The sequence below is a fragment of the Pecten maximus genome, chromosome 5 (assembly GCF_902652985.1).
Source record: "Pecten maximus chromosome 5, xPecMax1.1, whole genome shotgun sequence".
Taxonomy (NCBI): domain Eukaryota; kingdom Metazoa; phylum Mollusca; class Bivalvia; order Pectinida; family Pectinidae; genus Pecten; species Pecten maximus.
In genome coordinates, this window is record NC_047019.1 from 2,352,079 (window position 1) to 2,571,252 (window position 219,174).

At 37.0% G+C, this 219,174-nt stretch overlaps 7 protein-coding genes across 13 annotated transcripts in view; 5 read left to right on the forward strand and 2 right to left on the reverse strand.

The window, feature by feature from the left end:
* LOC117326834 (arrestin domain-containing protein 4-like) overlaps positions 1 to 3,213 on the reverse strand; it is a 123,040-nt gene extending 119,827 nt beyond the window's left edge. Inside the window, exon 1 of the mRNA XM_033883601.1 lies at positions 2,865 to 3,213. The gene's annotated coding sequence lies outside the window, so the exon portion shown is untranslated. The remainder of the gene's footprint in view (positions 1 to 2,864) is intronic.
* A 34,733-nt stretch (positions 3,214 to 37,946) lies between these two features.
* On the reverse strand, positions 37,947 to 55,267 carry LOC117326835 (transmembrane protein 181-like). 2 transcript variants are annotated; one of them, XM_033883605.1, is made up of 13 exons: positions 55,068 to 55,267; positions 50,182 to 50,285; positions 49,673 to 49,831; positions 49,258 to 49,400; positions 48,557 to 48,676; positions 48,058 to 48,138; positions 45,469 to 45,568; positions 43,476 to 43,603; positions 42,001 to 42,150; positions 40,722 to 40,824; positions 39,722 to 39,946; positions 38,949 to 39,015; positions 37,947 to 38,673 (listed from the first exon to the last, which is right to left on the reverse strand). In XM_033883605.1, exons 1-13 carry the CDS (start codon positions 55,202 to 55,204, stop codon positions 38,595 to 38,597), a joined length of 1,596 nt encoding a protein of 531 aa, XP_033739496.1. In that variant the 5' UTR covers positions 55,205 to 55,267; the 3' UTR covers positions 37,947 to 38,594. The 2 variants fall into 2 exon arrangements, with proteins under 2 accessions (XP_033739496.1, XP_033739497.1); XM_033883606.1 differs by lacking the exon at positions 55,068 to 55,267 and adding an exon at positions 54,435 to 54,510.
* Positions 55,268 to 70,997: 15,730 nt separating this feature from the next.
* On the forward strand, positions 70,998 to 87,754 carry LOC117326836. Its single transcript, XM_033883607.1, has 6 exons — positions 70,998 to 71,351; positions 83,552 to 83,606; positions 84,150 to 84,228; positions 84,668 to 84,840; positions 85,974 to 86,103; positions 86,427 to 87,754. Exons 2-6 carry the CDS (start codon positions 83,576 to 83,578, stop codon positions 87,412 to 87,414), a joined length of 1,401 nt encoding a protein of 466 aa, XP_033739498.1. The 5' UTR covers positions 70,998 to 71,351; positions 83,552 to 83,575; the 3' UTR covers positions 87,415 to 87,754.
* Positions 87,755 to 94,036: 6,282 nt separating this feature from the next.
* On the forward strand, positions 94,037 to 113,879 carry LOC117326838. Its single transcript, XM_033883608.1, is given in 5 exon segments — positions 94,037 to 94,163; positions 106,841 to 106,963; positions 108,038 to 108,061; positions 112,903 to 113,438; positions 113,440 to 113,879. Coding segments are annotated over 5 exon segments (1,089 nt in total). The 5' UTR covers positions 94,037 to 94,051; the 3' UTR covers positions 113,734 to 113,879.
* Positions 113,880 to 120,355: 6,476 nt separating this feature from the next.
* LOC117326839 (glutathione S-transferase P-like) lies at positions 120,356 to 134,179 on the forward strand. Of its 2 annotated transcripts, none has more exons than XM_033883609.1 (8): positions 120,356 to 120,454; positions 121,958 to 121,995; positions 122,605 to 122,705; positions 124,371 to 124,458; positions 131,781 to 131,884; positions 132,849 to 132,905; positions 133,309 to 133,350; positions 133,578 to 134,179. In XM_033883609.1, exons 2-8 carry the CDS (start codon positions 121,968 to 121,970, stop codon positions 133,764 to 133,766), a joined length of 609 nt encoding a protein of 202 aa, XP_033739500.1. In that variant the 5' UTR covers positions 120,356 to 120,454; positions 121,958 to 121,967; the 3' UTR covers positions 133,767 to 134,179. The 2 variants fall into 2 exon arrangements, with proteins under 2 accessions (XP_033739500.1, XP_033739501.1); XM_033883610.1 differs by lacking the exon at positions 120,356 to 120,454 and adding an exon at positions 120,508 to 120,662.
* Positions 134,180 to 140,819: 6,640 nt separating this feature from the next.
* On the forward strand, positions 140,820 to 158,749 carry LOC117326841 (golgin subfamily A member 6-like protein 1). Its single transcript, XM_033883613.1, has 9 exons — positions 140,820 to 140,908; positions 141,316 to 142,337; positions 147,253 to 147,475; positions 149,955 to 150,335; positions 151,669 to 152,172; positions 152,295 to 152,666; positions 153,764 to 153,950; positions 154,254 to 154,593; positions 154,947 to 158,749. The coding sequence occupies exons 2-9, from the start codon at positions 141,360 to 141,362 to the stop codon at positions 155,169 to 155,171; spliced, it is 3,210 nt and encodes a 1,069-aa protein (XP_033739504.1). The 5' UTR covers positions 140,820 to 140,908; positions 141,316 to 141,359; the 3' UTR covers positions 155,172 to 158,749.
* An 11,401-nt stretch (positions 158,750 to 170,150) lies between these two features.
* Positions 170,151 to 213,629, forward strand: LOC117326842 (CCR4-NOT transcription complex subunit 2-like). Of its 5 annotated transcripts, none has more exons than XM_033883614.1 (18): positions 170,151 to 170,264; positions 173,573 to 173,690; positions 177,119 to 177,154; positions 182,790 to 182,934; positions 183,844 to 183,936; positions 184,295 to 184,364; positions 185,172 to 185,328; positions 186,870 to 186,980; positions 189,063 to 189,124; positions 189,726 to 189,842; positions 197,955 to 198,041; positions 198,398 to 198,438; positions 199,292 to 199,406; positions 203,986 to 204,142; positions 206,810 to 206,871; positions 211,548 to 211,597; positions 211,904 to 212,004; positions 212,447 to 213,629. In XM_033883614.1, the coding sequence occupies exons 2-18, from the start codon at positions 173,632 to 173,634 to the stop codon at positions 212,664 to 212,666; spliced, it is 1,683 nt and encodes a 560-aa protein (XP_033739505.1). In that variant the 5' UTR covers positions 170,151 to 170,264; positions 173,573 to 173,631; the 3' UTR covers positions 212,667 to 213,629. The 5 variants fall into 5 exon arrangements, with proteins under 5 accessions (XP_033739505.1, XP_033739506.1, XP_033739508.1 ...); XM_033883615.1 differs by lacking the exon at positions 206,810 to 206,871 and adding an exon at positions 207,126 to 207,187; XM_033883617.1 differs by having other exon boundaries at positions 189,726 to 189,836.
* The last annotated feature ends 5,545 nt before the right edge of the window (positions 213,630 to 219,174 follow it).

Consider the following 219,174-nt stretch of genomic DNA (forward strand, 5'->3'; position numbering starts at 1 on the left):
GTAACCAGCGTGTTGGAGGTAACCAGCGTGTTGGAGGTAACCAGTGTGTTGGAGGTAACCAGTGTGTTGGAGGTAACCAGTGTGTTGGACTATCTGTATAAAAACTATAATTTGTATGCAAATAAAATTGCTTACCACTGTGATCTTGAAAATAAGTCAACGCTTTTCATTTGAACAAATTTTATAACCATTCATTAATGATGTCAGTTTTTTCATGAATCAATTAAACTATGAAAAAAATTATTGACAAAACAATTTCATCTTCAATTGCTCTGATGTTTCATTATTCCATTTTCTAAAAATGATATTTCTACTGCTATGATAGCAAAATAGAAATCTGAAATTATTTCTTTTTTTGCAGTTTTTGTAAGATAATGAAAAAAAGTGTTTTAAACTCCTGGTCGCTGGAAATGGAGCTGAAATCCAAATTACCAGTGGCACGCAGAAAACTATATAGTTAACATGCATGAATACCCTATAGATTTTCTTCAATACACCATTATAAAAGATCAGAATGTATAAACTGGAAATTAAGTCGAAATCCAAATCTCCAGTGTCTGGGTTAACTCCCGTGTCTGAAGTAAACATGGATATAAACTCTCTTAAAATACCCTACAGGGTGTGGATTAATGATCAGAAAACCAAAAATATTTATATCACAGAAATTGGCCCCCAAGGTTTGTTGACGGAGCGTTTATACATTTCTAGACAAACAGTTTATCTGAGATAATTTCTCATCTTTCTATACAAAATATCTGTGTCTCCATCTCAATTTAGTTCTCATATAAACTTCAGTACCTCAACATATGGCAGGCTATAAGTAGCTTTCCTGAAAAAATTCTATGTCTTTGGGTTAATCTTCCACAAAGGTATTGATAATACCAGCATTGAAAGCAACCAGTTGTAGTTTTTGTAAATACTGATCATGTCATAGAAACCATTTGCAATGTACAAACAGCACTAGTTTCCATATTCTGTAACAAGAAAAATGTTTGTGAAACCCCAAGTTAGTGGCATCTTATGCATATAATACAGTTTTAAAGCTTGAACTTTTAGACAAGCACATTGAAGATTCTTCTTCTATAATCTAATAGCTTATATGCTTATATATATGAGATGAATGATTCCACCATACATTTTTGTATCTGAGAGTAGAGAAGAAGATTTTTGAAGTTTTAGTCAATTTGACCCTTTTTGGCACTGTCCTCAGGCCCCTTGGGGGTGGGGACCATATAATTTACAATTTTGGTTGACCTTTAGCCATTGAAGCTTTCTGTCAAATTTCATTGAATTTGGTTCAGTGGTATTGGAATAGAAGTTGAAAACGTAAATTGGTTACCGATGGACCTCGCACGATGACGGACAAAAGGCGATTCGAATGTAGGTCACTTGAGACTTCATCTCAGATGACCTCAAAGTTGTAAAGAAAAAAAATAGATATTCCCATGAAAACAACCTTAATTCACTATTTTAACAGATTTTTTATTACTATTTGGAGTTTTCAACAAAAACAGCTGGTTATCTACAAACTTTAAACCTGATTTAATATCTAAAACCGATTCCATTAAAGATGTACAACTAAATTATTAAATCACTAAATTCATAAAGTATAATTTTGTAAAGATTGAGTAAACAAAACATCTGCAGTGTTTTGCTTATTTTCGCATACGTACAGCTGTATATATCAGGACATATAGGCCTGTCACCACACAGTAATACTAGGATATGGGAACAAATATATTGTCAGAATACAGTATTACTATGATGTGATGACAAATATATTGTCAGAATACAGTATTTACTATGATGTGATGACAAATATATTGTCAGAATACAGTTTTACTATGATGTGATGACAAATATATTGTCAGAATACAGTATTTACTATGATATGAGGACAAATATATTGTCAGAATACAGTATTACTATGATATGGGGACAAATGTATTGTCAGAATACAGTATTTGCTATGATGTGATGACAAATATATTGTCAGAATACAGTATTACTATGATGTGATGACAAATATATTGTCAGAATACTGTATTAACTATGATATGATGACAAATATATTGTCAGAATACAGTATTACTATGATGTGATGACAAATATATTGTCAGAATACAGTATTTACTATGATGTGATGACAAATATATTGTCAGAATACAGTATTACTATGATATGAAGACAAATATATTGTCAGAATACAGTATTTACTATGATGTGATGACAAATATATTGTCAGAATACAGTATTTACTATATGAGGACAAATATATTGTCAGAATACAGTATTACTATGATATGAGGACAAATATATTGTCAGAATACAGTATTTACTATGATGTGATGACAAATATATTGTCAGAATACTGTATTTACTATGATATGAGGACAAATATATTGATACTGAACATTCTTGTGTAATTGCCCCAGGATTCCTTCCCTTATAAATGTAATAAATAATAATATTTCTTTATAAATCTTTAATGCCTGCTACTGTACATATACATCACTATGTCAATTTTGCCATTTGGTTTGTATCAAGTACATACAGTCATACATGTATACTAGTATATATATACGTATCCAGAAACATATATAACCTAATACTTGTTTCTGACGTATCTGATAAAATACATAATGGCACACAACTACCGCAATTGGAACTAAAATGAATTATTGTCAATAATTTATGGGATATAATAAAATAAATTCACCAAAAGTACAATTATCAAATCAACTGTGCGTGGCGATTCACAGCTGTTGTGCCTAGTAGTCTTAGTTGTAAATGGACATATACCGTTAAAATTTTCAGCGGCAAAAATCTAGATTGACGTTACATAACAATAAAAAGCATCTTACCGTGAAAATAACATGTCCTTCTTAAGATTTCTCCAGAACGGATTTTAGTCCACACGTGTCTCTAAAATGTCTGCCTTCAGTTTGTGTATTTTATCGAAATGAGCGCCAAGGTCTGTGATTGAACGAAATATCGGTCACATTGCGATAAGCGACACATGTAGATGTGTGGGTGGTGACTGTCCTACTTTCACATTGGCGACGTCAACATGTGTTATGTGTAGACTCGCCAATCTCCTCGCTGTCGACAACCCATGTCAAACATGTATAAACGTCCCTAGGGTCGGACTGTCACCCCCGGGAAGGACCCCATACACCCCGCTGTATTATGTTGAACCGTCCGAAACACTCTGATACACTGGCTGGCCTGGATCGCTCGCTGCTTTTCAAATCGACTGCGCTGCGAAAACAAGGGAGGTCAATCCCACCGAGATAATTTGATACTGATATTTGATGTTATCGGCCTCAAAATAACTTTTGTTTTCATTGTGGTAATAAAATTGACATCTTGAAAACAAAAATTAGGAGGGGGGGGGGGGGGGGGGGGGGAATCCGGATAGGAACAGAAAAACTTGAATTGCGAGACAAACCCCGTCCTAAGTGTATCACCCCTTCTCACAAGACGACATCAAATATTTAATCAAGTTTATTCAAGTACAGTGAGCCTAAAAGTAGCATATGGAATTATTCGGGTTTGACAACTTAAATGAAACAAGGATAATAGGTTTTTTTTTTATAATCTACGGGAAGTATTCACGTATTAATGTCCAGTCTGAAGCTTACTGATATTCCCGAAAACTCGGAAACTCGATTCCGATGGTCAGTTTAGCATGTAGGAGTTGAAATTAGTGAGGATATTAAATTGAGTCCATATTAACAGTATTGTAAGAAAAACCTAGAAGTATTTATCAACTCTTAGAAAACTAAGATATAGCTTAGATTGGGAAAATCTAGAGAAATTACATTTATTTTTGGTGTATGTCCGGCCATTCTAGAATATGCTTGTGAGGTTTTGGATAATTGCAACGAATGAGACACAGAAGCTATAGGAAACATACAGTATGAGTCAGAATTATAACAGGTTTGTCCATTTTTAATTTCGACTATATCAGGATTTTTACTGACAACTTTAAATGAACGAAGAATGTTCATGAAACAGTCTTTTCTATAGCATTCTATCAAGTAATTCACCAAACTATCTCGTGTCTCTTCTTCTTCCGTCTGCTTATAATCTCAGAAATAGAAATGAATATAAAATTCCTCATTATCGCCTTAGTCTATCTTTGACGTCTTTTATACCTACAGTAATACCTGTGATTTATGAAATAACTTGCCGCCGAAAAAAAGAGATAGTAACAGTTTGAAACAGTTTAAAAACTCCACCAACGTTGTAAATTACTTCTACATGACACGATATAAGATGAACATTTTATAACATTTAGCAACGTTTATAAATATATACGAAATCGTTACGTGACAATCCCTAAGATATAAAATCAAGCGAAGATATTTGTAAACATGTTCCAAACTGTTGGTAGCAAAATGGTCACGTGAGTACATGAACATGTCTGTATTCGTTGTCATCTGTCTAGTCTTTCCTATAGAGGGCATTAATAAGTGGCGATAATTTTCGATACTTTTGTGTAATATTCATGCAATAAAATTGATTTAGATTAAAAAAAAAATAGAATAAATAAATTGAAACAAGAATCTATTATTTTCTCGATAGTGAATACGGTATGTTCTACTGTACACGTGTTATATACTAATCAGTGATATTTACCATTACACTATATAGTCATTCCACATGTACTACTCTACCTCAGATAGTATCTATAACCCTACTAATGTCACCACCCAATTGTCGACGTCATCATTATTGTGACGTCATAATTGTCGCGTTGCGTTGAATACCTCTGATCTTTCCAGGGATATGTTCCTGCAAGATGTATGTTTTACCATTTAATCAAGCATACATAATACATAAAGTTTTTTTGTACACATTGGTGAATTTTGATAAATTGGTGTCATATTGTATGAAGTTAAATACTTTGAAATGGTAAATACAAATGGTACCAATATAGTAAATTACGCTTTATAGCGAGTAGCCGGGCGACACATTAGCTTAAAATCTCACGGACGCACGAGTAAGCTCCCTTTCATTAATACTAAAAACCACAGTTTTACTTCATTTTCTTTTGATAATTTAATGGAAATCATGTGTATGCCAAATAGATTCAGACTAAAGGGTGCGTGGATAGAATAAAGGGTGTGTGGATAGACTAAGGGGTGCGTGGATAGACTAAGGGGTGCGTGGATAGACTAAGGGGTGCGTGGATAGACTAAGGGGTGTGTGGATAGACTATGGGGTGTGTGGATAGACTAAGGGGTGCGTCGATAGACTAAGGGGTGCGTGGATAGACTATGGGGTGTGTGGATAGACTATGGGGTGTGTGGATAGACTAAGGGGTGTGAGGATAGACTATGAGGTGCGTGGATAGACTAAGGGGTGTGTGGATAGACTATGGGGTGTGTGGATAGACTAAGGGGTGCGTGGATATACTATGGGGTGCGTGGATAGACTAAGGGGTGAGTGGATAGACTATGGGGTGTGTGGATAGAGTAAGGGATGTGTGGATAGACTATGGGGTGTGTGGATAGACTAAGGGGTGCGTGGATAGACTATGGGGTGTGTGGATAGAGTAAGGGATGTGTGGATAGACTATGGGGTGTGTGGATAGACTAAGGGGTGTGTGGATAGACTTAGGGGTGCGTGGATAGACTATGGGGTGTGTGGATAGACTATGGGGTGTGTGGAGAGACTAAGGGGTGTGTGGATAGACTAAGGGATGTGTGGATAGACTATGGGGTGTGTGGATAGACTAAGGAGTGCGTGGATAGACTAAGGGGTGTGTGGATAAACTAAGGGGTGCGTGAATAGACCAAGGGGTGTGTGAATAGACCAAGGGGTGCGTGGTATAGACTATGGGGTGTGTCGATAGACTAAGGGGTGTGTGGATAGACTATTGGGTGTGTGGATAGACTAAGGGGTGCGTGGATAGACTAAGGGGTGCGTGGATAGACTAAGGGGTGTGCGGATAGACTAAGGGGTGTGAGGATAGACTATGGGGTGCGTGGATAGACTAACGGGTGAGTGGATAGACTAAGGGGTGCGTGGATAGACTAAGGGGTGCGTGGATAGACTATTGGGTGTGTGGATAGACTAAGGGGTGCGTGGATAAACTAAGGGGTGTGAGGATAGACTATGGGGTGCGTGGATAGACTAAGGGGTGAGTGGATAGACTAAGGGGTGTGTGGATAGACTATGGGGTGTGTGGATAGACTAAGGGGTGCGTGGATAGACTAAGGGGTGTGTGGATAGACTAAGGGGTGCCTGGATAGACTAAGGGGTGCGTGGATAGACTAAGGGGTGCGTGGATAGACTAAGGGGTGTGCGGATAGACTAAGGGGTGTGAGGATAGACTATGGGGTGCGTGGATAGACTAACGGGTGAGTGGATAGACTAAGGGGTGCGTGGATAGACTAAGGGGTGCGTGGATAGACCATTGGGTGTGTGGATAGACTAAGGGGTGCGTGGATAAACTAAGGGGTGTGAGGATAGACTATGGGGTGCGTGGATAGACTAAGGGGTGTGTGGATAGACTAAGGGGTGTGTGGATAGACTAAGGGGTGTGTGGATAGACTATGGGGTGTGTGGATAGACTAAGGGGTGCGTGGATAGACTAAGGGGTGTGTGGATAGACTAAGGGGTGCGTGGATAGACTAAGGGGTGCGTGGATAGACTAAGGGGTGTGCGGATAGACTAAGGGGTGTGAGGATAGACTATGGGGTGCGTGGATAGACTAACGGGTGAGTGGATAGACTAAGGGGTGCGTGGATAGACTAAGGGGTGCGTGGATAGACCATTGGGTGTGTGGATAGACTAAGGGGTGCGTGGATAAACTAAGGGGTGTGAGGATAGACTATGGGGTGCGTGGATAGACTAAGGGGTGTGTGGATAGACTAAGGGGTGTGTGGATAGACTAAGGGGTGTGTGGATAGACTATGGGGTGTGTGGATAGACTAAGGGGTGCGTGGATAGACTAAGGGGTGTGTGGATAGACTAAGGGGTGCCTGGATAGACTAAGGGGTGTGTGGATAGACTAATGGATGCGTCGTGACTAAATAGTGCGTCGATAGACTATGGGGTGTGTGGATAGACTAACGGGTGTGTGGATAGACTAAGGGGTGTGTGGATAGACTAACGGGTGTGTGGATAGACTAAGGGGTGCGTGGATAGACTAAGGGGTGCGTGGATAGAGTAAGGATGCGTGGATAGACTAAGGGGTGCCTGGATAGACTAAGGGGTGCGTCGATAGACAAAGGGGTGCGTCGATGGACATAGGGGTATGTGAATGGACTAAGGGGTGCGTGGATAGACTAAGGGGTGCGTGGATAGACTATGGGGTGTGTGGATAGACTAAGGGTGCGTGGAAAGACTAAGGGGTGCGTGGATAGACTAAGGGTGCGTGGATAGACTAAGGGGTGCGTGGATAGACTAAGGGGTGCGCGGATAGACTAAGGGGTGCGTGGATAGACTAAGGGGCGCGTGGATAGACTAAGGGGTGCGTGGATAGACTAAGGGGTGTGCGGATAGACTAAGGGGTGTGAGGATAGACTATGGGGTGCGTGGATAGACTAACGGGTGAGTGGATAGACTAAGGGGTGCGTGGATAGACTAAGGGGCGCGTGGATAGACTAAGGGGTGTGTGGATAGACTAAGGGGTGCGTGGATAGACTAATGGATGCGTGGATAGACTAAGGGGTGCGTGGATAGACTTATGGATGCGTGGATAGACTAAGGGTGCGTGGATAGACTATGGGGTGTGTGGATAGACTATGGGGTGTGTGGATAGACTAAGGGGTGAGTGGATAGACTAAGGGGTGCGTGGATAGACTAAGGGGTGCGTGGATAGACTAAGGGGTGTGCGGATAGACTAAGGGGTGTGAGGATAGACTATGGGGTGCGTGGATAGACTAACGGGTGAGTGGATAGACTAAGGGGTGCGTGGATAGACTAAGAGGTGTGTGGATAGACTAATGGATGCATGTATAGACTATGGGGTGTGTGGATAGACTAACGGGTGTGTGGATAGACTAAGGGGTGCATGGATAGACTAAGGGTTGTGTGGATAAACTAAGGGGTGCCTGGATAGACTAAGGGGTGTGTGTATAGACTAAGGGGTGTGTGGATAGACTAAGGGGTGTGTGGATAGACTTAGGGATGCGTGGATAGACTAAGGGGTGCGTGGATAGACTAAGGGGTGCGTGGATAGACTAAGGGGTGCGTGGATAGACTAAGGGGTGCGTGGATAGACTAATGGATGCGTCGATAGACTGAAGGGCGCGTGGATAGAATAAACGGTGTGTAGGTGATATAAACACGTGACAAAAATAACTTCGTTTATAGCAATTGTCGAAATGCCTGACCTTCTCGGCTGTTTTAGTCGACAGAAGATCTCTGAGACGGATGACAACCCTTGTCTTTACTGAAGTGCCTGTTTTAGTCGACAGAAAATCTCTGAGACGGATGACAACCCTTGTCATTACTGAAGCGTCTGTTTTAGTCGACAGAAGATCTCTGAGACGGATGACAACCCTTGTCATTACTGAAGCGTCTGTTTTAGTCGACAGAAGATCTCTGAGACGGATGACAACCCTTGTCATTACTGAAGCGTCTGTATTAGTCGACAGAAGATCTCTGAGACGGATGACAACCCTTGTCGTTACTGAAGCGTCTGTTTTAGTCGACAGAAGATCTCTGAGACGGATGACAACCCTTGTCGTTACTGAATCGCCTGTTTTAGTCGACAGAAGATCTCTGAGACGGATGACAACCCTTGTCATTACTGAAGCGTCTGTTTCCATGTCAACGATATAGGTTGCACGTGTTTGAGGATAGAACAAAGTCAGTACTCTATCTGGCGGCGGAGGATAATTGCGTTACTGTAAACTGTCCAATGTTAGTGAACATATATTTTCTTCGTTATACATCTGGGTGTGAAGGGAAACTGGCGTTGCTGTGAACATCCAATATCTAGAGGTGTTTTTAAATTTCTTGGTATGATTTTGAATATTTGTTATCACTATAGCGGCCGGAGACCGCCATGCCCCGGATCATTTCGTCGTTCTATCCTCGAGTCTGTTATATCGATATATATTGTACAATGTCTTATATAGGAGAAACATAAAACATGGTTTTAACAGTCCATATCTGACATATATATGAAATGTTCTAGATGAATGTGGTTTAAGCTACATATGGGAAGATACAGTAACAGTCAAATAGGTTTTAAACGATCCGTATATTCAAAAGTGGAAAAAAGATGTTTTTAATTTTTCTGAGTCTGTGTGTGATAGGATACTTAAGGAAACTTTAATATTAGAACATTATCTTGAAGAGCTAGATAATAGAGACTGGATTACACGTTGTTAATTTAGAACACTTAACCATAAATATATAATTAAAACAAGAAGATGGAATAATGTTGCACGGGAAGATAGAATTTGTACATATTGTAATAATGGAAAAGGTGAAGACAAGTTTCACTATTTGTTAGAATGTACTATATTATCAGTCAAAAAAACTTTATTTAGATTATTTCTGTTCGAGAATAAATGTAATTAAATTCCAATCCTTAATGAATACCAATGACAATTACTTTCTTAAAATATTGTGTATCAAATTTAAATTTTCCACTGTTTTTCCTCCATAATAAGTTTATAAATTATTGTATGTATATGTGTTATTTTGATTCTCTATGTTTTTAAAGAGAATTAAACTGTTAGCTGTAATTGCCTAACTAGTAAACCTTTCGCGCACCCGACGTGCGCATAGTAAATCGATCATATTTTGTTCCTGATAAATATTTTTGTAAAATTTTACAGCATTTTATCAGATGGAAATGGATACAAACAGATAACCATGGGATATGTTACACAGAACATAGACATTGTAACACGACCAGTAAGAAATTTACAAGAGGTCTAAAATCTTAGGGAGGTGTCACCCTTTTCAATACAAGAAAGAAAGAAAGAAAGAAAGAAAGAAAGAAAGAAAGAATTTCTGTTAATGTTGTAGAATTATACACAGGTACTGGCAACAATCTATGTTTCCAAACATGGCTTTTCGCGGTTTAAAATGTTTTAATGCTGGATTAGGGCTGCGCTGAGTTTCCTTAAATGTTCACTATTATTCAAAATGCACACTTTGCGGTGTACCGATTCATCGATGCGCTCATATATGTTAAAATTTCACCATGTATTGGTAAATAAAGCACAAGTTTGATCTCATAAACAGGCAAAACAAAACACGTTAAATCTTAATCTGGAACCTGGAATAATACTAATATCTTTGAAAAAAGTCCGTGTTACCTTGAAAACCATACTGTTCTGTGATAACTGAAGTACCGTGATTCCCAGTCAAAAATATCACTACTGATGATGCTAATATCCGCTTGTAACATTCCCCGGACACGAAAGGTGAGTGTTCCATCACCACGAAAAAAGTATCTTAGTCTCACAAAATTTCCCTTTCTCGAGCCTTCGCTCTGTATCTTGTGTCTTTAGTTTGAGAAGAACTTAGTATTATACTGTATGCCTGTGTACAAAAAGCTCCCGAACTCATTACTATCGCCGACTAGCCATTGTTCTGTTCTCAACACGTGGTTTTAATGAAATTAACCATTCTCAAAGAATCTGTTACAAACTCCCTCTATAGTAAATAAAAGGATAACGTTACTAGGAATCCGGAAATATTCCCACAATGCCTCATTAACGTATCAAATATAACGCACTTCAACGAAGAGAAAACGCTACAAAAACCCACTCGTGTTTGGCAGCAAGGGCTAGTCGTCCCTTATAAGCTAAGATAGTGTACTACAAACAGCCTTCAGCATACCATGTAACAGTTACTCCCAACACACCTGTTTTTTTTATGCTACAATTCTAAAGCCAATTATTTTCTTTGCGAAATCAAACCAAGTCTTATAAATGAGGGATTTTTGTAGCAGTTTCCCGTAGTTGCTCAATTAACCCTGGATTCAAAAGACCAAAGAACGGAATCTTTCACGGGAAATGTATCATCGCAAACAAGCCGACAATGACCGTAACAACATGACTGGCTATGTACAGTAGCAGCTTGGGATGCTTCTGTACACAGGGGCCCGACTTTTAAACGATGTCAATCAGAAATACAGTTTCGAGAAAAAATAGGTGGTGTAAGATTCCAACATGGCGAGCTACAACATTCACATTTTCATATGCATGTGTCTTTATTTGGGTTTAAGTTTTTTTTGCGAGCACGCGAATCTTTATAAAGTATTCTCTTGGTCTCAGTTTTTTATGAGCGCGCAAACCTGTACAGATCATTTAAACATGTGTATTTGTCACGAACTTAACACATTGTTCCACCATCTAATTCTATATTGATGTCGAACTTAACACAATGTTCCACCATCTAATTCTATATTGATGTTTAATGTTCCACCATCTAATTCTATATTGATGTTTAATGTTCCACCATCTAATTCTATATTGATGTTTAATGTTCCACCATCTAATTCTATATTGATGTTTAATGTTCCACCATCTAATTCTATATTGATGTTTTAATATTCCACCATCTAATTCTATATTGATGTTTTAATATTCCACCATCTAATTCTATATTGATGTTTTAATGTTCCACCATCTAATTCTATATTGATGTTTTAATATTCCACCATCTAATTCTATATTGATGTTTTAATATTCCACCATCTAATTCTATACTGATGTTTTATTTGCTCGCGACGCCTTTGTTTACATGATTGCTTTACTCACTTTTCAATTCGATGGAATTTACAATACATTGTTTTTAACAGAAGTTAAAAACAAGAAATATCTTTAAAAAAGATAAACGGCATAGTTTTAATGCCGGTGGTTATAATGTAAAACTGCTGGTGAAATAAATGAACGAACTAATGCGTTTCAGTAAGAATAACAAATTATATCAGTTTGAATCATTTTTGATGATAATAAGAGTGCATTTGAATCAGGAATATATTTTATTAATGTGTCATTTGAAAAATACATCCACTTATTCGGCTTGCATTCAATCTTAACTTTGTTTCGTTTTAACTGCATATCTGCATTTTGCATTTACCGTTACATTGACCAATCACATACTCCATATTAACCAGTACCGCCACCTGGCGCGTCATATCCGAATAAAAAAATATATTATACGGCTATGCCGAAAAATCTTCGCATTATCTAGTTTTTACGGAGCAACGCTAACATGGGCACCGCAGCAATGGCAGCCTTCCAAGCCAGCGCCCAATGAATTGATTAGGATACAGCTATCGTAATATCATAAAGTATATTGTTTACCCTTTTGTTGAGGTATTTCCATTCATGATGCCTGCAAATGTTTCAATTAAGTATTTATCTTACCTTTAACAATATAATACGGAATGCCAATCGATGTTAATTTCCAAACTTGTATTAATACCATCCGTGTTATGTCTTCCTAGACTCGATGTTGGTGAGAGTTTTTTATCCATGTGCAAACCAGGAGTTCTCATACTACGTACAGACCTTAGGCCACGCGGAGAAACGGAACTGATTTGTGGCAACATTCAAACGGACAAATCTAATAGCAAATGCCTGAGTAGCGAGCAAACATTCATTACGTCATATACTGTCAAATTCCAACATCAGATCAATAACCAGTGGCGTCACCTAGCGGTCAACTCCCGCTCGTGTAAGGGTATCACTTACATAACCTGTAGCGTCACCTAGCGAGCAATGAATTCCAGTCTCTGGAGAAAGTCGTTACTCACTTATAGAGCCATGCATATAACAATCATCTGAGTTATAATCAGAGAAAACAATACCACAGACACCAGTGAATATGTTTACCGGAAAGGGCCGAGCTTAGAGTGTCCACAGTGACGTCATAACGAAGGAGAATACCACCATGAACTCGAGTAACATCACTTAGTACTAAGAGCTCGCTGGTAATACTACGCTAGGTACTAACTCTGTTCGACAGGAATATATAGCCACACAAAAAAAAGTGAACGCTGCATGTAAGTACCGTCTATTATACTGGTGTATACCCACAATATCTGTAGGGGGAAATACACATTGTTACTGTTTAGCTGGGATGTTCTTTCATCCACAAATCCAGTACAGATGGTTTGACATTCTCGCTTCGACTGCCGAGCAATTCAATAAAGTTTGTCTTACTAAGATCGACCTTTAGCTACTTACGGCGTACAGTGACCCTCGACATAACGAGACTACTTACGGCGTACAGTGACCCTCGACATAACGAGAGCAGTTCTATCACTCTTAGCTTTGTAGGTTCAACAGAAATGTTTCAGGTCGAGAGTCTCCATTTCTCCTGTGATTGGTGACACATGTTCCCAGACTCTGTATCAAGAGCGACATCAACATGTTTAGAGTAGAGTGGTCAGTTTCCGCTCTCTGAAACATGATTATTTGACATGTTCAGATATATTACAGCGACGTATATGTGAGGTTCACGAGTACTTAAGGCGAGTGACGTATCAAATTAATTGCATAATGGTAAGAAAGTACGATTCGGATATAAAGTTTTTGCAATGAAGAGAAAAGCATCTGACGACAATTTTTCATTCCGTCACAAAAACGTTATTATGCGTGCTAAAGCGAATATTTCTCATTTTAACGAGCCTGTAACAATCTTTATATTTCTTTTTTTTTCAATTTTCAAAATGCCTTTTTCACTTCATTATTTATACAATATCATTTAACTCTACATTGTATGTATTAGTTTTTCCTCGTGTGACGTCATAATGTAATTCATAGGTGTATAAATTCATTTCAGTATCAGTTCCCGACGTCACAATTAGTAGTACAATATAATTATGGAATTTACACACACACATAGAATGCGTATATTTTCACCGGATAACATAGCAACCATTTTGTTATCCAGCGTTTGTGAAATCTCTGACGTATAATTTGTATTGTGTATATATGACGTATCTGTGTAGGTTTTATGACGTAATTGTACAATGTCTCCACGACGATATAGTTTGTTGACGAACGACATTGTACTCTCGTTATGTCTAGATATCCGTGTATTATCAGAGTTAAATCATTGTATGTGATGTTTTATACAATCGAACCACTTTCAGCTGCTCAAGCATTATTTGCCCACATGTTTGACGCGCGTGCTTTACATTTCTCTGTAACCCTCAGATCAAAAGATGTTATTATCATATTGTCAAAAGCATAGTCAGATTCACGAGAAGAAGATTTTGGCGTGTCTGTGCTTTCTGGGATTGATTGAAACACTGGGATACAGACACACCACACGGGGATACAGACACACTACACGGGGATACAGACACACCACACGGGGATACAGACACACTACACGGGGATACAGACACACTACACGGGGATACAGACACACCACACGGGGATACAGACACACTACACGGGGATACAGACACACTACACGGGGATACAGACACACTACACGGGGACACAGACATACTACACGGGGATACAGACACACTACACGGGGATACAGACACACTACACGGGGGTACAGACACACTACACGGGGATACAGACACACTACACGGGGACACAGACACACTACACGGGGACACACTACACGGGGATACAGACACACTACACGGGGATACAGACACACTACACGGGGATACAGACACACTACACGGGGATACAGACACACTACACGGGGATACAGACACACTACACGGGGATACAGACACACTACACGGGGACACAGACACACTACACGGGGATACAGACACACTACACGGGGATACAGACACACTACACGGGGATACAGACACACTACACGGGGATACAGACACACTACACGGGGATACAGACACACTACACGGGGATACAGACACACTACACGGGGATACAGACACACTACACGGGGATACAGACACACTACACGGGGATACAGACACACTACACGGGGATACAGACACTACACGGGGATACAGACACACTACACGGGGATACAGACACACTACACGGGGATACAGACATACTACACGGGGATACAGACACACTACACGGGGATACAGACACACTACACGGGGATACAGACACACTACACGGGGATACAGACACACTACACGGGGATACAGACACACTACACGGGGATACAGACACACTACACGGGGATACAGACACACTACACGGGATACAGACACACTACACGGGGATACAGACACACTACACGGGGATACAGACACACTACACGGGGATACAGACACACTACACGGGGATACAGACACACTACACGGGGATACAGACACACGGGATACAGACACACTACACGGGGATACAGACACACTACACGGGGATACAGACACACTACACGGGGATACAGACACACTACAAAAAAAGAGAAAAATATAACGTGTAACAATGACATGATTGATATGCGGTAACAGGGACAACATGCGCTTGTCAGGCGCTCGTGCAGCACAAACGAAATACTCACGACAAGTTATACAAATCATTGTATCTATCACAGCCTTTCGGAACTCGTCACGTGTTTGCTATTCCCGAACCAGCTGTGCACTCAATAGTTTGTAGTAGTTAGGCTGATTAGTAGTACAACATACCACAGGCACGCTGGGAACGACACAGACGACAGCAAATAATAACACGTGTTACAAAGATACAGGTCAAAAAACAAACAAAATACAAAAAAACAAAAACGAGTTTGATAAAGAAATCCAAAATACAAAAGTAAACTGGACCCTTTATTTGACCTTCACCATAATCAATATCTTCATTATTCGACATTCACCTTATGTTATGACCTTGACCTTATCGTTTGTATACATACATATATTGTCTTCTGTTATGACCTTGACCTTATCGTTTGTAAACGTATCCGTATAGTCATCTGTAATGACCTTGACCTTCTGTAATTTTGACTATTTTTAGTTATATCACTCGTCCTTCACCTTCTCCAATTCAGTTATATACCAATACGTTTTAACCTGTCAAAATGATCCGTTTGATCTGTAACATACGTGAATTATTAGCCTACTAATACTGGGTCTACGATACCCATGATTTAAGCGTTGATCTCCACGAGTTATTGTACGGACTACTGTTCTACTCTTTCCTATGGTTTCAATACGTTTTGCTACTAGATGTAGCGTTTTGTTACAAAACCAATGTGAATTTGTTCCAGATCTGCCACACGGAAGCCGTGAGGGGACATGTTGTCTTCTGACTATATCCGTGAAGTGAATGTCTATTGTTATGTTGTAATACGTAAACCGTGAAGCAGCATGCTGATACGTACAAAGTGTATTACTTACCAGTAGCAAAAGCAGTAACATTTATATAATTATATTTTCACAAACATGTTCATAAATTATTTTACATAGTCACGTATGGTTCCTAAAATCCAAAAATAGATAACGATGATAACACACTTTGCTCAAATGTACACGTACATAATGTACGTACATTGTCTACTGATTGAGGCTTTAATAGGGATTAGGTAGGATTCGAACCAGGGTGATTGTGCCAGAAAATTTTGTCATGTGGAAAAAAAAACCAGTTCCCTCGAGATCGCCAGGATTCGAACCCACGTTCCCCCACGCGAATCACGCTTCATCGTGTCCAAGTGTAAACCCAGAATTGACTGTCGATTGGTCCAGTTCTTAGCGTAAGGGTATAACGGTCACCGCAATAGCTATGACGTCAAAAGCCTATCTGAGAGGTATTATAGAACTATATCAATCACTGTCAATCGTTGTACTGTGATATCAATCACTGTCAATCGTTGTACTGTGCTAACAATCACTGTCAATCGTTGTACTGTGCTATCAATCACTGTCAATCGTTATACTGTGCTATCAATCACTGTCAATCGTTGTACTGTGCTATCAATCACTGTCAATCGTTGTACTGTGCTATCAATCACTGTCAATCGTTATACTGTGCTAACAATCACTGTCAATCGTTGTACTGTGCTATCAATCACTGTCAATCGTTGTACTGTGCTAACAATCACTGTCAATCGTTGTACTGTGCTATCAATCACTGTCAATCGTTGTACTGTGCTATCAATCACTGTCAATCGTTATACTGTGCTATCAATCACTGTCAATCGTTGTACTGTGCTATCAATCACTGTCAATCGTTGTACTGTGCTATCAATCACTGTCAATCGTTATACTGTGCTAACAATCACTGTCAATCGTTGTACTGTGCTATCAATCACTGTCAATCGTTGTACTGTGCTATCAATCACTGTCAATCGTTATACTGTGCTATCAATCACTGTCAATCGTTGTACTGTGATATCAATCACTGTCAATCGTTATACTGTGCTATCAATCACTGTCAATCGTTGTACTGTGCTATCAATCACTGTCAATCGTTATACTGTGCTATCAATCACTGTCAATCGTTATACTGTGATATCAATCGCTGTCAATCGTTGTACTGTGCTATCAATCACTGTCAATCGTTGTACTGTGCTATCAATCACTGTCAATCGTTGTACTGTGATATCAATCACTGTCAATCGTTGTACTGTGTTATCAATCACTGTCAATCGTTATACTGTGCTATCAATCACTGTCAATCGTTGTACTGTGATATCAATCACTGTCAATCGTTGTACTGTGCTATCAATCACTGTCAATCGTTGTACTGTGCTATCAATCACTGTCAATCGTTATACTGTGCTATCAATCACTGTCAATCGTTGTACTGTGATATCAATCACTGTCAATCGTTATACTGTGCTATCAATCACTGTCAATCGTTGTACTGTGCTATCAATCACTGTCAATCGTTATACTGTGCTATCAATCACTGTCAATCGTTATACTGTGATATCAATCGCTGTCAATCGTTGTACTGTGCTATCAATCACTGTCAATCGTTGTACTGTGCTATCAATCACTGTCAATCGTTGTACTGTGATATCAATCACTGTCAATCGTTGTACTGTGTTATCAATCACTGTCAATCGTTATACTGTGCTATCAATCACTGTCAATCGTTGTACTGTGATATCAATCACTGTCAATCGTTGTACTGTGCTATCAATCACTGTCAATCGTTGTACTGTGTTATCAATCACTGTCAATCGTTGTACTGTGATATCAATCACTGTCAATCGTTGTACTGTGTTATCAATCACTGTCAATCGTTGTACTGTGCTATCAATCACTGTCAATCGTTGTACTTTGCTCAACGCATATCTTCAGTTTTCAGACTGTTGGATTTAAAAATAAAATTCGTTTTGAAACAAACTAGTATAACTTAACCAGGACGATATCTTTATATCTTTTACAAGTCAACCACTCTTAACAAATTATCCAGTTTAAGAAAAGACCACTAACAAGATTAATTTAGATGGAAGTGTAGTCTCGGAATAGAATCTAGATCACGAAATAGAGTCTGTCCCGCCGTGGTGTAAATGTTCACGTGTTGAGCGGGAGATCGATCTCCCGGAGACAAGGAGAGCTGTAAATCACCCGGACACCTTGAGGCTGGAAAACCTGGTCGGAGTTGGAATTTTAAGTGTCACATGTTAAATATATGTCGAGGCACAGAGCGGGAAGTTACTGGTAGTCTGAAGAAGGTTTGTAAACGTTAAACAACGTTAAGCTACAAAATCACTTATTTAGCAATCTGACTAAGACAAGATTGCAACATCGAAGAATGATTCGCTGCGAGATGTTGCTCATTTTAAATGACCAAAACAGTCTGGCGTTTATCTTTATTGTCAGAAAGTCTCCCTGATGACGTCAGTATGTTGTTTACGCTTACAGCCCTAGATACTATTTACAAAAACGAAGGAAAATAACTTTGTTTAAGTTACAGATTTGCCTACCAGAATTTAGCCGAAAAATTTACGAATTGGTCCCAAAAAGAGATGCATTTTGGTTAGCGATTGGTCCCAAATAATGGATTGGTCCCAAATAATGGATTGGTCCCAAATAATGACTGTAATGAAATTTCCTTCTTCGTTCAGAATATGAGTAGATCAGATCAGTCCAATTGTTTATAGAGCATATATAACTAGCAACACCGCTCTCGCTCTCATCAAAATACGTAGTAACATCCAACAAAGTAACACCTAGGCACTCCAACTCGAACTCTCCCTCGAACTCCAACTAACTCCCTCGAACTCCAACTAACTCCCTCGAACTCCAACTAACTCCCTCGAACTCCAACTCGAACTCGAACTCCAACTCGAACTCCAACTCCAACTCGAACTCGAACTCCGCTCTCGCCTTCACCCCTTTTATACGAAAACCTGCCGGAGCCCTCCAGGAGCGGTGCCGGAGCGGTGCAGGAACGCTAGCAGGAGCGCCGGAGCGGTGCGCACCTGTGCCGGAGCCTTCCAAGGAGAATAATTAGACAGTGTTTTTTCCGGTTGTCTCCCGCTCCGATTCGAACCCAACAGCCATCATTACGAAACTTCATTTATTGAATGTTTACCAATAGTTTTTAAAGAGCGATCGAACTTCCTGGTGTATATGGTTCCTAATGGGGACGTTATTTTGACCGCCTGACACACAGGGACTTGACACGAATACTTTATTCCAAGTCCCCTGTCCATTCCTACGATTTACAGGGTCGCGGTATAATCAGGCCTTTTAAGTGATAATTATGTCATTTTTTTTCTATTGTAAATGCGCATCTTCAAACAAATATGAGCTAATTTTGAATATGTGACAGACCAGGAATCACTTTGGGCGGTTATTAGGAATTTTTACTTTTTTTCCGCATGGGAAGTCTACAGGATTGGGCAGAAGCGGACGGCTTGTGCAGTATATTTTTTTCATATGCACAAGTTGATGTTGATCGGGTCAAATCCATGGACAAACTAAATGGATGTTTGGTAGGGACAAACTAAATTGATGTTTGGTAGGGACAAACTACAGTGTACTACAGTGTTAACTCTAGTGTACTACAGTGTTAACTCCAGTGTACTACAGTGTTAACTCCAGTGTACTACAATGCTAACTCTAGTGTACTACAGTGTTAACTCCAGTGTACTACAATGCTAACTCTAGTGTACTACAGTGTTAACTCCAGTGTACTACAATGCTAACTCTAGTGTATTACAGTGTTAACTCTAGTGTACTACAGTGTTAACTCTAGTGTACTACAGTGTTAACTCCAGTGTACTACAGTGTTAACTCCAGTGTACCACAATGTTAACTCCAGTGTACTACAGTGTTAACTCCAGTGTACCACAATGTTAACTCCAGTGCTCAGCAGTGTTAACTCCAGTGTACTACAGTGTTAACTCCAGTGTACTACAGTGTTAACTCCAGTGTACTACAGTGTTAACTCCAGTGTACTACAGTGTCAACTCCAGTGTAGTACAGTGTCAACTCCAGTGTACTACAGTGTTAGCTCCAGTGTACTACAGTGTTAACTCCAGTGTACTACAGTGTTAACTCCAGTGTTAACTCCAGTGTACTACAGTGTTAACTCCAGTGTACTACAATGTTAAGTCCAGTGTACTCAGTGTTAACTCCAGTGTACTACAGTGTTAACTCCAGTGTACTACAGTGTTAACTCCAGTGTACTATAGTGTTGACTCCAGTGTACTACAGTGTTAACTCCAGTGTACTACAGTGTTAACTCCAGTGTACTACAGTGTTAACTCCAGTGTTAACTCCAGTGTACTACAGTGTTAACTCCAGTGTACTACAATGTTAAGTCCGGTGCTCTACAGTGTTAACTCCAGTGTACTACAGTGTTAACTCTAGTGTACTACAGTGTTAACTCTAGTGTCCTACAGTGTTAACTCCAGTGTACTACAATGTTAACTCCAGTGTACTAGTGTTAACTCCAGTGTACTACAATGTTAACTCCAGTGTACTACAATGTTAACTCCAGTGTACTACAGTGTTAACTCCAGTATACTACAGTGTTAAGTCCGGTGCTCTACAGTGTTAACTCCAGTGTACTACAGTGTTAACTCTAGTGTACTACAGTGTTAACTCCAGTGTACTACAGTGTTAACTCCGGTGCTCTACAGTGTTAACTCCGGTGCTCTACAGTGTTAACTCCAGTGTACTACAGTGTTAACTCCAGTGTACTACAGTGTTAACTCCAGTGTACTACAGTGTTAACTCCAGTGTACTACAGTGTTAACTCCAGTGTACTACAGTGTTAACTCCAGTGTACTACAGTGTCAACTCCAGTGTAGTACAGTGTTAACTCCAGTGTACTACAATGTTAACTCCAGTGTACTACAGTGTTAACTCCAGTGTACTACAGTGTCAACTCCAGTGTAGTACAGTGTTAACTCCAGTGTACTACAGTGTTAACTCCAGTGTACTACAGTGTTAACTCCAGTGTACTACAGTGTTAACTCCAGTGTACTACAGTGTTAACTCCAGTGTACTACAATGTTAACTCCAGTGTACTACAGTGTTAACTCCAGTGTACTACAGTGTTAACTCTAGTGTACTACAGTGTTAACTCCAGTGTACTACAATGTTAACTCCAGTGTACTAGTGTTAACTCCAGTGTACTACAATGTTAACTCCAGTGTACTACAGTGTTAACTCCAGTATACTACAATGTTAAGTCCGGTGCTCTACAGTGTTAACTCCAGTGTACTACAGTGTTAACTCTAGTGTACTACAGTGTTAACTCCAGTGTACTACAGTGTTAACTCCGGTGCTCTACAGTGTTAACTCCGGTGCTCTACAGTGTTAACTCCAGTGTACTACAGTGTTAACTCCAGTGTACTACAGTGTTAACTCCAGTGTACTACAGTGTTAACTCCAGTGTACTAGTGTTAACTCCAGTGTACTACAGTGTTAACTCCAGTGTACTACAATGTTAACTCCAGTTTACTACAATGTTAACTCCAGTGTACTACAGTGTTAACTCCAGTGTACTACAATTGAATGAAACATAATTTAACATCCAACATCCTTGAAGTATATCATGCGGATTTCCCATGCACTAAATTATTCCCACAACAAGGTTACAATCAGAAATATTCTTTGAATATGAGACATATTAACATACTGCATTAAATTCATAACAATGATATTGTTTAAAGTATCTTACCTTTGTTTAAAGTATCTTACCTTTGTTTAAAGTATTTGGTCGGTCCTTGTTTAAAGTATATGGCCCTTATTTAAAGTATCTGGTCCTTGTTTAAAGTATATGGTCCTTGTTTAAAGTATCTGGCCCTTGTTTGAAGTATCTGGTCCTTGTTTAAATAATCTGGTCCTTGTTTGAAGTATCTGGTCCTTGTTTAAATAATCTGGTCCTTGTTTGAAGTATCTGGTCCTTGTTTAAATAATCTGGTCCTTGTTTGAAGTATCTGGTCCTTGTTTAAATAATCTGGTCCTTGTTTGAAGTATCTGGTCCTTGTTTAAAGTATCTGGCCCTTGTTTGAAGTATCTGGTCCTTGTTCTGCCCCTTATTTAAAGTATCTGGTTCTTGTTTAAAGTATATGGCCCTTGTTTAAAGAATCTGGTCCTTGTTTAAAGTATCTGGTCCTTGTTTGAAGTATCTGGTCCTTGTTTAAAGTATATGGCCCTTGTTTAAAGTATATGGCCCTTGTTTAAAGTATATGGTCATTGTTTAAAGTATATGGTCCTTGTTTAAAGTATATGGTCATTGTTTAAAGTATATGGTCCTTGTTTAAAGTATATGGCCCTTGTTTAAAGTATATGGTCATTGTTTAAAGTATCTGGTCCTTGTTTGAAGTATCTGGTCCTTGTTTAAAGTATATGGCCCTTGTTTAAAGTATATGGCCCTTGTTTAAAGTATATGGTCATTGTTTAAAGTATATGGTCCTTGTTTAAAGTATATGGTCCTTGTTTAAAGTATCTGGTCCTTGTTTAAAGTATCTGGCCCTTGGTCTGGTCCTTGTTTAAAGTATATGGTCCTTGTTTAAAGTATCTGGTCCTTGTTTAAAGTATATGGTCCTTGTTTAAAGTATCTGGCCCTTGGTCTGGTCCTTGTTTAAAGTATATGGTCCTTGTTTAAAGTATATGGTCCTTGTTTAAAGTATCTGGTCCTTGTTTAAAGTATATGGTCATTGTTTAAAGTATATGGTCCTTGTTTAAAGTATATGGTCCTTGTTTAAAGTATATGGTCCTTGTTTAAAGTATCTGGCCCTTGGTCTGGTCCTTGTTTAAAGTATATGGTCCTTGTTTAAAGTATCTGGTCCTTGTTTAAAGTATCTGGCCTTTGTTTAAAGTATATGGTCGGTCCTTGTTTAAAGTATATGGTCCTTGTTTAAAGTATCTGGTCCTTGTTTAAAGTATCTGGTCCTTGTTTGAAGTATCTGGTCCTTGTTCTGGTTCTTGTTTAAAGTATCTCGTCCTTGTTTAAAGTATATGGTCCTTGTTTATAGTATATGGCCCTTGTTTAAAGTATATGGTCCTTGTTTAAAGTATATGGTCCCTGTTTAAAGTATATGGTCCTTGGTCTGGTCCTTGTTTAAAGTATCTGGTCCTTGTTTGAAGTATCTGGTCCTTGTTCTGGTCCTTGTTTAAAGTATATGGCCCTTGTTTAAAGTATATGGTCCTTGTTTATAGTATATGGCCCTTGTTTAAAGTATCTGGTCCTTGTTTAAAGTATATGGTCCTTGTTTAAAGTATCTGGCCCTTGGTCTGGTCCTTGTTAAAAGTATATGGTCCTTGTTTAAAGTATATGGTCCTTGTTTAAAGTATATGGTCATTGTTTAAAGTATATGGTCCTTGTTTAAAGTATATGGTCCTTGTTTAAAGTATATGGTCCTTGTTTAAAGTATCTGGCCCTTGGTCTGGTCCTTGTTTAAAGTATCTGGTCCTTGTTTAAAGTATATGGTCCTTGTTTAAAGTATCTGGTCCTTGTTTAAAGTATCTGGTCCTTGTTTGAAGTATCTGGTCCTTGTTCTGGTTCTTGTTTAAAGTATATGGTCCTTGTTTAAAGTATCTGGTCCTTGTTTAAAGTATATGGTCCTTGTTTAAAGTATCTGGTCCTTGTTTAAAGTATATGGTCCTTGTTTAAAGTATCTGGCCCTTGGTCTGGTCCTTGTTTAAAGTATCTGGTCCTTGTTTAAAGTATCTGGTCCTTGTTTAAAGTATCTGGTCCTTGTTTGAAGTATCTGGTCCTTGTTTAAAGTATATGGCCCTTGTTTAAAGTATCTCGTCCTTGTTTAAAGTATATGGTCCTTGTTTAAAGTATATGGTCCTTGTTTATGGTATATGGCCCTTGTTTAAAGTATCTCGTCCTTGTTTAAAGTATATGGTCCTTGTTTAAAGTATATGGTCCTTGTTTATGGTATATGGCCCTTGTTTAAAGTATCTCGTCCTTGTTTAAAGTATATGGTCCTTGTTTAAAGTATATGATCCTTGTTTATGGTATATGGCCCTTGTTTAAAGTATCTCGTCCCTGTTTAAAGTATATGGTCCTTGTTTAAAGTATATGGTCCTTGTTTAAAGTATATGGTCCTTGTTTATAGTATATGGCCCTTGTTTAAAGTATCTCGTCCTTGTTTAAAGTATATGGTCCTTGTTTAAAGTATATGATCCTTGTTTATGGTATATGGCCCTTGTTTAAAGTATCTCGTCCCTGTTTAAAGTATATGGTCCTTGTTTAAAGTATCTCGTCCTTGTTTAAAGTATATGGTCCTTGTTTATAGTATATGGCCCTTGTTTAAAGTATATGGTCCTTGTTTAAAGTATATGGTCCTTGTTTAAAGTATCTCGTCCTTGTTTAAAGTATATGGTCCTTGTTTAAAGTATATGGCCCTTGTTTAAAGTATATGGTCCTTGTTTAAAGTATATGGTCCTTGTTTATGGTATATGGCCCTTGTTTAAAGTATCTCGTCCTTGTTTAAAGTATATGGTCCTTGTTTAAAGTATATGGTCCTTGTTTATGGTATATGGCCCTTGTTTAAAGTATATGGTCCTTGTTTAAAGTATATGGTCCTTGTTTAAAGTATCTCGTCCTTGTTTAAAGTATATGGTCCTTGTTTATAGTATATGGCCCTTGTTTAAAGTATATGGTCCTTGTTTAAAGTATATGGTCCTTGTTTAAAGTATATGGTCCTTGTTCTGGTCCTTGTTTAAAGTATATGGCCCTTGTTTAAAGTATATGGTCCTTGTTTATAGTATATGGCCCTTGTTTAAAGTATATGGTCCTTGTTTATAGTATATGGCCCTTGTTTAAAGTATATGGTCCTTGTTTAAAGTATATGGTCCTTGGTCTGGTCCTTGTTTAAAGTATATGGTCCTTGTTTATAGTATATGGCCCTTGTTTAAAGTATATGGTCCTTATTTAAAGTATATGGCCCTTGTTTAAAGTATATGGTCCTTATTTAAAGTATATGGCCCTTGTTTAAAGTATATGGTCCTTATTTAAAGTATATGGCCCTTGTTTAAAGTATCTGGCCCTTGTTTAAAGTATATGGCCCTTGTTTAAAGTATATGGTCCTTATTTAAAGTATATGGTCCTTATTTAAAGTATATGGCCCTTGTTTAAAGTATATGGTCCTTATTTAAAGTATATGGTCCTTATTTAAAGTATATGGCCCTTATTTAAAGTATATGGTCCTTGTTTAAAGTATATGGCCCTTGTTTAAAGTATATGGCCCTTGTTTAAAGTATATGGCCCTTGTTTAAAGTATCTGGTCCTTGTTTAAAGTATCTGGCCCTTGTTTAAAGTATATGGTCCTTGTTTAAAGTATCTGGTCCTTGTTTAAAGTATATGGCCTTTATTTAAAGTATCTGGTTCTTGTTTAAAGTATCTGGCCTGTGTTTAAAGTATCTGGTCCTTGTTTAAAGTATCTGCCCCTTGTTTTAAGTATATGGTCCTTGTTTAAAGTATATGGTCCTTGTTTAAAGTATATGGCCCTTGTTTAAAGTATATGGCCCTTGTTTAAAGTATCTGGTCCTTGTTTAAAGTATCTGGCCCTTGTTTAAAGTATATGGTCCTTGTTTAAAGTATCTGGTCCTTGTTTAAAGTATATGGCCTTTATTTAAAGTATCTGGTTCTTGTTTAAAGTATCTGGCCTGTGTTTAAAGTATCTGGTCCTTGTTTAAAGTATCTGGCCCTTGTTTAAAGTATCTGGTCCTTGTTTAAAGTATCTGGCCCTTGTTTAAAGTATATGGCCCTTGTTTAAAGTATCTGCCCCTTGTTTTAAGTATATGGCCCTTGTTTTAAGTATCTGGTCCTTGTTTAAAGTATCTGGCCCTTGTTTAAAGTATATGGTCCCTGTTTAAAGTATATGGCCCTTGTTTAAAGTATATGGCCCTTGTTTAAAGTATATGGCCCTTGTTTAAAGTATATGGCCCTTGTTTAAAGTATATGGTCCTTGTTTAAAGTATATGGTCCTTGTTTAAAGTATATGGCCCTTGTTTAAAGTATATGGTCCCTGTTTAAAGTATATGGCCCTTGTTTAAAGTATATGGTCCCTGTTTAAAGTATATGGTCCTTGTTTAAAGTATATGGTCCCTGTTTAAAGTATATGGCCCTTGTTTAAAGTATATGGTCCCTGTTTAAAGTATATGGTCCTTGTTTAAAGTATATGGCCCTTGTTTAAAGTATATGGTCCCTGTTTAAAGTATATGGCCCTTGTTTAAAGTATATGGTCCTTGTTTAAAGTATATGGCCCTTGTTTAAAGTACATGATCCTTGTTTAAAGTATATGGCCCTTGTTTAAAGTATATGGTCCTTGTTTAAAGTATATGGCCCTTGTTTAAAGTATATTGTCCTTGTTTAAAATATATGGCCCTTGTTTAAAGTATATGGCCCTTGTCTAAAGTATATGGCCCTTGTTTAAAGTATATGGTCCTTGTTTAAAGTATATGGCCCTTGTTTTAAGTATATGGCCCTTGTTTAAAGTATATGGTCCTTGTTTAAAGTATATGGTCCTTGTTTAAAGTATATGGCCCTTGTTTTAAGTATATGGCCCTTGTTTAAAGTATATGGTCCTTGTTTAAAGTATATGGTCCTTGTTTAAAGTATATGGCCCTTGTTTAAGTATATGGCCCTTGTTTAAAGTATATGGTCCTTGTTTAAAGTATATGGTCCTTGTTTAAAGTATATGGCCCTTGTTTTAAAGTATATGGCCCTTGTTTAAAGTATCTGGCCCTTGTTTAAAGTATATGGCGTTTATTTAAAGTATCTGGTCCTTGTTTTAAGTATCTGGCCCTTGTTTTAAGTATATGGCCCTTGTTTAAAGTATCTGGCCCTTGTTTAAAGTATCTGCCCCTTGTGACAATGAAAGCTGTCATGAACTTGGTCTTTGAAGGAAACAATGGATGTCGGACAGTTTAGGATGATGAGATTTGGATCAACATTCCACTTCTAGGTATCAACTCATTTGCCTTTTGGGCAGGCTTATATTTACAAAGGTTCAATCTGTTCTCCTAAATCCATAGAGTGTTCTATAACTTAGTGTCTAAACATGAAGCACACATCTTTGAAATTTCATGAAAATGAAAACAAAATTGTTGAATTCAATTTTGTCTGAACAAGCTTATCAATAATTTGATGTTTGTCTCCTTGCTATGACTTTGATCGCCGTGATATGGACATGAAGACTTTCCAAAGGACTTATGTTCAGTAGAACCGTGAATTGTGTTTAAAAGGCCAACAGGAACAAGTACTTATTGTAAGGGAGGCCGTTACTATAATGTCCCCCAAACTACCCAAACAGTCATAAATTATGATAATGCTTCCCACAATACCCTTATGTACCAAATTTCGCTGAAAGCGAACAATACCTTAATTTCGACCAATCAGAAACCTCCATTTTGTTACCATGGCAACAGACGGTTTTGAAGGTGGTACCATTGTGTTCGGCTTCCCTCAATACCCCTATGTACCAATTTTCACCGAAATCGAACAATATCTAAATTTCGACCAATCAGAGGCCAGGAAATGGAGGCCATTTTGGAATTTCGTTACAAGACATGCGCGTTGCAAACCTTCTGCCCCCTCGCCAATACTCATGTGAAATTCCATAAGTATCCGTCCAGTCCCCGGACAAGTTCACCACAGAAAGATAGTCGTTTGGGGGACGTAATAAATTTATCACCAATTTCATGTTATTTTTAAATATATTCAATAACTTAGGGAACATTTGGTTTGTTTGTTTTTGTTTAACGTCCTATTAACAGCCAGGGTCATTTAAGGACGTGCCAGGTTTTGGAGGTGGAGGAAAGCCGGAGTACCCGGAGAAAAACCACCGGCCTACGGTCAGTACTTGGCAACTGCCCCACGTAGGTTTCGAACTCGCAACCCAGAGGTGGAGGGCTAGTGTTAAAGTGTCGGGACACCTTAACCACTCGGCCACCGCGGCCCTTTAGAGAACAATCAAGGGAAACAATCTGAGACATCAAACAAAGTGTAGCATACATCCTTAAATGTTTATATAATAAAATAGTAACTCTTTGATAATATAACCACTTTTATTTCATTGTGACCCTTCGTTTTATTTTTCACCATCATAAATTACACAACTAGTACACAATACTTATAATCGCAGACTGTCAAGTCTATAAATCCAACAAGATTGCAGACTGCTAATCATTAAGTCTATCATCAACAATCACACATCATCATTCTTTGGTATGATTCGAAGTATCTGTATCCAAAACCACCATTATATACTAACACTGTGTAATATCCTACATACTTCAATAGAGCTGTGTATATCCTACATACTTCAATAGAGCTGTATATATCCTACATACTTCAATAGCGCTGTATATATCATACATACTTCAATAGAGCTGTATATATCCTACATACTTCAATAGAGCGGTATATATCCTACATACTTCAATAGAGCGGTGTATATCATACATACTTCAATAGAGCTGTGTATATCATACATACTTCAATAGAGCGGTGTATACCATACATACTTCAATAGAGCGGTGTATATCATACATACTTCAATAGAGCTGTGTATACCATACATACTTCAATAGAGCTGTATATATCCTACATACTTCAATAGAGCTGTATATATCCTACATACTTCAATAGAGCTGTATATATCATACATACTTCAATATAGCTGTATATATCCTACATACTTTAATAGAGCTGTATATATCCTACATACTTCAATAGAGCAGTATATATCATACATACTTCAATAGAGCGGTATATATCATACATACTTCAATATAGCTGTATATATCATACATACTTCAATATAGCTGTATATATCATACATACTTCAATAGAGCTGTATATATCCTACATACTTCAATAGAGCGGTATATATCCTACATTCTTCAATAGAGCTGTATATATCATACATACTTCAATAGAGCTGTATATATCCTACATACTTCAATAGAGCGGTATATATCCTACATACTTCAATAGAGCTGTATATATCCTACATACTTCAATAGAGCTGTATATATCCTACATACTTCAATAGAGCTGTATATATCATACATACTTCAATAGAGCTGTGTATCCTACATACTTCAATAGCGCTGTATATATCATACATACTTCAATACAGCTGTATATATCATACATACTTCAATAGAGCTGTATATATCCTACATACTTCAATAGAGCGGTATATATCATACATACTTCAATAGAGCTGTATATATACTACATACTTCAATATAGCTGTATATATCCTACATACTTCAATAGAGCTGTATATATCCTACATACTTCAATAGAGCGGTATATATCATACATACTTCAATAGAGCTGTGTATATCCTACATACTTCAATAAAGCTGTATATATCTTACATACTTCAATATAGCTGTATACATCCTACATACTTCAATAGAGCTGTGTATATCCTACATACTTCAATAGAGCTGTATATATCTTACATACTTCAATAGAGCTGTATATATCCTACATACTTCAATAGAGCTGTATATATCCTACATACTTCAATATAGCTGTATTTATCCTACATACTTCAATAGAGCTGTGTATATCCTACATACTTCAATAGAGCTGTATATATCCTACATACTTCAATAGAGCTGTATATATCCTACATACTTCAATAGAGCTGTATATATCCTACATACTTCAATAGAGCTGTATATATACTACATACTTCAATAGAGCTGTATATATCCTACATACTTCAATAGAGCTGTATATATACTACATACTTCAATAGAGCTGTATATATACTACATACTTCAATAGAGCTGTATATATCATACATACTTCAATAGAGCTGTATATATCCTACATACTTCAATAGAGCGGTATATATCCTACATACTTCAACAGAGCTGTGTATATCCTACATACTTCAATAGAGCTGTGTATATCCTACATACTTCAATAGCACTGTATAAATTTTATGAGACTAACAATATGCAAATGATTAATGTAAACAAAAGCAACAAAAAAAAAAAAAACCTTTGCACCGTTATCTCTGTTAAAAAAGTACAAAGCAGAATTTGATACAAATGTACTATAAATCTCAATGAAAATAGTTTTATAACTATCCCAAGTGTTTAGTAATGATAACTAGATTGGATCCTGGGAAAAAATGTCTTTAAGCTTGTTGACAGGAAGACACTTTGTAATGAGAAAAACTGGCTTTATACCACTGAAGTGAAAAGATGGTTGCCAGCTTTAAATGTTTTTACTTAATATTGTAGACCGTTATCCTTAAAACAAGATCGCTGTACAGAAATACTGATCACTTCTCTCTTCCACACACATTCTCAGTAACATTCCACAAATAACAACAATAATAACAATTTGACCATAAATATTGCATACAACGTCCCCCAAATAACAACCCTTAACATATCAGCCCTCTAAAAATAAGTCCTACAAAATAATAACAACCCTTAACATATCAGCCCTCTAAAAATAAGTCCCACAAAATACACCCTACATATCACAAAAATAACAACCATTACCTATAATCCCTCCTCCCACAATAATCAAATCCCCCCCCAAATAATATACTCCATAACATATACTATAAATATACTCCCCAAACTGTAACTAATCTACCCTCCCTCAACATAATATCCCCCAACACATCCTCATACTGGTAATGTTCTCACACATAGTTTAACATAATATTACCTCTCTCACATACTGGTAATGTTCTCATCCCTACCATAACATAATATTACCCCTCTCACATACTGGTAATGTTCTCATCCCTACCATAACATAATATTACCCCTCTCACATACTGGTACTGTTCTCATCCCTACCATAACATAATATTACCTCTCTCACATACTGGTAATGTTCTCATCCCTACCATAACATAATATTACCCCTCTCACATACTGGTAATGTTCTCACACATAACTTAACATAATATTACCCCTCTCACATACTGGTACTGTTCTCATCCCTACCATAACATAATATTACCCCTCTCACATACTGGTAATGTTCTCATCCCTACCATAACATAATATTACCCCTCTCACATACTGGTAATGTTCTCACACATAACTTAACATAATATTACCCCTCTCACATACTGGTAATGTTCTCACACATAGCTTAACATAATATTACCCCTCTCACATACTGGTACTGTTCTCATCCCTACCATAACATAATATTACCTCTCTCACATACTCATGGTAATGTTCTCATCCCTACCATAACATAATATTACCCCTCTCACATACTGGTAATGTTCTCACACATAGCTTAATATAATATTACCCCTCTCATATACTGGTAATGTTCTCATCCCTACCATAACATAATATTACCCCTCTCACATACTGGTAATGTTCTCATCCCTACCATAACATAATATTACCCCTCTCACATACTGGTACTGTTCTCATCCCTACCATAACATAATATTACCCCTCTCATATACTGGTAATGTTCTCATCCCTACCATAACATAATATTACCCCTCTCACATACTGGTACTGTTCTCATCCCTACCATAACATAATATTACCCCTCTCACATACTGGTAATGTTCTCATCCCTACCATAACATAATATTACCCCTCTCATATACTGGTAATGTTCTCATCCCTACCATAACATAATATTACCCCTCTCACATACTGGTACTGTTCTCATCCCTACCATAACATAATATTACCCCTCTCATATACTGGTAATGTTCTCATCCCTACCATAACATAATATTACCTCTCTCACATACTGGTAATGTTCTCACACATAACTTAACATAATATTACCCCTCTCACATACTGGTACTGTTCTCATCCCTACCATAACATAATATTACCCCTCTCACATACTGGTAATGTTCTCATCCCTACCATAACATAATATTACCCCTCTCACATACTGGTAATGTTCTCACACATAACTTAACATAATATTACCCCTCTCACATACTGGTACTGTTCTCATCCCTACCATAACATAATATTACCCCTCTCACATACTGGTACTGTTCTCATCCCTACCATAACATAATATTACCCCTCTCACATACTGGTAATGTTCTCATCCCTACCATAACATAATATTACCCCTCTCACATACTGGTAATGTTCTCACACATAGCTTAACATAATATTACCCCTCTCACATACTCATGGTAATGTTCTCATCCCTACCATAACATAATATTACCCCGCTCACATACTGGTAATGTTCTCATCCCTACCATAACATAATATTACCCCTCTCACATACTGGTAATGTTCTCACACATAACTTAACATAATATTACCCCTCTCACATACTGGTAATGTTCTCATCCCTACCATAACATAATATTACCCCTCTCACACACTGGACATGTTCTCACACATAGCTTAACATAATATTACCCCTCTCACATACTGGTAATGTTCTCATCCCTACCATAACATAATATTACCCCTCTCACATACTGGTAATGTTCTCATCCCTACCATAACATAATATTACCCTTACCCAAACATAATGTCTACCACCCCTCTCACATAATGTACCCCCCGACTCAAACATAACTTACCCCCCTACCCAAACATAACTTACCCCCCTACCCAAACATAACTTACCCCCCTACCCAAACATAACTTACCTCCCTACCCAAACAATATACAATTATACACATCAATATCTGTTGAATCTTTCAGTCCAGTACATATACATCCCCCAACATCCCACGTACAAAAATAACATGAACATCCTTAAATTTCATGTAATTTTGGTCCTCATACAGCATCACATTTTAAATAGGCCCTTACCCTCGACAAGAGACACAAAATCTCCTCTCACTCCCAACACAGATTACAAAATCTCTCACTCCAACACATATAGAACTGACCCCATGTGGTAATGTGGTAAACACATGTTTACAAGCCATTTATTAATGACTCTCCCCCCCCCCCCTCCCCCCCCCCGATCCTGCCCCTCCCACCTCACCCCAACCCACCAAAATAATAAATTATCAACTACCGTCCAAAACAATCCCATCTGTTCAAGTAATATTAATCCTTACAGTAATACATAATTCCATACGAAACCCTCAAATCAGCAAAATAATAACACCCCACCCCACCCTTACTAAAAAAGTTTTATAATAATTTAAAAAAATGAAAACTAAAGATACTGCATGATTAAAGTATATTTCAGAAATACAAAAATAAATACTGGATATGTGATGAAAGAGTTACAGCAGGAAATAATGGTAAAAATGGATGGAAACAAAAACTTACAATCAGTCTTGTTTTAAATTAAGATTATCACATCCTCGTTAAAATAATCGAATAAAAATAACATGCTTTAAAACAATGACATCCAAATATGAGCCAACTAACATTACCTTTACTGAGGATTTCTTAGCACTGTAGGACAAAAATATCAAATGGCACTTTACCCATTTCATACTGTCCAAACATTAGCTAATAATACTCTCCAAACATTAGCTAATAATACTCTCCAAACTTTATCTAATAATACTCAATCAACTGACTAAATTTTCTTTCATCGCTACAACCTCTCACCAGGGGAGGGCTGTCAAAGTGAGAAAAGGGTAAGTAACTAATAGATAAAAATGACTACTTTGAATATTTAGTCGTATTTCAGTAAAGAATACATTTCATTAATGTAATATACATCACAGCTGAAATGAACATTTGTGGATTTCTTTCATGATAAAAATTGATAAATATTGTCTGGATGAAGACGACGAGTGATAGAATGACTAAATAACGAATAGATAACAATGGACATAAAATTAACATCTAGGAGTCTGGGAAAGGAAGCAGGGAGCATGTAAGGTGATGGAGGGCAGAGAGAGAGGGGAAAAGGGAGGCGCTACTCAAGTTTTAATCATGCTCTGGAAAAAAATTGACATGGCAAAGTGATTGACGAATTTCACCGTCCACCATTTGGCTGCTGGTGGTGTTATTTTTTTTGATAAATACAATTTCAGGGATATGGAGGGGTAAATATTGAAACCCCATGGTCAACAAATATTTGTTTTCCCATCTTCCATCTCAAAAGCTCACAATGTCTTTGATAAACATGATCACTACAAAGACAGCTTATTGGCAAATCTCATGGATTTCCTACTTAGGACACAAATATCTCATGGATTTCATATTTAGGACATAAATATACTTACATCAATATTAAAATTATACTAAACCAAGTAAGTTTTAAGGTTAAAATACCTGATAAACATAATGTTTGTAGATCTCCCCAAGGCAAGAATAACATAATAAAATTATAATATCTAATTAGCTTAATTAACTTAATTAAATAATAATACTCCAATATAAAATGTATACATTAAATGTTAATATGACTTAGGTGATGATAAGCTACAGTAAAATACATTAAAATAAAAATAAAACAAAAATCGCAATGGCAGAAAAATTGATATCATAATTTAGTACACATGTACTAGGTAAGTTAATCCTTGTGTATAAATCTTGTGACAGTACACAGAGACAGGTGGCCTTTAAAACAGGTTATTTGTGTAGACAGATGGTCTTTCTAGAAAGAATTTCTCATTTGACAGGTGGATTCTCTAAACAGGTTTTTCACCTTGAGACTAAATATATCTTGGCATGCGTTATCTTAAACAAGCATTTTACCAATGATCTATAAAAACATCAATTATCCAGAAGGTTCTGAACTGTCAACTGTTTTCCATCTATAACTTTGTCTATATAAAGATGCTCATTTAGACAGATAGGTTATCTCCCTTGGTTTGTGAATAAATACAGAAACCATGAGGATACCAAGTATCTCAAATGATATACTGATTCTTAACAAAAATATGTTTGTTTGCATGGAATGAACTTTTTATCTGTATTGGACAAGTTCCAAAAAAAACATTTCAATGTAGACAGTAACAATATCATATAAAATTACTGGCTAAAATCTTATAATATTAGATTGCACGTCACTCTTTTACTATGATAAAAAATACTGACATTATGAAATATTAACAAAAAATATTACTGACACTTTTGAATACATAAAAACCCCATTTAACATTGAAACAATAATTTCTAAGATTTCATTCTAAATCATTTTCCGAAACCAATAACTATGTTAGCAGAAATATGGAAAGTTTGTCCATGATTTCCGATAGAATTATTTGAATTCTAATCCCCTCCATTCTTTCTAATTCAACAACAAAAGAAACAAAGAAAAACCAGCAAAGAAAAAACATCAAATAAAAACTCCCTAAAAACAGTACTTTTGTATTATATAAACTGTCAATGACTTCAATCTACAAAAGAAACAGGCTTACAGTGCCAACACTGCAGATCAGTGTTTTTAAAGTTTGATCATATTTTGTTCATAGATAACAAAAAGGTTTTTTTCACGCTGCAGCTCAAGTGTTTTTAAAGCTTTTCTTCTTACATGATTTGTTCATAGAATACAAACACTTTATGGCACTGTAGATCAGTGTCTTCAAAAGCTTGTTTATAAAAGGATATCATGGAATAGAAAATTCACCTTAGTGATATGAAATTCAATGATCTTAATGTACAATTTATCTTTTTTTTTTTTTTTACCAACGCAGTCCCAAATCACAAATAAGAGGCCCAATGGGCCTGAATTACTCACCTGGTTCTAGAGCAACTTTGAAGTTGATCTAGGTAATTTGTATGTAGATACTAACTAATGCAGATTACCACTTTTTTTTTTGTCTTTTAACTGATGTTGTTTCTAATCATACAGAAATATCAGTATCAATATCTCAATAAAACTGAACAAAATATCCAAATCATAAAAACTCAGATGATGAAATGACTAGAGAATTCATGGCAGTGCACGATACATAATGATTCCAAACACTATACCACAATTGGATGAAGGAATACTTCCCTAGCAGTTTGTTCTGTTTGTAAAAATGTTGATTTCCCTAAATGGAATAATTCATGAAGAGAATAATAAAGAAACATGAAATTTTCTTCAGATCTTTAAATAATTTTGAAAGTAAAAACAGAATGATATTTAAACTTAGTTTTCGTTAATTTCAGGTAACAGAGCTCATGATTAATAAAATTTTAAATCACTGCCTCCGCTAGGGATCAAACCCGGGACCTCTGGATTACTAGTCTTACTCTAACCTAATCGTGCTAAAGAGAAGATAGCTGAGCGGTATATTGCGGCTAAAATTGTTTACAACAGTTACAAACTCCCCCTCCAGGAACTCATTCTCGAGTTTTCCATGGGTAACAACGATGCAGCTAGTATTAACCAGAGTTACAACTTGATTTTTGTAGACAGAGAGAATCAATCAATCTTTAAAGTTTTGGTAAATATTTACATACAAAGGCGAATATCTCCAATAATTTAATTAATGTTGAATTCTTAAGATGTAACTATTGGTAATGAGACATACAATGTATAACAAAATAAACCCAGAGATATATCTATATATTACTACAGGGATATAAATCCACAACTTATTTTACTGTGTATCACCGCCAATGTTAATGTATAGTTTATTAATGTATCATGATGTAAATGTATTTTATTTGAAAATACTGGTATACAACTATGATATAAATGTATCATGTATGATGTATTTTGTTCAAAATGTAAAGACTGTAAGTCTGAAATTAACTTTTCGAAATTAAACATCAGGAAAATCTGTCTCCAGAAAATGAACGAAGCTAATATAATGTGTCAATTTTCAAAAAAAAAAAAAAAAAAAAAAAATGTCCCAACCTCTTTTGTGAGGGTTTTAGAATGTCTATCAAAATAGATATCCATTATATAAAATAATAGGTACAAAAATGAAAAACAAATCCCACTCTTACAGAATATCATAAAAATAATCTTCAATTTGTTGTACCCTGAATTTATTGCTTTTGATTCCTATTAAGAAATCACTTATTATCAAATATTTACCTGGCTTCGTTGACAACAGTATTTTAGTTCTGATAGTTTCTATTTCTGAGGGCTATTTCAGAAATAATCTTTGAGAGTATAGGTACGGATATTCATCAAACCTTGTCAGCCATGCTATATCCCATCACCCATACAATCACCATTTATACAGGTATATACTAGGGCTAACCCTTACTACGTATCAAGTTCCCATCTAATACTCGACTAATCTTTCTTGTGAGATGCGAGATCTACTTTTCATACAGTTTGGTTATATAAAGAACACAATATTATTTCAAAGAATCTAAACGTTCACATCATTCCAGTAAAAATTATTTCAGAATAACATTACTTCAGCAGAAATATTGATTTTTTTTCCCACAGAAATTATAGTTAAATGGTAACTTTGATAATTGTGATACTAATAATATGATAGTATTTTATTGGTAATACATTAATATTAAATACACTATACTATTCAAAATGTAAAAATAATGGGGTATATCATTTTATCACTACATAAGAATTTTTCTGTTTTGTTTTTTAATGTAATAACATTCAAGTGGAAATTTTTAGATTACCATTGTAATGACCCAAATTAATTTATATTCAAATGTAAATTATACTTAATGTCATATTTCATACAAAAAGTTCCTGCTCTATATATAGTAACAATATAGAAACTGACATAAGGCCTTAGACTATTGTAGAATTTAACCTAATTCTAAAAAGTTGACCAAAGGCAAACAATTTTAGTTTTAAATTATATTTTTTTTTAGAATGAACTGATCCTAATCTTGAAATTTCATTTTATGTCGTGGAAAGTCCCTCCACATAGCAAATAACATTTCTAAAGCAGTTTTCAATCTACTCTCTTTGATCATCAATTAAAATATTTACAGTATACAAATCAAGTGTACTTCCATTGCTCATATAAAATTTTCACCATCATTTGCAGATAAATAAACCCTTTGGAATGTCAGTTATAATCCAATACCTTACCGCTATCCACATGGAATGTACATCATGTATATACAAATATCAACCGACTAATCTATCACATACCAATTAATCTTTTCAATTGTTTTGGGATACAATTCCAACTTAACATTTCGTACACATAGTTTGTCAGACCATGTATAGCTTATGAAGATTATGTTGAAGAGAATACCACAGAAATTATATTTTCATACTTAACAACGAAAAACCAAAATCCAGTAAAATAGGATCCCCTCAAAATGGTAGATTTTCAGATAAGATTCCGATCTCTTCAGATGAGATTCGTAGTCCTTGTTCTGGTTCTGTGTTTGGCAGCTGTCCTATCAGAACGTCTCTTTGACAGCGGTCCTATCGGAACGTTTCTTCCTCGGAGTCGTGGTAACGACTTACGTGGTGATTATTTAGATTTGACTCCTCTTGGTCAGATCTATAAGTAAACAAACAAATAAACACAATTAATATTCCTCAGTAGATGGACACGTATGGAGAAATTATAAGGTGCTTGAAAAAAGAATAAGTGTGAATGTAGTCACGACTCCCTATAACTTACTTGTCACCATTCGCAAAGACATTTGTGAGCAGGACTGAACCTTCCTCAAATATTTTTTTTTTAAAACAAACAGCAAATGTGTAGCAAAAAAGTGTTTTTTTAATATCTATAATTACAAATATTTACATATAGTAGTATCAATGACAACTTACCCATAATGCACCTCCTCATCCGAGTCATTCAACATAGATATAGCTGGATTGTCCTTCAAATTACTCTCTGTAACACAAACACACAACGCTCTCACTAACTGTATATTATTGTATATATATCCACGGTAAAAAATGGATGTCATACCATGTCAATATTACAACTGAATATACACTTATATTAACACAACCAGATTAAATATACAACTATAATTAGAAAGATGTCATACCTCGTTATTATCATAACTAAATATAAAACTATAATTAGAAAGATATCATTCCTCGTTATTATCATAACTAAATATAAAACTATAATTAGAAAGATGTCATACCTCGTTATTAACATAACTAAATATACAACTATAATTAGAAAGATGTCATTCCTCGTTATTATCACAACTAAATATACAACTATAATTACACAACCAGTTTTAATTAAGTTATATTTAGAAGAGGCACTTCATTCATGTCCTCCACCAAAGTTTATGAATCATAAACATCAGCATTACAAATGTGTACCAAGAGTAGTTTAGGCCCTCTACAGTACCACACAAACTACATCCTCAGTACAGGCGAGATAACTCATTACATGACATACAAACTGGATGTAGGAAAAGAATATGCTAGTCTAGATGACCACAAAAATATATTTCACCTTATGCAGAATACAAATCAAATAAAGCAATATGTATTAATAACATAGAAATTCCAAATATCAGCCATAAATGTTCATCATGTTGTTCTTTGAGAAATAATCATTTGTGATGTTTACTCACCGAACTGAGCGTTTTTGGAGGGGGAGTAAACGAATGCCATCGTGTACATGTAGAAGTTTAGGAGACCATAAAACGATACAAATTCTATGGAGTTTTCGTAGTTTGTGGACAGCTCTGCGACAAAATTATCCTGGAGGGCTGCTGCCCCGAATCGCATCACGGTTATAGTAACGCTTATTGACAGTACGATCAACATCAGCAGTGTCATGAACTTCAAACGAATATCTGTGAAAACAGAAATTACAAATTTTAATGAAAATGAAAAATAAATTTCAATTCTAATGGTAAGTTTGTTTGTTTGTTTTTTGTTTAACGTCCTATTAACAGCCAGGGTCATTTAAGGACGTGCCAGGTTTTCGAGGTGGAGGAAAGCCGGAATACCCGGAGAAAAACCACCGGCCTACAGTCAGTACCTGGCAACTGCCCCACGTAGGTTTCGAACTCGCAACCCAGAGGTGAAGGGCTAGTGATAAAGTGTCGGGACACTTTAACCACTCGGCCACCGCAGCCCCGGTAATTCTTTTTGAATGAGGTCACATGTACAGGCGTCTGCTTCTGGTTAGTATTAATAGGAAAATATATTAGCCCTCTACACCTACTATATCAACATGGTGTAAAACTCGAAGATCTACCACGAATCAACTGTGGAACGGAAGAAGATCTGATTGGTCGACAATTATAGTTAGTATTGTTTATAGAGCTGTCGACCAATCAGGTCTATTTCCGTTCCACAGTCGATGCATCGTAGATCATCTAGTGTTACACCTTGTTGATATAGTAGAGGTAGTGTCTAATTTGTTTCTATCAATACTAACTAGAAGTAGACGCCTGTGATGAGATGTTTAAAGTGAATCAACGTTTCAATTAAAACCTGAGGTTACACTGACTCTGTGTTTTCTTGTTTCCATTTACGATATCAGTGGTACTGAAAAACTGAATGATCATTTGGATGGAAAATACCACATAAAAACTACACCAGAAAGTTCTATAAATGTCTTACCAAAATAAGGCATGGATCGCAGTTCAGCGTACGCTCGCACCAGGAGGTAGAGCAAGTATAACAGGTAGAGACCGCCCACAATGAAAAAGAAAATCTTGAAACCCTGCAACATCAAAGGTCAAAGTTCAGTTTCTGATACAGAAAAGTTTTAAATGATTTTTGATATCTATATGTCTTTGAAAATATAACAACGAAATGTTAATTTTTTTTTAAATAATTGATACTGAAAATTTGGTTGAATCTCCTGTACAGAGCCTAAAGTTTGTATGATTTACCTGTACTACACATGAAGTTTGTATGATTTACCTGTACTACACATGAAGTTTGTATGATTTACCTGTACAGGGCCTAAAGTTTGTATGAATCACCTGTACTACACATGAAGTTTGTATGATTTACCTGTACAGGGCCTAAAGTTTGTATGAATCACCTGTACTACACATGAAGTTTGTATGATTTACCTGTACTACACATGAAGTTTGTATGATTTACCTGTACTACACATGAAGTTTGTATGATTTACCTGTACAGGGCCTAAAGTTTGTATGAATCACCTGTACTACACATGAAGTTTGTATGATTTACCTGTACTACACATAAAGTTTGTATGATTTACCTGTAGTACACATGAAGTTTGTATGATTTACCTGTACTACACATGAAGTTTGTATGAATCACCTGTACAGAACCTAAAGTTTGTATGAATCACCTGTACTACACATAAAGTTTGTATGAATCACCTGTACTACACATGAAGTTTGTATGATTTACCTGTACTACACATGAAGTTTGTATGATTTACTTTTACTACACATGAAGTTTGTATGAATCACCTGTACTACACATGAAGTTTGTATGATTTACCTGTACTACACATGAAGTTTGTATGATTTACCTGTACTACACATGAAGTTTGTATGATTTACCTGTACTACACATGAAGTTTGTATGATTTACCTGTACTACACATGAAGTTTGTATGAATCACCTGTACTACACATGAAGTTTGTATGATTTACCTGTACTACACATGAATTAGTTTGTATGATTTACCTGTACTACACATGAATTAGTTTGTATGATTTACCTGTACTACACATGAAGTTTGTATGATTTACCTGTACTACACGTGAAGTTTGTATGATTTACCTGTACTACACATGAAGTTTGTATGAATCACCTGTACTACACATGAAGTTTATATGATTTACCTGTACTACACATGAAGTTGTGAACGTGTAAAACCTATATGTAGTAGACTGGTTTCACTGTGTCTTACCATGAAGTTGGTCGTGTCGAGGCGGTAATAATACGTGGGATCCTGTAACTCGTTGTAGCCCTGCCATGAGGCTAGTGTAACGGCTGTGATCCATATAAGTCCAACAATGATTAATTTTGGCAGATAAAATTTGGCAAATCTCCGGTCAGTCTGTAATAAATTTACATTTTGATGAAGCTTATCTGCAATACTGTATCAGAGTCAACATCCCTGTGTAAAAATAGCCGGTATTATGTCTACCTCCCTACAAACTTACCTACCACAATTCTACCCTGTGTCCCTACAAACGTACCTACCACAATTCTACCCTGTGTCCCTACAAACGTACCTACCACAATTCTACCCTGTGTCCCTACAAACGTACCTACCACAATTCTACCCTGTGTCCCTACAAACGTACCTACCACAATTCTACCCTGTGTCCCTACAAACATACCTACCACCACTCTACCCTGTGTCCCTACAAACGTACCTACCACAATTCTACCGTGTGTCCCTACAAACGTACCTACCACCACTCTACCCTGTGTCCCTACAAACGTACCTACCACAATTCTACCGTGTCCCTACAAACGTACCTATACCACCACTCTACCCTGTGTCCCTACAAACGTACCTACCACAATTCTACCGTGTGTCCCTACAAACGTACCTACCACAATTCTACCCTGTGTCCCTACAAACGTACCTACCACCACTCTACCCTGTGTCCCTACAAACGTACCTACCACAATTCTACCCTGTGTCCCTACAAACGTACCTACCACAATTCTACCCTGTGTCCCTACAAACGTACCTACCACAATTCTACCCTGTGTCCCTACAAACGTACCTACCACCACTCTACCCTGTGTCCCTACAAACGTACCTACCACCACTCTACCCTGTATCTTTTATAACTGATTATGGTTGCATTATTGTTAGAGTAGTTCAAGTTTAATTATGTACTATCTTACACATGTTTGGGTGTGTTATTGTTTCACTATTTAAATGAATATTTCTATCCTCCGAGATTTATCATTACAGTAGACAAGTCCATTTGCATGCTTGGAATGAAGCCACTCATATTTTGAACCAATATTGATCATATAGCATGTCTTGAACCAATATTGATCATATAGCATATCTTGACATTTCAGCCACTTCTTGATGTCTTGTCTCCTCCTGGTAGCATACATTGAAAATGTGTATCCCGAGTCGACACCGACATAGTGATACATATATACTGCATGCTTTTTGCAGACAACACAAAAAGTGAAGAAATTTTTTCTCTTTTCTGGGGGGTTTCATCGTTCATATCTTTTGTTACAGCAGGATAAAAAGCTAAGAATCTTTCCTTAAAACTTGAAAACAGAATTCAATTGAGACCCTGTGAAACCTGATAAAGCTAGAGAGAATTCAATTGAGACCCCGTGAAACCTGATAAAGCTAGAGACTAAGACATTTTTCTTTAGAGAAATCTGTTAATTGTGTACCTGTCGGACTCCGTGGTAAATACACAGCCAGAACATAAGTAGTCCGCACAGAAAGGAAGCCTGGAAAATACCGTCCATGATACCCGGAACCCAGCTATTTACCAGGAATGTCATCGGGAACAATGGATCTGAAAACAATAGCAGTTCAAACATGTTAATGGTCTTATTACAACTGGTGTTTACATCACCATATTCATCCTGTTATAAGTCTTTGGAGCCAATTTATAAAACTCTGACTTGGCTTAATGCAGTAATTTCATATCGAACAACAAAAGACACGAATGGGCTTATTACTAAAGGTCTCTGGCTATTTTTTTGATTCTGACGCCTACTGACCTTTGGCCACCGAAACCCATTTGAAAATGTGCAAGTTCCAGACTGATTTCAGAGTGGAAAGAATGAGACAATAATATCAGTATTCTTAAGTGTAAACTTGGTGACAACTGTATGTGTGTACATACAGTTTAGGTATTATAAGTGTAAACTTGGTGACAACTGTATGTGTGTACATACAGTTTAGGTATTATAAGTGTAAACTTGGTGACAACTGTATGTGTGTACATACAGTTTAGGTATTATAAGTGTAAACTTGGTGACAACTGTATGTGTGTACATACAGTTTAGGTATTATAAGTGTAAACTTGGTGACAACTGTATGTGTGTACATACAGTTTAGGTATTATAAGTGTAAACTTGGCGACAACTGTATGTGTGTACATACAGTTTAGGTATTATAAGTGTAAACTTGGTGACAACTGTATGTGTGTACATACAGTTTAGGTATTATAAGTGTAAACTTGGTGACAACTGTATGTGTGTACATACAGTTTAGGTATTATAAGTGTAAACTTGGTGACAACTGTATGTGTGTACATACAGTTTAGGTATTATAAGTGTAAACTTGGTGACAACTGTATGTGTGTACATACAGTTTAGGTATTATAAGTGTAAACTTGGTGACAACTGTATGTGTGTACATACAGTTTAGGTATTATAAGTGTAAACTTGGTGACAACTGTATGTGTACATACAGTTTAGGTATTATATATCTCATTTAAACAGTCCAATCACTAATTAACACCAAATTAATCAAACTAGGACACAAAACACTTTACTACATCATTCCGAGGCTTCAAGTAACGTATTTTGAACTCTGCGGCATTGGTTGTAAAAAATACAGAATGTGTGTACTAAGCGTAACAAACATAAAGTACAAAGTAAAAATCTTTTTGTTTGTTTTTACCGGACCGCCATTTTCAATCAGAGTTGTTACCGGAATGGAGCCTTGAAATGTAAATAATCAAGATTGTGTGACTTTGAGTGCTATTTTTGTGAATTTAATGATGGATTCATGAAAAAGAGGTTATTACTAATAACACAACACCGTTAAACACTTAAACTTAAATTAACTGATTGACATGGTCAAAATCCTGACTTTGAAAATTTAACGTTCTGCGCAGTGTAAATCCACCTTGAGAAGTTCAGTCATAAGTTTCTTGCCCTGTTGTTCTCCAACATTGTTGGAGTAGGCTTACTACCAGACATATGAGCTTACAGCAGGATAAACAGGATTCCTTATAGGATTTTACTGAAAGGTTTTATGTTCTGTATAATCATGATCTTCATATCTTTATGTTGTTTCCATAAACAAAAAATCCCTTTCATAAGAAAAAGATTTCATGCTTTGATGTGTTGATGAATTAATTTTACAAGTTACATCACTCACAATTACAAAAGTCAAACTTACTTGTTTTTGTAAATAAACTGTCATACCTCTATAAAACCTGTCTTTACAATGAAATGGCCAAGGTTTTGGATTATGTCTGTAGTATTGGACAAATGTATTGTCTGGCAATAAAACTATATTAGATCAATTGTAATGACAAAAATGTTATTTTGTTGGTTCATCATTTCTAGGAAAACCAGTATTTTAGGAAAACCAGTATTTTTCCTGGTTTCCATGGAGACTTCTTGTCATGATCCATGTTCTTACCATTGTACAGGAGAAGCAGAGGCAACAGGACGGAGATCCATTTTTGTTCTATTGACCAATCTCTCATGGAAAACTTCCTCAGGGAATGAGCAAAAAGGCACTGGAAGTAACAACACATTGGTTACATATCTAGTGGTGTCCTTGATAGTCACGGGATTTTACATATCGTATCAACATCATGTTGACCTATGTTTAAATAGTAAAGGTCATTCTATTGATGTCAACTAGATTAAATTAAAATACAATTATTAATGTAGCGTTACACTAACGAGAGAAAGTTAAATATCAGTTAATTCATTGAAAGAGTTATTTCCCTTTGATTGCAAGTGCGAGTCTGTGTGATTTTGCGCCAATGTGAGCTCTTTTGTTTAGAAAGGTAGATAAAGATTCAGTGTACAAACCATGATGTGAGAAACTGCACAGCCAGTTTTTGGGAAAGTTTAGAAGTTTGTAAGGCCATAATGTCAGTTTTATAGATAATATTGTGATGAACATATTGCAATATGAGATTATCAGAATTGTGTAATGTTTGTATTCAGAATGATATTTCAGTAAAGAAAGTAGGATTGTACAACAGATGAGAACAGATGTAGAATACAATGTATATTGGTATTCATTATCAAGCCACATCTATAGTTAGTCAGTCTACCCTTAGTTTCAGTGCTTCTCAAGTACATTTCAAGTTTATTTAGTTAAATCTAAACTTGTTCAAGTACTTTTCAAGTGATGATGTATTGTGTAAATTCAAGTTAATTTTTCATTGTAAATCTATTCATTATACATAAACATGTTTGTTAAAGTCCTTTACTACTTCTACATCATAACAAATTTCTTATGCATGGGAAGATCTGCCTCAGGTTATTTTGACACCGCCCTGACCCTGTACGGCTGCACAATTAATATCTGATGCCCACTCAATGCATAATTAAAAGTCTATAAATAATTATTCTTACATGATTTATTATCCATATTTAGGAAATAATTCATTAGTTTAATCAATTTTTAGGAGATTATATATTAATTCATTTCTAAGAGATTATTTATAAATGAAGCTAAATGAGGAAGTAAGAAGCTTGTAGAATGGCTGGTCAATATATACACCTACCAGACAGATTTTCCAAGATCTTATTAAATATAAAAAAAATCAATTCATATTGAGCAACAGGCTAGCTATATATATAGACCTACATAAGCCAGGGCCTAAGGATGTCTATGTACATAGGGGCTTCAGTTTAAACAAACTCAACACAAGGTGTATCATGAAGCAGAGAGCAATAAAAACCTAGATCAATGTGGAAGTGGGTGATAGATGTTAATTCTGTAGCTAACATCTGTGCATTTAATTGTTTTACACTCCAGTCTGGACTCGTAACACCTGTTACCCTACCTAGATAAGGAGCATGCTAACACACCTGTACATGTCATACGATTAATTGTAAATACATAGCATGGATCGACACTAACAGTAGCCTGGCAGCCATGGGCTGCTTGGAATCTGGTCGGGCTGCTAGAATGTCCAGACCAGCCCCTGTAGCTATATAGGGTGCCAACATTTTCATCTAAATGTATAATGTCCAGCTAAAGTTTTCTTCATTTACTTCAATAATTTTATTTTCAATTTTTTTTTTTTCGTTTTAAAAAACTCTTTTGTTTAAGATCTTATATTTCTATGCTCAGAAAGAACTAGACCACAGGAAACTTAAATTTAAAATTTATTTTTTTTCCCCTCAGAGTTGAGGTTATTAGGGGCAGTAGGGATATGCCCCTAAATCCCCTAGGAGGGGCTTCACCATTGGCGGCCCGGGCTGCCTCATTTCAGAACCTGGCAGCCCAGTGGTCTGTCAGGGCGATCAAGTTATTATCAACAAGGTCAGTTACACTATTTTATAGCTACCAACAGCTACAGCAGCAGTTCTGAGGGAAGCGTAACACCCACATTATCCCAGTGGACATTATTTCCCTCATCAGATACTGCATTAAGCTTTATTGGTTTAATTAATTAGACTTACTTGTAGCGATATATGCAAAAGTGATTATGTACTTAATTTTACTTTTCTTTGAAAGTTTGAGCTGATAAATGTTTATAATGAGTATGCACTGTGGTTACGGTAGCTATTCCTCTTGTGGTCGATTTAAAGTAAAGAAACAAGATGCAATTTTGCTATTTCCTCATTACAAACACAAAATGATCAAATTATTTTAATCAAGTATATAGTAACAGTTTTGTGCTAATCTGTGTTAGTATCATTTTTCATACATCGTTTTCGGGACCACCTGGACATCGTTTTTGGTCAAAATTTGTTGATGCGCAAAATATATGGATAGAAATTTTCTTTCAGCATTTTCAGTCCCAAAAAGTTCCTGTGCAAATTACACTGGTGCGCAAATTACATGTGTTTTTACGATAATTCTGCAAAAACATACTGAAGTTTATGCTGAAGAAAATCTTTGAACATGAAAATCTTTAAATTGTCAGTTATATTTGAAATTCATTAAAACCCTCCATCATAAGAATGTCATACGGCATTGCCTTCCAACCAATTTACACACAAAAGAACTGTCTAACTGAATGTCCCTTGGAAAACTTACAGTGCCGAGGAAAGTCATCACCACAAACACAAATCGGATCCAAATCTCAAGCTGTGTAAAGGAGGTGTTGTAGCTCTTAAACTGAAAAATAACGTTTATTTTATAATTTTACATGTATAAGCACCCAGGATGATGGAATGATTATAAAGGAGGTAGCTTTTCGTTTATTATCTATTATCAATAATTTAGACTTGCTGTTGTAATTTACACAAGGTAACAAACACGATCAACAATGAATCGCTCCAGGATACACAGACTATTCTTAAGCTGTCATCAAAATTTTATCTTTTTGACTCATTTGATTTTTCTTTCTTATCAGATTCCCTTTTGCTAGAAGGCTTTTTATCATTCAGAAAATTTCTTAAACCGTTTTTAGCAAAATGAATATCCTTGTTGGTGATAGAGGTAATTAATATGGTAACTATGGTAACGTAACTATGGTAACTATGGTAACTATGGTAACTACCATAATTTGTTACTAGATAGTTACAATACTCACATAGAAAACAATATCCTTGATGTTGGACTTTGTCGCCTCGAGGCCATAAAAGTCTATGTTGATGATGTAATTTGTGTAGTCTAAATAGCCGAGGTGAAGCAGTATAAGGTCATCACAAACCTATAAAAATATGGTTTTACATTCTCAAATCAACACAAAATTGTTGAACTACTGAAATCCTTGACCAATAGAGGTAAAAGAAAGTATAGATACGCAGACTTAGAAATCACAAATATTACAAAATCATAGAATCTGATATCTAGACATCATAAAATTCACGGATGTAATGACATTACTGAATCACGGTTGACCAACAAATGTGCTATACATGTATTATTGCAGTGATTTGACCATATATCTGTCATGGTCCGATTCCCTAAGTTTGGTTTCCAGTAAAATAACATTAGTTCATAAACCAAATCAAATCCTTTATTTTATGTATTACACTTAATTGATCTTTAAAGGTTTTTTTCTGAAGTAAATGGATCTTAAATAACTATATTTAGCCTGTAATAAGTACAACAAAGGGGCCAAAATATATTTGACTCAAAGTGCAAGATGGATAGCTTTCAGAATTGGCTTCTGGTAAGACATGACCTTATTGCTGGATACATAAATACAGGTCTGTAGATAATCTTTCGTCAGAAGCCCACTGAACATAAAATCATTCACCAACTCTAATATTGCCAATATGGTCGTACATGTGAGCAGCTGAGTAGCCTTGTCCTGTTGTGAGCGATGGGACTAAGTTCTGGATTCTTTGTCTTAAGTATTCCATGGTCAATATCACCCTTAAACCCTCGAATCCCCACACCAACAACAAACGGCTCCTGGAATCGTGAACCTACAACAAACAAATTTTTCAATCTTAATATGTATTGTAGTGATTACATATTTAGTATTTAACAAAATTTTAAAAATATGAATTGAGGCTTAATTTTCTGGAATTAGTTACCATTAACAGAAACATATTTCCCATGATGCCTTGGAATTTCTTTAAATTTTCCACTCTTTACTAATATATTCCACTGATGACTTTGACTTCTTTTTGATTTTGCTGTAATATAATGTAGTTATTTCTTTATAGAAGTTAAAACATGATTGATCACAACTTACCTCCCCTGTTGTTGGTTGTCATATGAGCGATCAACCACATCTGTTGGTGAAACGTTGACATCGGTGGAGACTTGAGCTTGAAGTGACTAGCAGCCCCCTTGGAGTGACTTCCGGAGACCAGTGATCCATTATGGGACACTGTGTCTATAATCGGCGGACCTGAAAACAGCAAATATTAATTTTAAATATAATAGGAAATGTAATTATAAATGATATGCCAAGTTAAGAGAAAACCTGAAACATGTTTAATTTGATTTTTGGCAAAATTTTGACTTAAATGATTTACTGAATATTACATGCTGTCTGATCTCCATCAGCAATTTCAAGCCAACAAAATTTAAACTATCTTTAAGTTAACAAAATTTGAATTATCTTAAAAGTCAATTAAATTTGAACTATCTATAAGTCAACATAATTTGAACTATCTTTATGTCAATAAAATTTGAAATATCTTAATATATTGGAATAGCATCGTAATAATTTTTGATAATCATTTTGTGTCAACTTACCTGCCATGCCCACCATGACAGTGATACCGAAGCAGAAGAAGAAGATGACAAAGACAGAGACAAACTGACGTTTGGACAGAGAATACAGTCGCATCTGGACAGACCTGGAAAATCATAGAACATAATACAGACACATCTTTACAGACCTGGAAACCAAAGAATATAATACAGTAATTATACCTCATCATTCCAGACATACATAGTGTAAGGCAATACATGCGGAACAATTTGGAGTGAAAATTAAAAAGACTTCATCAAAATAGGGAGGGGTTATTCTAGTCTTATAATACATGTACATTGTATATATGGCTGTGAAGGTTTATATAGTGATATATAATTCTAGTCTTATAATACATGTACAATGTATATATGGCTGTGAAGGTTTATATAGTGATATATAATTCTAGTCTTATAATACATGTACATTGTATATATGGCTGTGAAGGTTTATATAGTGATATATAATTCTAGTCTTATAATACATGTACATTGTATATATGGCTGTGAAGGTTTATATAGTGATATATAATTCTAGTCTTATAATACATGTACATTGTATATATGGCTGTGAAGGTTTATATAGTGATATATAATTCTAGTCTTATAATACATGTACATTGTATATATGGCTGTGAAGGTTTATATAGTTATATATTCCTTAGTATTGGATAATCTGATAATTAGTGTTAGATATCACGATTTGAACTTTCATAGGCATTATATATATATATATAATATGTACATGTATAGTACAAGGTTAACTTCGAATTCAAACTTTACTGTAGGTATATGCATTGCAGGACAATTATATTAGGACTAGTAGGGATTTAAAGGATTTACATCAATTTCTTCTACTGGGCCCCACCTTTCGCCATTTATGCAAAATCTGACCAATTTTGGTTCAAATCCATTCAGTGCTTTATGACTATAGTAGTACTAGTAGTAGTAGTATCAGGCCCCGCCCCTTTGGCCCCTTGGCACCGTGGAGAAGGTTAACGGAATTGGGGGGCGCAGGAGTTATGTTCCCTTGTATTGGAGGGGGTGGCGCCTCAATCGGAGGGAGCTCAAAGCGAGAAAATGGCGGAAGCTACGGTGATGAATTTCTTTAACCTGGTCACGGAGAAGGATATTGAGAGGTAAGTTCACTAAAGCCAATTTTTGCATGTGCAGCAATAATACATAGCTTGGGGTTAGAGTCACCATTTATGCAAATCTGTTCCCCTTCCCCCTTGACCAAATTGGGTTCAAATCAATCAATAACTTTATGACTAGTAGCGATATAAAGAAATTACCTCTATTTCCCCTATTGGGCCCTACCCCTCATCTGACCCCCTATAATTACTAAGTCAAAAGCATCTTTAATGCAAAATATGTTTGCCTTCCCCTGCCTTTGGGCCAGGTGAGCTAAAAATGGTAAGTGGGATTATGCACTATGAATGTAATTACCAACTACAGCATCAGCAGTGAAAATCCACCATACACCATACCATTGGGTAGTGTCAGAAATAGATCTCCAAGGAGGGACACATATATACAATTTGATGGTTAATACTAAAAGTAAGGGTCATTTGTCAGGGCCTTTAGAAGGTAAGGGTCATTTGTCAGGGCCTTTAGAAGTGCAGGTATCATCAGGGCGGGAGCATATGAGGAAAATAGAAAAATTTAGTTTTAAATTTTACCCTGCATCAGCAACAGTCAAACGGGGCTGAATGATGTGGATTTTTTACTTTTGCTAACCTAGTAGAGTTTTGCTTAAATGGATTCAACGGGTTGGAGGATTTAGAATTTGATTGTGATTGTATACGTATGAGAAGGTATCTTGTTGAATCTATTTCAAATGGTAGATTTTCTAAATTTTCAAGCCAAGAAAAAAAAATATAGGGAATTCTCAGACTTTATCCTTTGATATTTTTATGGAGTGTGAATCCGAGGGATGTCATCTTTCTAATGTATTTGACGATATGGTTACTTGTGACGCTGGCTGTAACAGATGGTTTCATAACAGATGCATAAGTGTGGTAAGTCAGGTTCACATTTGTCAAGGGGATAGTTTGTTTTGGCATTGCAATAAATGTTTCTAGATAAATAAAATTTCATAGTTCGTGGAAAGACACTTTGCACAGCTGCAGAATAGATTGGTATATTTGTAGGTAGGTACAGGCAAAATGAATAATAATGGGCTCTTTTTTAGAACTGCACCGTCCTCGTCACAAAGCTTGGTAACATTCTTATATATTATAAGGATGGCTTAATTTTCCACACATAATAATTAGATACAGATATTTACATAAAGACAGGTTGTCATATCAAATTACCAGGGGGTGAATGGATTTCTTTCAGAATACTGTCGTTATCAAATATCTTGTAGATGTATACAGGCAATACACACAAACAGTCTAAGCACAGTATGCAGTCAAAGTTTCCTTTGGCCCTGACACCATGTCTGGTCAGGGCCAGAGGAAATTCGGGCTACACACTACACAGTATGCTGGATTGGGACTTGGGGTAAACAACACCCAGCGATCGTAAAAAGGCAAGATTTGAAATGAAATAAGTAGTTTTACTCATTCAAATTTATATTTTTATAAACATTTAGGTTTACCTGAAGAGTGGAATCAAAGAACTTATAATAATAAACAAAACTATATTATGACTGAAGTGTCAAAACCTGGAAAATTACACAATTGAGTGCATATACATAGTCCAGTTCTGAAAACTTAATTGGCAATAAGTAATTAACTTCTAGAAATTGTTTTTTTTTAATTTAAAATGTCAGATTTTTGAAATGGAAACACATCAGTTTCATTCAAATCAAGAAAGAGTATCTTACATTGTTAGATGTACAAACGCTTCATAACGTGTACAAGTGTGTAGCCTGATGCGTACACATAAGTTGTCATTATCTTGTGTTTATTTCTGGGTTTGAAGACGGTCTGTAAGGTAATTTTGCACACCCATCTAGCTTCTTTAATTTAGTCGGGATTTATCAAATAGTATGTAGCAAAGCTCAAAAAGTGCCAAGGCAGTTACGGGCCAACACTGTGTTGTCAAAATAAACTAAAAGCAGAGCAAAATATAACGATAAAATCAGTCCGACACTGGGTAAAAGACAACTGTTTATCCAGTTTTTCTAGTGTTTTTTCTGGAAACCATGGACAAACATCAATTGCTTATGTGTATAGTGTCCAGGTGTATATGGGGCGTCGTAGTCCTCAGTCACGTGGAGGAGAAGCACAAAAAATCATGAGATGTGTAAATCTATGATCTGTGCAAAAGTACATACCCTTGCTCTACATGTCAATATAATTAAAATCAAACGAGAAATATATCTTTACAAATAAAACTGTTTGTGATACAATAATTTTAGTAAGTTTGTATTAGCTTATAATCAATGCTATAATCATGGTTCTAAAAAATTTTGAGAACAAACTTAAAAACATTTTTCTTAAATCTAGAAACCTTCTGCCATATATCTAGTTTTCACTTAAGGGGTATGTTGGCCAAAGTGAAATTGTGTCGTTCTCATTCTAAGTTATCACATATTTTGTCGGTGTTCACGGGGCTGCAGTATTCTCGTTCATGAAAGATAAATCATTTTCTTACCTTCAAATGTGTTATCCTGTACCTATATGTATTATATGTCAACCTTAGTATCAAGTTCTTTTTTTTTGTTGAGAAAACTGGCTAGAAACATCACCCCTTACCTTCCTTTTTGTTTTTCTAATAAATATAAATGTTTTCAAATGTGATTCTTTTGTGTCATTTTTTTTTTTATAATTATTTTGAAACGATTTACAGCAAAAATAAGTTACTCTTCTTCTGAATTGTCAATTACCAAACCAAACAATGGGCCTTACGTACGATTGTACTTAGGCCGACCCGTGTGCCGAGAAACACTGAGATTGTTCAAATTCGACTACGAAATAAAAGACTGCTATATTAACTATTAAGACTAATTTAGTGTTCACAAACTTTTTGATCGTTTTAAGATGATTATATGTTGTGAAGCTATCACAAAAAGAACATTTTTAACGGCAAATACTAGGAATATCTCTGAAAAGTATATCGATAAACATTTGTCCGAATTGTCTTCGACTTAACTAGATATGACACGAAGCAGTCAATATTTTGATGGTATCGATTATCTACGGCGTATATTCTTTCAACGACTTTCGTTTGAATGGATATAATAAACGAAACGGCTCTGAAATCAGTATTATGACGATAAATCTATAACTTAATTAAAATCTTACGATTCAATTTCTGGTGCCATGTTGGCAGTTCTGGTGCCCGCAGAGAATAATTATTCTTTTCAGTGTTGACTTCCTGGCAAGAATCTAAATGACAATGATTTGAAAGACATATGCGACGTCTCTAAGACGCTTACATCTAAAGAGCAGCTGCTGACTCCCATGATTTGCTGTAATATTGTCATATGATTCGTTGTATGGTATTTCAAATAATATGATGAGTAAATTGATAGCAACCTTTTGTATGATATTTTTATTTGAAAAGGGAAATATAAAAGGAGCATGACAACATGAGTTCTGTGTAAATACACAAAGCAGATCGAAAAACCGATAGACTAGTCTAATACTATATTAAATAATTATTCTCGTTACATTGCTTTTAATGGACTAATTAAGCATTTAATAGGAACACAAGCTATTGACAACTTGTTTGCCTACATGTGTTGTATATACATGCATACACATGTACAAGTACATGTACGTACAATTAATTCATTCGTACTGATTCTAGTGACAAAAAGATTGCACGCGTATATGACGATGCATAGCCATTTAGACACGTTTTGTGTATCGACACTGTATCGGTTCGGACAGAATTGAAGACACACCACCAGATTCAAACCCCTGACAACTCACCTTTCACACCGGTCGTGGTAATATGACGGCGATATATATTTGGAGAAGGCACTGAACACATCGGAGAACTGCGAGAGAAAAGCACGGGCATTATCGGTCCAAGACGGCGTATGAAATGAAAACGAGTAATTATCCATGGCAGTGGTTACGGTGGAGTCGATAAAGGAACGAAAGGCTATCCGAAGGACGAGTAGTAGCTCTTCAAGTCTCCCAGGAACAGCTCACGTGCCTATTCTGGTCACAAACATGTGGTGGGTGCCATACTGTATATTACGGATGGAATCGGTCCCTCTCATATCTGCCAGCGACAGCCAATCAGAAGCCAGTGTTGGTTAATATTCATGGAAATAGTATCGATCGGTTCGGCATAACTTTCGCGTATCGAATTCAATAAATGTGACGTCACAGGCCAGGGTGACAAAGGGACACGTGCCGAAACAGAAATCAATATCGATAGATCAATACTATGGAACGCTGACAGAGTCAAAATTCGAACTGCTTACTCGTTTATTCTTCATTCATAATGATCATATTTCAGTCCAGTTCCTAATTTCTTATTCTTACTGGCTATTTCTAATTCCGCATGCTTAAATTTCATTCTAATTTATACAGCTTTATTCTAACGTGATGTTTGTTGTTAGCGATACTGCTTCATTGTAGTATCTACTTTGTATTTCAGTTTGCCCTTGTCCATATACATTCTTACGGTATAAGGCTGTTTCTTTGTTGTATTCTGAATATTCTAACTTCCATTTGATTGTTGTTCTTTTTTTCGTCACATGATGATTGGTGTTTGTTTCCGTTTCAACTGCAGAAATTGTTGTTGTCAAGACAACAGAAATGATACATAGCACAAAGCCTTGTTCGGGAAACGAATGTTGCAATATTTACAGTGCCTAATGTAAAGCTCAGCGCCGCTTGTCCTCATTATAGGCTGTAATCAGACATACACGATTGTTATAGTTTTAATTGTTGGATTGGTTATACGTCCGTTCGCTATGTACCGTGTAGTTCGGTTATTACAATTATGATATGTCTATTTTAGTTGTCTGAAAATTATGTGATTAACAGGCCTCTGAGGACAACTAGATCTGATATCTAAGTCCGTGATTTGATGCGATTTTTTTCTTTTATTTCACTTTTACAAATTTTATTTTCATATTTTTTATTGATTTGACCAATAAGATTTAATTCTATTTTCATAAGCCTACCAGAATCATATAGTTTGTTTAATGTGATGATATTCTATATCAGATACATATTATGTGGAACCGATAAAATGCTGAAAATAAAAATAAAATGAAATAAAATATAACAAGAAATATCTTTAAAAAGATAAACGGCATAGTTTTAATGCTGGTGGTTATAATGTAATACTGCTGGTGAAATAAATCAACGAACTAATGCGTTTCAGCACGGATAACAAAATTAGATCAGTTTGAATCATTTTTGGTAATAATAAGACTGCATTTGAATCAGGAATATGATTTTATTAATGTGTCATTTGAAAATATGTATCCACTTATTTAGCTTGCATTCAATCTTAACTTTGTTTCGTTTTTAACTGCATATGTGCATTTTGCATTGACCGCTACATTGACCAATCATATACTTCATCTTGACCTGTACGCCACCTGTCGCGTCATATCCGGGGCCAAAACAAAATTAGACGGCTATGCCGAAAAAAAAAGGCCGAAAAAAAATCATAAAATCAAGGACTTAGATTTCAGATCTAATATCGTCTAATCACCTATTTCCGCGCGGTACCTATTTTCGCGCAGCTGTTTAATCAACTGATATCTCGTTGTTATGTAACATGCTGGGTGCCACACAGGGACCTAAGACGTTTGGCCATCGTCTGTAGACTGACACAGGAATTACCGGAAGTTCGATTGGAAATCAGAAGTTTTCCTTATCGATTGAAAGATTCACGAACCTACGAAAATGTTGTATGTAAATCAGGTCAATATCCTTGACGATTTTTTTCTGATTGTCTGTTTGCAATGAAACGTTTACTTGATAATGTAATGCAATTCCAATCTTTACCAGATTTGAACAGAATAAAATGAGAAATAACTTACCATCAATCAAAACCGATGTAAGTTTTCACAAATGTATAATACAAGTTCTAGTATTATAAAAATGAATTAAATTGAAATAATCTCAAAAGAAATTCCTGAAGTCGTCCAAGATGACATATTAAAAGATCGATAAATAAATTATAATTAAAAAAGAATTGTTTTGATAATTAATTTGACGATCAAAAATATGTTCGCGCAGGACACTGGAGATTTTCTCTTTTAGATTAAGCAAATATCCATAACAGTCATCTGTTATTTCATAATTTTCACCAATTTGAGCACGAATTCGCGGCTAGCATATTAAGTGCACGGAAATCTGTTTAGTTTAAACATGTTTTATGCAAATGAGTTTCCAAAAGGATTGGGCAAAAGTTATCGCAACTGAGTAATCGCCCTTCCCGCAAGAATGTACAAAATTTACAAAGTATGCAATTTTCGTATGCTGAATAGATTTACATGAATATACATTTGATTTATGAGAGACTTACATCGTGATAACCGATATATCGGACTAAGGTCGCGATAACCGGTATGTCTGACTAAGGTCGCGATAACCGGTATGTCTGACTAAGGTCGCGATAACCTGTATGTCTGACTAAGGTCGCGATAACCTGTATGTCTGACTAAGGTCGCGATAACCTGTATGTCTGACTAAGGTCGCGATAACCTGTATATCTGACTAAGGTCGCGATAACCGGTATGTCTGACTAAGGTCGCGATAACCGGTATATCTGACTAAGGTCGCGATAACCGGTATGTCTGACTAAGGTCGCGATAACCGGTATGTCTGACTAAGGTCGCGATAACCGGTATATCTGACTAAGGTCGCGATAACCGGTATGTCTGACTAAGGTCGCGATAACCGGTATGTCTGACTAAGGTCGCGATAACCTGTATATCTGACTAAGGTCGCCATAACCGGTATGTCTGACTAAGGTCGCGATAACCGGTATGTCTGACTAAGGTCGCGATAACCGGTATATCTGACTAAGGTCGCGATAACCTGTATGTCTGACTAAGGCCGTGGTAACCTGTATATCTGACTAAGGTCGCGATAACCGGTATGTCTGACTAAGGTCGCGACAACCTGTATGTCTGACTAAGGTCGCGATAACCGGTATATCTGACTAAGGTCGCGATAACCGGTATGTCTGACTAAGGTCGCGATAACCTGTATGTCTGACTAAGGTCACGATAACCTGTATGTCTGACTAAGGTCGCGATAACCGGTATGTCTGACTAAGGTCGCGATAACCTGTATGTCTGACTAAGGTCACGATAACCTGTATGTCTCACTAAGGTCGCGATAACCTGTATGTCTGACTAAGGTCGCGATAACCTGTATATCTGACTAAGGTCGCGATAACCGGTATGTCTGACTAAGGTCGCGATAACCGGTATGTCTGACTAAAGTCACGATAACCTGTATATCTGACTAAGGTCGCGATAACCGGTATATCTGACTAAGGCCGTGATAACCGGTATGTCTGACTAAGGTCGCGATAACCGGTATATCTGACTAAGGCCGTGATAACCGGTATGTCTGACTAAGGCCGTGATAACCGGTATGTCTGACTAAGGTCGCGATAACCGGTATATCTGACTAAGGTCGCGATAACCGGTATGTCTGACTAAGGTCGCGACAACCGGTATGTCTGACTAAGGTCGCGACAACCGGTATGTCTGACTAAGGCCGTGGTAACCGGTATGTCTGACTAAGGTCGCGATAACCTGTATGTCTGACTAAGGTCGCGATAACCTGTATGTCTGACTAAGGTCGCGATAACCTGTATGTCTGACTAAGGTCGCGATAACCGGTATGTCTGACTAAGGTCGCGATAACCGGTATGTCTGACTAAGGTCGCGACAACCGGTATGTCTGACTAAGGCCGTGGTAACCGGTATGTCTGACTAAGGTCGCGATAACCTGTATGTCTGACTAAGGTCGCGATAACCTGTATGTCTGACTAAGGTCGCGATAACCTGTATGTCTGACTAAGGTCGCGATAACCGGTATGTCTGACTAAGGTCACGATAACCTGTATATCGGACTAAGGTCGCGATAACCTGTATGTCTGACTAAGGTCGCGATAACCTGTATGTCTGACTAAGGTCGCGATAACCGGTATGTCTGACTAAGGTCGCGATAACCGATATATCGGACTAAGGTCGCGATAACCTGTATATCTGACTAAGGTAGCGATTACCGGTATATCTGACTAAGGTCGCGATAACCTGTATGTCTGACTAAGGTCGCGATAACCGGTATATCTGACTAAGGTCGCGATAACCGGTATGTCTGACTAAGGTCGCGATAACCTGTATGTCTGACTAAGGTCGCGATAACCTGTATGTCTGACTAAGGTCGCGATAACCTGTATGTCTGACTAAGGTCGCGATAACCTGTATGTCTGACTAAGGTCGCGATAACCGGTATGTCTGACTAAGGTCGCGATAACCTGTATGTCTGACTAAGGTCGCGATAACCTGTATGTCTGACTAAGGTCGCGATAACCGGTATGTCTGACTAAGGTCGCGATAACCTGTATGTCTGACTAAGGTCGCGATAACCTGTATGTCTGACTAAGGTCGCGATAACCGGTATGTCTGACTAAGGTCGCGATAACCTGTATGTCTGACTAAGGTCGCGATAACCTGTATGTCTGACTAAGGTCGCGATAACCGGTATATCTGACTAAGGTCGCGATAACCGGTATATCTGACTAAGGTCGCGATAACCGGTATGTCTGACTAAGGTCGCGATAACCGGTATGTCTGACTAAGGTCGCGATAACCGATTTATCTGACAAAGGCCTTGGTAACCGGTATATCTGACTAAGGCCGTGGTAACCGGTATATCTTACTAAGGCCATTCTAACCGATATATCTGACTAGGACCGTGGTAACCGGTATATCTGACTAAGGCCGTGGTAACCGGTATATCTTACTAAGGCCATGGTAACTGGTATATCTGACTAAGGCCTTGGTAACCGGTATATCTGACTATGGCCGTGGTAACCGGTATATCTGACCAAGGCCGTGGTAACCGGTATATCTGACTAAGGCCGTGGTAACCGGTATATCTGACTAAGGCCCTGTTAACCGGTATATCTAACTAAGACTGTGGTAACCGGTATATCTGACTAAGGCCGTGATAACCGGTATATCTGATTGAGGCCGTGGTAACCGGTATATCTGACTGAGGCCGTGGTAACCAGTATATATGACTAAGGCCATGGTAAACTTTATATCTGACTTGGGCCTTGGTAACCAGTATATATGACTAAGGCCATGGTAACCGGTATATCTGACTGAGGCCTTGGTAACCAGTATATATGACTAAGGCCATGGTAACCGGTATATCTGACTGAGGCCTTGGTAACCAGTATATCTGACTGAGGCCGTGGTAACCGGTATATCTGACTGAAGCCGTGGTAACCAGTATATATGACTAAGGCCATGGTAACCGGTATATATGACTAAGGCCTTGGTAACCAGTATATCTTACTGAGGCCATGGTAACCGGTATATCTGACTAAGGCCGTGGTAACCGGTATATCTGACTAAGGCCGTGGTAATCGGTATATCTAGCTAAGACTGTGGTAACCGGTATATCTGACTAAGGCCGTGGTAACCTGTATGTCTGACTAAGGTCATGATAACCGGTATATCGGACTAAGGTCGCGATAACCTGTATGTCTGACTAAGGTCGCGATAACCTGTATATCTGACTAAGGTCGCGATAACCTGTATGTCTGACTAAGGTCGCGATAACCGGTATGTCTGACTAAGGCCGTGGTAACCGGTATGTCTGACTAAGGTCGCGATAACCTGTATGTCTGACTAAGGTCGCGATAACCTGTATGTCTGACTAAGGTCGCGATAACCTGTATGTCTGACTAAGGTCACGATAACCTGTATATCGGACTAAGGTCGCGATAACCTGTATGTCTGACTAAGGTCCCGATAACCGGTATGTCTGACTAAGGTCGCGATAACCGGTATGTCTGACTAAGGTCGCGATAACCGATATATCGGACTAAGGCCGCGATAACCTGTATATCTGACTAAGGTAGCGATTACCGGTATATCTGACTAAGGTCGCGATAACCTGTATGTCTGACTAAGGTCGCGATAACCGGTATATCTGACTAAGGTCGCGATAACCGATATATCGGACTAAGGTCGCGATAACCTGTATGTCTGACTAAGGTCGCGATAACCTGTATGTCTGACTAAGGTCGCGATAACCTGTATGTCTGACTAAGGTCGCGATAACCTGTATGTCTGACTAAGGTCGCGATAACCGGTATATCTGACTAAGGTCGCGATAACCGGTATATCGGACTAAGGTCGCGATAACCTGTATGTCTGACTAAGGTCGCCATAACCGGTATGTCTGACTAAGGTCGTGATAACCGGTATATCGGACTAAGGTCGCGATAACCTGTATGTCTGACTAAGGTCGCGATAACCGGTATGTCTGACTAAGGTCGCGATAACCGGTATGTCTGACTAAGGTCGCGATAACCGGTATGTCTGACTAAGGTCGCGATAACCTGTATGTCTGACTAAGGTCGCGATAACCTGTATGTCTGACTAAGGTCGCGATAACCGGTATATCTGACTAAGGTCGCGATAACCTGTATGTCTGACTAAGGTCGCGATAACCTGTATGTCTGACTAAGGTCGCCATAACCGGTATGTCTGACTAAGGTCGTGATAACCGGTATATCGGACTAAGGTCGCGATAACCTGTATGTCTGACTAAGGTCGCCATAACCGGTATGTCTGACTAAGGTCGCGATAACCGGTATGTCTGACTAAGGTCGCGATAACCGGTATGTCTGACTAAGGTCGCGATAACCTGTATGTCTGACTAAGGTCGCGATAACCTGTATGTCTGACTAAGGTCGCGATAACTGGTATGTCTGACTTGGGCCAGAATAACTGGTATGTCTGACTAAGGCCGTGGTAACCGATATATCTGACTAAGGCCGAGGTAACCGGTATATCTGACTAAGGTCGCGATAATCGGTATATCTGACTGAGGCAGTGGTAACCGGGTATATCTGACTAAGGCCGTGTTAATCGGTATGTCTTACAAAAGTCGTGGTACCCGATTTATCTGACAAAGGCCTTGGTAACCGGTATATCTGACTAAGGCCGTGGTAACCGGTATATCTTACTAAGGCCATTCTAACCGATATATCTGACTAGGACCGTGGTAACCGGTATATCTGACTAAGGCCGTGGTAACCGGTATATCTTACTAAGGCCATGGTAACCGGTATATCTGACTAAGGCCTTGGTAACCGGTATATCTGACTAAGGCCGTGGTAACCGGTATATCTGACCAAGGCCGTGGTAACCGGTATATCTGACTAAGGCCGTGGTAACCGGTATATCTGACTAAGGCCCTGTTAACCGGTATATCTAACTAAGACTGTGGTAACCGGTATATCTGACTAAGGCCGTGATAACCGGTATATCTGATTGAGGCCGTGGTAACCGGTATATCTGACTGAGGCCGTGGTAACCAGTATATATGACTAAGGCCATGGTAAACTTTATATCTGACTTGGGCCTTGGTAACCAGTATATATGACTAAGGCCATGGTAACCGGTATATCTGACTGAGGCCTTGGTAACCAGTATATATGACTAAGGCCATGGTAACCGGTATATCTGACTGAGGCCTTGGTAACCAGTATATCTGACTGAGGCCGTGGTAACCGGTATATCTGACTGAAGCCGTGGTAACCAGTATATATGACTAAGGCCATGGTAACCGGTATATATGACTAAGGCCTTGGTAACCAGTATATCTTACTGAGGCCATGGTAACCGGTATATCTGACTAAGGCCGTGGTAACCGGTATATCTGACTAAGGCCGTGGTAATCGGTATATCTAGCTAAGACTGTGGTAACCGGTATATCTGACTAAGGCCGTGGTAACCTGTATGTCTGACTAAGGTCATGATAACCGGTATATCGGACTAAGGTCGCGATAACCTGTATGTCTGACTAAGGTCGCGATAACCTGTATATCTGACTAAGGTCGCGATAACCTGTATGTCTGACTAAGGTCGCGATAACCTGTATGTCTGACTAAGGTCGCGATAACCGGTATGTCTGCCTAAGGTTGCGATAACCTGTATATCTGACTAAGGTCGCGATAACCTGTATGTCTGACTAAGGTCGCGATAACCTGTATGTCTGACTAAGGTCGCCATAACCGGTATGTCTGACTAAGGTCGCGATAACCTGTATGTCTGACTAAGGTCGCGATAACCGGTATGTCTGACTAAGGTCGCGATAACCGGTATGTCTGACTAAGGTCGCGATAACCGGTATGTCTGACTAAGGCCGTGGTAACCGGTATATCTGACTAAGGTCGCGATAACCTGTATGTCTGACTAAGGTCACGATAACCTGTATTTCTGACTAAGGTCGCGATAACCTGTATGTCTGACTAAGGTCGCGATAACCTGTATATCTGACTAAGGTCGCGATAACCGGTATATCTGACTAAGGTCGCGATAACCTGTATGTCTGACTAAGGTCGCGATAACCTGTATATCTGACTAAGGTCGCCATAACCGGTATATCTGACTAAGGTCGCGATAACCTGTATATCTGACTAAGGTCGCGATAACCGGTATGTCTGACTAAGGTCGCGATAACCGGTATGTCTGACTTAGGTCGTGATAACCGGTATATCTGACTAAGGTCGTGATAACCGGTATATCTGACTAAGGTCGCGATAATCGGTATATCTGACTGAGGCAGTGGTAACCGGGTATATCTGACTAAGGCCGTGTTAATCGGTATGTCTTACAAAAGTCGTGGTACCCGATTTATCTGACAAAGGCCTTGGTAACCGGTATATCTGACTAAGGCCGTGGTAACCGGTATATCTTACTAAGGCCATTCTAACCGATATATCTGACTAGGACCGTGGTAACCGGTATATCTGACTAAGGCCGTGGTAACCGGTATATCTTACTAAGGCCATGGTAACTGGTATATCTGACTAAGGCCTTGGTAACCGGTATATCTGACTATGGCCGTGGTAACCGGTATATCTGACCAAGGCCGTGGTAACCGGTATATCTGACTAAGGCCGTGGTAACCGGTATATCTGACTAAGGCCCTGTTAACCGGTATATCTAACTAAGACTGTGGTAACCGGTATATCTGACTAAGGCCGTGATAACCGGTATATCTGATTGAGGCCGTGGTAACCGGTATATCTGACTGAGGCCGTGGTAACCAGTATATATGACTAAGGCCATGGTAAACTTTATATCTGACTTGGGCCTTGGTAACCAGTATATATGACTAAGGCCATGGTAACCGGTATATCTGACTGAGGCCTTGGTAACCAGTATATATGACTAAGGCCATGGTAACCGGTATATCTGACTGAGGCCTTGGTAACCAGTATATCTGACTGAGGCCGTGGTAACCGGTATATCTGACTGAAGCCGTGGTAACCAGTATATATGACTAAGGCCATGGTAACCGGTATATATGACTAAGGCCTTGGTAACCAGTATATCTTACTGAGGCCATGGTAACCGGTATATCTGACTAAGGCCGTGGTAACCGGTATATCTGACTAAGGCCGTGGTAATCGGTATATCTAGCTAAGACTGTGGTAACCGGTATATCTGACTAAGGCCGTGGTAACCTGTATGTCTGACTAAGGTCATGATAACCGGTATATCGGACTAAGGTCGCGATAACCTGTATGTCTGACTAAGGTCGCGATAACCTGTATATCTGACTAAGGTCGCGATAACCTGTATGTCTGACTAAGGTCGCGATAACCGGTATGTCTGACTAAGGCCGTGGTAACCGGTATGTCTGACTAAGGTCGCGATAACCTGTATGTCTGACTAAGGTCGCGATAACCTGTATGTCTGACTAAGGTCGCGATAACCGATATATCGGACTAAGGTCGCGATAACCTGTATATCTGACTAAGGTAGCGATTACCGGTATATCTGACTAAGGTCGCGATAACCTGTATGTCTGACTAAGGTCGCGATAACCTGTATGTCTGACTAAGGTCGCGATAACCTGTATGTCTGACTAAGGTCACGATAACCTGTATATCGGACTAAGGTCGCGATAACCTGTATGTCTGACTAAGGTCCCGATAACCGGTATGTCTGACTAAGGTCGCGATAACCGGTATGTCTGACTAAGGTCGCGATAACCGATATATCGGACTAAGGTCGCGATAACCTGTATATCTGACTAAGGTAGCGATTACCGGTATATCTGACTAAGGTCGCGATAACCTGTATGTCTGACTAAGGTCGCGATAACCGGTATATCTGACTAAGGTCGCGATAACCGATATATCGGACTAAGGTCGCGATAACCTGTATGTCTGACTAAGGTCGCGATAACCTGTATGTCTGACTAAGGTCGCGATAACCTGTATGTCTGACTAAGGTCGCGATAACCTGTATGTCTGACTAAGGTCGCGATAACCGGTATATCTGACTAAGGTCGCGATAACCGGTATATCGGACTAAGGTCGCGATAACCTGTATGTCTGACTAAGGTCGCCATAACCGGTATGTCTGACTAAGGTCGTGATAACCGGTATATCGGACTAAGGTCGCGATAACCTGTATGTCTGACTAAGGTCGCCATAACCGGTATGTCTGACTAAGGTCGCGATAACCTGTATGTCTGACTAAGGTCGCGATAACCTGTATGTCTGACTAAGGTCGCGATAACTGGTATGTCTGACTTGGGCCAGAATAACTGGTATGTCTGACTAAGGCCGTGGTAACCGATATATCTGACTAAGGCCGAGGTAACCGGTATATCTGACTAAGGTCGCGATAATCGGTATATCTGACTGAGGCAGTGGTAACCGGGTATATCTGACTAAGGCCGTGTTAATCGGTATGTCTTACAAAAGTCGTGGTACCCGATTTATCTGACAAAGGCCTTGGTAACCGGTATATCTGACTAAGGCCGTGGTAACCGGTATATCTTACTAAGGCCATTCTAACCGATATATCTGACTAGGACCGTGGTAACCGGTATATCTGACTAAGGCCGTGGTAACCGGTATATCTTACTAAGGCCATGGTAACCGGTATATCTGACTAAGGCCTTGGTAACCGGTATATCTGACTATGGCCGTGGTAACCGGTATATCTGACCAAGGCCGTGGTAACCGGTATATCTGACTAAGGCCGTGGTAACCGGTATATCTGACTAAGGCCCTGTTAACCGGTATATCTAACTAAGACTGTGGTAACCGGTATATCTGACTAAGGCCGTGATAACCGGTATATCTGATTGAGGCCGTGGTAACCGGTATATCTGACTGAGGCCGTGGTAACCAGTATATATGACTAAGGCCATGGTAAACTTTATATCTGACTTGGGCCTTGGTAACCAGTATATATGACTAAGGCCATGGTAACCGGTATATCTGACTGAGGCCTTGGTAACCAGTATATATGACTAAGGCCATGGTAACCGGTATATCTGACTGAGGCCTTGGTAACCAGTATATCTGACTGAGGCCGTGGTAACCGGTATATCTGACTGAAGCCGTGGTAACCAGTATATATGACTAAGGCCATGGTAACCGGTATATATGACTAAGGCCTTGGTAACCAGTATATCTTACTGAGGCCATGGTAACCGGTATATCTGACTAAGGCCGTGGTAACCGGTATATCTGACTAAGGCCGTGGTAATCGGTATATCTAGCTAAGACTGTGGTAACCGGTATATCTGACTAAGGCCGGGGTAACCTGTATGTCTGACTAAGGTCATGATAACCGGTATATCGGACTAAGGTCGCGATAACCTGTATGTCTGACTAAGGTCGCGATAACCTGTATATCTGACTAAGGTCGCGATAACCTGTATGTCTGACTAAGGTCGCGATAACCTGTATGTCTGACTAAGGTCGCGATAACCGGTATGTCTGCCTAAGGTTGCGATAACCTGTATATCTGACTAAGGTCGCGATAACCTGTATGTCTGACTAAGGTCGCGATAACCTGTATGTCTGACTAAGGTCGCCATAACCGGTATGTCTGACTAAGGTCGCGATAACCTGTATGTCTGACTAAGGTCGCGATAACCGGTATATCTGACTAAGGTCGCCATAACCGGTATGTCTGACTAAGGCCGTGGTAACCGGTATATCTGACTAAGGTCGCGATAACCTGTATGTCTGACTAAGGTCACGATAACCTGTATTTCTGACTAAGGTCGCGATAACCTGTATGTCTGACTAAGGTCGCGATAACCTGTATATCTGACTAAGGTCGCGATAACCGGTATATCTGACTAAGGTCGCGATAACCTGTATGTCTGACTAAGGTCGCGATAACCTGTATATCTGACTAAGGTCGCCATAACCGGTATATCTGACTAAGGTCGCGATAACCTGTATATCTGACTAAGGTCGCGATAACCGGTATGTCTGACTAAGGTCGCGATAACCGGTATGTCTGACTAAGGTCGTGATAACCGGTATATCTGACTAAGGTCGTGATAACCGGTATATCTGACTAAGGTCGCGATAACCGGTATGTCTGACTAAGGTCGCGATAACCGGTATATCTGACTAAGGTCGCGATAACCTGTATGTCTGACTAAGGTCGCGATAACCGGTATTATTATTTTAGTTAGTTTTTGCGCCAATATCATTGGACGTTGAGACCCCACGTGACCATCCTTAAAACAGTGATCGACCGATAAAAGTTGATTGAAAAAGTTGATTGACCGATCCATCTATAAATAGATCGGGAAAAAACCGCGGCAGAGCATCAGAGCATGTTAGTCATTTGAGCGTTTGATTCAGAAGGGCACTGAAATAAACAGTCAAGCGTCTAGCGTGATCTTGATTGTAAACAATCGCAGACGAGACGAGTCGAAATGGCTGACAGGTTTGCTTCTCTGTCAGTGGATGAAAAAGACAGAATCTTTAACAATGCAGATGCGGCAAACACGAAAAGAGTTACCACGACGGCAGTGCGAGTATTTAGAGAATACCTTACAAGTAAAAGTCTTTCTGCGGAGTTTGAAACGTATGAAATCTCCGAGCTAGATGAGGCCCTGGCTAACTTTTATCTTGAAATGAGGAACAAAAACGGAGAACTGTACAAAAAATCTACTCTCTTATCATACAGACACGGAATACAAAGACACTTGGAATTGACACGTGAGGTTAACATCATGAAAGGCGAGCAGTTCAAGAAGTCTGTAAAGGCATTTAAATCTATCTGATGTACTAATGAAAGATCTATTATCAGATGATGATGGTGTAGATGAAATGATCAGACTACTAGATATCCCCAATTCTCAGCAATCAACTTCCTTTTCCATCAATACAAAGCCAGTTGCAAATTTGCCCCAGATTCCTGTACCAGTATTCAACAGTTGTCAAAACATAACCATCAATTATAACATTTTTCAGAAATGAAAATTCTTTTGTTGTGACAGAAATAAATGTTCAAATTTGAAGAAATGTTTTATTGTTTATTTGATGAACACAAAACCAAGAAAAATAATAAAACAGTTATAGCCTTTAGATTTCGGTCGATGCATGGTTTTATTGACCGAAGAAAAATTATCAACCTCGGACTTCGTCCTCGGTCGATAATTTTTCTTCGGTTAATAAAACCATGCATCGACCTCATCAAAAGGCTATAATTGTATATGTCTGACTAAGGTCGCGACAACCGGTATGTCTGACTAAGGTCGCGATAACCTGTATGTCTGACTAAGGTCGTAGTAACCTGTATGTCTGACTAAGGTCGCGATAACTGGTATGTCTGACTAAGGTCGCGATAACTGGTATGTCTGACTAAGGTCGCGATAACTGGTATGTCTGACTTGGGCCAGAATAACTGGTATGTCTGACTAAGGTCATGATAACCTGTATGTCTGACTAAGGTCGCGATAACCTGTATATCTGACTAAGGTCGCGATAACCTGTATGTCTGACTAAGGTCGTAGTAACCTGTATGTCTGACTAAGGTCGCGATAACTGGTATGTCTGACTAAGGTCGCGATAACTGGTATGTCTGACTAAGGTCGCGATAACTGGTATGTCTGACTTGGGCCAGAATAACTGGTATGTCTGACTAAGGTCATGATAACCTGTATGTCTGACTAAGGTCGCGATAACTGGTATGTCTGACTAAGGTCATGATAACCTGTATGTCTGACTAAGGTCGCGATAACCGGTATATCGGACTAAGGTCGCGATAACCTGTATGTCTGACTAAGGTCGCGATAACTGGTATGTCTGACTTGGGCCAGAATAACTGGTATGTCTGACTAAGGCCGTGGTAACCGATATATCTGACTAAGGCCGAGGTAACCGGTATATCTGACTAAGGTCGCGATAATCGGTATATCTGACTGAGGCAGTGGTAACCGGTATATCTGACTAAGGCCGTGGTAATCGGTATGTCTTACAAAAGTCGTGGTACCCGATTTATCTGACAAAGGCCTTGGTAACCGGTATATCTGACTAAGGCCGTGGTAACCGGTATATCTTACTAAGGCCATTCTAACCGATATATCTGACTAGGACCGTGGTAACCGGTATATCTGACTAATGCCGTGGTAACCGGTATATCTTACTAAGGCCATGGTAACCGGTATATCTGACTAAGGCCTTGGTAACCGGTATATCTGACTAAGGCCGTGGTAGCCGGTATATCTGACCAAGGCCGTGGTAACCGGTATATCTGACTAAGGCCGTGGTAACCGGTATATCTGACTAAGGCCCTGTTAACCGGTATATCTAACTAAGACTGTGGTAACCGGTATATCTGACTAAGGCCGTGATAACCGGTATATCTGATTGAGGCCGTGGTAACCGGTATATCTGACTGAGGCCGTGGTAACCAGTATATATGACTAAGGCCATGGTAAACTTTATATCTGACTTGGGCCTTGGTAACCAGTATATATGACTAAGGCCATGGTAACCGGTATATCTGACTGAGGCCTTGGTAACCAGTATATATGACTAAGGCCATGGTAACCGGTATATCTGACTGAGGCCTTGGTAACCAGTATATCTGACTGAGGCCGTGGTAACCGGTATATCTGACTGAAGCCGTGGTAACCAGTATATATGACTAAGGCCATGGTAACCGGTATATATGACTAAGGCCTTGGTTACCAGTATATCTTACTGAGGCCATGGTAACCGGTATATCTGACTAAGGCCGTGGTAACCGGTATATATGACTAAGGCCGTGGTAATCGGTATATCTAGCTAAGACTGTGGTAACCGGTATATCTGACTAAGGCCGTGGTAACCGGTATATCTAACTAAGACTGTGGTAACCGGTATATCTAACTAAGACTGTGGTAACCGGTATATCTGACTAAGGCCATAGTAACCGGTATATCTAACTAAGACTGTGGTAATCGGTATATCTAACTAAGACTGTGGTAACCGGTATATCTAACTAAGACTGTGGTAACCGGTATATCTGACTAAGGCCGTGGTAACCGGTATATCTAACTAAGACTGTGGTAACCGGTATATCTAACTAAGACTGTGGTAACCGGTATATCTGACTAAGGCCATAGTAACCGGTATATCTGACTAAGGCCGTGGTAACCGGTATATCTAACTAAGACTGTGGTAACCGGTGTTTCTAGCTTGACTTCTTATACTCTCAGGTCACTTAAGTCCAAGCCGTATGTTCTTTAAATAGATCTACTTATACTTATATATACTTATTACATGACTTCCGTGGTATATACATGTATATCAACGATAGGGACAATGATTTGACGGCCTTCATTAAGTATGTTCTTGTAGACGACAAACACTCCTGGTGCTGGTGCATACTCATACTTCCCTGCATTGTACGACAAAGTCACGCGCTTCATCACGGCTGTCCCTGTCCCTGAACCAGGATCTTCCTCAGTTACTGTCATACGCCCTGTTGCAAAATATGAACGACAATGGCGGTGTGTTTTTATAGAACCTCCTGAAAAGTGTAACCCTCGATCACCACAAACAACCGAAAAAGAGTCTGGATCGATGAGATGACACTTATTAATTCCAGTGTTTATATTTTCCACAGTGTATACAAAACTGGATCGCGCTCTTTTGTGAGTTGTAAGAGAATTTCACGAGAAAAGAAAAGGCAAGTTTCATCGTGGGCTGTCGAGGTAAAAAAAAAAACAATCTTTTGTTTCTTATTCTCTAGATGGTATAATGATGAATGAATCTACACATTATCCTACATTTACCGCTACAGGCCTTTCTATAAACAATACCAGATAAGATTCATTCGTCCATAAATGCCATTTGGTCAGGCATTCTGACCCCTCGTCTCCTATAAGAATCGTAATGCCATTATATAAAAGTGTTACTGTAGGTATAGGCCAGTGAATTTACCAAACAAATAGGCCTCAAACTAATTGCCTTTTTTTTTGTTCTGCAATAGACACGCATGTATATGAATATTAACATTACTGAAAACAATCTATTAAAAAACAAAATTTGGGAAAATATGACCCTTCTGCAGGATCAAGAAAATAAGGAAAGTCACATATCTGAGCACTTCTGAAGTGTAATATTTACCTCATTTATAATACTAGATATATTACTTAGTAATTGTCTAGTCAGACCTATTGAAATCTAGCACAAAATGTACTCGCTTTTGTGCTCTTTTTCAATACAGACAGTATTGTCTATTATTTAATCTGTGAACAATATGACTTTATACTTAGCTTATTTAAACGTGTCATTTTATCTTATATTAATTCACGGAAAGTGGTTCATTCAGAAAATATCTACCATGTGGTTTTGACCCATTGTGACGATCTGGTGTTATTTTCTGTCCAAACTGAACAACATGCCTTTTTCTGACACATGTGTGAAATAACATGGAAAGCCACTTTCCTGCCGAGTTACCCGACATGAATCGAACCCGGGTCACCGGTGTGATAAGCCACGGCTCTACCTCATGAGCAAAAGAAGCATGTTCTGTCACCTGAATGACAGAGACTGTATCTAAATATCATGTCCGAGCATTTCAAATCCACTTTTGTATGTGTAAGACTTGATGGAAATGCTAATTTTGTTAAGAGGATTTTTTTTTATATTTATTTTATTTTTCAAGACATTTTTAATACATAAATACATAAGAATCACACACACAAACACAAACACACATCGATTCCAATATGTATGGTTTTCTATCATCATAATCATAATATCATCTTCACTGTCATCATAACCTATATTTTTCATCATCATAGTCTCATCATCCTACTTAAACATTAAAATCATCATCATAATAATAATCATCATCTTACTAATCATCATGATCAACATACTCATCATCAACATCATCATCATCATCATCATCATCATCATCATCATCATCATCATCAGTCTTCATCATAATCTCATCATGATATCATCATCATCATAGTCATCTTCATCATAATCTCATCATCATAATCATAGTCATATTAATCATCCTACGAATCATTACCATCATAATCATCATACTCATAACCATCACAACATCATCCATAATCATCATTAGTCATCATCACAATCTCATCATGATATCATCATCATGTATATATAGTCATCATCATCATCATACTAATCATCATCATACTAATCATCATATAACCATAATCATCATCATCATACTCATCATCAACATCAATTTAACTACAAGGATAAATACATACAAACCAAACATACTCCTATACCTGTATACATATTCTGATAAACATACATCCATCCCACACACACATACATATTCAGTTTCCTGGTAGCCTGATCAATCCTGTCGAGGGCTCAGCTTCTGTGTTGGTCATATCAACTCTTGCCACATCAACTGAGTCATCGGCACCATTGACCAGGCTCCACACTGACTGCACCATTTAGATCTAGCATATACACACAAAACATACATACACATTCAAAACAATATCATACGTATACACATTCAAAATTACTTAAATGTGCACTAACTAACAACCTTGCACACACACACACACAAACACATGCACTAACACACAACCTCACACACATACTCATGCATATTCACACATACTTGCATTTAATAGTCTACTTGCTATTTTGACTTATATATAATTCACTTATCAAAAATTAAAAAAAGGAGACAAAAAAAAGGAAAGGGATAAAGCAGAGAGAGATAGAGGGAGGCCATGGGATGATGAATTCATTCTTATCCGAATTACAGTGTACAGGTGTTATTGTCAGCACATAGTCAGGATTAGATTTCAAGTTTAATAAGATTTTCCCATTTTCTCCATTCATTCATAAATTTTAGTCTTAAAGTGTTATTTTTGCTATTTGAAATATATTTTTGCACAGAATAATGACTTTGTATAGTTTTTACTAAAGTATTGATATTCAGAGAACTATGCAGGCATCGTGTTATGTATAAATGTATTGTAGTGTTTAATTATCAAAATTATTTCATTATCAACTCGAACACTTGAGCTAATTCATAACAGAAAGGATTGTTTATTGATAGAAAAGGGAATAAACAATGCATCAAAAAGAGATTCTAGTGTCTGTAGGAGTTTTTGAACTTCTTGGCATTCCCATAGAACATGACTGACTGATTCTCTTTCAAAGTTACATAGGTTGCATAAGGGATTGATAACTAGTCTTGCCTTAAACAGTCTTGAATTGGTAGTTAAAATGTTATGAGTAATCCTGTATTGCAGCCATTGAAGTTTAGTAACTGTGCAATATCGGTAAACATGTTTAATAACGTAAAACACACAACTCGTGACCTGTTTCAATGACAAACTGTTCTGACTTGCAACTCTCACGGTTCTTGCAACTCTCACGGCGACCGGTGTCCCCTCCGTGTAACTTACAAGTACCGGAAGCGGAACTTGCAACTCTCACGGACTTGCAAAGTACACGCTACACCGTACCTGTTACCTATTGGCGTAATATCAAAAGGAGGAAATAGTTCCATCCTACATGTAGTCCGTAAAACGGATGAAAATATACATTTATGTATCTACAAGATATATATTTAACTTCATTCCCCTTAATCAAGAAGACTACGTTACTCTGATAATTCTCGCCAAAATTTAGATTTAGCAATCAAATAAAACACATTTTTATCGTTCATAATCATAGATTAAACAATTTTAACAATTCATTGGCACGAGGCGAGGTTTTCACCTACCTGACTTCATTCATTATTTGGAGATATTTTAACCAAAGTGCCTTTTTTGCAAGTAATAACTAGAAAACAAAATAATTTACGGCACATTTCCGCATTTGCTGACAATATTATATTAATCTTACATGCGTAAATTGAAACATCATTCAATTTGGACTTTACGTAAAACAGCCCAGAGTCAGCCCGACAGGCTAACATTGAACATTCATTAATTATGATATGTAAATCTATTGTTTAAAAAGGAGAAAAATCATATTTCTATGCAGTATTGATATTGATGTCGATATATATCAGATTAGTGTTGTCATAAACGAAAAAGAACACAGGGTTTCTACACAACGGCAACGAAGTATAAAAAAACTCCAATCTAATATCTCCTATTTCCGATTTCCGTTCATAATTTCATTGTTTCACAAATACACTTTTACACACGAGATTAATAACAAACGAATACAGGGGATAAAACACATTCTGATGAAAATGTTATATTATTATCATGATTACTGTGCCGTGTCCCTGCGGTCAGTCTCTGGTGAGATACGTTTTGGTGTCATTTGGAGTATCTGTACTTCAAATGTCCACTTACAATTGTTTACATGTCAAACTAGACAAGAGACAACTAAACATTCCTTTTGTCTGTGTCACCGATTGCCCCCCTCCCCGTCACAAAGTCCGTGGGAACCAGCGAGAACCGGAATGAACCGAGGTTAGCCGAATACGGTACGGGCTACCGAACCTCTCGCCTGAATCCAGTAGCTAATTTTGTATAAATTGTACTATCTCTGTACAGTAACAAAATGTATCAGATGTATAAATTATCTTAATATCACTGTACAGTGACAAAATGTATCAGATGTATAAATTATCTTAATATCACTGTACAGTAACAAAATGTATCAGATGTATAAATTATCTTACTATCACTGTAAAGTAACAAAATGTATCAGATGTATAAATTATCTTAATATCACTGTAAAGTAACAAAATGTATCAGATGTATAAATTATCTTAATATCACTGTACAGTAACACAATGTATCAGATGCATAAATTATCTTACTATCACTGTAAAGTAACAAAATGTAACAGATGTACAAATTATCTTAATATAATATTACGCTAATACATATAAGGTTTATAGGATACTTGTAGTGTATATAAGGTTTGTGGGGTACTTGTAGTGTATATAAGGTTTGTGGGGTACTTGTAGTGTATATAAGGTTTGTGGGATACTTGTAGTGTATATAAGGTTTGTGGGGTACTTGTAGTGTATATAAGGTTTGTGGGATACTTGTAGTGTATATAAGGTTTGTGGGATACTTGTAGTGTATATAAGGTTTGTGGGATACTTGTAGTGTATACATATAAGGCTTATGATACTTGTAGTGTATATAAGGTTTGTGGGGTACTTGTAGTGTATATAAGGTTTGTGGGATACTTGTAGTGTATATAAGGTTTGTGGGATACTTGTAGTGTATATAAGGTTTGTGGGATACTTGTAGTGTATATAAGGTTTGTGGGATACTTGTAGTGTATACAGATAAGGTTTGTGGGGTACTTGTAGTGTATATAAGGTTTGTGGGGTACTTGTAGTGTATATAAGGTTTGTGGGATACTTGTAGTGTATATAAGGTTTGTGGGATACTTGTAGTGTATACAGATAAGGTTTGTGGGGTACTTGTAGTGTATATAAGGTTTGTGGGGTACTTGTAGTGTATATAAGGTTTGTGGGATACTTGTAGTGTATATAAGGTTTGTGGGATACTTGTAGTGTATATAAGGTTTGTGGGGTACTTGTAGTGTATATAAGGTTTGTGGGATACTTGTAGTGTATATAAGGTTTGTGGGATACTTGTAGTGTATACATATAAGGCTTATGATACTTGTGGTGTATATAAGGTTTGTGGGATACTTGTAGTGTATATAAGGTTTGTGGGGTACTTGTAGTGTATATAAGGTTTGTGGGATACTTGTAGTGTATACATATAAGGCTTATGATATACTTGTAGTGTATATAAGGTTTGTGGGATACTTGTAGTGTATACAGATAAGGTTTGTGGGGTACTTGTAGTGTATATAAGGTTTGTGGGATACTTGTAGTGTATATAAGGTTTGTGGGGTACTTGTAGTGTATATAAGGTTTGTGGGGTACTTGTAGTGTATATAAGGTTTGTGGGGTACTTGTAGTGTATATAAGGTTTGTGGGATACTTGTAGTGTATACATATAAGGCTTATGATATACTTGTAGTGTATATAAGGTTTGTGGGATACTTGTAGTATATATAAGGTTTATGGGATACTTGTAGTGTATATAAGGTTTGTGGGGTACTTGTAGTGTATACATATAAGGCTTATGATATACTTGTAGTGTATATAAGGTTTGTGGGATACTTGTAGTGTATATAAGGTTTGTGGGGTACTTGTAGTGTATATAAGGTTTGTGGGATACTTGTAGTGTATACATATAAGGCTTATGATATACTTGTAGTGTATATAAGGTTTGTGGGATACTTGTAGTGTATATAAGGTTTATGGGATACTTGTAGTGTATATAAGGTTTGTGGGGTACTTGTAGTGTATACAGATAAGGTTTGTGGGGTACTTGTAGTGTATATAAGGTTTGTGGGGTACTTGTAGTGTATATAAGGTTTGTGGGGTACTTGTAGTGTATATAAGGTTTGTGGGGTACTTGTAGTGTATATAAGGTTTGTGGGATACTTGTAGTGTATATAAGGTTTATGGGATACTTGTAGTGTATATAAGGTTTATGGGATACTTGTAGTGTATATAAGGTTTGTGGGGTACATTTTGTACTTGTAGTGTATATAAGGTTTGTGGGGTACATTTTGTACTTGTAGTGTATACGGATAAGGTTTGTGGGGTACTTGTAGTGTATATAAGGTTTGTGGGATACTTGTAGTGTATATAAGGTTTGTGGGATACTTGTAGTGTATATAAGGTTTGTGGGGTACTTGTAGTGTATATAAGGTTTGTGGGATACTTGTAGTGTATATAAGGTTTGTGGGATACTTGTAGTGTATACATATAAGGCTTATGATACTTGTGGTGTATATAAGGTTTGTGGGATACTTGTAGTGTATATAAGGTTTGTGGGGTACTTGTAGTGTATATAAGGTTTGTGGGATACTTGTAGTGTATACATATAAGGCTTATGATATACTTGTAGTGTATATAAGGTTTGTGGGATACTTGTAGTGTATACAGATAAGGTTTGTGGGGTACTTGTAGTGTATATAAGGTTTGTGGGATACTTGTAGTGTATATAAGGTTTGTGGGGTACTTGTAGTGTATATAAGGTTTGTGGGGTACTTGTAGTGTATATAAGGTTTGTGGGGTACTTGTAGTGTATATAAGGTTTGTGGGATACTTGTAGTGTATACATATAAGGCTTATGATATACTTGTAGTGTATATAAGGTTTGTGGGATACTTGTAGTATATATAAGGTTTATGGGATACTTGTAGTGTATATAAGGTTTGTGGGGTACTTGTAGTGTATACATATAAGGCTTATGATATACTTGTAGTGTATATAAGGTTTGTGGGATACTTGTAGTGTATATAAGGTTTGTGGGATACTTGTAGTGTATATAAGGTTTGTGGGATACTTGTAGTGTATACATATAAGGCTTATGATATACTTGTAGTGTATATAAGGTTTGTGGGATACTTGTAGTGTATATAAGGTTTATGGGATACTTGTAGTGTATATAAGGTTTGTGGGGTACTTGTAGTGTATACAGATAAGGTTTGTGGGGTACTTGTAGTGTATATAAGGTTTGTGGGGTACTTGTAGTGTATATAAGGTTTGTGGGGTACTTGTAGTGTATATAAGGTTTGTGGGATACTTGTAGTGTATATAAGGTTTATGGGATACTTGTAGTGTATATAAGGTTTATGGGATACTTGTAGTGTATATAAGGTTTGTGGGGTACATTTTGTACTTGTAGTGTATATAAGGTTTGTGGGGTACATTTTGTACTTGTAGTGTATACGGATAAGGTTTGTGGGGTACTTGTAGTGTATATAAGGTTTGTGGGATACTTGTAGTGTATATAAGGTTTGTGGGGTACTTGTAGTGTATATAAGGTTTGTGGGATACTTGTAGTGTATATAAGGTTTGTGGGATACTTGTATTGTATATAAGGTTTGTGGGGTACTTGTAGTGTATATAAGGTTTGTGGGGTACTTGTAGTGTATATAAGGTTTGTGGGGTACTTGTAGTGTATATAAGGTTTGTGGGATACTTGTAGTGTATACAGATAAGGTTTGTGGGATACTTGTAGTGTATACAGATAAGGTTTGTGGGATACTTGTAGTGTATATAAGGTTTGTGGGATACTTGTAGTGTATACATATAAGGCTTATGATACTTGTGGTGTATATAAGGTTTGTGGGATACTTGTAGTGTATATAAGGTTTGTGGGGTACTTGTAGTGTATATAAGGTTTGTGGGATACTTGTAGTGTATACATATAAGGCTTATGATATACTTGTAGTGTATATAAGGTTTGTGGGGTACTTGTAGTGTATATAAGGTTTGTGGGATACTTGTAGTGTATATAAGGTTTGTGGGATACTTGTAGTGTATACATATAAGGCTTATGATACTTGTGGTGTATATAAGGTTTGTGGGATACTTGTAGTGTATATAAGGTTTGTGGGGTACTTGTAGTGTATATAAGGTTTGTGGGATACTTGTAGTGTATACATATAAGGCTTATGATATACTTGTAGTGTATATAAGGTTTGTGGGATACTTGTAGTGTATATAAGGTTTATGGGATACTTGTAGTGTATATAAGGTTTGTGGGGTACTTGTAGTGTATACAGATAAGGTTTGTGGGGTACTTGTAGTGTATATAAGGTTTGTGGGGTACTTGTAGTGTATATAAGGTTTGTGGGATACTTGTAGTGTATATAAGGTTTATGGGATACTTGTAGTGTATATAAGGTTTATGGGATACTTGTAGTGTATATAAGGTTTGTGGGGTACATTTTGTACTTGTAGTGTATATAAGGTTTGTGGGGTACATTTTGTACTTGTAGTGTATATAAGGTTTGTGGGGTACATTTTGTACTTGTAGTGTATATAAGGTTTGTGGGGTACTTGTAGTGTATATAAGGTTTGTGGGATACTTGTAGTGTATATAAGGTTTGTGGGATACTTGTAGTGTATATAAGGTTTGTGGGATACTTGTAGTGTATACAGATAAGGTTTGTGGGATACTTGTAGTGTATACAGATAAGGTTTGTGGGATACTTGTAGTGTATATAAGGTTTGTGGGATACTTGTAGTGTATATAAGGTTTGTGGGATACTTGTAGTGTATACAGATAAGGTTTGTGGGATACTTGTAGTGTATACAGATAAGGTTTGTGGGATACTTGTAGTGTATATAAGGTTTATGATATACTTGTAGTGTATATAAGGTTTGTGAGATACTTGTAGTGTATACAGATAAGGTTTGTGGGATACTTGTAGTGTATATAAGGTTTGTGGGGTACTTGTAGTGTATATGAGGTTTGTGGGATACTTGTAGTGTATATAAGGTTTGTGGGATACTTGTAGTGTATATAAGGTTTGTGGGGTACTTGTAGTGTATATAAGGTTTGTGGGGTACTTGTAGTGTATATAAGGTTTGTGGGATACTTGTAGTGTATACATATAAGGCGTATGATATACTTGTAGTGTATATAAGGTTTGTGGGATACTTGTAGTGTATATAAGGTTTATGGGATACTTGTAGTGTATATAAGGTTTGTGATATACTTGTAGTGTATACAGATAAGGTTTGTGGGGTACTTGTAGTGTATACAGATGAGGTTTGTGGGGTACTTGTAGTGTATATAAGGTTTGTGGGGTACTTGTAGTGTATACAGATGGGGTATACATGTTGGGTACTTGTGACTTGATACTGGTAAAACCAGATTAGTAATGACTGGATAATTTGACAATAAGATTATTGGTGATTAGATAATGAGACAACCCGATTAGTGGTGACTAGATAATGGGACAACCCGATTAGTGATAACTAGATAATGGGACAACCCGATTAGTGGTGATTGGATAGTGGGACAACCCGATTAGTGGTGACTAGATAGTGAGACAATCAGATTAGTGGTGACTTGATCGTGGGACAATCAGATTAGTGGTGACTTGATAGCGAGACAATCCGATTAGTGGTTACTAGATTATTGGACAACCCGATTAGTGGTGACTAGATAATGAAACAATCCGATTAGTGGTGACTAGATTATTGGACAACCCGATTAGTGGTGACTAGATTATTGGACAACCAGATTAGTGGTGACTAGATAATGGGACAACCCGATTAGTGGTGACTAGATTATTGGACAACCCGATTAGTGGTGACTAGATAATGGGACAACCCGATTAGTGGTGACTAGATTATTGGACAACCCGATTAGTGGTGACTAGATTATTGGACATCCCGATTAGTGGTGACTAGATTATTGGACAACCCGATTAGTGGTGACTAGATTATTGGACAACCAGATTAGTGGTGACTAGATAATGGGACAACCCGATTAGTGGTGACTAGATAATGAGACAACCCGATTAGTGGTGACTAGATAATGGGACAACCAGATTAGTGGTGACTAGATTATTGGACAACCCGATTAGTGATGACTAGATAATGAGACAATCCGATTAGTGATGACTAGATAATGGGACAACCCGATTAGTGGTGACTAGATTATTGGACAACCCGATTAGTGGTGACTAGATAATGAGACAATCCGATTAGTGGTGACTAGATAATGGGACAACCCGATTAGTGGTGACTAGATTATTGGACAACCCGATTAGTGGTGACTAGATAATGGGACAACCAGATTAGTGGTGACTAGATAATGGGACAACCCGATTAGTGGTGACTAGATTATTGGACAACCCGATTAGTGGTGACTAGATAATGAGACAACCCGATTAGTGGTGACTAGATAATGGGACATCCCGATTAGTGGTGACTAAATAATGGGACAACCGGATTAGTGGTGACTAGATTATTGGACAACCGGATTAGTGGTGATTAGATAATGGGACAACCGGATTAGTGGTGATTAGATTATTGGACAACCCGATTAGTGGTGACTAGATTATTGGACAACCCGATTAGTGGTGACTAGATAATGGGACAACCCGATTAGTGATGACTAGATAATGAGACAACCCAATTAGTGGTGACTAGATAATGGGACAACCCGATTAGTGGTGACTAGATAATGAGACAACCCGATTAGTGGTGACTAGATAATGAGACAACCGGATTAGTGGTGACTAGATAATGGGACAACCCGATTAGTGGTGACTAGATAATGGGACAACCCGATTAGTGGTGACTAGATTATTGGACAACCCGATTAGTGGTGACTAGATTATTGGACAACCCGATTAGTGGTGACTAGATAATGGGACAACCCGATTAGTGGTGACTAGATTATTGGACAACCCGATTAGTGGTGACTAGATTATTGGACATCCCGATTAGTGGTGACTAGATTATTGGACAACCCGATTAGTGGTGACTAGATTATTGGACAACCAGATTAGTGGTGACTAGATAATGGGACAACCCGATTAGTGGTGACTAGATAATGAGACAACCGGATTAGTGGTGACTAGATAATGGGACAACCCGATTAGTGGTGACTAGATAATGAGACAACCCGATTAGTGGTGACTAGATAATGGGACAACCAGATTAGTGGTGACTAGATTATTGGACAACCCGATTAGTGATGACTAGATAATGAGACAATCCGATTAGTGATGACTAGATAATGGGACAACCCGATTAGTGGTGACTAGATAATGAGACAACCCGATTAGTGGTGACTAGATAATGGGACAACCCGATTAGTGGTGACTAGATTATTGGACAACCCGATTAGTGGTGACTAGATAATGGGACAACCAGATTAGTGGTGACTAGATTATTGGACAACCCGATTAGTGGTGACTAGATAATGGGACAACCCGATTAGTGGTGACTAGATTATTGGACAACCCGATTAGTGGTGACTAGATAATGGGACAACCCGATTAGTGGTGATTAGATTATTGGACAACCCGATTAGTGGTGACTAGATAATGGGACAACCCGATTAGTGGTGACTAGATTATTGGACAACCCGATTAGTGGTGACTAGATAATGAGACAATCCGATTAGTGGTGACTAGATAATGGGACAACCCGATTAGTGGTGACTAGATTATTGGACAACCCGATTAGTGGTGACTAGATAATGGGACAACCAGATTAGTGGTGACTAGATAATGGGACAACCCGATTAGTGGTGACTAGATTATTGGACAACCCGATTAGTGGTGACTAGATAATGGGACAACCCGATTAGTGGTGACTAGATAATGGGACATCCCGATTAGTGGTGACTAAATAATGGGACAACCGGATTAGTGGTGACTAGATTATTGGACAACCGGATTAGTGGTGATTAGATAATGGGACAACCCGATTAGTGGTGATTAGATAATGGGACAACCCGATTAGTGGTGACTAGATAATGGGACAACCCGATTAGTGGTGACTAGATAATGGGACAACCCGATTAGTGGTGACTAGATTATTGGACAACCCGATTAGTGGTGACTAGATTATTGGACAACCCGATTAGTGGTGACTAGATAATGGGACAACCCGATTAGTGATGACTAGATAATGGGACATCCCGATTAGTGGTGACTAAATAATGGGACAACCGGATTAGTGGTGACTAGATTATTGGACAACCGGATTAGTGGTGATTAGATAATGGGACAACCGGATTAGTGATGACTAGATAATGAGACAACCCGATTAGTGGTGACTAGATTATTGGACAACCCGATTAGTGGTGACTAGATAATGGGACAACCCGATTAGTGGTGACTAGATTATTGGACAACCCGATTAGTGGTGACTGGGAAATGGGACTATACTCGGTCAGAGGTAGCTCGGTAGCCGGAAAATCGCATTAGTGAAAATGGAACAACAGGATTTGATGTAGATACAAGAGACAAAAATCACACAAGTAGAAGATTGCTTACACTAGAATTGTGGTAATATTTCGAATTATTTAATGGATCTCCTCTTCAACAAATCTGAAATAGTTTCTCTCTTTTACAGGTTTAGATGTAACTTGGTATCACAATGTCTGCCGACAATGTAATTGTAGCCGTGTGTAAGTATACACTCAATATTCCAGTCATCATTGTCCGGAGACTCGATACTCCAGTCATCATTGTCCGGAGACTCGATACTCCAGTCATCATTGTCCGGAGACTCGATGCTCCAGTCATCATTGTCCGGAGACTCGATACTCCAGTCATCATTGTCCGGAGACTCGATGCTCCAGTCATCATTGTCCGGAGACTCGATACTCCAGTCATCATTGTGCGGAGACTCGATACTCCAGTCATCATTGTCCGGAGACTCGATACTCCAGTCATCATTGTCCGGAGACTCGATACTCCAGTCATCATTGTCCGGAGACTCGATACTCCAGTCAACATTGTCCGGAGACTCGATACTCCAGCACCCATTGTTCAAAATCTGGATTAACTAGCCAAAGGATTTGCCTTCGCCTTATACTCAGATTTAATATTTTTGATGATTTCGTCTCTCGACTGAGAATTCCGCCTTACACTCAGATTTAAAACCTAAACTTACATTTAAGTACATTTAAGTACATTGTATGCTGAATATTTCATGTCGTATGTTTTAGGTTCCGTTGGAGCAGGTGCAATGGGCCTCATCGCTGGACTACTCATCATGTTTGTTTACAAAAATTGTCAGACTAAAGGGTATGTTATTTGTCTTTTTACTAATGTTCCCTTTGTCGTCGTTGCGGTTTCCTTTCGTTTTGGTGTCTCCTCATTTCCTGTTATTGTCTTTCCTTCTGTTTTAGTGTTTCTTCAGTTTCTATTGCTGTTTTATCTTTCGTTTTGGTGTCTCCTCAGTTCCTGTTGTTGTCTTTCCTTTTCTTCCGATGTCTCCTCAGTTCCTGTTGTTGTCTTTCCTTTTCTTCCGATGTCTCCTCAGTTCCTGTTGTTGTCTTTCCTTTTCTTCCGATGTCTCCCCAGTTTCTGTTGGTTAAAAAAGTTTCCTGTGATACTTTAATCACGTGATTCACATTACACTACCGCCGTCGTCGATTTTTCTCACTCACTCACACACTCACTCACTCGCGTAGTTTGCTAATTGACCCTTACCTATAATATTACGGATTTTTACTCTTTGTAGGGATACTACTGACGCGGAGATTGGTCCGCCACTCCCCCCAGACCCTCGACCACGGGAATACTACTATAGGGACGAGGGCTTTAACACTAGACCCTTGGAGAAGATGGTACCCACGTCCCCTCCTATAACGTGTGACGGAGAGAGTGGTGTATACTGCAGAATTTCAAAGTTTGGTAAGTATAGCTTCTCCAGAGCCTTGGTTAGTTCAGCGATGTGGGCTCACAGACTTTCAAATTATTTTGGAAATGCTGTATTCGAACATTTTTTCAGCAAGTTTTCATTCTTTCTCCGCAAATCCCATCGCTCTTGGTGCTTTTCTCATTCTCCATATTGATGTGTCGATCATCTCTCCCTCCTTCACTCATTCTCCATGTAAATGTGTCGAACATCACTCCCTCCTTCACTCATTCTCCATGTAAATGTGTCGAACATCTCTCCCTCCTTCACTCATTCTCCATGTAAATGTGTCGACCATCTCTCCCTCCTTCACTCATTCTCCATATAAATGTGTCGAACATCTCTCCCTCCTTCACTCATTCTCCGTGTAAATGTGTCGAACATCTCTCCCTCCTTCACTCATTCTCCATGTAAATGTGTCGAACATCTCTCCCTCCTTCACTCATTCTCCATGTAAATGTGTCGAACATCTCTCCCTCCTTCACTCATTCTCCATGTAAATGTGTCGAACATCTCTGCACCCCCTTCACTCATTCTCCATGTAAATGTGTCGAACATCTCTCCCTCCTTCACTCATTCTCTATGTAAATGTGTCGAACATCTCTCCCTCCTTCACTCATTCTCCATGTAAATGTGTCGAACATCTCTGCACCCCCCTTCACTCATTCTCCGTGTAAATGTGTCGAACATCTCTCCCTCCTTCACTCATTCTCCATGTAAATGTGTCGAACATCTCTCCCTCCTTCACTCATTCTCCATGTAAATGTGTCGAACATCTCTCCCTCCTTCACTCATTCTCCATGTAAATGTGTCGAACATCACTCCCTCCTTCACTCATTCTCCATGTAAATGTGTCGAACATCTCTCCCTCCTTCACTCATTCTCCATGTAAATGTGTCGAACATCTCTGCACCCCCTTCACTCATTCTCCGTGTAAATGTGTCGAACATCTCTCCCTCCTTCACTCATTCTCCATGTAAATGTGTCGAACATCTCTCCCTCCTTCACTCATTCTCCATGTAAATGTGTCGAACATCACTCCCTCCTTCACTCATTCTACGTGTAAGTGATTCAACCATTTGCCTTCTGCACTCTCACAACATTTACCCTATAATGCTATATTTTACAGACATTCCAGTAGTGACAGAGGACGCTGCTAACCAGACCGAGAGTGAAGGGGCTGATAACGTTTACCTGGTCAAATTTGAACAAGCTGTCCAATGTGACATCATCGGCACATGTTCTCCGCCCTCGTCAGAGTAATTCTTAATCTCCGTTGTTTTGTGTTTACCTGATATCATCTGCTATGTGAATTAATCATATGAAGCAAACTGGTTTATAATTATAGAGAATGTATTTGTTTTAGATCTAATGATAAACGCAAATACACATTAGAAGGCTAACTATATATTAGATGACCGTTATTGGTAGCGTTCGTCAAACTTATATTACATTTTCTGTACTGTCGGTTATGATTAAGATATAGATAACACTATTTCAATCAGATCAAACATGATTAGCATGCTAGTTTTTTTTTAATCAGATAATGCATTTTTATTCAAATTGGTTTGTTTTACTGCAGCCCAACAATGACGTCGATGGACCATAAGGGGACTATGTCTTATTCAGCATACAGACGTCACGTGAGGGATGCGTTTAGTACGTTACAGGTTCTGTCTACAGCGACCCTGATTGACCATACTGGGACATTGGCGCGTCAAAACGAGATAGCAGACAACAACGATGTACTGGTATTAAAACTTACAGCAGATCTCCGTTCTTTTCTCCACACAAACGGTTTGTGTGAGGCAATGTCTCCAGAAAGTACCCCCGTCAATACACTTCAGACAGCAGACGGTAATTCTCGTCCTGTAAGGCAGACCCATGTTCCCCTGCAGACGCCAAGTCGTGGGAACAACAGTAATAAAGATTGTGGAAGCGCTAGTATGGCTTCAGAGTCGGGATCAGTGTTGATAGCAGACGACCTTTACATGAACAACGACGCTTATTTACCCATGGATGGTAAACAAGAAGAGGATTATTTGCCTATGGCAAATTTATCGGAAAATGACGACTATCTACCTATTTGTGTTGAAAATAATTTATCAGGAAACGGCGATGATAACAAACCATTACATCAAGACAACTATTCGTACTTATTATCACTCCAGCAGAAACAGGATTCAACTAAACCAAACATAGAATGTGACAAAACTTCACCAAATACGGATAATAAGCAACTTCCGGTTGCACATGACGCTTCCGGTCGCTGTATGGATGGTCTTGACGGTCAGATCGCAGATACGTACAATGAGGCCAGCGACAATGAATATGATACTATAGACTGTGGAAGTCAGGATGAATCGCAAGATGAGGATTATTTGTCGATGACAACAAAAACAGCAGTTAAACATGAGGACTATTATAACTGTAATGATCTGAAGAAAAATGACGACGATGATTATCTTCCGGTCAATGAACATACACTTCCGCGCAGATGCGGAAGTTCTTCTCACAACCCTGATTACGCTAACTACCTACCCAAAGGTAGGCAATCACCACAATGCTGACAGTCAATGGATGACGTATTGATGTCATGACGTGTTGGTGTATAACACGGGATATCCCATGATGCACTTTACCGGTTTTTACAGGTTCGACCTTACTTCACTACAATGCGGAATATGAAGTGGTCCAATAAACGCACGTTGCCTCTTTTTAATCAACTATAACGGGGAATTTTAAAAATTGTAGGATATGGCCGCTTCGTACAGGTTAAACATTAATTCACTAAAATGAGTAAAAAATGTTTTGGTCTCTAAAGCGAGGTCCTGTGTGTAAACGACGAATAATAGCAGTTTGGAATTGGAAATAGCCAGGAAGGAAGTTTAGCTATACAAATAGTGGCAGTACTACTAGGCTTGACTGTTCAAATTATGGCAGCATAACAAGGTTAAACTATACGAATAGTGACAGTATAACAAAGTTTTATTGGTGAAACGATGGCGTTATAACGAGGTTTAACTCGGGAGAAATGATGGCAGCATCACAAAGTTTAACTATCCAAAAGATGGCAGTACTACTAGGCTTGACTGTTCAAATTATGGCAGCATAACAAGGTTAAACTATACAAATAGTGGCAGTATAACAAGGTTAAACAATACAAATAGTGACAGTATAACAAGGTTAAACTATACAAATAGTGGCAGTATAACAAGGTTAAACTATGCAAATAGTGACAGTATAACAAGGTTAAACTATACAAATAGTGACAGTATAACAAGGTTAAACTATACAAATAGTGACAGTATAACAAGGTTAAACTATACAAATAGTGGCAGTATAACAAGGTTAAACTATACAAATAGTGACAGTATAACAAGGTTAAACTATACAAATAGTGACAGTATAACAAGGTTAAACTATACAAATAGTGACAGTATAACAAGGTTAAACTACAAATAGTGACAGTATAACAAGGTTAAACTATACAAATAGTGACAGTATAACAAGGTTAAACTATACAAATAGTGGCAGTATAACAAGGTTAAACTATACAAATAGTGACAGTATAACAAGGTTAAACTATACAAATAGTGACAGTATAACAAGGTTAAACTACAAATAGTGACAGTATAACAAGGTTAAACTATACAAATAGTGACAGTATAACAAGGTTAAACTATACAAATAGTTGCAGAATAACAAGGTTAAACTATACAAATAGTGGCGTTTAACAAGGTTAAACTACAAATAGTGACAGTATAACAAGGTTAAACTATACAAATAGTGGCAGTATAACAAGGTTAAACTATACAAATAGTGGCAGTATAACAACGTTAAACTATACAAATAGTGGCAGTATCAAGTTTAAACTATACAAATAGTGACAGTATAACAAGGTTAAAATATACAAATAGTGGCAGTATAACAAGGTTAAACTATACAAATAGTGGCAGTATAACAAGGTTAAACTACAAATAGTGACGTATAACAATGTTAAACTACAAATAGTGACAGTATAACAAGGTTAAACTATACAAATAGTGGCGTATAACAAGGTTAAACTACAAATAGTGACAGTATAACAAGGTTAAACTATACAAATAGTGGCAGTATCAAGTTTAAACTATACAAATAGTGACAGTATAACAAGGTTAAAATATACAAATAGTGACAGTATAACAAGGTTACACTATACAAATAGTGACAGTATAACAAGGTTAAACTATACAAATAGTGACAGTATAACAAGGTTAAACTATACAAATAGTGACAGTATAACAAGGTTAAACTATACAAATAGTGACAGTATAACAAGGTTAAACTATACAAATAGTGGCAGTATCAAGTTTAAACTATACAAATAGTGACAGTATAACAAGGTTAAACTATACAAATAGTGGCAGTATAACAAGGTTAAACTACAAATAGTGACGTATAACAAGGTTAAACTACAAATAGTGGCAGTATAACAAGGTTAAACTATACAAATAGTGGCGTATAACAAGGTTAAACTACAAATAGTGACAGTATAACAAGGTTAAACTATACAAATAGTGGCGTATAACAAGGTTAAACTATACAAATAGTGACAGTATAACAAGGTTAAACTATACAAATAGTGACAGTATAACAAGGTTAAACTACAAATAGTGACAGTATAACAAGGTTAAACTATACAAATAGTGACAGTATAACAAGGTTAAACTATACAAATAGTGACAGTATAACAAGGTTAAACTATACAAATAGTGACAGTATAACAAGGTTAAACTATACAAATAGTGACAGTATAACAAGGTTAAACTACAAATAGTGGCGTATAACAAGGTTAAACTATACAAATAGTGACAGTATAACAAGGTTAAACTATACAAATAGTGACAGTATAACAACGTTAAACTATACAAATAGTGACAGTATAACAAGGTTAAACTATACAAATAGTGGCGTATAACAAGGTTAAACTATACAAATAGTGACAGTATAACAAGGTTAAACTATACAAATAGTGGCGTATAACAAGGTTAAACTATACAAATAGTGACAGTATAACAAGGTTAAACTATACAAATAGTGACAGTATAACAAGGTTAAACTATACAAATAATGACAGTATAACAAGGTTAAACTATACAAATAGTGACAGTATAACAAGGTTAAACTACAAATAGTGACAGTATAACAAGGTTAAACTATACAAATAGTGACAGTATAACAAGGTTAAACTTTACAAATAGTGACAGTATAACAAGGTTAAACTATACAAATAGTGGCAGTATAACAAGGTTAAACTATACAAATAGTGACAGTATAACAAGGTTAAACTATACAAATAGTGGCAGTATAACAAGGTTAAACTATACAAATAGTGGCGTATAACAAGGTTAAACTATACAAATAGTGACAGTATAACAAGGTTAAACTATACAAATAGTGGCAGTATAACAAGGTTAAACTACAAATAGTGACAGTATAACAAGGTTAAACTATACAAATAGTGGCAGTATAACAAGGTTAAACTATACAAATAGTGGCAGTATAACAAGGTTAAACTATACAAATAGTGACAGTATAACAAGGTTAAACTATACAAATAGTGACAGTATAACAAGGTTAAACTATACAAATAGTGACAGTATAACAAGGTTAAACTATACAAATAGTGACAGTATAACAAGGTTAAACTATACAAATAGTGACAGTATAACAAGGTTAAACTATACAAATAGTGGCAGTATAACAAGGTTAAACTATACAAATAGTGACAGTATAACAAGGTTAAACTATACAAATAGTGACAGTATAATAAGGTTAAAATATACAAATAGTGACAGTATAACAAGGTTAAACTATACCGATAGTGACAGTATAACAACGTTAAACTATACAAATAGTGACAGTATAACAAGGTTAAACTATACAAATAGTGGCGTATAACAAGGTTAAACTATACAAATAGTGACAGTATAACAAGGTTAAACTATACAAATAGTGGCGTATAACAAGGTTAAACTATACAAATAGTGACAGTATAACAAGGTTAAACTATACAAATAGTGACAGTATAACAAGGTTAAACTATACAAATAATGACAGTATAACAAGGTTAAACTATACAAATAGTGACAGTATAACAAGGTTAAACTACAAATAGTGACAGTATAACAAGGTTAAACTATACAAATAGTGACAGTATAACAAGGTTAAACTACAAATAGTGACAGTATAACAAGGTTAAACTATACAAATAGTGACAGTATAACAAGGTTAAACTATACAAATAGTGGCGTATAACAAGGTTAAACTATACAAATAGTGACAGTATAACAAGGTTAAACTATACAAATAGTGACAGTATAACAAGGTTAAACTATACAAATAGTGACAGTATAACAAGGTTAAACTATACAAATAGTGACAGTATAACAAGGTTAAACTATACAAATAGTGACAGTATAACAAGGTTAAACTATACAAATAGTGGCAGTATAACAAGGTTAAACTATACAAATAGTGACAGTATAACAAGGTTAAACTATACAAATAGTGGCGTATAACAAGGTTAAACTATACAAATAGTGACAGTATAACAAGGTTAAACTACAAATAGTGACAGTATAACAAGGTTAAACTATACAAATAGTGGCGTATAACAAGGTTAAACTATACCGATAGTGACAGTATAACAAGGTTAAACTATACAAATAGTGACAGTATAACAAGGTTAAACTACAAATAGTGACAGTATAACAAGGTTAAACTATACAAATAGTGACAGTATTACAAGGTTAAACTATACAAATAGTGACAGTATAACAAGGTTAAACTATACAAATAGTGGCAGTATAACAAGGTTAAACTATACAAATAGTGACAGTATAACAAGGTTAAACTATACCGATAGCGGCAGTATCAAGTTTAAACTATACAAATAGTGACAGTATAACAAGGTAAAAGTGGGAAATCGGCCAAATACAGTATATGTATACATGTATGAGGTTAGTGTTGGGTTTGAAGTACCGATCTGTTATATGTTTTGTGGTGACCATGTATATTGGCGTTGGGAAGAGAACATTTGTCGGTCGTTTATGTAAGCTATGATCGTGTATATGTATTTATTATAATACCACACTATGTGTTAAGTAATGAGACTCGAGTAATCGTTTCTTCCGTTTATGTTTAAGTATATGTACATCCTGCTCGACTCGAGAAACAATCTCAGATCTCTACTCTCGCTTCTTAAGATAAATTCACCGCGCAAAAATAGATAAGATATATTTTGTACATGTATATACTACCATACATTGTATTGAATAGTAAAATACAGTTAATTTATCACGATCTCTGGAAAAGAGACACTAATATAAAAGTGAGTTATATAACTAGGTTTTACTTTTACGTATCATGGCAGTATTAAAAGTTTAGATAATATTGAAACATACATGTACTACTAGTATGATAGGGATATCATGACAGTGCATTCGTTTAACATGGTTTTACGGTGGGGAAAATTGTAGTATTACAAGGTTTGTCTGTACAAATAGTGGCAAAATAAAGTTTTACTTTTCAAATGATGGCAGTATAAAAAGGTTTTACGGTTCATATGGTGGCAGTATAATAAGGTTTAACTGGGGAAGATGATGGCAGTAATTAGGTTTAACAGGAGAAATGGTGGCAATATAACGAGGTTAAACTCTCGGAGGAAATGGTGGCAGTTTAACAAGGTTTGAATAAGGAAAATGATGGCATAAGGTTTAACTAGGGAAATGATGGCATAAGGTTTAACCGGAAGAAATGGTGGCAATATAACACGGTTTCATTGGGGAAATGATGGCAGTATAACAAGGTTTGATTAAGGGAAATGATGGCAGTATAAGGTTTAACTGGGGAAGTGATGGCAGTACAACAAGGTTTTTAATAACATGATAACACATGTGAACATCTACCCGTACATGTGCGCATTCCCAGAACAGACTGTATTTGGTTTGTCATTGTTCTCAAGTGTTTATATAATTCTTTTGATAACGAAAAAGTTGGAGAAAGGAGACGAAACCGTCTCTTCGATTGAAACAGCCTGTTTGAAAACAAAGTCAAGCTGAGCGGCACACTTTAGGTATATCCATGTTATTCCAACAGTTTGTTAGAAGTAGACTTTGGCTGAACAATAATTATATTTACATGTATAGCATATATTGTATATTAGTTATCCTCTGAGGTGGATACGAGTATTTATTAACCCGAAGCCAAGTTAATACGTTTTGTGCTGTTAATGTTCTGTGTCATAAGATTGATAATCACATTGCACTTCCACACGTTCATTAATATATCATAGATTAGCTTGTGTTCTTTTTAAACAAAATCTTTCAATGATAAACATATCTTTCTGGACATTGTTTTGATCTCTGTGCTAAAGCTAGTGTGATTTTACAGCCCGTATATAAGTTTAAATCCCGAGCACAGACAGTGTATTTCATATCTGACGATTTTTATAAAGATTTTACCGGAGGTGGCAAGCGTAACCATATTGTATTCTTGGCTTATCATGAAATTGTCTTTAGGAGTTTTAGTCTCGGAACGGTTCTATTATGTCTATGTACGTATATATACAGGACGTGTATTGTCTTCCACTAAAACAATAGCCCTGATCAGGAACAATTCCATTTGTATGCTAACTTTTAGAGTATAACTAACACGTAATGCTATAATATTTATCTCTGTCAACTTTAATATATTTATTTAATAAAAGTTTTTTTTTATATGAAATAAAGCTGTTATATATTCTTGTTTTATCATCATCATTATTTTCTTATGAACGTGCACGAATTTGGCTTATCTTTGGTAAACGTTGTTTGACAAACGTCACCAAATGTTTTTATCTTGTCTGCGGGATGACAAGGCGTTTTAAACTCTGCTCTGCTACTGTGACATATTATTATGAGGGTCTAATGTGACATGTATTAGAATATAATAAAAATACGTTCGGTTTGTTAGCGTGGTCGTCTGTTTAACAGTCAAAACCACATTTCGAAGTAGGCTAAGATTTCAGATCATGGCCGCGCTACGCAGTTCAATCTTATCAGGGTCCAAAAGCTGCTGTTAAGTGGTCAAGCTTTAGGGGACCAATTACGACCAATGGTTCTCTTTATTCCACAACTTTACGCGATACTATAAGAGGATTTCCCCATCGATCCAAGAGCAGTGATGGATTTTGGAGTGTGGATTCCTCTGACAGAGGATCAGGCGGATGAGGTCGGGGATGATATCACGTGCCGGAGCTTGTCTTCTGCTCGTGAGAGTACAATGGATGTGAGAGGTGAGTAAATGTGTGGTCTGCTCGTGAAAAGTACAACGGATGTGAGAGACGAATTCATCAGCTCGTAAAGGAAACTCATATTTAAGAGGTGAGTACATGTGTCGTATACTAACGACGGATGTGACCGGTACCGGAGTCCGTTATACCAGACACACGGACACTAGACATAGATTTCTACTCTGATATACCGGTCACACGGACACTAGACATAGATTTGTACTCTGATATACCGGTCACACGGACACTAGACATAAATTTGTACCCTAATATACCAGTCACACGGACACTAGACATAGATTTGTACCCTGATATACCGGTCACACGGACACTAGACATAGATTTGTACCCTGATATACCGGTCACACGGACACTAGACATAGATTTGTACCCTGATATACCGGTCACACGGACACTAGACATAGATTTGTACCCTGATATACCAGTCACACGGACACTAGACATAGATTTGTACTCTGATATACCGGTCACACGGACACTAGACATGTACTCTGATATACCAGTCACACGGACACTAGACATGTACTCTGATATACCAGTCACACGGACACTAGACATAGATTTGTATCCTGATATACCGGTCCCACGGACACTAGACATGTACTCTGATATACCAGTCACACGGACACTAGACATAGATTTCTACTCTGATATACCGGTCACACGGACACTAGACATAGATTTGTACCCTGATATACCAGTCACACGGACACTACTAGACATAGATTTGTACTCTGATATACCGGTCACACGGACACTTGACATAGATTTGTACTCTGATATACCAGTCACACGGACACTAGACATATATTTGTACCCTGATATACTAGACGCACGTACACTAGACATAGATTTGTACTCTGATATACCGGTCGCACGGACACTTGACATAGATTTGTACTGATATACCAGTCACACGTACACTAGACATAGATTTGTACCCTGATATACCGGTCACACGGACACTAGACATAGATTTGTATCCTGATATACCGGTCACACGGACACTAGACATAGATTTCTACTCTGATATACTGGTCACACGGACACTAGACATAGATTTGTATCCTGATATACCGGTCACACGGACACTAGACATAGATTTCTACTCTGATATACCGGTCACACGGACACTAGACATAGATTTGTACCCTGATATACCAGACACACGTACACTAGACATAGATTTGTACCCTGATATACCGGTCACACGGACACTAGACATAGATTTGTACCCTGATATACCGGTCACACGGACACTAGACATAGATTTGTATCCTGATATACCGGTCACACGGACACTAGACATAGATTTCTACTCTGATATACCGGTCACACGGACACTAGACATAGATTTGTACCCTGATATACCAGTCACACGGACACTACTAGACATAGATTTGTACTCTGATATACCGGTCACACGGACACTTGACATAGATTTGTACTCTGATATACCAGTCACACGGACACTAGACATATATTTGTACCCTGATATACCAGACACACGTACACTAGACATAGATTTGTACTCTGATATACCGGTCGCACGGACACTTGACATAGATTTGTACTGATATACCAGTCACACGGACACTAGACATAGATTTGTACTCTGATATACCGGTCACACGGACACTAGACATAGATTTGTACTCTGATATACCGGTCACACGGACATTTGACATAGATTTGTACTGATATACCGGTCACACGGACACTAGACATAGATTTGTACTGATATACCGGTCACACGAACACTAGACACAGATTTGTACCCTGATATACCGGTCACACGGACACTAGACATAGATTTGTACCCTGATATACTGGTCACACGGACACTAGAAATATATTTCTACTCTGATATACCAGACACACGGACACTAGACATAGATTTCTACTCTGATATACCAGACACACGGACACTAGACATAAATTTGTACTCTGATATACCAGACACACGGACACTAGATATAGATTTGTACTCTGATATACCGGTCACACGGACACTAGACATAGAATGTACTCTGAAATACCGGTCACACGGACACTAGACATAGAATGTACTCTGATATACCGGTCACACGGACACTAGACATAGATTTGTACCCTGATATACCAGACACACGTACACTAGACATAGATTTGTACCCTGATATACCGGTCACACGGACACTAGACATAGATTTGTATCCTGATATACCGGTCACACGGACACTAGACATAGATTTCTACTCTGATATACCGGTCACACGGACACTAGACATAGATTTGTACCCTGATATACCAGTCACACGGACACTACTAGACATAGATTTGTACTCTGATATACCGGTCACACGGACACTAGACATAGATTTGTACCCTGATATACCAGACACACGTACACTAGACATAGATTTGTACTCTGATATACCGGTCGCACGGACACTTGACATAGATTTGTACTGATATACCAGTCACACGGACACTAGACATAGATTTGTACTCTGATATACCGGTCACACGGACACTAGATATAGATTTGTACTCTGATATACCGGTCACACGGACATTTGACATAGATTTGTACTGATATACCGGTCACACGGACACTAGACATAGATTTGTACTGATATACCGGTCACACGAACACTAGACACAGATTTGTACCCTGATATACCGGTCACACGGACACTAGACATAGATTTGTACCCTGATATACTGGTCACACGGACACTAGAAATATATTTCTACTCTGATATACCAGACACACGGACACTAGACATAGATTTGTACCCTGATATACCAGACACACGTACACTAGACATAGATTTGTACCCTGATATACCGGTCACACGGACACTAGACATAGATTTGTACCCTGATATACCGGTCACACGGACACTAGACATAGATTTGTATCCTGATATACCGGTCACACGGACACTAGACATAGATTTCTACTCTGATATACCGGTCACACGGACACTAGACATAGATTTGTACCCTGATATACCAGTCACACGGACACTACTAGACATAGATTTGTACTCTGATATACCAGTCACACGGACACTAGACATAGATTTGTACTCTGATATACCAGTCACACGGACACTAGACATATATTTGTACCCTGATATACCAGACACACGTACACTAGACATAGATTTGTACTCTGATATACCGGTCGCACGGACACTTGACATAGATTTGTACTGATATACCAGTCACACGGACACTAGACATAGATTTGTACTCTGATATACCGGTCACACGGACACTAGATATAGATTTGTACTCTGATATACCGGTCACACGGACATTTGACATAGATTTGTACTGATATACCGGTCACACGGACACTAGACATAGATTTGTACTGATATACCGGTCACACGAACACTAGACACAGATTTGTACCCTGATATACCGGTCACACGGACACTAGACATAGATTTGTACCCTGATATACCGGTCACACGGACACTAGACATAGATTTGTACCCTGATATACCGGTCACACGGACACTAGACATAGATTTGTACCCTGATATACCGGTCACACGGACACTAGACATAGATTTGTACCCTGATATACCAGTCACACGGACACTAGACATAGATTTGTACTCTGATATACCGGTCACACGGACACTAGACATGTACTCTGATATACCAGTCACACGGACACTAGACATGTACTCTGATATACCAGTCACACGGACACTAGACATAGATTTGTATCCTGATATACCGGTCCCACGGACACTAGACATGTACTCTGATATACCAGTCACACGGACACTAGACATAGATTTCTACTCTGATATACCGGTCACACGGACACTAGACATAGATTTGTACCCTGATATACCAGTCACACGGACACTACTAGACATAGATTTGTACTCTGATATACCGGTCACACGGACACTTGACATAGATTTGTACTCTGATATACCAGTCACACGGACACTAGACATATATTTGTACCCTGATATACTAGACGCACGTACACTAGACATAGATTTGTACTCTGATATACCGGTCGCACGGACACTTGACATAGATTTGTACTGATATACCAGTCACACGTACACTAGACATAGATTTGTACCCTGATATACCGGTCACACGGACACTAGACATAGATTTGTATCCTGATATACCGGTCACACGGACACTAGACATAGATTTCTACTCTGATATACTGGTCACACGGACACTAGACATAGATTTGTATCCTGATATACCGGTCACACGGACACTAGACATAGATTTCTACTCTGATATACCGGTCACACGGACACTAGACATAGATTTGTACCCTGATATACCAGACACACGTACACTAGACATAGATTTGTACCCTGATATACCGGTCACACGGACACTAGACATAGATTTGTACCCTGATATACCGGTCACACGGACACTAGACATAGATTTGTATCCTGATATACCGGTCACACGGACACTAGACATAGATTTCTACTCTGATATACCGGTCACACGGACACTAGACATAGATTTGTACCCTGATATACCAGTCACACGGACACTACTAGACATAGATTTGTACTCTGATATACCGGTCACACGGACACTTGACATAGATTTGTACTCTGATATACCAGTCACACGGACACTAGACATATATTTGTACCCTGATATACCAGACACACGTACACTAGACATAGATTTGTACTCTGATATACCGGTCGCACGGACACTTGACATAGATTTGTACTGATATACCAGTCACACGGACACTAGACATAGATTTGTACTCTGATATACCGGTCACACGGACACTAGATATAGATTTGTACTCTGATATACCGGTCACACGGACATTTGACATAGATTTGTACTGATATACCGGTCACACGGACACTAGACATAGATTTGTACTGATATACCGGTCACACGAACACTAGACACAGATTTGTACCCTGATATACCGGTCACACGGACACTAGACATAGATTTGTACCCTGATATACTGGTCACACGGACACTAGAAATATATTTCTACTCTGATATACCAGACACACGGACACTAGACATAGATTTCTACTCTGATATACCAGACACACGGACACTAGACATAAATTTGTACTCTGATATACCAGACACACGGACACTAGATATAGATTTGTACTCTGATATACCGGTCACACGGACACTAGACATAGAATGTACTCTGAAATACCGGTCACACGGACACTAGACATAGAATGTACTCTGATATACCGGTCACACGGACACTAGACATAGATTTGTACCCTGATATACCAGACACACGTACACTAGACATAGATTTGTACCCTGATATACCGGTCACACGGACACTAGACATAGATTTGTATCCTGATATACCGGTCACACGGACACTAGACATAGATTTTCTACTCTGATATACCGGTCACACGGACACTAGACATAGATTTGTACCCTGATATACCAGTCACACGGACACTACTAGACATAGATTTGTACTCTGATATACCGGTCACACGGACACTAGACATAGATTTGTACCCTGATATACCAGACACACGTACACTAGACATAGATTTGTACTCTGATATACCGGTCGCACGGACACTTGACATAGATTTGTACTGATATACCAGTCACACGGACACTAGACATAGATTTGTACTCTGATATACCGGTCACACGGACACTAGATATAGATTTGTACTCTGATATACCGGTCACACGGACATTAGACATAGATTTGTACTGATATACCGGTCACACGGACACTAGACATAGATTTGTACTGATATACCGGTCACACGAACACTAGACACAGATTTGTACCCTGATATACCGGTCACACGGACACTAGACATAGATTTGTACCCTGATATACTGGTCACACGGACACTAGAAATATATTTCTACTCTGATATACCAGACACACGGACACTAGACATAGATTTGTACCCTGATATACCAGACACACGTACACTAGACATAGATTTGTACCCTGATATACCGGTCACACGGACACTAGACATAGATTTGTACCCTGATATACCGGTCACACGGACACTAGACATAGATTTGTATCCTGATATACCGGTCACACGGACACTAGACATAGATTTCTACTCTGATATACCGGTCACACGGACACTAGACATAGATTTGTACCCTGATATACCAGTCACACGGACACTACTAGACATAGATTTGTACTCTGATATACCAGTCACACGGACACTAGACATAGATTTGTACTCTGATATACCAGTCACACGGACACTAGACATATATTTGTACCCTGATATACCAGACACACGTACACTAGACATAGATTTGTACTCTGATATACCGGTCGCACGGACACTTGACATAGATTTGTACTGATATACCAGTCACACGGACACTAGACATAGATTTGTACTCTGATATACCGGTCACACGGACACTAGACATAGATTTGTACTCTGATATACCGGTCACACGGACACTAGACATAGATTTGTACTGATATACCGGTCACACGGACACTAGACATAGATTTGTACTGATATACCGGTCACACGAACACTAGACACAGATTTGTACCCTGATATACCGGTCACACGGACACTAGACATAGATTTGTACCCTGATATACTGGTCACACGGACACTAGAAATATATTTCTACTCTGATATACCAGACACACGGACACTAGACATAGATTTCTACTCTGATATACCAGACACACGGACACTAGACATAAATTTGTACTCTGATATACCAGACACACGGACACTAGATATAGATTTGTACTCTGATATACCGGTCACACGGACACTAGACATAGAATGTACTCTGAAATACCGGTCACACGGATACTAGACATAGATTTGTACTCTGATATACCGGTCACACGGACACTAGACATAGAATGTACTCTGATATACCGGTCACACGGACACTAGACATAGATTTGTACCCTGATATACCAGACACACGTACACTAGACATAGATTTGTACCCTGATATACCGGTCACACGGACACTAGACATAGATTTGTATCCTGATATACCGGTCACACGGACACTAGACATAGATTTCTACTCTGATATACCGGTCACACGGACACTAGACATAGATTTGTACCCTGATATACCAGTCACACGGACACTACTAGACATAGATTTGTACTCTGATATACCGGTCACACGGACACTAGACATAGATTTGTACCCTGATATACCAGACACACGTACACTAGACATAGATTTGTACTCTGATATACCGGTCGCACGGACACTTGACATAGATTTGTACTGATATACCAGTCACACGGACACTAGACATAGATTTGTACTCTGATATACCGGTCACACGGACACTAGATATAGATTTGTACTCTGATATACCGGTCACACGGACATTTGACATAGATTTGTACTGATATACCGGTCACAAGGACACTAGACATAGATTTGTACTGATATACCGGTCACACGAACACTAGACACAGATTTGTACCCTGATATACCGGTCACACGGACACTAGACATAGATTTGTACCCTGATATACTGGTCACACGGACACTAGAAATATATTTCTACTCTGATATACCAGACACACGGACACTAGACATAAATTTGTACTCTGATATACCAGACACACGGACACTAGACACAGATTTGTACCCTGATATACCGGTCACACGGACACTAGACATAGAATGTACTCTGAAATACCGGTCACACGGATACTAGACATAGATTTGTACTCTGATATACCGGTCACACGGACACTAGACATAGAATGTACTCTGATATACCGGTCACACGGACACTAGACATAGATTTGTACCCTGATATACCGGTCACACGGACACTTGACATAGATTTGTACTGATATACCGGTCACGCGGACACTAGACATAGATTTGTACTGATATACCAGTCACACGGACACTAGACATGTACTCTGATATACCAGTCACACGGACACTAGACATAGATTTGTACCCTGATATACCGGTCACACGGACACTAGACATAGATTTGTACCCTGATATACCAGACACACGGACACTAGACATAGATTTGTACCCTGATATACCGGTCACACGGACACTAGACATAGATTTGTACCCTGATATACCGGTCACACGGACACTAGACATAGATTTGTACCCTGCTATACCGGTCACACGGACACTAGACATAGATTTGTACCCTGATATACCGGTCACATGGACACTAGACATGTACCCTGATATACCAGACACACGGACACTAGACATAGATTTGTACCCTGATATACCGGTCACACGGACACTAGACATATATTTGTACCCTGATATACCAGTCACGCGGACACTAGACATAGATTTTTACCCTGATATACCGGTCACACGGACACTAGACATAGATTTCTAATCTGATATACCAGTCACACGGACACTAGACATAGATTTGTACCCTGATATACCGGTCACACGGACACTAGACATAGATTTGTACCCTGATATACCAGTCACACGGACACTAGACATAGATTTGTACTGATATGCCAGTCACACGGACACTAGACATAGATTTGTACCCTGATATACCGGTCACACGGACACTAGACATATATTTGTACCCTGATATACCAGTCACACGGATACTAGACATAGATTTGTACCCTGATATACTGGTCACACGGACACTAGACATAGATTTCTACTCTGATATACCAGACACACGGACACTAGACATAAATTTGTACTCTGATATACCAGACACACGGACACTAGACATAGATTTGTACCCTGATATACCGGTCACACGGACACTAGACATAGAATGTACTCTGAAATACCGGTCACACGGATACTAGACATAGATTTGTACTCTGATATACCGGTCACACGGACACTAAACATAGAATGTACTCTGATATACCGGTCACACGGACACTAGACATATATTTGTACTCTGATATACCAGTCACACGGACACTAGACATAGATTTGTACTCTGATATACCGGTCACACGGACACTAGACATATATTTGTACCCTGATATACCAGACACACGGACACTAGACATATATTTGTACCCTGATATACCAGTCACACGGACACTAGACATAGATTTGTACTCTGATATACCGGTCACACGGACACTAGATATAGATTTGTACCCTGATATACCAGTCACACGGACACTAGACATAGATTTCTAATCTGATATACCGGTCACACGGACACTAGACATAGATTTGTACTCTGATATACCGGTCACACGGACATTTGACATAGATTTGTACTGATATACCGGTCACACGGACACTAGACATAGATTTGTACTGATATACCGGTCACACGAACACTAGACACAGATTTGTACCCTGATATACCGGTCACACGGACACTAGACATAGATTTGTACCCTGATATACTGGTCACACGGACACTAGAAATATATTTCTACTCTGATATACCAGACACACGGACACTAGACATAAATTTGTACTCTGATATACCAGACACACGGACACTAGACACAGATTTGTACCCTGATATTCCGGTCACACGGACACTAGACATAGATTTGTACTCTGATATACCAGACACACGGACACTAGACATAAATTTGTACTCTGATATACCAGACACACGGACACTAGACATAGATTTGTACCCTGATATACCGGTCACACGGACACTAGACATAGAATGTACTCTGAAATACCGGTCACACGGATACTAGACATAGATTTGTACTCTGATATACCAGACACACGGACACTAGACATAAATTTGTACTCTGATATACCAGACACACGGACACTAGACATAGATTTGTACCCTGATATACCGGTCACACGGACACTAGACATAGAATGTACTCTGAAATACCGGTCACACGGATACTAGACATAGATTTGTACTCTGATATACCGGTCACACGGACACTAGACATAGAATGTACTCTGATATACCGGTCACACGGACACTAGACATAGAATGTACTCTGATATACCGGTCACACGGACACTAGACATAGAATGTACTCTGAAATACCGGTCACACGGATACTAGACATAGATTTGTACTCTGATATACCGGTCACACGGACACTAGACATAGAATGTACTCTGATATACCGGTCACACGGACACTAGACATAGATTTGTACTGATATACCGGTCACACGGACACTAGACATAGATTTGTACTCTGATATACCGGTCACACGGACACTAGACATATATTTGTACCCTGATATACCGGTCACACGGACACTAGACATATATTTGTACCCTGATATACCGGTCAAACGGACACTAGACATAGATTTGTACCCTGATATACCAGACACACGGACACTAGACATAGATTTGTACTGATATACCGGTCACACGGACACTAGACATAGATTTGTACCCTGATATACCGGTCACACGGACACTAGACATAGATCTGTACTGATATACCAGTCACAAGGACACTAGACATAGATTTGTACCCTGATATACCACACACACGGACACTAGACATAGATTTGTACCCTGATATACCAGTCACACGGACACTACACAAAGATTTGTACTGATATACCAGTCACATGGACACTAGACATAGATTTGTACTCTGATATACCGGTCACACGGACACTAGACATAGATTTGTACCCTGATATACCGGTCACACGGACACTAGACATAGATCTGTACTGATATACCAGTCACATGGACACTAGACATAGATTTGTACTCTGATATACCGGTCACACGGACACTAGACATAGATTTGTACCCTGATATACCGGTCACACGGACACTAGACATAGATTTGTACCCTGATATACCGGTCAAACGGACACTAGACATATATTTGTACTCTGATATACCACACACACGGACACTAGACATAGATTTCTACTCTAATATACCGGTCACACGGACACTAGACATAGATTTATACCCTTATATACCGGTCACACGGACACTAGACATAGATTTGTACCCTGATATACCGGTCACACGGACACTAGACATAGATTTGTACCCTGATATACCGGTCACACGGACACTAGACATAGATTTGTACCCTGATATACCGGTCACACGGACACTAGACATAGATTTGTACCCTGATATACCGGTCACACGGACACTAGACATATATTTGTACTCTGATATACCAGACACACGGACACTAGACATAGATTTGTACCCTGATATACCGGTCACACGGACACTAGACATAGATTTGTACCCTGATATACCGGTCACACGGACACTAGACATATATTTGTACTCTGATATACCAGTCACACGGACACTAGACATAGATTTGTACTCTGATATACCGGTCACACGGACACTAGACATAGATTTGTACCCTGATATACCGGTCACACGGACACTAGACATAGATTTGTACCCTGATATACCAGACACACGGACACTAGACATAGATTTGTACCCTGATATACCGGTCACACGGACACTAGACATAGATCTGTACTGATATACCAGTCACACGAACACTAGACACAGATTTGTACCCTTATATACCGGTCACACGGACACTAGACATAGATTTGTACCCTGATATACCGGTCACACGGACACTAGACACAGATTTGTACCCTGATATACCGGTCACACGGACACTAGACATAGATTTGTACTCTGATATACCACACACACGGACACTAGACATAGATGTGTACCCTGATATACCGGTCACATGGACACTAGACATAGATTTGTACTCTGATATACCAGACACACGGACACTAGACATAGTTTTGTATTACACTAGAATAGCTACTGGTCCGTATACCTCTGAGATTAGTTGATCCAAATCATAGATAAACTTTTTTTATAATCTTAATATTCGAGAGAAATACGGCGAAGTTTAAATATTTTTTTTACCATATCAGTAACGTACACGGTTACGGCTCCACATTCAGGCGAGTAACGCGATAACTAATATTTCTGGCTTAAGACACAAAATAACCAATTAAATTATACTGTAGGAAATTTGATATAGTCTGTGAGAGTGCTGTTTAAAAGTCACATTCACAATTTGGGACGACAAGTCTTCTTTGTCCAGCTTAAAATGACCAGAGGCAAAATGGACGCTGTCATAAAATATTTCAGATGAAGCCTAACAAAACGATACCCATTCATTCCTACGACATGATGACATTGACGTGACATGTGGAATCCCATCAACCAAGTCGTTAACAAAGATCCATCTGTGTCTAGAAGGATGAAAAGAGGTTAACAAATCTAATTAAAACGTAATAAAAATGTTTAATTATTAATAATAGTTCCCATAGTTAATTAACCGATTTTAAAAACTGTACAATAGTAGACTACTTTGTCATATTGTAATCAATGGATATTTTCTATTAGACATTTACAATATTTTAATGGTCATGGGCCAGGGTTAATATGAATACTTGACACACGAAATTATGTATACAGCACGAATACACTTCAAACCATATAATAAGGTCTGATTTGTATTTGATTTCATTAACGTGGTAAGTTCATGAGTGACGGCATTACTTGCAATCATTCACGGCTTTGTGACGCCGCTCCGAGTGATACAGTACTGCCTCTGTACCATTATGACGTCACTACGTATGACGTCATCATTCTGTAACCACGCAACTGCTTAATTGTTTCAGCGCCTACTCCACATGTCGGCGCGAAGTCAATGGAGAATGATTACGAGGTTCCACTCCATCGGCTGAGGTGCCTGCGTGGCCTCGGAAAGGCAGGATTCATACCCACGGAACCTAAGTTTAAAGGTAAGAGACAGGTTTACCTGTGTAGTGGGATGGTGCTAAGTATGTACACGTAGTTTGTTCCGAATGGGTCAAAAACGTTTTAATAGCTTAGAATATTAAATAGAAAGAAATTGCTCAACAGTTTGCCGATATACAACTATATATAGATATGTTACTCTTTCATTGAACGAAGCGGATAATCTCGATGCATCCGATCGCTGTTAAAATGTATATAAAGTATATATATATTATTAATAAGAATAGTGATCTTTAAAGTTTTCCAGTAGGTCTGGACGACTTTCGGTATTATCAGCGGCAACGTCATCATGTTCAGTCTTCCGTCACCAAAGCGTTTGTTTCTTATTATCGAGGTATCAAGCTAAAAAAAACATTAAAAATGACAATGATTCGATTGCGTTTATAGTCATCGATTGATAAGCAATCTTAAAGTGGTAGATGTCATGTATATAGCAAGGCTGTTTTATCATTTTAATGGGTTTTTTTTTCATGGGACAATACCTGTTAGGTATTACATTTGAGAAATAAATATGGAAGAAACCATGTAAAATTTACAAAATATGTTGTACTAAGCTTTCGATAAACAGCGTATTTACGACGAAAAAAACGAAATTCTAACAAAGAATTGATAAAATAAGGACAGAATATGAACTGAAAATATAGACACAAGGGTCATCGAAAAAATACAATGAGATTAAGAACCAAGTGTTTCAACAGGGCTAGCGTCGTCTGCCTCATCGCCGACCGTCTAGCCAACATATAGGTCAGACCAGAAAATGCCAAGTTCTCAAAAAGAGAACCAAGCGCATGATGACAACGGAACCGTCAGACATATTAATAAGCTTCAAACGTCAAAGTTCATATTGCACAAGGAAATGTGGTATTCTTGAAAACGAAATAAGATCAAGTTCGAGTAGCTATTGAAACGTTAAAGGTCCATGTTGTTTGTTAAAGTTTGGTTTCGGGTTCCTATGGTTACGCTTTACCAATCCCTGTTGTAAAACGTGTTTATTTATGTTGTAACACCATGAATGTTTTGTTTATGTTGTCAATGTAACGACTGTGTGTTTATTTCAGACGTAACTATCCGATACATACCAAGTAAGTACGTGTTGTCATGGTTACTTACTAACATCGATCGTGATATGACTTGTTTTTTTCTGTCTTAATCATTTCTTTTTAACACGTAAGGGGGCGCTTCAGTCACCTAATATATTTCTTTGCATTTCCTGGCGGAATTCTTTGTAATGATGAATGACATAATACGAAGTTAGTTTTTTTGTAAAATTCTGGTTGGTAGGTCTTTTCTCTAGTGGTGAAAAGACCCTATTGTTTCTGTTAAGTTTATCATTATATATATTCTTATGCATTCTGGTTTTTTTTTGTTTTTTTTTTTTGACAACTGCTCAAAATGGTAAGAGGTATGTCAATGGCATTTACTTACATTGTATATAGCATATGTCAAAGGAGCAAAGTCATATATTAATAAGTAGGTCAACAATCAAATATGGCCACTATGACGTTACACCTGATTTTTTAAAGTGGCAAAGACTCAAAAACCATTGAATTTACAGCTTTACCATTGTAGAATACTTCTGGGCTAAAATTTTCTTCTTCTATGAGTTAATACAAAATATGACTAGTAAAAAAGATGCTCGCCAGATGTCAAAGTTAATCTATCTTTAGATTTTTTTTCATTTTTTCAACATTCATAAAACGGTACAGTACGTACGTCATTCCGATGATTTTGATGTCTTTATTTTTGCAGTAACATTTGCCGTAAACGTGGTACGCCATTTTGAATATGTCCATTGATCTTTTGGAAATGCCGACTGTCTGAAATGATTCTGACCAAGTGTTAAAGTTTTCGTGTCGGTCCAAAATGCAAGATGACCGCAATCTTGAAAAATACATTTTAAAAAACTTCTCCAGTTTCATTGGTGCCATTTAGTGATGTTGAGGAACGATAGCTGACAGAGTGTTGTCATTTTTCTGACTGGTAAAATCTTCGATATGGCAGTCACGACAGTCCAATTCTAATATAATTCCACAATTGTTATATGACATGTACGAGTTATCTCCCCTCTTACAACTCTCGTGTTGACACGTATGACATGAAAGAAAATTAGAATTGAATTGATGCATATATATTCACAATATTCTACACTATTTTTTATGTTTAAATAGCCTTTTGTGTTAAGAAGGAGAAAAGCCCGTCAAATTGTCTATAACAATTTCTAGGTATATAGTGGAATTTGAACAAAAAGAGTTGCTACACGTATGTACGTACAGCTGATGTAAAACAAAATATAGATGAAGAATTGGTTACAAAATAATAATGATAATAAATGAATAGATAGATAAATGGATTGATAAATATATAAATGAATAAATAAAGATGAATAGATAAATAAATGATTATATATAAGTAAATATAGAAATAAAAAGTCCCCAACGAGGAGGATATAATCAGGCAAAGCAACAAGCAAACCTTACTTTTTGTCTGGTCAGGGATTGTTTATATTGAATATCAAAGTCCACTCTTTTAAAGAAAAATGCTACTTCCGATTTCCAGCTAAGTATTGCTAACCCACCACTTTGGTAGATTATACAGGGGGTAGGGATGAGGGTATATGGTAGATTATACAGGGGGTAGGGGTGAGGGGTACATGGTAGATTATACAGGGGGTAGGGATGAGGGGTATATGGTAGATTATACAGGGGGTAGGGATGAGGGGTATATGGTAGATTATATTTTCAGGGGGTAGGGATGAGGGGTATATGGTAGATTATACAGGGGGTAGGGGTGAGGGGTATATGGTAGATTATACAGGGGGTAGGGATGAGGGGTATATGATAGATTATATTTTCAGGGGGTAGGGATGAGGGGTATATGGTAGATTATACAGGGGGTAGGGGTGAGGGGTATATGGTAGATTATACAGGGGGTAGGTATGAGGGGTATATGGTAGATTATACAGGGGGTAGGGGTGAGGGGTATATGATAGATTATACAGGGGGTAGGTATGAGGGGTATATGGTAGATTATACAGGGGGTAGGGATGAGGGGTATATGGTAGATTATACAGGGGGTAGGGATGAGGGGTACATGGTAGATTATACAGGGGGTAGGGATGAGGGGTATATGGTAGATTATACAGGGGGTAGGGATGAGGGGTACATGGTAGATTATACAGGGGGTAGGGATGAGGGGTACATGGTAGATTATACAGGGGGTAGGTATGAGGGGTATATGGTAGATTATACAGGGGGTAGGTATGAGGGGTATATGGTAGATTATACAGGGGGTAGGGATGAGGGGTATATGGTAGCTTATACAGGGGGTAGGGATGAGGGGTATATGGTAGATTATACAGGGGGTAGGGATGAGGGGTATATGGTAGATTATACAGGGGGTAGGGATGAGGGTATATGGTAGATTATACAGGGGGTAGGGATGAGGGGTATATGGTAGATTATACAGGGGGTAGGGATGAGGGTATATGGTAGATTATACAGGGGGTAGGGATGAGGGGTATATGGTAGATTATACAGGGGGTAGGGATGAGGGGTATATGGTAGATTATACAGGGGGTAGGGATGAGGGTATATGGTAGATTATACAGGGGGTAGGGATGAGGGGTATATGGTAGATTATACAGGGGGTAGGGATGAGGGGTACATGGTAGATTATACAGGGGGTAGGGATGAGGGGTACATGGTAGATTATACAGGGGGTAGGGATGAGGGGTACATGGTAAATTATACAGGGGGTAGGGATGAGGGGTATATGGTAGATTATACAGGGGGTAGGGATGAGGGGCACATGGTAGATTATACAGTGGTAGATTATACAGGGGGTAGGGATGAGGGGTATATTGTAGATTATACAGGGGGTAGGGATGAGGGGTATATGGTAGATTATACAGTGGTAGATTATACAGGGGGTAGGGATGAGGGGTATATGGTAGATTATACAGGGGGTAGGGATGAGGGGTATATGGTAGATTATACAGGGGGTAGGGATGAGGGGCACATGGTAGATTATACAGGGGGTAGGGATGAGGGGTATATGGTAGATTATACAGGGGGTAGGGATGAGGGGCACATGGTAGATTATACAGGGGGTAGGGATGAGGGGTATATGGTAGATTATACAGGGGGTAGGGATGAGGGGTACATGGTAGATTATACAGGGGGTAGGGATGAGGGGTACATGGTAGATTATACAGGGGGTAGGGATGAGGGGTACATGGTAGATTATACAGGGGGTAGGGATGAGGGGTACATGGTAGATTATACAGGGGGTAGGGATGAGGGGTATATGGTAGATTATACAGGGGGTAGGGATGAGAGGTATATGGTAGATTATACAGTGGTAGATTATACAGGGGGTAGGGATGAGGGGTATATGGTAGATTATACAGGGGGTAGGGATGAGGGGTATATGGTAGATTATACAGAGGGTAGGGATGAGGGGTATATGGTAGATTATACAGGGGGTAGGGATGAGGGGTATATGGTAGATTATACAGGGGATAGGGATGAGGGGTATATGGTAGATTATACAGGGGGTAGGGATGAGGGGCACATGGTAGATTATACAGGGGGTAGGGATGAGGGGTATATGGTAGATTATACAGGGGGTAGGGATGAGGGTATATGGTAGATTATACAGGGGGTAGGGATGAGGGGTATATGGGTAGATTATACAGGGGGTAGGGATGAGGGGTACATGGTAGATTATACAGGGGGTAGGGATGAGGGGTATATGGTAGATTATACAGGGGGTAGGGATGAGGGGCACATGGTAGATTATACAGGGGGTAGGGATGAGGGTATATGGTAGATTATACAGGGGGTAGGGATGAGGAGTATATGGTAGATTATACAGGGGGGTAGGGATGAGAGGTATATGGTAGATTATACAGTGGTAGATTATACAGGGGGTAGGGATGAGGGGTATATGGTAGATTATACAGGGGGTAGGGATGAGGGGTATATGGTAGATTATACAGGGGTAGGGATGAGGGGTATATGGTAGATTATACAGTGGTAGATTATACAGGGGGTAGGGATGAGGGGTATATGGTAGATTATACAGGGGGTAGGGATGAGGGGTATATGGTAGATTATACAGGGGGTAGGGATGAGGGGTATATGGTAGATTATACAGTGGTAGATTATACAGGGGGTAGGGATGAGGGGTATATGGTAGATTATACAGGGGGTAGGGATGAGGGGTATATGGTAGATTATACTGGGGGTAGGGATGAGGGGTATATGGTAGATTATACAGGGGGTAGGGATGAGGGGTATATGGTAGATTATACAGGGGGTAGGGATGAGGGGTATATGGTAGATTATACAGGGGGTAGGTATGAGGGGTATATGGTAGATTATACTGGGGGTAGGGATGAGGGGTATATGGTAGATTATACTGGGGGTAGTGATGAGGGGTATATGGTAGATTATACTGGGGGTAGTGATGAGGGGTATATGGTAGATTATACTGGGGGTAGTGATGAGGGGTATATGGTAGATTATACAGGGGGTAGGGATGAGGGGTATATGGTAGATTATACAGGGGGTAGGGATGAGGGTATATGGTAGATTATACAGGGGGTAGGTATGAGGGTATATGGTAGATTATACAGGGGGTAGGGATGAGGGGTATATGCTTCACCATTGACACCTTTAAAGAATATTGTTCTGTCACGACATCAAAACAAAACTATGAAATGACATAAATCCGACATATCTATGGTAGACTGGATTACCTGCCGTAGTTTTTTCTACTCTCCGCTAGGCTTCGCTTCGGAAATGAGCACAGCCTAGCGGAGAGAAATGGTACAAAGGCAGGTAATCCAGTCTATATTTACAGTTGTTCTTTTGTTCGTGCTAACTTGTGTTAATGACAATCTACTTTTGTTTTATTGAAGAGCCGAAGTTCCGATGGGCCGTAGAGAGCTATGTCAAGCAGGGGGTTGATCAGCATCCAAGCCGGAAGCAGGTACCATTCTTTCTGCGCAGGTCCAAAACTCTTCAGGTGATTCAAAACAAACCATTCCAGCGGTTTTATACAAAGCTAGAGATGACTCCAACACCAAGGGCGCTCACAGATCGAGACCGTTTTGAACCCTTCAGTCGGAAAAACAAAAATGACAGGCGTTACTCCCTTTCGTTTGTTTACAAACAAACGCCATACCCTGGTATCCTTCAAAAACCCAAAACAGATCGGCCGTTGTTAAGACGGCCGACCCCGTTGCGGACCCCACCGGTACAGGAAACGGACTCACAGTTCAAACATTTTACAAAAAGTTTAGAATTGAAACCGAAAAACTTTGCCACATCTACAGAGCAAGATATATTTTACAATAGGAATTATCCGTTACTTTTGGACGCTCATCCCGAAGAGGAAGTTTCTACTCTGCCGCGCAAGCGTACACCGACTCCAGAAATATGTTTTACGCCAGGAAATGAAACGCGGAATGTCAATTACGTCCAGAATTCAGAATCTAAAAATGGAAATAGATGTACTTGACCAAGAAACCGATGGAATTGACTTTAGAACAGTATTGAGGGACGATGCATTTGATCCTGCCAAATGGCCTTGGAATAAAGGCCGATCGAGTTACATGATTCCGTCGCCCTCCAGTTCACATTTGCAGCGACAACGTCCAAAATCTCCGAGCCCCATGTCTGTCAGCACACTCCCAAAAGATCGAACTCCGACTTCCTTCTCTCCCGGAAGGTCCCTTTCGCCATATTAACAAGACAAAAATCACCAACACAGACCATACAGCATTTCTTTTATAAAGTAAAAGATTTCACGGATAGAAACGTTAGTTTCTACATTAAGGCGGCATCTAGCGTTTTGGTCGCAAATATAGGGGCATATCTCTTTTGGTGGTACATACATGTAAGAAACATTTGATGACATTTTAATATACTTATCTCGGTATTGTATTGTGATTTAACCGTACAATTATTGCGTTGGACAATTAACAACCACAAAATAGGTAATCACTTTGTTTTATATTGCATACTTCATACTAATAAATGCATGTTGAAACGAGTTTCATTGTTTGAATCAATATTTTGCAATTGACGAAAGGTGAATGTACAATGTTGTAGTTCATTAAGGAAAATAATAGCTCTAACTCAACGTCAGCCGTCATCGGCTGGCGAAAGTCGCGTCAGCCATGTTCACGTGAACCGTCGCGTCTGTCGGTCGGTCAAGGTCGCACGAATCATCGTGGCTGTAAGACTAAATGTCGCGTGAATCAATCGTCACGTCTGTCGTTCGGTGAAGGTCGCATAAATCGTCGCGCATGTCGGACGGTGAAGGTCGCGTTTGTCGTCACGGCTGCCGGAATGTGAAGGTCACGTGAATGCATGGTCGTGTCTGTTGGACGGTGAAGGTCGCGTTTGTCGTCATGGCTGCCGGAATGTGAAGGTCACGTGAATGCATGGTCGTGTTTGTCGGACGGTGAAGGTCGTGTTAATCGGCGCTTATAGTCCAGAATAAAATCTCATTAAGTAATCCAGTTCCAAGCAGATGTACTTACTTACTTTACTTTACTTTAAACATGTTTTATTGTCTAAACAAGAACAATAGGATTAGGCACAAGTTATTACAACTTATGAAGCCTTCTCCACTCAACATGTTAATATTTACAAGTAATGACATAGGTATAATAAATAGTAAATCATGTAACATTTAGGAGGAAAATGGATAATTTAACATACAATGTACATTGACATAATAAAGAGATACAAGTATATATATTCAAAATCTTCTGCTGGACTTTATGAAAGACTGCACATATCCAAATACATAACTATTCACTTCCAAAGCCAAGTTTTCATTACCATATAATAACAAATTTAAATTTACATGTATATTTAAATCATTAAAATATTGGAACATTTCAGCACGAGCAGTAGCATATATTGGACATTCACATTCACATTCACTGTTACCACAGTTTACACAAATAGAGTCCTCTGCCAAATTTACACGAAAAAGATCATCCTTAAGAGAACTACACTTATATCTTAATTTTGTATGTATTATATTAAACTTTCTTTCACCATAATTATAGTAGCAAGGCAGACTAGTAGAATTAGGTTGAGAGAGAGCTAGTTTGAAAGAAGAAAGAGAAAGGGATTTAACATTGTCGTCTAAATTGTTCCAGTTTCTTAAAGTAGAGGGAAAGAAGGAGTTTATTGTAGAAGAGAGTCTGTAATTTGGAATTCTGAAATTGTCCTTATTTCTTAAAGGGTAAGGGTTATTATTTCCCACTGAAGGAGGTAATAAGTTAGATAGATAACTTGGAGTCATATTATTTTTTATTTTATAAAGTAATTGAAGATTTCTTTTAGCTCTTCTGTCTGAAAGTGGTTCCAAAGATGTTTCAAAATATAAAAATTCTTTTCTTGTATAAGACGGTAGACCAGTTATTATTCTAGCTGCTTCAAGCTGAGCCCGCTCTAACTTTTCTGAGTCAGCTTGAGAGCATCCGTCCCAAACCTCACATGCATATTCCAGAACAGGTAAAATAAATGACTTATAAATTCTTAAAAGAGCATCACGCTTTAACATATATTTAATTTTCCTTAAAACATTTATTTTTTTCATTACTGATTTGTATATCTCATCAATGTGGTCAGACCATTTAGCATTTGAATTAAATATGACTCCAAGATGTCTATGTAAACTACTAATATTTAAAAAGGTTCCATCAAAAATTTTCTTCAATATTGTCGGAGTTTGATATAAAAATTATCTCAGTTTTATTTGGATTAAAAGAAACAAGCCAAGTTTTTGCCCACTGATTTAATTTTTCTAAATCTCTGTTTAAAACTAATTCAATTTCTCGGCATGAAGAAGACGACTTTATAAGAGAAGTGTCATCAGCAAATAAACGTGCTGTTGACTCAAGTTCATCAGCTATGTCATTAATATATATTAAAAAAAGAAGAGGTCCTAGAATTGAGCCCTGGGGAACTCCAGCCATTATCATACCAGCATCAGAAGATGAAATGTTAATATATACTTCTTGTTGTCTGTTACATAAATAGTTTTCTATCCAGGACAAGAGGTTATCTGAAATACCATATGAATTTAACTTTATTAGGAGACCTTTGTGCCAGACTCTGTCAAAGGCTTTCGAAATGTCGCAGAAAATCATACAAGTATGTTTCTTTTCTTCTAGATTTAGACAAATGTTATGATAAATTTCAATTAGTTGGTATACTGCTGAATTTCCAGGCATAAATCCTGCTTGAAACCGATAAAATAATGCATTTTCAAAAAAATAATAATACAAGTGCTTAAAAATAACCCCTTCTAACACTTTCCCAACAGTAGAGAGGAGAGATATGGGACGATAATTTGATATAGAATGCCTATCTCCTTTTTCAAAGAGGGACATAACTTTAGCTATTTTCCATATATTTGGAAAAATACAAGTAGATAAAGAAAAATTAAAAAGAAGTTCAAGGGGTTTACAAACTGTATATGCTGTGTATTTAAGCATATGATGACTTATACCATCTTCACCTGAGGCTTTTATCAAGCTTTAAATTTTTTAAAACATCACAAATTTCATTAGAAGTAACTAATAAGGAATTTAAAGAGCTGTTAGTTTTTGGCTCTAAGATAGGCACTTCACTATTATTATCATCAATATTAGTAATACTACAAAAATATTCATTTAATAAATTTGACTTGTCTTTATCATCGACAGATAAATGACCAGTGTTTGGGTCTATAAGAGTAGGGATAGACTCTGTCCCTGAATTTTTTATAAGTCTCTTTATTAGCTTCCAATAGTTTTTAGGATCTCCTGAATAATAATAATCAATAAGATCACCTACATTATCATAAAATGATGTTCTTGCAAATTTTTTCATGTTATTTACCTTATTCCTCTGTCGTTTAAAATTTGTTATGTCCCTTGGATGCTTGGAATTTATCGCTATTTCCCTCAACCTATCACGTATTCTCATATTTTTTTCTCAAATCAGAATTCATCCATTGCTTATCTTTGGGCCTAATAGTAACTTCTTTATTTGGTATACATGTATTAGCAAAATCAAGGAAAACTTTGGTAAACGCAACACTGGCAGAATCTGCTGAATTGCAATTTGTAAAAAGAGTGTTCCAATCATATTTCCTGATAAGATCATTAAATAATTCAAAATTTGCTCTTTTATAAAGCCATACTCGTCTTCTAAATACAGGTTTTATTTTAAAAGGAACTTAAATGTAAGCAACACAAGCTTCATGATCCGTAAAATCTTTATCAGTTTCAATAACAGAAGAGTCTATACAAGTAAGAGAATCTGATAATAAAATAGGATCAAGTAAACTTGATCTTGTAGGACCTATTCGGGTAGGTTCTAATATTACATTAGTCAAATTAAAAGTATCAATAATATCTGCAAAAACATGATTTTGAGAAATTGTTAGCAAATCTACACTTAGATCAACCAACAATATAACTTCATCAGTAATGTCCTTGACGTAGTTTAAAGAGATACGGAGTATATTCCAAAAATGATTTGCATCATGATAATTTGACAGATAAGCAGTTCCTATAATGATTTTCCTCCCTTCAGGAAGAAACACTTCAAACCACATAACTTCAAGACCAGGAGTTTCTAAAACAGTTAATCTATTGACTTTAAGTGCATTATTAATATATACCATTATACCACCTCCTGCAAAATTTCTATCAAGTCTAAAAGGGGAGTAAAAACCATCCATAGATAAATCACTTGTTGGTAAAGAAGCATCAAGATGGGTTTCAGTTAAACAAATTATATCATACTCACCTGCAATACTCTCTATATAATCAATTTTATTCCGTATACTTCTGATGTTTAAATGAAAAATTGAGAGTTCCCCTGGCTCAGGACCAGGATTTGATTCAATGTCCATATGTTGTAGTAAAAGCAATAGCAAGATTAACATGAAATTTATATTGTTTAGATGTGGAAGCAAAAATGTATTTAGTATAAGCCTGCAAACTTGAAGGCAGATGTAATGTATTATGTCACCTTCTTGGTACATTGTATATTGTTATAAGAACCATCATTTAATTTTCACACTATTTTTAGGTGTAAACAATTAAAACTCACTGAATTCCAAAAAAATGTGTTTGATTTCAACAACTTGAATATGTATTCCCTATAGTATAAACGCAATCCTCAACAAAATCCAAGCTCAATTTACGTACAATCTGTAAAAGTATATCTTTCGGAACGCGTCAACTCACAAGCAACTATCGGCGGGTGCCAGAAATCACAGACACCTGTGGTGCAGTGACAGGTGTGACCAGCTTGTGGACTGTAATTTCACACCTGGTAATTGTTTAGTGGTATACTAACCAATTCAAACTTGAGAACTCATCATTTTCTTAACATATTTGTATATTTTTTAAAGTCTTGTTTTTAGAGAAGACAGGACTTGCGACACACGAATGGAAAGTAAAATCACAAGGATCTCAATCACTTTTACAAAAAGAAAAAAAAAAGAAAAGAAAAAAAAATGGTACACTTTAATCCTAGCGAGTTTAATATGTTTTAGTATTAATTATGATTAGTCAAGATGAACTAAATTGTATGTTTTTTATCATAAAAAACGGAGCTAAAATTATGGTTTTAATAAGTACCTATGGTATGTACTTGTACGTTAACTATCAATAATATTATAATTGTTGTGAAGCTCTTTTATATAATTTCACAGAAAACGATTGTAGATATATCTTTCTCAAGCATTTAATCCTCGGTAATCCATGAGACCATGACATGTTAAAAAAAGGATAAAATCTGTATTTGTAGAAGCACGTTGTAGGCTCCAACACCGGTTTTCATACGGGGGAGATTTAGTCTATTGTATATCATGATGAATCTATATAATATTTTACTTTCTGAATTAAGTGTCCTTTATGACTAAAAGCGGGTTTTGTATAGAATATAACGCTTAAGTTTACTGTACGTGTGTATCGTCAGTTACCCGAATCATTTTTCATATTATCAGATACCCGTATCTTAGACTTACAGTTACCGTCATCATAGACTTATAGTTACCGTCATCATAGACTTACAGTAACCGTCATCGTAGACTTACAGTAACCGTCATCATAGACTTACAGTTACCGTCATCATAGACTTACAGTTACCGTCATCATAGACCCTACAGTTACCGTCATCATGCCAAAACTTACAATGTCAGCTTAAATACACCAATTATCGGTAACTCATCCTTGCAGATTACTTTTGTATTGAACCAACTATCGATACGCTTACTCAGAATGTCCTATAAAGTTGAAGAACATTGATAATTCACATCAGTTACACACCAGAGACATATATATTCTCTACTACACACCCACAATTTCCTCCCTGCGCCATATTGGATGTGGGTATAAATACAGTTACCCGCATCAGGTTATACCCTGTGATTTAATAGGATTTAATAGGAATAATTATGGATGCTGGCTACTAGCCTCTATACCCATATCAGAAATACATATGAGTAATTTGCCGTTGCCGGTGTCACGGCTTGAATATATACAATATATTGACTATCCTATAATAAAGCACGCATTAAATTAAATTAAAATGAAATGTTCATATGTTTAGTGTTCATCAAGTCTTATTTTAAATTGCAGTACATCTTCAGAGTTAATAACATGTTGTGGAAGGTTGTTCCAAATATCCACTACGCGAAAACTAAAAAAGTTCTTCCTAATATCAGTTTTACAGCTTTTGAAAAGTTTATAAGAATGACTTCTTGTCCTTCTGGTTTCCTCCATCTTTAGTATTCCCCCAGTTACTCTATTATCATTAATATGTTTAACGAGTTTAAAAGTGTTTATTAATTAGGTCCCCTCGTGTTCGGCGATGTTTCAGAGTTGGAAGCTTTAAAGTCTATTCAAGCGCTCCATATACGTTAAGTTTTTAAATCCTGGTATGAGTTTGGAAGCTCTTCTTTGCATTCTTCACTAGGTCGATATCCTTAATCTTATATGGATTCCACACGCAAGATGCATATTCTACATGAGGCCGTACAAGTGATTTAATGAAATGCCGAGGCTCGGTTATAGATGTGAAAATGTGTAGTCCATAGATTGACTTTTATAATTATATCTATTTAAGATTAGTAAAACTTTTTATTATCCATTGCATCAACTCGAAATTCTGAATATTTCTGTTTAGGCCTATGAAATGATGAAATGTATATATATGTAATCACCCCTCCCCCCCTCCCACGTGTAACCCCCCTCCGTTAAAATGCCAAGAACAATTAAAACTAAGAACTGCATCATTAGATAGGACTAGTCTAGCACTGCAAAGCATATAATGGGAAGAAAAAAATCGGGATATGGCTTCATTATCACCGGAAGTTACATCTACAGGCGTGCACCCGCACACGAGAAGAGAATATTCTATCCTTTTGACTATAGACCTACTATAAAGGTAAGGTTTATCAAAGTACACGTTTTCATGACAGGTGCAGTGTTCTTAAAATGTGCATGACAAAGCATACACAGGCAACAGACAGTAGGCCTAACCGGTTCAAGTGTGCTGCGTAACTTTTCGTCAACAGAGCTAACGTTAGCCTAGATCGTCTACGATTTTGACCTAGTTTTAGGTCAAGTGGACGAGCGAGTGAGAGCTACCTGTGGTGAGAGCGACATTTGTGTGGTCTAGTGATATATTTAAACTGAAAGTGACATCATTTAGCTACGAAATAGGACTTGGATAACTAAATGATATCACTTAATTGATAATGACATTTCATTAGATTTGTGTAACGTGCAATTCAGGGGAGACAATCCAAATTGAATTGTGAAATATTGAAATGAAATTGATTTACCGAAAAACACATCAAAACACTTCCAACTCATCCCTTTGTTATAATATAGATGAGAATAGAATTATGAAATACATCCGTTTTCAGAAGTAGATATTTGATTTTTATTATTTCCTTGATTTATTCTTTTTTTGCAATCGTACCGGTTAACCACGTAGGGGTGGGGTGATTTCGGGTATCCCGAGCCGAGTCCGAGCTTTGATTATTTTCGATTTTCTCTTTAACGGGTAAATGTAGGTTAAAGTCTTTTTTTTTCTCTAAAATCTTTCTTGTTGCTATTTTGCAATTATTATATTGTTAGGCGACCATGGACAAGACATATATATTAATTTTATAAAGATATTTGCATATAAATGCAGTCAAAATTGTTTATAAATATTACAAAGACATTTTCTGTTATTTATATTTTCTTAAATCATAAATCTGCACCTGAGGGTCGAGACACAATAGGGAAACATAAAAATTACTTTAAAATAGGAATGAAAAGATTGGGTCTAGCATCCTTGGGTAAGTGAAACCAATTTTGTTTAAACGGTTGGTCTGGACAGTTAACCCACCATCCCCCACCCCTACCACCCAGGGGCATGAGAGGCGGAGCCATATAGGGGAAGTAAAATATAAAGCAAAATCCTTCTGAAGAAAAGAAGGGTACTAGCTGTTTCCCAATATTTACTGCCTTGTCGGCCAGGTGAGCGACACAGATCTTTGGCCAGGCCGCTTGCATCTTCGCTAACCAAGGGTTACTCTTAAGCTAAGCTCCATGAGCTTAGAGTAGAGTAACCCTTGGTTAGCGAAGATGGGCCGCTTGTTAATGGCAATGGTACTAATTAATTATTTGATTGTAAATTACCTAGTTATATGGCCCTTTGTACTTGTGAGCACGATAACTTGAGTAAATTGGAGTGTATTTTTTATGAAATTTGGAATGCTGTGTGCTTTAATTAAATTAATAACGATAATTTAGGATGATCTGGTTGAAATAGTGGATCATGAATTGTTTGGCCAGTAGCATGCTGGGATGAAGTTAATTCAAATAAATGGTCTTGGCCTACTTCCAAGTTATCTTACATTTTAGCTGTTTAAACATGTTTTTATTTTCTTTACAGATTTGATAAGATGGAGTTTATTTACTTTGCAGTGAAAGGTGTGTTACCCAAAATCTAATGTTTGTATGGTTTACTTTATGCAAAAATTATCAAAATGAGTCATTCTATTTAAATAAAAACAATCTGAAAATAAGGTAAAAATTCAACATCGTTTTAGGTAAGACCTATACTATACCTCTTTTCGGAAATTCCATTAACCTTTGATTACAACTTTTTTAAAATTAAAGCCATCCTCATGGAAGGACTGTTAAAGTCAAGAAAACCTAATTCTCTGAAACTTCTGTAAAAAGAAATGAACACATTTCCCCATCTATCTACCATTGTTTTCTGCCATTTTAATGGCATCACATGCTTTTATTTTTGGGTCCAACTGTAAAAATTGTATCATTGTTAATTACCTGTGTTTGTATTGTTATTTACCTGTGTCTGTATTATTATTTACCTGTGTCTGTATTGTTATTTACCTGTGTTTGTATTGTTATTTACCTGTGTTTGTATTGTTATTTATCTGTGTCTGTATTGTTATTTACCTGTGTCTGTATTGTTATTTACCTGTGTTTGTATTGTTATTTACCTGTGTCTGTATTGTTATTTACCTGTGTATGTATTGTTATTTACCTGTGTCTGTTACTTTCTGATTAATATAGGCAGAGGTGAGACAATTAGGCTGATCATGGCTGATAATAATGTTAGCTTTACTGAAACAAACTGTGGGAGTAATTGGACAGCTGAATGGAAACCAAAAATGGTAAGCTGTAAGCTAGATATGGATAGAGGTTTTCCTGTCTGGGGTATGTATTAGGTCATCTGACCTGAAGGGTCAGGATGACCTATAGTCATCCTGCTTCGTGTCTGCTGTTGTCCGCCGTCCGCCATGCATAAACTTTTCACAATACAAACTTCTTCACAAGTTCTAACAGTAGGATTGAGCTGAAACTTGCCTGAAATGATCTTTAGATGGTCCCGACCAAATGTAATGATTTTTTGGGTCGGTCAGAAATCCAAGATGGCCATCATGGCAGCCATCTTGGAAAACACATATTAAACTTCTTCTGCTGTTCCACTGATGCTATTGAGCTGGAAATTGGTGAAGGAGAGTCAACCTTCAATAATGTGTTGTTATTTTTCGGCCTCGTAAAAACTTTGACATTGCAGCCATGTTGGCCATTTTGTAATATGATTGATTTGCACAACCATGGTTTTCCTGAACAAAATATTTCAAACTTCTTCTCAAGTTCCACCAGTAGGATTCAGCTCTAACTTACCTGAAATGATTCTGAGATGGTCTTGGTCAAGTGTTGTTATCTTTTGGGTTGGTCCGAAATCCAAGGTGGCCACAATCATATATCCTACACACCTTTTCTATTTTTTATATATTTTGAAATGTGTGAAGTTTGAGATGTAGAAATATAGAAAAAATTATGGGTGGTCGGTTGGCACATTGGTAACACACTTGTATTTCAACTATATAGCTATAGGTGGCCATGGTTTGATTATCTTATCAGACATGAAAAGGTTAGGGGTTAACTGCTCGACCTCATGAACTTTTAGAGTTCTTTGATTTCCTCCCACATTAAGCCCCTCACATGCTTCCGTCGAATTTAACAATAGTGATTTATATAAGTTAGTATAGCTAATTGCTTCTTAATTGTTGTGAAATAAGTAAAGTTTGCATTCAGTTTTAAACATGAATATCATACGAATGACAAACATTTATATTTACTAACACATGACTTCACCAAGGCTAACATTTACTAACACATGACTTCACCAAGGCTAATATTTACTAACACATGACTTCACTAAGGCTAATATTTACTAACACATGACTTCACCAAGACTAATATTTACTAACACATGACTTCACCAAGGCTAATATTTACTAACACATGACTTCACCAAGGCTAACATTTAATAACATGACTTCACCAAGGCTAATATTTACTAACACATGACTTCACTAAGGCTAATATTTACTAACACATGACTTCACCAAGGCTAACATTTACTAACACATGACTTCACCAAGGCTAATATTTACTAACACATGACTTCACCAAGGCTAATATTTACTAACACATGACTTCACCAAGGCTAACATTTACTAACACATGACTTCACCAAGGCTAACATTTACTAACACATGACTTCACCAAGGCTAATATTTACTAACACATGACTTCACCAAGGCTAATATTTACTAACACATGACTTCACCAAGGCTAATATTTACTAACACACGACTTCACCAAGGCTAACATTTACTAACACATGACTTCACCAAGGCTAACATTTACTAACACATGACTTCACCAAGGCTAACATTTACTAACACATGACTTCAGAAAGGCTCTCATCTCTTTTCCCTTTATTTGGTTCCCAGTGCTGATGTGTTTTCTTTTATTTGAATCAGGCTTTTGGACAGGCACCCTGTCTGAAGGACGGCGACTTGACACTCGTCCAATCGAACACAATCATCCGACACCTGGCTAGAAAATTAGGTAAGTATTTACTTACTTGGCTGGAATTCTCAATACTCCAGGGGTTTTGTGTTATTGAGTCACGACTGTACTCCATCCTCAGTACTCCAGGGATTTAGTTTTATTGGGTCACCACTGTACTCCATCCTCAATACTCCAGGGGTTTAGTGTTATTGAGTCACGACTGTACTCCATCCTCAATACTCCAGGGATTTAGTGTTATTGGGTCACGACTGTACCCCATCCTCAATACTCCAGGGGTTTAGTTTTATTAGCCCACCATCATCAGATGGTGGGCTATTCAAATCGCCCTGCGTCCGTGGTCCGTCGTCCGTCCGTCCCTCCGTCCGTCCGTCCGTCCGTCCCTCCGTCCGTCCCTCCGTCCGTAAACAATTCTTGTTATCGCTATTTCTGAGAAAGTACTGAAGGGATCTTTCTCAAATTTCATATGTAGGTTCCCCTTGGTGCCTAGTTATGCATATTGCATTTTGAGACCAATCGGAAAACAACACGGCCGACAGGCAGCCATCTTGGATTTTGACAATTGAAGTTTGTTATCGCTATTTCTGAGAAAGTACTGAAGGGATCTTTCTCAAATTTCATATGTAGGTTTCCCTTGGTGCTTTGTTATGCATATTGCGTTTTGAGACCAATCGGAAAACAACATGGCCGACAGGCAGCCATCTTGGATTTTGACGATTGAAGTTTGTTATCGCTATTTCTGAGAAAGTACTAAAGGGATCTTTCTCAAATTTCATATGAAGGTTCCCCTTGGTGCCTAGTTATGCATATTGCGTTTTGAGACCAATCGGATAACAACATGGCGGACAGGCAGCCATCTTGGATTTTGACAATTGAAGTTTGTTATCGCTATTTCTGAGAAAGTACTGAAGGGATCTTTCTCAAATTTCATATGTAGGTTCCCCTTGGTGCCTAGTTATGCATATTGCGATTTGAGACCAATCGGAAAACAACATGGCCGACAGGCAGCCATCTTGGATTTTGACAATTGAAGTTTGTTATCACTATTTCTGAGAAAGTACTGAATGGATCTTTCTGAAATTTTTATATGTAGGTTTCCCTTAGTGCCTAGTTATGCATATTGCGTTTTGAGACCAATCCGAAAACAACATGGCCGACAGGCAGCCATCTTGGATTTTGACAATTGAAGTTTGTTATCGCTATTTCTGAGAAAGTACTGAAGGAATCTTTCTCAAATTTCATATGTAGGTTCCCCTTGGTGCCTAGTTATGCATAATGCGATTTGAGACCAATCGGAAAACAACATGCCCGACAGGCAGCCATCTTGGATTTTGACAATTGAAGTTTGTTATCACTATTTCTGAGAAAGTACTGAAGGGATCTTTCTGAAATTTCATATGTAAGTTTCCCTTGGTGCCTAGTTATGCATATTGCGTTTTGAGACCAATCTGAAAACAACATGGCCGACAGGCAGCCATCTTGGATTTTGACAATTGAAGTTTGTTATCACTATTTCTGGGAAAGTATTTAAGGGATCTTTCTCAAATTTCATATGTAAGTTTCCCTTGGTGCCTAGTTATGCATATTGCATTTTGAGACCAATCTGAAAATAACATGGCCGACAGGCAGCCATCTTGGATTTTGACAATTGAAGTTTGTTATCGCTATTTCTGAGAAAGTACTGAAGGGATCTTTCTCAAATTTCTTATGGAGGTTCCCCTTGGTGCCTCTTTATGCTTATTGCATTTTGAGACCAATCTGAAAATAACATGGCCGACAGGCAGCCATCTTGGATTTTGACAATTGAAGTTTGTTATCGCTATTTCTGAGAAAGTACTGAAGAGATCTTTCTCAAATTTCATATGGAGGTTCCCCTTGGTGCCTCTTTATGCTTATTGCATTTTGAGATCAATTGGAAAACAATAAGGCCGACAGACCGCCATCTTGGATTTTGACAATTGAAGTTTGTTATCTCTATTTCTCAAAGTACTGAGTGGATCTTTCTCAAATTTCATAAGTAGGTTCCCCTTGGTCCCTTGTATTGCATTTTTGGACCAGTCTGTCCTGAAAACAACCTGGCAAACAAACAGCCATTATCGTTAAATCTCAAATTTCTTATATAGCTAGGATTCCCTTGTTTGAAAAGTACTGGAGGGATGTCTCAATTTGCACAGATTAGTAAAATGAAGGGAAAAGTAGAGAAAAGATCAATCTGACATGGAACTTATGAAGATCATTCAATGGTGGGCGCCAAGATCCCTCTGGGATCTCTTGTTGAGTCACGAATGTACTCCATCCTCAGTACTCCAGGGGTTTAGTTTTATTGAGTCACGACTGTACTCCATCCTCAATACTCCAGGGGTTCAGTTTTATTGAGTTACGACTGTACTCCATCCTCAATACTCCAGGGGTTTAGTTTTATTGAGTCATGACTGTACTCCATCCTCAGTACTCCAGGGATTTAGTTTTATTGAGTCATTACTGTACTCCATCTCAGTACTCCAGGGATTTAGTTTTATTGGGTCACGACTGTACTCCATCCTCAATACTCCAGAGGTTTAGTGTTATTGGGTCACGACTGTACTCCGTCCTCAATACTCCAGGGGTTTAGTGTTATTGGGTCACGACTGTACTCTGTCCTCAATACTCCAGGGGTTTAGTTTTATTGGGTCACGACTGTACTCCATCCTCAGTACTCCAGGGGTTTAGTTTTATTGAGTCACAACTGTACTCCATTCTCAATACTCCAGGGGTTTAGTTTTATTGAGTCACCACTGTACTCCATCCTCCAGGGGTTTAGTTTATTGGGTCACGACTGTACTCCAACTTCAGTACTCCAGGGATTTAGTGTTATTGGGTCACGACTGTACTCCATCCTCAATACTCCAGGGGTTTAGTGTTATTGGGTCACGACAGTACTCCATCCTCAATACTCCAGGGGTTTAGTTTTATTGAGTCACGACTGTACTCCATCCTCAATACTCCAGGGGTTCAGTTTTATTGAGTTACGACTGTACTCCATCCTCAATACTCCAGGGGTTTAGTGTTATTGGGTCACGACAGTACTCCATCCTCAATACTCCAGGGGTTTAATGTTATTAGGTCACGACTGTACTCCATCCTCAATACTCCAGGGGTTTAGTGTTATTGAGTCACCACTGTACTCCATCCTCAATACTCCAGGGGTTTAGTTTTATTGAGTCACCACTGTACTCCATCCTCAATACTCCAGGGGTTTAGTTTTATTGAGTCACGACTGTACTCCATCCTCAGTACTCCAGGGATTTAGTTTTATTGAGTCACGACTGTACTCCATCCTCAATACTCTAGGGGTTTAGTTTTATTGAGTCACCACTGTACTCCATCCTCAATACTCCAGGGGTTTAGTGTTATTGAGTCACCACTGTACTCCATCCTCAATACTCCAGGGATTTAGTGTTATTGAGTCACGACTGTACTCCATCCTCAATACTCCAGGGATTTAGTGTTATTGAGTCACCACTGTACTCCATCCTCAATACTCCAGGGATTTAGTGTTATTGAGTCACGACTGTACTCCATCCTCAATACTCCAGGGGTTTAGTGTTATTGAGTCACCACTGTACTCCATCCTCAATACTCCAGGGGTTTAGTGTTATTGGGTCACGACGTTACTCCATCCTCAGTACTCCAGGGATTTAGTTTTATTGGGTCATGACTGTACTCCATCCTCAATACTCCAGGGGTTTAGTGTTATTGAGTCACGACTGTACTCCATCCTCAATACTCCAGGGATTTAGTTTTATTGGGTCACGACTGTACTCCATCCTCAGTACTCCAGGGGTTTAGTGTTATTGGGTCACGACTGAACTCCATCCTCAATACTCAAGGGGTTTAGTTTTATTGAGTCACGACTGTACTCCATCCTCAATACTCCAGGGGTTTAGTTTCATTGGGTCACGACTGTACTCCATCCTCAGTACTCCAGGGGTTTAGTGTTATTGGGTCACGACTGTACTCTATCCTCAATACTCCAGGGGTTTAGTTTTATTGGGTCACGACTGTACTCCATCCTCAGTACTCCAGGGGTTTAGTTTTATTGAGTCACCACTGTACTCCATCCTCCAGGGGTTTAGTTTATTGGGTCACGACTGTACTCCATCCTCAATACTCCAGGGGTTTAGTTTTATTGAGTCACGACTGTACTCCATCCTCAGTACTCCAGGGATTTAGTTTTATTGAGTCACGACTGTACTCCATCCTCAATACTCTAGGGGTTTAGTTTTATTGAGTCACCACTGTACTCCATCCTCAATACTCCAGGGGTTTAGTGTTATTGAGTCACCACTGTACTCCATCCTCAATACTCCAGGGATTTAGTGTTATTGAGTCACGACTGTACTCCATCCTCAATACTCCAGGGATTTAGTGTTATTGAGTCACCACTGTACTCCATCCTCAATACTCCAGGGATTTAGTGTTATTGGGTCATGACTGTACTCCATCCTCAATACTCCAGGGGTTTAGTGTTATTGAGTCACGACTGTACTCCATCCTCAATACTCCAGGGGTTTAGTGTTATTGGGTCACGACTGTACTCCATCCTCAATACTCCAGGGGTTTAGTTTTATTGGGTCACGACTGTACTCCATCCTCAATACTCCAGGGGTTTAGTGTTATTGAGTTACGACTGTACTCCATCCTCAATACTCCAGGGGTTTAGTGTTATTGGGTCACGACTGTACTCATTCTCAGTACTCCAGGGGTTTAGTTTTATTGAGTCACGACTGTACTCCATCCTCAATATTCCAGGGGTTTAGTGTTATTGGGTCACGACTGTACTCCATCCTCAATATTCCAGGGGTTTAGTGTTATTGAGTCACGACTGTACTCCATCCTCAGTACTCCAGGGGTTTAGTTTTATTGGGTCACGACTGTACTCCATCCTCAGTACTCCAGGGGTTTAGTGTTATTGAGTCACGACTGTACTCCATCCTCAGTACTCCAGGGGTTTAGTGTTATTGGGTCACGACTGTACTCCATCCTCAATACTCCAGGGGTTTAGTGTTATTGAGTTACGACTGTACTCCATCCTCAATACTCCAGGGGTTTAGTGTTATTGGGTCACGACTGTACTCCATCCTCAGTACTCCAGGGGTTTAGTTTTATTGGGTCACGACTGTACTCCATCCTCAATACTCCAGGGGTTTAGTGTTATTGAGTCACGACTGTACTCCATTCTCAATACTCAAGGGGTTTAGTGTTATTGAGTCACGACTGTACTCCATCCTCAGTACTCCAGGGGATAGTTTTATTGGGTCACATGACCTATACTAATTGCCTTTTGTTGGTTGTCTGTCCATATTTTTGTAGTTCTTCAAAACCACTGATCCAAATTCAATGAAATTTGGCAGGAAGCTCCCCTGGCCAAAGGTCAACCAACATTGTGAAGTATATGGTCCCCAACCCCCAGGGGCATGTGGGGCAGGGCCAAAAAGGGTCAAATTGACTAAAATTTTGAAAATCTTCTCATCTCCCAGAGATGGTAGAATCAAATACTTCACAGGTAAAAAGGTCATAAAGTACTTTACCAAAATTGTGAATTATATGACCCTGGGGTCTCAAGTTTCCCCTGGGAGAGGGGGTAATTTTTGATATACCGTAGTTTGTATAGTGAAAACACATTTTTGAGCTTTATTTGTTCCAATTGCCATTGAAAATAATACAAACTGGGTAAGACTTATCAGTATGGTATGTCTGTTACACAGTATTGACACTAACTGACCCACAGGGGCTTAAGGGGTGGGGCCAAAAAGGGTACAATTAACGAAAATATTTCAAAACTCAGGTGACCGTTTTTTTCATGCATGAGAGTATACATTGTATAACGTTAATTTATGATTTGATGGGTTGTCATTAATACATGTATATGATTTGATGGGGTGACATTAATATATGATTTGTTGGGGTGTCAGTAATACCGTATATGATTTGATGGGGTGTCATTAATATATGATTTGATGGGGTGACATTGTTATATGATTTGATGGGGCAACATTAATATATGATTTGATGGGGCGACATTAATATATGATTTGATGGGGGGACATTAATATATGATTTGATGGGGCGACATTAATATATGATTTGATGGGGCGACATTAATTTGTTATATGATTTGATAGGGTGACATTAATATATGATTTGATGGGGTGACATTAATATATGATTTGATGGGGCGACATTAATATATGATTTGATGGGGTGACATTGATATATGATTTGATGACCCTCCTAAACTAAATGGCCAATTTCAATGAAACTTCACACAAATATAGAGGACCATGTGACATGTGTAGATATGCATGCCACTTTTTATTTTTTTCAAAATTAAGGTTGCTATGGCAACTGGTCACTATATTACTGGGTTATCTTAGTTAGCCTCTAATTAATAGTTCCAATTCACCATTGACTCATGCAGATTGCGGGGGTATTAGTCAGCCATCCTGGCGACAGTTCTAGTTTGATGGGGTGACAATATATAATTTGATGGGGTGACATTAATATATTTTTTGATGGGGTGACATTAAAATATGATTTGATGGGGTGACATTAAAATATGATTTGATGGGGCGACAATATATGATTTGATGGGGTGACATTAATATATGATTTGATGGGGCGACATTAATATATGATTTGATGGGGCGACATTGATATATGATTTGATGGGGCGACATTGATATATGATTTGATGGGGCGACATTGATATATGATTTGATGGGGCGACATTGTTATATGATTTGATGGGGCGACATTGATATATGATTTGATGGGGCGACATTGATATATGATTTGATGGGGCGACATTAATATATGATTTGATGGGGCGACATTAATATATTATTTGATGGGGCGACATTAATATATGATTTGATGGGGCGACATTAATATATGATTTGATGGGGCGACATTAATATATGATTTGATGGGGTGAAATTAATATATGATTTGATGGGGCGACATTAATATATAATTTGATGGGGCGACATTAATATATGATTTGATGGGGTGACATTAATATATAATTTGATGGGGCGACATTAATATATGATTTGATGGGGTGACATTAATATATGATTTGATGGGGCGACATTAATATATGATTTGATGGGGTGACATTGTTATATTATTTGATGGGGCGACAGTAATATATGATTTGATGGGGTGACATTAATATATGATTTGATGGGGTGACATGCATTGATATATAATTTGTTGGGGTGTATATTGTTCTCCTTCCTCTTGTTGGAGAATGTTGATGTGTTTTAGTTTTAGAAAAATAACAAAAATAAGCCTATTGGATGAATTTTGTTTTCCAGATTTGTATGGAGCTGATGAATCGGAGGCTTGTCGTGCTGACATTGTAAACGACAGTGTGGAGGATCTACGTAGTGGCTACGTAAACCTTATCTACAAGAATTACGTAAGTACCACAATTTCATAGTTATTGTGAAAACTTTTTAATGAATGATTGCTGATACCGTTTTTTTCAGTTTCACAGTCCTCAATTATAAATCCCCTACGAGTGAAACCAAAGGGGAACTATAGTCGGTGTACGCAACACAAATGTATGTCAGCACTCTAATGGCTTCATTTCCTGGGGGATTCTAATCAAGCTTCACACAATTACAAGGGACTGTATACATCTAGACCAAGTTCAAGTTTCAAGGTTGTTGGTCAAGGTCACCATTTCTTTTTTTAGGAAATATTTTGTCAGCATTCTAGAAACTTCATTCTGGAGAAATTTTTATTGAACTTTATACAAAATTTTACAAGGAACGGTAACTTTTAGGACAAGGTCGAGGGTCGGGGGTGTTGGGTCAGGTCACTGTTACTATTTTTAGAAAATCATGGTCGGTGTTCTGGTAGCTTCATTCCAGAAGGGATTTATGTCAATATTAAGACCCTTGTAAGTAAAGCACCACAATATCTTGAACAAGTTGAAGTTTTAGGGTTGTAAGTTGTTGGTCACCATTGCTATTATAGAAAGCCTGAGTTTCATTTTATGCAATTCCTCTGTTGTAATACTATAGTATTAACAAGTTAGGGTATTATTACATTACAATCAGCTGAAAGTTAATTGTATACTTTTCATTTCCCCAAATTAATACCAAAGGGCAATATTTTCATAAATCATTACAGTATAACAACTACTGGGGGCCAGAAGGGGACATGTATTTCTTTAGTAATACTCGATCAGTATGCTTTTTATAGCATTTTGATATATATATTCACAAATAAATTTTCAAAGAGCCATTGGCATTTTCTATACAGTATATGCATGTAATAAATCTCTCTTAATAATGAATTTGTAAAAAAGGATTGAACTATTTAAATTTTAATCAAATTCATCTTAACATGATTTCATGTTTTATTCCTAATTCCAGGAGGCTGGCAAAGAGGACTATATTAAAGCTCTTCCTGCAAAATTAGAGTACTTTGAGGTAAAGAAGTCTGATATTGGGTATTATAATTAGGGTACTTTGAGGTAAAGTAGTCCGACATTGGATGTTATAATTAGATCTAGGGTACTTCGAGGTTTCCATTTCATATCAACTTTATATGACATCAAAGCAGCCTCAATGATTAATATTTGAAAGTTTTCATGTTCTTATTGTACAGAACAGAGTGTAAATTAAATCAATTTACCGGTAGCAAAAAAATGTGTCTTCTTTCCCAATTTTGCCAGGTTTGATAATAAAATGAACTATCAAACAGTCAAAATGTTATCATTTTCTCGGAAAGTTTTTGTGCTCTATTTGTACATAGCAATATATAGGAAATAAATCATTTCAGACGAAAAAGGTTTCTCTATTCCTTAAACCACCAAAAATCATTATCTTTCAGAATTTCATCAAAGACAAATCACCTTACATACTTGGGGATAAGGTAAGTAAATGATAAATAGCTTCTGGGGATTTATTTACCAGACTTTACCAGGCTATCAAGCACAAATTTCAGACTTTTCAATACTCCTTTTAAAAAGAATCCTTTCTACTTTCAAAGCAGCAAACTTTGTGATCTGTACTACACGACAGAAAATTTGAAAGTGTTTCCGACAGCATCTCAAGTTTGACACAATGATTTCACTTAAAGTTCTTGTATATATATTCCAGATATGTTTTGCGGACTACAGCCTGTTTGACGTTCTGGACGTCCACTTGATTTTGGCACCATCATGTCTCGATACTTTTCCCACTCTCAAGACATTTTATGCAGCAGTAGGGTCGCGTCCCAAGGTCAAAGCACATAGGGAGTCTGATGCATTCAAGTCAATGCCAGTTAACGGCAATGGAAAACAATAGACATTCTTGCGTCAATGGACAATCAAATGTCTTACTTCAGATTAAGTAATTTCATAACCAGTGTTGATGGTTGTAGTATGGTGGACATTAAATGACCTGTATATATATACCTATGTAAGGGTCCACCTGTGTTAAATCAGGAAATACTTATTGACTAACAGCTGCTATAGGGCATATTGTATGTTATCAGTCTTTATATTGAAATTGTATATGATATTAATACAGATGGACAGTTTCTATGATGATCAATATCATTTGTACGATGATTGTCTTACAGATTTAACGTACATTATTCAGTATTTTCTTGGCAAGATTTTAGATTCACATGAATGTTCTGTGTTATCTTGCCTGTATATACCAAGGTCTGAATTTAGGCCTTTAGACTGATTGTCTGAAAATAAAAATAAAATAAAAAATGAAAATTTTGTATTTTCTATGCGAGGACAACGACCTACATTTCACACTCCCCGTCCCCTAATTTTACACTTTTGTCTTAGAAAATATTCCCTTGATTTTACATATAATTAATTCCAATTCAATGTGTACACCTATTAAAGTTGAGCCCACAAGTAGTTCATCAACTGGTTGTGTGACTCTTGCCTGTGTTTTGCTTTGTTCCTGCATTCTCTATAGAAAATGTACATGATTAAGCCAGTATTCCTTTTTTTAGCTCACCTGGCCCCTTATAAATAAATTATGCTGTTGTGCAATGTCTTTCATATGTCAACATTTCTTTTAAATCCCTACTTGTCCTGAACATCTGAATGGATTTTGATGAAATTTGGTCTGGAGCATAATTGGGCAAAGGAGATCAAACGTGTAAACAGAGGGTGTGGCTCCCCAGGGACGGGGCCCAATAGGGGAAATTGAGGTAAATCATTAAATTCTCTTACTAGTCCTGAACACCTGAATGGATTTTGATGAAATTTGGTTTAGAGCATAATTAGCCAAATGAGATCTAATGTATATGGTATAATAGAAGGATGTGGCCCTCTTCTTTCGTGGAATTTGGTCAAACTATGCAAAGGTCACATGGAAGTGGGGTCATTTATGTCTTACAGGTATTTTCAAGTTTCATTTTGTTTCAATTTTGCTGTAGTATGACATACCATCATCCATGTACGTAGAGAGTCACAAATTTATCTTCTGGTGTTACTGAAAGAACATATCTGAATATGTACAGTACATGTGTATGATGGAAGAGAGTTGCAATTTGACTTTTTATTCTTCTGTCAAAATTTGACGAGCATGCACTCTTCTCAGCCATAATTGATACAGAACAGTATGTCATGATGATGTCACAAAATAACCATGTTCAGTCCAAGGTTGCCATTCCTTATCATCAGATAGGCTATCCAAATCACTGTACATCTAAGGTCTGTCATCCTTTTGTCGTATGCTGTTCATCTGTCAGAAAACTTTTCTTGTTATTACTATTTATTGAGAAGTACTGAAGGGATCACTTCACATGCATGTTGCCCTTTGGAATTTTGTGCCCATTCAATTTTGAGTCTTAATTGTAAAAACCGGGTGGCCATCTTGGATTTTGACAATTGAAGATATTATCAGAAGAGAAAATTCTCCCTAAGGAGAAATTCTCCAAGAACCAACGTCCTGCAGAGTTCAAAAAGATGCTTTGTTTCATCACTGGGTTCCAGGAAGATCCATAGTAGATACAGAGGCCTCTTAAACAATCCAGGTAAATAACAAAATAAAAAGAAGAGTGCCAACTCCTGAATCCAGGTATCTAAACGTTGTATTGAAAAGGAATGCTGGTTGCCGACATGTTTCGGCCTACTAGGTAGGCCGTCCTCAGGGCACAGCTTACATAGTACAGTGTTACATGATGTACAGGTAGTGGTAAGTGGAGACAATGGAGGTCATGTGATAATAACAAGACATTATGACGTCATCAATAAGTTGCCAAGGAAGTGGTAAAGGAGTAGAGACATAGTTCACTTGTGATTGGTCTAAAATAAAGAAATAGATAGAAGAGCAATAAAAGAGTTTTCTAGTTCTTTGAGCAATTGTATAGATAAATAAAGAGTAGAAAGAAGAGACACATAGACTCTATATGTCTGTCCTTCCTGCGTAAAATTTAGTTTGTCCAGCTATCTTCCTCCTACATTTTTCAACCAATGTCTTTGAAATTAAGTATGCTTGATACTCGTGTTATGAAGAAGTGTTTACCTGAACAGAACTTTATTCAACTATTTTTGCAAAAGTTCTTGACGATTGTTTATTTTAGTGCATGTGTGTTCAAGATCTATAAAGCTGATTTCTATAGTCAGATAATTCTGTAACAATCTAATTCAAGGTGCTGCAGTTATTTGACCTTGAATACACATGTAGTCACATGAATTTTTTTCCCTGTACATAACTTTGTATAAAAACTGATTTTTTCCCCCGCAAAATCTCCTAATTTGACAAAATTTTTCCACCTACTGCTTATGTGTCAGATATAAAACGCATGAAATTTCACTGTGAAATGATTCAATTACATAGATTATCATGACATTGACAATAATCCCCTCTCTTCTTTTCCATTTGCTGTATACGTTGGTATGACACTTACTTAGAAACAAGACGAGTGTTCAGTAATAAGCCCCTTCCCTTACAAATCCCAGTATTTTCTCCTAGGGGGTAGAGGCTTATTGTAGGCAGAGTACAGTAGTGGTTGAATGTCTGTGTGGAGAGTGACAGGTCACTAGTTCTGACCCAGCATGACAGGATATCTTTCATTCATTACTCCTGTAAGATTCTGACAGGATAATGAAAAGAAGGAACACAAATTTCAAGTTTTTGTTATTCAATCATCTATTGAAATCATAATCACAAAAAAAAAACGTGATCTAAATGTAACATCCATACAAAATACACTGTTGACCTCCTTTCTGACTCGGCCATATTTACAATATTCAGTCCTGATTTCCCTAGTCCTCATTTAGAGGTGGAATACCAAGCTCGGCGTCTGTCCAGGAGGATGGGTCAGGGGCCCACCAATGGATCTGGAAATACAGAATTAGTGAAATACATTATCACTATGTTGTTCAGATAAACCCAGCAATCAAACAAACTTTATAAGGATTGACTATGTACCCTTCAGGTATAAACAAAAAAGATTCAACATGAAAAAAAAACATGAAAAAAAAATATGAAAAAAAAACAATCAATAACACTAGTGCTTTCAGGCCTTCCAGGCCATCTTCAGGCGTTTGATATGTATGTATGGGGCAAAGAAGAAATTCTTACAGTGTGGACAATGAGAAATGTCAAATTTTCAAGGCAATCCACCCTTTTATCAAGACACAGAAAATACAAATACAATCACATGATATATAAACAGTACTAGAAAATGCAATAAGATACAGTAAGTGTAGTAGTTTTGGTAGTAGTTGAAATAACAACCATGAACCCTTCGGCTGGTGTGGGCCGAAGGAGGAGGCTAGCGTGACATGTACAGATCTAGAGCCAAGTTCTATGATGAAATGCTATATACATGTATGTGACCAACGGCCAATAAGACATCTGAAAATATCCTGCGCATGCAAATGCCGAAGTGTTAATAGACACTTTGTCCCAAAAGGTTTTATACGGATACAGCGCATAGGAACTGGTGGACGATATTACATAAATACTTGATGCATTATCGTCTATGAAATGGAAATGGATACAATAAATCTATTGGGTATCATGTCTGGAAAGAATCAAATTGACCAACACCCCTCACAGCAAAGTTATATAAAATTTATTAGGACTGTACAAACCAAATATATATTTAAGGATTGTACCTCATTTTGACTGCATATATGGTAGTATGCCCGCAGTTGGCAACGAACATTTCCAATTGTTATAGTGCATTAACGCTCCATAGGATATGTTTGTTGCCAACTGCGGGCACACTACCGTATATGCAGTCAAAATGAGGTACAATCCTAATACATCAAATAAATCAAGAAAATAAAATTTAGGGTGTTTTGCGATTTTCTTAACTACGGCAGATACTGAATGATATTGGTGAATCTATGTAGAGACACCAGTATTGTAAACAGATTTAGTAGTGACGTGGTCAATGTTCTCTAGGAACTGTACGCTTCAGTTATTTGTTGTTAGCTTACCTTGTGGAGAAGTTAAATTTGCACCTTTTTCCACAATATTCAATTTAGTTTTTGACAAAATACTCACTTGACCTTAGCTTTTTGTGCAGAGATCGAGAAAAGGAGAAAACGCTAAAATTGCATTGATCAGTCCTTTCGAAATGCACCGTCTAATCGACATTGAGGTAACATTACAAATGGATGAAGTCATGATTATGTTACCAATTCCCGTGCTTATTAATCCGCTGAGCATTTTTTCACAGTGTATATGCTAATTTATTTGAAGTCCGAGTTTACGAAGCTGAAGAAGGGTGAGAGATGTATATATATACATGTACATTCATATAAGAAAAAGAAATCTGTCCTTGTGAAGGTGAATGTATAAAAAATAACAAAAAAACAAGACTTTGCCGCAAGGCCTTTCTGCTCTCTCAGGTTTCTTCAGGCAGGACATTCCTACTGGTTTACAGACCAATTCTACTATTATGGGGCTGTATTATTCTACCATTAAAATTCCAGTAAACAAATTGTACAAATGTACAACGTAAGATAGAACAGAAGCTGAATATACTAAATTTAACCAGTTTCCATCAAACTTACCCCAAGCTGAGAAGTTCTTGTTCCAAGTGCATAAAACAGATATGTTAAAACGCCAAAACCTACAATTTCTCTCTTCACCATGTCAGCTTCCGACTTGGCACTGCAGAAAAAAGAACAAAGAAATAAAATGTGCATCATTGCACATCAATGAGTGTATGGAACACTGGTTGTAATTAATTATTATTATCAGGTAAGCTTTCATCATTAATTAGGGAATATATTTGAATGGAATAAAGAAAAGTTAATCAATCGGTGATCAATATTGAAATGAAAATGGGCCATGCCATCTGTTATGTTTTTTTGAGTATACTGTGGTCCATTACTAATGTTAACCTGATTGGTTCTAGATCTAGAGAAATGATATATAGAGTACATGTCTGCGTAGAAAAAAAACATTTAAAGAATATTTTGAATGTATTTTTAGTATTGATGAACCTGTTCGAATTATACGAAATTATGCTCCATAAAATAAACGGAGTATAAACTATCCGAGTCAATATCAACAAAAACCTCGGAGAAGAAAAAATCAAGACACAAACACATAAACAACGGCCTAACAATGGCACATTTATATATACTGTATATGAGTAAAATTATAGCATTGTATTTAATTCAATGTTAATTTATCATTAAAAATTTATTTCGTGATAGTTATGACTGCGTTACTGTTTATTAACAGCAATGTGTAGTTTACCACTCGGGATTTATAACTCGAAAGTCATGCAATGACCTATATGTCTGCTTTTAAACTGTGCATGCTTAATTAGTCGTATTATCTATCAAACTTATTTGATACCTGCAAAATTACCCATGGCTAACATGGACACCTATTTATCGTTGACTGAACAATGCTTTTCACATATCACTCAGCATGACTGGACAGCCAATCCTTTCAACTTGACCGCGAGCGAAAACTCGCATCTATAACCTGCCTACCTAGCATGAGGGCTCAGGTTTACAAGTAATACCTTGATCGGCAATAATCAAAAGATTTCCACTCACAATTAAATTATAACAAAATCTGTTGTAGAACAGCATAACTCGTCTTGCAAATGTTTGTCTCTAAATAATCAAAATATATAAATTTGTATTGCTTTGCATATTGGATAAATAAGAATTATATTGTGTACTTGACATAATTAATTTGTGATACTCAACCCTAATTGACATAATTGGGATTCATTAATAGCTGAAAAATATCTGATATCTTCAAAAATGTAAAAAATGTCGAAGTCCAAGACATGTCATAAAGCAGGTTTTTTTCTCCAAAAATACCTTAGTTTGACTCCGGGAGTGAATAGTCAATCCCCACGCGGACCCTAATGTCAATTATCAGTACCCTAGTACAATTATAAAGTGATGTGTTAATGTGTTTCAATACTTGCACCAAAAACTTAAAGTTGGAAAACTGACGCGTACGCCAACATTCATGTCAGGGTGACAACAATAGTTCTCCCTCTTCTTCAAAGAGATATGAGCTAAAATGCTAACTCAACACCGTATTTGACAATGCACAGATGACTTCTTAGCCATACAGCACAGTTCTGATATCACATATTACAGTAAATACATTTAATTGTCAGGACCTAAATTTACAATCAGCAGTCTCGTGCGTGGTGTATTTTTCAAAGTAAACAAGATATCCCAGCGGGATCTTTGCGCCAACAACTGAATGATCTATATCAATCAAATGAAAGGTCGATCTTTACTCTTCTTTTCCCTTCTTTAACCCTTCAAACTTCAAAGCATTTAATAAATATAACTTTTTTTTAAACATTTTATAGGAGCAACCTGCACTTGTCAAAATCCAAGATGGGTGCCTGTCAAGTCAATCTGTCATGTTGTTTTACCTCAGCATGCTACAGGTCTAATATCAAGTCCCTGAGATTGAGAAGAAGTTGTTAAAACGAAAAAGTTAATTATGAACAATCGTAACTAGGATAGTGCCAGAGCCCCACTGTCTAAATGTATATATTAGCATAATGGGCTAAGCAGTGTGTTAAACCTATCTAAAATTGTTCTTTAGCCGTATGCATCCCACATCTTGTTCATCTGGACTACTGCTACTTACAATTTGGTTACATTGGCCCAGGTTAAAGGTGTTTTTGCCATTGAAGCAATACCCTTTGCGGCGGACGACGCCATCTTGCCAAGGACAAATTGCTATAAGTTTCGTATAAAACTATTAGGATTATTATCTAATATTTCTTCAAATCAATTTTGTTTTTCTTTACAACCAGACTATATTATAGAACTAAATATATTAATAAAGTAGTTGTTTATTCTTTTAAAAAATATTTGTACGAAACTAATGTCATAGCCACTAGCTCTCGATCAGACTTCCTTGACAACTACATAACAAGTGCTTGGTCGCTGACTGTGAAACGGAATCCGGTGTCGAAGATATCGTATTCATGCATGATGTAAATGCACCGACAGCGAAAGGTAATGTGTTTTCTGTTATCTTAGTTTAATGTTGTCGAGGAGAAAATGGATAATATATTTGAGACTGTTTTGTTGGCGTACATGATCAGATAAATACCATTGATTACATGACCAATTAATGTATAATGCAGTATGTCTCTCGTAAGGCGATTGTGTGTCAATCAACAGTAAGTTGTATACTGACGGGTTAACCTGCTGTTGTGCATTTACCATGGACACATTTCATAGATTGTCCTCCAAGATATATATACATATTATATTAACCTAACATTTTTGAAGATCTGTAAATATCAAATTATCAAAAACAGTTTAATACACACTGTATGTCATAGTTTACTTGAAACAAATAAATTGTTAGGTACAGCAGGTTTACTTGTTTTGTAGCGATTTTTGTATTTTCTTTCCAGTTTGAGAGAACCTGTATGTCTTGCTGATTTAACCAGAAGGAAAAATGGCCTTGAAAATAAAAGGAATACCCACAATTTTTGGGGAAACTTTTGAGAAAAATGTCACCTTCTGTGTGGACACATCGGGAAGCATGTTTAAAGGCCTTGATGTGGTCAAAGAACACTTGGTTGAAACATTACTTAAACATGCACAGAAAAGCCAGCCAACATCATTTAATATAATAGAGTTTAACTCTGAGGTGACACAGTGGGCCGATAAGATGGTGAAGTGTAGTGCTGAAACAGTTGAAGTCGCTGCAGAATGGGTGAAAAGACTTAGTGCGAAAACAGGGACGAATACCCTTGATGCACTTCTGACTGCACTTGAGGACCGTGGTTGCGACGCTGTCTACCTTGTGACCGACGGACTGCCTGACCAACATCCTGTTGACATCCTTGACCAGGTGACAAATGCTGTGAGGGGACGTCCAATTCACTGTATCTACTTATGTGCTGAAGACACCATGGATACATCTGCGATAGAATTTTTAGAAGATTTGTCGGTTGAGTCATATGGGTCTTTCCACATTATTACCCTAACTCAACATGGCTGTGTAGAGCGTATCACTCCGATCTACAGAGCGGATCATGCTCATGAGCGTATCATCAGGACTTTAAACGGAACAATACACAACCACGCAAAACAGTGTACAGTAGCTACCACGCTAAAAGTAGACCCTGAAGAATCTCTCGCTCTTACACCTCGTGTTTCCTTCTTTAATCAATACGCAGGGTATCCTTGTAACCCCCATGTGCACCCGGCATGGGGAAGTTGGTTTATGCAGCCATATCGATATTACTTTCCAAATGGATGGAGTCGGTATCGCCCTGCACGAGGATGGCTAAAGTCACAGGAAGCAATGCATGATCACATTGAGAACGCGGGTGTATCTCCTGCCGCTGGAGCCCTAATAATTGGCAAAAAAGTTCTGGCTCGTCGAATCGATGATGGCTATTTCTACCTTGGAACAATCAAGAGCCAGGTATGCATTTCAACTTTTTAAAATTATGGTAAAATGTGAAGAACGTTTAGCATAAAAATCTCTATGAATACATAATAAGAATTCCAAAATAATTTTTTGTTTAACAAATTTTGAAGAACTTTAAGTCAGAAATAAAAACTACTAATGCAATAAGAATCCAACTAAAAGTCAGAAAAAATGATTTTGGAATTTTTATTATGTCTTCATAGAGATTTTTATCTGATATGTGTAGTTATATTGAAAAGATACTTTACTTAACCTGTAATTGCAAATTATGAAAATGACATCCAAGTAATCCATCGGAACAAAATTGTAGAGGGGGCTTATTACGAAATGTAGGCCTGGTTCCTAAAGACATGATAGAAATGGGAGGGCCTTATTGCCGGTCAAGTACAGTATACACAAGGTTATAAACAAACTGAGTTTTCTTTCAGTAGGACACATTCTATCGTAAAAGTGGTATACGACATTTAAGGATTGGAACGTTGCATCCAGTTGCTCTTGAGACATATTTAATGAACTTACATCTCAGTCAACACATTTTTCCTGATAAATTCAAGAGGTACAAGTCTTCAGGTACTAGAACTTGTGCAAGTGTTATAAATTCTGTTAAAAGACATAGTCCATCATTAGATGATGACCAAATAGTATTATAAAGACCAAAGTACTATTATGCAACACTTCTACCATAAAACAAAACAAAATTAGCATGATTTAATTGAAATATTAAGTTTGTCTTTGAATTCAAAATTTATTATAAAAACACTCTGCCAACTGCGCGGTAGAATAATGACTAGACTGTGTTCTCTGTTTGTCTCCCACTAAGATACAAATTGAACAGCCATCTTTACTAAATATATTACAGAGTTGGTTATGTCCTTGATATGTGCTCTACAACTGATTTAAAGGTGATGCTTCATTTATTGAATATTTACTGAAAGTTCTTGTTGATGGATTGAACTTCCTTGCATTTATAATTGAATGGAGGTGTTAATTCGACCGCCCATCTAACACAACGGAACTTGATATAAATGCTTGATTTCCTTTCCTGCAAACTAAACATATTGAGTTTTTTTTCTCCACATACCAGGTAGGCCTAATGTACGTGTATGTTTAACTGGTCAAATTCATGGACAAATGAAACAGATTAAATTTGGTAGTTTCATTGAGTCCAACATGAGTAGAGATTGAAATATTGATGGTAAATTCATGCAAGGAAGCTTGATGATTATGAGTATGAATGGAATGATATGTGGCAAAACAAATCAATATCCATAAATAATCAATAACAATTAGCATAGCTAGAAACCATGGCAATATGCTAACAATATATATATATCAATAAGTATGACACATCTTATTCAACAATGATAGCTGGTTGCCATAGCAATCCTGATGCTGCTATTGTGTCATCCATTCAGTAATTTTGTAATTAAGTGTAACATGAAAATCATATACAGAAAATTGCTCCCCATGATTTGGTGAAATTGGTAATTAAAAGGTTGTACGTACATGTATTTCAATATTGAACTTTAAAAAAAGCTAATTGTTTAATGTTCTTAAATTAGAGATCATGCTTTGTGAAACTTACAATTAGTATTTTAAAGTTGTATTTGATAATCATATGACTTTTGAGCATGGAGTAATTACCCTTGGACATTTCTCCCTAGTGGTGTCATGGTTAGAGTTGGTGTATCTATACAATAATTACCCTTGGACATTACTCCCTAGTGGTGTCATGGTTAGAGTTGGTGTATCTTTACAATAATTACCCTTGGACATTACTCCCTAGTGGTGTCATGGTATAGAGTTGGTGTATCTATACAATAATTACGTATACCCTTGGACATTACTCCCTAGTGGTGTCATGGTTAGAGTTGGTGTATCTATACAATAATTACCCTTGGACATTGCTCCCTAGTGGTGTCATGGTTACAGTTGGTGTATCTATACAATAAATACCCTTGGACATTACTCCCTAGTGGTGTCATGGTTACAGTTGGTGTATCTTTACAATAATTACCCTTGGACATTACTCCCTAGTGGTGTCATGGTTACAGTTGGTGTATCTATACAATAATTACCCTTGGGACATTACTCCCTAGTGGTGTCATGGTTACAGTTGGTGTATCTTTACAATAATTACCCTTGGACATTACTCCCTAGTGGTGTCATGGTAAAGAGTTTGTTTATCTATACAATAATTACCCTTGGACATTACTCCCTAGTGGTGTCATGGTTACAGTTGGTGTATCTTTACAATAATTACCCTTGGACATTACTCCCTAGTGGTGTCATGGTAAAGAGTTGGTGTATCTAGTAGGATACAACAATTACCCTTGGACATTGCTCCCTAGTGGTGTCACGGTAAAGAGTTGGTGTATCTAGTAGGATACAACAATTACCCTTGGACATTGCTCCCTAGTGGTGTCACGGTAAAGAGTTGGTGTATCTAGTAGGATACAACAATTACCCTTGGACATTACTCCCTAGTGGTGTCATGGTAAAGAGTTGGTGTATCTATACAACAATTACCCTTGGACATTACTCCCTAGTGGTGTCATGGTAAAGAGTTGGTGTATCTATACAATAATTACCCTTGGACATTACTCCCTAGTGGTGTCATGGTTACAGTTGGTGTATCTATACAATAATTACCCTTGGACATTACTCCCTAGTGGTGTCATGGTATAGAGTTGGTGTATCTATACAATAATTACCCTTGGACATTGCTCCCTAGTGGTGTCATGGTTACAGTTGGTGTATCTATACAATAATTACCCTTGGACATTACTCCCTAGTGGTGTCATGGTAAAGAGTTGGTTTATCTATACAACAATTACCCTTGGACATTACTCCCTAGTGGTGTCATGGTTACAGTTGGTGTATCTATACAATAATTACCCTTGGACATTACTCCCTAGTGGTGTCATGGTAAAGAGTTGGTTTATCTATACAACAATTACCCTTGGACATTACTCCCTAGTGGTGTCATGGTTACAGTTGGTGTATCTATGCAATAATGACCCTTGGACATTACTCCCTAGTGGTGTCATGGTTACAGTTGGTGTATCTATACAATAATTACCCTTGGACATTACTCCCTAGTGGTGTCATGGTTACAGTTGGTGTATCTATACAATAATTACCCTTGGACATTACTCCCTAGTGGTGTCATGGTAAAGAGTTGGTGTATCTATACAATAATTACCCTTGGACATAATTTACTCCCTAGTGGTGTCATGGTAAAGAGTTGGTGTATCTAGTAGGATACAACAATTACCCTTGGACATTGCTCCCTAGTGGTGTCATGGTAAAGAGTTGGTGTATCTAGTAGGATACAACAATTACCCTTGGACATTGCTCCCTAGTGGTGTCACGGTAAAGAGTTGGTGTATCTAGTAGGATACAACAATTACCCTTGGACATTGCTCCCTAGTGGTGTCATGGTTACCGTTGGTGTATCTATACAATAATTACCCTTGGACATTTCTCCCTAGTGGTGTCATGGTTACAGTTGGTGTATCTATACAATAATTACCCTTGGACATTACTCCCTAGTGGTGTCATGGTAAAGAGTTGGTGTATCTAGTAGGATACAACAATTACCCTTGGACATTGCTCCCTAGTGGTGTCATGGTTACCGTTGGTGTATCTATACAATAATTACCCTTGGACATTTCTCCCTAGTGGTGTCATGGTTACAGTTGGTGTATCTATACAATAAATACCCTTGGACATTACTCCCTAGTCTGATGGAGCAAGATCAGGTGAATAAGGAGGATGGTCAATTAATTTAAAGCCACAATCGCAAATAACAGCCATGGCAAGGACAGACTCTTTCACTCTAACCAATTTTGTCCATTTTGCAAAAGCCGCTTGTCTTGTTTACTTAAGAGTGCAACCTCGTCGATATAAACTACCGGGTAACCATTTATGAGACCAGTCGTTGGGTACACGGCCCTATATAGTCAGAGAATAGAAGGACTTAGAAAGAATACCCTTAAGTTCCTCCTTCAATACGAGGCTCACGACTTATCAGTCATCTCTCAACTAATGTACAATATATTCTGGTGAAGGCTGACTCTATAAAAAACAATATGACAGTACATACCTACTGTCTACTAATCCTGATCAATTGCATTAGAAAAACCTTAAACTTTAATTATCTATATTATGATGAAATTTTTTTCAAAAAATTTAAAGGTTTTTATATAGAAGGATTTACGATATACAGATGAAAATTTCATTTTGTTTTTGACCTTCTGAACAAACTAAATTGTCTCGATATAAGCACAGTCTTTATTTATATAATTATATACATGTATCAATTTTTTTCTGCGAAAGAGGGTGGGTGTTCTTAATTACAGTCCATATCAAGACATACTTACCTTACTGATATGTCAATACAGTCAGATACCTCTTTAATAACTGATGCTGGTTTCTAAAGAATCAATTTCATCTATTTTTCCAATTTTTTTTGTAAAGCTCACCCCTTTTGTATGTTAATTTTAGTAAGCATCATTACAGCATCAGAAAATGGGCTGCTTAAAGTTTAAAAAATATTAGTATCCCCCAATGTATATCAATGACTATCCAAATTTTAAATTCAGCATACTACATTTTTGAAGTTTTTTTTTAAATTGTATATTTCATAATTACGAAATGTGAAAAAAATTCCATTGATACAATCTATTCTCAAATAAGCACCATCTCCAAACACATTTTTTTTTTCATTTTTAAGTTTGGGAAGAGCATATTTGTGAACCATATTTTGGTAACTGTTTTAAAATTGAAGACTCTGTATAATTTCATACAGGGCTAATTTTTGCTGGCAGTTTTTTTTTTTTGCAGGTAAATATGGTACATATTTGATGAAATTTTTGTTTATTAATATTTTTTTCGCTTATTTCAGATTTTGGCTGATAAATTCCTTGTAGCATTTGGTCCGTGTAAACAAGGAAAATACAAAGAGACTACCTATCAGGATACGTTTGTTTATGACCTGGTGGATTACGATGATGCTAAACGCCATACCGTCATAACTTCTGACAAAGTGCTGGCCCCTTGGGAACCCAAAGGAGAGAGATTTGGGCCGGGCATTGTCATAGAGGGGCATGAAAAAAGGGATTCTGACGGTATGTGGAGAATTTATTTGATGTATTCACTAGGCCTTACTTTTTGATATCTGACTTATTTCCATTTTAACCTTGACTGTTTCTTAGTTAAGGAGTTACAGGACTGTTCAGAATTTATCCATAATTTCGTATAAGAAAATAAATTTGTTAGGATCATATTGCATGGATTCCATGTTTCATTTATTTACATATATGTAAAGCATGAAATTTAACCCCAATAAAAATACATTCTTCAGCAGATAGATATCTCAATATCATTGGGAATTGACTGAATTTTTATCAAAACCAGGATTTAGAAAGTTAGAACACTTTCTGTTAATGCTGTAGTAAATGAAAATTATTTCCCGACATTGAGCTATGATTTTTATATGACTTTTCAATAAAAATTGAGTTCTGTACATCATTTTCAAACTTTTGATAATTGTGAGCCCCATTCCAAAAAAAAATACCATCAAGTTCTCAAAATGTTGATGAGGACATATTGATAAAAACATATACTGTACTGAAATGTTACAGTGCAATTGAAATATCAGATTTGTAACTTTTGTGTTGTTGCTGGCAATTTGCATTGTGTAATTGTTTTAGATATCAATTTTGAATTACATATTTTACATAATTTCAAAGTTTATAGATAGATCAAACTTCAAAGATTTTACCATTTTATAAATCAAATATGAAAAGAAAGCAACACAAATGTTTAAATAGGTAGTGTAAAAATTGTGATGATCGATTCATGGTTATGGAAGTGCTGTGTAGTCCAGTATATGATTAGAGCTTTTGTGGCTGTGTGGTCGCGTGTCACGTTGAGCAGAGTCGACACTTGTATGGGTGATAGCTCTGTTGTTAGCATCTAGTGCATGTTACAGAGTTACTATTAAATATATTTAATTGAATTTGAAATGTCTCAAAACTAAAAAGAGTCTTGATAAAGCAACAATTAAATTAAATTTTCATGTGCAATAAATTGCATATTTAGCTTCTTAGTTTAGTTTTATTCTCTATCAATTTTAAACTATATCTTCCCACTTATCACTTTTGTTGTGACAGTCATAAATAAATATGTAGCCATTATCTCTAATTTTCAGTACAGAGATAGTTCTAAATAATGAATAAGTACACATAGAGATATTGATCCAATTGATCACTGTATGTTTCTTGTGACCATGGTCCCTGACGGAGTGTTTGGCAATGTCAATAAACTTATATACATACAGAGGACGGGGCTATGATTACTCGTATAATCTTGTGAAATCAATATCAGTCTTCTTTTACTTGTTCTCTGTTATATATTTGGAGCACAAGCAAGTCACGTTTTAACCATTCTGTATTTTAAATCACTTTCAGAAGGGCCAAAGAATTTTTAGCATGCTAGTTTAAATGGCATGCGGCAGGAGTTTTAAACATTCAATACTCTTTGTGCTTGGTCTGTGATTCTTTAAAATCCATATTTACTTACCTGACTGAATAGAATTTATCCTTCCAATTATTTTGAGTCTGAGTCTAAATTTGATATTTCGAATTAACTCAGGCAGTTTAAATATCCTTGAGAATAAATAACATTTTATGTTTTGCATGGCAATATATATAATTATAATCACTTTTCCTTTTGCACGTTATGTTTTGTTTCTTCTTGACAGATTAACTGGTATAAGTAATCCTAACAATATTTCTATTTGTCTGGTAATAAGCTTAAGCCCGTCCAAGTGTAGTACAGTTCAATGAAATTGCCAGTAAATTGTTTAATTGTCCTGCCTTAAAGCTGACTCCTGTAAATGATTATGTGCTCGGTTTATTACAGGGTATATATACAATAGCTCTTTGTAAGGTTTTTAAATTCAACATCATCTGTTAAAAACTAAACAAAGAGCAGGTATAGATTCAGCATGTTTGGTAAACTCTTACTAATGTTAATAAAACAGGTGGTTTTAAGAGTATTTTTACTGTATTTTTATCCTAAAAACAGCCCCATCCCTTAGTGTAAAAGTTTAGTACCAGGTATTAAAAGTTGGGCAGTGCTTGTTTGTGAACTATTTTTAGCTTGCCGTTTCAAAATTGACAATTCTGCAAAAATGAAGATCGGGGTTTATTTGTAATAGGGGCTTTTATACGGAACATGATATCCTATTAAATATGTTTTGATATTTTCTATCACAATAAAGATATCTTCATCCCACAACAGAATTATGTTTGTTTGTTTGCTGGTCATTTTGACTTAAGCTGTTGACAGGGTGATAGACCGAGCATAGGGTCGCCTTGTAGTAGCTATAGTGCTATCTCACTGGACACAGGAAGCTGGTTTAATGCTCTCCACGGAAATGGTGGTAAATTAAGTGTATCGCTGGGCCAACTATAGGAGATAATCTTCCTCAGCTTTCATGAGAAACAATATTTCCATCCCAAGTAGGGATTGCCTCAATACTAAATATATATATATTAATAGGTGAGGAGTTAAACTTTTTGTTTTATTTGTACATCATAGGTCCAGACGATCAACAGATCACAGTCACATTCTCTAATGGACGTACAGAGCGGGTATCCTCTGACACAGCCTTATGGGTTCCAGAAGAGGTATACGAACGCCTCGTTCTAGAACTGAAGATGCCTCGGGAGGCAAGGGAGACCCTTCAGACCAACCCACACTACCCCTTGGAGAATCTGCCCGGCTATCCTACGTCTGGCCCCCATGCTGAGCCCCGCGTGTACGAGCAGCCTCACCCAGTGACAATAGATGTGGCCAGTACAGTAGGAAGTCTATCCTGGCAGTATCCCTACACTCCAGATTACCCAGTACAACTAAAGGGGAAACAGTCCCTCGTTAAATCTGCTGTCAGCAGCAATGATATGAATCAACTTGTACCAGGTAAATATATGTCAAAATATTTATTTCGCATAACATTATAGATTCTAATTTTAATTCCAAAATAATTGAAATATGATTTGAGAACTTTTTGAAGGGAACAAGGTTTTTAGGTCATCTGAGTTTAGTCATCTGTCGGAGGTACCAAAGTTTTAATGTCATCTCACTGGAAGGGTCAGGAGGACCTTTATTCATTGTGCTTCGTCCGTCTGCATCTGTCGACATCGCCGTGTGTAAACTTTCACATTTCAAACTTCTTCACAAGTTCTACTGTTGAGATTCAGCTCTTACTTACCTGGACTGATCTTGAGATGGTCTTGACCAAATGTTGTTATTTTTCGGGTCAGTCCAAAATCCAAGATGGCCACCGCCATGGCAGCCATCTTGAAAAACACATTTTAAACTACTTCTCCAGTTTCACTGGTGCCATTGAGCTGGAAATTGTGAGGATGTTAAGAAAGTGAAACTAACAAAGTGCTGTTATTATTCAGCCTTGATAAAACTATGACATGGCAGCCAATGTGACCATTTTGTAACATGATTGCCCAATCATGGTTTTCCTGAACAACACTTATTTCAAACTTCTTCTTAATTTCTACCAATGAGATTCAGCTCTAACTTACCTGAATGATCCAAAGATAGTCCTGACAAAGTGTTGTTATTTTTTGGGTTGGTTCGAAATCCAAGATGCCCGCCATGGCAGCCATCTTGAAAAAGACATTCTAAACTTCTTCTCCAGTTCCACCGGTGCCTTTGGAAATTGTGAGGATGTTAAGAAAGCAAAGTGTTGTTATTATAAAGCCTTGTAAAAACTTTGACATGGCAGCCACGCACTGCAGCCATTTTGTAACACGATTGCTCAATCATGGTTTTTCCGGAACAACAATTATTTCAAACTTCTTCTCAAGTTGAGCCAGTGGCATTCAGCTCTTACTTACCAGAAATGATCCTGAGATGGTCCTGACCAAGTATTGTTATTTTTCGGGTTGGTCCCAAAATTGAAGATGGCCCCCATGGTCAACAGTACAATATAATGTACCACTATACTTGCTACAATAGAACAAGGGTTTTAGAATCAGATGACCATTAAGGCCCATATTATCTGCCTTTGATTTGAATAAAATATATAAATTCAAACAACTTATATATTAAATAGCTCCTTGTTCCATTTAACTACATGTATTCTTAACCTTGAGCAAAATGAATTTTGAAATCTTCATAGAAGTGTAATCATCATGAAAACTTCAACATCAGTCTTCTTAAGAAGTAAAAAGATTTCTGGTTGAAAATGAAAACTAATCAATTTTAATCATTTAATTATTTGTTTCTGGTTTAGGCACAGATATGACCAGAGGACAACTGAATGAAAAAATCACATCACAACTCATGGAACATAAGTTAACTATAGCTGAAAAACAGAATGAGGAAAAAGCTGCACAAGAGGAGAAATCATTGGATGTGGAAAAGAAAGAATACAGCAATGAAAAACAATTGATGGAAGAAAGTGAGAAAGCACTGATCAGGGCTCAACAGAGGGAGAGAACGGAAGAAGAACTGGCAATGAGGATTCATCTATTGGAAAGGGAGCTGGAATTGGAACGAATGAAAGAACTAAGACGACAAGAGGAGAAAGATTTAGAGTTAAAACAACAGATGGAGATTGATCAACAAGAATTGGAAAAACAAATGGAAAGAGAAAGCTTACTGAGGAAGAGAGAGAAACAAGAAGAGAACTTGCTACGAAAGTCGGTATCATTTAAAGATGACATTTTGGTGGAGGATCTCGACAAGTCAGCTGAGGAAGAAGTCAAAGACCGAAAGATGGAGGAAACACAAGCAGGTAATTCCTTCCTTCCTTCCTTCCTTCCTTCCTTCCTTCCTTCCTTCCTTCCTTCCTTCCTTCCTTCCTTCTTGAAAGGGACACATTTGAATAATAATATTAATATCAATTTCTATTTGTAGATATGCCTCCTCAACCCCAGGAAAATTTTGATTATAAATTCTTTGGTGGTGAATATAACAATTTCGCTGAAAATGTCCATAAATGCCATCCAAGACGTCGCAGGGGATCTCCGACAAGACGCTCCCATTCCCCACGCCAAAGATCACTGTCCCCTCCCAGAAGAAACCGATCTCCTGCCAGGGATTTCAATGTAATCTATCGTCGCCCAGGATCTGCAAAGAGGAGCCAGAATAAAGCCCCATGGATAAAATACTGGGGCAGTGATAGCGCCCCAGAGATGATTGGTCCTAACAAGCCAGGCCCCTTTAGGGAAACAGCTCTTCAAGCTCCCTTAGAGGCCAAAGACCACAGCAGAACACCGCCCTATAGTGGTAAGTGTTACCACAGTTATCCTGTAATAACCCACTGAGGAAGGTGATTTTTTTTAAAACTCACCTGCCCAAAGGCCTGCTGTCGAGTGGCATTCATTGTCCGGCCATCGTCTGGCCATCCATCCATCCAGCGTCAATTTTTCCATTTAAACAACTTCTTCTCAATAATAAAAGGCCCATAGATCTAGTATTAGGCATGACGTATGCTGGGATGAAGGGCTACAAAATTTGTTCTAATGAATGAAGTTGACCTTTCATTCAAGGTCACAGGGTACAAAATAGTCTGAAATGTTTAAACTACTTCTCAATAACCAAGAGGCCCAGGTAACTGATATTGGGTCTGTAGCATGCTGGTGTGAAGGGCTACCATGTGTGTTCTAATGAATGACCTTGACCTACATTCAAGGTCACAGGGGTCAATAGACTCAAATCTTTAAACAACTTATCAATAACCAAGAGGCCCAGGGACTGTACATTTGTCTGCAAAGTGCTGGGGTAACAGGCTGTCAAGTTGTTTTTTTTAATGAATTATCTTGACCTTCAATCAAGTCACAGGAGTCAAATAAGGATGAAATATTCAAACAGCTTCTTCTCCATGAGACCCATATTGATATTAATATTGGGTCTGTAGCATGCTTGCTTGAAATTTGTTCAAATAAATGAACTAGACCTTCATTCAAGATCACATGGGTCAAAAAGACTAAAATATTTCTATGACTTATTTTCAATAACCAATAGGCCCAGAGACCTGATATTGAGCTTGTAGCATGCTTGGGTGAAGGACTTAGGAAGTTTGTTCAAATGAATGACCTTGACCATAATTTAAGTTTGAAAGAGAAAAATTGGCAAAGATATTTGAAAAACACTTTTCAAATAACTGTGATACCCTGAGATGTTATATCTGGTCTCTGATACACTTGTTCCTAATTGTGGGTAAAGGTTTTTTGCATTAATAGCGACTCTTAAAATTTGAAAGCTTTTAAATTCAGCTTTAATGATAAAAGCTTCATTACACATTGTTAGAATGACCTTCCCTCCTCCTGCAGGAAACCTTATCTCACTTGTTTTATTCTGAATAAATATGATATTACTTACAGTTGAATGGGCAAACTCTGCTTTCAAGTATGTTGATCCATACGCAAAACATTGCCATACGTCGAGTGTGGAGACGTTACTGAAACCCCCAAAACTCCAGAATGGAATGTTCCCACCTCACCGCCCTTCCCAGCCCGTCACACGTACCATGTCAGCTGATGCCAAGGAGGAAGCTAGGAGGGAGTTCAGGTTAGTGTCAAAATTTAGATTAATCTCTTGTTTTTTTTATTGTGGTTTGAAATCCATGGCAGTATCTTTAAATGACTAGGGTATGATTCCCTCAGACATGGAAAGGTATGAGGTCAGCTGACCGAAAACTTTTTTTCTCCGGGTTCTCCATTTCCCTCCAACATTGGTTAAGACCCCGTTTCAACATAGAGTGATAATCATAACTTGTGTTTATAGATGATTTATAAATGTAAATAAAGATAAAATAGACAAAGTTAAAAAAATAATGTATAATTTTAGCACTTTGTTGAATTAAAATTTCAGGAGGAAGAAAGTTGTCCAGCGACAGGTCGACTGGAATCAACGACTGTATCAACAGGATAGAATGAAGGAGTTAATGCAGGATAACCATAGGGAACGCATCGTCGCTCAAATGGAACATGACCGCCAACGTCAGATCAACGAGGAAAGGATGGTCCATCAGTCGAGAGAAGCTAAAAAACAGATAAGTGCGGAACTTAGGTCAAAACGTGAGGAAGTTAAAAAACAGCAGGAAGAACTACGAATTAAAAGAATCGCAGCAATGAGAGAAAGAAGAGAGAATAGAGAAACAGAACATATAAAGAAAGAGCAGGAGACCATAACTATATCAGAACAAAGACAGGTACATTGTGAATTTAATGGTTTTTCCATCTTGAAGAAAAAATTGAGCGTTTGTAATTATTGTAATCAAAATTTATTTATTTTGAATATTAGCACTTGCACAATAATATGTACAACCTCTTCAAGTTAAAATTTGTGAATACACCGTAATAGATTTGCATACAGTATATGCGTTTATTTTCTCGTTATATGAATAAAGCTAAAAATATTTCAGCAAAACATCTATTGGCAGTAACTATATATATATAAAGTGTAGAAATATTACTGTTGATTTCACAAAATCAACAGTTTTAGAGGCAAACACAAACAATCGAAATGATTTCTTACAAATATTTTTTTTTTCTATTTTCACAGCAAGTACGGGTGCAGAATTCCCAAAAGCGATGGGACGAGCATCAGCAACGTATTCAAGTTGAGGAAATTCAAAATAGGCAGCATCATTCACAGGTTCTCAATGCCAAGCTGAACAGGATTGAACACTTCCGGAATCTGGAGAACGAGGGACAACAAAGAAAAGATTTGCGCTTAGCTGTCTCAGAGCAACACCTAGCAAACTATCGCTCACAGGTTTTACCGTGAAGCTCATGAGTTCATTACTGTTATTGTTTTTTAGTCATTTGTAATTTGTAAATGTAGTATTCTTTATAGCAGAAGTAAAAATACTGCTTGCTCAATGTTCAACTGGAGGACTTTTGTTTAGATGGGTGACGGTGTACCTGAGTTTCATATCCACCTGTTCTATACATAATTGTTTCACATTAACACCCATCTCCCTTTGATAGCTAGTCAACGTTTCATGTATGTATAGGCCTATATCATTCTGCTTCAATTAGTGAACGAGAACCTTCCAAAAAAATCATGTAATTTGCACACCTGTAATATTTGCACAGGTACTTTTTGTGAATTGACCATTTTTTTCTGTAAAAAAAAATTGAAAACGTCAATACATGTACCTATGTATTTTGCACACCGATAGCTTTAAATCTTAATTCAGTATGAGAAATTGTGCAAATTACATGGGTTTTTTTTATGGTATATATGTCAGTTTTCTGTAAAAAATTGTTATATGTTCATGTCACAGAAATGAATGTAATATTTATCTACCATACTAGTTTATAAAACAGTGCTTTAGATTTAAAACTGTTTCTCAGAATCTCATTTTTGGGAAAGAAAAAAATGTATGTGTTTTTTGTCCATATAATGATGATAATTAATTCTTTAGTGGTATATGAAATATCAAAAATGTAGTTAAGAGTCTGTTAAGCAAACAGCAATTCCATCAAACAAGGCCCTGATGGAGTAATCTTGAATATTAAATGTGTGATTGTTCTGTTGTGTTAATAATTGTTTCCTGAGAAATATCCAAAACCTACAGACATAATAAGTTATACATATGTATCCCTATTTACCGGTATATAAATTTAAGTTTTAACCTGTGCCAACATGTAGGTAAAGTCATATATTTTAAAAGACTAAATCATGCCTTAATTTGAGATAAATTCTTGACTTTTCTACCTCAGGGAAAAAATTGAAGTTAATCAATTCTTTACTTCAAATGTATTTCAATATAATTGTATGAATTCAAATTAGTATATTGTAGTGCATTTGGAGAATTTGAATATAAACAGAGATTCTGACACATAAGATTGAGATTATAGTTGAAATTTGATGTTATATGGGTTAACTAGGTTTTGAAGATGTGAGATAATTACTTTTAAATGTTTAAGTGTTTAAAGAGTTAGTGCTTTATACATGGTTGGTAACAATGGTAGAATGTCTGTTATGAATACCTGTCAACGTGTAACTATATTATGGCAGAATTTCTATGTGTTTCAGACACATGTGCTGTAACTTAATGGTTCCGTCCCCTTGTCACACGGCTACATGTGCTCCGAACTAACCTTTCCACATTTTGTGATTGAGAAACTATACACCAATTATGATTTGTTGTGGATTTTTTTTATGTATTTTGCTTTATTGTGCTATGTAAATATGCCAATTTAGAAGAAGAATGATGACAAGCCTGATGTAGAACTTCAGCAATTTTATATTAATATGGAAAGGAATGGATCTTATACTTGAACTTAAAACTGTCATAGAAAGAGGTGTTATATAGGTAATATAGGTAAAGTTGGAAGGGGTGTAAAGGATTCTAACAGAAATACTTCATCATCAAATTCTCATAGAAAGATATCAGGTTCTACTGCCCGCCCCTTGTATCTGTCCCCTCACCTCCATATCCCCCTACCCAGAATCTGATGTATATATTGTATTACATTAAACACATGTACCACATATTAAATACTACAGTACAGTTGTTAAGATTTAAGGATACAATAATTATTTTTTCATGTCCATTCTATATTTTTTTTATTAATTACTGTGTAGATGACATTTTCTGAATAACATTTAACAGTTTCACTTTGAGGTTTTTATGCTCAGTCTCCATTCCTACAATCTTGAATATCTTTATTTTGTTGCTTTAATCAGAGTTATCTCCCCTTTTTAAAGAAAAATCTTTGCAATTTTTGTTTACCATGAGTCGTATCAATGATGACCTAGATATTCAGTTCTTGTTTTTTGTTTTTGTTTTTGTTTTGAATTAACAACAATTATCTAGATTAACTTGGAAAAAAACAAGCCAAGCTGGTTTCTTATGTAGTAGTCATGGGAAATATTGTTTGGAAAGGAGGTGAAAATAGTTCATGTAGTGTGGTACCCCTAATTAGCTGATGTTCATCAAAGTTTTTTAATTGTTAAAACAAATGTATATATTGTCCCCTTCCCACTTGTGTTTCTTTTCTTTATAAAACTATGTCACCTTGTCTAAGTCAAGTCAAATGACACATCCCTGTATCACAGCATTACAGCAATTTAATCAATAATGGCACTAATATATTTGAATGAAAACAACTCCTTTAGCTCATTAAAATAATCATTGTTTAAGAATCCGGAATCTGTTAATTCTTACTACATTTTATTTTCAAAGTTGATTAATTTGAACAGATTTTTTTTTTTTTTATATTTCATGATTATATTAAATAAGAATAAATTTAATTCTACAATTAATTTAATTTGTTAGAAAATAACAATTGGATATGAATTTAGTTACTATGAATTAAGTACATTTTTTTGTATTGTCATCATTTTTCATTTCTTACATGTCATATTTTTAATTAACACATTTGATTTGTCATCAGTTTATTAGTATAATTTTAAGAAATATTGCATTTCATTGTATGTAGTTGTGTAATTTTGTCTGGTCAGAAAAATGGGTAATTATTTTTGTAAGATAGATGTGTGGTTGTATATATATATACTGATATCCTGGGTCACTTTTTCATCCTCTACCACCACGAACCATTCTGGACATTTACATTTGTACTTCCTTTGGGTTAGAGACTATTTTAGCTAGATGAGATTCCATGTACTGTAGTTTATTTCCGATTTTAAGCTTCTGATCCAATTCTGTAATCATGTTAGCATTGACATGTCTTATAAGCATATGGCTAATAGATGTACATGAATTCATTTTCCCCAACATATACGTGTACATGTACACATATATATACACTGGAAAAAAAATACCCAGGGGTAAAATATTAACAAACAAGAATTTATTAAAAATTCCTTGAATTTAACTCAGCCAAACCAAATATTAGAGTTTAAAATAATGGAAGCCTTAGGAAACAACTACCATAGTATGTATAATGTCTGTGGTAAAACATGATAGCTGTTAAATGAGAATTTTCTTGTTAACCGATTAATCTGTCATACAGGCCAGATGGACCTTTTGTTTACAATAATATGTGACCCCTTCATTCTATTTTTAGCTTTATTACTTCTAGTTACGATATTCGCTTATGCCTAAATCAAAATATTTCTTTTGTTTAGCTTGAAAATTTTAAATGATTGAACACATTACATGTGATAGACTTTTTAGTGGTATCAACATTTACTATCTCTGATGTAAGGAGAGGTTTTATTTCATGCAATATTATTCTATGTAGTGATGTAAACTTACCAAACTGTGATAAAACAAATACTGCGTATATAAATGTGATCAATGTCTCTGGATTATTTACTAGATGAGTCAACTTTTTTATAGCAGCTATAGTGACCAATAAAAGATCCATCTCTATGGAGAATATAATCATGTTGCTGTTTTTAGTTTAAACACTTCAGTTCAGATTTATATACATTTTATGATGTTCAGCTTATGGTAAGGCGCGATAACTTATTGGAAACCTGTGAGGGGCCTGTTCATCTGAACAACTTTGATCCAACAGTTTGGACCATGACCTTGCTTCATGAGTTGCTAATCTACTTTTTTACGTCATTTGCCTGAAGAACAAGTTAGCTCAGATGCAGTGATATGCTTCCAGCATCTGTAGTCCGTCAAGTTTCAACTTTTTCATTCATATGACTGGCTTCTTCAAAATAACCCAAGAGACCCAGAGAGTGGATATTTATTCATAGCATGTTAGGGTGAAAAAGCTATCAAGTACGTTTGTTCAAATAAATGACCTAGGTCTACTTCCAAGGTCACAGGGGTCAAACCATTATGTTAATATCCTTAAAGGACTAATTATCCTTAACCTAGAGGTAGAGTCCTGATAGCTTGGCCAGTAGCATGCTGGGGTGAAGAAATATGAATTTTATACAAGTGAGTGACCTAGACCTACTTTCAAGGTCACAGGGGTTCAAATAAGTTAAAACTTAACAAAATCTTCTCATAAACCTGTATATTTGATAGTGGACCTGTAGTATGCACGGATGACTCGGGAAGATGTACTCAAAATTATTTAAGCTGTAGGTTTAGGTATTAGTTTTACTTATTGTGTCTTTGATATATATTATATTGTATGAAAGATATTGCCTAGATAGGTATGACTAACCATAGGATGACTTACCTATAAGATAGTTCTTAGGGAAAGGGCTTAATATGAGTTTGATAACTTGTGCCCAATTCCCATGTATATATTAAGATACAATAAAATATGTTTAAATAAAAAAAATCAAATGGTTCTTACACTAGTTTGTAGGCTAGGACTTGTGTGTACATAAACATGTACATTGTACTTAAATCCCAGCTACCCATTACGACCAGAAGAACTGTTGCATCATTCATTCATCCATCCTAATACTATTATAGTGGCATTACTACTCCTCGTGAACTGATGAAAATAAATAGACAGTAGTAATGTTCATAAACAAAATTTGGGCCTTGTGACATTTAAAATGGTCACCATTTCTAGCTCGCCTTGGGTCGCCTTGGACAAATCCCAGGGGAACTATTGCTATAGCCCCAAAATTGGTGTCGGTAGACAGCTTGGTTAAAGTTTTTATAAAACTGTGTTGTGTTAATACTAATGAAGATACAGCTAAGTTATTTGAAATGTATGTTCCTCCTCACTAGACCATTCGATTGGTATTACATTTGCTGACCTGCTGACCTTCACTGTGACCTTTAACCTACCTTCAAATTAGAAAATGTCTGACATAAGTGCCCCCACTGCTACACAGTTTGGTGAGAATCACATCAGCAGTTCCTGAGATCAGCTAGTTACATTGCATCTGGACAGAACAGAACGGAATGGGACAGAATGGGACGGGATGGGACAGAATGGGACGGGATGGGACATGGACATGGGTAACACTGTATGGGCCGCATTTCATGGCGTGGTTTAAAAACTAATTCTGAATTTCAACGTTAACCAACTCATCAAGATATGCCTAACAACTCTTGATGAAATTTTCAGTTGTGCTTGGCACTAAGCTTTGGATTAGGTCCATAGAGGGTAATATTGAAATCCAAACCTGTGCCACACCAAAGTTAAAGTTGTCAAGATAACCGCCACCTTGATGTTATCACTACTTTTCCTGAATGGAAAGGTGGTATCAGACCTCCTTACATAAAACTCCCTAAATCCCCACAATCATTGATAACACACAGTTTCCGACCTCCTTACATAAAACTCCCTAAATCCCCACAATTATTGATAACACACAGTATCAGACATCCTTACATAAAACTCCCTAAATCCCCACAATCATTGATAACACACAGTATCATATCTCCTTACATAAAACTCCCTAAATCCTAACAATCATTGATAACACACAGTATCCGACCTCCTTACATAAAACTCCCTAAATCCCCACAATTATTGATAACACACAGTATCAGACATCCTTACATAAAACTCCCTAAATCCCCACAATCATTGATAACACACAGTATCCGACCTCCTTACATAAAACTCTCTAAATCCCCACACTCATTGATAACACACAGTATCCGATCTCCTTATATAAAACTCCCTAAATCCCCACAATTATTGATAACACACAGTATCCGATCTCCTTACATAAAACTCCATAAATCCCCACAATCATTGATAACACACAGTATCCGACCTCCTTACATAAAACTCTCTAAATCCCCACACTCATTGATAACACACAGTATCCGATCTCCTTATATAAAACTCCCTAAATCCCCACAATCATTGATAACACACAGTATCCGATCTCCTTACATAAAACTCCCTAAATCCCCACAAATATTGATAACACACAGTATCAGACCTCCTTACATAAAACTCCCTAAATCCTAACAATTATTGATAACTGTAAGATCCTAAGTGACGTCAGCGGTCCCGAGCGGGTCATTCCCGATTTGAGAGGAAGGTAGCTATAGAAGTTGACAGTATTGATGGATCACATACAGTACATGCATTCAGGACATTGACGTCACTTATGTACAGCGTGAGATTATGCAAGAAATATCTTTAAAAAAAGATAAACGGCATAGTTTAAATGCTGGTGGTTATAATGTAAAACTGCTGGTGAAATAAATGAACGAACTAATGTGTTTCAGCACAGATAACAAAATGATATCAGTTTGAATAATTTTGGTGATAATACCATGCGCGTAGCCAAGTTATTTTGTATGTGTATGCAAAGAAATGAAATGAGGGGTGAATGAGTTAAGTTAAATGTTAGGACAATTTAAGTCCGTCATTTAACGATGTCCGAATAGTTACGTTGTCCTGTTTTCTTGAAACGACGAGCCTTGTACAGCACTTAGAATGATAATTTGTGTTGACTTTACCTTATTTTGCATGCTTGGAACACGTTTACATAATGTCCGAATATGTGTTCAATAACCATACGTACATAACCATAGTCCATTGGGCAAAGCAATACCTTTCCTGTGGGAAGGGCTGTAACAGAAAGAAATCGAGACCAAAAACCTGAGACCAACCTTGTATTTAAGTCGCGTTACCGTAACACGACATTTTGGGATGATCATTGCGACAATGGGTGATGTTTTCATGACGATATGTGTAGGTAAAATACATTTATATATAAAAATACTGTTGTAGTCATAAAAGTTCGATTCCGGTAAAGTCGAATTGAATTTAATATAAATGAAACTTTCAACTGTACCGGTGGTCATAACATAGCACGACATTTGTTCTAGAGTCAAGTTAAAAGTTGGAATTATAACGATCATCATTGTACTCAGAAAGGGGTTGATTGACGAGGATTAATTTCCTTTTCCGGTTATAGCCGAGCCTAGGACACTCTCTCAGAAAGGGGACAGAGTTCAGAAGCTTAACTACCAGGGAACTGTGTTCATGTGACAACCCAGGCAAGCCAGGAAAATCACACTTGGTCTCGTTTGGAGACGTTAATCCCACTATTTAGCAGCCTTCATATATAAGGCAAAACATTCGTAACAGCGTTGGTGTGCAAACCTAATGATTTAAAAATACATTGATTTACTAATTTCATTGAACATCAGACAAAGGGTACATATATAATATCAAAATCTGTACATTTTAAAATTAGATTTCTGTGTCTATCTGCGCTCAGAAAGCTGTGTTTCATTATATTCACTAACATTCTTAAGCAAACGTATAGTAACGTTCACCTAACGTTTGAAAGCAAACGATTTCCTTAAAAGTATTGATTCATTTCTGCATCCTACCATCCGTCATGTAGTGAGGGAAATTCCAATAGTGAATTTTGTACTCTATGCGCATATATAACTCCGGACCTGTTCTTTTAGTTAATGTTTTATAATTCGTTTTAAGATTAACAGTAACAAATATGTAAATCAGACTTCACCCTGGTTTCCGGTTGTAAGTAGTCCTTTATAGGAATGGCACCAAAGGGAGGATGGTGGGCTAGATCAAACCCCAGTAAAAAAAATTAAATGTTACTATGCCCAAATTTTAAATCATATTTAAATGAGCAATTTGAATATGTAAATGAGATATTATCTCCAATTTTCACTATTCGCTCATTCACTACATGTACGTTTAACAATAGATGATATAGGCGCATATTTTACTTTTCTTAATTGAGAAAGTATCAGATTATTTTCTCTACAAGTTTCATTCAATTTGTGCCGAAAAACACACACACACACACACACACCCACACACACACACACACACCCACACACATAAAAAGAATATTTGAAGAAACAGTTTTTCTCGTTGTGTATAATTGATATAATGGAATGAGTTAAATTATCACGATAACATATCTTATATAAGATAAGAAATACATTTTAAGGGATAGGAGATCTAACAATGCTATATAGTTTGAATATAGCTGTTAGATTGTCTGACATGTGTATAGCTTTCAGATACCCCTTTTCCTCGTGGAATCAATTGAAATCTACTTTTACCTGAAATGGTTTTACATGTACGTCTAACTGCAAAAAAGCAAATACGTATACTTGAGACATATCTAAAAATATAATATGTTTAGTATAAAAAAGATAATCTGAATTGTATAAAATAAATATGTATTGTAAAAGGGAATGGTAGGAGAGATAAACAGAAGAAAATTCGGAGAATTTAGAAAATAATTTGCTCTATTTTGAAGGTACAATACCAAATAGACTGATTGATCAAGACAAGAGAGGTGGGGGACGCCAAACCGGAATCAAGTTAATAACCATTTAGTAGAGTAAAGTTACAAAAAATATTATTGAATTATTCTATTTTTTTCTTTTGATTTAAGTTTCCTATGTTTAGGACTTAGCGTTTTTTTATTAAACTTATCGAAACACTTTTAAGTCTATATTAAGTTTTTTAATTCTATATTAGTATATATGTATATCTGGCATCTTTTTTATTTGACAACTAATTTTGAAATTATTTGGATTTATTTTCATTTTTCCCATATTTTGTGTAAACCGTTGGATATCAAAACTAAGTTTTGTGTACTATTTAGAATTTGCTTCAACCTCTCATATATACATATATCTTGCAAATTTTGTATATAAAATGCATAAATTTGGCATTGATCTTTAATGTCCTGAATGCTCTAAAATGTTAGCGTAAGCATTTTGCAATTCTGACAACCACCAGGGAGCTTTGTTACATCTGTTGTACCATTTTGACTTGTTTCTGATGCTGATGGTTCCTGCGGGGCGAGCTGAAATTTCTTCCAAAGAAACAGGTCTTCGGATTTTTCTAACATGTCGTCATAGCAAGACTGTGAAATATAATTTCGGGAGTTTCTCAGTTTCATACAATATTTCATAATTCTAATTTTTCGTAGCACTCTTAATGGATACCTACCTACTTCAAGATAAACCACATCGTTACTTGTACTTTTACGTACACCAAGCAATTTATTACAAAAAAATAATATGTACATAAAATGCTATTGATATATGTATCAAATACAGTTGTGTTCCAACGTTGGAATAATTTTTCGGCATAGCCATATAATATTCTTTTGTCCCCGGAAATGACGCGAAAGGTGACGTTACTGGTCAAGATGAAGTATGTGATTGGTCAATGTAGCGGTAAATGCAAAATGATAGATGGATGTTGAATATCAAGGAAGAATTATATAGAATAGGTTTTGGATATAAATGGGAATCGCAAAAGGTTGACATTAATGATCTTCAAATAACAAAGGAAAGAAGTTTTGATTTATATGAAAGAGTGTGTAGAAAAAAATATATTGTCCTCTAAAGGAATTTTATATCAACATGTTTACAACAGTTATAGTTTACAGAATTATCTGAAAAAGTCCATATCACTTGAGAGAAATAACTAAAATTCGACTATCATCACACACTCTAAATATTGAAAAGGGTAGATATCATAACATTGAGCGACACCAAAGAGTTTGTCATATAGGTGACATGAATGATATTGAAGACGAGTTCCTTTTTGTATTAGCGTGGCCTTGTTTTGCAAATTTAAGAAATACCTTCTCCAAAAGTTATTTTGTAACAAATCCAAGTGTGTACAAATGAGAGGAATTGCTTTATACAAATAGCCCTAAAGAATTGACAAGTTTTGGTAAATGTATAAAGATTGCTAATAACCTTTGACCTTCCAGTTACGCTGGTACTGATTTAGATAATCAGTCAATCACTTAATTAACCTGGCTGTTTTAGGTTTTATACAAAACATTTTAAACGAATGCGGTTTAATGTACATGTATATATGGAATTCCCAGTTTCAAGGCAATTTGAATCCTGAATGGGTAAAAGTTAAAGTAAAGCAAACGGAGGTTGGAGATGTCGTCCATTTTCTGCACCAGGATCTTGCTGGACTGGATATGCAGTATTTTTACAGAAAATCCTTCCGTTATTTGTAGGTATGATTATGCCTTGTTTAATATGGTGATAATTATGTCATACTGTTTCTGTATACTATGACTATATTGTCTGAAATATCAAATGATTTAGAAAGTTTTGGCGTCAATTATATTGTATATAGTACCTCTTGTTACACGAGTTGAAAATAATAAATCTTATAAAACGAACAGCGACTGTTTCACACTCTTATCCTCATCCTTTCCTTACAGGACATCTCCAATGAATGAAAACACCCACTTAATAGTTAAGTAGGAACTCCAACGGCTGCCTTCATTCAATGGAGGATATGCAAAAGTAGATTGTAGATGATACAGTGTACTAATACTGCATCATAGTGTTAGTACACTGTATCACCTTACATTTGCATCACGTCAAGCATAGGAAAGGCCAATTGGGGCTTAGGGGACCTTTGATTACACAGCGGTACATATTCGCACCTGTGCTTGGAAATAAAAGTGCAGTTGTTCTTGCAAAAACCTACACATTTATACCAAAGGAAATCGATTTTCCTATATGTACATATATTTTCGATATATTTTTATATCGCTGCAGCCGTTTCATGTTCAACAAATTTGTTTAAATACGTTTCAGACTATTTTAAACATTCACATATTAATTTTGTTTGAAGAAATAAAAGTGAAGTACTGGGATGAATTGAATTTTACTTCATTCCCTGACAAAAATGTAGGAGGTAACTCTTGTTTTGTCTCCTCAGGTAGACTAAGTACAGTTCACCCCTCCCCAGTACTAATCCCTACCCAAGTCAGTACCTCTATATACTAATCCCGACAATTATCTCCGCCGGACACTCCAACCGCCCCGGTAAACGGTGACGAACTACAGTCAGCACTCAATGTATGAAGTATTGATTATTTCTATTCTTTTTACATTTTATTTGAATTTTCACTTTAACTGCAACTAGCCAAAAAAGAAAAACAGGGCATCATCTTAAAACCACCGAAACCATATTCAAAACAATACCTTGATGTACATCGTACAAACCCTTCACCGACACAATATCTCTTCTTTTGCAGAACTATTTCGTTGGCATTTCCCATTTACATAGATATCAGTCAGGTTTCTAATCAAGGAATATTACTGTTAATCTGTAATAGAATGTGGGAAACCGCTACTGTCTAGTTTTCTGTGACATTTCCACGACATTCAACAGAGTGTCAACTGTTGCATGGGGGATTGGAAGTGAAAATGTCTGCAAATATTTGTATCCCATTGTCTTTGCTACCTCCCGTAACTACGACTTTTTCAGGTCAAGTAAATTGATTCTCCCTAGTATAAAACCTCTTAAAATTTTCTCTGTGTATGTCCCTTTTAAGATACATGTAGTTACATCATTTTCTCTATGTATGTCCCCGTTATAAGATAGTTACATCATTTTCTCTATGTATGTCCCCGTTATAAGATAGTTACATCATTTTCTTTATGTATGTCCCTTTTAAGATAGTTACATCATTTTCTCTGTGTATGTCCCCGTTATAAGATAGTTACATCATTTTCTCTATGTATGTCCCTTATAAGATAGTTACATCATTTTCTTTATGTATGTCCCTTATAAGATAGTTACATCATTGTCTCCGTCTATGTCCCTTATAAGATAGTTACATCATTTTCCCCGTCTATGTCCCTTATAAGATAGTTACATCATTTTCTCCGTCTATGTCCCTTATAAGATAGTTACATCATTTTCCCCGTCTATGTCCCTTATAAGATAGTTACATCATTTTCTCCGTGTATGTCCCTTATATTTCCCTGAATTACAGCCATGATCGAGGACCATATATATCAGTTGCCTAAACAATCGGTTTGACTAAAGTTGCTATGCCTAGATAGAACATTATAATATATCGCATACAAATCGATTTATTGAAGATAAGGTCTGTGATAAGTTGGGAAAGTTTGTGTTCATTTCTTATGGCGCGGGAAGGATGTCATAATTATATATTTTTGCCTAGGCAAAATCATTTCTTGCCTAGGAAAAAATCGAATATTGCTTAGGCAAAAATATTTCAGTCTAGGCAATATTCGATTTTTGCCTAGGAAAAAATAATTTTGTTTCGATTATTGCCTAGGCAGAAATCGAGGCAAAATTATTTTTGCTCAGGCAGAAATATATTTGCCTAGGCAATATTTTATTTTTGCCTTGGCAAAGTTCGATTTCTGCCTAGGCAAAAATAATTTTGCCTAGGCAGAAATATTTAATTATGACATCCTTCCCGCGTCATAATTTCTCTTGTGAATATTTATTTGCAATCTTTTAGTGAATTGTACCACAGGTCGGGATCTAGCCCCCATGAATAAATTTATATTACAAACTGGAATCAAATTCAAAGTTCATACAACAGATAGATGCTGACCACATATTGGTCTCTGGAAAAGACGCTGAAGTGGTTAAGAAAGCGGTTGAACTAATCACACCACATATCGACAAAATAAAAAGAGAAATTCATAGTAAGGACTACGAGAACGTCTTTACTGACGAAGACGAGGACATTCGTTACAGGATCTGTGGATTGTTGATTGGTAAAAATGGAGAGAACATAGACAAGATCAGATCAGACATGGGACTTAATTTCTCCGTGTTAGGAACTAAAGATGGTCATATACGTGTCTCTGGGACCGATGCAGAAGTAGTGAAACGTGCAGCAGATAGATTAACGCTTGGAATTAAAAAAATTAGAGAGGATATAGAAGTATTTGATCAAAAATTAAATTCATAATAAACTGCAATACTGACACTTTATATGGGTTACATGTCATGAGTTTTATATCGCCTGCTACAAATAGACTACTCCTATACGTATATGAGGTCTTATTTCACCTGATTACATTGGTTACATGACAGCCTGTCAAAAGTTTCCTGTCGTGTAAACCTCTAATATTATTATTGGAGTACAAATAGACCAGTGTCAAAAGCTTTTGCATAGGCACTTGTATCTGGTAATTATCACCCAGAATTATGATACAATATCCTCGCTATGTCGATCTCTGAGTATAGTTCATATCGTTAAATGAGCAATTTAAATATGTAAATGAGATATTATCTCCAATTTTCACTATTCGCTCATTCACTACATGTACGTTTAAAATAGATGGTATAGGCGCTTATTTTACTTTTCTTAATTGAGAAAGTATCAGATAATTTTTTCTACAAGTTTCATGCAATTTGTGCCGAAATACACACAAACACATAAAAAAAATATTTGAAAAAAAGTTTTCTCGTTGTGTATAATTGTTATAATTTACATTATAACTTATTCAGCTTGCATTTAATCTTAACTTTGTTCCGTTTTTAACTGCATATCTGTATTTTGCATTTACCGCTACATTGACCAATCACATACTTCATCTTGACCAGTAACGCCACCTGTCGCGTCATTTCCGTGGACAAAAGAATATTATACGGCTATGCCGAAAAAAAAAATGAAATGATAATGATATCTCGATTTCACGTGTAGTACTTTGCCCGATAATACTTACGCTACTGAAAACGAGACTGACAATAATGTCACTCTAGATATGTAATAAACCCGGTACATCATTTTCCTAGGTATGTGTATTTAATGCAAGACATTTTAACATTCGTTATATTAATGAATTTCCATTGTGACTTTAGAACCTAAAGGGAGGCAACAAGGTTTCCTGGGGGATCCAACTTTGTAACTAAGCGCCACAAAAACTTGCGTTATATATAGACAATGTAGTCACGTGATTAAAAGGTCACGTGATGGACGAGTTAGGTTCGGGTACGGACCCAGTGTTCAAGGGGGCACTTCTCAAACCCCTCCCATTCACCAACTTTATTCTCTTTTACGATGTAATGTATCTATATAGATAAACATATTTACATTACTGTATATTATATATTGTGGTAATATTGGTAGTCAACACTATACACGGTACTATTTCATCACAAATACATCAAGGAGGAGAAACAATATTATTAACTATTCTAATAAACCAGGGACGTAAAAAAATCTATATATGTCCCTGAATAAACGTACAAAGTTTCATTTCAATTATCACAGTAGTAGTTGTACAAATACAGTTTTGTACATTAAAAAAAAAGATGAATGATGGGGACAACATTTTTGATACAGAAAAAAAAGTCTCGTCTACGATTAAAAAGATATATTGATAAATCGCTCATATTGAAGTGTTTAATTTACATATACACGTATTTGTTTCATATTTTTATATCACAACACTGGACATTTGAAATAAATAATAATCACATTTTCTACCATAATTCTTGATTACTTCTGGACTATACATGTACACTTTTTGGTCTCCAATGTCTATTCATTTATTTATTTAACGGATTTTACGTCCGCTACACTATTGTCTCACAGCCTTTCTGCTGACGAGATGTATAGATACTGCTTTCTTGATAAACATATAGAGTACCTTAGGATATTGTGACGGTTTTATGATATGAGATCAGCATTATATTGCGAATTAGTGAGTGATTCAAAATAATATGATGCAAAATTGGGGGATGGAGTCACACGTACTGAAATAAGTCAACTGCTAATTACCTGACATAGTTTTCTTCGGATCATTTATATCTTACACAGTGAGGCATTGGAATATTGATCACTTCTTACTTTCATATAATAGCCAAATGTTTTCATTTATGAAATGTATGTACATTTTGTAAAAAAAATGTTCAAAAACAAATGTGTACAGTTATGCTTTATAGAATATATAATATATGTATTTGAACATAATTTAGATATTGTATTGGAAAGGGGGGTAAGTAAAATTAAAAAAATAAATAAATAAAAAAAACCTGTAGACTACTAGACACCTGCTGGGCTTCGAACCGCATTTTTACCGATATGAAAATAATGTTCACTAGGTGGCAGCGCGTTCCTTACTAAATTTCAATCTTCAATACAAAAGAGTTCCGATGCGTCAACGACGAAGAACACCGGTTTTGTGAATAGATTGCAGCATTTATCTGATCAGATCGTGAAACACTTCCTTGCTGGAGTGTTCTTTTTTAAATGGTAAGCATATCTTCAAAATACCAATGCATTTGCTCAGTGTATAGCGGAACTGTGACTCTCATTCTGTTGTTTAGTTTTGGGAGTAAGGTCAAGGTTGACAAAAATTACTAAATCGTCCATTTATAATGGCATTATAGGCCATCAGTCTAGGAACAGCCCTGCAACATGTACTCAAAGCATTAGATCATCAGCATTTATCATGTAAAAGTTTCGTACTATTAACTATTCGCACGATTTTTAAGGATATTCAAATTAAAGTGACTAGCGAAATGTAACGTGTGTGAAGACTATAAGCCTATATAAGTGTAGTAGGAGAGGATTTCAGGGACTCATTTAAAACTAGGCATCGTAAAAACAACGTATTAAATATTATATGTATCTTGTTACCAGTCAGCTCGACGACGATCGAGGGGATTGTGAGGTCGCCAGGTCATGTCTGGCTGACCCTGTTATTGTCGCAGATCCAGTTCCAGCTGATTATAAAATTCGCACGAGCATGCCTGGGGCGTAATCTCGGGTATATATTCGGGTGTCTGGCTCGCTCAGTGGGCAGTCGAACATATTTGTTTCCGGAGGTGTGCCACATTCCAACAGGCCTTCGCTTAGCTTGGTAGACGTTTGCTATAGTTATAGTAGCAGCAGAGGGGTACGTAAACTTAGGCATAATGTTAGGTGACGCGGGAGTCACGCTCCTGTAAGATCATGACCAAGGGAGGGGTCCGTGAGCTGATATAATGTATATAGTTATTTGTGTGTGAGCGTATTTTCATCTGTACATAATTCATCGACCCATATTAAATATCCTTAACTTTAAAATTATGTAGTTTGTCATCTCTTCAATCTCCGACAAGTGTTAGAACCTAACCGAACCTGGGTTGATAACACTAGGCGATGCGGTACTTCGGGATATATTAATAGCCGGAGCGGTGTGTGTTACGCCCGGAGCCCTGACTCGTCCTACTACATAAGTTATAACTATCCGTTGTTCCTCTGGAAGCCGCTACAGTACCCGAGTATTTTCACAAATGTGGGCCATGAACTCCCTAAATCCAGGGTTTAAACAGAACACCGTATCCACAGTTCCATGTTCTTAATTCTGTATTCAAGAACTTCAATAGATCGAAGTCCAGTACAATATATAACAACACTCTTGCTTGAATCCATTGCACTAGTCTCCCTGATGCTCAATCTTGAAATCTCTCCCTCTCGTATTCCTGCTGATGCCTCTCCCTCCCTTGCCCTCATGTCCACCTTTTAAACACAGGGCATCCAATAGGATTAAAATGTCAGAGTCTGTGACTCTCGGCTCTGAAATCCTCAAATCAAAATCCTGAGAGTCAAAATAGACTGTACAAAAACTTGACCGTCAACAATGAATCATTTTCAAATGTTTACTGATAAATTAATGTAGTAGGATGAGTTGGGGCTCTGGGGAAAACACACACCACTCCAGTTATTAGTATGTCCCAAAATCCTGCATCGCCTAGTGTTAGCCTTTTACACCAATTACTTATGTTAAGGTAACATGCATAGGTAGTAAATGAGTTAAGAATATCACAAAACATTTAAAATATTATACACAAACATTATCTGTGTATACAAAGTTGCATAAATATGAGCACTAAAGGGCGCAAACATGTGTGCCGTGTTTACAAACTGATGTGTACATGGATGTAAATGAAGGAAATGGCTAAAGTATATATAAAGATAAGACAAAAACACACTATACAATGTACTTGTAAAATCATTCATTGTGGTTTGATGAGAGCCGCCACGCTAAAACAGGCAATAGTGATCACTGCATACCGATAGGCTTACAAACATTGACTGTGTATGGGTAAGATAATCACGGGCCGTGTTTATACCGAACATTCTACCTGAAAAATATTGTATTAGTAAAATTTCTTCAAATTTCTATGTTTTGGCCCATACGATATCTGAAATCTTGTCAAAATGGCCCATGATTTTTGGGTCCAGGGTGAACCCTACATAGTCACTATTCCAATAATCAATAGAGCTGCGAAAGGGATAATTAAAAACAAAAACAGGCAATTACTACGGGAATATGGAGGTTCAGTGGAATTGACAAAATCTTGGGTCCAGTCCCTTCTACGTAAGATGGGAGACGTTAAAAAGGAAAAGACACAAAATCTGCACGGAAATTTCCCGAAACTACATGATTGGAGTATATGCCATGGTACCACTTTGAATTGCAAAACAAATTTTGAAAGATGACTGAATATAATATACAACAGAATATAATATGCCGACGATGGCAGGTGAAGTCTACGATCACACAAGTAGTAGTGCATAAAATACCTCCTAATACGAGCTTGACCAATTGTAGACTACGTCGATTGTAGTCACGCACAGTCGAACATCACCTTCGGAACAAGGTGACATAAACTCCTTCGCTTAGAAAAGTCACATACATTCACAACACAGTCATTGAAAATGGCATTCCGGACATATATCCCATACAATGTAAGAAAAAATGTCATAGACGTACATCTAGATCTTACCATTTTGAAGTTGTTTGGACAAAATAGAGTGCAGAATAATAATATAAACAGAACAGGAACAATAGGTTTTTTCAACAATTGGTGAAAAGCCCTAATGAATCATGCACAATTTTACAAATTATTAAATCGAAAAGTGTTGTAATATACAGTAGAACTTGTATTAGAATCCCCAGAATCTCGGGATAAAGTAGTCTTTTACAATAATTATTAGCTCATCAGTTATGAGTAAAGGTGAGCAAATGCTGTACCCTGGCCTTGGCGTCTCACCCCAAGACTTTTAAAGTTTTTAGGGTAAGTTTTTGGAAAGCTTGTAAGTCCAAATGTACACACGTATACATCACCTCCTTCTAATTTGGTTTATACATTCATTAGAGGTCTAGGAGTGATGTAATGGCAAAATCATGCAAAAAAAATTAGTGTGATTTTCGCATTTTACCATTTTGTGGAACTTTGATGGTTAATAAATGCAATTAATGACACAACATCAATAACTAAGAAATTGCCATGACGTATAATTTCAAAATAACATGCTTATACATACATAAAAAAATTAGTGCATAGTGTGATTGCTGCTGTTGGTGAGCTTCGCAATCAGTTACTGCACTTGTAGATCTACAGCAATAAAATATTGTAATAATTGTTTTCGCATATTAATTTAATAAACTCATCCAATTTCTATGGACTATATATATTCAATCATTTGCTGGTGTTGATATAAAAAGGAGACTTGAATGATTTTCATATTACTTTTTTCAATTGATTTAGTGATTAGTTATATATTTACAGGAGTGATTGCCATAGCAAAAATTCTGCATTGAGTGGAAGAGAGTAATCTGGACGTAGAAATGGCAGCATTTCGCAATAACTTGGACAGCAGTGTTAACAACATGGCGGGCATGGGACAGTAAGTAATAGTTCTGTGTCACAAATGTCTGTTGTACTCATCTCATAATTTTATACTCCATTTTTGTTATCTTTGAATGGACGGCATGCAAGAATCCAGTATTGTCAGTATTGACATTGAATGACTTTTAGATCTGTGCAATAAAAACAAGTGTCAAGTGAAGAAAATGATTGGCTCCATGAGGGGTGGGGCCAAATACGGGAAATAGGGGAAAGTCCTTTAAATTGATACTTGTCACAGTACTGAATGGATTTGAATCAAATATGGTCAGAAAAATCCTTAAGAGGAAATGGAACTTGGGCCAGAGGGGTGGGGCATATAGAAGTAGGTCCTTTTAATAGCTACTTGTATTTTTGCAAATGTAGTGATCCCCTCATTATGACCATTTAAAGCATCGTTGGTCATGGGCTCCAAGAGATAAACACAATCTTTTTATAAGATCCCTGGTATCTTTCTCCACCCCTAGAGACTTAGTTTCTTAGTTATATTTTTGAGACGTTGAAATCCCCACACTATAATTGTAACCATATAAACACAATCTTGTAGGCCTTGGGGTCTTTCCCCACCCTAAGGGACTTAGTTCCTATAAACACAATCATGTTGTAAAAACAATCCCTGGGTTCTTTTAACATCCCTAGGGAGTCTTGACTTCGTTTCTGGGTTATATCTTTACACCAATCATAAATAACATTGTTCGCCATCAACACATAAAGCTATGAACGAATTGAACATGAACATTATTTTGATGTTTGGTCAAATCCAACCAGGTGAGTGATACATGCTTCTTGTTTTGTAATGAAATTAAGTTTAAAGTTGGGGTGTATGCGTATTTAGACAAAGACCTACATCTTAAAATTTGTTTGTTTGGGTTTGAAGGATTGAATATCCTCACAACAGCCAGGGTCATATGATTCATAATGAGGATGGGTTTTAAAATGATAACACTCTTGAAAAAAATTGTAGTTTATGAAAGTGTCTTACATTAGACATTACAATAGCATACTGGGGTGAAGGGCTACCAAGTTGTTCAAATGAATGACCTTGACCTACATTCAAGGTCACAGAGGTCAAATAGGCTAAAACCTTTTAAATGACTTCTTCTCAATAACCAAGAGGCCCAGGGATTTGATATTGGGTCTGTAGCATGCTGGGATGGTGATTTTATATTGCTTTCAGACGAGATTTGACAAAGACTTCCAAGGCCTTTATTAACATGTCCGCATAAATGAACAGGCCCCAGATCAATTGGAAATTGAGTAGAATGCTAGATTTAAAAAAAAAGAAAAAGATTTAAATTAAATAATTTTAGAGGAAAACAATTCATCTTTGTAAAACATATATTAACCCAATCAATGTCAACATACCTAATTGCTAATAATATAACAGGGACATATTTTTTTAAAGTAAACTTTATAAGCGTTTTTATTATTACAGCTGTAATATGTGATTGCTCAATTTGTACAAATAAGTAACCTTCGTAAGTGAATTAATGCTAGTACCCCTGGATTTATGTTTGTATCCCTCCAATTTTCAGAGGAGAGATACACGTACATTTTACCCCTGACAGGATAAACTAATGGGGCATGCTGTAAATGTACTATATGTATGGTATTGTGAGACAAGTATCGCGATACATATCGTATCGTGAGGGAAGCGTATCGTTACAGCACTAGTAGAAAAAATCATATTGAAACTGTTATGCTCGGACCATTAGGCATATTGAAATCGTTACTCTCGGGACTATTAGGCATATTGGACTACTATCACTGTGTTGTTCCAGTAAAACTCGAGACACTTATATACAGTGGACCCTCAATAATCCGAATTCAGAGTTTGTCTGTCACTGCCAAATTTTGTTGACTTTGTAAATAAATCTGTCGCGAAAGAGTTATTTCCCTTGTTTACATTTTTTTTCCTTCTAAATATTGGAAATAAATGATTTTTTAAGAGGAATCATGTTCAGTGAAAGTTATTATATTTTTAAGTTACCCATTAGCGGCTTCTGTATAGCTATGACGATGAAGATATATATGTTTTAACTGAAGTTTCTGAAAAATGCTGTGCAGAATTTTGTTGTGTGTTGTATAGCTATATATAGTGAGACCAGTATAAAGACATTTTCTCATTTTTCACCAAAGTATTGTCCACATTTTGGGATTTTTATATAGATTAAAAACCTGAAATAAACGACTTACCAACAGTCCATGTTTTGTGATTTTTACGATGTTAAAAAACCTGAAATAACTGTGTTATATAAAAAAAAAATTCAGTATGTCGATGTTACATGCCGATGTCTTTGTGAAATACCTTCTGTTTAAATAATATCAAAATTTCATTTAGTATGAATTATAAATATGAATTATATTACAGATATTCTTTCTGTATATTAGCTATAATCATATCTTGGTTATGTTTATTATTAGTTTATGATTCGTACACGTACTAACTACGGAATAACATTTGTGGATATCTTAGTTATCATCTGCTTTACATTTGAAACAAAACAAGACCAGTCTATCACTATAATCCTTAAAATTAATTCCCTGTATAGAAAAGCAAAGTATACGGACCATTACAAAAACTGAGCATGGGGCTAAGACCTCACAGTGGTTGCTATGACTACTCGGTGTGTCAAGCGAGCTAGCTGTTCACCTTATGCTTTCAACACAGGTGACTGACCAAGACTTTTTTCTCCATGTGGTGAGGAAAATCGTCTGGATTACTAATGAAATTATATTCCGTCCCCAAAATGGAGTTCCAGATTCGGAATCTGAATAACAAATAACGTTACCAAAATCCGTTCCTGGACATTTCTGTCTGGATTATGAGATTTCTGGACTATCAGTGTCCAGATTATCGCGGGTCCACTGTATATATATTGATAATTAAAAACTGTCTTAACTACTCTTTTTGTACATTTCATTTTGTAGAGATTATCTTGATGACACCATGTGCACATCTTTGCAACTGTAGATAGAGGATTTTCTTGAATTATGGTTCAATATACTTGATAAAAGATAAAATAAAACAGTTGAGACACTATTTGGTTGCCCTCTTTTTTAACAACTTTTTCTTAGTTTTTGATTGGCTGAGAAACAGGGTGACACTGTAGGCCTTCATTGGTCAATTACTGTATCCAATGCAATTGAAGCATTTTTGACGACTAAAATATCAAGTGTGAGAATTTTCTTTATTTTTGTTGTATTGTTAATTACTTAATAAAATTTACTTGTTTTTCAATTGTTGTAGGATTGCACCATTAGAGCGTAACATTTTATAGATGTGGTAATTATATAAAACAGAAGTATTAAAGACAAATTGGGAGCTAGGAGTTTCAATATGGTGTTTTCGAGTGTAAAAAACGAAATTGAAATCATTATGTAAACAAGTAAGGAAGATATTTTTAACACTCGGCTCTCTTGCTCCAGAAGGTTTATGACTGATCAGTTTTCCTGGAACTCCCAGTAAGTAGATGTGACTTTGGTCTCCTTCTATGATTCATTTACTGCAGCTTCCCGGCTTCTCGTGGCTGCATGTCAACATTTTTGCATGCAGTGACATTCATGTTGCTTGATCGTTGAACCCTTGTTTTTAGCTGAAGAATCGAAGTCCCTTCGTCTTTTCCCGCAAATGAAAATTGTATGTGGAAATATTACCGATCTGTTGTAAATTTAATGGAGTTATATGTAGTGGACCCAACTTTTCAAAATTTGTGTTTCATGTGTAACCTAAGTATTTTAACCTTTCACAGTTGTGCATGCTACCTCAAATCACAAACATAGATTATAGACTTTAGTATTTTCTTGGTAGGAATAATTCCAAAATTTACATTATAATCCAGAAAATGTTCTTGCTAAGTGATCAGTGTTCAATCCAATTCAATGCAAAATGGTCCCAACAATCCAAAATGATAATAAAAACTTTAACCAATTTTCAGATGAGACAGTATAAAGGCCCTATAACAACAGATATTTGAGATGAAGATCTGGTAATATTAACCCTCAGACTGCTTTACTTAGACAGGTGATCTTGTTGAGTTGCTCGTGTTCCCACTATAACCTAGTAGTTATGTTTTAAACCACTGGAACTGATACCTTGGTAGGATTATTATTGTCACTGATGCCTTTCCTTGTGTTTTACCCTGCTCAACACAATCCCATGGCCATTGCTTTATCTCTCTGTGTTGAAACAACTTGTACTGTACTGTATATTGAATTGCTAACTTAATCCTCACTATTTTCATCATGAGTACAATACAGGTGACCTCATGTGGGCTTCCATTTCATATAAGATTTATATATTGAATCCAGGAATTTTACATTTTAATGAGCCTCTGGCAAGGCTAAATGTGACAAGCTTTTAAGTTTTATGGAAAATTTAAACAACTTCTTCTTGATAACCAAAAGGCCCAGAGACCCAACATTAGGTCTGTAGTATGCTGGGAGGGATGAAGGGCTACCAAATATGTTCAAATGGATGATCTTGACCCTCATTCAAGGTCACTAGGGATCAAATATGCTTAAATCTTTAAAAAAACCTTCTTCTTGATAACCAAGAGGCCCAAAGACCTGATACTGGGTCTGTAGCATTCATGGTTAAAAGTGCTATAACTACTGTTAACAAATGAAAGATCTCAACCTTATTTCAAGGTCCCAGGGGTCAAATATGCTAAAATATATCAAAACTGAGGTTACCGTTAAACCTATGGGCCTCTTGTTATTTCAAAACACTACTCCTTAACCCCAGGGCAGATTACTACCAAATTTGGTTTGAAAAATCATCGGGGAGGGTGAATCATATATGCATATTTTATATAAATGGGGCTGGTCTGACCCCTGAGGACAGTGGGGCAGGCTCTAAAAAGGGGACTTTGGTGAAGTTTTGCTTTAAAACCCTACTCCTCCTTAACCCTTGAGTGGATTACATCCAAATTTGGTGTGAAACATCATTTGGAAAGGGCTATCATATTTTATATAAATGAGACTGGTTTGATCCCTGGGGCCCCAAGTGGCAAAAGGGGAACTTTGTTGAATTTTTGCTTTAAAACCTCTACTCCTTAATCCTTAGGTAGATTACATCCAATTTGCTGCTAAAAATCATTGGGGAAGGACAATCATGTTTTATATAAATGAGGCTGGTCTCCCCCCTGGGTACAGAGGGATAAGGCCCAGAACAATGGCTGGGCTGAAATTTGGCTTTAATTGATGCTACTCCGGATCCTCTTTCAAGCCAAAATGATAAAAACCAAATTTGATCCGAGATATTACTGGCAGCACTGCATGAACAGACAATTGATAGTAAGGACGCTGGTTTGAGCCCTTCTGATTGAGGGTGTGTGTTCCTGCTGTAAGTGTTTGTCAGATGACCGTTTAGGCCTATGCAGGGCCTCTTTAGTTTGTTAATCATATGATTATGACATGTAAGATTCTGTATACATATCATTACAAATTTATGAGACCGATTTGAAATACTTAAAACAGAGGTATTTTCATTTCCTGCTTCTTTGGTGTCACAACGCCACACAATGCATGTGATGTCATGAACTTAGTCACGATGTCAGAAATGAAAAAATGGGAACGTATTGATCACAGCACTGCTCGGTGTTATCACAAACCAGCACATCTATGACAAAAGTTATTTGACAGGTGTTATTGTACTGATAACAGTGTATTTTTATGATAAATATTCAAAATAACGATATTGTACTAGTAAAATGTAAATTACTTCAGACAATTAAATCCTACACACTGATTGATACGCCTATTATACCTATATATGTATACCTATATATGTATACCTAAGTCATGTCTTTACTGGTGATATACCATTCAATGGAAAGGAATGTATTGATACGCCTATTATACCTATATATGTATACCTAAGTCATGTCTTTACTGGTGATATACCATTCAATGGAAAGGAATGTATTGATACACCTATAATATACCTATATATGTATACCTAAGTCATGTCTTTACTGGTGATATACCATTCATTGGAAAGGAATGTATTGATACGCCTATTATACCTATATATGTATACCTAAGTCATGTCTTTACTGGTGATATACCATTCAATAGAAAGGAATGTAAGGCATCTCAAAAGAAAGTGTGTGAAAGATCTAGATATAAAATTTGTACATATTTTTATCAATGTATGTCGAAGGGGAGATTGGTATGTTTTTCACATACATACATTTTTCCAGAGTAGTAGGGAATTTTTTCCTTCTTTGCTTTAAATTTATGAAGCTTTTTCTTCTTATGGTCTGTCTGTAACAGGGGCTTATATTTAGCACTTTTTAATGGATAAGTGATTATCATGTATGTTTATGTAAAGGACTAGAATAATAAGTACTAATCAATACATGTATTGTCACTCCAAACAATTATTATGATATATACATGTATCCACAATTCTTTAATCATTAATGTAAATTAAACACAGCTGTATTGTTTTCATTCTTTTTGTTTATGATGTCTGGTATATTTGTTCTTGTTTTCAGATGATGTATTTTTGGTTTAAATCTTCAGTAACTTATAATTATCAAATGCAGCCCTCCAAGATATCCTTTAGAATAAATTTGAAAAAAAAGAGAGAGAGAAAAAAAAAATTTCATTTCATACTTAAGACGTGGATTTCATGTTGAATGGTTTTACAATGATTACAATTTTGATTACAGTTTGAATTTATCATTTTTGTGTTGTTCAGTTAATTTTTTTCCAGTTATTTTTGTTGAACTATTCAATTTTTAACAAATTCAATAATGGATGAACCAAGTTTGTGTTATAATCACAAAGACAACATTAAAGCTGATATTTCTGAAAACATGTATAACATACCTATAATGTAATAAACCAATTTCATTGTGTACACATGCCTGATGCAATAATGATCATTCAATAAAAATGATGGAAACAATTTTGTGATGTGTGAAATAGTCGAAACTATTGTGACATTGCAATAAAAGAAGTCGGGGTACAGACTCGGCAGTAATAATGTGTCTTTGTGACTTGTGATCGTATCGAGAAGTCGGGGTACAGACTCTGCAGTAATGTGTCTTTTTGATCTGTGATCATATAGAGAAGTCGAGGTACAGACTCGGCAGTAATAATGTGTCTTTGTGACAGACTCGGCAGTAATAATGTGTCTTTGTGACCTGTGATCATATCGAGAAGTCGGGGTACAGACTCGGCAGTAATAATGTGTCTTTGTGACCTGTGATCATATAGAGAAGTCGGGGTACAAACTCGGCAGTAATAATGTGTCTTTGTGACCTGTGATCGTATCGAGAAGTCGGGGTACAGACTCGGCAGTAATAATGTGTCTTTGTGACCTGTGATCATATCGAGAAGTCGGGGTACAGACTCGGCAGTAATAATGTGTCTTTGTGACCTGTGATCATATAGAGAAGTCGGGGTATACGTACAGACTCGGCAGTAATAATGTGTCTTTGTGACCTGTGATCATATAGAGAAGTCGGGGTACAGACTCGGCAGTAATAACGTGTCTTTGTGACCTGTGATCATATAGAGAAGTCGGGGTACAGACTCGGCAGTAATAATGTGTCTTTGTGACCTGTGATCATATAGAGAAGTCGGGGTACAGACTCGGCAGTAATAATGTGTCTTTGTGACCTGCTATCATATAGAGAAGTCGGGGTACAGACTCGGCAGTAATAATGTGTCTTTGTGACCTGTGATCATATAGAGAAGTCGGGGTACAGACTCGGCAGTAATAATGTGTCTTCACGACCTGTGATCATATAGAGAAGTCGGGGTACAGACTCGGCAGTAATAATGTGTCTTTGTGACCTGTGATCATATAGAGAAGTCGGGGTACAGACTCGGCAGTAATAATGTGTCTTCACGACCTGTGATCATATAGAGAAGTCGGGGTACAGACTCGGCAGTAATAATGTGTCTTTGTGACCTGTGATCATATAGAGAAGTCGGGGTACAGACTCGGCAGTAATAATGTGTCTTTGTGACCTGTGATCATATAGAGAAGTCGGGGTACAGACTCGGCAGTAATAATGTGTCTTCACGACCTGTGATCATATAGAGAAGTCGGGGTACAGACTCGGCAGTAATAATGTGTCTTCACGACCTGTGATCATATAGAGAAGTCGGGGTACAGACTCGGCAGTAATAATGTGTCTTTGTGACCTGTGATCAGAGAAGTCGGGGTACAGACTCGGCAGTATTAATGTGTCTTCACGACCTGTGATCATATAGAGAAGTCGGGGTACAGACTCGGCAGTAATAATGTGTCTTTGTGACCTGTGATCAGAGAAGTCGGGGTACAGACTCGGCAGTAATAATGTGTCTTCACGACCTGTGATCATATAGAGAAGTCGGGGTACAGACTCGGCAGTAATAATGTGTCTTCACGACCTGTGATCATATAGAGAAGAAGTGAATGTATTTGTTATCCAGTGTCTCAAATTATATTATAAATATGATTTATACCTGTGTCTGTGTAATGATGGACTTGTTTATTATCTTCAAATAAGTTTTATAAACTCCTTCAATAATTCAATATTACATGAACACTTGTGTTAGAGTGTCTGTATGGGAAACAACCGATGGGTGAAACCTATTTGTGTGAGTATATATATATACTGGCCACTTGGTTGTCTATATATACAGTATTTATCATTCAATAAACATTTTACTTTCTAATAACATAATATTATCTTATGATTATCTGATCATGATTGCATCAATTTGTAATCTTGGTAATGCTTTTAGAAAATACAGGTATGGTTTTGTAAATACAGGTATGGTTTTGTAATTACAGGTGTGGTTTTGTAAATACAGGTATGGTTTTGTAATTACAGGTGTGGTTTTGTAATTACAGGTATGGTTTTGTAATAACAGGTATGGTTTTGTAATCACAGATATGATTTTGAAACTACAGGTATGGTTTTGTAATGACAGGTATGGTTTTGTAATGACAGGTATGGTTTTGTAATGACAGGTATGGTTTTGTAATTACAGGTATGGTTTTGTAATAACAGATATGGTTTTGAAACTACAGGTATGGTTTTGTAATGACAGGTATGGTTTTGTAATGACAGGTATGGTTTTGTTATTGCAGGTATGGTCTAAATAATCTTGGAAGAAAGACAACAGGTGAATTATCACCAGGGGCGAGAAAGAACCTGAACATGTCAGGGATGTCATCACAGCCACCGCAACCCAACCAGCCACCACACCCGTCACAGCCCTCAAAACCCAGGAAGGTAAAACAAATTGTATCCCTATAACGAACTAGTTTGCCTCCCAAATTTATTACCCTCAGATTGGCTGAAAACTTTGTCCTATTTGATGCCGATTGCAGTGGGCCGCGGTGGCCAAGTGGTTCTATTTAATGCCGATTGCAGTGGGCCGCGGTGGCTGAGTGGTTAAGGTGTCCCGACATTTTAACACTAGCCCTCCACCTCTGGGTTGCGAGTTCGAAACCTACGTGGGGCAGTTGCCAAGTACTGACCGCAGGCCGATGGTTTTTCTCCGGGTACTACGGCTTTCCTCCACCTCCAAAACCTGGCACGTCCTTAAATGACACTGGCTGTTGATAGGATGTTAAACAAAAACAAACCAAAACCGATTGCAGTGAAACTTGATAGGAGGGATGATAACATGACAATGCTCATTTTAAACAAAAAAAAATAGTATAGGATTCAAGATGGCCACCAAACAGAGGCTCCTGATTGGTAAAAAAATTAGATATTAGGTATTGATCATGAGTGGCAGCGGGGGCTTCATGTCTTACAGATATTTTCTGGTTTTTTTTATTTAAGCTTGAAATTTTGAATGTGCACAATCTATCTCAGAAATGTTTAAACTGTTTGGAATTTTGATGTAGGATAATCAATAACCTTTTACTATCTTCTGCTTTTGTCTGTGGTTGATCTCAAACAATACTCTGTCAACTTCTGAATCATCACAAACACAAGTTCCTAAGATAAATTTGGGAAAAACTTGACAAAGTTAATAGTTAATTACATTACTAGGATATGATGCCTTTTGGATTACTGAAAGGTCATTATTTTGATAAAAGATATAAATGCTTGTAGATCTATCTGCTCTGCTGCTGTACCTTTTGTGCGGTGTATATCTGTTTTCCTCTCATGTGACTGTGTTAATTTCAGGGTTTATTTGGGGAGGATGACGATAGTGAGACCAGTATGTATTTCCCACCGTCGTCCGGACTCCAGTCTTCTGTTTTTCGACCCGACAGAGACGTATGTATACATATACCATCTTGATTTTCTAACAGGTTAACTGATGGACATCATCTGTTGTAATGGTTGGCTAAATTGACCAATGAAAGTCTTTGTTATGGAATTCTGGCAAGAACTATAAATTCAGTTGTAGAAAAATTCTGGCAAGAACTATAAATTCAGTTGTAGAACAATTCTGGCAAGAACTATAAATTCAGTTGTAGAACAATTCTGGCAAGAACTATAAATTCAGTTGTAGAACAATTCTGGCAAGAACTATAAATTCAGTTGTAGATTCTAAAACATCCATGTTGTTGCCGTGTAACTTTCTGGTATTGAATGGTTCCACTGTTTATTACCTGTCAGATTTTATCTCCAGGTTATGAATTCCCAGTCACCTTCACAACTCTCGGGAGGATTCGGGAGCAGCAATTTTTACAACCAAGGAGGTATTCATATTTACTTTATATACTAAATGTGTTATGACACCTGAAGTCCTGCTATTACAGAGTAGACAACATACAAGAAATGCATGGTTAGAAAAAACCTAAAATATGAATTTTTTAACACAATTTTTATTTAGCCTTTGGCCAAACAAAACATTGTTAGTTTCTTCTTTAAATCCTAGAATGTTGCAATCTTCTTAAAATATTAATGCTCATTCTCACTATGTTACATGAACATCTAACGACATCACGTAAGGGTCATGTCAGGATGACCTTTTGGATTAACCGATCAAATTATACTACTTACAAAATCTTGTAAGTGAATTTCGTATGTGCGAAATAGCATGACTAGAGTGAATAGCTTACAGAATCTGTCAGTCTCAGATGAATCTGTTCAAGTCATTTCGTCCAGCGAAGCATATAGCTAAATGCATGCTGTACCGAAATGGTTAGCTTCAGATACATAATGTGACGAATGGGTGAGATCGATGACATCGAAAAATAGACAATTCGCCCTGAAAGTGAAACATTTAGATAGCAAAAGTCACCAGAACGTGACCCCTTATGAGATGACGTTAGATGTTCATGTAACGTAGTGAGGTTGAGCATCTATATTTCAATTAGATTGAGAATGTTGCAAGTAGTTTGGTTGGCAGGTGAAACATTTGTCATGTAGCTAGATTAATTTCTCGTAAGATATTGCATATAGTGTCTCACACATGATCTAGGTTACAATGTCCTAAGACATGCCAGAGATGTTGAAGCACAAGATTTGTTTGCATCAGCATTACCATTGTTTTCTGACCTCAGGTCTGAACAATTACGCCCTACAACCGAGAGGTCCGGTGTCTGGTGTGACAGGGCCACAGTTTAGAGGAACAAGTCAGGGCCACGTCACTCCCACAAGTATGAACCCAAACTTTCCGATGAATCTTCAGCAGCCTCCTCAGCAACCCTCACCAAACAGGTACCGAGAGATTAATTTATTATCATTATTTATCATAAAGACATTTGATAAGATTCATAGTTTCTGTAGAATGTATGGTATATATGTTGTCTGTACCTTTGGGTTATACTACCTTAACTGTAAAATTCAAAGCAATCCAAATGTAGCACCAGAAATTTTCTCTTGACACATTCCGAACAGAACTCTATAGAGGAATTTTATAGTTGATTCAAAAATCAATTTAATTACTTTAGTTGAAAATTTTTGGGGGAAAAATCAGTGGATGTCGGTGGAAAAAATCCTAGTCCTGAGTTTGTGGCAAGTAGAAATTAAGACCAATGTATTTGACATGTGTAGCTGTCTTCCCCATGTACACCAAAGGAAGATCATTGATCTTTTGTCATTTCCTCAGAAGCCTAGCCCTTTGCTTGTTTGTTTGTTTGCTGGGTTAATCACCCGTGAACAGTCAGGGTCATTTTGAGGTGAGGTCTCCTTGTAGTAGTTGGTGACTACATCACTGTACAACATAAGGGAGGCCGTCACATGCCATCCAAAGCAATTGGGGTAAAGTGGCTTTCCCATGATATGGACACAATCATGACACAGACTGGCCCATTTCCCAACTTCCCGAGAAACACAAATTCACACGGGTAGGGAGCATCGAACCACACACCTCAAAACTTCACTAGGCAAGGGTGTTCAATACAGTATTCTCCATTTCACATTAGGTGAAACCCTTGGTTATCAAAGTTGCACTAAGCATATGTCTTATCAAAGGCATCTGCGTTTGGTTAGGACTTGTAGAAAAAAAATATCAGCCCCTACTCCTACTATATCAACAAGGTCGGACAATGCATCACCTGTGGAATGGAAGTATCTAGGCTATTGATTGGTCAACAATATCTAGGGTATTGATTGGTCGACAATATCTAGGCTATTGATTGGTCAACAATATCTAGGCTATTGATTGGTCATCAAGTATATTTATTGTTAGCTCACCAATTACAAGTAAACGTGAGCTAATGCTGTATCCCCGGTGTCCGCGTCCACGTTGGCATCCACGTCTGCATCAGCATCCGCGTCCAACCCCACTTTAAAGTTTTTGGGGTAACTTATTGGAAAGCTTGTAAGTCCAAAATTACACATCTCACCCCTTCTAATTCTGTTTATAAATTCATTAGAGGTCTAGGAGTGATATGGCAAAATCATGCAGAATTTTTTTTTGATATTTTCGCTTTTTACCATTTTGGGTACCAAAACCTGCTTTAAAAGATTTTGGGGTAAGTTTTTGGAAAGCTTGTAAGTCCACACCCTTCTAATTTGGTTTATACATCCATTAGAGATCTAGGAGTGATAGTACGTGATGTGAAATTTCAAAATGACATACTTATACATACATAAAAAATGAATGCATAGTGTGATTGCTGCTGCCAGTGAGCTTCGCAATCATTGATTGCACTTGTTTTTTATTTCCACTTTTGTCATCATTGGGTCCCGATATTATATGTGTTGTGTTGTTTTACTGAAAATTTATATATATATATTCTTCTTTTTTTCTTTAGAAATGTGATATCTGCCATTGGTGGACAGCGAAGTGTCATGAATCAAAATCAGGGCAGCCAGTCATTATCTAATCTTCAGAAACGAGCCCTGGGGCAGTCTGGCCTCCCCAAGTAAGTTTGTTATAGAAACTGTTCCTGGGGCTGTCGAGCCTTCCTATGTAAGTTCGTTATAAATTCCTGTGTTAGCTCGTTTTAAGCATTGATGTCATTTTTTTTTAGTTTCATCAGGGTATGAAACAAATTTTGTTCGCAAACTGTATGAATCTGCATAGCGGATTCTTACAGAAGTTTGCAAACAAAATTTGTTTCATACCCCGATGAAACTAAAAAATAATTGACATCAACGCTTATAATTAATTTTTGAAAATGATTTTCTAATTTAAAACATGTTTTATGTACAATTTTACTGGTTTTAAGTGGGATTCTTTTTCTCAAATCAATACGCAACGTCAATTGTCGTATTGTGACGTCACATTTTTCGCGCCATTCTCGGAATTTCTTTCATAGAAGAATGAAAGGAATTTTTCGACCAATCACATTTGAGTATTTACCATGAAAACAAAGAAAAACTAATTATATAAAAATGAGCCCTGGGAAGCAATCTGGCCTTGTTGAATGGTTTTACCTGGTGCTGGCCGAGGGTCAGTTTCTATCCATAGAATATTTATGACACTTGATTTGTTGACCCCATTGTTCCTCATGTGATAAATTAGTGTGGATTTTAACATCCTGAACATGCTTACTTTTCACTTGTATTATTTCAAGTAAAAACGAGAGAAGAGTTTGTAAATGATGAAAATGTTATACAGGATTGTACAAAAGACACAAGTATTGGAACTTATCAGTAAATATAGATTCCAATATCGGTTAACGTAATATATTTACATTCTGTGTTGCATTTGCCTATATGTCGTTAGTAAACCAAATTGTATTCATGAGACTGTATACTACAATTTACAGTGATTCGGTCAGAGTAGGGATACAGCCCCAGGTGTTGCTGGTCAAAACAATGGCCGCCAGTTACATTCGGCCAGGAGAGATTTCAAATGCTAGCATTTATCTACATAAACCACCACAAAAAAAAGCAACACAAGTTATGAGAGTAAAATTTAATAATAGAAAAAATGAAGTCGACTGACTCGACACAAAATTATTATAAGCTCTATTCCTGATCTATAGGAAGTAATCAAATTGTCACTGTCGTCACACAACAGGAGCTCATTGCCGAATTGTCAGAAATGCTAGACACGACAACATTTAAAGTCCAGCATTTATAAAAAAAATATTGCGAAAAATCGGCAGTATCGACATGGTTTCTGGTTGTGTATGCATACTGAATTATAGTTATGTGGTTATTCACTGATGTCAAAGGCCTACCTTACTCCAAAATCGAGCCCCTGTGAAGTTGAACATCGTCTGCTAAGTTAGCGACTCTGATGTGACCGGTTAGACTGGATTCTGTTTCTAATGAAATATCCTTGGAATTGTTTTCACCTACTATCAAGACGACGTTCATTTAGAATTTAAGAGATGATATTCCTCTGAAAATAACGTAAATCCAGTCGATAGAAGCATAAGTGTTTCCGAGGAATCGAGTCTGTCCTGTGCAGTACCCATTCAACGCCGCATCACTTCTAAATGTTAACCGTATATCATGCGCCGAAAAACGGCTTTATTTTTAAACAATCAGAAATTATGCAATTGTGAACAATTTGAAGATATCTACAAACGTTTATAAAATATAATATAAAGCCAAATTGTGCAAAAAACATTTCACCTGGCCATATTGCATTTACCTACTAGATGTGATGTCACAATCTCTCACCTTCATTAGGTCATGTGACCCGAAGGGTCAGGAGGACTTGTGTCATTGTGTTTCGTCTGTCGCCATGCGCCGTGTGCCATGGCAGCCATCTTGTAAAACACAGTTCAAACTTCTTCTCCAGTTCCACTGGTGCCATTGAGCTGGGAATCTATGGGGATGTTAAGGAAGGGGAGCCACACAAAGTGTTGTTATTTTTCAGCCTTGTAAAAACTTTGACATGGCAGCCTCAGTAGATCAAATTAACTCTTGTTTCAGATGTCACCTTTTAAGAGTCATAAGTTTTTCATGATGAAATATCTTACTGCTATACTGACGGTACTTTGATGGTTGAAATTTGAATAATTAACTGAAGATTAATTTTGTTACAGCTCAAGTACTCCCCTGTCAAGTCTCAACAACAACTATAACTTCGGACAAAGTAGTCGACAGAGTAAGTGTTATAATTCTCGCAATAAACTGAGGAAATTATACTGGAAACAGGTCAGGATCTGCGGGGACAATTCCTCCTACAGTTTTCATCCTAAATTTTAAAACTAATTTGAATGTACTTGGCACATTTACACTGAATACTGTTTTGATCTGCAATTTCCCTAACCCTAACCCTAACCCAGATGGACTAGAGAGTGTGTGTGTTGTATTTGTCAGCCATACTGGTTACACTCTTGTTTGTGATGGCTATATATGAATTCACTTCAGCATGTTTTTATTCTGAAGGACTAACATTTTATTTAACTTTTATAAACAGACAGCTTCTTCTATTAAATTTTAAGATATTCAATTATCGATAAGTTTTGCACAAAATTTCCTCTGCATTTTAACAATGCATGCATCTTATCTGCTGATTTTTCCGCTGAAAAAATGTAATTCAGTGATCAGTTTCTACAAGTTTTAAAGTAAATTAAATTTAGTTCTAGTCATGTTAGTTTGTACTATCAAGGTTTTTGGTCTCATACATGTTGTGTTCTTTGCATAATGAAATATTTCTTTGACAGTTTTCGGAACAGAGTCATAATGAAATATTTCTTTGACAGTTTTTGGAACAGATGACTCTTCACAGCCTGGGTTGGACCTGTCTGAATTCCCGACACTAGGAAACAGAAACAACATGCCCTCAAATCCAATACCTGCCGCAAGAAATTACGGTAAATGTCAGTTTCATTTTAAGCCAATGTACATTTGATTTTATTTCTTTATCTGTTCATTTCTTTTGAAATTCAATTGAATTTTAGAGACATATTAAGCTATTTCCAATTTCTTTGTAAAAAATCTTCAGCATAACTTCAGACTTTTTAACTGCAAGATAATGACCGATTTTATTGAAATTTGCAGAAAGGTTTATAAACAATTTATCTTAACTTATCATATATTTCTGTCAAATTCAATTGAATTTTGTAAGATTATGTTTCATTTATTTTGTTTTTTCCTTATTATTTAGATTCCCTTGATACTTTGTTGTTTTAATGTTGTTTTATCCCCCACAATGAATGAATATGTTGTTTCTATGTGTTTAGTTGTTTCTATGTGTTCCGTTGTTTCTATGTGTTTAGTTGTTTCTATGTGTTTAGTTGTTTCTTTGTATTCAGTTGTTTCTATGTGTTTAGTTGTTTCTATGTGTTTAGTTGTTTCGATGTGTTAAGTTGTTTCTATGTGTTTAGTTGTTTCTATGTGTTTAGTTGTTTCTTTATATTCAGTTGTTTCTATGTGTTTAGTTGTTTCTATGTGCTCCGTTGTTTCTATGTGTTTAGTTGTGTCTTTGTGTAAAGTTGTTTCTATGTGTTTAGTTGTTTCTATGTGTTCCGTTGTTTCTATGTGTTAAGTTGTTTCTATGTGTTTAGTTGTTTCTTTGTATTCAGTTGTTTCTATGTGTTTAGTTGTTTCTATGTGTTTAGTTGTTTCTATGTGTTTAGTTGTTTCTTTGTGTTCAGTTGTTTCTATGTGTTTAGTTGTTTCGATGTGTTAAGTTGTTTCTATGTGTTTAGTTGTTTCTATGTGTTTAGTTGTTTCTTTATATTCAGTTGTTTCTATGTGTTTAGTTGTTTCTATGTGCTCCGTTGTTTCTATGTGTTTAGTTGTGTCTTTGTGTAAAGTTGTTTCTATGTGTTTAGTTGTTTCTATGTGTTCCGTTGTTTCTATGTGTTAAGTTGTTTCTATGTGTTTAAGTGTTTCTATGTGTTTAGCTGTTTCTTTGTATTCAGTTGTTTCTATATGTTCCGTTGTTTCTATGTGTTCCGTTGGTTCTATGTGTTTAGTTGTTTCTTTGTGTTTAGTTGTTTCTATGTGTTTAGTTGTGTCTTTGTATTCAGTTGTTTCTATGTGTTTAGTTGTTTCTATGTGTTTAGTTGTTTCTTTGTATTCAGTTGTTTCTATGTGTTCCGTCGTTTCTATGTGTTTAGTTGTGTCTTTGTGTTTAGTTGTTTCTATGTGTTTAGTTGTTTCTATGTGTTCCGTTGGTTCTATGTGTTTTGTTGTGTCTTTGTGTTCCGTTGTTTCTATGTGTTCCGTCGTTTCTATGTGTTTAGTTGTGTCTGTATGTTAATTGTTTCTATGTGTTTAGTTGTTTCTTTATGATGAATTGTTTCTGTTTGTTGTGTTGTTTCTATGTGTTAATTGTTTCTTTGTTGTGTCTACAAGTATGTGTTAGGTATGTAAATATTCTTTGTTATAACTATTTCTTGAAAAGTACTGGAGGGAAATTCCCCAAACTTCATACGTAGGTTCTCCTTGGTACTTATTGTGCTAATTCAACTTTTGATCAGAAAAACAAAATGGCCGACAGATGGCCATCTTGGATTTTGAGAGTTAACATTTGTTATCTATATTTGTTGCCAGAGAGGTATTCCTAAAACGTGACGAGAAGGTTCCTTGTTGTGCCCAATCAATTTTTAGGCAAATACCTCTCTGAAGTCAACTTTTCCATTTAAACATTTTCTTCTCATTAACCAAGAGGCCCAGTGACCAAATATTGGGCCTGTAGCATGATGGGGTGAAAGACTACCAAGTTTGTTCAAATCAATGACCTTGACATGCATTCAAAGTCACAGGGATCAAATAGCCTAAAATCGTTTAAACAACTTCTTCTAAATAACTAAGACTCACGAGGAGTTGATATTGGGTCTGTAGCATGCTGGGGTGAAGTGCTACCACGTTTGTTCAAATGTGTGACCTTGACTTACATTCAAGGTCACGGGTCGAATAGGATAAAATCTTTAAACGACTTCTCAATAACCAAGAGGCCCAGGGACTGGATATTGATTCTGTAGCATGAGTGAAGGGCTACCAAGTTTGTTCAAATGAAAGTCACGGGGTCAAATAGGCTAAAATCTTTGAACAACATCTTCTCAATAACCAAGAGTCTCTGGGACTTGATATTTAGCCTGTATCATTCTTGGATAAAGTGCTACCAGGTTTGTTCAAATGAATGAACTTGACCTTCGATTCGTTCAAGATCACAGAGGGTCAAATAGGCTTAAATCTTTAAACAACATTTTTCCCAATAACCATATATATTAGGCTTGTAGCAAGCTTGGAAGAAAGGCTACCAAGTTTGTTAAAACATAATGACCTTGACCTACATTCAAGGTCACAAGGAGTCAAATAGGCTAAAATATTTAAATGATTTCTTATGAATAGCCAAGAGGCCCAGGAACTGGATATTTATTCTGTAGCATGCTGAAGTGAAGGGCTACCAAGTTTGTTCAAACAAAGGTCACGGGTCAAATAGGCTAAAATCTTTGAACAACATCTTCTCAATAACCAAGAGTCTCTGGGACTTGATATTTAGCCTGTATCATTCTTGGATAAAGTGCTACCAGGTTTGTTCAAATGAATGAACTTGACCTTCGATTCGTTCAAGATCACAGAGGGTCAAATAGGCTTAAATCTTTAAACAACATTTTACCCAATAACCAAGAGTCACAGGGACTTTATATTAGGCTTGTAGCAAGCTTGGAAGAAAGGCTACCAAGTTTGTTAAAACATAATGACCTTGACCTACATTCAAGGTCACAAGGAGTCAAATAGGCTAAAATATTTAAGTGATTTCTTATGAATAGCCAAGAGGCCCAGGGGCTTTATGTTGGGTCTGTAGAATGCTTGTATTCAGGTCTAATTAGGTGTTTGTTTAAATGATTGACTTGAACTTTATTCAATATTCTTTATTATAGTTTGGGTGTTGTGATGAAATGTAGGGTATGTATGGCCTATAGTTATAGTTTGGGTAGAGTGATGAAATGTAGGGTATGTATGGCCTATAGTTTGGGTGATGTGATGAAATGTAGGGTATGTATGGCCTATAGTTATAGTTTGGGTAGAGTGATGAAATGTAGGGTATGTATGGCCTATAGTTATACCCCCGCAACAAAGTTAGAGGGGTATACTGGAATCAGGTTGTCTGTCCGTCCGTCCGTCAGTCTGTCTGTAGACGCATTTTGTCCGGACAACTCCTCCTAAACTGATGGGCCAATTCCAATGAAACTTCACACAAATATTAATGATCATGTGTAGATGTGCATGCCACTTTATTTTTCTCAAAATTATGGTTGCTATGGCAACTGGTCACTATAAACAGGTTTTCCAATAAGAACCATAACTTTAAGTTTGTCCGGACAACTCCTCCTAAACTAAATGGCCAATTTCAATAAAACTTCACACAAATATAGAGGACCATGTGTAGATGTGCATGCCACTTTATTTTTTTTAGCCCACCATCATCAGATGGTGGGCTATTCAAATCGCCCTGCGTCCGTGGTCCGTGGTCCGTCCGTCCGTCCGTCCGTCCCTCCGTCCGTCCGTAAACAATTCTTGTTATCGCTAATCCTCAGAAAGTACTGAAGGGATCTTTCTCAAATTTCATATGTGGGTTCCCCTTGGTGCCTAGTTATGCATATTGCATTTTGAGACCAATCGTAAAACAACATGGCCGACAGGCAGCCATCTTGGATTTTGACAATTGAAGTTTGTTATCGCTATTTCTGAGAAAGTACTGAAGGGATCTTTCTCAAATTTCATATGTAGGCTCCCCTTGGTGCCTAGTTATGCATATTGCATTTTGAGACCAATCGGAAAACAACATGGCCGACAGGCAGCCATGTTGGATTTTGACAATTGAAGTTTGTTATCGCTATTTCTGAGAAAGCACTGAAGGGATCTTTCTCAAATTTCATATGTAGGTTTCCCTTGGTGCCTAGTTATGCATATTGCATTTTGAGACCAATCGGAAAACAACATGGCCGACAGGCAGCCATCTTGGATTTTGACAATTGAAGTTTGTTATCGCTATTTCTGAGAAAGTACTGAAGGGATCTTTCTCAAATTTCATATGTAGATTCCCCTTGGTGCCTAGTTATGCATATTGCATTTTGAGACCTATCGGAAAACAACATGGCCGACAGGCAGCCATCTTGGATTTTGACAATTGAAGTTTGTTATCGCTATTTCTGAGAAAGTACTGAAGGGATCTTTCTCAAATTTCATATGTAGATTCCCCTTGGTGCCTAGTTATGCATATTGCATTTTGAGACCAATCGGAAAACAACATGGCCGACAGGCAGCCATCTTGGATTTTGACAATTGAAGTTTGTTATCGCTATTTCTGAGAAAGTACTGAAGGGATCTTTCTCAAATTTCATATGTAGGTTTCCCTTGGTGCCTAGTTATGCTTATTGCATTTTGAGACCTATCGGAAAACAACATGGCCGACAGGCAGCCATCTTGGATTTTGACAATTGAAGTTTGTTATCGCTATTTCTCAGAAAATACTGAAGGGATCTTTCTCAAATTTTCATATTTAGGTTCCCCTTGGTGCCTAGTTATGCATATTGCATTTTGAGACTAATCGTAAAACAACATGGCCGACAGGTAGCCATCTTAGATTTTGACAATTGAAACTTATTATCGCTATTTTTCAGAAAGTACTGAAGGGATCTTTCTCAAACATTTTTATAAGTTCCCCTTGGTCTGTAGTTCTGCATATTGCATCTTGGGACCAATAGGAAAACAACATGGCCGACAGGCAGCCATCTTGTATTTTGACAATTGAAGTTTGTTATCGCTATTTTACAGAAGGTACTGAAGGGATCTTTCTCAAATTTCATATGTAGGTTCCCCTGGTTCCTGGTGTTGCATTTTGGGACCAATCCGAAAACAACAGACAGCCATTATCGCTAAATCTTTAATTTTATATATAGGTTCAATTGTTTGAAAAGTACTAGAGGGCTGTTTCTGAATTTACACTGATTAGTAAGACTTAGAGGAAGGGAAAAGTAGAGAAAAGTTCAATCTGACATGGAACCTATAAAGATCATTCAATGGTGGGCGCCAAGATCCCTCTGGGATCTCTTGTTCAAAATTATGGTTGCTATGGCAACTGGTGACAATAAACAGGTTTTCTGATAAGAACCATAACTTTAAGTTTGTCCGGACAACTCCTCCTAAACTAAATGGCCAATTTCAATGAAACTTCACACAAATATAGAGGACCATGCGTATATGTGCATGCCACTTTCTTTTTTTTCAAAATTATGGTTGCTATGGCAACTGGTCACTATAAACAGGTTTTCTGATAAGAACCATAACTTTAAGTTTGTCCGGACAACTCCTCCTAAACCGAAGGGCCGATTTCAATGAAACTTCACACAAAAAAAGAGGACTATGTGTAGATGTGCATGCCACTTTATTTTTCACAAAATTATGGTTGCTATGGCAACTGGTCACTATAAACAGGTTTTCTGATAAGAACCATAACTTTAAATTTGTCCGGACAACTCCTCCTAAACCGAAGGGCAGATTTCAATGAAACTTCACACAAATATAGAGGACCATGTGTAGATGTGCATGCCACTTTCCATTTTTTAGCCCACCATCATCAGATGGTGGGCTATTCAAATCGCCCTGCGTCCGTGGTCCGTCGTCCGTCTGTCCCTCCGTCCGTCCCTCCGTCCGTCCGTAAACAATTCTTGTTATCGCTAATCCTCAGAAAGTACTGAAGGGATCATTCTCAAATTTCATATGTAGGTTCCCCTTGGTACCTAGTTATGCATATTGCATTTTGAGACCAATCGGAAAACAACATGGCCGACAGGCAGCCATCTTGGATTTTGACAATTGAAGTTTGTTATCGCTATTTCTCAGAAAGTACTGAAGGGATCTTTCTCAAATTTCATATGTAGGTTCCCCTTGGTGCCTAGTTTTGCATATTGCATTTTGAGACCAATCGGAAAACAACATGGCCTAACGGCAGCCATCTTGGATTTTGACAATTGAAGTTTGTTGTCGCTATTTCTCAGAAAGTACTGAAGGGATCTTTCTCAAATTTCATATGTAGGTTCCTCTTCGTGCCTAGTTATGCATATTGCATTTTGAGACCAATCAGAAAACAACATGGCCGACAGGCAGCCATCTTGGATTTTGACAATTGAAGTTTGTTATCGCTATTTCTCAGAAAGTGATGAAGGGATCTTTCTCCAATTTCATACGTAGGTTCCTCTTGTTGCCTAGTTATGCATATTGCATTTTGAGACCAATCGGAAAACAACATGGCCGACAGGCAGCCATCTTGGATTTTGACAATTGAAGTTTGTTATCGCTATTTCTCAGAAAGTAATGAAGGGATCTTTCTCAAATTTCATACATACGTTCCCCTCAGTGCCTTGTTATGCATATTGCATTTTGAGACCAATCAGAAACAACATGGCTGACAGGTAGCCATCTTGGATATTGACAATTGAAGTTTGTTATCGCTATTTCTCAGAAAGTACTGAAGGGATCTTTCTCAAATTTCATATGTAGGTTCCCCTTGGTGCCTAGTTATGCATATTGCATTTTGAAACTAATCAGAAAACAACATGGCCGACAGGCAGCCATCTTGGATTTTGACAATTGAAGTTTGTTATCGCTATTTCTCAGAAAGCACTCAAGGGATCTTTCTCAAATTTCATATGTAGGTTCCCCTCAGTGCCTAGTTTTGCATATTGCGACCAATCCAAAAACAACATGGTCGACAGACAGCCATTATCGCTAAATCTTAAATTTTATATATAGCTTCCCCTTGTTTGAAAAGTACTAGCTATAGAGGGCTGTTTCTGAATTTACACAGATTAGTAAGACTTAGAAGAAGGGAAAAGTAGAGAAAAGATCAATCTGACATGGAACCTATGAAGATCATTCAATGGTGGGCGCCAAGATCCCTCTGGGATCTCTTGTTTCAAAATTATGGTTGCTATGGCAACTGGTCACTATAAACAGGTTTTCCGATAATAACCATAACTTTATGCTTGTCCGGACAACTCCTTAACAGAAGGGCCGATTTCAATGAAACTTCACACAAATATAGAGGACCATGTGTAGATGTGCATGTCACTTTCTTTTTCTCAAAATTATGGTTGTTATGGCAACTGGTCACTATATTACTGGGTTATCTTAGTTAGCCTCTAATTAACAGTTCCAATTCACCATTGACTCATGCAGATTGCGGGGGTATTGGTCAGCCATCCTGGCGACAGTTCTAGTTATAGTTTGGGTAGAGTTGTGAAATGTAGGGTATGTATGGCCTATAGTTATAGTTTTGGTAGAGTGATGAAATGTAGGGTATGTATGGCCTATAGTTATAGTTTGGGTAGAGTGATGAAATGTAGGGTATGTATGGCCTATAGTTTGGGTAGAGTGATGAAATGTAGGGTATGTATGGCCTATAGTTTGGGTAGAGTGATGAAATGTAGGGTATGTATGGCCTATAGTTATAGTTTGGGTAGAGTGATGAAATGTAGGGTATGTATGGCCTATAGTTTGGGTAGAGTGATGAAATGTAGGGTATGTACGGCCTATAGTTATAGTTTGGGTAGAGTGATGAAATGTTGGGTATGTATGGCCTATAGTTATAGTTTGGGTAGAGTGATGAAATGTTGGGTATGTATGGCCTATAGTTATAGTTTGGGTAGAGTGATGAAATGTTGGGTATGTACGGCCTATAGTTTGGGTAGAGTGATGAAATGTAGGTATGTATGGCCTATAGTTATAGTTTGGGTAGAGTGATGAAATGTAGGGTATGTATGGCCTATAGTTTGGATAGAGTGATGAAATGTAGGGTATGTATGGCCTATAGTTATGGTTTGGGTAGAGTTGTGAAATGTAGGGTATGTATGGCCTATAGTTATAGTTTGGGTGGTGTGATGGAATGTAGGGTATGTATGGCCTATAGTTTGGGTAGAGTGATGAAATGTTCTGTACTTTCTGCCTTTTGCTGGTAATCTTGGTTTGCATTGTAGTTGGTATGGTGAGTAAACCTGTGATGGACCAAACGCCGGAGTTCCAGATACAACAAGAGGATTTCCCAGCGTTACCTGGTGCCCAGAGTAAGTCCAGGCAAACAGTTCACCCATATGATATAAAAAGTAATGGCTTCCTTTCATCTCCGTACAGATTTTAGTATATTTTAATTCTTTCAGTCCAAAGTGTACATGACATTTTGAATATTCACAACCTAAGAAGGATTGATATTGATAAGCAAATAATTGATTTTGCTTGAATAATTGTATTTCTTTGACTTTATGTACAAACAGACACACTACAAATGATCAATGTACTGAACACTACAAATGATCAATGTACTGAACACTACAAATGATCAATGTACTGAACAAACAGTTATAATGCCAAGTGTGTTATTGTGATAAAATGGAAATTTATTTCTCATTGATACTTTTTGTAGATCCTCCATCAAGTTCTGCTGGAGATGGGGCCCGTAAAACAGTAAGTTAATTATAAAATAACCTGCTTTATAAATTGTGGACTTATTAGCTCATCTGGCCCAAAGGGCCGCTGAGCTTATGCCATCGATATGGTGCAATGTCCGGCGCCCTTCAACATTTTTTTAAATCCCTACTTGTCCTGAACGCCTGAATGAATTTTGATAAAATTTGGTCTCGAGCATTATGGGGCAAAGAAGATTAATTGTTGTATAAACAGAGGATGTGGTACCCCTGGGGCTGGAATAGTGGGGACCACTAGGGCAAATTCAGGTAAATTATTAAATCCTTGAAGACTTGAAGGCCGCTTCACAATGTCCTGGAAATGATAACGCATAAGAAGTAGTGCCCAGTTGTTTTGTTATATTCTTGAAAAAAATATATAGATTTATATCAATTTATTGCTTTGAAAGAATAAACCTGCTTTTTTTTGTTATGATTTGTAATGTATTGTAATATTTCCATACGTTTCGGAATTTGTCAGTTTTGCATATCAGTTAGCAACATTTCAAATTAAGTCATATCCTTCACTACACCTGATATTGTGAAAAGAACACATGTTGACACAAAACAGGCCACATCATTTTCAGAATAGCTTTTCTATTGTGATAGAAACAGGTCACACAAACTCGTGCTTGTTGTATATGGTATTTCTTTCATTCTCATTAGTTATTTTTTAATAGCTACAAAAAATACTCGCTACAGCTCGTGTTGTTGTAACTTTTGAAAAATTACTAACTGGAGTGAAAAAATTCAATATACAACAACCACTGGTTGTTTACTCTCTATTTAAATTTGTAAGTAATTGACAGTCTAGATAACCTCTTTTTGAATACAGTTAACTTTGTATTTGACAGCCTACAAGTATAGCATCGGGCACGTATGAACAGGCGGTCAGCAAAGATGGCAAGTTTCCAGGTGACAAGTCCAACAACGCCCAATCAAAACGGGGGATTCAGACACACCCAGATGGTGAGATATTGGAAAATCGGTTAAGATTGAATCATTATCAGTCCCCTTGCTTCACATAGTGTATTAGTCCCCTACTGGTGAAACTGTGAGGAACTATAGGTTTCCTTCCCGTCTGTCTGTCTGTTTTCCGCACTTTTCTCAGCTATGTTTCAAGGCATGCTGGTGAAAGTTGGAATGTCACTTAAGTTTAACTAGCTACAGATCAAGTTCGACTTTTGTTCCGCTTGACTAATTTTTGTCCTTAATTACAGTCCTTACCTCAATCTATAGTTTAGTTTTCCGCACTTATCTAAGCCAGGCTTCAAGATATGTTAGTTAAAGTTGGCATGTTACATCTGTATGAGTTTTGGGGTCAAGGTCACGATTACTATTTTAAGCAGGTGCCAGTAGGGGACATATATTGCTCTAGCAAATCTTCTCAGAATGAGAGTTTATGTCACTTCATTCCACAATATGCTGAGATTTGTGTTATGTAAGACAGATTCCCAGATAGATATCCTGTATGTATGTAAGACAGATTCCCAGGTTGATATCCTGTATGTATGTAAGACAAATTCCAAGGTTGATATCCTGTATGTATTTAAGACAGATTCCCAGATAGATATCCTGTATGTATGTAAGACAGAATACCAGATAGATATCCTGTATGTATGTAAGACAGATTCCTAGATAGATATCCTGTATGTATGTAAGACAGATTCCCAGATAGATATCATGTATGTATGTATGTAAGACAGATTCCCAGGTTGATATATATCCTGTATGTATGTAAGACAGATTCCCAGATAGATATCCTGTATGTATGTAAGACAGATTCCCAGATAGATATCCTGTAAGTATGTAAGACAGATTCCCAGATAGATATCCTGTATGTATGTAAGACAGATTCCCAGGTTGATATCCTGTATGTATGTAAGACAGATTCCCAGATAGATATCCAGTATGTATGTAAGACAGATTCCTAGATAGATATCCTGTATGTATGTAAGACAGATACCCAGATAGATATCCTGTATGTATGTAAGACAGATTCCCAGATAGATATCCTGTATGTATGTAAGACAGATTCCCAGATAGATATCCTGTAAGTATGTAAGACAGATTCCCAGATAGATATCCAGTATGTATGTAAGACAGATTCCCAGATAGATATCCTGTATGTATGTAAGACAGATTCCCAGGTTGATATCCTGTATGTATGTAAGACAGATTCCCAGATAGATATCCTGTATGTATGTAAGACAGATTCCCAGATAGATATCCAGTATGTATGTAAGACAGATTCCCAGATAGATATCCTGTATGTATGTAAGACAGATTCCCAGGTTGATATCCTGTATGTATGTAAGACAGATTCCCAGATAGATATCCTGTATGTATGTAAGACAGATTCCCAGGTTGATATCCTGTATGTATGTAAGACAGATTCCCAGATAGATATCCTGTATGTATGTAAGACAGATTCCCAGATAGATATCCTGTAAGTATGTAAGACAGATTCCCAGATAGATATCCTGTATGTATGTAAGACAGATTCCCAGATAGATATACTGTATGTATGTAAGACAGATTCCCAGATAGATATCCTGTATGTATGTAAGACAGATTCCCAGATAGATATCCTGTATGTATGTAAGACAGATTCCCAGATAGATATCATGTATGTATGTATGTAAGACAGATTCCCAGGTTGATATATATCCTGTATGTATGTAAGACAGATTCCCAGGTTGATATCCTGTATGTATGTAAGACAGATTCCTAGATAGATATCCTGTAAGTATGTAAGACAGATTCCCAGGTTGATATCCTGTAAGTATGTAAGACAGATTCCCAGATAGATATCCTGTATGTATGTAAGACAGATTCCCAGATAGATATCCTGTATGTATGTAAGACAGATTCCCAGATAGATATCCTGTATGTATGTAAGACAGATTCCCAGGTTGTTATCCTGTATGTATTTAAGACAGATTCCCAGGTTGATATCATGTATGTATGTAAGACAGATTCCCAGGTTGATATCCTGTAAGTATGTAAGACAGATTCCCAGATAGATATCCTGTATGTATGTAAGACAGATTCCCAGATAGATATCCTGTATGTATGTAAGACAGATTCCCAGGTTGATATCCTGTATGTATGTAAGACAGATTCCCAGATAGATATCCTGTGTGTATGTAAGACAGATTCCGAGATAGATATCCTGTATGTATGTAAGACAGATTCCCAGATAGATATCCTGTGTGTATGTAAGACAAATTCCCAGGTTGATATCCTGTATGTATGTAAGACAGATTCCCAGATAGATATCCTGTATGTATGTAAGACAGATTCCTAGATAGATATCCTGTATGTATGTAAGACAGATTCCCAGATAGATATCCTGTATGTATGTAAGACAGATTCCCAGATAGATATCCTGTATGTATGTAAGACAGATTCCCAGGTTGATATCCTGTATGTATGTAAGACAGATTCCCAGGTTGATATCCTGTATGTATGTAAGACAGATTCCCAGGTTGATATCCTGTGTGTATGTAAGACAGATTCCCAGATAGATATCCTGTATGTATGTAAGACAGATTCCCAGGTTGATATCCTGTATGTATGTAAGACAGATTCCTAGATAGATATCCTGTATGTATGTAAGACAGATTCCTAGATAGATATCCTGTATGTATGTAAGACAGATTCCCAGGTTGATACCCTGTATGTATGTAAGACAGATTCCCAGGTTGATATCCTGTATGTATGTAAGACAGATTCCCAGATAGATATACTGTATGTATGTAAGACAGATTCCCAGATAGATATACTGTATGTATGTAAGACAGATTCCCAGATAGATATCCTGTATGTATGTAAGACAGATTCCCAGGTTGATATCCTGTATGTATGTAAGACAGATTCCCAGGTTGATATCCTGTATGTATGTAAGACAGATTCACAGGTTGATATCCTGTGTGTATGTAAGACAGATTCCCAGATAGATATCCTGTATGTATGCAAGACAGATTCCCAGATAGATATCCTGTATGTATGTAAGACAGATTCCCAGATAGATATCCTGTATGTATGTAAGACAGATTCCCAGGTTGATATCCTGTATGTATGTAAGACAGATTCCCAGGTTGATATCCTGTATGTATGTAAGACAGATTCCCAGATAGATATCCTGTATGTATGTAAGACAGATTCCCAGGTTGATATCCTGTATGTATGTAAGACAGATTCCTAGATAGATATCCTGTATGTATGTAAGACAGATTCCTAGATAGATATCCTGTATGTATGTAAGACAGATTCCCAGGTTGATATCCTGTGTGTATGTAAGACAGATTCCCAGATAGATATACTGTATGTATGTAAGACAGATTCCTAGATAGATATACTGTATGTATGTAAGACAGATTCCCAGATAGATATCCTGTATGTATGTAAGACAGATTCCCAGGTTGATATCCTGTGTGTATGTAAGACAGATTCCCAGATAGATATCCTGTATGTATGTAAGACAGATTCCCAGGTTGATATCCTGTATGTATGTAAGACAGATTCCCAGATAGATATCCTGTATGTATGTAAGACAGATTCCCAGATAGATATCCTGTGTGTATGTAAGACAGATTCCCAGATAGATATCATGTATGTATGTAAGACAGATTCCCAGATAGATATCCTGTATGTATGTAAGACAGATTCCCAGGTTGATATCCTGTATGTATGTAAGACAGATTCCCAGGTTGATATACTGTATGTATGTAAGACAGATTCCCAGATAGATATCATGTATGTATGTAAGACAGATTCCCAGATAGATATCCTGTATGTATGTAAGACAGATTCCCAGGTTGATATCCTGTATGTATGTAAGACAGATTCCCAGGTTGATATCCTGTATGTATGTAAGACAGATTCCCAGATAGATATCATGTATGTATGTAAGACAGATTCCCAGATAGATATCCTGTATGTATGTAAGACAGATTCCCAGGTTGTTATCCTGTATGTATGTAAGACAGATTCCCAGGTTGATATCCTGTATGTATGTAAGACAGATTCCCAGATAGATATCCTGTATGTATGTAAGACAGATTCCCAGGTTGATATACTGTGTGTATGTAAGACAGATTCCCAGGTTGATATCCTGTATGTATGTAAGACAGATTCCCAGATAGATATCCTGTATGTATGTAAGACAGATTCCCAGATAGATATCCTGTATGTATGTAAGACAGATTCCCAGGTTGATATCCTGTATGTATGTAAGACAGATTCCCAGGTTGATATCCTGTATGTATGTAAGACAGATTCCCAGATAGATATCCAGTATGTATGTAAGACAGATTCCTAGATAGATATCCTGTATGTATGTGAGACAGATTCCCAGATAGATATCCTGTATGTATGTAAGACAGATTCCCAGGTTGATATCCTGTATGTATGTGAGACAGATTCCCAGGTTGATATCCTGTATGTATGTAAGACAGATTCACAGGTTGATATCCTGTGTGTATGTAAGACTTGCTCCCAGGTTGATTTCTTAAATAGATATCTAAATTTATTTACTTAACAGGTACAGTATCAAATATACCTACTGGCATGGTTACGGACCAATTTGGCATAGTAGGATTGTTGACGTTTATCCGAGCAGCAGAAAATGACCCAAACTTAGTGGCACTAGCCCCTGGCATTGATCTGACAACGTTGGGTTTGAATCTCAACTCACCAGAGTAAGTTATTTTCATTTAGTATCACATTATCAAATAAAACTTGACAGTCCTTCAAGAAATTGCATCATATATATACTTATAATGAAGAATTTCTGGATCCACAGTTTTATGCTAAACCTGAAATGTTTTAATTTCTCATATACTTTTGAAAAGAATATCAGAATTCTGCTGTCAAGTTGGATGATAGGACATACAGTTGTAAGAGTTGAGTAACTGACATTGGACTGGAATTTTCAAATACTGTAAATTGGAATATTTTGGAGTAGGGAAATTTTGGTATTTCCATGCCATCTGTGTCTAATTCTGGTGTATTTCAATGTTTATGTTACAATAACAATTTCAGCTATCTGAGTTGGAGATAAAATGTATTTTCCCCCATGGCTGTGGAGCTAACAGCAATTGGTATTGAAGTCATGCCAGTTCACAGACATTAAAGATACATTGTTACCTGACTCTCTATGTAAATGTAAATTAAGTATTTTTGACTGTTGACCGGTCACTATTTTTGACTGTTGACTGGCGAGGAATATCTGCCCAAACACCCAAATGATGAAGATGAAGCATCTTTCTGATCGTGATTTGTAAACAGTATCTCTAGCAACGCCTAGCGATGGCTGCTAATTCGAAGTCAGAAAGGTTCAAAGAAATCTTCAATCAGGGTTTGTTGTATCTTATTAAAAACAGGGAGTCGGCTAGCACAAAGAATGTCATGAAATTGGTCTGTAAGTATTTCTACAGTGTCTGCAAGGCCAAAGGAAAGTTGGAGTTTGAAAATGCACCAAAGTCAAAATTAACAGTTTACTGAAGAATTTGTACGCATTCCTAATAAAATAGCCTTTATCTGAATCTTGTGAATTATTCAGCCTGAGATAACAAAACGATTACTTCATGCCTTATCAGTCAACAGTCAAAACTCTCCCCTCCCTCGATGTTGGGACCAACCTGATCAACTGTTTCCTTCAGCCTACAGCTGTGACCCATACAATTGACCAACACATTTTGTAGGGCTCAAAGTGGATGTCTTTACCAGATAGTCTATTTGGCTACCAAGTTATAAAATCATGGCGCCAGTTGTCTTACATTTAAAAATAAAATCTTTTAATTCTTTAGTTCAGTGTAACATCTCTCTGTAACTTTTTCAATTGTGAACATCATTTTAACATTAACTGCAACCTTTGAAAGATTCACCAAATCGCAAATTTACACAATTTTTTTAGTGGCCATGCAGGCGCCTTATAGGTCTATAACTGGTCGCCAATGGTTAATTTAAGGCGCCATGGCCACTAAAATAGGTGCCACATTGAGCCCTGATTTTGTTTAAGATACAAACAAGTAATCAATTCTCACTTATCTATTCATTTTCATAGTCATTAAATGTACCAAAGTGTAAGTGTCATCAAATCAATATATATCTTAATATTATGGTGGTAGGATACACCAGATTGACAAGGATTTTTTTAAATCGATTGAAACCTTTTGAAATTACCTGAGCTCAGTATGAGCAGTACTCATGTTTACAAAAACATCATTCAAATTGTACAAACATTGTTAACAACAAATTAAGAAACCATTATCATACCTCAGTTGAAAAATGACATGATGACACATTTTATGGAAACACATCAGTAAGAATTCCTCCTTGGATTTCATGGACGTAAAGCCACAATACCTCAATATCGAGACAGAGTATGGCCATAATCTGGCATTTTGATAACGACAGCATTATAATTTGATGTGTTAAATTTTGTCATTTTCATGTCAGATGCCAAATAAACCAAAATATAACTACAGCCAAAATAGCCCAACTGATGGTATAATGAATGCTATAAAAGTATAGTGTTAGATGTTAGATGTACCGAAGAGAATTGGGCATATCACAGATAGAGGGATTAAAAGTATCAGATCAAATCAATTTTGGACACTTATTAATTAAAATCATTAGTAGATGATGAGAGAGGATGAAATTTACCTATACCATTAGTAGATGGTGAGAGAGAGGATGAAATTTATCTATATCATCATTAGATGATGACAGAGAGAGGATGAAATTTACCTTTAACATTAGTAGATGATGAGAGAGGATGAAATTTACCTATAACATTAGTAGATGATGAGAGAGAGGATGAAATTTACCTATACCATTAGTAGATGGTGAGAGAGAGGATGAAATTTATCTATATCTTCATTAGATGATGAGAGAGAGGATGAAATTTACCTATAACATTAGTAGATGATGAGAGAGAGGATGAAATTTACCTATAACATTAGTAGATGGTGAGAGAGAGGATGAAATTTACCTTTAACATTAGTAGATGATGAGAGAGAGGATGAAATTTACTTTTAACATTTAATTTAGTAGATGATGAAAGAGAGGATGAAATTTACCTATATCATTAGTAATGATTAGAGAGAAGAAGCAAAATTTGTCAAAAATTTTGTTTTTTCATGATTTAATGTATAGCTCTCAAGAAAGTGAGATTTTGACCTAGGAATAGTTGTGGCATTATACTGGTATATAAATTATTTCACTTGATAAATTTCAAATTTAATTAATCATATTTACATAGATGTTTTCTGTTCTGTTCAGTAAAATATGATACGGGATGTCTGGTTTTTTTTCAGCTATATGTTTACATTGTTTTAATTTGTAACTTTCAATTCTTGCAGAAACTTATACAGTACATTTCAGTCCCCCTGGGTTGACCTGCCATGCCGACCACAGGATATAGGTTAGCATTTTCTATTGTGTCTCTCGACCCCTCATTAGCTTCACAGACTGATCTCCCTTGCCAAGGGGAGGGATCCATGAGTTTGAAGCAATCTTGGTTGCCATGGTGAGCAGATCTCATGAGCTTGATGGACGTCTCCTGGTTTGAGAGATCCTGAAGCCCGACGAGTTTTTGTTGTGGCGATAGATTTGTACAGTGTAGTATAAATGTACTGTTCTTGTCTCACAATAAGTTGGTTCCTGTGACTTTTCCAGAAATCTGTACAGCACATTTCAATCGCCGTGGGCCGATTCCCCATGCAGGCCACAGGATATAGGTCTGATTTCACATCGTCTTATCTCTGTTTGCTTTGTTTGGCTAGTTACGGATGACTTTTGCTTTTTTGTGCATAATAGATGAATAAAATGCATACAAGTGTGTTACAATTAACTACAAGTCTAAACAAAGCCGTCTGAAACGTTTTTGTTTGCCCACCATCATCATATGGTGGCTATTAAAATCGCCCTACGTCCGTGGTCTATGGTCCGTCCGTCCCTTTGTAAACAATTCTTGTTATCACTTTATCACTATATCTCAGAAAGTGTTGAAGGGATCTTTGTCATATTTCACATGTAAGTTCCCCTTGGTCCCTAGTTATGCCTATTGTATTTTGGCACCTATTGGAAAACAACATGGCCAACAGGCAGCCATCTTTAATTTTGACAATTGCAGGTTGCAAGTACAAGTTTTAAATTTCATATGTATGTTTCTTTTGGTCCCTTGTTAAGCATATTGCATTTGGGGACCGATCGCAAAACAACATGACCCACTGGCTATCTTGGATTTTGACAATTGAAGTTTGTTATCACTATTTTTCACAAAGTCCTTAAGGGATCTTTTTCATATTTCATATGTAAGTTTCCCTTGGTCCCTATTGTTGTGCATATTGCATTTTGGGACTGATCAGAAAGCAACTTGGCTGACAGGCGGCCATCCTCGAAGAGTGATAGAAGGAAAAAGAAGAGAAAAGTTCAGTCTTTCATTTGACTGATATATGGGTCATTCAATGGTGGGCGCCAGGATCTTTTGTTCTAAGCACGTTTGAATATGTGTTTTTTTTCATTGTATCGTTTTTCTGAATAATGAAATTCATGACTGTCTCTGTGTTCATAGATTTTATTGTTTGATTGTTCATAATCGTGCATTTCAAAAATAATTTCACAAATTTCTACTTTGATTTTGTTGATGGTTTGTCTTTTCAAATGTTGTTTTCACAAATCTAACCTAAGAAAACTTTTCTTTGCGATTTTCGGAAATGATTGATACTAGTTTTAATACACATTGATTTTTTTTCATGCTTTTTTGCACTTAATTTTTGAGATGCATATTTTGTGATATGAAGCAGCATGGATGATATGAATGCATTTTGTAACTTTTTCGATTGGCTCTTAGATGTTCCTGTATTATTGGTTATTCTGTATTCACTAGCTATATCATGGAGTCCTCAAAATACTTTTAAGACTTAGTCATCTAGATGTTTCTTGTCCAGCTGTATGTACAATACTAGTCACACGGAGTACTGCATATCAGATTAATTTCGCGATTGCGTTATTTATGTGGTAGAAAACTTCAGTGAATTCAACAAAAATTTCCATTCTGTGTCATAGGTGCTTAAATCATTCCTATAAGGCATTATGTATCAGAAACATCCAACCAATCTAGGGACAACCTAATATGGATGAGAAGTTTGAATAATTCGCCAAACCACATCTTTTAAATATTCCGCAGTAAACACTCTAATACATTTGTTTTTAGGTCACCCATTGTTAGTTAGCATTTCACATTTTCGAAAACTCCTGAACGATTTTTGATGAACTTTTGCAGAAACCTTCCTTAGCTAAAGGTCTACTAAAATTGTATATTATATGGTCCCTATCCCCCAGGGGCCTGAGGGGCGGGGCCAAAAGGGGTCAAATTGACTGATATTTCAAAAATTTCTTCTCAAGAGCCAGATATGGCATAATGATATACTCTTCATGGCTGGAAGGTTCTTAAGGTGCTTTATCAAAACTGTCACATGGCCCCTAGGTGTCATAATCCCCCTTGGGAGGGGGAAATTTTGCTATTATATAGCTTATATAGGAATCTCGCATATGTTATCAGATAATATCAAAGTCAAGGCCTTGTTATTGGGGTCAGAAGTAGGTCAAAATAAAAATCTAAAATAGGGTAATTTTTTCATCTCATATGAAAGAGCGTGATCCACTAAAACAGAATGTGTAAGTTTTATGATCATCAGATGAAACATGTCAGAGATGTGGCACTTTTGGGGAAAATCAAGCAAATTTTCCCCCGCAAAAATTGCATTTTAAAGAGTTGTTGTCAATGAATAATGAAGGACCTAGTGATTTTATGTTAGCTTTGGGGATGAGCCATGACAAGACTATAAAGGCCTATATTAAAATCTACGGGTATGTCAGATTTATGGCTAAAATATTACAAATGAAAACTGATGAACCAGTCAGCATAAACGAATAGGCCCCTGTGGTATTTGCATGGAATGGCTGTTATGTTCAGGGTTTTTTTTCAAAACCAAAAATGTAGCTTTAAGTAATTTTGGATTAAAAAATGTTCTTCTTGTAAAAATATCATGACTGTAACATCAATATAATAGATTATTGAAGATGCTGTAAATATGTATATATTATATGGTAATCGAGATGTCACTGTAGGTGTTAGAAATTATATAGATCCTGGCATCAGGCCAAGATACAACAAAAACAAAAGCTAATGATATGCTGTTAAAGAGCATGCATAAGTATGAAATTTCTCCGAAAACATTGGATTGTTATGCCTTACCCTGGCGTATGGCGTCCGTCTGTCTATCTATATGTACGAAATTATATAGATCCTGGCATTAGGCCAAGATACAACAAAAACAAAAGCTAATGATATGCTGTTAAAGAGCATGCATAAGTATGAAATTTCTCTGAAAACATTGGATTGTTATGACTTACGTACCCTGGCGTATGGCGTCCGTCTGTCTGTCTATCTATATATCCGCCTGTCTGTCTGTCTGTCTATATGTCCATTTGTCAACAATTACCTCGTGAACATGATAACTTGAGAGTAAATATCAACTTAGTTTGATGAAACTGTATGCAATCAGATTGCGTAAAGATCTCGGACATGTTCGAAAATGGGAATAATTTGAGGGTACCTGTAAAGTACGAAACAACATGAAATGAAATCAAAAGAAATGAAAACAAAATAAAACCCAACAAAATAAAACCCAACATATGAAATAAAAAGAAACGAAAAAGGAAATATTGAAAAAATACCAGACTGTACACAGGCCTAAGTGTCCAATTCTCATTGGGTTAAAACAGCAAACAGGAAAGAATAGATTTATCGCAATATTCACTCAGTTCTTTATATATAAAATAACTTTTCAGAATGCCTTCTCCACGATTTATAGGCATACAAATCATGTAGTGTATTGGGTGGACAAAAATTTTGTATATTAAACAATTGATTCTACCAAAAATAATCACAAATTTACTTCGTACTTTACAGGTACCCATTATTCGACAGTAACTTACAGAGTTATCGCCCTTTGAAATAATGTTATCATTTAGAAATTTTTTTGGTTCACCTAGGCCTCAAGGTCAATCTTTTCAAAACACTACTAGTTCTGAACAACTAAATTGATTTTGTTTAAATGGTCTGTAGAATTGTTTGGCAGTGTTGTATGTTAATGTATAAATGAACGATGTGACACCCTTTTGGTGGGAGGAAGGGACCCTGCAATAAGGATAATAGAGCAAAGAAAAAAGGGAAAAAAATTAAGATTGTGTTTCTCTTTTAAGAATGACAGGATTAAGTCCACCTGTAGTTTGAACCATTGATGCAAGTGACATTTCAAAAGAGGGAAAATATTTGAAATGTAACTTGAATTAGAGTATTTTGCCATAATTACTGAAATATCCAGGTGAATGATGCAGGCCCTCTGGGCCTCTTGTTATTATGTCTATGTCTGTTTATTCTTCATCGATACAGCTTGCATGATTGTAATTATGATCAATATCATTTTTGTTTTAAGAGGTATTTTTATAGAATATGACATGTTTACACATAAGTAGTATTTAGATACATTTGTATCAGTGTTACATGACTGGAGTTTCTCAGATGTTTGGTATCATCTGTTGTTTTATTACAGACAGGTATGTTAGGATGTTTGTTGTTTTGTGGACTCTATTAAATAGTATTGTGACAATTCTTTCTATCTAGTATGGATGTGAAAGATAATGTATTTTTAGGAGGAAAAAACAAGAATAATGATGATATTTAGACAAACTTTTTACATGGCTACTGAATAAAAACAACTTGGGGATAATCTTTACTTTGTAGTTGTAGACAGGTGTGCTTTACTCACTAACACTGAAATGTTTGTCATGTCCCAGTCAATGCATCTAGACCAATCCCATTTAAAGAAACCAATTATCTTTCTGTTTAAGGAGAAAAAAGACATTTCTCAACACTTTTACTGATAAGATTCAAATAGATGTAGTATTTTTACTGGTAGATATTACAGTTAATTCATGATTCTCAAAAATTCTCCAGACTGAATTTTGGGTGTGTTTAATGAAGATATGTGTGTCATTCATTGTGATTTTCTCTTTATTTCCTGCTTTTAGATTTCCATGTACCAGCAGAATATCTCACAAATATCTTTATTCGTGACAAGGTTTGTGAAATTATCATCCTTTTTAACAAGTTATTCATAAAATATTGTAAATCACTTTATTTTCATATAAAAAAATTGCAATGTGACTCAGGTAAGAAAATTTCAATAAATGGGTAAATTCTAAAGAAAGTACACTAGTGAAAAGTAAATCAGTTCTGTATATGTAATGTTAAAATGGAAAAAGCATCAACTCAAACATATTTTTTGCTCAATTTAAAACTACTTGATTTAGGAGTTGCTTTATAATGCTTAGGATGACCAGTGTTTTGGTGTAGTTGGTGACACACTCTGCTTGGTTTTCTACAGCTTGCCCCTGTCAAATTAAACAGATACGGAGAGGACCTCTTGTTTTATCTTTTCTACATGAATGGCGGAGATGTTCTTCAGCTAGCTGCAGCATTTGAATTGTAAGAATTTTAACACTTTTCATATACATTTCTTTGAAAAAAAATCATGCATTGAAACAGTCATCATCAATACTGAAGGAAGGTAGTTTTACATGAGGGTTGGCACTGATGGCACTCTGTGATTGAGTGGTCCGGTGGCTGAGTAGAAATGCACCAAATGTATGTGATCAGTGTTCAAATCCCAGAGTTGAGTCTCGACTGATTGGCCTCAAGAAAATAGGTGGATCAGCAATGAGTGACAAATCATGCATATCAAGTTTGAAGCATCATGCAGGCATGGCAAAAATCTTTCATGAAAGATATGCGATATTTTATGCTAAAATTTCTTTGAAAACAATCATTATGACTCGGAAAGCCCAGAATTTGATTTGACCAGATCTGTATGAAATCTGTAAGGCAAGCTTTATTCGTCCTGGGTAAAAGTTTTGTCTTTCCTTCCCAGGTACACTCGGGACTGGCGGTACCATAAGGAAGAAAGGGTATGGATTACTCGAGCTCCAGGTTTAGATCCCATCGTGAAGACCAATACGTATGAACGTGGCACATACTACTTCTTTGAGGCGCAGGGCTGGCGGAAAGTGCCGAAAGAATTCCACCTTGAATATGATAAGCTTGAGGAGCGCCCCACGTTACCATCCACTTTGCACCATAGTGCCAGTTAGCAGGGCATGGTTCAAGAACGAGGGCCCTGTATTTAACTTGGTCATGTGCAATGGACACGAGTGTGTGTTAGATGGACAGGCTCACTCATATTGTGTATCTGTGACATGTTACCTGTGGTATGTACGTGGAGAACAAACGTGTTACCTGTGGTATGTATGTGGAGAACAAGCGTGTTACCTGTGGTATGTACGTGGAGAACAAACGTGTTACCTGTGGTATGTACGTGGAGGACGAACGTGTTACCTGTGGTATGTACGTGGAGGACGAACGTGTTACCTGTGGTATGAACGTGGAGAACAAACGTGTTACCTGTGGTATGTACGTGGATGACGAACAAGTTACCTGTGGTATGTACGTGGAGAACGAACAAGTTACCTGTGGTGCGTTTAAGTGATGGACAGACACTTTACCAGTGGCATGAACATGTATGTGTGTGAGTGGCATGTATGTGTGTGAGTGGCATGTATGTGTGTGATCGACGGAAACACTACCAATGGCATGACAAACTACTTGTGGGTTGTATCTGTGTGACCGACGGAAACACTACCTATGGTAAGACAAACTACCTGTGGGTTGTATCTGTGCAAGGAGAATACAAGTCACAGTCTGGTCAACAATGGTCAAAACATTCAGCTCGATAGATCCATGGAAGATTTAACGGTGGTCTGTACGGCCTTGAGGAGTCTGTAACACTTTTGTTGGGATTTCTAGATGTCGACCAACACATTCAGTATTTTTGTTCAATTACATACTGAAGATTGCAACTCTGTAAATAATTTAACTTGAAACTGATAAATTATAGCTTGTGGGCAATCCCATGTTTACGAACAATAAGAGTTGAAGTGAAAGAACACCTCAAATCAGTGGACAGCTGTGTGTATTGTAGTGGGACGACCCCAATATCAAGGCTGGTACTTTGTTTATGTTGAATCATTAATACAATAAAACAATTTGTAAATGCAGATTTATTCCTTTTTTTTCTTTCAAAAACCTTTTCAGTTGGCAAAAATTAAGCCCTTCTCAAATTCAATTGGTAGTTTGGAGGAACTTTTAGGTTTATGTCCAGAGTTGCTTTTGTACCTGTAGTACACAGTAAACTATTGGAGATTTCCTCACTATCTGACATATGGTAAGGTGTAGATATCAAGTTAAATCTTAAAGGAAAGTTTTTATTTTCAACTGTTGGCTGAACGTTGCTGCCTGATGCTAGGGAATTGTTAATATTATAATAAAACATAACTTTCTAAATGCTAATAGACACACATGTTTGATTTTGAAATGTAGAAATTACGCTATCATATACATGCCAACTGTCTGACTTTCGATTGAATTTGTCAATTAATGTATTTTTAAATCGATAGGATTTTAACACCAGCGCATCAGCAATTTTTCCTGTTGTATGTTATGTCTCCAATCGAAGACAAGTGTGACTTTCTTGGCTTGCATGAGTTGTCACAAGAACAAAGCTCTGAAATAGATATAGCAATTATTCTGCTGTAAGGACATTGAGACAACTCGATTACAAATTCTATAACTTACCTTGTATCAATGTTTTTTGTTTTTTGTTTTTTGTTTCTTGTTTTTTTTTTTTTGCTTTTGAAATAGTGCCCAATTTAATTGGATTTTGGTTTGTTTTCAGAAAATTAGGTGGAATTACCTGTATAAGGTATGCTGAAAATGAACAGAATATTTTTACCAATGATTCAAGTATTTAATTAGTTATGAAAAAACCTTACAAAATCCCTTCCCGCTGGTTTGTTTTTTAAAAATCAACACACATTGCTTCAAGACCTTAAGAATTTACAAAAATGGACATAGAATGTTAGAAGTATATCTTGCTTGCTCACGTGATCACACTTTATCAAACAGATATGAAGATAGGATAAGCCTGTTTCAGGAAATATCACTAAGAATTTTAAGTGTTATGATTAACAAAAAATCTCGAAATGACCAGTACATGTTTGTAAATTCAAAGGTACAGGAACCGTGTCCTGTATAAAAAAGAAAAGATGTGTACTTTAAGGAATAAATTGACATGATAATGACGTGTTTCAAGCATGCAAGAAAAGTTCACAACACAACAATTGTATTAGATTCTTTACGACACTCCTCGTTAGAAACTGGTTGACTTTACAACTCCATACACTTAATTGTATACCACTATATCAAAACATCCATGACTCACCATCTTATTTTGAGTATATCTCCTCCTGCATTCTTGAAGAGAGAAAAAAAAAAACGACTTTTGTGATGTTAAACCGATATGAGAATATATTACTTTGCATTAGTATGGCTAACAACTGACAGCTTCATTTGAACTGTAATATTTGTGCATAATATATTCAAATTTATCTTTATTTTGATAAAAATCATATTGATGTTCAAGTCGGCCATATGATTTGATCTCGAGTCGGACACCAAAAAAAATATATGTTAGGTCACACAAAAAGGCCCTGAAATCCGAGGTCACACAAAAAGGCCCAGAAATCCGAGGTCACAAAAAAAAGGCCCTGAAATCCGAGGTCACACAAAAAGGCCCTGAAATCCGAGGTCACACAAAAAGGCCCTGAAATCCGAGGTCACAAAAAAGGCCCTGAAATCCGAGGTCACACAAAAAGGCCCTGAAATCCGAGGTCACACAAAAAGGCCCTGAAATCCGAGGTCACACAAAAAGGCCCTGAAATCCGAGGTCACACAAAAAGGCCCCGAAATCCGGAAAATGTATCCAGGTGGATTCTTGACCATATCCAGCAAATAAGAGAGATTATAACAGGGAACCCAGTGAAATTAGTTGTTGACAAAAATTGACAGAGGTCATGGGAAAGAAATGGGTCATATAAATTGCTGGGAGATTGGCAACACTGCCTCATTCAAGATATTCAACAAACCAGTGACCTGTTCTTGATGACCATTATACAGAAGACGTCTGCTCTCTTGATGAGGCGACAAAATCCGTTTGTTTGTGTCACATCAAAAATATTGTTCGATTGATAGGCATTCGTTTTTCTGATTTGAGGGCTTTTACTCTTAACACACAAAGATCAACTTCCCCCAAGTTTATGAGAATGGACAGTGTCAACTGGCGAAAGTCCAAGTTCTGTTTCATCATTTTGTGTCTTCGAACAACAAATAACGGCAAAAAGAGAGCTATTGATAAAGGTTTTGACACTGCTTATCGGATGCTATTCTTGGGGTTGACATTAAATGGTTAAAAAAACACTGAGAAAAGGATATAAAACGTTATATTTTCGATGAGTATGTTACAAAACTAACACCTGATAATTACAAAAAATTAAGTCACTGTAACCATTTATGACATATCTAGAAAATAAAGAATGTTATCATTGCGGTCTCGATCTAATTCATATAATTACCGCTCGTAACCTGATACTGCGCATGCGTATAAGTTGAGAAATAATTCCTGGGTTGAACTCTAAGGTAATAGTCCCTTTAACAGGGAATAGAAGCAGTGTTTCTTGATACATTCAATGGAAACATAGGCGATCCGGACTGTTGAAGATTCATTATTAAAACAAGGTATGGATGAAAGGTTCCTGGTACGAAACCTGGCGAAATTCACTGGAAGCACATGTCGTGCAGCATTGGGTTTGGATACGTTAAAGCACGTTAACGTACATTTAAGTTTCAATGTTTCATTATTTACTTAAGCTTTACAGCTCATACTAGATTACATCACACGATACACAATAGAAATTAACGAAAGATGGACAGTGTTAATATTGTTACTTTACATATACAGTAGATCTATAAAAATAGATAGTATCTTTTTGGCCCCCTCCCCCTCCTCGCAAAAAAAAAATCTTCATTTCCATAAATTTCTGTGAATTTTCCAACCGAAAATGTTTTCTTGGAGGCAACGATAAAAACTTAATCTTGTACATCCGGAACATTCCGACTTTTATACTAGTATATCAATCCTCAGACCTGTGTGTCGGTCGTCTGCACTAGCCTGGTAAGTCAATATTTATATCTTAATACGAAATTTTGCCTAACTTCATCACATAGATTCGGTAAGTTGATGGTAATTTGTGAAGTTGATTGATTTCATAATGAGAACAAGACAGAAACACAACACGGATTAAGAATGCTCGGTTTTAACGTGAATAGAGTGATACTAATGATAGAAACACCGTATTTACATGAAACGGCACTGGCATCTGTTGTCGACAAATTGGAAGCATACAAGGTTCGATTAAGATACACATTATATCAGATTTGAAAAGTTAAAAATCTCTCAATTATTAAGGAAAAATAAGTTGTTAAAGGGAATATCTATTCTAGGTAAATTAAATATCCTCTATTTATGGCATTTATCCAGTGAAATAAATTTATCAAACTAATAGCAGCGATGAGCAGTGAAAAAATATCATGGGTGTTTGCAGCGAAAATATTAAGTTTTTCGTTTTTGACAGAATATTTCGATATTTTTCACTGGCACTCGAGAAAATATTGATATTCTGTCATACTCGTGAAATATGTTATTTTAAACAGGAAACCATTCAATATCGTCTATATACCGTATATCACCATTTAGTTTAAACAATATTTATTTGAGAATAAGTAATACAATACAATAAATCAAAAGTATACAACAGGATTTGGGAACAAGCTTAGAGCTTATGTAGAACCATTTTCTCTTAATATCACCATTTGTTTTGTCTTTTCGTTAGGATTACTGTGATTCATGTTTTACTATAAATAATATATCCTGATTTGCATAAATAACTTATTTTGTATTATTAGTGATATATAACATGTTTAGAAATTATTATTTTTTCACCTGATAAAATCGATTTTCTTTGATATAAAGTGGTAGGTGTTTGAAAGTAAGATAATTCATTGTTTTCAAACACAGGTGCGAATAAGTACCACAGTGTAATCAAAGGTCCACTAAACCCCAATTGGCCGTCTCGTATGCTTTCTCGAATGTAGACTATTGTGTACTAATTATACACCTTAGTCTACAATGATAATTGCTGTAACAATTGTATTCCATCGACATCAAGGTTGACTTTCAAGGTTTTATTGGTTCACTCTGACACACTGACGTGTGTAACAAGAGGTCATACATGTTATATAATATTACAACGGAGGTCGATGTTTGGATACTCTTTGCTGATAGCATTAGTTTTATTTTACATTTATATTGGCTTCTACCCGCCCAACATAACTCTTCATATGTTTTGGGCGGTTGGGTCGTTCACCTATGTTCGATTCCCCGGATTGAACGTGTTTTAGGACGGTGGTTTACCGACTATGTGATGTATAATAGAACCGCGTTAAGCACCTTTCTCTGATTGGCTGAAAAAACACTACCAATCTATCACGCTCTATCGGTAATAATAGAATGGTTTTTATTGTATTTCAATATTCAAGATAGAATGGTTTTTATTGTATTTCAATATTCATATCTGATTGGTCCATGCCTCAGTCTTGAGGCGGGGCCAATTTCAAATGTAGGCGTGACAAATGATCGAACAAAGACAGGAAATGCATTTTAAATAAAGTTAATGAAATACGAGTGCCGTTTAAAAAAATTCTGTCGTCTTTCTTCACCTTGTATGCACGTACAGCCCTGCTGCGATGTACCGTTCTGTCCATAATGAGTTGTTCATCAAAACCTGACCAAACAGAATATAAAACCCTGTTCATATTTTATTAAATAGAATATATTTTAACAAATCAGTAAAAAAAAAACACGCATACATTACATGATACATATTATAAAATTTCAGTCATTTAAAAAAAATGGTTATACAGATTACGCCAAATGGAACAATATACTTTCGTTGCACAAAAATCCTATCATAAACAAAATAGTGATGAAAATGATAACAGGACGCGTGGCTAAAAATACCGATTAACCGATTCATCAATGTATTTAAATAATTTCACAGATTTTGAAAGGATTTTGTGACATCGTGAACGTCGAAATTTACGAAAAATATTTCATTTCACAATTTGTTCAAACGATATGATTTTAGACTTACCTCCGTGGTAAAGGGAAGTAGCGCAGGTCCTCTTTCCGGAGCGGTTTGTGTAGTTTCCCTCGAATCCTGCAGCCTTTCACATGTTTTTCACATTACCATTCAGTTTATTTACACCAATTGGTTGAGTTAATATGGCAAGCCAAAGTGGAAAAAAGTCACTATTTATGGATATCCATAAATGAATTTATGGATATCCATAAATAATTCTCAATATCCATAATTAATTATAATATCCATAATTCGATTTATGGATATCCATAAATCAACTTTAATTATGGATATCCATAATTCATTTATGGATATTAAGATACGAATTATGGATATTTACAGGCGATTTATGAATATCCATAATTCATCGCGTTTTTTAAATATCCGTAAATCATTTTTAAATATCCATGAATCAGCGACCCCTATGTCTGGTTGCACTATTAGAGGAGTTCCGAAAAAAAAGACATGCGCATATTAAATATCCATAAATCAGGCGAGTGTCGTTACG

What these genes read in the sequence shown, in the direction of transcription:
- LOC117326835 (XM_033883605.1), bottom strand. Translation starts at nt 55,204, where the DNA reads ATGGATAATTACTCGTTTTCATTTCATACGCCGTCTTGGACCGATAAT. An exon ending in GACAACCAACAACAGGGGAG is followed by an intron (nt 49,401 to 49,672) that starts GTAAGTTGTGAT and finishes TGTTTGTTGTAG; the next exon opens with GTTCACGATTCCAGGAGCCG. An exon ending in GATGAGGAGGTGCATTATGG is followed by an intron (nt 38,674 to 38,948) that starts GTAAGTTGTCAT and finishes GTTTACTTATAG; the next exon opens with ATCTGACCAAGAGGAGTCAA.
- LOC117326836 (XM_033883607.1), top strand. Translation starts at nt 83,576, where the DNA reads ATGTCTGCCGACAATGTAATTGTAGCCGTGT. An exon ending in CAATGTAATTGTAGCCGTGT is followed by an intron (nt 83,607 to 84,149) that starts GTAAGTATACAC and finishes CGTATGTTTTAG; the next exon opens with GTTCCGTTGGAGCAGGTGCA. An exon ending in CTGCAGAATTTCAAAGTTTG is followed by an intron (nt 84,841 to 85,973) that starts GTAAGTATAGCT and finishes TATATTTTACAG; the next exon opens with ACATTCCAGTAGTGACAGAG.
- LOC117326839 (XM_033883609.1), top strand. Translation starts at nt 121,968, where the DNA reads ATGGAGTTTATTTACTTTGCAGTGAAAG. An exon ending in ACCTTATCTACAAGAATTAC is followed by an intron (nt 131,885 to 132,848) that starts GTAAGTACCACA and finishes TCCTAATTCCAG; the next exon opens with GAGGCTGGCAAAGAGGACTA. An exon ending in CAAAATTAGAGTACTTTGAG is followed by an intron (nt 132,906 to 133,308) that starts GTAAAGAAGTCT and finishes ATTATCTTTCAG; the next exon opens with AATTTCATCAAAGACAAATC.
- LOC117326841 (XM_033883613.1), top strand. Translation starts at nt 141,360, where the DNA reads ATGGCCTTGAAAATAAAAGGAATACCCACAATTTTTGGGGAAACTTTT. An exon ending in TTGGAACAATCAAGAGCCAG is followed by an intron (nt 142,338 to 147,252) that starts GTATGCATTTCA and finishes CGCTTATTTCAG; the next exon opens with ATTTTGGCTGATAAATTCCT. An exon ending in TGAAAAAAGGGATTCTGACG is followed by an intron (nt 147,476 to 149,954) that starts GTATGTGGAGAA and finishes TGTACATCATAG; the next exon opens with GTCCAGACGATCAACAGATC.
- LOC117326842 (XM_033883614.1), top strand. Translation starts at nt 173,632, where the DNA reads ATGGCAGCATTTCGCAATAACTTGGACAGCAGTGTTAACAACATGGCG. An exon ending in CAGCAACCCTCACCAAACAG is followed by an intron (nt 185,329 to 186,869) that starts GTACCGAGAGAT and finishes TTTTTTCTTTAG; the next exon opens with AAATGTGATATCTGCCATTG. An exon ending in CGGACAAAGTAGTCGACAGA is followed by an intron (nt 189,125 to 189,725) that starts GTAAGTGTTATA and finishes TTTCTTTGACAG; the next exon opens with TTTTTGGAACAGATGACTCT.